General features: G+C 36.9%; 3 protein-coding genes, 1 long non-coding RNA gene and 1 pseudogene across 28 annotated transcripts; 2 read left to right on the top strand and 3 right to left on the bottom strand.

Annotated features, from left to right (window-relative positions):
* The first annotated feature begins 2,735 nt into the window (after positions 1-2,735).
* On the top strand, positions 2,736-39,615 carry ACADL (acyl-CoA dehydrogenase long chain). Of its 3 annotated transcripts, XM_009444193.5 has the most exons (12): positions 2,998-3,262; positions 7,650-7,805; positions 10,354-10,491; positions 11,931-12,095; positions 18,144-18,210; positions 22,613-22,777; positions 23,728-23,829; positions 24,960-25,073; positions 33,066-33,193; positions 35,513-35,599; positions 38,262-38,300; positions 39,372-39,615. In XM_009444193.5, exons 1-11 carry the CDS (start codon positions 3,087-3,089, stop codon positions 38,287-38,289), a joined length of 1,326 nt encoding a protein of 441 aa, XP_009442468.1. In that variant the 5' UTR covers positions 2,998-3,086; the 3' UTR covers positions 38,290-38,300; positions 39,372-39,615. The 3 variants fall into 3 exon arrangements, with proteins under 3 accessions (XP_516063.3, XP_009442468.1, XP_009442470.1); XM_516063.8 differs by lacking the exon at positions 38,262-38,300 and having other exon boundaries at positions 2,736-3,262; XM_009444195.5 differs by lacking the exons at positions 22,613-22,777; positions 38,262-38,300.
* Positions 39,616-57,043: 17,428 nt separating this feature from the next.
* On the top strand, positions 57,044-206,931 carry KANSL1L (KAT8 regulatory NSL complex subunit 1 like). Of its 8 annotated transcripts, none has more exons than XM_009444180.5 (15): positions 57,044-57,152; positions 73,739-74,855; positions 99,162-99,303; positions 124,300-124,497; positions 130,389-130,510; positions 152,777-152,981; positions 184,369-184,534; positions 187,933-188,040; positions 196,856-196,981; positions 198,473-198,588; positions 199,417-199,541; positions 201,030-201,084; positions 203,133-203,245; positions 204,149-204,317; positions 205,175-206,931. In XM_009444180.5, the coding sequence occupies exons 2-15, from the start codon at positions 73,768-73,770 to the stop codon at positions 205,403-205,405; spliced, it is 2,964 nt and encodes a 987-aa protein (XP_009442455.1). In that variant the 5' UTR covers positions 57,044-57,152; positions 73,739-73,767; the 3' UTR covers positions 205,406-206,931. The 8 variants fall into 8 exon arrangements, with proteins under 8 accessions (XP_009442455.1, XP_516062.2, XP_009442453.1 ...); XM_516062.9 differs by having other exon boundaries at positions 57,105-57,188; XM_009444178.5 differs by having other exon boundaries at positions 57,147-57,224.
* LOC104005358 (large ribosomal subunit protein eL6-like) lies at positions 139,471-141,564 on the bottom strand (annotated as a pseudogene).
* On the bottom strand, positions 193,088-198,477 carry LOC134808006 (uncharacterized). The gene is made up of 2 exons (XR_010149867.1): positions 196,895-198,477; positions 193,088-196,233 (listed from the first exon to the last, which is right to left on the bottom strand). It is a non-coding gene; the product is annotated as an uncharacterized LOC134808006 (long non-coding RNA).
* RPE (ribulose-5-phosphate-3-epimerase) lies at positions 206,091-225,777 on the bottom strand. 16 transcript variants are annotated; one of them, XM_063790728.1, is made up of 8 exons: positions 225,541-225,767; positions 224,856-224,886; positions 218,644-218,723; positions 212,228-212,367; positions 212,083-212,136; positions 211,699-211,833; positions 210,782-210,868; positions 206,776-208,679 (listed from the first exon to the last, which is right to left on the bottom strand). In XM_063790728.1, the coding sequence occupies exons 4-8, from the start codon at positions 212,363-212,365 to the stop codon at positions 208,557-208,559; spliced, it is 537 nt and encodes a 178-aa protein (XP_063646798.1). In that variant the 5' UTR covers positions 212,366-212,367; positions 218,644-218,723; positions 224,856-224,886; positions 225,541-225,767; the 3' UTR covers positions 206,776-208,556. The 16 variants fall into 16 exon arrangements, with proteins under 16 accessions (XP_063646799.1, XP_054536125.1, XP_063646800.1 ...); XM_063790729.1 differs by lacking the exon at positions 212,083-212,136 and having other exon boundaries at positions 206,091-208,679; XM_516061.9 differs by lacking the exon at positions 224,856-224,886 and having other exon boundaries at positions 225,541-225,777.
* Between the last annotated feature and the right edge of the window lie 1,784 nt (positions 225,778-227,561).

Genomic DNA, 227,561 nt, shown 5'->3' with positions numbered 1-227,561 from the left:
TTAGCTGGGCGTGGTGGCACATGCCTGTAATCCCAGCTATGCCAGAGGTTGTGGCAGAAGAATCTCTTGAACCCAGGAGGTGGAGGTTGCACAGAGCAGATGCTTCTTTCTCTTGATTGAAAGAAAGGAAGGATGGGCATGTAGATATATTTGAGAGAGGAGATGGGAAGTTGAAGAAGTTTGCAGCAAATTGAGATAAGCACAGGATGGCTAGTTTTGAAAGAAAATAAATAAAGCTCTTGAATTAAAAATGTGATTCATGGCCCACATAGTTTTAGTTCATAAGCTGACACTCAACAATATTAACATTAAATTATAGATTAATTTGACTAAATATTTTCCCTTTGATAAAGACACCTATCACCCAAGGAATGTACTTTACAGAAGTAATAACTTTCAGTTTCATGTGGAGTTTAAGCAAATACTTTCAGGTTTCTATGGAAATAATGTTAAACCTATGTACTCAAATAAAGTTAAAAGTGTTGTGTTTTGGTTTTTTCTGTTTGTTTGTTTCTGAGACAGGGTCCCACTCTGTCACCCAGGCTGGACTGCAATGGCGCAATCTCGGCTCACAGCAGCCTTGACCTCCTGGGCTCAGGTGATCTTTGCACCTCAGCCTCCTGAGTAGCGGGGACTGCAGGCATAGGCCACCAAGCCTGGCTAATTTTTGGTAGATACAGGGTTTTGCCATGTTTCCCAGAGCCTGGCCTAGAACTTCTGTACTCAAGCAATCCACCTGCCTTGGCCTCCCAAAGTATTGGGATTACAGGAGTGAGCCACCGTGTCTGGCCTTAAAAGATTGTTAAATGGAGACCAGGTGGAATTACTATGGCAAAGGGCATGTATTGCCAGCAAAATCTTCCCATGAAGGCTTATCTTACCCTAAATACAAATCAGCTATGAAGAGGAATAATTCTGTATTATGCAAGCAAAATGGTTTAGCAATCATCCTTGTGACATTGTCCAAGATCTATATTACAGAATTACAGATGCTTAGATTTCTTTAGTCTAAGACTGTAATGCACTAAAACTTATGCAACACTTCTATATTTGATTAGATAAGTTTTGCTTTGCACCAGGGGAAATAAATAAATACTTTTTCTAATGAGCTCTGTATACAATGACTATAAAAAAAAACAGGAGAGCCCTAGAAGATAAATTTTATAACTTTTCTTTTACTTTGAGCAGTTTTTCCTTATAAATATGTATGACTAATATTTTGGTCATATTATGTTATAGGTATGGCTCATAGAGAAGCAATTTAGAAGCAGATTAGGGTTTGAAGTTGGAAGCTTAAACAAATCCATTCTTAATCCTGAAAATAAAGTTTACTGTCAAAATTGTTGGTTAGAGATACTTAAATTGCTATTTATTTTTTTAAAGAAAATGTTCCAAAACATAAAACAGTAACTAGTTTTGAGACCATTGTCCTCTATAAGGGAAAAGAAAATATTTCAGACACATTTAACAGATGCCAATTTCAGTTTCTCAATATGTCATCAAGGTATTCTTCAAACCAAATATAAAAATATATATATAATTTCTAATCACTCACTTTTTATACATTTATAAACAGGCAGATACAGATACAGATACAGACACAGGCAGTTATTTGGGTTAAAGAAGCTGGCATTTTCATGGGGTTTAGAAAGGACCGTGTAGTCCATGACATTTACTACCAGGTATCAGAGGAAAAGCATAAGCAGCTCCTTTTCTTGAACATTTGCCTTCTAATTGAATAGGCATTGGAATACACAAAGTAGAGGGTTTTTTTTTTAAAGGATTTGTTCTTTCTTGTATCTACTACAAAATATGAGTATTTCTCAATGATGACAATAATAATTACCATTTATCGAATGTTTATTGTATTCCTGTCTTTGTGCCAACCACCTGACCTCCATTATCTGAAAAATCTTTCCAACAACCCTATGACATAGATATTGTTATTCTTCATTTACAGGTGAGTAAATGGAGGTTTACATTTGTATGGAACATGTTCTGCTACTTGAGATAATGGGAATAGGAGCCTAGGAGGGCTAAAAGCAAGGAGCCAGCAAGTCTAGACACATTCCAGAGGACATTATGTCAGTCATGCAAGCCCTGCCTCAGCTTTCTTCCCAACCCTCAGCCTTTTTTCCCAACAGTATATAAATAATGTGGTGTTCCTTTCAATACAGCTGTCTCTAATGCTAATTTGTTCCATTCTTGGTGAAGTTAATTTGAATCACATTTGGTTAGCATAATGTTTATCAGTTTTTTTCTACTATGTTTCCTTTTGTGAAGTAAGAACAAATATGTTTATGAATGTAGAGTTAGCTGTGCTAAAATTAAATGAAAAGTCAAGCAAACTACCCAGATAGTTTAGGCCAATCACCCAGGATTTCATGAACCCTTTGAGCCATTTATGTTTCCCTTGAGGGATATTTCACATCTTTTACCTGAGAGTTCTACAGGGCATGCTTTTATTAGTTGAAATGTCACTGAGGGCGAGAGTAATTGTTCAACGGATGTACTTGAACTTGGACATTTAAGAATTAACAGAACGGGCTGGGCGCAGTGGCTCACGCCTGTAATCCCAGCACTTTGGGAGGCCTAGGCGGCAGGATCACGAGGTCAGGAGACCGAGACCTTTCTGGCTAACACGGTGAAGTCCTGTCTCTACTAAATCCTGTGTCGGATTAATTCGTTCTACTTGCTATTACCAATAAATAGCATGGGCTCCCAGAGCTATGCCCGGCTAACTCTATCACCTTCAAGGGTTTGCTCAAACTATTCAGCCTACTTTAAGTAAATCAATTTCCAAGGTTACAAAATAAACTTCACGTACATTTTTATGGTTAGGTATTTGCGCGTATTTGGGGGCTCCATAGCTTTCATCCGTTACTCAAAGCGCTTCAGGACCCTAAAAAGGCTCAGAGCTGCTTCGATAAACAAGAAAGAATGCTGCAAGCAAAGGCAGCAGTTTCGCTGTAAAATCCTGTTGCTGACAGCCAAGACGGGCGTATTCCCTCGCGACCAGCCTGTGGCGTGGTTGGGGCTCCGGAAGGGCGCGCGCGAGCGCTTTTTTGGGAGGACACCACAGGTGGATGCCTCAGCTGATCGTCCTCCCTCCCGGGGACCCTGCCCCGAGTCGCCGAGTAGCCGCAGAGTCGCCTCCGTCGCCCCGCCGCCCCTGTGTTTCGGACATGGCCGCGCGCCTTCTCCGAGGGTCCCTACGCGTCCTGGGCGGCCACCGTGCGCCGCGCCAGCTGCCCGCCGCGCGGTGAGTGCCAGCCGGGACTTCCGCGGCTGCAGGCCCGGAGGCTGTGGGGTGGGGCAGCGAGTCACTCCTGTCGCTGGCTTGAAGCGGGGCGGTGCGCGCGCGGCTGGGAGTGCTCCCCAACTCCGGCGCCGGGCTAGAGCTGGCCTCCTTTCCTGGATCCCGCGGACTGGGTGCAACCAGCATCTGGGCGGAGGAAAAAGGGGTGTCAGCCGTGCCGCCCCGAGAACAGACCGCCGAGCCCACGTCGGGGAAAGCCGAAAGATTTCTCCAGAAGTTCATTCCGGAGCCCCAATCCAACCCGTCTAGTTCAGCGGCCTGCAGTGGGACCCGGGAGCCTGCGTTTTGGGAGGAGGTGGTCACCCCCTGGGTCCGGCTGCAGGAGCGCGGGCTGCGATCTATGTCCCAGTTCGAGCTGTGAACCCGGCGTTCCCCACGGCTTAGACTCGCCGCGCGGTAGTGAACTTGGGACCCGGACTCAGTGCCCGGGCTGCGGCGCGGACCAGAATTGTCCAGGACAAGCTGGGCTAGAAATGACCTGGCGAGGGTTCCATCAAACAAGGAAATTAGCTTTAGATATATCAACAAATGTAACTAAATACAGAGGATTAATGAAGACAGAGTCTAAGTAGTTCAGTGACTACTAAGGTGGTGTTTATAATATGATCAAAAGTTTCAGATACTGTCTGATGCATAACATCTATTCACTGGGTAAACACATTGGAAGCATGGAGAATTCATTATTTAATAAGGGTGAAGGAACTGGCAAATTTGCGAATGACAGCATTGGTGTAAGCTACTCTAACTTTATTTGAGAGCTATGAAACAAAATGCCTACTTTTCCTGGGGAGATTTGGGAAGACGTCACTGAGAAGGTGACTTTTCTTTAGGATACATACTTAACTCTTCCTTGGAACATTATAAGACAGTGATCCTCAAACTTTTTTTTTTTTTTTTTTTTTTTTTTGAGACAGAGTCTCACTCTGTCGCCCAGGCTGGAGTGCAGTGGCGCGATCTTGGCTCACTGCTGCAACCTCCGCCTCCCGTGTTCAAGCAATTCTCCTGCCTCAGCTTTCCTGAGTAGCTGGGACTACAGGCACGCGCCACCACACCCGGCTGATCTTTTTAGTAGAGACGGGGGTTTCACCATATTGACCAGGCTGGGCTCAAACTCCTGACCTCGTGATCTGCCCGCCTCGGTCTCCCAAAGTGCTGCCTCAAAACTTTTTGATAACGGGGCTCCCTTATGCTCTTAAACAGGACCTCAAAGGACTTTTGTTTATGTAGGTTATATCTATCCGTCTGTCGTTATCGAAAGGTATCTACATAACTGAGAAACTTTACAAATATTTAGTTTATTTAAAAGTTACAATAAGAAGCTCATTACATGTTAACATAAATAACAGTTTTTATGAAAAATAACTTTTCCTAAACAGAAAAAAAGTGAAAAGAGTGACATTGTTTTACATTTTTACAACTCCCTTAATGTCTGGCATAATAGAAGATAACCAGATAACTATATCTGCTTCTGTATTATCCATTGGCGTAAGTTAGTTTGATTGAAGCATGGCAAGAAAATCTACCCTCAAATAGAGAACACTGGAAAAAGGGAGACCTGAGAGACCCTCTGAATGGGCTGGGGGGCTACAGTTTTGTTGTAACAGCTTTTTGACCTTTAATGTGCAAAGGAATCACCTGGGAATCTTGTTAAAATACAGCTTCTGATTCAGTGGGTCTGGGATGGGGCCTGAGATTGTGTATTTATAACCAGCTTCTAGGTGTGTGGAAGGTGCTGGTGGAGATTGTCTCCCTTTTAAAATGTAGGAGACTTTAAAAAAACAATAATAGCCTAGCCAATAAGATTAGTTGCAGTTTATTGCCTTAGAGAAAAAAATGCCAATTTTTCCATTACAGATTTCTTCATCTTTAGACTGAGAAATACATGTTGCAATAAACTTGCTGCCAAGTGTTTTGATTTTCTTCCCTCTGCATATTCTCTCTTGACCACCTTTGACTGACCTGAAAGTCTTTATTCGTTTGGCATTTCTTTTGCTTTCCTATGTCTTTATGTATTTTACTTAAAAATATTGCAGAGATTTCCTTAACACAGTATAGGCTATTCAATTTTAAGATCCAGTAAGACTCGATTTTAAATTCTGGCTCTATTGTTTACTCATTATGTTGACAAATGATTCGGTGTCTTAAAGCCCCAGTTTCCTAATCTCAGCATATTTTTTTCCTGAGGGAAACTCTCAAGTATGGAAAATCTATATGGACAAATACGTGCTTTATAATTTTATCTCTACTAGCAAGAAAAAGGAGCCGATCATTTCCATTATAGGGATAAAGTAGATGTTAGTTTATTTGATACAACAGGACAATGGTCAAGGTCCCCTGCATGTCCTGGTCCCCTGTTATCTCTTCTTCCTAGAATCTCTGGCCTCATCTACTCTTCTCAGCCTACTCTGGCTACAATTGCCTCCTTGCTCTTTCTAGAACACATCAGACACCATTCAGACATACAGCCTTTGCTCTAGTTGTTCTTTTGTGCTAAAATTCTTTTATTCTAGAGGTATGCCTGGCTAACTCTATCACCTTCAAGGGTTTGCTCAAATCTCACCTTTCTGGTTTAACCTACCCTGACTGCAGCACTTTTTTTCTTTTCTTTTCTTTTCTTTTTTTGTTTGTTTGTTTGTTTGTTTTTAGTGACAAGGCTCACTATGTTGCCCAGACTGGTTTCAAACTCCTCAGCTCAAGCAATCCTCAGGCCTCGGCCTCCCAAAGTGCTGGGATTACAGGTGTGAGCCACCAAGCCCCGCCTACTACATTATTTCATACGGCAACCTCTGTCTCTGCCTCCCCCCAGGCACATACTCCTGATCCCTTCTCTACTTTTCTTTTTCCATAATACTTACCACCTTCTAAGGTATTATATAATTTGCATATTTATAGTTTATTGTTTATTCAGTCTCCCTTTGTTAGAATGTAAGCTTAAAAGCCAAGATCTTTGTCCTCATCTTAGTCCTTTGTTCGTTATTGTATCCCAAGTTACTAGAACAGTGCCTGGCACAGAATTGGCACTCAGTAAATATTTGCTAATTAAATGAATGAATAAGCCACAAAAAAAATGATACTTAGGGAAAACTTAGAAATAGGTTGTAATAGCGACTGGGCACAATAGCTCATGCCTGTAGTCTCAGCCCTTTGGAGGCCGAGATGGGTGTATCACTTGAGGTCAGGAGTTCAAAACCAACCTGGTCAACATGGTGAAACCCCGTCTCTACTAAAAATACAAAACTTAGCTGGGTATGTGTGGCAGGCGCCTGCAATCTCAGCTACTACAGAGGCTGAGGCAGAAGAATGGCTTGAACCGGGAAGGCGAAGGTTGCAGTGAGCCAAGATTGCATCACCGCATTCCAGCCTGGGCGACAGAGCCAGACTCCATCTCAAACAAAAAAAAAAAAAGGAAAGAAACACGTAATAGTAAAAAGTTATTTTTTTAAAAACCCTTTAAGTCTACTTTGATTAATTACATGAAATAGATCTTTTCTGGATAAGGACTAGAAAAGAAAAGGCAGGGTCCAACTAAGGAAGAAATACACTAAATTAGAATTTAATGCAAAATAGAAAAAGCATCCTTTGGCAAGATTTGAATATATGATAAGTTTTTTAGATGTGAACTTGAAAATGTACAAAATGATGCATAGATTTTCAAAATTTCTTTCAGGGGTACTTCAAGGGTAAAAAAGGCTGAAGACCACTGAACTAAAGGAGCTACAAAACTGTCTCATTTGAAGCTTGGTGTGGGAGGGATGGGAGTAGGTCTTAAATAATTCCATTTTACAGAATCTTTATCAGAGATTGATGGGTATTTTTATCTCCACCCAGATTGGCTTTGTAATGTGGCGATTACATCAACATGGTTTGCATCTTATACACCTGCAATTTGAAATTGTGTGATTCTGGTTAAAATACTAATTTTGGAGGCTTTGCATTATTTTAAACATTGTACATGATATGAAAATTTATCAGTATTACTCTACCGTACTATTTGAATTTTACATAATGTAATCCATATATCACCTGACAATACTGCATTTCACCTCAAGTCAGACCTGTGGTGAGTTCTAGGCATCATGTTCTTTAAGGATTTGGAGATGGAGACTGAGTTGAATAATGATAAGGTACTTCTTAATTCCAGCTACATGAGGTAGATCCCATCAAAAGTGGTGGTGCCCAAATTTGAACCCAGCTTTGTCATAATTCAAACTCTTTCTACTTGCCTCTCAAGTTTCTCTGTGAAAGAAATCCATGTTGTTCAGTGGCACTAATTTGGATATGAAGAGTAACAATTCACTTACTTTTCATATTGCATATATATATTTTTAAGATGTTCTCATTCCGGAGGGGAAGAACGTCTAGAAACTCCTTCTGCTAAAAAATTAACAGATATAGGAATTCGAAGAATCTTTTCTCCAGAGCATGACATTTTCCGGAAAAGTGTAAGGAAGTTTTTCCAAGAAGAAGTGATTCCTTATCACTCAGAGTAAGTGGCATATTTTCCTCTAATGTAATGTATACTAGGGGTATTATAGGACCATTTCCTAGAATGCCATATATTGCTATACAGAAAACATAGTATGTTCAGGGCTTTATTAACATTTTTACTGCTCTTCACTGTAGTACTATAAGATCCCAGGATTCTTAGAGCTTTTTTAATGAATTTTAAAATGTACTATACACAAATACGAAAATTTGAAAATTTACAACTTAGTCTAAGAGTAGTGTTTTTGAAAACCATGGGTAAGTGGTAACAAAATACTAGTCAATTTCATAGTCTTTCTTTTTCTGCTTCATGAATTAATTAAACTGTAAAAACCCAAAAAGTCAGCACAATGCAAACCTTGGTAAGCAATTGGTTACCTCTGGATAGTTCTTGATTAACTAATTATTATTATTTTATTGACCAGAAACTTATCTATTTCTATTACAATAAGATTTTGCTTCATTTCCAAAATTCACTCAATGCTAGTACAGATGCTCCTCAATTTAGTATGGGGTTACAAGTTGAAAATATCATAAGTCAAAAATGCATTGTTATTATGTTAACACTGTTACTATGTTATTATAAAAACAAAAAAATTCTCGGCACCGTTATTATGTTAGAAGTAGAAATTAGAAGATTAGTAAAATGAAGAGAGAAATGGTTCAGGAACATCACAGGTTTGTGAGGTTTTACACACCTAGCCTACTAAACACCATAGTTTAGGCCAGCCTACATTAAACATGCTCAAAACAATTACATAAGCCTACAGTTAGGCAAAATCATCTAACACAATGTCTACTTTGTAGTAAAGTATTAAATAACTCATGTAATATATTAAATATATTTAATATATGTTAAAGTGAAAAACAAAATGGTTATATGGATACTTGAAGTAAGCATGTTTTCGACTGAATGTGTATTGCTTTTGCACCATCATAAGTAAAAAAATTGTAAGTTGAACTGTCATAAAGTACAGAGACATCCGTACTTTAAAACATTTAGAATGGTTTTTAAATAGCATTAAAAGTAACTTCCATTAGGTTTTTACTAATACCTTCTTGGTAAGAATGACCAAAATAAGCTAAACTCAGAAGCCAGAAGCCATGACTAGTCTTCAGTGAAAAGCAACTAGCTTCTGTTTTTTGAGGACTGGTTTGTTTGTTTGTGTGTTTGTGTGTTTTTTAAGACATGGTCTCACTCTGTTGCCAAGGCTGGAGTGCAGGGGCATGATCATAGCTCACTGCAGCCTTGAACTTCTGGGCTCAAGCGATCCTCCTGCCTTAGCCTCCCAAAGTGCTGGGATTACAGGTGTGAACCACCACATCTGGCTTCAACTAGCTTCTTAAAGACAAAAGAGACATTGTACACTTTGCTCTGGTAGGATCTCTTGTTTATTTCTTCACTGCTTTTAAATTTTATTCCAGAAAAAATGTTAAGAAGGCTTTGAAATAAAATAATAGGAGCTGACAAATTTTAAGTCAATAATAAAAATATTTCCAAAGCTACTTTAAGCAAGAACTGTATTCAAAACACACATGATAATCCAAGTCTTAAAAATTTTTGTAGTGTCAGTATCTTCAAATACCCCATATCTCACTATAATCCACTTAAAAATACAAAAATTCTCAGATATTTTTTCACTATCTCCAACTAGCCATCTGTTTCCTCATTCTGCCGTTCTCATTTTTAAAGAAGAAAAGCTGAGGTTGCCTACCTTACACAAATATCTAATTTTTTCAGAAGTTAATTTGATATAGAGCCATGGTGTAAGGTGCTTCTGCTCTCCTGTTCTTCCTATTTAAACTGTAATGAGGTTCCCTACTTTGTCAGCTTTTGTATGCTTGTCCCATAAGTTCAGCACTTTAAGGAAATATGCCAAGGAGAATTGCCTTTTACAATACAGGTTAGGCAAATTCCCATGACAACATGCCATAACTAAGCTTGCATGTAAGAGTACCTGCTGAGCAAAACTACATCAATGAATATCAGTGGGTATAATTTTCAAGTCCAATAAATAGTCAAGATGGGGGAAGACAATGGCAAATATAAATAAGAGGAGAGGGCTGGGTGCAGTGGCTCATACCTGTAATCCTAGCGCTTTGGGAGGCTAAGGTTTGAGGACTGCTTGAGGCCAAGAGTTCACGACCAGCATGGGCAACATAATAAGACCCCGTCTCTACAAAAAAAAATTTTTTTTTTAATTAGCCTGGCCTTGTGGCAGGTACCTGAAGTCTTAGCTGCTCAAGAGGCTGAGGTGGGAGGATTGCTTGAACCCAGGATTTTGAGGCTGCAGTGATCCATGATTGTGCCACTGCACACCAGCCTGGGTGACAGCCCTGTCTCAAAAAAAAAAAAAAAAAAAAAAGCAGAAAAAAGGAGGAACAGAAGTGATAAAAGAGTCAGAGGCAAATAGAAGCATATGGCTAATGTAAATAACTACCTTAAATTAAGAATGCATTTCTGCACAAAATCATTCATAAGTTCAAAGTTGTGGCCATTTAAATAATATTTTAAAATTATCTGAATTTAAAATATTTGTTATTTGCAGATGGGAGAAAGCTGGAGAAGTAAGTAGGGAGGTTTGGGAAAAAGCTGGAAAACAAGGACTGCTTGGTGTCAATATTGCAGAGCATCTTGGTGGAATTGGAGGGGATCTGTACTCCGCAGCTATTGTCTGGGAGGAGCAGTAAGTATGGAGACTTTTAAGGTTGAGTCTTGTTTTGTAAACACACCACTCACCTTTCTGAAATGACCAAACAAACAAACATTTTCTAATCTTGGAAGATTGAAAATTCAGTGTAAAATGTAAAAGATTATACCGCTCATGCACTCTTGCACATTTTTTGAATGTGGGATAATAAGAAAATCCTTTTAAGTTGCTGAAATAGGTGCTATTGAAAATTAAAGAGATAGTTTTTTTTCCCGTCAATGCTTATGGTTACTTTTCCCCCTTAGAAAAGATATTTGAAAGAGAACAGCAGAGTAGAAATATACTTCCATCAAATATATTAGAATTTTAATATACAAGAACAAATAAAGATTGCAGTTGAAAAATGGGCAAAGAATTTGAAGCAATAATTCATCAAAAAAGAAATGCAAATAGGTTTTTTTAAATGAGAAAAGTTCATCCTTAGTAACAATCAAATGCAAATTAAACTGATCTGGAAGTATCATTTTGAGTATCTATAAAATTAGTGAAAATGAAAAATCCTAATACCCAGTGCTGACAAGATTGCAGTGAAAGTGACATACACTATTGGTGGCATTATAAATTAGAACAATAAATTTTGGGGGGATTAAAAAGGTGAAAACATATTTTAAAAAATATGTTCCTGCTCTTTGACATAGAATGCCACTTTGGGGAATTTATCCTAAGGAAATAATTTAATAGGAAAAATAGATGCTGTGTTAAGAAATCATTGTCATGTTAGGTCACAGTTCTCCAAATGTTGAAGCAATCTAAATGTCCAGCAGTGGGAGAATGGATAAGTAAATTATGGTACATAAACAACTTGGAATATTTTGCAGCTATTTAAGATTAAAATATATGTAAAAAAATAGGATTTTGTTGTGTCATATAATTTATTTTTAAATTTTAAATTTTTATTTCTGTGTGTGTATGTGTGTCATAATTTTAAAAGAAAATAGCAAAGTACAAAATTCACTCCATGACTCCATGTTTTGTTTTGTTTTGTTTTTTGGTCCTTTTTTTTCTTTTTTTCTATTTTTTGCTTTTTTATTTTTTATTTTTGTTCTTTTGTTTCTTTGTTTTACCAAGACTCCATCTTATTAGAATATATCCTTATGGCAAAGGTAATTAGAGGAATACAGTTATTATTCCACTGTGTTAGAGGAATACAACTGCAGGTGATTCATATTTTAAAATATTTTATCTCTCAATTAAATAAGTGTTCATTGAACTCTGGTAGACCACTGTTATTGTGTTGGAACCAGAAATTTTAAAATTAGTAAAAACAAAAAGAGAAAACACTCAGGAATGTCATAGGTTTGTGATGAGATAGGCCACTACCAAACAATTTGATAGGACCTTAATACATTGTTGTTATAATAGTCGTTTTTTATTGCTATTTTGTGCTCTAATTTTTCTTCTTTTTTCATTCTAAGAGCTTATTCAAATTGTTCAGGCCCAGGTTTTAGTATTCATTCAGGTATTGTCATGTCCTATATTACTAACCATGGCTCAGAAGAACAGATTAAGCACTTTATTCCCCAGATGACTGCAGGCAAATGTATTGGTGCAATAGCAATGACAGAGCCTGGAGCTGGAAGGTAAGTTAATATTTAGTTGGCTTTGGATTCTTGGAAGCAGTGCCTTAACATTTTCTTAGTACTTGGTTAATACATAGACTGAGCTATATGCTAGGAGGAAGGCAAAGATGAACACGGGATAATTCATGACCTCAAATCGGAAAATAACAATAAAGCGGATTATAATGTATGCTATGTTTGAGATATTAACATAGTTTTATGCAAAGAAAATGGTAGTGTGTAAGTTGAATTTTCACCATAATGAATTTTAGGTGTAGGATGAGATTCACATGTAAATGCCAAGCAGTTTGTTACAGAGGTATATTTGGAATTCTGGAGACAAGGATGGAGTAGCAATAGGTTTTAAAAGTCTTTCATTTATAAGAGTTGATACAATAGGAATGAATAAGATCACATATTCAGTTATTTGCTGGTTATTTCATAAGTGTCTTCAGTGTGCCAGGTATACAGTAGTGAACAAAACAGATGTGGCCTCTGTGCTTATTGAGGAGAAGGGCAAGGGCAAGAAATAAGCAAGTATATATATTTGTAATTATAAATTATGATAAGTACTGTGAAGGAAACGAAGTACTGTGAAGGAAACAAAGTAGTGTGCTGTAGACTAATGGTATGTTTGTGTTTGGTGGGATAGGGAAAAACGAATTTAGATGTGAATGCTAACAAAGGCCTATAAAAAGTGGTTGTATTTAAACTGAGATTTGACAAATGAGAAGGAACCAGTTTTATAAGAATGGGAGAAAGAGCTTCCACAGAGTGGGACCTGATCCTCAAGAGGAAAAATGAAACACAAAAAAGGGACCAAGGAGGAAAATCTGGGCATTATATTTCATTTGGAACTGTACAAAAGAAGATGGAGCAAGAGAGACAGAAGGATTGAGAGTTTTAAAGAAATCTAGACATAAGTAGGAAGAGAAGTCAGTTGGAAAGGCTGTAGGAAAGGAGAAAGAAGTTAGTAATGTCAAGGCCACCGTGATGTTGAGAATGGAGAACAGGTTTTGGCAGGCCTGATGATCCTTTGTGATTTCAGTGGGGTGGAGGGGCAGAAGTTACCTTTTATGGGAGTGAAGTGGTTGTTGAGAAAACAGAGGCAGAGAACACAAAGTAATCTTTCTCAGAGCTGAGTGGTAAAAGGAAATGTAGAGAGGGGGCAGTGGTTTGAGGCTAACTGGTAAGGGAAATTATTTATGTTAAAGACAGCAGCAACTTGTGGGTCAACAGAAAGCAAATAGTGCAAAGAAAGAACTTAAAGATGCCAAAGAAGTGTAAGTGAAAATCCAGGAATTGTTTTTGCGGAGGTCAGGCCCTCCTTTTTTATTGTAAGATTTTCTTTTCTGACAGTGTTATTTATTTTTAAATCTCTTAATATTCTATAGCATGACTTGCAATATGTTTACATTGTATTTATCTTTTTAAGATATAAATCCCTAATTATAGGTCAATACTAACAATTTTGTCAAAGATTAAAGGTTTCTGTTCACTTCTGTTGCCTACAAGTGTGATCTAAACAAGTAGAAATTTAACCTTGTTCCTTAAAATTTGCTTTTAATTTCATTCTCTGAGATAACTACCTGACTGACTGCCAATATTCAGATTGAGTTGTATTAGCTCTGTGGTTAGCATGTTCCACTTCCAGCTCATTGCATATTAGCTCTCAAAAAGAGGCTATAGAATAAATGAAATCTTGATTTATCTCTAATTTATACATGCAAACAAAGGTTCATGTGATTTTTGTTTAAAGTCTCTGGCCTTATCTGTGGTTAAGTGTATATAATTAAGAAGGAAACCTGAGAATGAAGATGGAGAAAATAAGTAGATTTCTTTCTTTCTCTCTTTCTTTCTTTTTTGGAAGGTCATTGAAAGTCATGAGAGGATATAGTAAATAAGTCAGGTATTTAGAGAGATGAGCAAAGAGCCCATGTGGGTAACAGAATATAAGAACAGAGAAAAGCCACAGATGAAGAAGAGTAATAGAGTGTTGAGGAATTATGGAATTATGGCATGAAATTGGCATGAAATAGGGAAAAACACGTGGGAAGAAAAGAAGATAGAAGATGGAATATGGTTCATTTTGCCTGCCCTCAGAGATGGATTGAGCACTGTCTGTATTTTTGGTTTGATTTGGCCTCCACAGAAAAAAATGTTACAATTGTTGAAAAACATCCAGAGTTTCACTGGCCCTTTCCCCTTCCATGGAGGAAAGCTTCATTATATATAATTATGTATCTTTGTATGTTGTATTACTTCAGCATTTTATAAATGCTTTCATGTTTATTTTATTTTATTATTTTTTTAAAGAAATAGAGATGGGGTCTCGCTATATTTCCCAGGCTGGTCTGAAACTCATGGACTCAAGCATTCCTCCTGCCTCAGCCTCTCAACATGCTAAGATTATAGGTGTGAGCCACTGCACCTGATCTCATGTTGATTTTATTATATGGCTATTATAATAAGATATATGGAATATAGAGATATGATTTCTGTATAAGAAGGAAACAGAAAATAATAAATGAAGTATTTTGACCAAGTTCATAGAGCAAATTGTTGACATCATTGGAGCCAGAGTGTTCTGACACCAGCTGTGTGATCTTGGGTAAAAATCTCTGAGCTTCAATGTCTCTTATCAATGAAATTGAGAAAATGATAACGAAGAAGATTATTGTGAGGGTCTAACTTGTTGGCTTTACTAAGTAGTATACTTTTTCATTTTTAATATTTCATATATAACATTCAAAAATTTAGGAAAAATTTACAAACTGAGCTATGTCATTACCTTTATTTCCTTTGATATGTCCCTGTATAGAAGAATTTTTTTTTTTTAAACAGTCTTGCTCTTGTCACCCAGGCTGGAGTGCAATGGCGCGATCTTGGCTCACTGCAACCTCCATCTCCTAGGCTCAAGCTATTCTCCTGCCTCAGCCTCCCAAGTAACTGGGATTACAGGCGCCCGCCACCATGCCCAGCTAATTTTTGTATTTGTAGTAGAGACAGGGATTCAGCAGGTTGGCCAGGCTGGTCTTGAACTCCTGACCTCAGGTGATCCGCCTGCCTTGGCCTCCCAAAGTGCTGGGATTACAGGCATGAGCCACCACGCCCAGCTATAGAAGAATTGTTTTAATAAACTATGTACAGACATTAGTTACTGATACTTTATACATACTTATGATGAAAAATATGATGTTAGAATACAATAGCATTCAGGCTGGGCACGGTCTCTTGTTTATAGTGGAGGTCGGTCATATAGGCACCCTCTGCCTGGCATGTACCAAAAGTTCAGATCCCTAAAAGGAAAGCAGGGATTCAGCATAAGCCAAATTGTTTGCGCAAACAGTTCAGACAGTAAGCCACTCTTATGAGTACTGGGAATGGTGGGAACTCTCCTGAAATCCAGATTCTCAGATGCTAGCCACAGACAATGTTGTAACAGGCCTTTCTAAGGATAGCAGTCTCAGGCCTGCTATATTAATTCTTTTCTGTATACTTGGCATTTTAATAATATAATTTAACAAATGTTTATTGAGTGCCCGTTATGTACAAAGCAGCATGCTAGGCACCGAGCATATAAATATGATCTTGATACACCACATGTTCTCAAAAAACTTGAGTCAGATAAGTGTGGTAGGTGGGAAAGATAATTCCTTTTTATTATAATTGAAATTCAAAGTAAATGGCTCTAAGACAGTATATTTGTTGCTTTATGGCGTCTGTGACAAATTAGCAGAGACTTGGTGGCTTGAGACACAGAAATTTATTCTCTTACAGTTCTGAAGGCTAAAAGTCCAGAATCAGTATTGTTGGGCCCAAATCAAGGTATCAGGAGGGCCACACTTTTACAGAGGTTATAGGGGAGGATCCACTCCTTTCCTCTTCTATTTCTTGGTGGCTGTTGGCGTTCCTTGCCTTGTTGCCTCGTCACTGCAGTCTTTGCCTTTGTGGTCACATTGCCTTCTCTTCTGTCTATGAAATCTCTCTTTACCTCTCTTTTATAAGGACATTCATGTTTGCATTTAGGGCTCATCCAGATAATTCATGATAGTCTCTCTATCACAACATCCTTAAATTAATCACATCTGCAAGATTCTTTTTCCATGTAAGGTAGAACAGCCTCTAGGGTATAGGACCTGATATCTTTAGGGTCATTATTCAGCCTAATACAGAGAGTGATTTAAAAAAAAAAAATGCAACCAGGTGCGGTGGCTCACGCCTGTAATCCCAACACTTTCGGAGGCCAAGGTGTGCAGATCACCTGAGGTCAGGAGTTCAAGACCAGCCTGGCCAACATGGTGAAACCATGTCTCTACTAATAATACAAAAAACTTAGCCAGGCATGGTGGCATACGCCTGTAATCCCAGATACTGGGGAGGCTGAGGCAGGAGAATCACTTGAACTGGGGAGGCAGAGGTTGCAATGAACCAAGATTGTGCCATTGCACTCCAGCCTGGGCAACAAGAGCAAAACTCGGTCTCAAAAAAAAAAAAAAAATGCTGAGGGGCATAAAATAGAAACACCACTGTATTTATTACTCAGTTTTTGCATTGCTATAAAAAATACCTGAAACTGGGTAATTTATAAAGAAAAGAGGTTTAAGTGGCTCACAGTTCCACCAGCTGTATAGGAAGCATGGCTGGGGAGGCCTCAGGAAACTTACAGTCATGGCAGAAGGCAGAGGGGAAGCAGTCATGTCCTACATGGCCAGAGAAGGAGGAAGAGAGAGAAGGGAGATGTGCTACATACACACTTTTAAACAACCAAATCTCATGATAAGTAACTCACTGTCACAAGAACAGCAAGGGGAAAGTCCATCCCCATGATCCAATCAGCCCACCAGGCCCCCTCCTCCAACACTGAAGATCATAATTGAACATGAGATTTGGGTAGGGACACAGAGCAAAACCATATCACCCACATAAAGAAGACAAATTGGAAAAATTACACAAGTAATGTGGACTGTTTACACACTCTGCTGTTTATTATAGGATATTAATAAAAATTGGGACCTAAGTGTTTTAACAATATGGGATTATTTTTTTAAATTATGGTAAATCCATGATGATGCTCTATTCAGCTAATAAGAAGTCATTAGATATTGTTAACAGATCAAAATCATATTATATGGTTCCAGTTTTATAAAAATGCATATATATGTATAGTTATGTCCATAGAAAAATATTGGAAAGATATACCTTTAAAATGTTCATTCCAGGAGATAAAATTATTTTTAAAATTATTTTTCTCCTTTGGACTGCTGTGTTCTTAATATTTTATTTACTAATATTTGTTTCTCTTATTTTTAGAAAAATAATCTATTCTACACTTAGAGCAGGTTTGTTAGAAAAAAATGGCATTTGAGACATACTCTTTTTTTTTTAGACAAAATCTCACTGTGTTACCCAGACTAGAGTGCAGTGGCATGATCATGCCTCACTGCAGCTTCAACCTCCCAGGCCCAAGTGATCCTCTCACTTCTGCCTCCCAAGTAGCTGAGACCACAGGCGTGTGCCACCACACCCAAATAATTTTTTAACTTTTTGTAGAGATAGAGTCTAGCTTTGTTGCCCAGGCTGGTCTCAAACTCCCGGGCTCAAGCAGTCCTCCAGCCTCAGTATCCCAAGGTGCTGGGATTATAGGCATGAGCCACCATGCCCTGCCTAATAGCTAAATTTTTGATCAATAGAGACAGGGGAAGGAACCAAGGTGTTTAAAGGCAGCAAAGTACATGGTGACACGTAATCTCAGGGATACAGTGAGGTTTGAAATGTTATGTGAGTCCCATTGGGGTCTCGAATGTTAGTTGGGCTTTGTTATACTACTGTATAAAACCTGGCTAATTTATATAATAAATCTTAATCATATATTTATTTGTATAAGTGCTTTAGAATATAATAGATCAGCACGGTTTTTCAGTGCAATTGTGTGAACATTCTTAATTCTCAGCAATTTTATAATGGTGTAGCCAGTTTGAATAATCTAATTTACATACATACTTATATCATTTGTATAATTTAATTTTTATCATTTGATGAATTTTTTATCTTTTCTTTCAATTACAGTGACTTACAGGGAATAAAAACAAATGCTAAAAAGGATGGAAGTGACTGGATTCTCAATGGAAGCAAGGTGTGTAAAAAGGGACTTCTATAGCCCTTCTTTTCAGAGTCATGCCATGGGTAACAATGTCTCAAAGACAACTCATTAATTCTATTAAATCTAGGGACTCAGGCAGGAATTGAATTTACCTAAGTTGTTTTGGAGACAGTAAATTTACAACATATATTACTTAAGATCTGTGGTAGCTTCTTCTATATTTCATTTTGCATGCCCCCTCACTAATATGGCAAAGGTTGTTTTAGCTTCCAAACAGCCCTTATTAAACCAGAAAAAGACAAGGTGAGGCTCACATTGCCCAAATGTGGGACACATATTAATAATACTTAAACTTTATGTTGATAAAAGATTGGGGAAAAAGCTTTCTCATATAGATCAAGAAGAATTTCAAAAGATTCTAGGAGGAGGCCAGGCACAGTGGCTCACACCTGTAATCGCAGCACTTTGGGAGGCTGAAGCAAGAGATTGCTTGAGCCCAGAAGTTTGAGATCAACCTAGGCAACAAAGTGAGACCCTGTCTCTATAAAAGTAAAAATTAAAAAAATTAGCTGGGCATGGTGGTGTGCCCTTTGGTCCCAGCTACTCACTCAGGAGGCTGAAGAGGGAGAATCACTTGAGCCAAGGAGGTTGAGACAGAGTAAGACCCCCTCTCAAAGAAAAAAAAAAAGATCCTAGGAGAAAAAGATATCAGTGATACAGAGATAGAATTTGAGAGCCATTTGAGAACCATTCAGTTCTACTAAATTAATCAACTCACTGGTAGAATTGGAGAGCGCTTCCAATTAAAGTTACAAATGGGCTCAGGATCTCTGATATCAATGAGGGCAAATGCATTTGATATCACTGAGGGCAAGTGATATTGCCCACCTGAAATGGTATCTGGTATATACTCAGTAAATATTTGTTGTTGACTGAGTGTTACGTGAAGGAAAGATGTTCATTTTATTTACTGTTCTAAAACAATCTTTCTGAAAATATGTGCCAAGGTCTGTTGAAGAATTAGTTTTTGTAAGTTTGTTTGGGCTATTATCTCTGTATTTACAAAATTGAATCACTGGTGTTCTTCAAATATACTTTAATAAATATTTGTTTAAATAATTTCTCCTAAGAATTATAATTAAACGGATGATAGCTCCAACATATAATCAGTTAACTCCTCACATATAGAAGGCTTGTTTTGAAAGGGGAGTGGGATATTTGGTCAGAAGTGAAATGGGAACCACATTCTCTTATGCCTCTAGCTCTCTAAGCAGACCTCGTCTGCTCAGCCATAGGGTTTTGTGGGAACCACACAGGAAAAGTACCACTGACTCTGTTTCAAAAACTCTATTAGAAATAGCAAAAAATTGAAAGCAAGTTAAAGTAAAGGACTGGGTAAGCAAATACAGTGCATCTGAACGAATGTGCAGCCATTAACACTAGCAACACAAAGTTTTTAACAGTACAGGAAATAATTATACATTAAGTGAAAAAACAGGATATAGAATGCAAGTATAGGAACATTTTTACTATATTAAAATTTAAAAATATGAGAAAGGAAATTATCAATGATAGTTGTATTATGTACTTATGGAGAATTATATTTTCCTTTTTCTTTAGAACTTTACATTCTCTATATAATATCTGCAATGATTTTCTGTTATTTTATAAGCATTTAATATCCTCCTACCACCCAAAAATGTTGGCCCTCATTAGGGATAATTTCAGCCCTATTCAAACTTTGGAGTGTCATAATTAGGAAACAAACTGAGAAAGTCCACTTGCAAGGAAAATTCTCATATAACTCTATTAGAAAGGGGGATCCACCATGGTGTTAAAACTCACTTTAGGTCGCACTATTGTAGAAATGGTTCAGATTTTATTAATCCTTTGCTATAATTACTTCCAATAAGAACTTCTGGAGAACTCCACTTGATTTACCAAATTGAGCTCAGCATATTAAAATGAATAGTTTTTGCCCAATGAATTGCTCCTCCCTTCCTTTCCATTCCATTGTTTATTTATTATCTGTAGTTAAAACATGTATGAGACCATTTGAGAGCATACTGTAGATACTAATTCCTGGATGCTGTGTGATGCAAAACAAACAAAAAAGCACTCATAGCATTTCAACTGTGGCAGCTATACAGACATTAGGAACTACACAGAAAGGTAGGAGCTTGGTAGACTTATAAGGTTTTTGAGCAAGGGAGTGGTGTAATGGAGCAATACTGTTGAAAAAATATTTTTGCCAAGTTGTATAGAATTTTTTTTGAGGAACATCTTTTTCAAAATATATTTTTAAAACATCCTTTGGCCTCCTCTGTGCCAAAAAGAATTCTAAGCACTTAAGATAGATATATGAATAGGAAATGGCTATGAGCTCCTAGTAAGGAGGCACGTTGATGATCTTTTATTATTGTGTCACCTATAACCATACTGCCACCACTATATTCATTTGCTGTTGTGTAGACAACACTAACATTATTTGCCCATTTTTCATTATTTGTATGTATCAGTGCTGTGCATTTTAGGTGATGGAAGTAACCAACATCATTTTATACCCCTACTATTTCAAAGAGAGAGAGATAAAAACAGATCATTTTGGTAAATTTGAGGTGTTGTAGGACCGCTTAACCGAGCCTGGAGAATTTGAGACCTTTTGGCCAATCTGATGTCTAAACCATCCAGGATGAGTACAATTCATTGCAGCAGAGTTGGGAAAGGGCCTTTCCCAAGTAGCAGAAACAAGATTTTCAAAGACTCATAGGTCAGGAAGACCTCGCAACGTGATGGACAGCAAGTAGTTTAGTAGAGCTGACTGAAGAAGAGGAAATTGGGGAAAGTGGGACAAGCAATAAGCCAGGTAAGGAGAGGTAAGCTAGTGCCAGTTTGTGATAAGTTTTCAATTTCCTCCTAAAGGTTTTGAATTTATCCTGAAGCCTATTAGGAGCTATTCAAAAATTTTTAAGTGTGAAGGTGATATGATCAGATTGCATTTAGAAAAATCTCTTTGACATCATGATGAATGATACAGCTGTAGAGAGATCAGTTGTAGGAACTTAAGAAATGATGAGGGCTGGAAATAAGGTAATTACAATAGACTTGAAAGGAAGTGAATAAATTCCAAAAGTATTAAGATGGGTTAGAAAAAACTAGATGCTGAATTGAATATGAAGCAGGATGATAATGTAATTTATTGAAGCATTCATTGAGATAGGGAAATAGGTTGATAATCAGGATTGGATAGGAGTAGGGGTGGGAAGGAATATGTCCTGCCCATGAGTCATCAGGTGGAACTATCCAGAAGCAAGTACATATTCAGGTCCACATCCTATCAAGAAATGTGGCTTACCAGGAGTTTGAGGCTGCAATGAGCTATGGTCACACCACTGCACTCCAGCCTGGGTGAGAGAGACCCTGTCTCTAAAAAAAAGAAAAGAAACATGGCTTAGATAAAGATTTGGAGACATCAGCATGTAGAGGGTGACGCAAGCCGTGAAAATGATTGAGATGAACCAGGAAAGATGCAGAATGAGAAGATAATTATTAATATTTGCTCTGAGTATACTTTGTTTTCTGAATCAATATCATCTGATAATCCCTCTCATTTGGCTTGTCATTTTTCCCTCCTTAATCATAGTTTCCTATTTAGACCATTTTAAAGGAAGCAGGATATCAATTACAAAAATCAAAAATAGTCCTTTTCAAAAACTGATAAATCTGAGAATAAATAATATAGTGCCATTTACAGCAGATTTTCTTTCTTTTTATTTTTCTTTTATTTTCTTTTCTTTTTTTCTAGAGACAGGGTCTCACTCTGTCACCCAGGTTGGAGTGCAGTGGTACAATCATAACTCACTGTAACCTCAAACTCCTGGACTCAAGCGATCCTCCTGCCTCAGCTTCCTGAGTAGCTTGGACTATATATAGGTGCACACTACCACGTCAGCTAATTTTTAATTTTTTTGTCTCTACTATTTTGGCAAGGCTGGTCTTGAACTCCTGAGCTCAAATGATCCTCTTGCCTCGGCCTCCCAAAGTGCTGGGGTTACAGGTGTGAGCCACCGGGCCCGGCTAGATTTTCTTTTCTTATCAGTGGCTTCCTTCTAAAATACAATTTATCATAATAGACAATTTGGTTTCATTTTTAAAGAACATAATAATCTCTGTTTGTTATTATTATGTATAATATTAATAGTGAAAAGAAAATCTATAGGTTTCATTCTTTGAAGCATTAAGTAATTTTTCCCCTGATCCTTGATAACATCATGTGTGAATAATCAACTTTGCAGATATTTGGGTAGGGTACAGAGAGAGGTATCAAGCATGTCTTGTCTGTTTTAGTTTTCTGTAATATGCTTTCTCCCAATCATAACTTGCACATAGAATTGAATTATCATGGTGCATTAATAATGTACTTGGGGTTTTGCAGGTGTTCATCAGTAATGGGTCATTAAGTGATGTTGTGATTGTAGTTGCAGTCACAAATCATGAAGCTCCCTCCCCTGCCCACGGTATTAGCCTTTTTCTGGTGGAAAATGGAATGAAAGGATTTATCAAGGGACGAAAGCTACATAAAATGGGATTAAAAGCCCAGGTGAGTGATAATGTAAATCATATTCAGATACTAATTGAGTTTACTGTTAATCAGATAGGAGACTTACATAGAGGATTACATGTGGCACAATTTTATTTCCTATGCTGAATTCCTAAAATATGCTTTTCTGATGTGGTAATGAGATTTATTCTCATTTATACCAATCTATCTTTCTGATGGTCAGCAATAGAAATGAATCAAGGTACTTTGAATATCTGTTTTAGAAATGGCAAAATTAACTGCATGGTAACAAGCCATCTATTTGTAAAATGCATTAAAGAAAAATATGAAATAAAAATAAAGTGTGGCCAGGCACAGTGGCTCACACCTGTAATCCCAGCACTTTGGGAGGCTGAGGCCAGCGGATCACCTGAGGTCAGGAGTTCAAGACCAGCCTGGTCAATATGGTGAAACCCCATCTCTACTACTAATAAAAAATTAGCCGGGTGTGGTGGCAGGCACCTGTAGTCCCAGCTACTCGGGAGGCTGAGGCAGGAGAATCACTTGAACCCAGGAGGCAGAGGTTGCAGTGAGCCAAGATCACGCCACTGCACTCCAGCCTGGGCAACAGAATGAGACTCTGTCTCAAAAAAAATAAAACAAACAAACAAAAAAAAACCCAGAAAATGTTCTTTCTATACATTACCAAAAATGCATGTTTTGCTTAATATGTATTAGAAATCCTTAGTTCCAAGTACCTTGAGAACTGGACAGTATTAGAGCTGCAATGATAGTGTATTGCAGTAGGAAAGCCACAAGGTCTAGAATCAGATGGCTGTGGGTTCAAATCCCTGGTTTACCACTTACTAGTTATGTTCATTAACTACTCCAACTTGGCTTCCAATTTGTGTTTTGTTTTTTTGGAAAAAATAATATTCACTTCAATATTCACTGGGTTATTGGAAGATTTAAATGAGATCATTCTCTACATTTTTTGTATGGTCTCTTAGGATACCGCAGAACTATTCTTTGAAGATATACGGTTGCCAGCTAGTGCCCTACTTGGAGAAGAGAATAAAGGCTTCTATTACATCATGAAAGAGCTTCCACAGGTCAGAAGTGTTTAAAGATTCCATCTTTTGACTGAATAATGAATTGGAATAGAATAATATAGAAACATGTTATTTCTATATTATGCATTCAAATTTATACATGCAAAACTTGTGAAATAGCTAATCATTTGAGTATTAAAGTTGTAATAAAAGTATGAGTTTTATAGGGTAGTTAAGTAAATAACTGAACTCAGTAATATCCAATCAAAGCTTATAAAGTAAGTAGGAAAAACAGATATTTCAGTTCTGTGATTCCTTCTTAGAATGATTTTAGCTTCTTAACTACAATTCAAAAACTTTTAGCTCTTTGTAAGGAAATGTCATGCAAAACATTTGATAGTTTGCCAGTTTTTAAATAATAACTGTGAATCAAAGGGAAAAGTATAAAATTCAGACTGAAAAGTTTTAGCCACATAGGGTCAGTCCCTAAACAGCTATGGTTTTAAAGTATGGTTGACAAGTGATTATTGAGCCTCAGATGCCAGTGTAAGGGGGTACTCCTGCCTAGTGACTGCCATGAAAAACACCAGCATGATGGAATCAAACTGACTAAGGCTACTTTTACATTAATAGGTAGAATTTAACTTATGTGCTTTAAGATGTTTATTTCCAGAGATATATTGAGTCATACAGTGTGCAGAGATTAATAAATTGAAATAAGCAACTAGGGATTGTTTTTAACTCACATGTGAGTAAAGAGAAGAAAAATTAAATTGCATATATATAATGAAGACAGTCATTCATGGGCATGGTGTTATGTGACTGTTGTCCCAGCTACTCGTAAGGCTGAGGTGGGAGGATCACTTGAGCCCTGGAATTCCAGGATGTAATGAACTATGAATGTGCAACTGTACTCCATTTTTGGCAACAGAGTGAGACTTCGTCTCTTAAAAATTTAAAAAGATTATAAAAAAATAAAGGCAGTCATTCATAAAAATAAAGGATTTGCTTTAGAAAGTGATTAGAGATATGTCAAAAGAATCTCATAAATCTGTTTTCTTATAAGGAGTTAAGATATAAATTAATCTTTATGAGTTTATTATAATTTATAGGATTTATCGTAATTGAAATTGTGTGAAAATCACTTGCATAATTAGAGTAATGTTTAAGACCTGATTTTTGTGTTATAGGAAAGGCTGTTAATTGCTGATGTGGCAATTTCAGCTAGTGAATTCATGTTTGAAGAAACCAGGAACTATGTTAAACAAAGAAAAGCTTTTGGCAAAACAGTTGCTCACCTACAGGTAAGCTTGTCACTGTGGTTTAGTATTAGATGGTATCAGTTTACTAATCTGAAATGGCCTGGGGTAAATAGAAGTTTGGAGTTATTTTCATGTAAGGTGATATTAGAAACCATGGAAGTGGATGAGATCACTAAGGAGAGATAGTAGAGAGTAAGACAGGAGTGGTCTTACGACACAGTCCTTGAGGAAGACTACAAGATTTAAAGGTAGAATTCATATTTGGAATTCATATTGTCTGAAAAGGAGGAACCTGTAAGATGACTGAGAATGAATAAACAGAAAGGAGAAAGCAAATCAGGAGAGCTTTGTCACAGAAGCTGGAAGGAAAGAGGGCTTCATGGAGTAGGGAGTGGGATCAATTGCTGCTTAGGGGAAAAATAAGATGAAGGGCAAAGAGTGCTCATTGAATACAATGATATGGAGATTATTTAGTAAGAGCCATTAATGGAGGCGGAGGGTGACACACCCGATGAGTAGATAGAAATGAGGACGTAAAACAATACTGATGGTAGGCAACTCTTTCCTGAGTTTGGCTGTGAATGGTAGTTGAGAGAAAGGGTGGTAAGGGAAGAGGGGAGGGGAAGGAGATTTGAGAGTCAAGGGAGATATTTGGGAGTTATTAATTTTTTGTCGTTATTTTTAGGATGGGAATGTGGGTGCATATTTTAATACCTGTATATAAAGAAAGGATTTAATAAAGAGGGAAAGGTTGTAGATAGGAAGGAAATAATCAACTGTGTAAGGTCTTTGAGAAAGGGTGAGTTTGTGGATGCTGACACATGGAAAGATAGGCCTTCCCATCAACAGGAGAGGGATTCCTTCATTTGCACAGGAAGAAAGGAGCAAAGGACATCTATGAGTTCAGACAGATACATCACTCTGTTGGTAGAAAACTACAAAAGTTCTTTATAGAAGACTTCTATTTCTTTAAATAATGTGGCCAGGCACACTGACTCACGCCTGTAATCTCAGCACTTTGGGAAGTTGAGGCAGGCAGATCACTTGAGGTCAGGAGTTCGAGACTAGCGTGGCCAACATGGTGAAACCCTATCTCTACTAAAAATACAAAAATTAGCCAGGCATGGTGGTGCACACCTCTAATCCCAGCTACTCGGGAGGCTGAGGCAGGAGAATCACTTGAACCCAGGAGGTAGAGGTTGCAGTGAGCCGAGATCGCACCACTGCACTCCATCCAGTCTGGGCTACAGAGCAAGACTCCATCTCAAAAATAAACAAATAAATAAATAAATAACAATAGAGAAAGTCCTTGAAAGACAGGTGAGTGAAGGAGGCATGGAGGTGTTGCAGAAGGGTGAGGGAGGTATGAAATATCTTCTTCAGAATGAGAAACTAAACTACCTTCTGCTTTTTGTGTATCAATCAGCTTTATGATAAGAGTTTAGTTTCCCAGGTACAAACATAGAGAAAAGACAGATGATTGTGTTTACCTAGGATTGAGTTTTCCCAGGAACTTGAGGGTTTTTGCAAAAGAACTCAGTATATAGTGGCCGCAGTCACTAAATATGCTAATTAAATTTTAGACCCTATAGTTTCTTTTTAAATGAAGGAATAGTTTATAATCCCTTCATGTGGTCATCAAATTGGCAAAACATCTCACCAGCAAAAAACCTGGAGTTGGGATTTGACTTAAAAATTTTTAAGTAGAATGACTGGCTGAAAGGCTTTGTGAAGGGAAAGGTAGAAATGAAACAACTTGGTGGCTTTTCAGAACCAGCATTCTAGAAATTATGTTCAAGTGTGGTTTATGTCCTAACACAGCTACTTGAATCTCCGTAGTCTAGGCGTGTTCTCTCTCTCAAAAATAGTTTCCTATTTGTAAATATATAAAATGTATTTGATTTGCAAAATTGTAAAATTTTATGACTATAAAGCTTTAAAATTTATAATGTTTGTAAATATTTATAAAATATTTTCCTACTTGTGAATATCAGAGACTGCCTCATAGCGTTGTTGTGAGGATTATGTTGTAGAAAAAACTGGGTTCTTGTCACAGGACCAGGATAATTTGGGCACGCAGACACATTGTAGATTGAGTAGGGCAGGGTTTATTAAATGAAAAGGAGAAAGGAACTCTCAGCAAAGTGAAAGAAAGTCCTGCTAGCAGTTCTCCTGCCTCACAGATTGAATCCTAGGTCATCACACAGGAACAGGAGAGGCTAGGCTCCTCTCCTCTGCAAACAGTGTGAACTTCCCGAGGCTCCACCCCGTCCTCCCAGTGCACAGGTGGGCATTATTCAGAAAGGATCAGTTGGGAAAGGGCAGGCTTCATCTGGGACCAGCAGTCGGGTTTTTCAGCCTTTAAGCTGTTTAGGCTTGAAGGCAGGGTTTCACCAGAGACCCTCGGCTGTCTCCTGTCTCTATCAATTAGATGGGGTAATATACATAAAGCGCTTGGAATATTGCCTGGCAAAGTAAGCCCACATTAAAATTAGCTGTTATCCTTATTTTATTCCTTACATAATGCCTTGCTCCATTTTGTTTAAATATGGGAGACCTTTTTACCATCTACTTCCTCTTGCTCTTGATCTAGACCCTCTCTTTATCGTTTTGGGAACTGTTTGCTACCTGTATTGTCATCAAATTAACTTTTTCCATCCTGAAAAAAAGTCTTTACATCCTAACTTTTCTTATTGACATAACAAACCTAAAACAGTTGTTCTGAATCTCTAAAAATGAGGTACACTCAATCAAGAAAACATTTAACAAAACAATATGACTTGACTTGATTAAATTCTGATTTCCTTAAGAGCAAGGATGTTATACTTTATATTCCCTTTCATTTATGGATCACTGATTTACACGTATCAGAGGTTCTCAGTGAATGCCCTTTCACTCAGGTGTTTAGAAATGTCAGGAATGAGGTGGAGGTGGGTGTGCACAGTTGACTGGAGGTATAACTTGTATAGTGCCCTGGAGGACAGTGTTGTTAAATGTCCTGTAATTCACATTTGGATTACAACTAATTGTGTCACTCAAAATATCAATAATTTCCCATTGAGAAAAACTGACATATATGATTTTTTCCTTTTTGCTTCACTGAACAAATATATATTGATTGCCTCCTAAGGGTAATGTGTTCAACTGTAATTTGATGGGTGTAACTCTAGAAACACATACTACGCTCCTGGCAATATGAAGGAAGTGTTACCACTTGATATCACTCTGATTTTCTCAACTGTACCCAAAGTGGAATGAGTATCATTTGCTTCTGAAATCCAACCACCACCACTTAAACATCAAAAATGTTTACTAAAACACTTATACCAAGGCCAGGCATAGTGGCTCACACCTGTAATCCCAGCACGTTGGGAGGCCTAGGCAGGCAGATTGCTTGAGCCCAGGACTTTGAGACCAACCTGGACAACGTGGCAAAACCTCATCTCTACAAAAAATACAAAAATTAGCCAGGTGTGGTGGTGTGTGTCTGTAGTCTCAGCTACTCAAGAGGCTAAGGTGGGAGGATCGCTTGAGCCCTGGAGGCAGATGTTGCAGTGAGCTGAGATCTCACTATTGTACTCTAGCCTGAGTGACATAGCAAGACCCTGTTTCCCTGCTCCCCACAAAAATGAATACAAAAACAAAAATATACCTTTAGCCTTATTTTGGCTAAAGGTATAACAGTTGAACCAAAAGACATGTTTCCATTCCTTTGGAAATCTACATTTCCTGTGTTTATGAACTTAATACTAGATTACAACAAGGATGACTATATTGTTACCCAGATTGCCTGAATGGCTCAGAAAGCATGTAATTTGACATTTAACCATGAAGGAAATAGGAAAGTGGTCCATATTGTTTTCTCATAGGGGAAAAATATTCTTTTAAAATATATATTTATTGTATTTTAATAGCAAAAAATAAATAACTTTAATCATTCCTTTTTAAAGAAGTATCATTTTATTGTTGCCTTCTTTCAAAGTTAGTTCCCTAAACTTTCAGTAGGTGGCAGTAGCATTCTACTTCCACAGGTCACATTATTGATAGCTAGTAGTATTGTTTTCCAAGTAAGTGTATATGTTCTGAGATTTCTGAGATATGTCTTCTGATCTTCCTATTTTATCTAAATAAATATATTTGAATAATATTTTCATATTTCAAGCTAGGAGTATATTCAGAGATGATGAATAACCGATACTGTACATACCTATACCTTGTATTCAAGAGCTGGGTACACTATGGTTCTAGTTATTCAATTGAAATAGAAGAGCTTTAAATATTACAATATACTTGGCCACATGTCATTTTATAACTATATAACTATTCAGTTTCCATTCTCTTTGTTATCCTTGAATTTTGAACATTTTGGGGCTTTCTGACCAGTTGAAATGCATGTCACAAAATTTATTTTCTTTTTAGAATATAAACCTACGTATGGATGTAGCAATAATTATTGGGATTTTAAAATCTATGCTCTCCATAGTTTATGTCGATCTTATGGTTTTTTACGGAATAGACAATAAAACAGTAAAATCCAGATGTTAAATAATAATAATGGATATTATTGCTTGACTGCTCCCTATCTGCCAGACACTGCTAAGTGAATGGTCTCATTCTTTTTCTTCACAAATCTATATAAGTATTTTAATTATTTTTATTTTACAGTTAAGGAAATTAAGGTATAGAGAGGTTAAGTAACTTGCCCCAAATTACACATATATTCTAATTCCAGAACCTACACTCTTTACCTATATACTGTTATTACTGCCCAGACGTGCAAAGCAGATGGGCCTTTTTTCTTTTCCTATTTCCTTCACTCAGTGGGCAACGAAGTGAAAATGGAATGTTTTTTCTAATCTAATGAGAGCTCTTGGTTAGTCATTTCCTGTGTGGTATGTGTTCTTAATTCTAAGGGCATAAAGAATTAGGGAAAGGAATAGAGAGGAAAAAAATAATACTTCTTCTTGACATGTGTGTAAAATGGGAATATCCAGTTCTTAAGACCTTGAGCATGGGACTAATTAACTATCAAATAGCAAACCTAGTGTGTTTTATTTTATATTTTAACCATAATATGTGAGAGCAACTGATGCTGTTGTTTAAATGAATACTGGGCTAGATAACCTCTCCAAGGTGTTCTCCATTTCCATAATTCTAAGAATTCTGTCATTCAGAACTCTGAAAGACTCCATCCAGCCCATTTAGTAACTTCAGAATAATTTTTAATGCTAGCTGCAGTATTATTTATTAACAAATATAAATGACTTTAAAATACTGCTATGACCTTGTCGATCATTCACTAAGAGCACTTGGCTAGTAATGTGTGGTCTAATTTTTAGTTGCCTTTGATTAGACGATGATTTCAGAAAGCATAATGCAGTGTCTGCAGTGAAAAGCAAAGACCAAATCTGTTTAGTAACGCTCAACCCAATGGCAAGAATATGTAAATATTTAATCTTTTTATCCTCAGAGAGTAAATTATGTACTCTTGGAGACATTATTCTCTCAGACCTCTGGACTTCACTGAATGCACTGATGCAAGAATTCTAAATCATTCCATTCTGGTTTGAAGTTTTACTTCAGCTTCTAGAAGTTTCCAGCATTTACAAAGGAACGACTCTTGTATGAGAGAATCAGGCTTAGATATCTTTACTCTTTCATATTGTAAAGACAGTGCATAAATTCCCAAATGTGGCATCATGTAGGCAAAAAAATATCTTGAGACTTGTTGGATCCACCCTTATTTTCCAAATAAAGTGTCATACATAGTGTCATTGAACTAAACTAGGAGTAGGCTTAGAAACCATCTTCAGGGATTTTCATGGAATACTCATCTGTTTTCGATATATATATTATTTGCCTATTTTTTTCTTTTTTTTGTTCCATCTTTATATTGTCTAAGAGTAAACTTCAATGTGTGGGTTGGGAGTGGGAAACTTTGTGCTGATTAAAGGGTAGATATTTGACCTAATTAAATATATGATGAATAGAAATGGAGATAGAAAAAATTAAGGGAAACAATAAGCAGGGAAGAAAGTTTTGATGTGACCCAGCATGTTCAGAACTAGAGGCCAGAATACAGAGATGGAAGGAGTGGGGTGCCAACCTTCTCATTGCTTAGTTTTGGAATCATTCGATGCCAGTTACACTCTCTGTTTCTAGAACAGGGTGAAATAAAACCAGGGGAAAGACAGTCAGTTGGAGTTTTCATCAGCACAGTAGTTATGTTGATATACCTGTAAGGAATCTGCCCCTCAGAGCTTTACTCCACCTGATACACCCTGGTCTTGCTTGGTCCTGGGTCTTTTTACACTCCCATTCTACTCTTTTCCAGAAATGGTAAGTATCAAAACTGTCCCAACCAACAATGACAGTGAAAGAATCAGTTTTATAACTTGAGAATTGCTGTAGCCAGCATTAAAAGCAGACCATGTATCTTCTGAGGATGTGTCCCACCACCCTCCTTTGAGAACACAGCTGTGGCTTTGGACTTGGTAGTACCTAGGTGGGATGAGTTTAATTTCTAGTTTGAGTTTCACTGCACCACCTTTGCCTGTAACTTTCCATGTATATGCTTTCTATTAGCCACAGTGAAGTTCTTACTCATTTCACAGCAGAATGATCAGAACTGTTTCTATCTGAATTTTCACAAAGAAGATAGGCCAGCTGACCATATCTGGGCCTTGGACCTAAGAAATCAACTAGAATGGAGTATACTTTTGGAGCTACCCAAAGTGGGAACCTAGTATTTCAAGTTCAAGCCAATTTCCTGAGGGAGGCTCAAGAGTCAGTGCCAAAGAGAACAGATATACACTCCAAGTTGAGTGTGAGAGCCTAGAGTCAGGAATGAAATAAAGCTTGATTGAAGCAAGGACAGTCAGCAACAATTGAGAATGGTCTAAATAGAATGATTTCCAAAAATGCTAATGGGTTGTCCATGGCCAGCAGGAGGTAGGTACATAGCTATATTAACATTGATAATCCCAGACCATTCAGTCCAAGCTAGAGACTGCTAAACAAGCTATTGAGAGGTACGGGAGGTGTATTCATCCATTTTCATACTGCTATGAAGAAATACCTGAGACTGGGTAATTTATTAAAAAAAAAAAGAGGTTTAATGGACTCACAGTTCCACATGGCTGGGGAGGCCTCATAATCATGGCGGAAGGTGAAGGAGGAACAACAGCACATCTTACATGGTAGCAGGCAAAACAGCGTGTGCAGGGGAACCGCTCTTTATAAAACCATCAGATCTCATGAGACTTACTCACTATCACAAGAACATCATGGGACAAACCCACCCCCATGATTCAATTATCTCCCACCACGTCCCTCCCACAACATGTGGGGATTATGGGAGCTACAATTCAAGATAAGATTCGGGTAGGGACAGAGCCAAACCATATCAGAAGGGATAATGTGAAGGGATGAAAGAGGATGAGGGTACTGGATTTTGATCTCTTTAGTACTCTGATTTTATTCTATTGCTTTCTACAGATCTAGATTAAATACTGTGCAATATTAAATAATACCTTATATTTTGATGTTTATGAACATATATAGAAACCACTTGTCCCTCCAGATGTTAGAAGCAGAGTAGCAAAATCTGTATACTTAATTTCATTAATAAAGAAAAAAATCTTCAAGGATTTAATCTCTGGAGGAAAATACAATAGGTGTTTTCAACGGCTGTACCTAAATAACTGTACCACAAGATGGTGCTCACACATTAAAGTCATGCTGTTTTTCAAGAAGTTTGCCTCGTCTAAATTTTACAATCTGAAACAAGACATTGTTTATGTTTTAAACTATTTTTGCATCTTTTAGTACAAATTTCCTTAGCACTGAAATATAGTGAGTTTTAAATTTAAGCTGATTTGGTAACAAATGCCATTTTTATGGAGGAAAAAACCAACAATTCCACTTTTGTTTGCCCTAAAGATCTTTTATTGTATAATTTCTGATATGTTAAGTGGGTTGAAGTTTATATTTCTACCATGCTCACTTTTTTCTTTTATTTCCTTTAAATTCAAGACAGTGCAACATAAATTAGCAGAATTAAAAACACATATATGTGTAACCCGAGCATTTGTGGACAACTGTCTCCAGCTGCATGAAGCGAAACGTTTGGACTCCGCCACTGCTTGCATGGCGAAATATTGGTATGCATGCTACAGTAATTAGAGTGCAGTGTGTGCTCAGACTGATATGGAATTCTGCCAATTTTAAGCTCAGCCTTGAGGGTCTTAAAGGAAGAAATCTGTGAAATGAAAAATAAAAGTGAGACTCCACTTTAAAAAAAAATGCTAAAAAGTTCCATTAAGCATATGTATAATGTGCTAAAAATGTTTCAAGTTGGTATTTAATTTTTTTATCCTAATAGGCAAGCAAAGTTAGTATTTAATTCTTAACTTGCTATTGAAAATAAAATATTAAGAGTGGGAAAATGAAGAGTGATATTGATAGGATGACTGATTCATTCATTCAAGTAATAGTTTAATTTCAAATTATCTGAAGAGTGGCAGTATAGTGAGGCTGAAAGGGAACAGTAAAACTTAGGAGTCTTGAGATAGAGTCCCAATTCTTTTATTAAATAACTATAATTAAACTTAATTCCATCCAGGAAAATGTTTTTGTTATCTGTGAAATGACTAAGTTGGACAGGATTTTTCTATTTAAGGTGCTTTCCAATTTTAAGAAAAAATTCAGGAAGAACTGGCTGTCCAATCAAAGTTTCACAGGCTCTATTAAGTGAAAGGAGAATAAAAATCCTATTAAGTTTAGAAAGACTTCGATTTGAATTAAAGATTATTAGCAATGGTGTTAAAGATGAGTTGAATGAAAAAACATCCCTGTATGTCAGACTTTTGTATATTTTAAGATTTTAGAATATACAGTCTAAATCAGATTCTGGAAGTAGATTTGGTTTCCTCTTTTAAAAACAAACATTCTCCCATATCATTAGCCCAAGAGTAACCTAGAATAAATTCCTGTCATTATTCATTAACTTGTGTTCAGTTCAATCACAGGTAGAACAGGGGAAATATTTTGTGCTTTATGTAATGATCCCATAATAACAAAATTGCCAGGTTGAAAAATAATGTGGAATTACTTTTCAGAAACTTGCACTTTTGAGGAGACTTTTTATATTTACATTTACAAGAAGTTCTTTGACTAGTGGCAAAAAGTGTAAAAAAAATTTACATATTTTTGGAAAAAGGGAAGTTTGGATAGCCATTGACCTTGTTATTTGAAAACCTCAGGTTTATACACATGCTCATATTTCACATTGAAACACAGGAGGCAACTAGTTATAGCCCAGTAAATATTTCACTAAAATACTTGCCAAATATAAAAAATTATCGAATTCCAAATATTATTGTCCCCAAAGTCTTGTCTATTAATAATTATATTGTTAATATATTGCTTAGAAATATCCTCACCTGTCGTACGGTCTGAGTTTTAAATTATTTTAAATAAAAAGAAGTATCTACCCTTATTTTTGCTTTATGCTTCCCACTATTGAAAAATAAGTAGTGGGGTGCTGTAGCTTGCCACTGTAGTAACTCCTACTTGAGAAGCTGAGGTGAGAGGATCCTTTGAGCCCTGGAGTTCAAGACTGTAATGAGCTATGATTGTGCCACTGTATCCCAACCTAGGCCATAGAGTGGGTGAGACTCCATCACTAAAACAAACTCACAAACAAAAAGAAAGAAAGAAAAGAAAAATAAGTAGAAAAGAATTTTGAACTAATGTATTTTTATGTTAAGGTGAATAAAATCTCTATCATGAATTTTAATGATAGAATTGTGATATTATCAGAAAAGAATTTTTCTCAAGCACTGCATGTTTATGTATACAAACATTATATATAATACTAATACACACACTTCAGGAATAATAATCTCTATATAATTTTCTAATGTTTCCTATATGATAGCATATACTTTGTTAGTCTGCCCTCTTAGGTTTTCACTTTTATCTTCAATTTATTTCTGAAAAGTCAGAACCCTAAAAAAGTGCTTTTTTATACTGAAATTCAGAATCGTGATCTTCAAGTAGAAAGTGACATCATTGGAGAAAAAATGCATATTACAAGGGCAAAAAGAACTAGGTGGCTGAGTAATTTAGATCATATAGAGAATCCAAATAAATTAGAACATATTCAAGTCTTTACTGCATGTTTTTCTAGCCTCATATAGCCAAAATCTAATCATCTGAGTTTTCTACCTTTTGTTTCTAGCCTAACAAAAACCTAGCAAGAAATATAATTGATGAAAAAGGTACTCTTATATGAAAATTCTCTTGAAATATATTTCATATGTAATTTTTATCTTCTTTGCTTAGCTAATATGCCGTTCTAATTGCTTAATAAATGTGCACATTTAAACAATTGTAAATAATTAGTTTTCTGGTTTTGAAGCACCTCATGAAAATCCATTTCAAACATTTCTTTTCTGCCTTTTATTTTGGTCATTTAGGGCATCTGAGTTACAAAATAGTGTAGCTTACGACTGTGTACAGCTCCATGGAGGTTGGGGATACATGTGGGAGTACCCAATTGCAAAGTAAGTATAGTTTTCTGATACACTCTTCTTTATGATGTGAAGAAAAAGGAAAATTTCTTTACTTTATACATCAAATGTAGAGGGAAAGGAGGTGTGCAATCTTTTGAATTTTTCAGCTGAATACAGACAAAATGTATTCAAGCAAATGGAAACAGCTTTTTTTTATCAACTCCCTACTAGGATTTTATTTTTCTTAAATAAAGTAAAGAGACCAATAAACAAAAGCTTGATCCTTGGCTTTATTTGAATCCTTATGTAGAAGGACAAATAGTATTTTCAAAAATTTTTTAATTTTTTAATTTTTAATTTTTTAATTTTTAATTTTATTTTATTTTGAGACAGTCTCGCTCTGTCACCCAGGTTGGAGTACAGTGGCATGATCTGGGTTCACTGCAACCTCCACCTTCCAGGTTCAAATAATTCTTGTGCCTCAGTCTCCAGAGTAGCTGGAATTAACAGGTGCGTGCCATGACACCTGGCTAATTTTTTTGTATTTTTAGTAGAGGTGTGGTTTTGCCATGTTGACCAGGCTGGTCTCAAACCCCTGGCCTCAAGTGATCTGCCTGCCTTGGCCTCCCAAAGTGCTGGGATTACAGGCGTGAGCCACTGCGTCCGGCCAAATACTACTTTTTTTTTTAAACCAAAAAAAAAAAAAAGCAATACAGAAAAATTAACTGGCATATGAAAAGGATCTAAGTTGTCACATATCTTAAATATCTGATTATTTGTTTTGTTCTAAAAAAATTAAAAATCTTTATTCTTTCTAAATAGATTTATTTCCTTCAAATTGAAAGAAATCAAATATATCTTTTTATCATATATGAATATTCTTATCAGTTTGAAGCAGTACTAATTTGTAAATAGGCAGTGTCCCCATTCATATTTCTTCCTCAATCTCCAGAATTTCCTTTTCTCCTAACAGTCTTTTGCCTCAGAAGTCTCCCCATAGCTTTTTTTCCTCATCACCCTAGAAAATATATTTTTCTGATTATTTAGCAATGATTTTGGTTTAGAAAATTTTCCCAAGGAAAATTTTTATTTATACAGAAAAGTTCAGTTTGTTCTGAATCTGAGAGTAAGAATGCTATAGGCTTCTAAAAATGTTTTAAGATTATCTTAATATAAAGTATCTAAAGGGAAAAATTATGAAACCTACATTCAAACTGGCAGCCTAATGATTTCAAATTTATCTTTTTGGTAAGTATAATTGGAAACATTTAATATGCTTATAGTCCTTAGAAAAAATATTTTACTAAAAATTACATTAAGAACAGAAGCTATGTAGTGGCTCAATGTTTGTGTGGTTTAGTTCACATTTAAGAAAGGCCTATTAGGTGGGGAGAAAGCAATCATCTAAATGGCTTAAGATTAGAGCGTGGCATAAGCCTTGGTCTCTGTTTTCTCGGAGTCAACTCCTTCAAGTTGGTACCAAGCAAACATTGTAGATTGATGGCTTATTTGAAATCTCTGGTTTCAGTCTGAGAGACTTACATTCTCTTTAAGAAACAATAATCACCTTTCTTGGCCAGTTTGTTAGTTCAAAGATTGTATCAATTTTTAAACTAGACTGCTATTTCTCTTCCCATATATCGCCTAATATCAAAAAAGCCACTGAGGCCAGGTGCGGTGGCTCACTCCTGTAATCCCAGCAGTTTGGGATGCCAAAGCGGGTGGATCACCTGAGGTCAAGAGTTCAAGACCAGCCTGGGCAAAATGGCGAAACACCATTTCTACTAAAAATACAAAAAAATTAGCTAGGCGTGGTTGCAGGTGCCTGTAGTCCCAGCTACTCCAGAGGCACGAGAATCGCTTTAACCCGAGAGGCGGAGGTTGCAGTGAGTCGAGATTGCGCCACTGCACTCCAGCCTGGGCGACAGAGTGAGACTGTCTCAAAAAAACAAACAACAACCAAAAAAAAAAAAAAAAAAAAAAGCTACATAGACACATTGGCAATATGTGGATGTAATGTATAGACTTTGATTTGATAAAAAAAAAATCTTCTAATTGTGTTTCTTATATCCCCCAGACTAAACTACATTAGTTTATATATATGTTGCTGAGGGTTGGTTTCATAGATAAGAGGTGTTTTCTCTGCTTTTTTATATTGTTTTTTTGTTTTTGTCTTCTTTAATAACTGGTCTTCAGCATGTGGGTTTATTTAATAAGTCTTACTCATTAGGCTCGAGCCTGTGAGGAGTGAGATTTAAGCCTTGTCATTTTAAGATTTCTCTGCCATGCTGGGAAGAGCTGCCTTAGATGTAGAACTTCACTGCAGTGTGGTTAAACATTTCTGCTGCTGCCTTTCACTGTTAATTTTAGTTGATGACTAAATTTAATTAGTAACATATAAAAGGTCTACTAATCTCTGCTTTACTCCATTGGAACTTCTTTAATGTAAAAAGAAGCCTAGCCCATTTACAAATATATATATATATCTAAACGCATTGGGACTGCTGAAGTAGGCTTACAGTAGGTAAGTGCTCAAAATGCAGGTGCTAGATTTTGTAGAGAATAGCAAAATCCGTTCAGAAAAAAATGTTTGAAAACATAAATATCTCAAGCTTTTAAGGCTTTCAGCAGAAAGTTCTGAGATTGTAAATTTCCTTTGTAACACAGTAAATCATATCAGTAAATATTTACTGAGTGTCCATTTCTTTGTAAGGAACCCTGATGAATATGGAGAAGAATAAGTCCAAAAATGGTATGTTCCTAGAGAGCTGGCATATTTAATTTGTCTTAAAAATCAAATTTAAACAAAACAAAACACCAAGATTATACTTGAGAAAAAAAAAAGAAAAGCCTTTGAGTGTGTCTACCAGGAAAGTCCAAAGTTCAATAACTAGCTCTAAGTGCTTTGGCCAATGAAAGTGTTGCAATATACAAAAAAGATATTTGAAAAAGAGGCAGAATACCTACATCCTCATTCCAGTCTGCCAATGATGTGTTGTTAGTGACCATTAAATAGCAACCATTAATTAGGAAATATACTAACTTCTCTCTACTTTAGGTCCTTTACCAGGAAAACAGTATTAACATTTATCCCTCCCCAGTCCCAGAGCTGAGAGGATAAAATGAGATGAGAAAAGATAAAAACAACTGTACAGTGGTATGGTTGTTATCATGACTATCAAAAGTGAACTGATGATATTTGGGTTTTTTTTTTCTTTGGTGTGGGTATGGCAATGGACTCAGCCACTTAGTATTTTAACTCCACACATTGCTGAAGTGACTATTAACCATTTCCAAAAAACAAGTTACTTGTTAACTTTCTGGGAAATAATATTTGCTAAAGCATTAGTTTATATTCCTGATAGTGATAGTGGTTGTGGGAATGCTAGAAAATATGTATCTTTTTTCTTTTGTTTTCTATAAAACCAGTGGATTTCAACTTTTTAGGAAACATTAAAGATAAAAAGAAACTAAGACATCCTGTGCATTTCCTAATCTAAAACAGACTTTTTAAGAGTGTTATCATATGTGCTGAATTTTACAAAATTAAATCAGATGAAACATACTCATTATTTTTATTTTGAATTTGTAATCTCTTTAATCAAATTAATACAAAGCTATACAGATTATTAACATCTTAATAGTTTTTTTACTATTATTCCAATTTAGGATGAATGCCATATTGAAAAAATAAGTAATTTATGAAGGACTTTTATTGTTTGTACTTCACTAATTGAATAGTTTATGAGTTACCTGGTAAGACAAAATTTACAGTTTCTAATATATTTTATTTATTCATTCAATCATCTTCTGATTTATCCAGAGCTTATGTGGATGCCAGAGTTCAGCCAATCTATGGTGGTACAAATGAAATAATGAAGGAGCTGATTGCAAGAGAGATTGTCTTTGACAAGTAGACATCTGCCCACATCCTGGAATCCTATTACAGCTAATCTCGTTTTAAATCTGCTCAAGATAAAATGTAACTTGGAAAGCGAGGAAACACTAAACATGTTTTTACCTGCTCTCTCTATAGAGAAGGAAATAAAATATAAATATAAGATTAACACAGTGGAAGGACAAATCTTTGAAGCCAAAATTCTAGTTTTCCAATATAAGGTTTAACTTACAGTTTTTTATGTAGCCAAAGGTAAATGGTTTTCTGAATCTTGCCTAGGTGTTTCATTTATCTCTAAAATTCTAAAAAGCATAAATCATTCAAATCTTCAAACCAAGGCAGAAATAATTTTATGTCGCTATAGTATAAAAACATTAATAAGATAGCACATTGACTTTTAAAGGGAAAAGTAAATATAACTTAGAATGTAAACTCATTTCGGCTACCATTTGCTCCAAATTCCCTAGAACAGTGGTTTTTACCACTGTACTCCAACCCCGTTTTCAAGCAATGGAACTCTTTCTTCAAACAAAAGCTTATGCAGAACATCTCTGTGAAACGCTGCTGAGTGAGAACAGCTTTCATTGAAGCTGGAAGCCATCATACCTTACTGCCTTGAAACCTCTAGGACTCAGCTAAGTATTTGCCTAACCCTGAACCAGGGAATGCCTTGGTTCTGTCAATTGCTGACATCTGAGAACACAGAATAATCCATCATCTTTAATTTCAAGATATTGGTACATTTTATAGGTATCAAAGCAATGGCTTTTCTTTTGCAACAGTTAATGTATTTATTAACTTAATGATTACTTTATGTCTTCTATAAACCAGGCTGTTAATACAATGATGACAAACAAAACTGGCAAGATCACTAAAAAATAAGTGAATAAACAAATAAGTAGTAAAATAAGGTAAGAAGTAAATATGTAAAAGAGATAATTTCAAGCATAAGTGCAATGTAAACAATAAAGTAAGCATTTAAAATTCAAAAGTGAGGAAATGACATTTGATTTAAGACTTAAAAGTAATTACAAAAAATAAACCATTAATTTAAAGTAGCTTTAACATGGAAACAGATGTATTCTTACTCAACTTAGAACACAAACATTTTATTTGGTATTGTTGATATTAAACATTGTTTTTTAATACAGCCATTACAACTGGAGAGAGGAGAGGGAAGAAAAAATATTTTGATACCAGTCTTTTTAAAATTTTTTTTACTGTACTTTATTTTTTAAGATGGAGTCTCGCTCTGTCATCCAAGCTGGAGTGCAATGGCGTGATCTCTGCTCACAGCAACCTCCGCCTCCCAGGTTCAAGCAATTCTCCTGTCTCAGCCTCCTGAGTAGCTGGGATTACAGGCACGCACCACCACACCTGGCTAATTTTTGTATTTTTAGTAGAGATGGGGTTTCGCCATGTTGGTCAGGCTGGTCTCGAACTCTTGGCCTCGTGTTCTGCCCACCTCGGCCTCCCAAAGTGCTGTGATTACAGGCGTGAGCCACTGCACCCAGCCTTTTTATTATACTTTAAGCTCTGGGATATATGTGCAGAACATGCAGGTTTGTTATATAGGTATACACATGCCATGGTGGTTTGCTGCACCCATCAACCCGTCATCTACATTGGGTATTTCTCCTAATGCTATCCCTCCCCTACCCCCCTACCCTCCACAGGCCCTGGTGTGTGATGTTCCCCTCCCCGTATCCATGTGTTCTCATTTTTCAACTCTCACTTATGAATGAGAACATGCAGTGTTTGGTTTTCTGTTCCTGTGTTAGTTTGCTGAGAATGATGGTTTCCAGCTTCATCCATATCCCCACAAAGAACATGAACGCATCCTTTTTATGGCTGCATAGTATTCCATGGTGTATATGTGCCACATTTTCTTTATCCAGTCTATCATTAATGGGCATTTGTGTTGGTTCCAAGTCTTTGCTATTGTGAACAGTGCTGCAATAAACATACATGTGCATGTGTCTTTATAGTAGAGTGATTTATAATCCTTTGGGTATATACCCAGTAATGAGATTGCTGGGTCAAATGGTATTTCTGGTTCTAGATCCTTGAGGAATCGCCACACTGTCTTCCACAATGGTTGAACTAATTTACACCCCCACCAACAGTGTAAAAGCGTTCCTATTTCTCAACATCTTCTCCAGCATCTGTTGTTTTCTGACGTTTTAATGATTGGCATTCTAACTGGCGTGAGATGGTATCTTATTGTGGTTTAGATTTGCATTTCTCTAATGACCAGTGATGATGAGCTTTTTTTCATATGTTTGTTGGCCGCATAAATGTCTTCTTTTGAGAAGTGTCTGTTCATCTCCTTCACCCACTTTTTGTTGGAGTTGTTTTTTATCTTCTAAATTTGTTTAAATTCCTTGTATACTCTGGATATTAGCCCTTCATCAGATGGATAGATTGCAAAAATATTCTCCCATTCTGTTGGTTGCCTGTTCACGCTGATGACAGTTTCTTTTGATGTGCAGAAGCTTTTTAGCTTAATTAGATCCCATTTGTCAATTTTGGCTTTGTTGCAGTTGCTTTTGGTGTTTTAGTCATGAAGTCTTGGCCCATGCCTATGTCCTGAATGGTATTGCCTAGGTTTTCTTCTAGGGTTTTTATATCTTACATTTACATCTTGAATCCATCTTGAGTTAATTTTTGTATAAGTCGTAAGGAAGGGGTGCAGTTTCAAATTTCTGCATATGGCTAGCCAGTTTTCCCAACACTATTAAATAGGGAATCATTTCCCCATTGCTTGTTTTTGTCAGGTTTGTCAAAGATCATATGGTTGTAGATGTGTGGCGTAATTTCCGAGGCCTCTGTTCTGTTCCATTGGTCTATATATCTGTTTTGGTACCAGTACCATGCTGTTTTGGTTACTGTAGCCTTGTAGTATAGTTTGAAGTCAGGTAGCATGATGCCTCTAGCTTTGCTCTTTTAGCTTAAGATTTAATTGGCTATATTGTCTCTTTTGTGGTTCCATATGAAATTTAAAGTAGTTTTTTCTAATTCTGTGAAGAAAGTCAATGGTAGCTTAATGGGGATAGCATTGAATCTATAAATTACTTTGGGCATTATGGCCATTTTCATGATATTGATTCTTCCTATCCATGAGCATGGAATGTTTTTCCATTTGTTTGTGTCCTCTCTGATTTCCTTGAGCAGCGGTTTGTAGTTTTCCTTGAAGAGGTCCTTCACATCCCTTGTGAGTTGGACTCCTAGGTATTTTATTCTCTTTGTAGCAATTGTGAACGGGAGTTTATTCATGATTTGGCTGTTTGTCTATTATTGGTGTATAAGAATGCTTGTAGTTTTTGCACATTGATTTTGTATCCTCAGACTTTGTTGAAGTTACTTATCAGCTTAAGGAGATTTCTTGGCTGAGATGATGGGGTTTTCTAAATATACAACCATGTCATCTGCAGAGAAAATCTGACTTCTTCTCTTCCTATTTGAATACCTTTATTTCTTTCTCTTGCCTGACTGCCCAGGCCAGAACTTCCAATACTATGTGGAATAGGAGTGGTGAAGAGAGGGCATCCTTATCTTGTGCCAGTTTTCAAAGGGAGTGCTTCCAGTTTTTGCCCATTCAGTATGATATTGGCTGTGGGTTTGTCATAAATAGCTCTTATTATTTTGAGATACATTCCATCAATACCTAGTTTATTGAGAGTTTTTACCATGAAGGGGTGCTGATTTTTATCGGAGGCCTTTTCTGCATCTATTGAGATAATCATGTGGTTTTTGTCATTGGTTCTGTTTATGTGATGGATTAAGTGTATTCATTTGTGTATGTTGAACCAGCCTTGCATTCCAGGGATGAAGCCAACTTGATTGTGGTGGATAAGCTTTTCGAGGTGCTGCTGGATATGCTTTGCCAGTATTTTATTGAGGATTTTTGCATCGATTTTCATCAGGGATATTGGCCTGAATGTTTTGTGTGTGTGTGTGTGTGTGTGTGTGTGTGTGTGTGTGTGTGTCTGCCAGGTTTTGGTATCAGGATGATGCTGGCCTCATGAAATGAGTTAGGGAGGATTCCCTCTTTTTTTATTGTTTGGAATAGTTTCAAAAGGAATGGTACCAGCTCCTCTTTGTACCTGCAACAGAAGATGGCTATGAATCTGTGTGGTCCTGGGCTTTTTTTGCTTGGTAGGCTATTAATTCCTGCCTCAATTTCAGAGCCTGTTATTGGTCTGTTCAGGGATTGGACCTCTTCCTTGTTTAGTCTTGGGAGGGTGTATTTGTCCAGGAATTTATCCATTTCTTCTAGATTTTCTAGTTTATTTGCATAGAGGTGTTTATAGTATTCTCTGGTGGTAGTTTGTATTTTTGTGGGATCAGTGGTGATATCCACTTTATCAGTTTTTTATCATGTCTATTTGATTCTTCTCTCATTTCTTCTTTATTAGACTGGCTATCAGTCTATCTATTTTGTTAATCTTTTCAAAAAAACAGCCTCTGGATTCACTGATTTTTTGAAGGCTTTTTCATGTTTCTAACTCCTTCAGTTCTGCTCTGATCTTAGATATTTCTTGTCTTCTGCTAGCTTTCGAATTTGTTTGCTCTTGCCGTTCTAGTTATTTTAATTGTGATGTTAGGGTGCTGATTTTAGATCTTTTCTGCTTTCTCCTGTGGGCATTTAGTGCTATTAATTTCCCTCTAAATACTGCTTTAGCTGAGTCCCAGAGATTCTGGTACATTGTCTCTTTGCTCTCATTCATTTCAAAGAACGTCTTGATTTCTGCCTTAATTTCATTATTTAGCCAGTAGTCATTCAGGAGCAGGTGGTGTTCAGTTTCCATGTAGTTGTGCGGTTTTGAGTGAGTTTCTTAATCCTGAGTTCTAATTTGATTGTACTGTGGTCTGAGAGACTGTTTGTTGTGGTTTCTGTTCTTTTGCATTTGCTGAGGAGTGCTTTACTTCCAATTATGTGGTCAATTTTAGAATAAGTGCAATGTGGTGCTGAGAAGAATGTATATTCTGTTGATTTGGGGTGGAGAGTTCTGTAGATGTCTATTAGGCTCACTTGGTCCAGAGCTGAGTTCAAATCCTGAATATCTTCTTAATTTTCTGTCTCATTGATCTAATATTCACAGTGGGGTGTTAAAGTCTCCCACTATTATTGTGTGGGAGTCTAATTCTCTTTGTAGGCCTCTAAGAACTTTCTTTATGAATCTGGGTGCTCCTGTATTGGGTGCATATATATTTAGGATAGTTAGTGTTTCTTGTTGCATTGATCCCTGTAATGCCCTTCTTTGTCTTTTTTGATCTTTGTTGGTTTAAAGTCTGTTTTAGAGAGACTAGGATTGAAACCCCTGCTTTTTTTTGGCTCTCCATTTGCTTGGTAGATATTCTTCCATCCCTTTATTTTGAGCCTATGTGTGTTTTGCACAAGAGATAGGTCTCCTGAATATAGCACACCAATGGGTCTTGACTCTTTATCCAATTTGCCAGTCTGTGTCTTTTAATTGGGGCATTTAGCCCATTTACATTTAAGGTTAATATTGTTATGTCTGAATTTGATCCTGTCATTATGAGGCTAGCTGGTTATTTTACCCGTTAGTTGATGCATTTTCTTCATAGTATCAATGGTCTTTACAATTTAGTACGTCTTTGCAGTGGCTGGTACTGGTTGTTCCTTTCCATATTTAGTGCTTCCTTCAGGAGCTCTTGTAATGCAGGCCTGGTGATGACAAAATCTCTTAGCATTTGCTTGTCTGTAAAGGATTTTATTTCTCCTTTGCTTATGAAGCTTAGTTTGACTGGATATGAAATTCTGTGTTGAAAATTCTTTTCTTTAAGAATGTTGAATATTGGCCCCCATTCTCTTCTGGCTTGTAGGGTTTCTGCAGGGAGATCTGCTGTTAATCTGATGGGCTTCCCTTTGTGGGTAAACCAACCTTTCTCTCTGGCTGCCCTTAACATTTTTTCCTTCATTTCAACCTTGGTGATTCTGATGATTATGTGTCTTGGGGTTGCTCTTCTTGAGGAGTATCTTTGTGGTGTTCTCTGTATTTTCTGAATTTGAATGTTGACCTATCTTGCTAGGTTGGGGAAGTTCTCCTGGATAATACCCTGAAGAGTATTTTCCAACTTGGTTCCATTCTCCCCATCACTTTCAGGTACACCAATCAAATGTAGATTTGGTCCTTTCACATAGTCCCATATCTCTTGGAGGCTTTATTCATTCCTTCTCATTATTTTTTCTCTAATCTTGTCTTCATGCTTTATTTCATTAAGTTGATCTTTAATCTCTGATATCCTTTCTTCTGCTTGATTGATTTGGCTATTGATACTTGTGTATGCTTCACTAAGTTCTCGTGCTGTATTTTTCAGCTCCATCAGGCTATTTATGTTCTTCTCTAAACTGGTTATTCTAGTTAGCAATGCCTCTAACCTTTTTTTCAAGATTCTTAGCTTCCTTGCATTGGGTTAGAACATGCTCCTTTAGCTTGGAGAAATTTGTTATTACCCACCTTCTGAAGTCTAGTTCTGTCAATTCCTCAAACCCATTCTCTGTCCAGTTTTGTTCCCTTGCTGGCAAGGAGTTGTGATCCTTTGGAGAAGAATTGATGTTCTGGTGTTTGGAATTTTCAGCCTTTTTGTGCTGGTTTTTCCTTATCTTCATGGATTTATCTACCTTTGGTCTTTGATGTTGTTGAACTTTGATTGGGGTTTCTGTGTGGACGTCCTTTTTGTTGATGTTGATGCTATTCCTTTCTGTTTGTTAGTTTTCCTTCTAACAGACCCCTCTGCTGCAGGTCTCCTGGAGTTTGCTGGAGGTCCACTCCAGACCCTGTTTGCCTGGGTATCACCATCGAAGGCTGCAGCATAGCAAAGATTGCTGCCTGTTCCTTCCTGTAGAAGCTTTGTCCCAGAGGGGCACCTGCCAGATGCTAGCCAGAGCTCTCCTGTATGAGGTGTTTGTCGACCCCTGCTGGGGGGTGTCTCCCAGTCAGGAGGCAGCGGGGTCAGGTACCCACTTGAGGAGGCGGTCTGTCCCTTAGCAGAGCTTGAGCACTGTGCTGGGAGATTCACTGCTCTCTTCACAGCCAGCAGGCAGGAATGTTTAAGTCTGTTGAAACTGCGCTCCCAGCCACCCCTTATTCCAGGTGCTCTGTCCCAGCGAGATGGGAGCTTTATCTATAAACACGACTGGGGCTGCTGCCTTTCTTTCAGAGATGGCCTGCCCAGAGAGGAGGAATCTAGAGAGGCAGTCTGGCTACAGCAGCTTTGCAGAGCTGCGGTCGGCTCTGCCTAGTTCAAACTTCCAGGTGGCTTTGTTTACACTGTGAGGGGGAAACCGCCTACTCAAGCCTCAGTAATGGCGAATGCCCCTCCTCTGACCAAGCTCGAGCATCCAGGTTGACTTCAGACTGCTGTGCTGGGAGTGAGAATTTCAAGCCAGTGGATCTTAGCTTGCTGGGCTCTGTGGGGGTGGGATCTGCTGAGCTAGACCACTTGGCTTCCTGGCTTCAGCCTGTTTTCCAGGGGAGTGAACGGTTCTGTCCTGCTGGTGTTTCAGGCACCACTGGGGTGTGAAAAAAAAAAAACTGCAGATAGCTCAGTGTCTGCCCAAATGGCTGCCCAGTTTTGTGCTTGAAACCCAGGGCCCTGGTGGTGTAGGCATCCGAGGGAATCTCCTGGTCTGCAGGTTGCAAAGACCATGGGGAAAATGTAGTATCTGGGCCAGAATGTACAGTTCCTCACAGTACAGTCCCTCCTGGCTTCCCTTGGCTAGGGGAGGGAGTTCCCTGACCCCTTGCACTTCCTGGGTGAGGCAACACCCCACCCTGTTTTGGCTCACCCTCCATGGGCTGCACCCACTGTCTAACGAGTCCCAGTGAGATGAGTTGGGTACCTCAGTTGGAAATGCAGAAATCACCCTATACCTATACCATTCTTTCCTAGAACTATACAGCTTTGATTTGCTCTTAGGCAGAAGTTTGTATAGTTGCCAGCTTAGGATCTTTCTCATATGCAAAGTGGATTAATATAATTTTTTGTTACATTTTACTGTATTTGTGGCTTTCACTTTTCTCCTACTGCCAGAAAGTGACAGAGGACTAGACAGACCCCTTCCACACTGCCCCACTTCACTGCAGCCTCTTTTCCTTCCATTCCCAATCTTGAAGAAAACTAGATTTTAGGAATGAAACATCTGTAGGTTTAAAAAGTAAATTAGCACAGTAGGAAAAGTCTGTTGTGTAGAGATGGACAGAGTAAGGTTTGAATGACTGCCATTTAGGAGCCGCTCAACCTTGGGTATGTTGTTTACCTTCCCAAGATTTTGTCAGGTGCAAATGACAAAAGAAACCCAACTGAAACCACCCTAGGCAAGAACTTAAGTTTAGTTGCTTAAAAGTATTGCAGAGCAGCTCATATAAAGACCTGTAGGAACTGGAGTTTCAAGGGCCTGATTCTGGAGCTTAGAACTGCCAGCATTTATGCTATATCCATTTATTTCTACTTTTCTTTGCAAATTGGCCTAATGAACCCTGTAGAAGACCTTCATTATGAGCCCTGTAAAAATCACCTTGTGCTGCTTCAGGCCTGCATCTGTCATTATAAGGTAGGGAAGAAATGGACTATGATTGACAGTTCCATCAGGAATATGTGGACTGGGAGAAGCAGTCTCTGAAGCAGTGTGGTATTATCAAAAGAAAGGGAACAAAAAAGGCTGCTGGGCAGACCTAAATCTCTCTCCTTCTATTCCGCTTTCTCACACACACACGTGCACACATACATAGTGATTACAGTCCTCTAGAGCTAGGAATAGGTTCTAGTAATTTATGTATAGCAGAAAGTGAAAAGATTTCTAAGGTAGGATGTTTTCTTACAATGATCTCTGGGATATTTTCTATTCTAAGCCAGTGGCTTTATCTTAACAACTACAGTCTTGTTTTACACCCCCAAAAGAAGCATGTTTTGTATCATGGGCTTAAAGCTGAAACAAACAAAAAAAGGGAATTCACAATGTGCTTCTTAATCTTTCATTTGGTTTTCATTTCTTAAACAGCTTATCTTTATGTTTTGCTTGTGTGGCTTTGATTGTTGTCTCCTAGGGAGGGAACTTATCATCTGTATCTCATGCAGTGCTGAGTGCTCAAGAAATGATAAATAATAATAATGCTTAAAAGAACAGGCTGGACCAACACAGCAAGAAAGAAACATTGTGTAAATATAAATGAGAGTTTAAAAGCCTGAGTAATTTTGTTTTTTGGCTAAGAGTTTTAGGATCATGATTGCTTTAAAATTACTCTTGCCCTTTGTTTCTTTGATGGTGTCATTGAAAACTGTTTTGATTTGCTATTTTAAAATCTAACTCTTCAAATTTTTACTAATCTAGTAATTCTAGTAGTTTATTACTCAAAGTATAAGATTTCTAGCAGAATTTTTCTCATGTCAGTATTATTTTTGGCACACACAGCATTTATTTATTTGGAGTCATTGGAAAGATTTGACACAGATTGAAACCAACTGTAGGTCTATGTCTGCTGCTTTACAATAAATGAGGAAAAGAAATTCTACTATAATTTTTAAAATGTCATTTTTAAGAAAAAACTTATGGAAAACTTCAAACTTACTAAAAAATAGAGTACAATATAATGAACCTCCAGCTTCAACATTTGCCAATCTCCTCCACTTTTTCCCTCACATATTATAGGGCAAATCCCAGATTTAATGCTACTTCACAAACACAAATGTATTTCAGAATATGTATCTAACTGGTGAAGATATTTTTACATAGCCACAAGGTTATTATCATACTTTAAAAAACCTAAATTTAATATATAAGTCCAAGTTCACATTACATTTTCCTTGACTGCATCAAAAATGCCTTTTATAGTTAGTTTATTCAAATAAGGATCTGAACAAGGTCCACAAATTGTATTTGGTCTCTCTCTCTCTGTCTCTCTCCTTTTTTAAATAGCAGTCCTCCCTTTTCTCTTTTTCCTTTCTCTTTATAAATTTCATTTTAAAAGTTAACATATAGCATATTTTCCCTTTTTTGGTATTCATACGTAACAGTAAAATTGCCTTTTTTGGTTCTGAGAGTTTTAGCATTTATAGATTGATGTGATCACCACCACAGTTAGGATATACAGAATAGTCTTATCACCCCCAAAAACTCCCTCAACAGTCTTTTCACCTCAAAAAATTCTGCCCTTTATAGTCACACCCTCTCCACACCTATTACTATAGTATGTTATCTTTCGAGAATAATTTCTTTCTCTTAGCAAAATATATTTATGATCCATCCATGTTGCATGAGTCAATAGCTTCTTCCTTTTTTGGTGCTAACTGTAGGCATGTACCACAGTTTATTCATTCACCTGTTTACAGACACGTTGGTTAAGATTAAATCTTAATATCTTGTTAAGGTTAAATATCCTGGAGAGGACTTGCTGTGTCACATGGTAAGTGTGTGTTGAAACTTATAAGAAACTGCCAAACTGTTTTTCCAAAGTGCCTGTACCACTTTGCTGACCAACCAGCAATGTAAGAGTTCCAGTTACTTTGAATCTTCTCCAGCACTTTGTTTTTTTAATTTTTGCCATTCTAATAGGTATGTAGTAGCATGTCACCATGGTTTTAATTTGAATTTCCTTTATGTCTAATCATGCAGAACAATATATCATGTGCTTACTTGCCTTTCACATATTACCTTTCTTTTGCCCATTTTTTAATTGTGTTGTTTGTTTTCTTTATGGTGAGTTTTGAAAATTCTTTATATATTCTGGATACTGTCAAGTACAAGGCAAAGCTAGGCTAACAGATTCAGCTGCAAAAAAACAAGACCTTTTTAGACTCAGTTTATTGCTTACATAGAGAGTAAAAAGAAGAGTAGCTAAAGGATCCAGCTCTTCGTTACCTTTGTATAGGGAGACAGTGAAACAAAAGAAGCCAGATGACCACAACAAGAATGATAGGATTCCCTGTTGCTGAGGAGCCCATTTCCATGATACTGCTAAGCAGTTTTTTTAATAGCTGCATTTGTGCCTTAAGGGTAGCAAGACAGGAAGCCTTGTACCTCATCAGAAACCATGAGATAATGACAAAGGGTCTTTGGCAGCCTCCTTGGTATACAGGGAAGCCAGTAAGCAATGGCATGTAGCACTACCTCACAAGCCCCCATGCTTTCCTGTTCCAGGAGGATCACAAAGCATTCTGCCAAGATTCAGCTGCCATTCAAGCCTTGCTTATGTGGCCTATGCAAGGTTGTCAGCCGCTGCAGAGCTGTTCCGCTATAGATACAAGTCCATTGTTAGATATGTGGTTTGCAAATATTTTCTCACTGTAGCTAGTTCATTCTTTTAACAGTTGATTTCTCAGAACAAAAGTTTTTAATTTTGACGAATTTCAGTTTACCACTTTTTTATTTTGTGGGTCATGCATTTGGTGTCATGTCTAAGAACTCTTTACCCAAACCCAAATCATAAGGTTTTCTATGTTTTCTTCTAAGAAGGTTATATTTTATATTGTTCATTTAGATCTATATTCCCTTTAGTAATTTTTTTATAAAGCATGAAGTTTCATGTTAAGGCTTACTTTTTTTGCATCTAAATATCCAACTGTTCCAACACTACTTATTGAAAAGAGTATCTTTTCAGACTGGATAAAGAAAATGTGGTACATATACACCATGGAATACTATGCAGCCATAAAAAAGATGAGATGTCCATTGCATGTCCATTGGAGGGACATGGATGGAGCTGGAGGCCATTATCCTTAGCAGACTAACTCAGGAACAGAAAACCAAATACCGCATGTTCTCACTTATAAGTGGGAGCTAAATGATGAGAAAACATGAATACATAGAGGGGAACAACACACACTGGGGCCTTTTGGAGGATGGAGGGTGGGAGGAGGGAGAGGATCAGGAAAAACAACTAATGGATACTAGGCTTAATACCTGGCTGATGAAACAATCTGAACACAAACCCCCATGACACAAGTTTACCTATGTAACATACCTGCACTTGTATCCCTGAACTTAAAATGTTTAAAAAGAAGAAGAAATAAAACTTTTTCGGGGCAAATTTGTAAAAATAGCAAAAGAAATAAAGGGCATCCACATTGGAAAGGAAGAAGTCCACCAAAAAAACTATTAAAACTGATAAATTCAGTAAGTTGCAGGATACAAAATCAACATACAAAAATCAACAGCATTTCTATATGCCAACAGCATACAATCCAGAGAAGAAATCAAGAAAGTAAAACCATTTACAATAGCTACAAGTAAAATAAAAGATTAACTTATCCACCTGATGAAGTTGTAGAATTGTTGAGAGGGACTCAGGAAAGTCACCTTAAAGGCTCTGTTTGCTTTCCTGCTCTTCTTTCTTCCTGCTGCCTGGGAAATGGATAGTTATGATTGGGGTTCCACCAGCCATCTGGGACCATGAGATTGCTTTGAAAATGGAAGCCAGGGCTGAGAATGGAGAAGATAAAATAATAGAAAGGAGCCTGGGTCTCTGGTGACTTTGTGGAGCTGTTATAACAGTTCTGGAATAATTAATCTGTAGACTAATTTTACTGCATTTTATTGATTCTTAAGATGCACTATTTATGTATCATTAAAAAAACACTGCCAATCAAACTCATACAATACTTTCTTACTGCATGAACTGTGAAGTTATTCTGATCTCTGAAATGTTAAAGTGTGGAAAAAAGGTGTCTTAGAATCAATAAAATATGTTAAAGGATTAACCCTTCTGTTTTAAAGCTATCATTATTTTGAGTTTTCTCATACATTATACACAACCTATTTTCCTAGTTTTTAATTTTAGACTGAGAACTTCTTGAGGTTTCTTAGTCCACTTTCATTAGGGAGTTCCCATTTTAAGTATATTTTGATGAGTTTCGACAAATGCATGCACCCATTTGACTTCCACCATGGTCAAGATATAGAACTTTTTTGTCACCCTTTAATCCCATCCCAGTCAATTCTCCCCACCCCAACCCTAAGAAACCACTGATCTGTTTTCTGTCATTATTGGTTAGATTTGTCTTTCTCTAGAGCTTTATATAAATGGAATCATCCAATATTTATGATTCTGTGTCTGGCTTCTTTCACTCAGCATACTGTTTGAGACTCATCCTTGTTGTTTTATATATCAGTAGCTTCTTCTTTTTATTTCTGAGTGGTATTCTATTATACCACTATAATAGAATACAAAGAAAAATGTACCATAATTTATCCTTTCATTTTTTTTTTTTTTTTTTGAGATGGAGTTTTGCTCTTGCTGCCCAGGCTGGAGTGCAATGGCATGATCTCCACTCACTGCAACCTCTGCCCCCTGGGTTCAAGTGATTATCGTGCCTCAGCCTCCCAAGTAGCTGGGATTACAGGCATGTGCCATCATGCCCGGGTAATTCTGTATTTTTAGTAGAGATGGGGTTTCACCATGTTGGTCAGGCTGATCTGGAAATCCTGACTTCAGGTGATCTGCCCGCCTCGGCCTCCCAAAGTGTTGGGATTACAGGCGTGAGCCACCATGCCCAGCTCTTTATCCTTTCAAAGGTGATGGATCTTAGGGCTGTTTCCAGTTTGAGGCTGTTGTGAATAAAAGTGCCATGGATACTCATATACACAGGGAATCACTTTGTTCCCCTGTAGTCATGGGCCAGTTCTGTTCTCTGTTATACTTAGCCCTAGTTCGAAGATTCTTATAGGTCTTGCTACCTACCTCTACCTTTTGTCTGCTTGTTTATAGATACTGGTTAGTTAAAGCTAAATCTGTCCTGAGTAGGGATTATCATGTTTAGCCGTTCTGCTTCTATTTCCCTCTCTAAACCTGATCATAAAAGAAGAATTAAATATACTGGAATATAATAGTGGGGGACAGTTTCTCAGGGCATAGAAATGTGGAGAAATAAATAGGACAACCTCGAATAGAGTAGGGTAGGGTAGGGTGGGGTGGGGTGGGGTGGGGTGGCGTGGCGTGGCGTGGCGTGGCGTGGAATGGAATGGAATGGAATGGAATAGAATAGAATAGAATAGAATAGAATAGAATAGAATAGAATAGAATAGGCTTTCTATTCTGTGAGAGGTAGTGAGGAAAGAACTCTGGCTTTGGACCCAGTCAGGTCTGTCTTCGAAATGGGCCATTTATTAGCATAAGAATCTAGGTACATTAATCTCACTGAGCTTCATATTTTTTTCACCTGGAAAATGAATATAACATTCACTTTCTGGGATGTGAAAATTAATTTATCCAGACAATAAATATGCATTGAGAATCCACATGTGTCAGGCCCTGTCCTAGGCTCTAGGGATACAGCAATGAGCGAACCAGCAAAAGTGCCTGACTTCATGGAGCTTATGGTCTAATTTAGGGCGATAGACTACAAAAGTAAAAAAATCAAAATCTATGTTACATTAGATGCTGATAAGTGCTATGGAGAAAAACAAAGTAACGAAGGGGGATAGAAAAGCCCCTTCTTGGCTGTGAGTTGCTTGAAATTAAAGATTGATCTTTCTCCTTTATCTCTAGCATTTATCACAGTGTCAGCTATACTAAGTGTTGCATGAATGTTTCTTGAGTGAAAGGAATGACTGAATAAAAACCAGTGTTGAAGAGAGAAGTTTATCTCATGAAATCATTGTAATACTGCTTACCTGGACATTTTTTAAAGCTTCCAGATAGGTAATTATTATGTCAGCAAGAATGGTGCCCTTTACTTCTCCTTGTTCTTGCTGGATTTTAAAGTGTTCTATTCTTACCACTGTTATATTTTTTCTTGGAAATCAGAATGCTTTTAATGTACCTTCTAAATGATATGTCCTTGATTTTAAAAAAACATTAACTACATGCACTTTTCAGGCTGTTGCTGAGTAATATAGAAAATAATTTGACAAATGATTCAGTATATCAATTTTTGTAATAAGGAGAACTGATATTCTATAGTGTCTGGAAAACTGGCATGTATATGCTACAAATAATAAAATCATGCTTTAGAACAATATTCATTGTCAAGGGATAGTGTGCTTAACATGTAGCTAAATGGGATACAAAACCAGTATGCACAGTGTCATACATATAAAATACAACAGACTTTGCATATGATTGTGGTTTTCTTCTTTGTGCTTTCCTATATATTTTATATCAAACCTGTATTACTTTGTTAATCATCTCCCCACATTCCTATTAAACCGAATATAAAATAGGGAAAATGTACATGTATGATAGCTTGATAGATTGAAATATTTATTTAAGGTCTGTAACATTTAGCAGGCGGCAGGGCTGACTAGAAGATAAAAGAATTAATCTGGAGCGGCCGGGTGTAGTGGCTCACGCCTGTAATCCCAGCATTTTGGGAGGCCGAGGCGGGCAGATCACCAGGTCAGGAGATCTAGACCATCCTGGCTAACATAGTGAAACCCCGTCTCTACTAAAAATACACACACACAAAAAAATTAGCCTGTCTTGGTGGCGGGTGCCTGTAGTCCCAGCTACTCGGGAGGCTGAGGCAGGAGAATGGCATGAACCCGGGAGGCGGAGCTTGCAGTGAGGCGAGATCGCACCACTGCACTCCAGCCTGGGAGACAGTGTGAGACTCCGTCTCAAAAAAAAAAAAAAAAAAAAATTAATCTAGAGTATTGGAAACAGCCTACCTCCCACGGCTATGTGATGAACAAATTACATAATATATGTAGAAATGCTGTATGAATCACTATTTGTGTAGTTACAAAGCTTAATCCCTTTGTCATCCTCTATAAACTCCATGAGGACAGGGAATTTGTTTACTAGTATATCTTCATTAGCCATCACAAAACGTGTTCAATAAACATTTGGCAAATATATAAATATTTTGTTTGGTAGCAAAAAATTATTTCACAGGAGAAAACTACCATTAAATGATATGATGTCTCTACAGTTCCCTCAGGTTAAAATCTGAATTCCTGTCATTCAAGATTTACTCAATCTAGTTGACAATGTACTTTTCTGCCCCCCAAATATTCACACAACATCTCCTCAAACCACCCAAGGACACTATCTCCTGAACTATTGATGCCTTCCTCCTCTCTCTTAAGTCTTTTAAACGTCCAACTCAAATCCAGAATCTTCCTTTGATCTATCTTAACACATGCTTATTAGATGTCTCAAACTGCTAATTAAAAAAACAAAACTTTAAAAAATACTTTATTCATTTTTGCATTTCTGTCCCCAGGGACTAGGACAGTCCTTTGAATATGGTAAATATCCAATAAATACTTACTGATTTAATTATTTTTCACATCATTAGCTTACAATTTTTATTACAATGAAAGTAAATCAATTTCCTAAAATTCTTCCCTTGCCCCATATCGAGGTGCAATTATTCAGTAATTAAAAAATATATCTCCAATAAATGCAGCTGGTCATAAAAATTATTTCAGTAATATCACAATCTACTAGAAGAACCAGGAACAAGTAGCTAATTTTCCAATTCCAGTTATCTACGTTACGGATTACGCTTTGTTATGACTGCAATTCCCTGGATTTCTCCCCTCTTCCGCCCCCGGGATCTTATCCAATTGATAAGGTTAAAATAATGGCTATTATCCTTCTGGCTTCAAAAGCCTAGTGCTCTTCGTTCCTTAAATCATTTCATGTGTAAATTCGGTGCTTAGGAAAGACTGTGATACAACATCTAAGAAGCTACATTTAGAGTTCAGTTTTAAAAAAATCGAGTTCTTGGCTGGGGAAGTGCCCAGGTGCAGGTTTGTTTTGTGGTGAGCGGTTCGCGGGGCCAGGTGCAAGACGCTCAGAAGTGTTTTTGGGTGTCGCTGGCCAACTATCTCCACATAAACTCCGTTTGTTTATTTGACAGCGTTACTGCAGAGGGGAGTTAAGTCCAGCGCCACTCAAACCAGATTTGTAGAGACTTAAAACTGCTTTGTCTGGTTTTTTTTTTTTTTTTTTAATCATAAAACCACCCAGTTGGATCCAAGGCAAATTTGTCACCTACTTCAGGGCCCCTCTGAGGGTCAGAAAGAATTATGAGCGGATTTGAACGCACGGCCCAAATAAAAGCAAACGCACGGAGACTTGCGGACTTGACAATTGTGAGAAATCTCTTAAAACTCGCCTGTGGAGCGGTGGGCGAAAGCCGCGGACGCCAGCAGTAGTCGAGGCCCCGGCGCGGACGGCAGGGAATGAAGTCGCCTGACTTTTCCTCAGGGTTTTGTTTTTCTGTCACGGAGGTACAAAAATAGCAAAGCAGGGGTGGGAAGTCTCCTGGCCGTGTTTTTTTTTTTCCCCCTCGCCACGGATGGCACTGGGAAAGAGAAGGGAGGAAGCGGGAGCTGCACGGAACCCGTCCCGAGGGAGCCGAGATAAACCCTGCACCAGACTTAAGGGCATCGTGCTCCTGCCACTTCCAGAACACTCCGAGCCGCTTCTGCAGGCCCCGCCCCCTGCCGGGGTTTCCCCGCCACCCGCTTCATTTGCATGGCGCTGCCCCTCCCCCGTTGCCATTGGCTAGCGCCGGGCCCCGCCCACTGCTCCCAGACCGCGGCAGGGTTCCGTCCACCCGAGCCGCACGGAGCTGCGGGCAGCGGGCGGACTGTTAAACCGCGGCGGCGGCGGCGGCGGCCGGGGCGGGAGCGGGGCGCGCTCTGGAGACGAGTCAGCGGCGCCCCGGGTGGGGGAGGCGGGCGGGCAGCTAGAGATCACCTCAGCAGCCCCCACCACGGCCGGACCGAAGGTGCGGCGGCGGAGGGGAGCCAGGGCGCCCCAGCAGGCGAGTGGCCGGCGTCTCAGCGGCGGGATGACGGGGGTGGGTCTTCCCTCTTGGGGACGGCGGCAGCGCGGGGAGGGGAGAAGACTGCCGGGTGGACTTGCGGGTCAGGCGACCGACCGGCAGCCCCTTCGCCCCCCGAATCCTCTGGGCTGCTGGACTCTGGTCTCGGCACGGGATCGCGCTCTAGGGCGGGGGTCTGACCGCAGCCAAATTTAAACGGCTAAACCTAACAGCCTTGGCAGCTGGGGAGGGAAGGGGTCTAGGGAGGGGTGGGGGCGGACCTAGACGCCGGTCACGTGGGGGGTGGGGCTTGGCAGACCTCCCTTTTGTTTTGGCTGGCGCGTGCGCAGAAGGCAGAACACGTGGTTTCCTGGACCCGCCTCTTGCCTCATCGGCTGAGCCTCACCCATTGCGGGTGTGGTGACGGCTCTTTTGAGGCGGCTCTGAGGCGGAGCCCACTGGATTTGATGAGACCCCTATTTTATTTATTTCACACTTTCAGGAAAACGTAGATTTGGGCTTTAGAGTTAGATGGGATAGAGCAGAATCTAGGGGATTTTTGAGGGACAGTGCTTCCAAGTTTGTGTCACCGGTGTGCTGAGGAAGGGACCGGTCTTGCTGGAAAAAGTCAGATTGCGTGGTGTTTGGTAGCAAGAAATACCAGGCGGTATCCTGGCCGTTTCAGAAACCACAGGAAAGGAAAGAGGCTGGCTTTGCAGTCGGGAGGGCAGGCACTGGATGGACGTTCTTGTAATGTTTTCTTCTTACTCTGGGAGAGTCCGTTTTTGTTTGTTTTTTTGTTTGAACTGTGGTAAGCACATTCCGTTTTTGATTCCCCAAACTTCAGGACATTCATGTTCTGGCGAGGTTTAGGAGACAAACTTCCTTCGTCTTTAGCCAGTTTGCTTAACTTCATCTGAGTTTGGGTCAGTAATAATTTTAAAAATATTGCTGGATGGGGCAGGTTTGTTAGCCACAAAACCTAAGTGAAGTGAGCACTGCAGACAAAACTGGCAATTTCTGACTAGGAAAAAATGACTCTAAAAATAATTCAGTATTGAGAAAGAGGCTTAACAGTGAGTGGTCTCTGCCTTTCCCGTTCTTAATAACTAGCCATTTCTTTGGGTTAGTCACCTCTCTGATGTCAAACTTGTTTCGTTTTTGTAAAGTTTCATAATATGGTCTCTGTCTTAAGAGATTGTAAGAAAGAAGAAATGCCTTGTATTAGGAAAAGTGATTCCTAATCTCTACCAATTGCCAAGTAGTGTTATTTTTATAACAAAAGTGAATTTTTTAAAAGCCCACATGTTGGGGAAATATAAACAATGAATTAATCATGAAATAGAATATATTTGAGTATCTTTAAAATCTGTTGTAACCATTATCTTTGGTTCTCCCTCAGTTTCCACCTACTTAGATCAGTGTCAGCGTCTGCAACCATTTCCTCATGGTTTTAATCTACATGGATTATTCTCTCCCGCAAACTGTCTGGAGTAATTTTTTATGTGAAACTTCTTAATCCAGGCCAGTTCTCTCACATTGACTTTTAACATTTACATTTTAATTTTGTTTCATGATGCGCCTTTGCAAATAACAATCGATTATTTTGTTAAATCTTATTTATTATAAAGTAATTGGAAAATAGATGAGTGCAAATAAGAAAAATATAAATATTTTGTACTTTAAATATTTCTGTATGCATATATGTGTATTTTTCCTAAAACTGAGATCACATGGTATTTTCATTTAACTCAGACATTCGCATATCATTATTCTTTGACAAATATTTTTAATAGCTGCTTAACATTTCGCCATGTAACTATCATATTTTAAATTTTTTCTGTTGACACGTATGTGGGATGTTTCTGGTTTTGCTAGTGTATATTTCACTACAGACAATATCCTTTTACATAAACCTTTGAAATTTCCCCCCCTTAGATTTGTAGAAGAGGAATTACTGGGCCAAAGAGTCTGTTTTTGTTGTTTGCTTGTGTGTGTGTTTTTTAAGGCTCTTATGTCATCACCAAATTACAGAATGTTGTATTGATTTACAGTGATCTAGTGGTATGTGTGTGCCTCCCATTATGTCTTTGTTTATCACCTAGTATTAGGCTTTAAAACTAAAAACCTTGCTTTAATTTGCATTTTAAATTTTTTCACTCTAATCTGTGATGTATCTGTTTTATTTTTTAACTTATTGTAAAGTGCTTGAGAGAAAGAAATATATTTCATGTTTGACATGCTGCAGATCACTTAGTGGGTGCTCAATAAATACTTGTCAGTGGGTTAATATTTATCTTTTTTATCTATGGAAGATCAGGAAATTGTCTTTTGCTTTTTGTTTTACTCAGTTTACTAGTACATTGTTAGTAATATACTATTATTGTTGGATTCATAACTTTTACTACTTTTTCATTCAGGTGAGGCCTCAGTGATCTGATCACAGTTGTCTACCAGAAGGTCAATTAACTTCTCATAGCCCAACTGCTGCATTATCCAAGAACTTCACCCAATTTTGATGCCATTTATCATGATACCTTAGATTATTTCATTTCCTTTACTCATTCATCTGTCTTCTATGGAATTAACGTAAAGGTTTCACTGATCAATGTAGTTTCACTTGTAGCTTTTACTGTGTTTGACAAAAAATGATGCCTGCTATCTGAAGTTCCTTTATTATTGAGATGGTTCTTGGTAGCTCACTTCTTATTGCCTATAGGATCCTTTATGCCCTTTAATCTACCACATAAATCTTATAAATAATATGTAATCCTTGTTTTCATGATGTTTTTCATGTATTCAGATAATCTCTCCATACCCTTATTTTGTCTATATAGTATTAGATGGTAGTTGAAGGAGGCAGAGAGCTGCTTTCTTCAGGTATAGAATTATGCTTAGGGTTGTTTACTGATTGGGTTCATCAAGATACAAACAGAAAGGAATGGGGCTGCTTGCAGCAGGAGTGACAGTTATTGGACAATTGGCAACTAATTTACTAATTTTAAAGCATATCTCTCATATCGCTATCCTTAAAGCTGATACTGCATTATAGTACTTTAATGGAATAATTTACATCATGATGACCCTGAATCATAAATACAATCTTACATTACTTTTAGTATGTTCCATTTAGAAAGGCAAGGAAGATATATAATTTCCAAGAGATTTCTACCTTTCTTTTTCTTTTAAATGTTGTTTTATGGGGACTTTTCACTGAATTGTACTCCTTATTCCCTAATCATGTGGGATAAACACCCAGCAAATGTTAATAAAAATGGTACTATTAAACTTGCCAGTAGATAGTCTATAATAAAAATCCAAAGACTATTCATAATGGAAATTTTAAATACTTGATGTTATTTTTAGGTTCTTAGAAACATTTCTGTATGGACGTGAAAATTCATTAATAATATTGAGACTTTGTTAATATTCTAAAAATATTTATGAACTTTTTGTTTATTTTATATAATATTGAGGCTTTGTTTCCAGTCCAAGACAATTCTCAAGTGTGTTGTTTTTATTTAAACAAATTTTTATTCGGCAGTAGGTCATTAATCAGTGTTTATTCATGTGAAGTTAAATTGAAGCTAAAGTATATAGACTGAGTAAATGTGATAGTGTACTTCTACATGTAGATTTTTGGATCCAAATCGATATACACAGAAAAAAATGACTATGAGTCATGCACTTACAAGTGAAAATAATTCTGCTTGAAGTATGATCTGTTTGATGTGTTATGTAGCCACCCAAGTGGCTTTATCTTTAATTAAATTCCTTTAGTCTTCAAAGAGAATTCCTTTTTAGGCATAGTTTTCAAAGTGGAAGAAGTTCTTGCTTATAAAACATCATTGAATATAAAGTACTGAGCTGACTGAATCCTAGTTATGCCAGTTACTGCAGTGTTTACTGCAGTAAATTGAGAATTCCTGTAAAGTGGCATGAAGAAATCTTGAAAACAACACTGTATTTTGTATTCCTACTTTCCATTAATTCCTGTATTTTTGAGGAATAAAACTGTACCAGTGTGAGCTCATTCTTTTTTTGTTTGTTTAATTGGACTTTTCCCTGCTACAATTCAGTAACTTTGAATCCTCATATATTTTTTATTTATTTATTTTTAAATTTTTGTAGAGACAGTGTCTCTCTGTCACCCAGGCTGAAATGCAGTGGCACGACTGTACTCCTCTAGTCTCCTTATAGTGTAGAGATAATGTTTAAAAACTTCTCATATTTTGCTAAAAGAATTTGTCTTTTTTCTACTCTTTCTTTCTGTAATTGGCCTAGGTTAGCTATATGAAACATTTAGGTCACAAGTGTGGAAATAATTTATTATTTGACCCTACTTCAGGGTTCTCCCCTCTCTCAAAATACTGTTGGTAGTCTTTTCACTTTATTTAAGCATCAAGTATAAATCTGCTGTCTTTCTGATAATGTTTTCCTAGTTTGTTTCTTTGCTCTGCATTTAAGAGAGCTGGGATTATCCAGATTCCAGTTAAAAGAATAAATTTAATGTTCAGGGGCAGATTTGGATAGGATATTTTCCATGGCATATATGGAATATATATATGCATTCTAGAACATAAATGAGAATCTGGAGCAGTATTTTAGGGGATAGGAATTCAGATTTGGCCTTTAATCTTTAATGCACATTCTCAGGAGGAAGAGTGGTTCTTATATAGATTATCAGTTTCAACTCTGAGCGTTGAGATTAGATTAGCAAATTTTTTATTTTTCTTTAGAAAGTTTGTCAAAAATTTTTTGAAATATGTGACCTATGTATTAATTTGTAAAGGTCTGATTATTAACTGTCTGGACCACCTCAGTAACTATTGACTTGGTAATTATCTCACTGTGTACATGCACCTTTTGAGGTTGATGGCTTTTACTGTATTTCATGATGTCCAAGGGATCAGATTGCATTTAATTAATGCTAAATTCATAAATATGTATGGTTTAGAAATCTTAAAAAATATAGATTAAACTCCTAATGGAAAGTCTGGAGACAACAGGGCAAGACCTTTTATTTGTAGTACAGTAGTCCATCTTTATTTTTGGGGTATATGTTTCAGATCCCCAGTGGTACCTGAAATCGCAGACAGTACTTAACCGTATATATACTTTATTTTTTTCTAACCATACATACATATGATCAAGTTGAATTTACAAATTAGGCATAGTAAAAGATTAGCAACAACAGTAGTAGAACAGTTATAACTATACATAAAAGTTATGTGAATGTGCTCTTCTTGCTCGCTCTCAAAATATCTTACCGTACTGTAGTCACCTGTTTTTGGACTGCAGTTGACCACAGGTTACTCGAACCATGGAAGTGAAACAGCTGATAAGGGGAGACTACTGTTACACAATTTCAGAACAACTAATAGTAACTCATGCTTTCCTTAATTCACAATGTTCTTTGGATTAAATTGTAGACCCAAAATTAGAATTTATGGTATAGATTTAACTTTACAGTCTACCCATTGTTTTTATCAGATTAACTTAATTTTATTTATAATAATTTCAGAGCAACTAATGCCTTAATTCACAGTGATTGTTCTTTGGATTAAATTGTAGTCTAAAAATTAGAATTTATGGTGTAGATTTAACTTTACAACCCCCCCGTGTTTTTATTAGATTAATTTTATTTATAACAAATTTAATATAACCAAAAACAAAAAAATTGATTCTTTCTAGTTTTAAAAAATGTTTATTATTTAAAGACATAAGCTTTGTCTTGTCTTACTGAAATTCTCTCTGGTGTTTTTTAATAAGACTTCTTAAAAAAACCGGAGATACACTGAGTTTGGAATTGCTTACTGGAGGATTATTTACTTGATAGACTATCTCTAACAGTTTTATAACAGACTGGTTTTTGTTTTGTTTTGCCATCCATAACATTTCTGGGCTGCTGATGCGCTAAGGAATTTTTTTTGTTTTTTGTTTTTTGGTTTTTTTTTTAGTAAAATTGGAATGTAAGTTGAAAATTCTGTTGTAAAAACGTAAAAGTATGCCAGTGCTTTGGTGGGCAGATCACGAGGTCAGGAGTTCGAGACCAGCCTGGCCAACATGGTGAAACCCCATCTCTACTAAAGTTAAAAAAATTAGCTGGGCATGGTGGCATGCACCTGTAATCCCAGCTACTTGGGATCCAGCTGGGGCAGGAGAATCGCTTGAACCCAGGAAGCGGAAGTTGCAGTGAGCTGAGATTGTGCCATTGCACTCCAGCCTAGGTGGAGGGGCGAGACTCCATCTCAAAACAAAACAAAACAAAAACAGAAAAAATAAAAGTAAAATTTATACCCAAGAAACATAGTTGGTTTTTGGATTATCTAGAACTGTTACCTATTGACAGAATCAAGATTATGTATCTAGTTGCTTTCTTTGACAGAGGACTGATATATTTTCATAACTTAGTTTTGCTTCTTAAATTCTGTAAGTTTGATATTTTCATTTCTGTGTGTTGTGACAAAAAGTTTAATTCTTTTTTCCAGTTTTCTTCCTTCTAGGTTCTTTGAAGTTCTGCATCATTAGACTAAATTCTTTTAGAAAAGGGACCTCTTGTTCCTAAGTATCTTGGGTGTATATGAAAGAAATAATCATCAAAGATGATGGTGGTGCCTAGAGTAATATAATAAAGTATTTTAATAGTTGTAAAGACATTTCTTAGATTTAGCAAGGATCCAAATACTCCTGCCCAATTATGTGTATAATTGGAAACCTAAATAATTAGAAACTGAGTATTTATAGGAAGATCCAGGTGCTTTTTAGAAAGCTATTTGAAGATTTATTTTCCATAAACTTTCCATAAAGCCTAGAATACTATAGGTGCCTAAAAATATTAAACAATAGATTTGGCCAAAAAATTGGGGGACTGAAATATAGTAGTCGATAGTTGATCCCTGGTTACAAGACTTGGCACACATACAGAGGAATAGAAAATAGCTTATCAAGATGTTTATGTATTGATTACATGTTGATATATGATACTTTATGTATATGATGACATTAAATTTAATTTTTCATGTTTCTTTACTTCTAAAATTATGTCTAGTAGTAGCAAGTTTAAAATTACATATGTAGCCACTTCATATTTCTATTGGACAGTTACATTCTATACTAATGTTTCCTAATTTTTTTGCCTTGAGACTCCTTCACAATAAAATATATCTCATGAACCTTCTTCCTTGAAATTTTAAAATAATTTTACCATTATGGATAGTATTTGTTCAAGAAATATTTATTATGAGCCTGCTATGTGCCATAAAATATTCTAGAATACGATGATGAGTGAACACATAACACCTGCCTTCATGTAGCTTTTGATCTATTTGGGGAAAATATGTGATGAAGTAATTTCTAGTAAAAATTTTTAAATGGATCATTTGTTATAAGTATACTATTGTATATAAAATTTCATGTAATATAATTTTATATAGTGCTTCATTTATTATGTGATAGTTTGGTGTTCTCTGAGCTTCCTGGATATGTGGTTTGGTGTCTGACATTAATTTGGAGAAATTCTTAGTCATTATTGTTTCAATTTTCTTTTCTTGTTCTCTTCTCCTTCTGGTATTCCCATTATGCATATGTTACACCATTTGTAATTGTCCCACAGTTCTTGGTTGGATAGTCTCTTCTTCCTCAAACCCCCTGCCATCTTTGTTCTCTTTCCTTTTTAGTTTTGGAGGTTTCTATTGCTGTATCTTCAAGCTTAGTGCTACTTTCTTCCACCACATCCAGTCTACTACTAAGCCCATCAAAGACATTATTTTTGTTGCAGTGTTTTTGATTTCTAGCATTTCATTTTTATTCTCTTTTTAGAATTTCCATCTCTCTTCTTACATTACCTGTCATTTGTTGCATGTTGTCTGTTTTTTCCATTAGAGGCCTTAGCATATTAATCATAGTTGTTTTAAATTCCTGGTCTAGTAATTCCATCATTCCTGCCATATCTAAATCTGGTTCTGATGCTTGCTGTCTCTTCAAACTATCTTGTTTGCCCTTTAGTGTGCCTTGTCGTTTTCTCTTGAAAGCTGAACATGATGTGCTGAGTAAAAGGAACTCTAGTAAATAGGCTTTTAATAAGATGTAAGGATAGAAAAGATGTTCTATATTCCAATGATAAGGTCTGTCTTTCAATGAGCCTGTGCCCTGGGCTGTGAACTTCACTAGTGCTTCTCAGTTTTTCCCTGCTTAGGTAGGATAGAATGGCTAGAGGCTGCTGGAGTTGGATATTTAGTTAATATGTAACCTTTTAAAAGCAATACATTCCTTAAAAAGTAATATCGGCTTTGCTATCTTCATCTGCTTGACCTGTTTAGCATTTGACAGAACTGACCATGTTATACACTTCTAAACACGTTGGTATCTTGATTTCATACACTTCTGGATTTCCTCCTATCTCACTGATGATCTTTTCAGTTTTCTTTTAGCGTCCTTCCTCTTTTATAGCTCCTCTTCCTTTGCTCAAGTAAATGTGAGTAAACCCCCACGTTTTGTCCTGGGCTCCTTTCTCTTTGCTTATACCCACTCCCTAGGGTAAATACTATTTATATGCCAGTGACTCTGCAAAATAATCTCTCTAATTATGAATTCTTGCTTGAACTCCAGACTTGTTTTTATAGCTGTTTCCACTAGAATGTTTAAAATACACTTAAAAAGTAACATATCCAAAACAGAAATTTTTATTTTTTTCTTCTTCAACTTTCTTCCTCCCCGAGTCTGCTCCCTTAGGTCAGAAAATAGCACCACTGACCACCCAGTTGCTCAAGCTAAAAACCTAGGAGTCATCCTTGATTCCTTCCTTTCCGTTAATTCCTGTTAAGTCTTTGTCAAGCATTGTTGACTCTGTCTTGAAACAAGTTCTTTAATTTTTTAATTTTTATTGATATACATATATATATATATACCTGAACCACTAAATTTGGGGGTAATATATTAGACAGTAATAAATAATGAATACACTTGGATATGAAGACCAATTCTTCATATCAGTTGAATATGTCCAATTAGTCTTGGATAAAAATATATGTGTGTGTGTGTGTGTGTGTGTGTGTGTGTGTATATATATATATTTTTTTTTTTTTTTTTTTTTAAATAGAGACAGGGTCTCACCATATTACGCAGGCTGGTCTCAAACTCCTGGGCTCAAGTGATCCTCCCGCCTTGGCCTCCCAAAATACTAGGATCACAGGCATGAGCCACCATGCATACCCATCATCTACCCCATAAATATATACACCATCTTTGTACCCACAAACTTTAAAATAAAAATTTTAAAAAATTTTTATGCTTTTCAAATCAGTATTCCTCATTACTCATTTTGCCTTGAACAAATTGTTTACTATCTGTATAAATGAAATAATACCTAAAAAAATAAATAAAATTTAAAGCTATGTCATGGTCAAAACCACTATTCAGCATTAATCTGAATGATAAACTCAGTGACTTTCAGTAATATGTACATCTAATTTCTATGAACTCTTGAACGCATTATCTTCTGAATATATATGTCAGAGGTTCCCAACAGTTCTATTTTAAATAATTATTTTAAAAAGTTTATTTAGTATTTAATTTTTAGGAAGTCCAATTTAGCAGCTTTTTGTGAATAATGCTTTTGGTGTCATATCTAAAAAAAGCTTTGCCTAAAGCAGTGTCACAAACATTTTTTCTAATTTTTTTCTAGAAGTTGTATAGTTACAGGTTTTACATTTAGGCTCATGATTCATTCTGATAGGTCTGACCATTTTTATATAAGGTATGAAATATGTATTCAGTTTCATTTTTTTTTCCCTATGGATGTCCAATTAGTTTAGAATGATATGATTTAAGAAACAAGGCTTTCTACATTTAATTGCCTTGCTATCTTTGTCAAAATAATCAGGCCAGGCGCAGTGGCTCACCCCTGTAATCCTAGCACTTTGGGAGGCTGAGGTAGGCAGATCACCTGAGGTCAGGAGTTTAAGACCAGCCTGGCCAACATGGTGAAACCCCATCTCTACAAAAATACAAAAATTAGCCGGGCATGATGGCAGGTACCTGTAATCCCAGCTACTTGGGAGGCTGAGGCGGGAGAATCACTTGAACCTGGGAGGCGGAGGTTGCGGTGAGCCGAGATCACGCCATTGCACTCCAGCCTGGGCGACAGAGTGAAACTCCGTCTCAAAAAAAAAAAAAAAAAAAAAATTGGCCATATGTGCGTGGGTCTGTTCCTGAGCTCTGTTTTTTTCCATATATGTGTTCATCCTTTTGCTAATGCCACACTATCTTGTCTACTAGAAATTGGTAAGTTGTGTGAATCCTTCAACTTTGTTCTTTTCCAAATTGTTTTGGCTATTCTGGTTCCTTTAACTTTCATATAAATCTTTGAATTAGCTTGTAGATATCAGCAAAATGCCCTGCCAAGATTTTGTATCTAAACTTATAAATCAGTTTGAGGAGAATTAGCATCATAACAATATTGAATAGTTTTATCTGTGAACATAGTGTAATGCACTATTTAGGTCTTGATATTTTTATGGGTGTTTTGTATTTTTCAGTATAAAGATCATGTGCATCATCTTTTGTTTAGATTTATACCAAAGCATTTTTGCAGGTGTTGGAATTATTACTGTTTAAAAATTTCTATTTCTAGTTTTTTATTTCTAGCATATAGAAATATAAATGAGTTTTGTAGGTTGACCTTGTGTTTGCTGCCTTATTAAATTCATTAGTCGAGGAGTTCAATCCCTTGGGATTTTCTATGTAGAAAATCACGTCATCTGTGAATAGAGACAGTTTTACTTACTTTCTAATCTGTGCTTTTTATTTCTTTTTTTTTTTTTCTTGCTCTACAGCACTAACTAGGTCCTTCAGTACAACATTGAATATGAGTGGTGAGAAATGTCTACCTTGCCTCATTCCCAGTCTTAGGGCAGAAACATTCAGTCTTTCACCATTAATTATGATGTGAGCTATAGGCATTTGTGTACATGCTTTTTATCAGATTAAAGACATTCCCTCTCCTTCCTAATTTGCTGAGTTTTTCTCATGAATGGATATTGAATTTTGTCAAATATTTTTTCTCTATTTATTGACATCATATGGTTTCTCTTTAGTCTATTGATATGGTGAATTTTAGTTATTGTTTTCTTTTTTTTTGAGACGGAGTCTCGCTCTGTCACCCAGGCTGGAGTGCAGTGGCGTGATCTCGGCTCACTGCAAGCTCCACCTCCCGGGTTCACACCATTCTCCTGCCTCAGCCTCCCGAATAGGTGGGACTACAGGCGCCCACCGCCACACCCAGCTATTTTTTTTGTATTTTTAGTAGAGACGGGGTTTCACCATTTTAGTCAGGTTGGTCTCGATCCGCCCGCCTCGGCCTCCCAAAGTGCTGGGATTATAGGCATGAGCCACCGCGCCCGGCCTGTTGTTTTCTTTAATGTTGAACCAGTCTTGTATTCATGAAATAAGCCATACTTGAACATAGTATCCTTTCTATATATTGTTGTTTTGTACAATTAAAAAATAGTAATTTAAATAGGTGTTGTTACTACTTGTGAGTACCAAAATCCTGAAATGCCTTTAAATATCATGATCAATTAATTTATGAATTTAGTCAACAAATACATGATAATTACTGTGTGCCAGGCATTATTCTAGTGCTGGAGATTAGATCATTGAGTTCTTGCACTTAAACTACATTCTTTCCTAGAATGTAATATAATGTCAGGTAGCAATAGTGCTATGAAGAGCAATAAAGCAGTGTAAGGGAATGGAGAGTCATGAACCAAGAGGCTGAAGCTATTTAAAATATATTGGTCAGGGAAGGACTCTGATGAGGTGACCTTAGAGCAGAAGTAAATGAAGTGAGGGAGCCAGCCATCTTATTTGTAAAAAATTGTTTCAGGCTGAGAGAATAGCAAACAAAGTCACTGTGTCAAGAGACTTGCTTGGTGTGTTTCAAATACAGCATAGAGGCCAGTGTTTCTGGAGTGCAGTAATTCATGGAAAGAGTTGTAGAAGGCAAAGTAGTCAGGAACCTGATAATATCAATTTTGTAGGCTATCGTAAGGACAACTTTGGATTTTAAATATACTGGCAACCACTCATTTTCTCACCAGGTTATTTGTTGCACATCTTCTGTATGTCAAATAGATTTGCATGTTGAGGATACAGTAGTTAACAAAACTGTTCAAAAATCCAAGCCTTTATAGAGCTTAGAAGTGTTAGTGATAAGTGTAGTTGTTTATATAATATGGAGGTCGTCAGAAGTGGTAGTTTAGAATATTCAGTTGGGAAACATTGTTATGTAAAATGATTATATATCTAGATAATTTAAATAATTGGAAGAAATGTACTTATATTTTGTGCTAAAACTATACTGAACATAATTTAATCTTTTTTATTTATAGGAGACATAGCTATTTTCATTAGTTTCTTTTGGTTGCAAAGTAGAGAGACTTATTTAGGCTAGGTTTTTTTTTTTTTATAAGGATACACTTGGGAATAGAATACAGAAGGACTTAATGGAAATCCCTGAATAAGAGCTATGATATGTCCCAGCCTTTCATAGACTAGAGCTTAAAAGTCTTCATATCCAAGTGTATTCATTATTTATTACTGTGTAATATATTACCCCCAAATTTAGTGGCTTAAATTACGTGTTATTTCATAATTGCTGTGGGTCAAGAATATAGGCATGTAAGCTTAGCTGGGTGCCTCTGGCTCAAGGTCTCTCATAAGGCTGTTGTTAATCAAGGTGTTGGCTAGGGCAACAGTCATCTAAAGGCATTACTGGGAAGGATCTGTTTCTCAGATCACTCACATTGGCTGTTAGCAGGCCTCAGATTCTTTGCTATATGTTGGTTGGAGACATCATTTCTATACCATGTGGGTCTTTCTAGCTCATAACATGGCAGCTGGCTTCCCTGAATAAGAGAGGGTGGCCAGATGGAAGCCACAGTCTCTTTGTTACCTAATCTCAGAAGTCATCTTATCACCTCTGCTACATTTTCATTAAAAGTGAGTTACTAAATCCAGTCCCTATTCTAGGAGAGGATTAAACAAGGGCATGAATACGAAGAGGGTGGGGATTATTAAGGTTATTTTGGAAGCTACCTGTCCTACCAGTAAGCCCTAGAGATCTCACCCAGAGATTTTGTATATATGTTTTATTCTAGTTCTCTACCATAAATGGGCTTTAGCCACTTTTAATCTTTGCATTTTTTCCCTTTCTCTTTTTGCTACGAATTGTATTTCTTAAATACTAATCTGCTTTCTTTTTTTTTTGACAGGGTCTTGCTCTGTCACTCAAGCTGGAGTGCAATGGCACTATCATTTTTTTGCAGAGCCTGGATTTCACCATGTTGCCCAGGCTGGTCTGGAAGTCCTGGGCTCAAACGATCCACCTCTTAGGCCTCCCAAAGTGCTGGGATTATAGGCATGAGCCACTGTGCCCAGCCATGTGTATCTTTTTTTTTTTTTTTTTTCTGTGACAGTGTTTTGCTCTGTTGCTCAGGCTGGAGGGCAGTGGTGCAATCACAGCTCACTGCAGCTTCAACGTCCAGGCTCAAGTGATCTTCCTGCCTTAGCCTCTCAAGTAGCTGGGACCACTGGCACATGTCACCACACCTAGGACATTTTTTAGTATTTGTAGAGAAGTCTCCTTATGTTGCCCAGGCTGGTCTCGAACTCCAGGGCTCCAGCAATCCTTCACCTTGACTTCCCAAAGTGCTTGTATTACAGGCATGAGCCACTGCACCCACCTCTTTTCTCTACTTGTTATATTTAGCTTTTCCGTATCTTTATCCAGAGACTAAGATGAATTTTCCTGCCTTGTGATATTTCACCTTCTGTCTCTGCTGCTCGCTAGTTTGGTTATATTCATAGTACGCTGTTCAGATTTTTGAGAGGGACAGGTGTGTGGTGTGGGAGATAAAGTTTAGTATCTTTTGAATAGTGCTGTAACATCAACAAGAAGCGTAATTAAAGCAGTTTCCCTCAGAGAACAATGTAGACACTAAATACTATTGTGGGTGTTTATTGATTAGAAGACATAGGTCTTTGAGTTGGTCAAGTAACAACTTGAATCTTGGAAGAAATTTCCTAATGCTAGCTTGTTTTAGAATTGTTTTTCTATTTCCATAAAAGAGTATAAACTGAAAAAAACCATCTTTTTTTCTTTTTTTTTTTTGCGTTTAGGATAAATGGGAATCTATTTGCTTATTTTTGAGGCATTATATAAAAGTATAAATTTTGAGACATACAGAAACTCATATAGAAATTACATTTTGAGACATTATACAATCAAGTGTATACATAAAAAGGCAAACATCTATAATTTTTTTCACTCAGTATTAACCATTAACATTTATTCATTTTGCATTTAGTCTTTTCCCCTCAAGTAATAAGATTTTGTAGTTAAAATGCAAATCCCCTTAAACTATCACTTTTAGTTCTGTTTCATGGAACTTAACTTGATGCAACTACTGGTACAAGTTTGGTAGGTATTTTTCTGGTTCACTTTTTATTCTTGCAAACAGAAACAAATGTATACGTATATATGGTATGGTTTTGTGTTTGTGTTATATTTATATGGTACTATACTATATATATATTTTACAGTGTTCTTTTTTATTTTTAACTTGATACTGTTTTTAAGGTCTTTCTGTATTGATACTTTAAGTCATTCCTTTTTAATGGCAATATAGTATTCCATCACATTTTATTCTCTGTTTTGTTATTGTTAGACATCTAGATTGTTTTGAAAGGATGTTTTGCCATTATGAACATTACCCTTTGGTAAAAATGTGTTTGACAAACACATTTTCTACATTGTGGTCAAATTACTGAACCAATTTATGATCCCAATAGATATGAGAAGTCTTACATCTCATGATATGTATGTGATGTTTTCAGAAAAAAAAAATTTTTTTTTATCAGTTTGGTGATTGGAAAACTGGGCTCTTGTTTTGTTAATCTATATTCCCCTCATTACTAGTATGATTAAGTCTGTGTTTAATGACCATTTGGATGTCATCATCTGTGAAGTACCTGACTGCTCTATCTTTTGCTCATTTGTAGGAATTCCTCCTATAGTCTAGATAACTAATATTTGTCTGATATGTATGTTGCAAATATTTTCTCCTAGTCTGTCATTTTGCTAGTAACCGTTTTTTTAATTACATAGAAATTGTTGTGCTTTTATTTTCTTCTTGATCATTTTTGTTGGACTTTGTAAAGAATCAGCTTTTGGTTTTGTGTTTTTAAGTAGGAATAAAGGAAGTAGAGTTATAACTAGCACCTGGGGACATACACTATGAGAGCGTGTCCATTTAAATGACTATGAACTATTATGTGTTGAAACAAAAATTTTGGCATATCAGGTTACAAAATACTAGGTATCTTTAAAAGCTTATAATTGTTAATGACATAAAATTATTTTACTAACTATTCAGGCTTCATAATGTTTAAGGGTACTGGGTTGCCTTTTTCTGCGAATCAATATATGGATTTATACTTTTGATAATATGCAATGAAATTTGTTTAATTATGGGATAAATCTTTAGCGGTTATCTGACACTGTCTCCGCTATTTTCTAGGCAGGAGTAAATGCATATTCTGATGCATATTCATTTGTGAAAAGGGTAAAATTGCAGATATGTTTAGAGGAGACATTGCATTAGGCAAGTTTTTACTATCACATATTTTTAACAGCTGTGAAGTTATATGTTTTTAGTTCTGTTCACTTAGGTCATCTTTTTCTTTTTTTTGAGACAGAGTCTCACTCTGTCACGCAGGCTGGAGTGCTTTGGCGTGATCTCTGCTTACTGCAACCTCTGCCTCCTGGGTTGAAGTGATTCTCCTGCCTCAGCCTCCTAAGTAGCTGGGATTACAGTTGCCCACCACCATGCCCGGCTAATTTTTATATTTTTAGTAGAGACAGAGTTTCACCATGTTGGCCATGCTGATCTCGAACTCCTGATCTCAGGTGATCCGCCTACCTCGGCACCCCAAAGTACTGGGATTACAGGTGTGAGCCACCACGTCCGGCCTCACTTAGGTCTTCTTACACATTATTTATTATATTTTAGTTCTTGTTATTAATACCGTTCAGGCTGTGATGATTAATTTCAGGAATAGAAGTTTAGATCAATTTATTGTATTTTATAAAGATAAGCAATTCTTATTTTTGGCTGAAAGTACACAATTGAGTCACATTTTCTATTGTTATTACCAGATTATAGGCTGGATTTTTTTTTTCTTTTGACTGTAATTAAATGTTGTCAAAAAATGGAATTCTGAGATGTAATTACATCCACAAATATTTGTTGAACACCTATTATGTGCTAGCAATGTGTAGCTTTAATTGGGGTTTTAGCTATTAGGCCCCCAGTCAGAGGGAAGAATAGCTTAATCTTTGTTGAAATAATGTTGGGAGTTGGGAGATGAAGGAGGAGTTTTGTTCCTTCATGTTTTAATCAGAAACATTGAACATGTTGCCCTTAGAAAAAAGTATAAGCATAAAATTTTTTCTAGATATTTGACCATTTATTTTTACATTATTGTAGGTTTCCAATACTTATCTACAGGAATCGCCATGACCCCAGCTCTGAGGGAGGCAACAGCAAAGGGTATCAGCTTTTCATCTTTGCCAAGTACCATGGAGTCTGACAAGATGCTCTACATGGAAAGTCCCAGAACTGTAGATGAAAAGCTAAAGGGAGACACCTTTTCTCAGATGCTTGGATTTCCAACTCCTGAACCTACTCTTAATACTAATTTTGTGAATTTAAAACATTTTGGCTCCCCTCAGTCTTCAAAACATTACCAGACTGTTTTTTTAATGAGATCTAATTCTACATTAAATAAACACAATGAGAATTATAAACAAAAGAAATTAGGGGAGCCCAGTTGCAATAAGCTGAAAAACATACTGTATAATGGCAGCAACATTCAGCTCAGTAAAATCTGTCTTTCTCATTCTGAAGAGTTCATCAAAAAGGAACCTCTATCAGATACCACGAGCCAGTGCATGAAAGATGTACAAATTATTTTGGATTCAAATATAACCAAAGACACTAATGTAGATAAAGTACAACTACAAAACTGTAAATGGTATCAAGAGAATGCACTTTTGGATAAAGTTACTGATGCTGAGATTAAAAAGGGTTTATTGCACTGTACTCAAAAGAAAATTGTACCTGGCCACTCAAATGTGCCTGTTAGTTCTTCAGCTGCTGAAAAAGAGGAGGAAGTACATGCTCGTTTACTTCATTGTGTAAGCAAACAGAAAATTTTACTTAGCCAGGCTAGAAGAACTCAGAAACATTTGCAGATGCTCCTGGCAAAGCATGTTGTTAAGCACTATGGTCAGCAGATGAAATTGTCTATGAAACATCAACTCCCCAAAATGAAGACATTTCATGAACCTACCACAATTTTGGGTAACAGTTTACCTAAATGCACTGAAATTAAGCCAGAAGTTAACACATTGACTGCAGAGAATAAATTGTGGGATGATGCAAAAAATGGCTTTGCACGGTGTACAGCTGCGGAAATCCAAAGATTTGCATTTTCTGCTACAGGGCTGTTGTCTCATGTTGAAGAGGGTTTGGATTCCGATGCAACTGATAGCAGCTCTGATGACGATTTGGATGAATATACCCTTAGAAAAAATGTGGCAGTGTAAGTGCAAAATTATTATTAGACTATTTTCTGTTCCATATATAGCAGCAATTATCTTAGTTTCCAGGTATGTTGACAAGAAATAGATTTTCTAAAATCTTAATGCTATAATCTTTTTTTTTTTTTTTAATTTTTATTTTTGAGACAGAGTCTCGCTCTGTCGCCCAGGCTGGAGTGTAGTGGTGCAATCCTGGCTCACTGCAACCTCTGCCTCTCGGGTTCAAACAATTTTCCTGCTTTAGCTTCCTGAGTAGCTGGGATTACAGGTGTGTGCCACCACACCCAGCTAATTTTTGTATTTTTAGTAGAGGCAAGGTTTCACCATGTTGGTCAGGCTGGTCTCGAACTCCTGACCTTGTGATCCACCTGCCTCGGCCTCCCAAAGTGCTGGGATTACAGGCATGAGCCACCACACCCAGCCACCATAATCTTTTATGTTATAAAACTTTTGGTGAATTTTTTATATGTTTTGTTTGTTAAATTATTGTGTGTGAGTATATACATACTATTTAAAAATAAATTTACTCAACTTTTCTATCTAGGAAAAACCCATACAGGAATAATGAAATTATTGAGCTATAAATAAGCATTTTTTCTATTCTTGAATAGGCTGTGGACAAGGCCTAATCTTTGTTTAAGTGATCTAGTTAATATGTGTATCTAACTAAAAAACTTCAGTCTGCACATAGGGAGCCCTCATTGTCTTTGGGAGTGTATCAGTTGAGAGTACATGTAAGTTGACTTACTACTTTTTTTCCTTAACTCTCTACTCGTACTCATAGCTTTCAGAACTGGCCTTTAACAATTCAGTTAGTTTTTGCTAGCTTAGTATAACTAAAACAAAACTATAATGTCAGCTGTAAGATATCTATTGAATGCTTATTATGTGCTAGACACTAAGATTCAGTTGTGAGCAACATATTCACAACCTCTGCCTTTTGGGGCATGTACTTGAGAGAGAGGTATCTCGATATTGAATAATAAAAAGCAGAGAAAAATAGTTTCAGTTATCACACCGTGATAACACTACAGACCAACTCTGTCCAATGGAAACTTCTGAGATGTTGGAAATCTTTTATGTCTATGCTATCCAATAGTCACTAGACTTATGTGGATATTAAACACTTAAGATTTGGCCAGTGATACTAAGGAAATGAGTTTTTAATTTTATTTAATTGACTAAATTTTAGTTGAAATGGTCAGATAAAGCATAATTTTTAATTTAGTTTTCAGGGGATCTATTACTGTCCCCAAATTGATGTGAATTATTGTTTGTATATATAGCATTTTGGGGGAAAGAAGTCTGTCACACATGGATACATACAGGGGCACAACACTCACTGGGGCTTTTTAAAGGGTGCAGGGTGGGAGGAGGGAGAGGATCAGGAAAAATAACTAATGGGCACTAGGCTTAAAACCTGGGTGATGAAATAATCTGTATAACAAACCTGCATGACACAGATTTATCTATGTAACAAACCTGCACTTGTACCCCTGAACTTAAAATAAAAGTTAAAAATAAACTTTTTCAAATTCTCAAAAATAAATGAGAATTACAGAATTAGAAGCCAAACACATTGATATTTACTATGAAATAGAAGATCAGTATATTAGTTTTTATAGTGAGAAATAAAATATAAAGCAAAGTAAGCATTCGGTTCTTCTAGTGTTCTGATATCACTGTAATTGAAATTTGTTTGCATGTGGAATTTATAGTAGTTAATAAGCGCAGATTATTTTTCTGGCTGGCATTGTGCTAGTTATTTAACATATGATATCTCATTTAATTCTTTCAACAACCCTAGCAGGTAGTTGTTATCCTTATTTCACTTAAGAAGAAACAGACTCAGCATGGGTTAAATAATTTACCAATGGTTAAAAAGCCAAGTAAGGGGCAGAAACAGGATTTTGCTCATATATATGACTCTAAACACATACTTATTCTCTTGTAATATGCTGTTTTCTCAACATTGCATCACTGATACTTAGAGCTACAAGAATTATTAGGTACATGTGTTCTGAAAGAAGTCTGAAAATTTACCAATTTTTGTATATACAATGCTTGTGAAGTATTTAAATAAAATGTAGTGGGCACATTCAGTAAATTTTTTGTTGTTGAGAAGAGCTAATGGAAAGATTTGTCTTTTTTAAGCTAGAAACAAGAATAAGAAACTTTTGGGCAGGGCTTGGTGGCTCATGCCTGTAATCCCAGCACTTTTGGAGGCCCAGGTGGCCAGATTGCTTGAACCCAGAAGTTCGAGACCAGCCTGGGCAACATGGCAAAACCTCATCTATACAAAAAATATAATACAAAAATTAGCCCGGCATGGTGGTGTGCACCTGTAGTCCCAGCTACCTGGGAGGCTAAGGCAGGAGAATTGCTTGAACCCAGGAGGTGGAGGTTGCAGTGAGCCCGTATCACCCCCTTGCACTCCAGTCTGTGTGACGGGAGTAAAACTCATATCAAAAAAAGGAAGAAAATTTTGTCTTTTCAGACTGTTTTGAACTATGTTATTTTCATTAGTAGTCTCTTCATTGATTTCCTATAATGCTTAGTCTGCCATACAGTTTGTCATTAAATTGTGTTTTGTCCTATGCAGTTGGCTAATATATCTGTTAGTCTTAACCAACCAACCCCTATTAAGGGTAGATACCACACTTTGCACTTTCTGATAATTTCTTTTTTTCTTTTTTCTTTTTTTTTTTTTTTAAGATGGAGTTTTGCTCTTGTTGCCCAGGCTGGAGTGCAGTGGTGCGATCTCGGCTCACTGCAACCTCCACGTCCTGGGTTCAAGCAATTCTCCTGCTTCAGCCTCCCAAGTAGCTGGGATTACAGGCGTGCACCACCACACCCAGCTAATTTTGTATTTTTAGTAGAGATAGGGTTTCTCCATGTTGGTCAGGCTGGTCTCAAGCTCTTGACCTCAGGTAATCCGCTGACCTTGGCCTCCCAAAGTGCTGGGATTACAGGCATGAGCCACTGCACCCAGCCAACTTTCTGATAATTTCTTCTCAAAGGCATGTAAATTTTGATTTTTCAAAACATTTTAAGATTTACATTTATTTCTTGAATTTAGTGAGGAAACACTAAGTTTAGAAATTTGTGTAAAACATATATAGAAATGGTGAAATTCAAATGATAGAAAAAAATTTTTTTTTTACAAAATAACGTACCTCCTATTTTTCACCAACTCTGCCGGTTTATTGAGGTAAACTGAAGGAAAGTCACCTGGAAAAAATTGGGTTCTGGTTTGAAAAGTTTATTTCTCCTGCTGTCTTTCTTTTTCCCATAATCAGCTAGAGGGGATTCAGAGACTGTAGACATAAATTTTAAGAAAATAATGTATCTAAGAAATTTAATATCAGTTCATTAAGGTAGGCTTCTGGCCTCTTGCATTATTGGCCTCTTAATATTATGATTAATGCCTTGGTTATTAAAGCCCCACCTGAATTTTAGAGGTCACATAAACTTTGTTTTAAGGTTAAACTCATCTGATCTATACAAATCAATAATACTAAATTTATGTAACAGCTCTTTATATTTTTTATTTCACTGAATTATTTGATAATTGTTTTGTTTTTGTTTTTTGGGTTTTCTTTAATACTTGAAATCTATTCAACATTTCTTGATTTCATATATCTTCCAATACATTAAATACAAAATGTTGTTTTGAATATTTTTGCTAACACTAATAGATTTCTTGTGGGAAAGACTGTACTCAACATTATATTAATTTTGAAATTGACTAAATATTGAGAGCAAATGACATAACTTTACTTGTATCTTTTGGTGTGAATATAAAAACAGTTTCTGTTTTTTAAAATTAGAATTAATCAGTTCTATCTTAGGTCATTAAATACATTTTTAAATTTAAAATATCCTTATAAGTTTATTTTAAGTTTATTTTTGTTATTTTCTTCTCTACGTTTGTGAAAAGATTTTTCAAATCTAGATGAGTATTTTTAATGTATAAAGTTCAGAGTGAAACTTTAAACATAAAATACCAAATAAACAGATGCATTTTGTGGTTCTAAATTTTTAATAAGTGCTAACACAAATTTTCATTGTCTTTATTGAATATGTTGATTTCTTACCTTAAATTATAAGTCCAGAGTAGTAAATACTAAAGTTGACTTCAACTTAATTTTAAGCAACATGAGTATTAGTGTACTACTCTTTTATCGTATAGGCTAGTATTGTCTTCTGTTTAATGATTGCTTGGTATTTGTTGAGTGAATGAATGACTATTTCTGTGTTTGTATATGTAGTTGTAAAGACATAAACATTGAGGCTAGCAATCTGAAATTTCTCTCTTCTATATATGGTTTTTAAAAATTTCATTGTGGAGTTGCATTGTGTTTACTTGATGTTTTTTCCATTCCTTCCTTTGTTTCTAATATTAAATGGGCCACAAGATGTATCTTGTACGTCATAGACCCCCTCCCCCCATGAATGTTCAATGACTGAATAAATGAAATATACCAAAATATGGACATTTAAAAGTAATGATTTTATTATAATTTTCAATGTTTGTAATTTTTAAAGTTGATAAGTAAAATGCATTATATTTACCTTAAAATTTTAGATTATATTAATATTATATGCCTTCTATTTTTCTTTGAGTTAGTAGCCCTGATAGGAAAAATTGATCAGGAAGTTAGCTGTGAAGGAATATAGTTGTTTTAGAAAATTGGAAAGTATTCACATTAGTCATTACAATTACCATTCTTGTTTTAAATATATATTTCGCTTGACTTTGTTACTTTTCCTCCAAAAATGTAGTAGGCAATAAATTAGTTCATAATGATATTACTAATTGACTTTAATTCATAATGATATTACTAACGGACTTTAATAATAACTTTTGGTTGAGAGGCTAGTATGCATTTGAAGTAAAAGAAAGTCACTTTTCCTTGGGAAAGCATAATAGGGGGACTTTATGTTTTTTGTAGATTTAAGATATAGTCCTTCCACTGTAAGATGAATGGATTTTTGCCTCCAATGTTCTTTTTATTTGGTGAAGGAGCCCAGTCAGGTCCATGAACACTGAACTGGTTAAATGTGAGGGGATGTGGGTGAGTCGCTGACAAAAGTTGGCTACAGTTACGTTATTTCTCATCTGGTGGTAGAGCCATAGAATTCTAGCATTTCTTTTCTTCTTTTCCTGGGAATGATGATCAGTTACATTTTTCCAGGCTGCATTTTGGGGAAACACAGATTTTGACACAGGCATGTTTTAATTCTCCAAGGGTGGAAAAGGAAGAAATAATGCTGCTTGTCTTATTCCAGGAAACCTACCAATATCTTCCAGATCACACAATTGTTTCAAATGTTGGGGGAAAAAAATCCCACTATTTCCCTAAATTGGTCACCATATATTCAAATTTTCTTTAAGTTTTTACTTAGATATGTAAATAAGCAGACTTGATTAAGGGAATTCTTTTCAACAGATTAAGGCATTCACCAAAGAAAAAAGGGGAATTGTTGATGTTTAGTAAGGGCTGTTGGGTGACTCCAGATTAAAAAATAGAAAATAATTAATTTTTTGCAGACCCATAGAAATGAATACTCATGGTTTTGTGCTTGCTTTCCTGCTTTGCCAATGCAAAGGAAAAGAACTGAAAAGCAAGGTGATCCAGTATTTCCCTTTGAGGAACTGGATAAATAGGAGTAGAAACTCAGTGCCAAGATTCAAAGGGCAAAGAGACTGAAAACATTTCATTATTAATTGCAAACAAGAGTAACTTAATATTTGTATAATGTGGAGTTTGCAGGTTGTTTTTCTATTTGTTATCTTTTTTTATTCCCTGCATGTCTGACATAGATGAGAGAAGTTGAATTTTGTTTTGTTTATAAGGAAAACAAAAAGTTGAGTGAATTCTAGGGAATTTGCAAATTATACTTAAATGAAGAACCTTTTCCTTTCTGTGGGAGAAGTGGAACGGAAGTAAAGGGCAGAAATTCAAAAGTGTAATTGTGAACAGACTAGTAGCTAAAAATGGTAAAGAAATATTTTATTTTTATTTTTAGGGAAAAGGTCTCACTCTGTTGCCCAGGCTGGAGTACAGTGGCATAGTCATAGCTCACTGCAGTCTGAACTCTTCAGCTCAAGGGATCCTTCCTGCCTGAGTAGCTAGGACTACAGATATGTGCCATCATGTTTGGCTAAGTATTAAAATTTTTTTGTAGAGACAAGGTTTAGCTATGTTGCCCAGGATGGTCTTGAATTCCTGGCCTTAAGCTATCTTCCTGCCTTGGCCTCCCAAATTGCTGGTATCACAGCATGAGCGACCGTGCCCAAGCAAGAAATATTGTCTACTGTGGCATGTGGACGTCTTTGAGGGAAGTAGTACTTCAATTAAAATAAGCTCATTTGTTTTTAAAAAGGCTTTTTTTTGAGCAACGTGATGTTTAAAAGACTATGTGTTTACTAGATTTTCTCTCAGTGTTGTTAGTTAATGGCAAAGCTGGGATTTTAGCCCAGATCCTTTAACTCCCATTTAAGCTGTACTTCTGTATCTACAGACTTTAGCTGGCTTAGGCCAAAGTTAAATTGACTGAGTCATTTTCAACGTCCACATAACGAAAAGAAAAAAAAGCTGTTTTGTTTTCAAAGGAAAAATTAAGATATTATAAAGTTGAAGTTTTTAATGAAAAAAGCATCAGATTGCTTGTATATGTATGAATTTCTTTAAATCTTGCTATAAATCAGTGAATCACAATCCTCTCTTCTTCACCCCAACACATCTGAGGATGATCAAGTAAATAACTGTTTTGATTGCCTTGATTCTCACAGAATCAGGTGGAGAAACTCATCCTCTTGGACCATATTGCTTAGAAAAGTCTACAGGTGATCATAACATAATTTTCTTCGAGACTTCTATATAATATATGTCACTTAAAAGTTCTACATACCTTTATTTAAAAATAAACCACCTTCATAGATGAAACAAACTGGCATTTATGTCCTATATGGAGAAACCAGAATAGTAAAGCCCTTTTGCAGAAGTTATGCAAGTGTTAATTGTATTTATCATCGGAAATGATCACCTTTGTTTTCCTAATTTTGACAAGAAAGCACAGCTAAGCTGAGTGATAGAAGCAAGATAGTCGAGTAGGAGATACCAGTCTTCACTCCCGAACAAAAAACAAGAACTAGATATCTTTCCGTGAATGAAAGTAGCCTTGGGAGGGCTCAAATGTTTAAGTACGAATCTGCAGCAACATAGTGGAGTGAACAAACGAAAATCCAGAGGATAACTGCACAGAAAGGATAGCTGGGGAGACTGGCATACCTGAGACATCTGGAGATGGCTAGAAACAAAGAAGGGTGGGGGCTACCGGTATCAGGCAAATGGTGGGTGCTACCATAGTCACCACTGACCACAACATCAGTATCTTTTGCCATTGAGGTGATCAACAGTCATCACCACTGTGGATCCCCAAAGAGGAGGATGTGGTTGCACCCTCTACCTCCACCACCACCACCAAGAAGGAGCTGCCTTTCCAGGACTGGGACCACCACCCTCCCAATCCTGACATGAGCCCCAGACTCCAGAGCTTCCACTGCCCCATACATGTTCACACACCAGGCCTTGGCTCCATGGCCGCATATCCACATTGCAGACTCTGTCCCACTATGCATACTCTCACCTCAAACACAAGAACCATCATGGCTGTGGACTAGCCTCAACCCAAGCCTTGGAGCCCAGGTTGCTTTGCTATGAATATTGGCTGCATTGCCACTCTTTCAACATCTGTGCCTCAGACATCTGACATCTGACATCTTCACAATATACTAGACCACTCCTTGGACCCCAGAACCTTTGTAATTCCCTGTGTGCCCATGCCTCAGAAACAAGAACCACTGCCTTTATGGAATAATCTGTATCCTGCGCCCTGGAGCTGTGGTTTCTCTGTCTATGAAACTACTACTACCACAGTGAGTGAGTCCATGCCTCAGACCCCAGAAACATTGTAGCTGTGTGTGTGCTGCTGCTTTGGATCTCAGCCCCCTGGCTGATCTAAAAGCAGTCACATCTTGCACATTGTTACTAACATGGGAATGGTGGAACCTGCACTCTGAATATGGGTGCCACCTCAGCCCTAGACCCTGGAGCCATGGTTCCTACACATGCGCATGCTCCAGAACCCAAATTGTTGGCTGTTTCATGGATGCCTCATATGAGATACCATTGCTGCCACCACTGCAAATGCACCTGCAAGTCAGACCCAGTGCCAAGAGGGATTCCACTGGCCACAACTTTCCTGGTAGGAGAAAAAGAGATGAGGAGGACCGACCCCACCAGTCTTCATGACTGGAGCACCCAATAACCCTTGCCGCTGCTGTGGACAGTGGCTGCTAAGGATCCTTGTAATCTTTGACAGTGCTAACATCAGTTGATAGAGCTGTACAGAGATTATGCTGCTATGCCCTTACTGGAGTCAGAACTGTCACACTGCACCCAGCTGGTGTCCTCACACCCACCTGAAGGAGAAGTTTTTTTCTCCACTGAAACCAGTATATGAAGTCAGAAGGAGGTGACTGCTTCATCAACTATGCAGACATTAATGCAAAGTAACAAGCAATGTGAAAAGCCAAAGAATCATAAAACCACCAAAGAACATGATAATTTTCCAGGAACTAATCCTAAAGAAATAGAAGATCTATGAATATCTTGGCAGATAATTCAAAATGATTCTTTTAAGATGGCTCAGTAAACTACCAGAGAACACAGAGGGGCAATTCAACAAAATCAGGAAAACAATACACAAATAAAATGAGGAGTTTAACAGAATGATTGAAATTATTTTAAAAAAGGTAACTAGGCAGAAATTCTGGAGCTGAATATAAACTGAACAAAGTGAAAAATGGCAATAGAGAGCATCAGAGCAGAATTGATCAAGCAGAAGAAAGAATCTGTGAACTCAAATACAGGTTATTTGAAAATATCCAGTCAGAGAAGGAAAAATAATGAAAAGGAGTGAAGAAAGCCTGTGTGATTTATGGGATATCCTCAACAGAGCTAATGTTCACATTATAGCAATTAAGGAAGTAGAAGAGAGAAGGGGTGGAAAGTATTTTTAAAGAAATAATGATTGAAAACGTCACAAATCTGGGGAGAGATAGTCACATCGAGGTAAAGGAGAGTCAAAGTTCTCCAGTCATTTTCAAACCAAAGACCACACTACAACATATTATAGTCAAACTGTCAAAAATCACAGAGAGACTATTGAAAACAGCAAGAGAAAATCTTCACATACAAGGGAACCCTCAGGAAGTTATCTGCACATTTCTAAGCAGAAACTTTGTAGGCCAGGAAAGTGTGGGATGATATATTCAAAGTGCTGAAAATAAAAAAGAAACCTGCCAACCAAAAAACCAAACCCAGCAAAACTGTCCTTCAGAAAGAGAGAGAGAAGACTTTTCCAGACATACAAAATCTGAGAAAGTTCATCATCACTAGATCTGCCTTACAAGAAATGGTAAAGGGAATTCTTCAGGCTGAAAAGAAAAAGAATGCTAATTAGGAACATGAAAACATGAAAGTGTAAAACTCACTGGTAATAGTCAATTCAGAATACTCTAATAATGTAATGGTGGTGTATAAATCACTTGTTTTTATTATAATTAAAAGACAAAGCTATTAATAGCTACAATAATTTGTCATAGGATGTACAATATGAAAAGATGTAAATTGTGATATCAAAAGCGTAGAATAGGAGGAATAAAAGTATAGAGAGTTTGTATATGAGATTGAAGTTATTATCAGCTTGAAATAGACTCCTAATAACTATGAATTGTTCTTTCTTAAGCCTAGTGGTAACCACAAAGCAAAAACCTATAGTAGATATACAAAAGATGAAGAGAAAGGAATCCAGGCATATAATTACAGAAAATCACCAAATCACAAAGGAAGACAGCAAGAGAGGAAGAAAGGAACAAAGGATCTGCATTAAAAACAAAACGAAAACAGAAAACAGTGAACACAAAGGCAATAATAAACCTTTACCTATCAACAATTGCCTCGGATATAAATGGATTAAATTATCCAATTTAAAAACATATATAGTCAGTGAATGGATTTTTTTTAAGACCCAGCTAGCTGTATGTGCCCTGTGAGAGACTCACTTCCAGTATAAGGACACACGTAGACTAAAAGTGAAGGAATAAAATATGGTATTCCATGCAAATGGAAACCAAAAGAGAGCAGGGGTAGCTACATGTATGTCAGAAAAAAAAATGCACTTTAGGCCAAAACATGTAAAAAAAGAAAAAGGTAAGTATATAATTGATAAAGAGGCCAGTTTATTAAGAGGATACTACATTATAAACATATGTAACCAATATCAGAGAATCTAAATATATAAAGCAAATATTAATAGATGTGAAGGAAAAAATAGACTGCAATACAATAATAGGGGACTTTAATACCCCACTTTCAATAATGGATAAATCATCCAGACAAAATCAAAAGGAAGCATTGGGCTGGAACTATAGTTTAGGCCAAATGGACCTAACAGAGATATATAGAACATTCCATCCAACATTGTAATACACATTGTTTTCAAGTGTAAAGGAACATTCTTCAGGATTGATCATATGTTAGGCCACATGACAAATCTTAACCAAAATGATTGAAATCATATCAAGTATTTTTTCCAGCCAAAATCATATGAAATTAGAAATCAGTAACAGGAGGAATTTTGGAAAATTCACAAATATGTGGAAATTAAGAAAAGCCAATGGATTAATGACTAAATTTAAAGAGAAATTTAAAAATATCTTGAGAGAAATGAAAATGGGAACACAGTTTACAAAACTACGGGGTGCAGCAAAAGGAGTTCTAATAAGGAAATTTTGTAACAATAAACACCTACATTGAAAAAGTCATCTCAAACAACATTATACTTCAAGGAAGCAGAAAAAGAACAAACTAATCCCAAAATTAGTACAAGAAAGGAAATAATGAAGATCAAAGCAGAAGATATTAGAAAAACAATAGAAAAGATTGATGAAACCAAGAGTTGGTTTTTTGAAAAGATAAGCAGAATTGACAAACCTTAGCTAGATTAAGAAATGAAAAAAGACCCAAATATATAACATCAGAAATGAAAAAGGAGACATTACAGCTGATACCACAGAAATATAATGGATCATAAGAGACTATTATGCAACATCTCTATGCCAACAAATTGGATAACCTATAAATGCATAAATTCCTAGACACATAGAATCTAACATGAATCATGAAGAAATAGAAAATTGGAACTAACCAATAGCAAGTAAAGAGATTAAAACAGTAATAAAGTCCCCCATCAAAGGAAAGCCCAGCACCTGATGACTTCACTGTACTCAAACTCTTAAAAAAAAAATTGAAGAGGAGGAGGGAATACTTTCAAACTCATTTTATGAGACCAGCATTACTCTGATACCAAAGCCAGAAAAGGACACTATAAGAAAAAAAAAAAAAAAAAAGATTATAGGCCAATGTCCTTTGTCACTATCCTTGCCAAAATACTAACAAACTGAATTAACTACACATTAAAAGGATCATTCACCACACTCAAGTGGAATTTATCCCTGGGATGCAAGGATGGTTCCACATATACAAATCAATAAGTAGGATACACCACATTAACAGAATGAAGGACAAAAAACATTCTTAATACATTTGCAGAAGAAGGATTTGACAGAATTCAGACTCTCAACAGATTAGGTATGGAAGGAATGTACCTCTACCAATAAAGGCCATATGTGATAAGCTCACAGTTAACATCCAATTTAGTGGCAAAAACTTGATACCTTTTCCTCTACCATTTCATCTGCTTGGGCTATTGTAAGAAAATACCTTAGACTCAGTAACTTATTAACAACAGAAATTATTTCACAGTCTGGAGGCTGGGAAGTCCAAGGCCAAGTTGTCAGCGGATTCAGTGTTAGGTGAGGGCTTGTTCTTTCCTTCATGTTGGCATCTTCTACCTCTGTTCTCACATGGTAGATAGGGAGAACAAGCTTCCTCAGGCCTCTTTTATAAGAGTATTAATCTCATGATAAAGGTGGAGCCTAATCATCTAATCATCTCCAAAGGCTCACCCTCTTAAGGCCATCACATTGGGAATTAGGTTTTAACATATGAATTTTGAGGACACAGTGTTCAGATGATACCACCTACTCTGACCAATCTATTCAACATATACTGGAATTGCTAGCCAGGTTCATTAGGCATAAAAATAAATAAATAAAAGAGAAAAAGGAAAGAAAAGAGAAAAGAAAAAGAGAAAGGGAGAGAAAGAAAAGAAAGAAAAGAGAGAGAGGAGGGGGGAAGGGAAGGGAGGAAGGAAGGAGGGAGTGAGGGGAAGAGAGAGGAAAGAAAAGAAATTTAAAAAAAAGTATCCAAATCAGGGAAAGAAGTTAAATTTTCTTTGCTGATGACATCTCAGAGATAAGAAAAGTGTAAAGACCCCATCAAAACAATGTTAGAAATAAATTAATTAGCGTTTCAGGATATAAAATCAATCTACAAAGATCTGTATTATTTCTATACACTAATATTAAGCTGTCCAAAAGAAAACCATCCTACTTAAAATGGTAACATACTTAGGAATAAATTTAACCATGGTGGTGAAAGATATGTACACCAACAACTAAACATTAATGAAAAAATGGAAAAAGAAACAAATGGAAAAACATCCTGTGTTCACGGATTGGAAGAGTTGTTAAAATGTCCATACAACCCAAAGCAATCTACAAATTCCATATCATTGTTATCAAAATTCCACTGGCATTTTCCATAGAAATGGGAAAAAAATTCAAAAATTTATGTAAAACCAAGCAAGACCCCATGAGCCAAAGCAATCTTGAGCAAAAAGAACAAAGCTGGAGGCACCACATTACCTGACTTCAAAATACATTAAGAAAACTATAATAGTCAAAACAGCATGCCACTGGAATTAAAAACACACATATGCCTATGAAACAGAATAGAGAGCCTAGAAATAAATCCATGCATTTATGGCCAATTATTCTTTAATAAAGATGCCATGGGCACACAATGAGGAAGGGATAGTCTTTTCAACAGTGTTGGGAAAATTGGTTATCTACATATCAAAGGATGAAATTGGACCCTTATCTTACTCCGTATTCCCACATCAACTTAAGGTGATTAAAGACTTCAACATAAGACCTGAATAAAACAGAAAAAGCTTCTCGCCATTGATGTTGGCAAATATTTTTTGGATATGCACTCCAAAGCACAGGTAACAAAAGCAAAAACAGACAAATGAAATTGCATCAAACTAAAAAGGTTTGACATAGCAAAAGAAACAGCAGAGTGAAGAGACAACCTATGAAATGGGAGAAAATATTTGCAAACTATACGTCTGAAAAGGGAGGATTTCCAAAATACATATGGAAGTTAAATAACTCAATAGTAAGAAAACAAATAACCTGATTAAAAAATGGGCAAAGTGGCCAAGGAGGTGTAGCCCGGTGGATCGCTTCAGCTCAGGAATTTGAGACCAGCTTGGGTAACATGTCAAAACCTTGTCTTTACAAAAAAATACAAAAGTTAGCCAGGCATGGTGGTGTGCACCTGCAGTTCCAGCCACTCAGGAGACTGAGATGGGAAGATCACTTGAGCCCAGGAGGTTGAGGTTGCAGTGAGCCAAGATTGCGCCTCTGCACTCCAGCCTTGGTGACAGAAAGAGACCCTGTCTCAAAAAAAAAAAAAAAAAAAAAAGGAAATGGGCAAAGGACCTGAATAGACAATTTTTTTTTTCCAAAGAAGATATACAAATGGCCAACACATAGATGAGAAAGTGCTCAACATCACTAATCATCAGGGAAATACCAATTAAAACTATAATGAGATACCGTCTCACACCTGTTAAAATGGCTATTACAAGAAAAACAAAGAATAACAAATGTTGGAGAGGATACAGATAAAAGGAAACTCTTGTACACTGTGGGAATGTAAACAAGCACAGATATTACAGAAAATAGTAAGGAGGTTTCTCTGGAAATTTAAAATAGAATTACCATATGACCCAATAATCCTACTTCTGGGTATATATCAAAAGGAAATTAAATCAGTATGTTGAGTTGATACCTGCACTCTCATGTTGATACTCATTTACAGTGGCCAAAGTATGCAATCAAACTGTGACCATTGACAGATGAATGGATAAGGAAAATGTAGTGTGTGTAGGTATGGATGTCAGTTAGGAGGAATAAGTTCTGGAGATGGTCAGCATAGTGACTATAGTTAATAATAACATACCGTATTGAGTCCCTGACTTATGATGGCTCAACTTACAATTTTTCAACTTTAAGGTGAGTTTATTGAGACATAATTGAATGCATTTCTTTTTGTTTTGTTTTGAGATGGAGTCTTGCTTTGTTGCCCAGGCTGGAGTGCAGTGGTGCGATCTTGGCTCCCTGCAACCTCTACCTCCCAGGTTCGAGCAATCCTCCTGCCTCAGCCTCCCCAGTAGCTGGGATTACAGACACCTGCCACCACACCTGGCTAGTTTTTGTATTTTTAGTAGAGGCGGGGTTTCGCCATGTTGTCCAGGCTGGTCTTGAACTCCTGACCTTAGGTGATCCATCTGCCTCAGCCTCCCAAAGTGATGGGAATACAGGTGTGAGCCACTGCACCTGGCCAATTCAATGCATTTCGACTTATGATATTTTCAATGTTGTTACCATAAAAAATGTTAAATGTTCCCACCATAGAAAAAGTATATGAGATGATGGATATGTTAATTAGCATGGTTTAATCTTATACAATGTGTACATATAGGACAGCATTGTGTTAATATATAAATATGTACACCATAAATATGTAATATTTTTGTCATTTGAATCTTAATAAAGCTAAAAAAGATTTTTAAAAAGCGTAAGTCCCAATGTTAAGCTTCCTTAGACAAATCTAAACACTGCAAATATTATTTCTAAAAGTGTTTTTTTATAGAATTGATATCATTAACTTTTTTTAATACTGCCATCTTTTATTTTAGATTTACGGGGTATGTATGCAGGCTTGTTACATGTGTATATTCCATGATACTGAAGTTTGGGGTCTGATTGATCCCATTGTCCAGGTAGTGAGCATAATATACAATAGTTAGCTTTTCAACCCTTACCCACCCCCTTCCTCTCCCTTCCATTAGTCCCCAGTGTCTATCGTTGCCATCTTTATGTCTATGTTTACCCAATATTTAGCCCCCACTTATAAGTGAGAACATGCAGTATTTGGTTTTCTGTTTCTGTGATTAGCACTGTTTTTAAAAATAAAATAAATTTTCATAGTTGTAAAAAAAAAAATCACAGCTCATGAAAATTTGTACTTTCGATGTAACATGCTTCTTGGATTCCAAAATGCACATTTTTATCACATTTTAATGTTTCTAATAGATGTACCTTATATAGATATGTACAATTTTTTTTTTGAGTCGGAGTCTTGCTCTGTTGCCCAGGGTGGAGTGCAGTGGCACAATCATGGCTCATTGCAGCCTCAACCTCCTGGGCTCAAGTGATTTTCTTAACTCAGCCTCCCAAGTATCTGGGACTACAGGTATGCACCACCATGCCTGGCTAATTTTTCTGTTTTTTGTAGAGACAGGTTTTTGCTGTGCTGCTTAGTCTGGTCTCAAACTCCTCAGCTCAAATGATCTGCCTGCCTCGGCCTACCAAAGTGCTGGTATTACAGGCATGAGCCACTGTGCCTGGCCAGATGTATACAATTAATATTATATTATTTTCCCACCCCAGGGAATTATGTTATGAAATTGATTGTATTTAAATTTTATGGCATCTTTAGCACTGAGGAAATGCAATATTTCAAATTTATGCATGTAAGCATCAGGATCATTTAAAATAACATGTTGCATAATATATTTAAGATTGTCAGAAATATTTTTCATTTAATGTCTAGTGATATTTTAAAAATGTATGTAATTCATTCTGTTACAGCATTTTAAAATGTAAATTTGTGACGTATTTGGCATTTAGGGGAAGGATGTCAATATAATGTAGATTTTTACACACTTTGTGTGTGTATCCACAATGTGGGTTGTTTCCAGATTACTTCAAACATGTTAGCGTTTTGAAATGATCAAGGTCAAGCTTTTCTCAACTAAAGAGGAATTCTTAGCAGTAGCTGAAGATCTAAACAAAATGCTAAAAATCCTATAGAAATATCCTCCTGTAGCTCAGTAAGTTGCTGGTTTATTGGCTATACATTTTTCTGTGTTGACTAAGCTTTAAAGATATTTTTCTTGTGTTAAAAAGAAATTGACTAATGAAAAATGCTGTCTTTAGAAGATATTTTTAATTTTTATTAAACTGGTTTCTATTAGAACTAATGTCTTCAAGGATGCACATCAAAAAAAGAAGAGACCCAGGATATGAAGCTTTAAATGTGGACTGCTTTATTTTAGGTACAAATGCCAGTGGAAACTTTCCATTTTTATAATAATCATTATTGTTCTGTTAGGGCTCAGATTTAAAAGTTCCTTAGGTATTGTGTGGTCTGGCACTATCTTCACAATAAGTCTAACTATTTTTATTTTGCAGAACATGAGGTTATACAGAAGTGCATATATTGTGTTAGAGCAGGAATGCCTGTACTTGATTCTGGCTTAGTGGTAGTCATTTTTTTTATTAATAAAGGTAGTTTTAATTTTTATCCTATTTCTTTTCAGGGCCCATTATAGTGTTTCGCAGGCCCATTACTAACTCATTTGTGTGCATTAGGAAAAGATTTTCCTTCCACTGAGCAGATGTAGGTTTGTAATTGCAGGGTTTGGAGTACAGAATTCTTGCTGGATTTTACTTGCATCTTCATCCAGGCCCGTGTACAGTTCAGTTTGAAAACATTACATGGTTGCCTGGCTTCCTGAACAAAAGTGAGACATGCACACACATACACACAGTGCTCATTGAACAGTGAAATTGTTTCTTTAGCAAATAAATGTTTTGATTAGTTTAACATTTATTTACAGTATTTCCGTTTTAAAAATATATCCTTATTTGTCAATGTTTGATGTTACACAAAGATTTTACAAACATATTTAAGACTATTTTACAGGCTATAACTTTGAAAATTTTTTCCATACAAGAGAAGAGGCGTGGTAGCGATAGAATGCATAAATATTTCCCAATCTCTCCTTTTTTTTCTTTTTTTTCTTTGAGGGGTGGGAGGATAGATAATAAGAGAAGAAGACTAAATTTGCCCATCCCATATATGAATTATTTTTAATTAATACTGAAATTTTCAGTTTAGGCAGTTGACACTAGGTTCTGCCAGAGTTCTAGGCAGAATTGCATAAGATCTCAAGATGTGTTTACTCCATTTATTCTTCCTTTTTGGAACCCTTTTTAAGTTCCAACCTCAGATAGTCCTTGGACATCCTAAACTGCACTTTTTAATGTGGTTTATCTTCATGCCAGAATTCCTAGAGGTCAGAACTGTATATTTATTTTTTTGTTTTTGTTTGTTGTTTACTTCATGAATGTGTGCATATATGTGTCTATATTGTGTGTGTACAACTTGATGATAGAGTATGTAAGTTATTAACTTGTATGTCAGTAAGGCTCATCTTAAAGACAATGAACATTTTAAATGAGAACTTGTTAGCCCAAATGATCCTAATAGCATGAAATATTTTCGAGGGAGGAATATGTTATTTAAGGTATATGTTAAGCTTTTATAACAAGGAGAAGTCAACATAAATATATAGAATTTATTTTTCTCTCATTTAACGGTCAAGAATTAGATATGCTTTACAGGGTTTAGCAGAGACCTTTTAGCTTTGCTGTTCCTTAGGATGCTGCCCTTGCCTGCATTGTTGAGAATCACTGGTACTTCATTTCATTTCCATATTCAGTCATTTTTAATGATAAACCCAATCATTTATAATGGCCAGACCTAGAAGTTGTGCACATAATTTTGGCTCACGTTTTATTTTCAAGGACTTTGTTGTATAGTCAGACCTAACTGCAAGTAAGGCTGGGAAATAAGGTCTCTAAGCTGAGCTGCTGAGGGCTCAGCTGAAACCCAAGGAGCTCTATTATCCAAAAAGTATAGGAGGATGGATATTAGGGGAAAACAAGAAGTCTATTCAGTTTGCCTCTTTGGCTACCCAAATGTCCATGTACCTCTTTCTCATTCATAAAACATACCATCTTCTCAAGGATGATAACCCAAAGCCACATTCATTGGGTAAAGTCCTCTATATCGGGTTTGTGTGTGGTTCATCATGATGTGGTGACCAATAAACTAAGAGACAAGTTTCCTAATTTTCTTGACCTCTTGCTTCTTGTATGATGGTATAAAGGACAAGGAAAATTCCCAATGGGAAAAAAAAGAATGGGCCATATATGATAGTTCCTGTTCCTTACAATAATAGACTTCTTGCTCTGGCAGTGGAGTAAGGTCTTGCTAGGACCTTAATTTTGCTTTCTGAGATAAGCTCCCTTGTCATTTGTCCTTCGTAGTCCCTGACCTTGCTCTTTGGGAATTACTCTTTGTCTATGATTCTTTGTGACTGTATCTAACATGGGTGTTAGTGTACTCTTATTGGAGACACCACTGCATTCTCACCCTGCTTTCTATTGGTGCAGATTTGGCTCCCAGGGATAGTCTTTGTTAGGCTTGTGGTAGTATTTCCTAGTCGAGTTCCCTCCGAAATGTAGGTTTCCATTCTCTTTTTCTTCCTGTCAGTTACATGTGAAAATACCACAGCCAAAGATCTCATTTTGTCATAGTTGTTAAGCCTATGCACTTATTAATTTACTAGTTATTTTCCTCAGACTATCCACCTCTCCCTCAATTTGATAACTGCCTTAGTGTAATGGCTACTCTACACATGCTCTAACAAAGCATTAAAGTAAGCTGAAATTTATGAAGTTGAACAGCAAGTAATATAATAACCTGTCAGAACAGAATTCATCACTCTTTAAGGAAGACCACAAAATCCACACATTAACAACATAATATTCATAGTACCCTTAATATATGTATTTATATAAAACCTACTAGACGTGTGTGTATGTATGTGCACATGTGTGTATTCAACTATTAGGCATGCAAAGAAGCGGAGAAAAATTATTAATGGAAACTGATGTGGAAATGATAATGATCATGAAAGTAGTTGGCAAAGAGCTTAAAATATCTATTGTAAATATGCTCAAGGACTTAAAAGGAAAATGTGAACATAATGAAAGAAATTGAACATATAAAGAACCATTGAACGTTCAGAAGCTAAAAATATCTGAAATGTAAACGACTTCAGCTAACAAGGGAATAGACATTCAGAAGAAGTGGTTAATAAATAAAAATCACTGCTAACTTCTCACTAGAAGGTATGTAAGCCAGAAAAATGGAATGATATATTTAAAGTGCTGAAAGGTGGGGAAAAAAAGTCAGTCTAAAATTCTCTGCCCAGTGAAACATTTTAAAAAACAGAGACAAAATGACATTTCCAGATAAGCAAAAATAGAGAGAAGTTGTCAGTATACATGCACTAAAGAAATTTTAAAAGATGATCTTCAGGCTGAAGGAAAATCATACTGGGTAAAAACAGATTTACATAAAGGAAAAAAGAAATGTTAAGAAACGGTAAATATGTGGGTCTGAAATATGTAGAAATTAAATCACACATTTCCAAATAACTCGTGGATGAAGAAGTCACAAGAGAAACTATAAAATGTTTTGAACTGAATAATATTAGAAACATGACATATCAGAATTTGAGGGATGCAGCTACTAAATTACTGAAGCAATGCTGTATGGCTATACATGTTTATATTAGGAAAGGAGAATAGTGTAGTCTGTGGTCTAAGTCTCCTACTTAAAAAGCAATAAAAATAATACTAAATTAAACCCAAAGCAAATAGAAGGAAAAGGTGATGATAAAGAGTGGATATTCACAGAATATAAAACATGAAAACAATGGAGAGAATTATAAACTTCTAGCAAGATTATTTAGAAGAATACTAATAGCAGGAAGAAGGAAAAATATCACTATAGATGTTCCGGCATTGTGGAATAATTGGGGGATACAAACCATTCTCTGTATTCCCAGGTTCTGTATCTGTGTATCAACTAACTATAAATGGAAATAGTCAAGAAAAATATAAAATAATGCAATAATAAAAAATATGAATTAAAAAGTATAACTATTTGTATTATGTATTATAAGCAATATTTACATTGTATTAGATATTATAAGCAATCTAGAAATTAAAGTATACAATGGAGTGTATGTAGCTTATATGCACATGTACATCATTTTATATAAGGGACTTGACCATTTCCGCAGATTTTGGTATCCTCAGGGGGTCCTGGAACCAATCCTTATACTAAGGGATGACTGTATTATGAACAAGTACGTGTCAATAAATTCAACAATTTAAGCTAAATAGGCTAATCGCTTAAAAGACACAAATGACCAAACTGACACAATGAGAAATAGAAAACCTGAAAAACCTTACGTTAAAAAGAAAAATTAATAATTATAAACTTTCCCACGTAGAAAACTTGTGGCTCAGATGGCTTCACTGATTAATTTCATTGAAACTCAAGGAATAAACCATTCCAGTCCTACATAAATTCCTTCAGAAAATCAAGGAGGAGAGAAGACTTCTCGTTTTATGAGGGTAGCATTAGCTTGATTCCAAAACCAAATATGACAAGAGAACAGCAGATCCATATCTTCTTTGACTATAGATGCAAAGAAAAATTCTAAATGAAATAACAAATAGGGTCTAGCAAACAGTAAAAATTCATCATGACCAAATGAGTTCATACCAGGAGGTCAAAACAAAGATGTAAGTTTGTGATGTTGACAATTAGTACCAAGAGAAATTGCATTCAAAACCACTTAAGTTTAAACAGCTTGTACTCATTTCTTTTAGCAAGGTTAAGTGGTGGCTGCAAGCAAGCAAGGATGGGAATTGAAGTCATAATGCTACCTTTCTGGGGAATGAGTGATCTCTGTCACTGTCCAGGTGGTCTCCACTCACCAATGTCTTTGATCTTTACTAGAGATAGGGAGCCCACATTATGGTCAGCATGTGGTGGTCTGTGATCAGTTTTGCACACTCTAGAAAGATTCAGGGAGTCAATGGCAGACCAGGCTTATATGCTAACTGGGGAGTTGGGACACTCTGAGTATGCTGGTGCATTAGTTATATGCTATTTGGTTACACTGTAAGTTATGTAAACCATTAACATTGATTATATAAGTTGTTTACATAAAATGTTTGACTTTGGGGTATAACATGTTGATCTTGTTTGAGCAAGTTAGCCATATATTTATCTGTAACATCTTAATTATTAACAATCTTATTTTTTTTAGAAAAACATGTTTTCTAGGAAGCAAACATTTTTGTTTACCACTTATAAGCATAGCAAACATGTTTTATTCACTCCTGTTAAAATGTAGGATAAGTTACCCTCTACAGAAAATTTATTTCAGGCCGGGCTTTCTGGCTTATGCCTGTAATCCCAGCACTTTGGGAGGCTGAGGCGGGTAGATCACTTGAGGAAAGGAGTTGAAGCCCAGCTTAGCCAACGTAGTGAAACCCCGTGTCTACTAAAAATACGATTAGCTGGGTGTGGTGGTACATGCCTGTAATCCCAGCTACTCAGGAGGCTGAGGGACAAGAATCCGTTGAACCTGGGAGGTGGAGGTTGCAATGAGGAGAGATCGCACCGCTGCACTCCAGCCTGGACGACACAGCAAAACTGAAAAAAAAAAAAAGAAAATTTATTTCATATATCACAAAGTGTCCGATGCGATTTGGCTTACTTAAATTTAATCTGGTATTGCTATTTTTCTATATTAGTATAATTTAGTCTAGTATATGAACATCATAACAATGATTTTTGTAATCCTAACTTGAGTATCAGAATATCTTTACCAGAAGTACAATAATATGAGTTCTATGGCATTTTTTTCTGTTATATTTCATTATTCACTAATCATCAATATTATAGCCAAACCAAATTGCATATTATAGGGGAATTTTCCAACTGGAGCAAAACTTAAAGAATGTTTAAGATCATCTTTGATTGCCCTAAGCTCACTTCTATGCCATACTTCTGCAAGTCCTATCAACTTTAAAATGAACCTTGAATCCATTCTTTTATCTACATATCTTTGTCTCCCCTCTCCTTCCCAGTCAAAGCCATTTTTATATTCAGTGTTTTAGTCAGAATAGGCTATATTTAGAGTTACAAATTAGCATCCTAATCTCAATGGTTTCACACAGCAGAGGTGTACTGCGGCTTACATAAAGTCCAGTGTGATCTGGGCTATTCTCCTCCTTCATCTTGTAGCTATACTCTCTGCACTACTGGTTTTGAAGATCCTCAGGTGAACTGGAAATGACAATGTCACTTTTGCTTACAGCCCATTTGCTCAGAACTAGTCAAATGGCTCCAACATAAATGCATAAGCCTGGGAAGTGTAGGGCAGTACGTGAAATATTTAGAGATCACAATGATCTGTACCACACCCAGATTATTACAGATAACATCTTAGTTGTTTTCCTGACTTTTTTTTCATTTCCTACTGCAGTGCTTTCTCCACCTAGTAGCCAAAGTTCTTGAAAAAAAAAAAAAATTGTTACCACCTTGCCAGTAGTTTCCACTTTGTTTTAAAATCCAAACATTTTATCCTCACCTGTGTAAAATGCTACGTGCTAGCATGCTTGCCTTCTCTGATTTTGTGATTGGCATTTAGTGTTGCTAACTGTTAACTATAAATAGTATATTTTGAATAGGTATTTTATTTTGTCCACAGTTAGGAAAATGTGATTTTTAAGTGTCAAATTTATGAAACCACAGTAATGACTATAAACAATAAATAATAATACCAAGAGAAATCCTAAATCATATGGTGTCTTTAATCACATTGTATGCAGTTAGAATCCTTAAAAACAGTGGCCTTTCAGAAACATTGATATAATGTAAAATCCTGTTATAATGAATAAATTCTATATAGCAAAGCCATAATAATTGTGTTCTGTTTATCTGACAGCAAATGATCTCTTAGAATAAATATTTTCTCTGTTTAAAGATTATTTGAAAGATATTCCATTATGGTCCAGTGCATTTTAAAAAATTAATAAACTATTTTTTAGAGCAGTTTTAGGTTCACAGCAAAACTGAATGGAAAGTACAAAGAGTTCCCACATATCCCCTGTTCCTACATGCTACAAATGCATAACCTTTCCCAGTGTTAATATCCCACAACAGAGTGGTGTATTTGTTACAATTGATGAACCTACATTAACACGTCATTGTCACCCAGAGATCATCATTTACATTAGGGTTCACTCTTGGCGTTCTACAGTCAGCGGGTTTTGACAATAAATGAATTTTTAGATAAGTTTTTTATAAAGTTTACATGTTGTCATTAAGTCATTGTTGTCCTACAGTTATATCTTCAGTTTCTGTCAGTACTTTTTTTTTTGCAATCTGCATCTCCTAATTAAATATCACACACATATACCACCCGTAATCCCCAATAATTTTTCTCTAGCTGTAGTGCTCTTGCCAAATGACAAGAGGTACTAGGAGGAGCTAGGAATCAACCCTTATTTTTAAATATGCATGAAAGAAAGGCTTTATATAAATTCTTTGTGATCTGTAGGTTGTGAATCCTAGGAATCAGGTTTTTAAGGAACTGTTTATCTTAAATATTTTAAGGTCTATATATTTGGTATGCTTATTTGAAATGTAGCAGAGCATTTATATTTTTTATAATTTTTGATAGCTTTTAAAAAATGATTTAAGTAATTAGCTAATAACGATGCCTATTTTAACAAATAAAAATTACTTATAGTAAAATCGAATATGCTACAGTTTATTACATGGATTTAGATTTGGCACCATTCAAATGGATTGTCTGGTACTTGACATCTACTTACGTATAAAAGTTTTATGTAGCAGTTTTTACATGGTGTTTGCATTGTCATTCATGTTTCCTTTTCTTTGCTGGTTTATCTCTGTTTAAGACCTTCTGCACTGATAAAGAATTGAATAGCAGAGGAATTATCCTACTACAGGGTATGTAATATTTAATGAAAACAGGTATTTGTGGGGTGGAAAGGTAGGAAAATTATATCTTTTTCTTTGATAAGAAGTCAATCTGCCATTCTCTCTTCCTGTAATTACATGTTGTAGAAAGGAAATTTGCTTTTATGATGGGAGTTAAGGAAGTTATTAAGCAGTGTTTGTGAAACTTGATTGCCTTTGTGCTTTGAGTAACAGTGTTTGTTTTGTTCACAGTAACTGTAGTACTGAATGGAAGTGGCTTGTAGACAGAGCACGAGTTGGCAGCCGATGGACTTGGCTTCAAGCCCAGATTTCAGACCTAGAATGCAAAATCCAACAACTAACAGACATTCACAGGCAAATTCGTGCCTCCAAGGTATTGTCTGTCTGTGTTCTTCTACTTTTGTTAAAAATTGTTAATGTTTTCATTCCTTCTCATTTGATCACAAAAATAATTGTTACAAGGTTTTATAAAAATGTAGCCAGTTTATGTTAAAATTTTTGATATATTATTATAAATTGAAGCTATTTTTGTAATGCCTTTTTGTATTTTAAGATCATTTTATCATACTTTTTGAGCAATTCAGAACTTCCTTATTGGATTCCAGTTAATATAAGTGATAAACGTGTTTTCAAATTTCTAAATCATAAAATACATAAAAACCTTAACATCTTAACCATTTTTGAGTGTATAGTTGTGTTATTAAATACATTTGTAATGTTGTGCATCTGTCGCTATCCATCTCTATAACTCTTTTTACCTTTTATAACTGAAGCTCTAAACCCATTAAATAATAACTGTCCACTTTCCTCTCTCCTCAACCCCTGGCAACTATGTCTGTCTCTTATGATTTTGACTATTTTAAGTACCTCATATGAGCAGAATCATAAGTTTTTGTCTTTTTGTGGCTAGCTTATTTCACTAGCATAATGTTCTCAAGTTTCATAAATATTGTAGCATATTAGAATTTCTTTCCTTTTTAAGACTAATAATTTATTGTATGTATATACCACATTTTGTTTATTCATTCATCCATTGATGGACACTTGGGTTGCTTCCAGTTTTTAGCTATTGTGAGTATGCTATGAACATGGATATAAAAATATCTCTTTGAGACCCTGTTTTCAATTCTTTGGGGTAAACACCCACAAGTTGAATTGCTGGATCATATGGGAACTTTATTTTTAATTTTTTTGTGGATCTACCATACTGTTTTACACAGTGGCTATACCAGTTAACATTCCCACCAGCAGTACACAAGGTTCAGATTTCTCCAGATTCTCGCTAACATTTATTTTCTGTTTATTTTATAGTAACCTCCCTAATGAGTGTGAGATGGTATCTTATTTTAGTTTTGATTTGCATTTGCCTAATGATTAATGATGTTGAACATCATTTCATGTGCTACTGGCTTGGCTTTTGGGTATCTTCTTTGGAGAAGTACTTATTCAAGTCCTTTGCCCATTTTTGAATTGGGTTGCTTGCTTGTTTTTTTCTTGTTGCGTTTTAATTCAATATATAGTAGATATTAATTTCTTATCAGATATATGATTTATAAATATTTTTTCCTATTCTATGTGTTGCTTTTTTTTTTTTTTTTTTTTTTTTTGAGGCAGAGTCTTGTTCTGTCACCCAGGCTGGAGTGCAGTAGTGTGATCACTGCTCACTGCAGCCTTGACCTCCCGGGCTCAAGCAATCCTTCCACCTCAGACTCCCAAGTAGCTGAGACTAGAGGCTGGTGCCACCATGCCTGGCTAAGTTTTTGATTTTTTGTAGAGATGGGATCTCCTTCTGTTGCCCAGGCTGTTCTTGAACTCCTAGACTTAAAATGATCCCCTGACCTCGGCCTCTCAAAAAGTGCTGGTATGACAAATGTGAGCCCCTGTGCTCAGCCTTGTTCATTGCATTTTTACTCTGTTGATAATATCTTTTCCTGCCCAAATTTTCAAAATTTTCCTGAAGTCCCATTTGTCTACTTTTTCTTTTATTACCTGTGCCTTTGGTGTCGTAGCTAAGAAATCATTGCTAAATCTAATGTCATGAAGCACTTACCCTATATTTCTTCTTAGAGTTTTATAGTTTTAGGTTTTACATTGAGAGCTTTGATCCGTTTTGTGTTAATTTTTGTGTGTGGTGTTAGGTAAGGGTCCAGTTTCATTTGTTTTCATTCAGATATTCAGTTTTACCTGGTTGAAAAGACTGTTTTTCCATTGAATGGCCTTGAAAAGTTTGTCAAAAAACATTTGACCATATATGTTAGGGTTTATTTCTGGGTTCTCTATTCTATCCCATTGGAATATAGGTCTGTCTTTATGCCAGTACCACATTGGGTTTTTTTGTTTTTGTTTTTCAATTTCTTTTCTTCTTTTTTTTTAAAAAGAGACAGAGTTTCACTATATTCAAGACCAGGCTGGTCTTGAACTCCTGGGCTCAAGCCATCCTCTCACCTCAGCCTCCCAAAGTGCTAGGATTATAGGCATGAGCCACTATGCCTGGCCAGTATCACATTGTTTTGATTTCTGTAGTTTTGTAATAATTTTTGAAATCAGGACGGGAGTCTTCCAGATTTGTTATTTATTTATATATATTTTTGAGACAGAGTCTCAGTATGTTGCCAAGGCTGGAGTGCAATGGCACGATATCAGCTCACTGCAACCTCCACCTTCCAGGCTCAAGTGATTCTCATGCCTCAGCCTCCTGAGTTGCTAGGATTATAGGCATGAGCCACTATGCCTGGCCAGTATCACATTATTTTGATTTCTGTAGTTTTGTAATAATTTTTGAAATCAGGACGTGAGTCTTCCAGATTTGTTATTTATTTATATATATTTTTGAGACAGAGTCTCAGTATGTTGCCAAGGCTGGAGTGCAATGGCACGATATCAGCTCGCTGCAACCTCCACCTTCCAGGCTCAAGTGATTCTCATGGCTCAGCCTCCTGAGTAGCTGGGATTACAGGCATGTGCCACCAAGCCCAGCTAATATTTTTGTATTTTTAGTAGAGACGGGATTTCGTCATGTTGGCCAGGTTAGTCTTGAACTCCTGGCCTCAAAGTGATCTGCCTGCCTTGGCTTCCCAAAATGCTGGGATTACAGGTGTGGGCCACCGAGCCCAACTCTAGATTTGTGTTTTTTTTAGAGATTGTGTTGGCTTTGAGGTCTCATGAGATTTTGTATGACCTTTAGGAAAAGTTTTTTTTCTGTCTATAAAAAGAGTTGTGGAGATTTAGATAGGGATGCACTGAAACTCTAGATTTCTTTGAGTAGTTTTGATAGCTTAACAACATTAAGTCTTCCAATCCATGAATATGGGATTTGTTTCCATTTATTTATATCTTCTTTAATTTCTTTCAGCAATGTTTTGTAGTTTATACAAGTCTATCAACTCCTTGGTTATCTATGTATTATATTCTGAAGTGTTTTATTCTTTTTGATGCTGTTGTAAGTGGAATTGTTTTTGTGACTTTCTTTGCAGATTGTTCATTGTTGGTGTATAAAAAACGCACCTGACTTCTGTGTGATCTTGCTACTCTGCTGAATTTATTAATTTGAACATATTTTTGAAGGAATTTTTAGTGTTTTCTACATATAAGATTATATCATCTTAAAACAAATCATTTAACTTCTTTTACAGTTTGGATGCCATTTATTTCTTTTTCTTGCTTAATTGCTTTGTCTAGAACTTCCAATACTGTGTTGAATAGAAGTGGTGAAAGTGAGCATTTTTGCCTTGTTCCTGATCTTAAGAGGAGAAATGGTTCAGTCTTTAACCCTTGAGTGTGATTTTCAGGGGGTTTTCATATGTGGCTTTTATTATGTTTAGGTAGTTTTCTTTGATTCCTACCTTGCTGACTGTTTTTATCATGAAAAGATGTACAATTTTTTCAAATGCCTTTTCTTCAATTAAAATGATGATAGGGTTTTCTTTCTCCTTCATTCTGTTAATGTTGTGTATTACATTAATCGGTTTTAATACTGAACCATCCTTTCATTCTAAGAATAAATCTCACTTGGAATAAATCTCACTCAGTCATGGATTGTAAACCTGTTAATATGGTGATGAATTTGGCTTGCTAATTTTTGGTTGATCACTTCTGTATCAGTATTTACAAGGGATATTGATCTGTAGTTTATTTTCTTATAGTGTCTTTGCCTGGCTTTGGCATCAGGATAATGCTGGCCTCACAGAATGAATTAAGAAGTGTTCCTTCCTCTTTGATTTTTTGGAAAAGTTTGAGAAGGATTGCTATTTGGTCTTCTTTAAAAATTTAGTAGAATTCAGCATTGAAGTCATCAGATTCAGGGCTTTACTTTATCAAGAGATTTTTGATTACTAATTTAATTTCCTTACTAGTTATATAGGCCTATTCAAATTTTCTTTTCTTTTCTTTTCTTTTGAGTTGGAGTTTTGCTCTTGTTGCCCAGACTGGAGTGCCATGGCGCAATCTCGGCTCACTGCAACCTCTGCCTCCTGGGTTCAAGCAATTCTCCTGCCTCAGCCCCCTGAGTAGCTGGGATTACTGGCACCCGCCACCACATCCAGCTAATTTTTGTATTTTTAGTAGAGACGGGATTTCACCATGTTGTCCAGGCTGGTCTCAAACTCCTGACCTCAGGTGTTCCACTTGCCTTGGCCTCCCTAAGTGCTGGGATTACAGATGTGAGCCACCACACCCAGCCCAAATTTTCTATTTCTTTGAGATTTAGTCTTCTTAAGTTGTGTTGTGTTTCTAGGAATTTTTTCATGTAATCTAGGTTATTTAATTTGTTGGTATAGTATTATTAATAATACTCTCTTGTCATCCGTTTTATTTCTTTAGATTCAGCAATAACATCCCCAGCTTTATTTCTGATTTTAGTATTTTGAGTCTTTTTTCTTTGTTTTCTTAGTTCATCTAGCTAAAGGTTTGTCGATTTTGTTGATGCTTTCAAAGAATCCACTTTTAGTTTTGATAATTTTTCTAGTTTTTCTATCCTCATATTCGTTTTAGCTCTACTCTAATCTTTATTATTTCCTTTCTTCTGCTAGCTTTTGGTTTAAATTGTTCTTCTTTTTCTAGTTTCTTAATTTGTAAAATTAGGTTGTTAATTCGAGATCTTTTTTGTTTTTTTTAAATGTCAAGCATTTATAACTATAAATTCCCCCCTTAGCACTGCCTTCACTGCATCTCATAAATTTTGGTATGTTTTGTTTTCATTTTTGTTTATTTCTAACTGTTTTCTAATTTTTCTTGTAATTTCTACTTTGATCTATTAGTTGTTTTAAAATGTGTTAATTTACACAAATTTGTGCATTTTCCAGTTTTCTGTTAATGATTTCTCACTTCATTTCATTGTGGTTGGAAAAGATAATTTTTATATCTTTCTTTTTATATCTGTTGAGATATAATATTTGGCCTAACATATGGTCCATCTGGGAAAATGCTCCATGTACACTTGAGAAAAATTTGTATGTGGTTGTTGTTGGGTAGAGTGTTCTTTAGATATCTGTTAAATCTAGTTGGTTTATTGTGTAGTTTAGTTGTCTGTTTCCTTACTTATCTTCCATCTAGTTGTTGTGTCCCTTAACAAGAGTGAGTTATAGAAGTATCCAACTATTATTTTAGAATTATTGATTTTTCTTTGCAATTCTATCAGATTTTGCTTCATATGTTTTAATTGTCTCTTATTAGATGTGTAAATGTTGCCTGATGCATTAGAAACCAATACTATGACACTGAGTTTTTTGAAAGAAGAAAAGCTTTATATTGCAAGTTGACTGACAAGGAGACTGGAGGGTCAAGCTCTAATACTGTCTCCTTGTGCTTTTTTTTTTTAACTTAAAAAATATTTTTGTGGGTACATAGTGGATGTATATATTTATGGGGTACATGAGATATTTTGACACAGGAATACAATGCATAATAATCAGATCAGGGTAAATGGGATATCCATCACCTCAAACACTTATTCTTTCTTTGTGTTATAAACTGTCCAATTATACTCTTAATTATTTTTAAATGTACAATAAGTTATTGTTGACTGTAGTCACCCTGTTGTGCTATCAAATACTAGATCTTATTTATTCTCTCTAATTATATTTTTGTACCCATTAGCCATCCCCATTCTCCCCCACCCTTCCCAACCTCTAGTAATCATCATTCTACTATCTCCATGAGTTCAATTGTTTTAATTTTTTAAGCTCCTACAAACAAGTGAGAACATGCACAATTTGTCTTTCTGTGCCTGGCTTATTTCACTTAACATAATGACCTTCAGTTCCATCCACGTTGTTGCAAATGACAGGATCTCATTCTTTTTTATCACTGAATAGTACTCCATTGTGTATATGTACAACATTTTCTTTATCCATTTGTCTGTTGATGGACACTTAGGTTTTCAAATCTTGGTTATTGTGAATAGTGCTGCCATAAACATAGGGGTGCAGATACCTGTTCAATATACTGATATCCTTTCTTTGGGTATATGCCTAGGAGTAAGATTGGATCATAGGATAGTTCTAGTTTTAGTTTTTCAAGGAAGCTCCAAGCTTTTCTCTCAAGTGGTTGGGAATATACATTCCCACCACCAGTGTGGTTCCTTTTTCTCTACAACTTTGCCAGCATGTTTTATTCCCTGACCTTTGGATAAAAGCTATTTTAACTGGGGTGAGATGATAGCTCATTGTAGTTTTGATTTGCATTTCTCTGATGATAAACAATGTTGAGCACCTTTTCATATACCTGTTTTCCATTTGTATGTCTTCTTTTGAGAAAGGTCTATTCATATGTTTTCCCTATTTTTCAATCAGATTATTAGATTTTTTTTTTCTATTGAGTTGTTTGAGCTCCTTATGTATTCTGGTTATTAATCCCTTGTCAGACAGATAGTTTGCAAATATTTTTGCCCATTCTGTGGGTTGTGTCTTCACTTTGTTGATTATTTCTTTTGCTATGCAGAGGCTTTTTAACATGATGTGTTAACATGTGTTAATTTGATTTGTCCATTTTTTCTTTGGTTGCCTGTGCTTGTGGGGTATTACTTAAGAAATCTTTGCCCAGTCCAATGTCCTGGAGAGTTTTTCCAATGTTTTCTTTTAGTAGTTTCATAGTTTGAGGTCTTAGATTTAAGTCTTTAATATATTTTGATTTGATTTTTGTATATGGCAAGAAATGGGGGTCTAGTTTTATTCTTCTGCATATGGATAGACAGTCTTTCCAGCACCATTTACTGGAGACTGTTTTTTCCTCAAGTTCTTGGCAACTTTGTTGAAAATGAGTTAACTGTATATGTATGGATTTGTTTCTGGGTTCTCCGTACTGTTTTATTGGTCTGTGTGTCTATTTTTATGCCAGTACTGTGCCGTTTTGATTAATATAGCTCTGTAGTATAATTTGAAGTCAGTTAATGTGATTCTTCCAATTTTGTTCTTTATGCTCAGGACAGCTTTAGCTATTCTGGGTCTTTTGTGGTTCCATATAAATTTTAGGGTTGTTTTTTCTATTTATATGAAGAATGTCAGTGGTACTTTGATAGAGATTGCATTGAATCTGTAGATTTCATTGGGTACTATGGATATTTTAACAATATTAATTCTTCTAATTCATGAAAATGGAATATCTCCTTTTTGTGTGTATCCTCTTCAGTTTCTTTCGTCAATGTTTTATAGGTTTCATAGTTGAGATCTTTCAGTTCTTTGGTTAATTCCTAGGTATTCTGTTTTATTTGTATCTACTGTAAATGAGTTGACTTTCTTGATTTCTTCTCTAGATTGTATGCTGTTGGCATATAGAAATGCTACTGATTTTTGTATGTTGATTTTGTATCCTGTAACTTACTGAATCTATTTATCAGTTTTAATAGTTTTTTAGTGGAGTCTGTAGATTTTTCCAAACAAGATCATCTCACGTGCAAACAAGGATAATTTGACTTCTTCCTTTCTGATGTGGATGCCCTTTATTTCTTTTTCTTTTTTGAAAAATTTGCCCCCCAAAAAGTTTTATTTCTTCTTCTTTTTAAACTTTTATTTTAAGTTCAGGGATACAAGTGTGGGTGTGTTACATGGGTAAACTTGTGTCTTAGGGATTTGTTGTTCAGATTATTTCATCAGCCAGGTATTAAGCCTAGTACCCATTAGTTGTTTTTCCTGATCCTCTCCCTCCTCGCACCCTCCATTCTCCAAAAGGCCCCACTGTGTGTTATTCCCCTCTATGTGTTCATGTTCTCTCATCATTTAGCTCCCACTTATAAGTGAGAACATGCGATATTTGGTTTTCTGTTCCTGAGTTAGTTTGCTAAGGATAATGGCCTCCAGCTTCATTCGTGTCTCTGTAAAGGACATGATCTCATTGTTTTTTATGGCTGCATAGTATTCCATGGTGTATGTGTACCACATTTGCTTTATGCAGTCTACCATTGATGGGCATTCGGGTTGATTCTATGCCTTTGCTATTGTGCATAGTGCTGCAATAAACGTACACATGTGTGTATCTTTATAATAGAATGATATATATTCCTTTGGGTGTATACTCAGTAATGGGATTGCTGGGTCAAATGGTATATCTGTCTTTAGGTCTTTGAGGAATTGCCACACTGTCTTCCACAATGGCTGAACTAATTTCACTCTCACCAGTGGTGTAAAAGCATTCCTTTTTCTCCACAACCTTGCCAACATCTGTTATTTTTTGACTTTTTAATAGTAGCCATCTGACTGGAGTTAGATGGCATCTCATTGTGGTTTTGATTTGCATTTCTCTAATGATCAATGATGTTGAGCTTTTTTTCATATGATTTTTGGCCGCATGTATGTCTTCTGTTGAAAAGTGTCTTTTCATGTCCTTTGCCCACTTTTTTATGGGGTTGTTTATTTCTGGTAAATTTGTTTAAGTTCCTTTTAGATGCTGAATATTAGACCTTTGTCAGATGCATAGTTTGCAAAAATTTTCTCCCATTCTTTAGATTGTCTGTTTACTCTGTTGATAGTTTCTTTCTCTGTGCAGAAACTCTCTAGTTTAGTTAGTTTACATTTGTCAATTTTTGCTTTTGTTGCAGTTGCTTTTGGCATCTTTGTCATGAAATCTTTGCCTGTGCCTATGTCCTGGATGGTATTGCTTAGGTTGTCTTCCAGCATTTTTATAATTTTGGGTTTTACATTTAAGGCTTTAATCCATCTTGAATTAATTTTTGTATGTGGTGTAAGGAGGGGGTCCAGTTTCAATCTTTGCATATGGCTAGCCAGTTATCCCAGCACCACTTTTTTATTTTTATTTTTTTCTTTGGGGACGGAGTCTCACCCTGTCACCCAAGCTGGAGTACAGTGGCGTGATCTCCGCTCACTGCAACCTCCGCCTCCCGGCTTCTAGCAATTCTCCTGCCTCAGCCTCCTGAGTAGCTGGGACTACAGGCACACGCCACCATGCCTGGCTAATTTTTTTTGTATTTTAGTAGAGATGGGGTTTCACTGTGTTGCCCAGGCTGGTCTCGAACTCCTGAGCTGAGGCAGTCCACCTGCCTGAGCCTCCCATGGTGCTAGGATTACAGGTGTGAGCCACCGTGCCTGCCCAGCACCACTTACTGAATAGGGAATTCTTTCCCCATTGCTTATTTCTTTCAGGTTTGTTGAAGATCAGACAGTTGTAGGTGTGTGGTCTCATTTCTGGGTTCTCTTTTCTGTTCTGTTGGTCTATGTGTCTGTTCTTGTTCAAGTACCATGCTGTTTTGGTTACAATAGCCCTGTAGTATAGTTTGAAATTGGGTAGCCTGATGCCTTCTGCTTTGTTCTTTTTGCTTAGGATTGCCTTGGTTATTCAGGGTTGCCTTCTATTTCTTTCTCTTGTCTAATTGCTCTACCTACAACTTTCCAGTATTATATTGAATGACAGTTGTAAAAGTGGGCATCCTTGTTACGTTCTAGATTTCAGTTTTCTCTCCCATTCATTAAGATACTAGCTGTGGGTCTGTCATATATGGCTTTTATTGTGTTGAGGTAAGTTCCTTTATACCCAATTTATTGAAGGTTTTTATCATGAAGGATGTTGAATTTTCTTAAACACTTTTTCAGCATCAATTGAAATGACCATATGGATTTTGTCCTTCTTTCTGTTGATATGATCTATCAGATTGATTAATTTGCGTATGTTGAACCATCTTTGCGCCCCTGGAATGCATCCTACTTGATTATGACAAATGATATTTTTAATATGTTGTTATTTGGTTTGCTAATTTTTTGTTAAGGACTTCTGCATCAATATAATCAGGGATATTTGCCTATAGTTTTCTCTTTTTTAAAAATGTGGTTTTGGCTAGTTTTAATATCACAGTAATACTGTCCTTGTAGAATGACTTTGAAAGTATTTCCTTCCCCTGTATTTTTCAGACTAGTTAGAGTAGGATTGATACTACTTCTTCTTTAAGTGTTTGGTAAAATTCAGCAGTGAAGCCATTGGGTCCTGGGCTTTTCTTTTTTTTTCTTTTTTTTCTTTTTTTTCGAGACGGAGCCTTGCTCTGTCACCAGGCTGGAGTGCAGTGGTGCGATCTAGGCTCACTGCAACCTCCGCCTCCCAGGTTCAAGAGATTCTCCTGCCTCAGCCTCCTGAGTAGCTGCAACTACAGGTGCGCACCACCATGCCCAGCTAATTTTTGTATTTTTAGTAGAGACAGAGTTTCATCGTGTTAGGGTTTCACCATGTTGGCCAGGATAGTCTCAATCTCTTGACCTCGTGATCTGCCTGCCTCGTCCTCCCTAAGTGTTGGGATTACAGGCATGAGCCACCACACCCGGCTCTGGGCTTTTCTTTAATAGAGGACTTTTTTTTTTTTTTCTCTTGAGACAGGGTCTTACTCTGTTGCCCAACCTGGAGTGGAGTGGCACAATTTCGACTCACTGCAGCCTCAACCTCCTGGGCTCAAGCAGTCCTTCCACCTCAGCCTTAGTAACTGGGACCACAGGCACACACCACCACATGTGGCTAAATTTTGTATTTTCTGTAGAGATGGGGGTTTTGCCATGTACCCAAGCTGGACTCAAACTCCTGAGCTCAAGCAGTCTGCCTGCCCTGGCCTTCCAAAGTGCTGGGATTATAGGTATGAGCCACCATGCTTGGTATAATGGAAGACTTATTAGTGATTTAATCTCCTTACTCATTTTTGGTTTGTTAAAATTTTCTATTTTTTCTTCTGGTTTTTTTTTTTTTTTTTTTTTTTTTTTTGAGATGGAGTATGGAGTTTCTTGTTGCCCAGGCTGGAGTGCAATGGTGCGATCTGAGCTCACAGTGCGACCTCCACCTCCCGATTCAAGCAATTATCCTGCCTCAGCCTCCCGAGTAGCTGGGATTACTGGCATGTACCACCATGCCTGGCTAATTTTATATTTTTAGTAGAGACAAGGTTTCTCCATGTTGGTCAGGCTGGTCTTGAACTCCTGACCTCAAGTGATCCACCCGCCTCGGCCTCCCAAAGTGCTGGGATTACAGGCATAAGCCACCGCACCCGCCTCCCTCCTTTTTTTTTTTTGAGATGGAGTTTTGCTTTCGTTGCCCAGGCTGGAGTACAATGGCGTGATCTCACCTCACTGCAACCTCCGCCTCCCGGGTTCAAGTGATTCTCCTGCCTCAGCCTCTTGAGTAGCTGGGATTACAGGCATGCGCCATCACACCCGGCTAATTTTTTTGTATTTTTAGTAGAGACGGGGTTTCTCCATGTTGGTCGGGCTAGTGTCAAACTCCCAACCTCAGGTGATCCACCTGTCTCGGCCTCCCAAAGTGCTGAGATTACAGGCATGAGCCATCGTGCCTGGCCAAAATTTTCTATTTTTTTATAATACAGTCTTGCTAGGCTGTATGAATCAAGAGATTTGTTTATTGATTTTAGATTGTTCAACTTGTTGGTTTATACTTTTTCATAATAGTCTCTTATAATCCTTTGTATTTCTGTTGTATCCATTGTAATGTCTCCTTTTTTATTTGCAATTTTATTTGAATCTTCCCTGTTTTTTTTCTTAGTCTAGTGAAAAGTTCATCTTGAAGGATATATTTGCTGGATATACTATTCTAGGATAAAAGTTTTTTTCTTTCAGCACTTTAAATATGTCATGCCACTCACTCCTCACCTGTAAGGTTTCCCTTGAGAAGTCTGCTACCAGACATATCGGAGCTCCTTTGTATGTTGTTTCTTTTCTCTTGCTGCTTTTTGAATCCTTTCTTTATTCCCTCCCTTTGGGTGTTTGATTATTAAATGTCTTGAGGTAGTTTTCTTTGGATTAAATTTTCTTGGTGCCCTATAACCTTCTTGTACTTGAATATTGGCATCTTACTCTAGATTTGGGAAGTTCTCTGTTATTATCCATTTGAATATACTTTCTACGCTGATCTCTTTCTCTTCCTCCCCTTAAAGGCCAGTATCTTAGGTTTGCCCTTTTGAGGCTATTTTTTTGATCTGGTAGGTGTGCTTTATTACTTTTTATTCTTTTTTCTTTTGTCTCTTCTGAGGTATATTTTCACATAGCCTGTCTTCAAGCTCAGTAATTTTCTTCTTTTTGATTAATCCTGCTGTTAAGAGACTCTATCTAGTGCATTCTTCATAATGTCAGTTGCATTTTTCAGCTCCAGAATTTCTGCTTGTTTCTTTTTAACTATTTCAATTTCTTTGTTAAATTTATCTGATAGGATTCTGAATTCCTTCTTGTGTTACCTTAGATTTCATTGAGCTTTCTCAAAACAGCTATTTTCAGTTCTGCGACTGAAAGGTCACATCCCTGTCTCTCTGGCATTGGTCTTTGGTGCCCTATTTAGTCCATTTGGTGAGGCCATGTGTTCCTGGGTGTTCTTTATACTCATAGATGTTCGTCTGTGTCTGGACATTGAAAAGTTAGTTATTTATTAGTCTTTGCATCTGCACTAATTTGTACCAGTCCTTCTTGAGAATGCTTTCTAGATATTGAAACACCCTTGGGTGTTGTGATCTAAGTCATTGGTCACTGCAGTCATATCCCCAACTTTAGTAACACTGCATCTTTTGTGGACTCATAGAGGTATGACCTCAGTAGTCTCGGGTAAGATCCAAAAGCATTCTCTGGATTACCAGTCAGAGACTCCTGTTCTCTTCCCTTACTTTCCCCCAGGGAAACATAGTCTCACCCTCTGTACTGAGCTGCTTGGAGCTAGGAGAGGTGTGACACAAGGACCACTGGGACTGCACAGGGTCAGATCCGAAGACAGCACAGCACTGGTCTCACCTAAGGCCAGCAGTGACCACTAACTGGCTATCGTCTGTGTCTCCTCAAGGCCCAAAAGTTCTATCATCAGCAGGTGGCAAATCCACCCAGGCTTGTGTCCTTCCCTTAAGGGTGGCAAGTTTTCTCCCCAGCCCCGGGTAGGTCTAGAGATGCCATCTTGGGACTCCACCTGGTGCTGTGTTCTACTGCAGCTGACCAAGTCACAAGACAAAGTCCTCCCTACCCTTCCTTCCTCTTTCCTCAAGGAGAGCAGTCCCTTCCCGTGGCCACCACTGCCCCAGGGCCACAGCAAGTACTGCCTGTCTATGGCCAATGTTTACTAAAGGCCCAAGGCTTCTTCAGTCAGCTTTTGGTGAATGCTGCCCGTCCTGAGTCTCTCCCTTCAGGACAGTGGGCTCCCCTCTGGACCAGGGTAGGTCCAGAAATGCTTGGTGCTTTACCCCACTGTGGCCAAGCTGGTAACCAACCTGACTTTTAGCTCTTATAAAGATGCTGTTTTATGTGGATAGTGTTCAATCTGGTGTTCCTATGTTGGGAGGTAGTGGGGGTACAATTGCTGGAGGCTTCTATTCAGCCGTCTTGTTCTGCCTCCCCTCTCTCATGCTATTTTTATGGTAACATTTTTATTAGAATAGATTTGGGGGTAGATATTGGGATTAACAGGTGATTGGTAGAAGGAAAGGAAAGTTTTGGAAAGTTCTTGGGCATGTGCAGTTATTGCTTCATGCTAACTCATGGATTGCATGTGCAAATTCAGGGGGAGTTAATATGAAACATGCAGTGTAAATTTAGGCTGTGATGTCAGTAAGGTCATCTGTGCAAACTTCTGTCAGCCATTTTGGTTTTAACTGATTTTTGCCAGTTTACTCTTGTTCTCACAAGGTTAGAGAGTTTTGGCATCTCAGTGGGTTATGTCTTTAATTATCTGCTATCCTACAAACTCAAGAATTTTTGCTAGTTACTGACTTCTTACTCCTTGGGTTATAGTTTGAGTTTCAGTATCTCAACAAGTTGTTTATTTTCTTATCTGTTATCCTATAAACATAGGAATTTAGACTGGTTTTCTTAACTCTTTGTGGCATGGTTTCATAAATGTTTATAATTGTTATATCTTGTTATAGAGTCTTATTAATATATAATGTCCTTATCTCTCGTAACCTTTTTTAATTTAAAATCTGTTTTGTCTGATATTGTATATAATTTTTAAAAATCCTTCCACTTTCAACTTATTTGTGTCATTGGACTTAAGTTGAATCTCTTGTAGACAGTATAGAGTTGGATTCTGTGTTTTTATCCATTCTAATTTCTGTGTTTTGGGGAGTTTAATCCATTTACACTTAACGTAATTACTAAGAAGGATAGACTTACTTCTGTCATTTTGCTATTTTCTATATATCTTATACCTTTTTTGTTTTTCATTTCCTGCACTACTGTCTTCTGTTACGTTTAGTTGATTATTTTTTGACACTGAAATGTTTAAATTTCTTTCTCATTTCCTTTTATATATATTCTGTAGATATTTTCTTTGTGGTTGCCCATGGGGATTACATTTAACCTCATAAAGTTATTACATTATAATTTGAATTTATTCCAGTTTAACTTTAGTAACATATAAAAACTCATTTCCTTTACAGCTTTGTTCCCACCCCTTTTGGTTGTTGATGTCACAAAATTATATCCTTATACTAATGTGTCCCAAAGCATACATTAATAATTATTTTAAATATATTAGTTTCTTAAATTATGTAGAAAACAAAATGTGGAGCTACAAACCAAAGTTACCACAAGTCTAGCTTTGGATCTATTATATTTTTTTAATGTACTAGTTATTTAAATCATGTAGAAAGCAAGGAGTTACAAACTAGTGTTACAATAATACTAGCTGTTATAATTATGCATGTATTTAACTTCATTGAGATTTTTCTTTCATCATACAGCTTTAAGTTACTATCTAGGTCTTTCATTTCACCTTGCATGACTTCTTTAAGTATTTTCTGCAGCGTAGGTCTAGTGGTAAATGACTCTCTCAGCTTTTGTTTACTTGAGAGTGTCTTAATTTTTTTTCTCTTTGAAGGACAATTTTCCCGAATAGAATAGGATTTTGGGTTGGCCAGGGTTTGTTGTTGTTGTTGTTGTTGTTATTTTGTCTTGTTTTGTTTTGTTTGTTTTTTGCTTTGAATATATTGACCTAACTGCCTTTGGACCTCCAAAGTTTATCATAAGAGGCTACTGATAGTATTACGGAGGATCCCTTGCATGTGCTTCTCTCTTGCCGCTTTCAAGATTCTTTCTTTTTGTCATTCAGTAGTTTGATTATAATATGTTTCTTTGTAGTACTCTTTGGATTCATCTTATTTGGAGCTCATTCAGCTTTTGATATTTGTAATCATGTCTTTCATCATATTTGGGAAGTTTTTAGCCATTATTTCTTCAAATATTCTCTCTGCCTGTCTTTCTCTTCTTTTTCTGGAACTCCCACATTTATATGTTGGGCCACTTAATAGTGTTCCACGTGTCCCTTAGACTTTGTTCACTTTTCTTTAATCTGTTTTCTTTTTATGCTTTGCACTTGATTATTTTTACTGTCCTGGCTTCAAGTTCATTGATGTTTTTCCTGCCTGTTCACATTTGCCTTTGAATACCTCTAGTGAATTTTTCATTTCAGTTATTATACTTTTCAGCTCTAGAATTTCTGTTTGGTTTCTTTTCAGGTTTTCTATCTCCATATTGATGTTTGCATTTTGTTCATAACATCTTTTTCTTGACTTTTTCACATCATTTTTTTAGCCTTTTGTGCATCTTTAAGACAGTTGTTTTAAAGTCTTTGTCTAATAGATCTTCCATCCTGTTTTCAGGGACAGTTTCTGCTTATTCTTTTTTTTCCTTTGAATGCTCCATTTTTCCTGTTTCATTGTATGCTTTTTGTTTTTTTTGTTGTTTTTGGAAACTGGACATTTGACTCTAATAATGGAAATCAGATTCTTTCCCTTTCTGCAGGACTTTTAAAATCATTTTTGTTTATTATTTTGTTTTTCTCTATTGTTGTAGGTTGTCGGTGTGGCAAGAATAAGCCTGAAGTGTATAGTTAAAATCTTATTTTTTCTGAGCCTGCACGTTTTCTTGGAAATGCCCAGTTGCTTTCTAATTTTCCCCATTGATGCAGTTGTTTTAAAATGTCCTGCTTTTAATGTCTGGCTCCCAAAAGGGGAAAAGAGAAAAATGAAGAGAGGATTTTTTTTTAAAGGGTGCTGGCCCTTTAAATCCCCAGGAAGGCCTTCTGCCAGAGGAGGAGGGAATTGCAATAAAAGGAGGGAGGTACTACAAGAATGGTTGCCTCTTTGTCTGTACCTCTGTGATCAAAGGTTACAATCAGTGATCAGAACACAGATCCCTAATATTTGCAGAACAGGGTCCTTTTCCCCTACCCTGACTTATGCAGGCTGTATATAGATTGCTTCAGAAATGTATGAATGGCTGCCTGCCATGGGACTAGGTGTGGGGATGGGTAGCTGCTATTGTGCTAAGAGCTAAAATTGATGAAAATTAACTGCACATTTACTGTCCAAGCCTGCCCTTTGAACTTGCAAGTCTTCAGTAAACTCCAGATTTTTGAAGTAATGACATTAGACAGATTCTGCCAATGCAGGTGGTGTCTAGGTGGGGTGACAGATTCCTGGTGGTTCCTGTTCCAACACATAGAAACGATAAATATTTGTGGTGATGGATATGCTAATTACCCTGATCTGATCACTATACATCATACGTATTGAAATATCATTATATATACCATAAATATATACAATTATTGTTTGTCAATTAAAAAATAAAGTAGAAAGAAATAAGAGACATGCACTGAAAGGAGTTTTTGACATTTGGGTCTCTGGACACTTAAACTTTGTGTCTTTGTACATCTCAGAATATCTTCATTTTACCCTCACTCTTAAATGGTATTTTACTTTGGTGTTAAATTCTAGTTTGACAGTTATTTTTCTTTAGCACTTTAAAGATGTGTTTTATTGTTTTGTTTGATACTGAGGAGAAGTCTACTGTCAATGTGATTATTTTTCTTTTCTGGGTACTGTCTTTTCTATCTGGTACCTTTAAGATGTTCTTGTTGTATAAGGTGTAAGGAAGGGATCCAGTTTCAGTTTTCTACATATGGCTAGCCAGTTTTCCCAGCACCATTTATTAAAGAGGGAATCCTTTCCCCATTGCTGTTTTTGTTAGGTTGCTGCTATGAAGACACATGTACATGTCTGTTTATAGCGGCACTATTCACAATAGCAAAGGCTTGGAACCAACCTAAATGTCCAACAACGATAGTCTGGATTAAGAAAATGTGGCACATATACACCATGGAATACTATGCAGCCATAAAAAATGATGAGTTCATGTCCTTTGTAGGGACATGGATGAAGCTGGAAACCATCATTCTCAGCAAACTATCACAAGGACAAAAAACCAAACACCGCATGTTCTCACTCATAGGTGGGAATTGAACAATGAGAACACATGAACACAGGAAGGGGAACATCACACACCAGGGACTGTTGTGGGGTGGGGGGAAGGGGGGAGCGAGAGCTTTAGGAGGTATACATAATGCTAAATGATGAGTTAATGGGTGCAGCACACCAACATGGCACATGTATACATATGTAACAAACCTGCACGTTGTGCACATGTACCCTAAAACTTAAAGTATAATAATAATAAAATTTTTTTAAAAAAGTTAAAAAAAAGAAGAAAAAAGATGTTCTTGTTTATTTGATGTTCTGCATTCTTACAGGTATCAAAGGATCTTTATGTTGCTTGGTACTCAGAGTACACATTTTTAACTGTACAGTTCACTGAATTTTGACAAATATCTACTCTTGTAACCATCACCATGATCATAATGTAGGACATTTCTATAACCTTCAAAAATTTCATTCCTTCCTCTTTGCAGTCAATCTCTTTCCTTCAGGCTCTTTTCTCTGGCAACCACTAATCTGTTTTCTATTGCTATAGTTTTGCCTTTTCTAGAATTTCATATAAGTCAAATAATAAAACATTAATCTCTATTTTGCTCTTTCACTTAGCATAATGCTTTCGAGGTTCATCTGTGTTGCTGTATATATAAGTAATTTTTTCTTTTTTATTGTTGAGCAGTATTCCACTGTAGGATTGTACTATAATTTGTTTATCTGTTTCCTAGGTCATGGAAATTTAGGTTGTTCTAGTTTTTGGCTATTATGAATAATGCTGCTATATATATTCATCTGTAAGTTTTAGTGTAGACATGTTTTTTTTTTCAGAGTCCACATTCATTTGTTTTAATTTCTTTTATATTTTTGAGACAGGGCCTTGCTCTGTTGGCCAGGCTGGAGTGCAGTGGCATGATTACGGCTCACTGCAGCCTTGACCTCCCAGGCTCAAGCGATCCTCCCGCCTCAGCTTCCTGGGTAGATGGGACTACAAGAATGCACCAGCGCACCTGGCTAATTTTTGTATTTTTGGTGGGTATGGGGTTTCGCCATGTTGCCCAGGCTGGTCTCAAGCTCCTGGGCTCAAGCTATCCACCTGCCTCAGCCTCTTAGCCTCAGCCTCTTAAAGTGCTGAGATTACAGGTATAAGCCACTGCACCCAGCCCAGAGTCCATGTTTAGTCCAAGGTGTTACATCTTTCTTCAATTCTAGCATATTCTCTGCTACTATCATCCAAATATTGTATGTTTGTCAATTTTTTTCTCTTCCATTTTTGTGAAATTCTCATAGATTGAGAGGTTCAAACAAATTTTTCATGTCTCTTAACCACTCTTTAATTTTTTAATCTCATTTGTCTCTCTGTACCACAAGGAATTCTTTACTGTCTTTTAATTTGCTAATTCTGTCTTTGACCATATTCTGCTTAGACTTTGTCCTGTATATTGGCTTTTACATTGGCTTTTACTTTGTGATAATGCTTTTTATTGATAATTTCTAATTAGGTCATTTTCAAACCTGCTTAAAAACATAAATGAAAAGGAATAGGTTTCTAGAAATTCAAGGCCTTACGAAGTTAGCAAAACTGCCTCTCTCTACACTTTATATGATAAGAGATAGGATTGAGAAAACCTTTGAATAATAAAGGACCAAAGTGATTTGGAGCTAAATATCAGACTAAGGATACCATCCTCTGCAAAACCTTTGAGCTGGATAAAATTACACTTAGTGCAGTGGAGGAAGATTAAGAATGTGGATTTTCCATCAGAACTTAATAGCTTATGAGAATCCCCACAAGGAAGCAGAGAAAGAGGAACAGGAGAAAGGAGTATGTAGGTAGGTATAGGGGTTAGAGGGTGAAAGAAATATCCTTTGAGAATGCATCAGAGAACTGTGGGTGTGATTGTCAGTACATGGAACTGCCTGAAAACAGAGAGATGGGAAGCCTTCTGAGTTTCTGAGTGAGTTCTACCAAAGAAATTACAAGCTTGGCCTATAAAAAGCCTTTTACTGGCCAAGACTTAAACCAGTCCTTAGGACGCCAACCTTCTATGAACAAGAAGCAGGTTAAGAGCTTTGCAGTTCCTAAAGAAGTCAAAAACATTTACTGATATTGCCAAGGAAGGTAATATAAAAGAAAGAAGCTTTATATTTATATTTATATTACCAATATACATTTTAAATTTATATTACCAAGGAAGGTAATATAAAAGAAAGAAGCAGGCTGATTCAGGAGCCATAGAGAACAGTGAATAGAAAGAACCCTTTAATAGGAAGCACAAATTAGGGCCTAATTAAGCCATACACCTAGGGTAAGAAGCTCTCACAATATTGGTCCAGCAGAATGTTAGCATTAATATAGACCAATAGCTGACATATATTCTTTATTCTTTACATTTCCAAGTGGGAATGTTCATTGTGATCTGTTTTCCCAAAGAATCAGCGATACAAATGAGTTCTTATGCAATCTAAATATTGCTAAATATTTATTTGTAACCTTGTTTTTGTGGGAAACAGTATTCTATATGGTCATACTATAGACATCCTGGAGATAATCTAATATTGAAGGTTGATAGGGATAGGTCTGAAAAGGAAAAAGCTGAGAAGGGAAGGGATCAGAGTCCTTGAACCATGTAGTTTGCCTAGCCTCTCCTAGGGGTCTGCACATCCACAAAGATTAATAAATTTTAGGCTCTATCTATCATGAGTTTATATTCTGGTAAGGGAGATAAAACCTATAATCGTTTCAATATATGTAATATATTCGGTAATACCTGTTTTTTTAAAAAATTATACTTTAAGTAGAATACCTGTTTTTCTAAGATATTTGAAGGGCCATAGAGAGAATACTTATGGGTAAGAGGGTCAGAGAAAACATTAAAAGAAGAAAGTGACATCTCAGTATGACTTTGGGGGATGAACAGTAATTTTTTGATGAACCAATGGAACTAGAAAAAGGCGTTTTTTACAGGTTTGAAGGTGTGAAACAACATGATCATTTTCAGGAATCACAAAGTAGTATGGTATTTAAAGGAGCAGAAAGTATGTGTTATACAAGAAAAGGAACAAAAGCTAGGAAGTGATGAAGTATGTTTAATACTTGGTAGCAATTAGTGGTGGTGTCTATAGGAAGGCAGGAAGAAGGATAGACATAAAACCTTAGGCTTACTAGTTCTGTGAGATTTGAGGGAACCACATTCACTAAGTGTTTCCCGATGAAAGTTTATTAGTTACTTTTTCTCATTGTTCACTGTTATCTTTACAAGAGCCTTCAGTTTACAATTTCCCAGTCGTTTCAAGATCACCGCATAATCTCTCCTCTTTGATCATTTTCCATAAAGGATATAATTTCACACGTTTTTTATAGCAAATAGAGTTCTAAGAATGAGTCAAGTATAAAACAATTTAGATATTTCAAAGAAAGTGGGTTTGCAGTTAAATTGATGAATAAGATTTATATTTCAATCTAGATGGTCTGATTCATAATCCTTTAACTTAAGAAAGGATATTTTAATATTCAATATTTTCTAAGCAGTACTGTATACTTCTTGTTTAAACTCTTTTAAAAGCTTGATTGCATGTTTATATAACATCTACTGGAATAAATTGTTTTAAGGAAAGACATCTAAACTTCCCTGTAATAACTTATATGACCTTACCTTTTTCTTAATTCAGGATAAATGTGTATCTGGCCCTTTGTTCCTTTAAGAATATCATTATGTTTATTTTATGGAACATGCCACAAAATTAGGTCATTAGAATACAATGTTTTTGTTATTTTAGTAGTTTCTCATTACATTTATTAGGAATTAATCAAAGTGTTTAGTTGTTTATATGCAACTTAGTTGAAATGTTATTATATAAGAAAAACATCACTTTCCTTGCTCTTACAGCTTCTTGAATTATTGTAAGAAAAAAATTGAGAAGGATGGCCAGTACTGTCTTGAAATAGAACTTTCTGTTTAATGTATTTTAAATGTAAAAAAAATTGTTCTCAGTTAAGTTAGAGATAAAGGGAAAGGAAAGAGATTGAGAGATGCTGTTTTGTAAATATCCTGTTTCAATAAGTGCTAGTTTGTGCCTTAAGTCAGAAAACACATCATTTGCCCCTTTACCATTCTTCTTATGGTCTAAACTTTGCTCAAATTTTCAGAGGAGAAGGCCAGGCATGGTGGCTCAAGCCTGTAATCCCAGCACTTTGGGAGGCCGAGGCAGGCGGATTACAAGGTCAGGAGATTGAGACCATCCTGGCTAACACAGTGAAACCCCATCTCTACTAAAAATATTTTTTAAAAAATTAGCTGGGCATGGTGGCGGGCACCTGTAGTCCCAGCTACTCGGAAGGCTGAGGCAGGAGAATGGCGTGAACCCGGGAGGCAGAGCTTGCAGTGAGTCAAGATTGCGCCACTGCACTCCAGCCTGGGCAATAGAACAAGACTCTGTCTCAAAAAAAAAATATATATATATATATATATATATATATATTTTTTTTTTTTTTTTAGGAGAAGAAAGCAGTTATTAGCAACATCCTTTGGTGGTTCTTGCGACAGCTTTGTCAACATATTACAGATTCCTATATTTCCTCTTCTCCCTGCTTCAAACTTTCTAATAAGACAACAGATTCTTCTCACCCTCAGAAAAAAATTGAAATATTTTTCTTGGGAGAACACTGGCTATATCAAATGGTTTCTCTCTTAGATTTCTTTTGTTATCCTGCAGTAGGGGCTTCCACATTTTAAATTGTACCTTTTGTGTGTTTTAAATTTTTTATTTAAAGTTTTACTTAAAATTAACTTTGGTGAATTTATGTGAATAATAGAGATGTTGCTGAGGCAGTTCTTTTTTCACACAATGTTTTCTCTGTGAAGACCCTGCATTGTCAGGATTTCTCTTCTCAGAAACAGTTGATTTGCTTTCATCTTATGCTAGAGTTTTGACTTGTTTCAGTTGTTGTAACTCGTTTTTCTAAAAATATTTTTTGTCTTTCTTATCTGTGTTGTTTTACATATCAGAATATCCTTTTACTAATTTTTTTAAGAACAGAAACTCTCTGCTGTGTCCCCAGAGGATTAAATATAAATATTCAACCCTTTCCTCTCCATTCTTGGCAGTGGTGGATCAGAATGGGCCACTCTCCTCACACTCCAACAGTTTTGTCCAGGGTAGTAGTTTATGGAGGAAAAAACAGATTATGAAGTTGACTATGACAGTCTCCCTGGTTGAATTTTAATTTTTTTTTTTTTTTTTTTTTGACAGAGTCTCTGTCACCCAGGCTGGAGTGCAGTGGTGCGATCTCGGCTCACTGCAACCTCCTCCTCCTGGGTTCAAGCAATTCTTTTGCCTCAGCCTCCCAAGTATCTGGGACCAAAGGCTTGTGCCATGATGCCCAGCCAATTTTTGTACTGTTAGTAGAGACAGGGTTTTGCTATGTTGGCCAGGCTGGTGTTGAACTCCTGGCCTCAAGTGATCCACCTGCCTCACCCTCCCAAAGTGCTAGGATTACAGGCGTAAACCACCATGCCCTGCCTCCCTGGTTGAATTTTAAAAATATAATTCTTTATTAAACTAACTATAGCAGGCTTTGTACTTATAGAAAGGTAGTATTCTAAAGGTTTGGAAATAGAACTTTGAAATTCAGAGTAGAGTTTTCCCATAGATGCAGATTTATAAATATGGATTCTGAAATCAGACTAATCTATACAGACTGATATCAGACTAATCTATACAGACTGGCCCATACTATAAACTGGAATCAAACCAAAGACAATTGCAGTTAAATTGATAAGGTGGAACTTGTGTTTCTTTGACATGCAGGTACTTGTGGAGAAACCTAGTGAGAGTAGGTTTGAAATTTCCTCTTCTCCCTGCTTCAAACTTTCTAATAAGACAACAGATTCTTCTCACCTTCAGAAAAAAATTGAAATATTTTTCTTGGGAGAACACTGGCTATATCAAATGGTTTCTCTCTTAGATTTCTTTTGTTATCCTGCAGTAGGGGCTTCCACATTTTAAATTGTACCTTTTGTGTGTAGACTTGTAGAAATTTTGAATGGATACTCTCAAGAGCTTTTCAGACTAATGATACCATATCTATTATATCTAATTTAATTTTTTAAATACCAAATGAAATAAGAACTTTTGAGCATGTTTCTTCAGATTTCTTGACGGCTATATTTGTTCATTCTAAGAAAACAGTAATTGGGATCAAGTGGCTCCCCTTCTCCTTGGAAAAGTCAGCATGTTAGCACTATTCAAAATATAGATTTTTTTAAAAAGCGCATTTACTACTTTTACCAAAAATTTTACTACAAAATAATAAAATATACATTTAATACCATAACTGAATATGTGCATTCTAAAGTTATATATTCTCTAAATTACATAGTGTAAACTAAAACTCATATATAACACATTATTATCTATAGGCAATTTCCGTCTTATAAATAAGACTTATGCATGATGTAGGTGGCCCACAGCAATCATTTAATTCATTCCATTTTTGAAATAATGCACACTAATATTAATGTTAGTTTATTTTTTATTACAAGAATATAGTATTTTAGCCACATTAGGAGTGTAATAATTTTCCAACTAGCCTATAGGAATTTATTAGCATTTTTCAAATATATATATATATTTTTTCAAATATATATTATATATTTATATATGTAAAACCTGTGTGTGTATATAATATATATGTAATATCAGTATATATATAACATATCTGTGTATGTGTAATATATATATGGTATATATTACTGTATTATTTTCAGGAGGAAGGGTGGCAGAATAGATAGGAAGGAAAGAAATTTTACAGTGGGAACTGATTATGAAACCATTAAGATCATGCCTTTGCACTCCTTTTTTCTCTTTCTCTGTTGTCTCCATTGCCTCTGAGGAACCTAAAGTTGAGAACAGTTGGAGTGAGGAAGCTGGGGAATGGAGGAGAAAGCCGAGCAAACCAGTTGAGGAATAAGTATGTTTGTGAGTAGGAGGCAGAGAATACAGAGACAACTTGATCCCTATTCATTCCCCCAGTTCCTTACATTTCAGAATATACCCCATCAAAGTTGAAAGCTTGTGTCTTTATTATTAACACAGCTACCCTGAAAGCAGTGGGAACTTTGATTGGCCTAGAGAGTACTTTTTCTCAGTGGTGCAGTCCTATCCCTGGTTGCTGGCTGACAGCAACAGGGGCAGGGCTCCTTAGGGTGCTCTGAAAGGAGTTAGGATAGAGTTAGATTGTTGTTTGGATGTTTGTAAATTTGGTGTTTTAATTTATAAAATTGGGAGTGCTCAAATGTAAAGCACAAATAGCAATGCTAGTGATGAAAATATCAGGAGATTCTATCAGGAAATATTCTGGATTTCAATCTGAAATGTCCATGTTCTGTGTATAATATGCCTTTTTTAATTTTAATATGTCATGCTTTTAATGCCAATAATTAAAACCAATTAGAAAAAAACTGCATGTATTTAAGTTAAGAAAATATTTTACAAGTCCAACCTATCAACCATACATGTTATTTTAGCTACATGTGTTTTAAACCAGCCAGTTCTTTACAGAGTTAAACTATCAAGTTTATATTTTCTGAATTCCAAGAGATAAGTGGAAGCATAGATTCAAGTGCATTGTAGCATTAAAGGTGGCTTAATAATCAGTTTGTTTTCATTTCAACTTTCTCATTGTTTTTTGTCTAGGGGATAGTGGTCCTAGAAGAATGTCAGCTTCCAAAAGATATTTTGAAAAAACAAATGCAATTTGCAGACCAAGCAGCTTCACTAAACATTCTAGGGAATCCTCAGGTTCCCCAAGAGTGTCAAGATCCTGTACCGGAACAAGATTTTGAAATGTCACCAAGCAGCCCTACTTTACTTCTTCGAAACATCGAAAAACAGGTAAAGTCAAAGTAAGGATATCAGTGGTATGAAATGACTTTTCATTGATTTTGTAAACTATTCAAATAAACATCATTATATGTGTATCTTCCTGGCATATGGGTTATTAAACTAGGCCATCTGGCATTAAATACAATTAAAATATTTGACATATGACCAGTCTCCATTATAATACCAATATAATTTAAATTATTTAAATATAATATGTAAAGTAATGGAATTGGTATGGCTATAGGATGATAATTTATTTTTACAGGGATTAGAAAATCCTTTTTCTAACAAAATTGTTTATCATTGGATTTTTTTCAAGGAGAGAGAACAATTGTACCAGTTAATATGTCTGAATGGTTGTTTGACTAATTTATTGAACAAGATTTTTAGTGAAAGATAATATTGGAATATGGATTTGTTCATAAAAAATGATTATGTAAATGGAAAGTCAAGGAAGCTCCTAACAATTACTTTGATTCCAAAGCCTTCCTTGGTATCTAAATTCTATTGTGGATAACTCCACAAGCTTAATTATTCTGGCCAGTCTATCCTGTATCTGTCCTTGGAAATCCAACAATTTATTTTGATTTAGACTTTAGTGGCTCTTAAACAAACTCAGTTTCTAGGACTTTTTTTTATTATTATTATACTTTAAGTTCTAGGGTACATGTGCACAACGTGCAGGTTTGTTACATATGTATACATGTGCCATGTTGGTGTGCTGCACCCATTAACTCGTCATTTACATTAGGTCTATCTCCTAATGCTATCCCTCCCCCCTTCCCCCACCCCATGACAGGCCCCGGTGTGTGATGTCCCCCTTCCTGTGTCCAAGTGTTCTCATTGTTCATTTCCCACCTATGAGTGAGAATATGCGGTGTTTGGTTTTTCGTCCTTGTGATAGTTTGCTCAGAATGATGGTTACCAGCTTCATCCATGTCCCTACAAAGGACATGAACTCATCCTTTTTTATGGCTACATAGTATTCCATGGTGTATATATGCCACATTTTCTTAATCCAGTCTATCATTGATGGACATTTGGGTTGGTTCCAAGTCTTTGCTATTGTGAATAGTGCCTCAATAAGCATACGTGTACATGTGTCTTTATAGCAGCATGATGTATAATCCTTGGGGTATATACCCAGTAATGGGATGGCTGGGTCAAATGGTATTTCTAGTTCTAGATCCCTGAGGAATCACCACACTGTCTTCCACAATGGTTGAACTAGTTTATAGTCCCACCAACAGTGTCAAAGTGTTCCTATTTCTCCACATCCTCTCTAGCACCTGTTGTTTCCTGACTTGTTAATGATCACCATTCTAAATAGTGTGAGATGGTATCTCATTGTGGTTTTGATTTGCATTTCTCTGATGGCCAGTGATGATGAGCATTTTTTCATGTGTCTGTTGGCTGCATAAATGTCTTCTCTTGAGAAGTGTCTATTCATATCCTTCGCCCACTTGTTGATGGGGTTGTTTGTTTTTTTCTTGTAAATTTGTTTGAGTTCTTTGTAGATTTTGGATATTAGCCCTTTGTCAGATAGGTAGATTGCAAAAATTTTCTCCCATTCTGTAGGTTGCCTGTTCACTCTGATGGTAGTTTCTTTTGCTGTGCAGAAGCTCTTTAGTTTAATTAGTTCCCATTTGTCAATTTTGTCTTTTGTTGCCATTGCTTGTGGTGTTTTAGACATGAAGTCCTTGCCCATGCCTATGTCCTGAATGGTATTGCCTAGGTTTTCTTCTAGGGTCTTTATGGTTTTAGGTCTGATATTTAAGTCTTTAATCCATCTTGAATTAATTTTTGTATAAGGTGTAAGGAAGGGATCCAGTTGCCACAAAAGAGCCCGCATTGCCAAGACAGTCCTAAGCCAAAAGAACAAAGCTGGAGGCAGTACACTACCTGACTTTAAACTATACTACAAGGCTAAACAGCATGGTACTGGTATCAAAACAGAGATATAGCCCAATGGAACAGAACAGAGCTCTCAGAAATAATACCACACATCTACAACCATCTGATCTTTGCCAAAGCTGACAAAAACAAGAAATGGGGAAAAGATCCCCTATTTAATAAATGGTGCTGGGAAAACTGGCTAGCCATATGTAGAAAGCTGAATCTAGGACTTTTTTACTTTAAAGCTGAGCCATTCTTCACCATAGTTGCATCATTACATTGTTCCTCTGGGAAATTATACAGATTCATGCCTGCTTGCATCTAATTTTCCTGAGTTTTTCTGACATACAAGGAAATAACTAAATACAGGTTACTGTCTTATTCCTGATAAACCAAAATATGGTATAATTTCTTCCACCCTGTATTTGTTAAATTTATAATTGCCCAGAGTTTTTCTTAATTGGAATGCATAATCAAAGCACTTATGAATATTTTGCAATTTAGAAAGCTGTTTGGTAATTATCTGATGTCAAATTATAATGCAGTTGACCATATAAGCATTTATTTAAATTAGTTTTTGTTATATTTCTATATTCCCACTTTCCTCTTTCTTTTCCCTCCCCTCATCCAATAGGATCAACCCTTGTTCGGTTTCATCCTAGTTGTTTCACATTCTAGAGTAATTCGTTTGCTTACACAGTCAAATCTACTTTTACCATCTTTAGGTCACTACTTATTCATTGGAAATTGTAATCTGATTAAATTAATTCTAAGATATTTTCGTTTCTAAAAGAGATTTCTTGTACTTTTTCCTTTCTCCTTGATATCCCCAGTTTTTTTAGGTTGGACCTGAGATGACATCAGAACTGCCTAATTTGCAGATCCTAGTGTAAAATGAAGTTGTGGAGCCCTTTGTTAAAAACAGTTATGAATTTAAAGACAGTGACAGCAGAGCACTAAGCAAGCATAGCCTCCATCTGCGCTCAGCCTGGTGCACAGGTTGCATGCCCATGAAGCTGGTCCTGGGTATCATTTTAGGTCTCATTGCTGATGAAACTGTCAGGGCCTTTGATAGTATAGGGAACCAAGAGTTGTGAGAGCAGTAATGGCTCTATGTAAAGAGAGCAGAAGTAAAAGATGCAGAAAGGGCAGCAGCAATTACTTGTAGAGGTTGTTAATAAATTGCCTATGAACAAGTCATTTGTTCTTGAAATGTGGTAATAATGCTTTTTATAGGCCAAGTTTTAAAAGCTTAAGTTGTTTTTAAATACTTGTTGGCCAGGCATGGTAGCTCATGCCTGTAATCCCAGCACTTTGGGAGACCAAGGTGGGCAGATTGCTTGAGCCCAGGAGTTTGAGACCAGCCTGGGCAACACAGGGAGACCCTGTCTCTACAAAAAATACAAAAAGTAGCTGGCCTTGGTGGCAAACACCTGTAGTCCTAGCTACTCAGGAGGCTGAGGTGGAAGGATCACTTGAGCCCAGGTGGCAGAGATTGCAGTGAGCCAGATGGCACCACTGCACTCTAGCCTGGATGACAGAACGAGACACTGTCTGAAACAAACAAAAAAACTTGTTGAGGAAGATAGTCTAGGAGTGAGTTAAGTGGTAGGTATGGCAAGCCCATTATTATGCATGGTTTTCTTAGGGTAATCTACTGATATGTAACTGTTCACTCATAATCTTTTGGCTTGACTAAAGTAGTTTTGTTAGAGTTGGAAGTTAAAATATAAAGGCACTATTGAGTTGTAGACTATCATTTAAAAAAATAACATTGATTCATAGTATTAATAAATGCTTGCATTGTTAGATAATATATAGTTCATAAATTGAAAAGTATTAATACCTTGTTTTTAGTACTTTAGGTCAGCTGTTCCCAACGTGTTTGGCATGAGGGACTGGTTTTGTAGAAGACAATTTTTCCGCAGGGTGGGGATGGGGGGATGGTTTTGAGATGAAACTGTTCCACCTCAGATCATCAGGCATTAGAGTCTTATAAGGAGCAGCAACCTAGATCCCTTGCAGGTGCACTTCACAGTATGGTTCGCGCTGCTATGAGAATCTAATGCTGTGGGTGGTCTGACAGGAGGCGGAGCTCAGGTGGTAATTCTTGCTGGCCCTCTGCCCACCTCCTGCTGTGCAGCCTGTTTTCTAACAGGCCATGGACAGGTACCCATCAGCAGCCCGGGGGTTGGGGACTTCTACTTTAGGTGATTTAAAATGAATTTGCTACTGGTGTATTTACATTATAAATCTTGTTATGAATAGCTAGTGTTTTAACTTACAGTTGATTAGTTTTTGTTTTCAGAGTTCAAATTATGCTTCTCTTAATTTTACTTTTCTTATTCACATTTTCTCTGTGACTTTTCTATTCCCCATATGACTCGGGTATGCGAGATTTTATGGGGCCAGAATAGGCTGATTCTTAGGGTAAAGATAGGGATTGTAATTTCCCCCTTCCTGGCCCATTATTCACATATATCCAATTAGCAACGTCCAGTGGCTTAAAAGATTTTAGATGATGTTTTTTGGAGGTGGAACAATGACAGGAATGTTTTAGTGTTTCCAACTGGAAGATATGAGATACTTCAGAATTTATTTGCATGACTAATGATTACTTGCTAAATGGATAAAGAATCCATTTCTATTGGTGATTTTAAAAATGAGCTTTAATCTAAAAACTGAGTAATAATTTTTAAAATGACATCATTAGGTGCATACTATCTTCAAAATAAATGGTGAAAACATTTCAAGGTCTTTCTCATGAAAGACTTTTTGAAGGGATAAAATATTAGGCTTAATTTTATTATATTATTTAGTCTCACTTCTAATAGCATGTTATTAGTTTCATACAAATGAAGCATTCTAAAATAATTATTTCATATACCCCTTTATTTCACAATAGAGTATCTTGCAGTAATGAAAATGTTGAACTACGTCTGTATTTTTTAAAAAGTTAGTCACACTATATTAAGTGGGAAAACCAGGTTTTAGAAAATTGATGTAGCATAATTTAATTAAAAGTATATGTGTGCATGTTGAATGTACACTCATGCTTACATATACTCAGAAAACTCAGTGTGGAAGGAGAAATATATACCTAAATGTTAGCTCTGGTTTTCTCTTTGAAGTATGATTACAGATGACTCTCTTTTCATTTTTAAAATGTCTCTATATTTTCCAGTTCTTCTATGATGAACGTGGATTACAGGTGTAATGAAAATAGTTGTCATTCTTTTGTAGAAATGTACTATTCCTTTTTATGTGGCCTTTGCTTATTATAATTGTGATTGTTTTGAGAATAATATTTATACATATTATATAATTTAATATTTATTACATATATTTAAGTCTGGGACAAATGTCAGTGAAATCTTAGGTGCTAAAAAAAAACTCTGATATTTGTGAATTAGGAAAAATATTGAGAAACAGTGTGTTGTTAGATTTAGGCCTGAATTTGAATTCTAGTTCTATTTCATACCAGCTTTATAGCCCTTGATCAAGCTACTTAATCTTTTTTTCTTTGCTAGAATTTACTCATCTGTTCTGTTATTAATAATAGTGATGTCAGTACCTCTAATATTATCTTCTTTGCTGGTTAGTTGTAAAGATTGAAATATTCTACGTGTGGTGCCTAATATAATGCCTGGCACATAGTAGGCACTTAATAAATTGTATCTGTGATTTTTAATTATTAATTTTCCTGCCTCAAGGGTAATATTATATAAAGGCTGTTAGCTGGGTTCAAATGTGTTAGATGATGGGATGGGTAGATGAAGGAACAATAATAAAAAAAGGATATGGAAAAGAATGGGTACTTAAAGTATAGATTTATTTGTAATAAATGGAAAAATCAGTTGTATAAATTGTCTTTGTCAAATAAAATATTTACTAAAATAAAAACGTGTGTCATGAGAAGTTAAGGATTAATTGGCACTATGCATCTGAGCTTTAACTCACATTTCTTGCTTAGCAGTAGTAAAAGGTTGACTGTTTCCTTGCAGAGTGCACAGTTGACTGAGATCATCAACAGTTTGATTGCCCCTCTCAACTTGTCCCCAACTTCATCACCCCTCTCTTCCAAATCCTGTAGCCATAAATGTCTGGCTAATGGCATTTACAGGAGGTAGGTATCAATGGAATAGCTTAGCTTTTAAATTCAACTTTGCCTATTTTATCTTATTTTGATTTTGTTTTGATATTTTAAGTATTATAGCTACTTTTTTTGTACCTTAGGGGCTACTAGAGTACAATCAATATACCATGGATGCATTTTTTGATAATATTAAATTTACACAATTAAGGTAATGATAAATCTAGGAATGAGGGAGAGAGATTTCTGGGAAGTTTCATAATGTTTCTTAAAAAAAGAATAGTGGTGATAACATTTGCTGTAGAAGTACTGCCTTATTTAATATACCTTCCACTTTGTACCTTTTGTATTCTTGAGCTCCATGCTGTCATTGCAGTGCATTTTGAGGAAAAAAGACCCTAGATATAGTTTAGGCACAGAACATTGTTAGCTATCACCCATTAGATTCAGCTTAAGTTTTAATCATTTTGTATTTTAGCTTTATATAAGGTAATTTTTTTTTACTATAATTAATAACTCCTATAATCATTAATAATTTATCTATATTAGCAAAAATATATACACTATGAATCCTAATCCTTTTTTGGGAACAGCATTTGTTGTGCTTTGTTTCCTTTTCCCTTAGAACTTTTCCTTTTGAAGATAAAATTAGAAGACATACCAATAGAATATCATTTTATGTGTGCATTGTCTAATTTTTTTCAGATAAAATTGGAATGTTGGCTTCTTTGCTTTAATTGCCATAGAGAACTAAGTGTAATTTTGGGAAATATTTGTGTTAAAAATTATATAATTTATTATTTTAATAACTTTCTAATATAGCATAAAATGAAAATTTATAGCATGGTGAAAATTATGCTAAGTAGCCATCAAATTCTTTGTGAAATTAGTGGATGTAAACAAAGTCTTAAAATAAAAAGCTGAGGTGGGCAGATTTCATGAGCTCAGGAGTTCGAGATCAGCCTGGCCAACATGGAGAAACCCCGTCTCTACTAAAAATACAAAAAATTAGCCGGGCGTGGTGGTGTGCTCCTGTAGTACCAGCTACTCAAGAGCCTGAGGCACAAGAATCACTTGAACCTGGGAGATGGAGGTTGCAGTGAGCCAAGATCACACCACTGCACTCCAGCCTGGGCAACAGAGCAAGACTCTGTCTCCAAAAAAATAAATAAATAAATAATAAAAAATAAAAAGCTGACATTTGATTTTTATTTCTAATTGGTTATTTTGAACATCTAATCTTTAATACTTTTACTGTTTTATTTATGTTGAGTTATGTATCCATTGTTCTATTGTGGGAACAGTTCTATTGGTTTTGCTTTATTTTTTCTCGACTTTATATTCATTCCTCATATCAGTGATAAAACATGTTGAGCGTAAAGATTCTTACATATTGTATAGGATAACTATGATATTTTCATTTATGAGAACGTATCCTAATTAGGAAAGTCATAATGTAGGTGAATGTATTTTAAGCTGCCCCATAAAACACATCAAATTGGTGTATAAGCATTGTGATTTGGGGCTAATCCCATTTTAGATAATACTTTGTTTACCTAATCAAGTACTACACAGTTACACACATAGTTACATGTGTGTGTTCATGTGTTTGTGAATTTTCATTTTAATATACTTGCCTGTATTTCTGGTCATTCATTTGCAAAGCATTGATTGCATAATTATTTATTGTATGCCACATAGTCAAGTCCTAGGGACACAAATATGAAGACAGAAGTCTTCACTTGTGAATAACTCACAGTCTGGTTGGTGAAACATGTAACTACTTAATAAAATATTATGTAATAAAAGTGGAATTGTGTGTAGTTGTTTGAATACTGGCTTTTAATAACTGTTACACTTGAAAAAGATACCTCATAAAGATATGTAGATCCAAATGAAAGAAATGGAAAATTGGCCATGCTTACTAAATTACATTTTTAAATTCTGTCTACTAGTAGTTCAAAGGTTTTTGTTGGAATCAGCTACTGAATACTGTCTTTCCTCATGTCAATTAGTTGTTGCTACAACCTAATTGAAAAGGTTTGCTTTTGAAAGTTTTTAACAAGTTCAAAACCTATGAAAATGTTTTGATAGATTTAAAAGCAGACAAAAATTTTGTTCTTCACGTTTTTTGAAGTGTGCTGATACGTGTTTTAATTAGTTACATTTTTGGCAACAATGAACTCTTTTTAAAATAGTTGGTACATAATGTGTGTTTCAAAAAGCATTTATTTTTCCATTTGTTGTCAAAATATCATATTTTCCTTGAAGGAAAGGTATTTATTTTCTAACATTTGCTAGATAATGTAATACTTTCTCTACTTTTTATCAAAGAGAAAGTGATCAAATTTAGAACAGTTGATAGTTATCTAAAATGCATAATTTATCTTTAAGTTTAATAGCTCTTTATAAGTGCTTTGTTACCAGATAACCAGCAAACTACCATGTAAAACAAAAGATTTTGGGGGATACTCCTGACTCCTGATTTCATTAAAATGTTTTGTAAAGATTCCACAATTTGTGATAATATGTATTTAAAAATCTATAAATCTATTTAACCAGAAACATAGAAACCAGACTATATTGCAGATAAGAATAATAATAACACTGAAGGAAAAGTAGCAAATTTTGAGGAAACGTGGTCTATTGTTTCGTATGCCAAAGAGAGTACTGAAAATATCTGTTGGTTTTGTCAGTAATGTGTTGAGACTTTGGCAAGAGAGACTTTGACAAGAGCATGATGGAGAAAGAGGTAAGAGTGAATTAATAAGAGAATTGGAGAAGAAGTAGAGAGAGGGAGTCAAGATTACTCTTCAAGGCCACTGATTTTAAAGGCTATAATAAAAGGGACATACAAAGTCACAGAAAATATTTTGTTTTTAAGATGGAGGAAATTTAAGCATCTTTATTAAAATAAAGGGAAAGGAAGGAGCTACAGGTGAGAAATGTAGAAACACCTTATCACAAAGTTATGGAGGGATCTTATTACAGGAAAAAATATGCCTGTTCCTTAAGAGTAGCATGAAATAGATTAAGATATGTGTGGATGCACTTGTTTCTGAGGTGATTATAGACTGGTTAAGATTATAGACTAGTTAATCTGAGGTGATTATAGACTAGTTAAGACTAGTTAAAGGAGCCTGAGGAGCTTTGACAAGTAAAACATTTTTCCTTTTCCCTTATTCCTTCTCATTTTCCCTCCCCTCCTCTCCTCTCCCCTTTGTTTTTGGAGCCTGAGTAATCTACCCCTAGGAAAGGGTGTTAGTGGTTTCTAAGAAGTTTTTTTTTTTAATCCCTTAACTATAAATATGTTTATAATGAAAAGTACTTAATTAATGCTTATAAAACTAGTTAAGAATTGAACTTTTTAAATATTCTCTAATTGAACTTTCTATAAAATAAGTACATAGTAGTGAAATTCTACAAATTTTAGTTTTTTAATGTTACTCATGTTTGAGAATATTACTACAGATTTTTAAAATTAATCGGAGATACAATTTTATATTATAGCATTATATGAAATAGCTTTGATTCAAAGATATCTGGATTGAAGTAATGTGAAATGGATCTCTATGAGCCTTTTGACACTGGGAGTAGAATATCAAATGAGGCCTAATTTTATTTCTTATATCTTGCTATTTTCCAATACCTTTGTTATTTTTCCTTCACGTAGTTGTATATGAAGAAAACATCTTTCAGATTCAAAGGTTTTTAGGAGTAAGGGCTTAGTCTATTTAATGGTATTTCAGACTTGACACTTAAACCACAAAGCACTTTCTGAAGATTCCTTGTTAAGCATGTAAATACTTCTCAGAAGCATATAAATACTATTAATGTATTTATGTATTTATAATAAATGGGCAGGTAAGAAAACTCATAAGTATTTTTCAAAATTATAAAACATACATAACAAAAATTTACCATTTTTACTATTTTTAAATGTAAGTTTAATGGCATTAAATATAATCAAAATGTTGTGTAATCATCATCACCATCCATCTTCAGAATTTTTTTTATTTTCTCAAACTGAAACTCTATATCCACTAAACAATACTTCCCATTCTTCCTTGGTTTCAGCTCCTGGCCACTACCACTTTACCTTCTATATGAATTTGACTACTCTAGGTACCGTATAAGTGGGATCACATAGTGTTTGTCCTTTTGTGACAAACTTATTGTACTTAGCATAATATCAAAATTTATCTACATTATAGCCTGTGTGTTAAAATTCCCTTTTTAAGGCTGAATAATATTCTGTTTTTATATAGACAACATTTGATCTGTGGATAGTTATTTGATTGCTTCTGTCCCTTGGCTATTGTGAATAAGGCTGCTATTAACATGGATGAACAAATATCTGTTTGAGTCCCTGCTTTTAATTGTTTTGGGTATTCTAGAAGTGAAACTGCTGGATTATGTGATAATTCTATTTTTAAATTTTGTTTATTTCAAAAATTAGAAATTAGCAAATATTAATTGCCAAGCCAAAAGCTGAGAGAAAGCCAGAGCTCAAAAAGTAAGCAAAGCACAGCAGTCTGCTTTTTTTGAAGCTAAATTTAGACAAAATTAAATTGAAGTTTTGATATCTTTTGGGGGAAGGGAGGAGAGAAACTAAAACCAAATCCAGCAAAATCAAGCTGAAGATTTAATAGATTGTGGAATGATAAGAAGATAAATCAGGCCAGTTGAGATTCCTCATGCCTGTAATCCCAGCACTTTGGGAGGCCGAGATGGGCAAATGGCTTGAGGCCACGAGTTCAAGACCAGCCTGGCCAACGTGGCAAAACCCCGCCTCTACTAAAAATACAAAAATTAACTGGGTGTGATGGTGCATGCCTGTAGTCCCAGCTACTTGGGAGGCTGAGGCACGAGAATCTCCTGAATCCAGGAGGCTGAGGTTGCAGTGAGCCAAGATTGTGCCACTGCCCTTCAGCCTGGGTGACAGAGTGAGACTCTGTCTCAAAAACAACAACAACAACAACAACAAAAATGAACATAGGTCAAAGCCCTTGGCTCTGCCCATGGCAGGAAGATGAAATGAAATCTTTGTATTTAGTAGAGACCATTCTCTTTCAGGGCCTATGCCATTACAGTAAAGGTACATTAGAAGTAAAACTGTTTCCCTTTCCCCACCACTAGGGACCACAGGGAGATTTGCCTTGGGGCTAAGCAGAGCAGAAGATTTAAAAAAAAAAAAAAAAAAAAAAAACCTATCTTTGAGATGTTCTGATCATGGTGGAGACTTTTTACATGGATTTTCAGTCCAAGTTTGCATCAATGAGTGATCCAAGAGATCCCTAGTTTTAAGTGGTTCTGGAATGGCAGAGGCAAATGCAGATTTCCTCTGGAGGAAGGCACCTTTTTTAGCCTAGGGAAATCCTCATGAATAATTTGCCAAGGGCAGGGATTAACAAACAGGCAAATATAATCAAACATATAAGGAGACAGAGCAAGAAGAGTAAGAATAAGGAGTGCACAACAGACAGCAAAAAAAGATCATAAAGTTTTCAGATATTAGAATTACCAAACACTGATCACTTTAAAATGGTAGCCTGATTATAGAAATAAAAGGTAGGCTTAAAATGCCAGCAGGGAACAAACTATATCAAGTTACATAAGCACATTTGGAAAAAGGCTAAATAAGACTTCTGAAAAATACTGAATATAATAACTAAGTAAGTGGTTTCTGCAGCAAACTGGACACAGTTGAAGAGAGAATGTGTGACACAGAAGAAGTATTAGAAGAAAAGTTCCAAAATGTAGCAAAAGATACGAAACAATGGAAAATACAGAAGAGTCATTTTAAAATGTAGAGAATATAGTGTGAAGGTCTAATATGACACTTAGTTGGAGATGTGGAAGAAGCACTATAGAAAGAAATAGAAGCAATATTTGAAGAGAGAGTGACTGAAAAATTACTTGAACTGTTGAAAGACACCACATTCAGGAAGCCAAACACAGATTTTGGATCAGGACAACTAAAAAGAAATCTACCTCTGGACATATAGGAAATGTGAAAAAACAAAGATAAATGGAATGTCCAAAAGCAACCAGAAGTGGGAGAAAGACATAATCTTAATTGAAACATAGTTAGACTGATAGCTGACTTCTCAATAGTAATAACAGGAGCCAGAGTACAGTGGAATGGTACCATTAGTATGTTGAAAGGAAATAACTGTTTACCTAGAAACTCTATACAGAGAAATCATCTTTCAAGTCTGAGTGTGAAGGACAAACATTTTGAGACAAACCAAGGCTGGGAGAGTAGACTAGTAGACTCTAAACATAAAGGATATACTTTGGGCAGTAGTATATTATCTGGATGGAAAATTGGGATGAAGAAGGGTTCAAGAACAAATAAAATGGTAAGTAACCATATGGGCATGTGTAAGTGAACAGTAGTAAAATATGTTTTGTGGGGCTAAAAAAAGTCTATAACAGCAATAACATAGAGGTCAGAAGGAGGAAATCGATTCAGATTGCACTGAGGTGCTTGAATTATTCAGGATCTCAGTAAAAAAGTACTGATTTAGCTTTCATTATTCCTAAATTAAGTATAATAGAAGAGCTTCACATAAGAGGGGGCATTTCCTGAGTGCTAATGCTCTCTCTGTTTCTTGACCTGTGAGTGGTGGTTATGAGAAAGTGGAAGAGTAAGGGGACTTATTGTTTCATATTTACAAGCTAAATAATGAGATAAATGCTTTAAGTACTTATGCATATGTATCTTATATTTCATTTTTTTAAAAGGTTAAGAAAATAGGATATAAACTATATACTTCAAAAAGGATAAATAGAAAATAGTCACATAGGAGGTCACATTTGCCTTCATAGTTCTGAAAAAATACTTAAATGACATTATTCATCCTAAACCTATGAACAAAATTTGACTAGTCCCACAGGAATGTGATATTTAGTTTGTTGGTATGGAAACAAAAGAATTAAATCTTATTTCATGTTATCTTAAAATTTGGTGATGGGTACTGATCTAGTTGTTGAGTTTATAATCCTTACCCTTTATCTGTCAAATCTATCTTAATCTCAGATGTCTGTTCTGTCTTTCCTGATAAAAGTCATCTTACATACTTTTAGAAGGCAGTGAAAAATGTCTAAAGGAAAGGACCAATAGCTACAGTTAATTGTCCTCTGTGACCTGAAAATTAGTTGTGAATTTTGAGGTACACACTGAGCTGAAACTTGTAAATTAATACAAACATTAGATATTATAGTAGCAATATAATAATAGGAAGTTGCAGAATGTTTATAGATATAGGTAAAAAGATATATTTAAAAATAACACGGCTGGGCATGGTGGCTCATGCCTGTAATCCCAAGACTTTGGGAGGCTAAGGCAGGAGAATGACTTGAGCCTGGGAGTTTGAGACCAGCCTGGACAATATAGTGAGACCCCATCTCTTCAAAATTTTTTTAAAATTAGCTGGGCATGGTGGTACACACCTGTAGTCCCAGCTATTCAGGAAGCTGAGGTGGGAGGATCTCTTGAGCCAGGACAGTTGAGGCTGCAGTGAGCCATGATCATGCCACTTGCCCTCCAGCCTTGGTGACAGAGTGAGACCCTGTCTCAAAAACCCCCCAAAAACAACAAAGCAGGACATTTGGTAATTTACTGTGATAATATATACTTTGTTTTACATGATTTTAAAAATTATTGTGGTGCCTAAATATTTATATTCTCTGTTCCAAAAAATCTATAGTCTTAACCCACATTTGACAATCACTCAGTGTCCCCTCTAATCCAAGTTCTACAATAATATTACCTTAAAGGGTAAATGTTGGGCCTGTTAAAATGTAGTATGCTACTCAACAGATCACTGACCAAGAGTTCAAATGTATGTCTTACAGTAAGCATACCAGATATTGGGAGACAGTATATGGTTGTGTGAGAAGTAAATGAAACTCAGAACTTTTATAAAACATTTATAAAAACTCAGAACAAAACCTGGCACATAAGAAACAGCCTAATAATGTTAGCCATTGATATTGTAATGTGAGGACATAAAGTATATTAAACTTTTAGATATAGTCTTATTTATTTCTTATCTTAGATAGTATACTAGTCGTTGATTCAGCTATTCTTACTCTTTAAAAAAAGTGCTTCAGTGTGGCCTGAATTAGGATAAGGATTTGAGGGCATTTGTAGGTATCCCTTTGCACACAACTGTGTAGATGGCACAGTAGGCCAGCTGTTACTAAAGACATTCATTATACAGTTACTAGAAGTCAATGAGGCACTATTTTTCCGTCATCTCTTGGGAAGTTGTTTTCTTTCTTGCCTTTGGTCTACTTGCCTTTGGGACTCCGTAACTAAATCAAGCACTCTAAAAATTAGCATAAACACACCTTTGGGTTTTATTCTCATACAAAAATCTATCTCCTCAAAAGACCATCTTGGGACATTTAATCTCCCCCACGCCCCTCCCCCCAAAAAGATTTTAACTTTTTATTTTTAATCAATTGTAGTGTTTTTATAATTTAGTGGCTTGAGGGCAAAGTAGTTATGAGAATACACAACTTTTATATATTTTGTTTACTTAGACATTTTGTGACTTGGGCAGGCGTGTTAATCTCTTTACACCTCACTTCTTTATTTTAAATTTAATGGAACATATTTTCTAAAGTAGTTACTAGTGTTAATATTCTTCCATTTTAAATATTTATTTTAAGGAATTCTATTTTTTCAAACAAATACACAGTAAAAACATAAGGGTTCCAATCCAACCTAATATGTATATCTTTATAACATCACTGTTTTGCTCTTTTGGATGTAATAATTTTGTTAGCCTAAATCAAGAGAATTGGTAAATAGAGAGAAATTACTGTACTCAATGTGTCTTAGTGACTTCAAACCCTACCCTAGAAACTATATGGAAAGAGGTATCCGTGACAGTAAGAGGATTGTGGGTTCCACTTAAGTTCCAAAAACTTTTTCAATTAAACTGTTTGGGAAGAATTGTTTAAATAAAATGTATTACACATTGCCTTTTTTGGGTGGTATTGAACTTAATTTTCTCCCCAAAATGTATCAGTCATTTAATGAGATTCTGCTTAAGAAATTTAGGACACCCATTTGTGAGGGTAAATTCCATTCATCAGGGCAAACACAGATTGCAGGTAGCCCTGGAACTGAGGAATAGCTTTGATTGTTGGTAACATTTGCAGGTCCACAGCTTCCTGATCAATCTTACACTACTCTGTAATTTCATATGTCTCTTTTTTGGTGTTGAAAACCCCACCTTCCTGATGTCTGGGCTTCCACAGCTGCTGCTTCTTAAAGTAAGCATCAGTATGTTTGAGGATTTCATATTGCTGAGAGCAATTTTTGTGGAGGTGGCGATGGCAAATTTCTGGTGTGTTCCTCGTAGAGGAACTCGACTGAGGACCAGAGATCCAGTTACAGGTAACAAGCCAATGCCCACCTGCTTCAGGAAAATCACCTTCTTGCCTCTGTGGCGGCCAGTGAGGATGATCAGAATGCTCCTGGGAGCTGGCTTGCAGTTTTCTCACATGCTAACTGGCTTGCAGTTATTTGCTGTGGCTCAACAGCTTTCAAGGCACGTCTTCCCTAAGATAATATCAAGGCAATTTGTGAAGTTTAACCACCTGGGTACCACTGTTCTTGTCACCGCCAACTGATTTTCTAATGGCTGCAAGAACCTCTTTCTGTTTTCAATCTTGGATTCATTGGGTGAGTATTTCCTTTTATGCATGTCTTTCCTAGAATACATAGCAGATCGGGCATATCTGCCAATTCTTCTGACAATTGACAGGATTTCGGCCTTTGGATTTTTAGCCTTGCAGTTACCCCTTTTCACCTTGCCACTAGTGTCAGCCTTCTTGCCTTCAGGCTTCTTCTCCTTAGTATCCGGCTTCTCAACTTTTTCACCTGCCATCTTGTAAGATGGGAAAGAGCTGAACTTAATTTTTTTGATAACTCAGGTTCACCACCATGATAACATTCTCAGGGGTTACTGAGATAAATACCTGTATATCTATAAAACAATTCACTGAATAATTAACTAGTACCTACTGAGTGACTTCTGTGTGCCAGGCATTTGGATTGGATACCAGGTATATGATAATGAACAAAACCAGATGGAATTTCTATCTTTGTGATATAAAGTCTAGTTGTGAAAAAAAAAATGACACCACCTAAATGATCACACAAATGTATAATTTTAAACCTTGATCAAGTGCTATGAAGAAAATTTTTATTGTTAAGAATATTACTTTGGAATTAGATCACGGTTCAGTCCCAAATTGACCAATTGGTAGTATTGTGATCCTGCACAGCAATCTGAATTAGATAGAATGAGAACAGCCTGTTTTCTGGGTTGTGTTGTGAAGATCAAATGAGGTAACAAATGTGATGTTATTTTGTTAATTTTTTACGTGCTTATTATCTGTCTTCCTGGACTTGAACATAAGCTTCAGGAGAGTAAGAATTTTTTGGTCTATCTTACTGAACTGTTGTTTTCCTTAGTACTTGGATCAGAGAGTCACATCATGGGCATGAATTAATATTTGTTGAATGAATGAAATGTTGTTCATGATTTCTTGCCCATACTCAGCATTCATAAGGAATATTTTGTACTTAACATATTTTTTCTTCCCTATAGTCAGATTGATATTCTATTTGTTACTTTCGTGGCTGTCTCCTGCAGTTCTGCTTCTCTTCCTAATTTGACTCTGGACTAGAAAATCAGATAACCAATGTGATAGATGACATAGATGTCTCTGTAATAAGAGATATTTAAAAAAATCTGTAAGAGAGAAGGCCTCTCTTAAAAGCAACAAGAGGATGGCCAGGCATGGTGGCTCATGCCTGTTAATTCCAATAATTTGAGAGGCTGATGCAGGAGGATCACCAGCAGTTCAAATCCAGCTTGGGCAACATAGGAAGACTCCATGTCTACAAAAATAAAAAAAGTGAGCCAGATGTGTTGATGCATGTGGTCTCAGCTGCTTGGGACGCTGAGGTGGGAGGATTGCTTGGTCCCAGGAGGTCAGGGCTGCAGTGAGCCATGACCATGCCACCGCACTCCAGCCTAGGTGACAGAGCAAGATCCTGTCTCAAAAAAAAAAAAAAAAAAAAGGAACAGGAGTGAAATTTCATGCATAAACTTACTGAGATCTCTTTTTGTTATTTAAAGGCCTTTTAAACATTTCAGCTACATTCTATATATATAGTTGATGTTGCCAGATAAGGAAACTCATAAATGAAATGTTACAGTTCTTCTAATAAAGCATGCTTATTATAGCTTTATATCACATTATATCATAATTTTTGTATATAATTAGGTTAGAAGAAATTTAAATTTTTAATTTTTAAAGGTTAGCCTCATTCTGTTTGTATACTAATTTTTGTGGATCATATAGAACTTTTGTTTGATATAATTCTCTTAAGTATTTAAGTATTAACTCATACTTAAATATGAATTCTTCATAATTTTAAGTATTAATGGTAATGATCTGTCCTCACAGTGCATTTAAAGTAAACTTACCTGGTTAATTATTTCCCAGGGCATGTTTGCACACTTGCTATTTATTGATTACTAACTCCTATCTTTTATTTAATAACAATATCTCCTAGAAAAGTGTCAAGAGTTTTTTTTTTTTTTAGCTTTATTAATCTTGGCAGTATGGTCTCAGATGACTCACCAGGAACTGTGCAACTAAGAAGATTGAGTCTTCAAACAAATGAAGCATTACATTTTATTATCATAGGGATAGTTTTTGGTTTTCAGATCTCATACTCTAAAATGAAGATAAAATGTTATAAATTAATCCTTGTTTATCCCATGGGGTATTATCTTTGAGAAAGTGAATTCCTACTTGAAATAGTGTCTAGATTTTTGTCATTGTTTGTTTTGTTTTTGCTTTAATGAGTCCCAGAATATGACATGAAATTAAATTCCGATGAATTATTGCCATGCTATTTATTTCTACTAATGATAATTATCTCATGTGACATGCAACTATCCTTTCTTAATTGGATATCATAATTGAAAAACTGCAGTCAGGCTGGCAAACTAATCACATAAAAAGTAAATTTTTTACCCTCAATATTTTCAATAGTCACTTCTCAATTATGAGAAAACATTGTTTGTTAGAAGCATATTCTAAGTTGATGTTTTCAGTATAATTTTGGATTCCTGTGAATGACAATATTATATATAATAATTATTAATATTTAATTACAATAAATATATACATAGTTTACTTTTTCCTTTGTAACTCTAATATAAGCCTAAAAGCTAATATTACATAAGTGAATATATTAATAAATTGTGGTACAACCACTAGATCTAATATCATGTAACTATACAAAATTATGTATGTAGAAAATATATAATCATATGGAAACATGCTTATATTGAAATATTAAGTGGAAAAATGAGGACACTAAAATTATAGTACAGTATGATTTTATAGAAAAAAGATGTGACGGGTATAAATGAAAACTATATTTCTGTTGAGAAGATGGGATTTTGAAAAATATTTCAGCTTTTATTCAAGTTTTTTTGTATTTTTGTTTTCCTTAAAATATAAAATAGAAATTATCTGTAAGTGTCTCAGATCAGACAAATATTTGACAAACTTTATGTCTCAATTATCAGGTAGAAAAGTATGGCTATCATATTGGTTTCCTCGTCTCTTTGCCTTTATGTGTTAAAAAGTCCCACTTTAAGTTAAGAGCCAGAGATAAGAATGGCAGATAGTTCTGTAATAATTGGTCTTTTCCCCCATCTACTTTTATTGTGGAAAACTTCAGACATATAGAAAGCATAGTAAAGTGAACCCACATATTCTCAGCTTTAACAGTTTTCAAAATTTTGCTAATTCTTTTGTTATTCCTTTTCCTGACACACTTTCTTTTTCTAGGCATTTGTAAAGCAGTTTCTAGTGATTGTTATTTTAACTATAAATAGTTCTTTATATTTCATTGATAAGCCTTTTAACATACCTACCACTTTATTATCACATTTAATACTGTTAACCATAATTTGTTAGTCTTGAAATTCTCTATCCATATTCAAATTTCTGCTTGTCTCAAAATTATCTTTTTATGATTAATCTGTTAAAACCTGTATCCGAAGTCCATAAATTACATTTGGTTATTATGTCTCCTAAGTCTCTTTTATTTTCAATAGCCATTTCAAAATGTATTAGACATCCTAATAAAAGAGAAAAAAAAAGGCCGGGCATGGTGGCTTACGCCTGTAATCCCAGCACTTTGGGAGGCCGAGGCGGGTGGATCATGAGGTCAAGAGATCGAGACCATCCTGGCCAACATGGTGAAACCCCATCTCTACTAAAAAATACAAAAATTACCTCGGCGTGTGGCACGTACCTGTAGTCCCAGCTACTTGGGAGGCTGAGGCAGGAGAATTGCTTGATCCTGGGAGCCGGAGGTTGCAGTGAGCCGAGATCGTGCCAATGCACTCCAGCCTGGTGACAAAGTGAGACTGTGTCTCAAAAAAGAGAAAAAAAAAAAAAAAAAAAGAAATCACTATATTGCTCAGAGTATATTTTCTTGCCATCTTTTTAATATAGTCTTTTCATAGTTTAGATCTATTAGAAGTAATTTTATATCTTTTTCAGTTAATATTATATCTGAAGCTTTTTATACTTAAAATAGTTATTTCCCACTTCAGTACCTACAGTAAGATGGATCTTAATTTTTCTTTCTAAGACGGAGTCTCGCTCTTGTTGCCCAGACTGGAGTGCAGTGGTGCGATCTCGGCTCACTGCAACCTCCATTTCCTGGGTTCAAGCGATTTTCCTGCTTCAGCCTCCTGAACAGCTAGGATTACGGGTGCCCGCCATCACACCTGGCAAATTTTTGTATTTTTAGTAGAGACGGGGTTTCACCATGCTGGCCAGGCTGGTCTCGAACTCCTGACCTCAGGCAATCTGCTTGTGTCGGCCTCCCAAAGTGCTGGGATTACAGGCATGAGCCACTGCGCCCAGCCTTAATTTTTTTAGATACTACATCTTATTTTTAAAGAATGTCATTTTACAGTGTACTACAACACATTTTCTTATTGTTAGAGTTGAAGAGACTTCCATTTTTGAGTAAGAGGTGTAGTTTCTCTACTTATTACCCAGAGTAAGGGAAATGGTCTAGGAACTGTTTTCTCTATACCAGGCAATGCCAGATCTTGATCTATTTGATCATTTGAGAGAGGTATTTACTTTTGCCAATTGGAGGATAAATAATCCTCCTATTAAGTTTAAGTCTTATTTTTTATTAGTTTCTTACTTTTTTTTTTTTTTTTTTTTTTGAGATGGAGTCTCGCTCTGTCGCCCAGGGCTGGAGTGCAGTGGCATGATCTCGGCTCACTGCAAGCTCTGCCTCCCGGGTTCATGCCATTCTCCTGCCTCAGCCTCCCAATTAGCTGGGACTACAGATGCCCACCACCTCGCCCGGCTAATTTTTTTGTATGTTTAGTAGAGACGGGGTTTCACCATGTTAGCCAGGATGGTCTCGATCTCCTAACCTCGTGATCCACCCAAATTTGATTACTGCCATCCTAAATGCCATTGGGTTATCTGAATATGTGATGCATTCGTATCTCCCAGTACTATCAAGGATAAAGGAGGTAATAAATTCAGATATTGGCAGGACTTTGTGTAGCAGGGAAAGTATGGAAAAGGTTGCTGCCTACCTTAGTTACAATAGGTTGAATTCATCAAAGGACTTCCAACTGGAAAAGGAGAAACTTGAAATAGAGATTAGAAGTCATGCAATAACTATGATTCTTAGGTGCATATATTTATGGATATATTAGTTTCCTAGGGCCGCTGTATTTTAAGCCACTAATTGTGTGGCTTAAAATAACAGGTGTTTCTTATTACACAGTTCTGGAGGCTAGAAGTTCAAAATTAAGGTGTCAAGATCATACTTCCTGTGAAGGTTCTAGGGAATCCTTCTTTGCCTCTTCCTAGCTTCTGGTGGTTGCCTGCAGTTCCTTGACTTTCCTTGTAAGACATACACACATCACTCCAAACTCTGCCTCTATCTTTACATGGCATTCTTTCTTTGTGTGTCTCTTCTTGTAAGGAAATCACTGATTTGATTTAGGGCTCATCCTCATCCAGTGTGTCCTCATCTTAACTAATCACATTTGCCAAGTATTTCCAAATAATGTTACATTCTGAGGTTCTGGGTAGACATGAGCTTTGAGGAGACACTATTCAACCCAGTTTAGTGGGTGTGGGCATTTGTGTATAGTTTTATGGGTGGAGGGGGACACCTAGGAAACTACCATAATCTCTGTGAGAATGCACATTCTAATTTTCTTCAGAGTTTATTTCTACTTTTACTTAAGTAGTTTAATTTGAGAATGGTGTGAATGTGGGGGAAATGTTAGAAACCACTGACTTAAAACAATAGTTTTAAATTGTATGTTGAATAAGTCCCTATTTGCTGCTATTCCTTGAACTTAGTTTCCTTGGCTCCATAGTGTATTTTGAAGCAAAGGGCAGGACATATGCACCATGAAGTGGTAATATGAAAAGATGGAGGCCATTAGTTTAGCATGTGCTGGTATTGGTCTATTTTTCCATAAAGTATAGCTCTTCAGTTAATCATTGTCCTGGTATACAAGGGAATTTTTTATTTATGACCTTCTTACTATGAGTAATTCCTGGCTTTTGAGGATATCTTAAGGATATGGATCTTTCACACTCCTATGCTGAAGATCTTTGAATTTTCTTTTCCTGTGCTTGACATCGAGTGCTGAATGTAGTTTAGTACATGTCTTAGATTCCAAATGTCTAAAAGCATTTTTTATCACATATCATTAAGTAGCAGCATTTTCCAAAGCAGTCATCTATCATGTTGTAATCTTTCTGATTGGATGGTAAATGCATCCTTACAAATTATCAGCATTACAGTATTTCATCAAAATGGAATATGCACTTTGGGAGGCCGAGACGGAAGGATCGCTTGAGCCCAGGAGTTCCAAACCATCCAAGAAATTTGACGAGACTCTGTCTGTATGGAACATAAAAAATTAGCCAGGCATGGTGGCATGCACCTGTAGTCCCAGCTACTCAGAGGCCTGAGGCAGGAGCATCACTTGAGCCAAGAAGGTTGACACTGCAGTGAGCTGTGTTCATACCAGATGCACTCCAGCCTGGGAGACAGAATGAGATTCTGTCTGAAAAACAAAAAACCCTAACTTTGTAAACCAAAGAGTCAGATTTAGAAGGAAACTTCAAGGCAGTGAAAATATATATCTTTTTTTAAAGTTGTCTTGTAGCCTTCTATTTAATAGAGCTTCTTTGGCTCTTAGACTAAAATGTTTAACATTTACTTATTCACCAAACTAATTATTTAGGTGTAGTGTGTGTGATGCATATGCTGTACTAAACCCAGGGCTGGAATGATAAACCTGACAACATATGTGTATGTACAGTATTTCTCCATTCCCTCAACAAATAATCATTGTGTATCTGCTATATGTAAGGCATAATATCAGGAATTTCTGATGCAAGGATAAACAAAATAGACACAGTCCCTGCACTACTGACAGTCTAGAAAGGAAGACAGATTAATCAGATAATCATGCAAATAAATATAAAATTATCACTATGAAAATGCTAGGAAGGAGAGGTGAATAGTGAGTGCTCACGTTTCAGAGCTCAGGGAATTTGACCTAGTCTTTGGAGGGAGATCATGCAGGAGCTAGAAAACTTCCCCAAGGAACTGACTTTGGATCTGAGAGTTAGATGATTATTGGAAATTATGTAGTGAAGAGGATGTGTGAAGATTCTAGGAAGCAAAAATAACATGTAGATCTTATACAGTATGAAGTGTGAATTATTTATAAAGAAAGGAAGCAGTATGGTTGGAAATGTCAACCTAAGGAAAGAAAATGAGGCAGAATTAATATAGAGACTTTATTTGGGTCAAGGTTGAGGACTGCAGCCTGGGAAACATTGGGAAGTGCTCCATTTGGCCTTTGTTACAAGCAGGTGTTTTTTTGTTTGTTTGTTTTGTTTTTCTGAGACACAGTCTTACTCTGTTGCCCAGGCTGGAGTGCAGTGGCACAGTCTTGGCTCACTGCAACCTTCACCTCCCTGGTTCACGCGATTCTCATGCCTCAGGTTCCCAAGTAGCTGGGACTACAGGCATGCACCACCACGCCTGGCTGATTTTTGTATTTTTGGTACAGACAGGGTTTCACCATGTTGGCCAGGCAGGTCTCAAACTCCTGGCCCCAAGTGATCCACCTGCTTCAGCCTCCCAAAGTGCTGGGATTACAGGCATGAGCCACCATGCCCAGCCACAAGCAGATTTTTAAAGGCAAAAAGGGACAAGGGACTTTGTCTAAGCCCACAAAAGGGGCTGATACAAATTTATGTTTGACATGAATTCTTACTGGTTTACAAAAGTAACATTGATTACTAATTGGCTATATGTTGTTGAACTATAGTTTGTTAAGGTGTCTAGTGTATGGTATGTTTTGGCTACTTGGTGTCAGTTAGTCTACAGCCCACATAGCAAGTGGCTTCAAGAGTTAGGTATTTAGCTCAAGCGGGGAGCAAGACATGACTGCTGTCACATTTTTGTTTGTTTATTTTTTATTTTTGTAGAAAAGGTCTCGCTTTGTTGCCCAGGCTGGATTCAGACTCCTAGGCTCAAGAGATCCTCCTGCCTCAGCCTGCTGAGTAGCCAGAACTATAGGCATGCCATGTCACATTTTAATGCTTCTCTGGGCCTGGTAATTTAAAGGGACTTGAATTTCTCAGATTAAAAATTTGTTTTCTTTCTCAGAACACAGAGAACAAGGGAAAGCATCATGCAAGATGAGACAAGGGAAAGCATCATGCAAGATGAGGCAAGAGAACTATGGCAGAGGCCAGACCTATCAGGGCCTTTTAAAAGATTAAGGATTTAAGTCTTTCAAGAGCAATGGGAGGATGTTGGAAGATTTTAAGCAGTGTGTGTGTGTGCGTGCGTGCGTGCACGCGTGTGAGTGTGTGTGTTGTAGGGTGGCAGGGCAGGTATGACAGGATCAGATTGTTCTTTCCAAATAATTGGTATAGAAGGGACTAGAGGGGAAAATGTGGATGAGGGAGACCAGTTTCAAGGCTATTGAGTAACCCTGGTACAAGATAGCTTGGATTACGGAGGAGGCCAGGGAAATATAGAAAGGTATAAGCCTGAAACCCACTCTCACTACTTCCCCATCCTCAATTATTTAATTCCTTTTCAGAACAAGTTATGTTATATGCCTGCAACCCAAAGGATCTAAACTACATCATTTGGAAGATTTTTATTATTCTCCAGCTTCCAGTTAGAAATCTAAAAAAAAAAAAAAAGGAATGTATTGCTTCAGCTGGTTCTCTCCCACTTGTAAGCTTGCTTTTTTAGAAGTACAATGATAACCATATATATATATATATACACATACATATTTTTTTTTTTTTGAGACAGAGTCTCACTCTGTTGCCCAGGCTACAGGGGCTCAATCTCAGCTCACTGCAACCTCTGCCTCCCAGGTTCAAGCGATTCTCCTGCCTCAGCCTCCAGAGTAGCTAGGATTATAGGTATGGGCCACCAGGGCCAGCTAATTTTTGTATTTTTAGTAGAGACGGGGTTTAATTATGTTGGCCAGTCTGGTCTCGAACTCCTGACCTCAAGTGATCCGCCCGCCTTGGCCTCCCAAAGTGCTGGAATTACAGGTGTGAGCCACTGCTCCCAGCCGATAATTATATTTTGATAATTATTCTACAACAATATTTGATGGTGGCCTGTTGCATCCTCAGTTTCTAGGGTTTCATAGATACACTTTAATCTCAGTGGGAACACTAAGCTTTATCATTTATTGAAATATTCTTTTTCTTCTGGACCTTCTCCTCTTCTTATTATGACTTAAAAAAATTTTTTTAAGGACTGTCATTTAGGCAGGAGTTGTGGTGCACACCTGTAGTCCTAGCTACTCAGAAAGCTGAGGCAGGAGGATCCCTTGAGCCCAGGAGTTTGAGGCTGCAGTGAGCTACAATTGTACTACTGCCTTCCAGCCTGGACAACAGAAGGAAACCCTGTCTGTAAAAAAGAAAGAAAGAAAGAAAGATTTTTAAAAAGAGATAAACCTTATTTTTTTAAAAGAATGTCGTGTGATGATGGTTTCTTATATTGATTTATTAATGATATCCTTGTCTTACAGATATCATTAGGTTCCTATTTTAGTCAATACTTAATTACCTGAATCATCATCTCCTGGGGAAAAAGCATTAGATTACAGAGGCACAGGATCAGGCTTGTGTTGTCTTCCTCAAAATTTTCTCAGGATTTTCCTCATGTTTTGCTTTCAATGAGGTTAATTGATTGGGCCGTCTCATTATTGTTAATGTGTGAAATAAGTGAATTTATCAGTGGTTTACAATAACCATTTACAATAACCTTCATCCATTATTTATGGAAATGATTTTGTACTACATTAGCTTTGATGAGAATATGCAGTTTGCACATTGATTAGTAGTGAAATAAACATATTTCACATCTTTAAATTTCCATGTATTCATTTATTTGAGGATAGATGTTGATGATACTTTGCAAGAATTCTTATTAATTAGAAAGTGTTAGAATCTAAGGATAATTTGCCTGCAGATGGGAACATAAGAAAAGAAATAAAACTGAACTTTTTTTCCTCTGGTAATATGTTAGCCCCCTTAGAAATTTAAAAATTGTATACTGTAATGCACCACATAATGATGTTTCTAGTCAACGAAGGACCACATATACAACAGTGGTCCCATAAGATTATAATGAAGCTGAAAAATTTCTATTATCTAGTGACATTGTAACTATGATAATGTTGTAGAGCAATGCATTACTTTTTCTATGTTTAGATAAACTAATACTTACCATGTCTATCATGTTACAGTTGCCTACAGCATTCAGTATGGTAACATGTTTTACAGGTTTGTAGCCTAGGAGCAAGAGGCTATACCATATAGCCTAGGTGTGTAATAGGCTTTACCATCTAGGTTTGTGTAAGTACACTCAATGGTGTTCACACAAATAAAAAATCACCTAACGATGCATTTCTCAGAAGGTATCCCCATTGTTAAGTGACACATGACTGTATAACATTTAGTGACACAAAGATAAGCTTTCCAATTATCTTTAAGCCAGCCTATGAGCCTCTAGCCAGTTCAGAAGTTGTGTCCTTTCATTTCATAAGATGAGGGCTCATCTTCTTTGGGCGAAGCCTTCCATGGGGAGGGGAAAGCTAACATCTCATTAACAACTGGAGTTGTAAATAGTGGTAAAAGTTAGTTAAGTAGGTCTCAGGCTCTGGAATAAGCTTTTAATTTTCCCTAGACACGTCCTTGAGCAATGTCTTTTAAGAGCCAGTGTAAGTTCTGCCTAAATGTGCTTCTGACTTGCTGGACAAAGAACCTCTTTTGGTGCTGGATCTACTCCTAACTTCCTGGATCCTACATCTCCTGACTTAACTGCCTCTAATGCCAGCTACCTACTGAAACCTGTCTTCTTCTTGACCTCGACTCACTTCTATGCTAGCCACTTAGCCTGTTCAGTGCCTAACTTCATATTGGCTCTCCTGTATGCCTTCTACTTCCCCTTGATATGACAGAAAATAAAATCTAGCTGTGAGATTGGACCTGTTAATTTGAGAGAAGCATTATACCCTAAATCTTTCCTAGCCATCAACATGATGAAAGATTTTTAGAACCTTTTATTTACCGAGACTTAAAGCATTCTTGCTAGAGCTCTCTGGAGACTTAATATTTTAAAAGTGAGGTAGTTGTCATCAACTCCTTTTTTCTATATTGGTCTGGCCAGTAGTGCATAATCAATTATGTATTTGTTGAATGTATGATAGTCACCAAATGCCATATTTAATTATTCTATTTAGTTTTACCAACACAAGCCATTCAGACACCTTTATTTCTGGTTTCTTATTACTATGTAAAGCATTCTTGAATTATTTACTTTATCCACAAGCTAATATAATATTTTATAGTAGCCATAAATATGATTCAAAAACAATACTGCTATAGAAAAACCATATTTTATATTTACTGGTAAACACCAATTCTACTTGAACCAAATAGCATATTTAGAACTTATATATTGAACAGCAGTATCACATAATAGCAGATTCATTTGTTAATATTAGAATACTAAATTGACTAGCTTTTGTCTACATAACTAAGGTTAAAATTGGTACCTTGTAGGGCCTGAAAAGCTTAATTATTGTATATATAATATGATAGTATAAATGAAGTTAAATTTATGTGGCAACGAGGGTTATCATCCTCCTGATGTTCTGATATTGTAAAATATTTGAAATATTTAAATATAATTTTTAAAAAATAATATAAAGAATAAATATAAAATTATGCTCTTTTCATGTGTAGCTTAGGTGATCTATTTCATTTATTTTATAGTTGTTGTTTCTGCAACATTGGAAATTTTTTAAAAATCCTAAAATGTAGTAGGGTTACAGCTCTGTTTCAAAATTCACTGAAATGTTATTAATATGTAGTGCTTATATAAGAGCAACTAATAGCCAGGTGCAGTGGCTCATGCCTGTAATCCCAGCACTTTGGGAGGCCAAGATGGGCAGATCACCTGAGGTCAGGAGTTCAAGACCAGCCTGGCCAACATGGTGAAACCCCATCTCTACTAAAATATGAAAACTAGCAGGTAGCAGGCATGATGGCAGGTGCCTATAATCTTAGATACTTGGGAAGCTGAGACAGGAGAATCACTTGAAACCAGGAGACGATGGTTGCAGTGAACCGAGATCGCACCACTGCACTCCAGCCTGGGCAGCTGAGTGAGACTCCATCTCAAAAAAAAAAAACAAAAACAAAAACCCAAAAAAAACAGAAACTAATAATGGAGTGATGACTTTAGTTCTTTTAAAAACCTGTAATCTATGTATTTTCATCATACACAAAAAGAATTTTGTGTAAATAGTTAAAATACTGTAATTGACATGAATTATTGTTTTACAATGAGCAATTACATTACACTAGTAAACTCATGAGCATTTTCTAACTTATGGTATATTTGTTTTGCAGGAGAAAATAGATGTAAAGATGGTTTTCACAACTTGAATATGTAATTTCCCGTTAATACAAAATATTTTACCAATTGTTACCACAAAATTGGTTAAAATTAATACTTTTCTGTCATAATAGATCAAGGCAATTTACATTTAGTTTTCTTTGTCTTTTTTGTTTGTTTTGTTTCCCTTCCCACCCCCTAATTATTTCATGGCATTTCAGTGCATCAGAGAATTTAGATGAGCTGTCTTCCTCCAGTAGCTGGTTACTTAACCAGAAGCACAGTAAGAAAAAGAGAAAAGACAGGACAAGATTGAAATCTTCATCCTTGACTTTCATGAGTACATCAGCCCGAACAAGGCCACTTCAGAGTTTCCACAAACGAAAACTGTACAGATTGAGCCCTACTTTTTATTGGACTCCACAGGTAAGGCTGCCTTTGGGAAGAAAACATGATCAAAGATTCACCATCAGCATATTTCATGCATGAGAAGATGTAGATTGTTATTTAGAATAACACTTATTTTGAATAATTACATGTAGAAAACTTACAAATATAGTTTAAAAATGATATAGTAGATATTAATAATACTAAAGTGGGCTTTAGTAATTTTTTAAACATTGCAAGCAGTGTACTCTGAAACTTCTCACATCCCCAGTTTTTTTAAAGATCTATTATGCCTAAACTAATTTGAGAGAAAATGAAATTTCAAGATGATTTTTAAAATGTACTGTCAAAGATAAGAGGGTAAACACAAATGTACTACATATTTGTCTCATAAATATTTGCTCAGAAGAAGAAAATCTGCACAGCTGTCAGTTATTTTGGAAGAAGTAACGTTGCTTTCCTTTTTAGGTTTGATATTTATTAATCTTGTTGAGTGCTCCTTTTCCTTCTTCTAGAACATAAGCAATACAGTTTTAGATGCTCATGCTTACAATTTTTACAAATTAAGTATACTTCATTAGAAACATTCATTTTGTAAAACATATTTTTCATGTGTGAACAAAATAATGGGTATACTTCCTTTAGTGTACTTCTAAACCAGCTGTGATGAAAAGCAAAATAAGTTATCTCTAGTTCTTGCTGGATATGCTTCCCCCTGACAATTAACGTTAGATTTCTTAATATATCAAAGGAAAGAAATTATTGATACTACTATTTAATATTGTTTCTGATTATCATTACGTTATCTATTTAAATATGTTTATTAAAATAAAGATGCTTTGTTTTATTAGGAAACAATTTTAAGCTCTTTTATCAGGGTCCAGTTATAAATAGGAATGTGGATTCTGACAAATTAGCTTTCATTGAAAGACTTTTCCTGCCCGGCGCGGTGGCTTATGCCTGTAATCCCAGTATTTTGGGAGGCCAAGGCAGAGGGATCACTTGAGGTCAAGAGTTCGAGACTGGCCTGGCCAACATGGCGAAACCCCATCTCTACTAAAAATACAAAAATTAGCCCAGCATGAAAAATACAAAAATTTGCCCAGCGTGGTGGCGGTGCCTGTAATCCCATCCACTAGGGAGGCTGAGGCAGTAAATCTGATTCCAAAGCCCATGTTCTTTTTATAAACATTTATAGCAACAAAAATAAACCAAACCTTTTGTGAGCCGGAAGTCAGTAAAGACAGTATATTTCAGGGTTTGTAAGGTTAGAGGTATTAGGAAATATATAGAAAAGATGGGTTTTGAAAGACAAGCAGAGTTTTGAAGGTTATGGTGAAGAGAAGGAAAGGATTTTAAGTGAATAATTGGAACAAAGATGAAAAAAGTGATGGAGAATAGCAAATTCTGTTACCCTCAGCTTATCTCCCATATTGTCAGCCCAATAATTATTTACCTTTCTAAACTTAATTTAAATGTCATTTCTCTCAGGAAGCCTTCCTTGACATGCCCAGAATGGCATATATATTGTTATAGCACCCTGTTTTAACCTTGCTGAGCTGGAATTTATTATACTATTTTATAATCATTTCTTTTCCGACTTTTCAGAAAAAAGTATGTTATGTTTTCAGAGAATAGGGGCTGTATCTTTTTATTTCCAGATCTGCAGGGCCTTGAAGACCTGTCTGATAGAATGTGCTCAATAAATAATTGTTTAATGTGTTAAAGAATTAACCAAGTGGAACATAGGAAAATATTTAAAAGGCAATAGAGAATTGGAACTCTGTGTGTGTGTGTGTGTGTGTGTGTGTGTGTGTGTGTGTGTGTGTTTCCTAGATTTGCCTACTGCAGTGGTCTAGAATAGTGATATTCCATATCCCATAGAACTTTCTTTTTTTTCTTTATGGAAAGTCTTGAGAACCATAGAACTTTCTGTAATGATTCAAATGCTCTATAAATCTATACTGTCCAATATGGTAGCTCCTAGACACATGTAGCTATTGAGCACATGAAACATGGCTTATGTAATTGAGGAACTGAGTTTTTTTTTTCTTTTCCATTTTTTTTTTTAGACATCTCGCTATGTTGCCCAAGCTGGTCTTGAACTCCTGGGCTCAAGTGATCCTCCTGCCTTAGCCTTCCAAAGTGCTGGGATTACAGGTGTGAGCTACTGTGCCCATCCTGAATATTTAATTTATTTTGTTTTTATTTTAATTTAAGTAGCCACACATGGGTAATTGCTACCAAATTGGACAGCACAGATGTAGACTCAGACTTATCCTGATAAGTAATCAGTATGTCTGGAACTCATATTTTGTTTTCTAATACCATTTCCTACTAAAAGGAATCGGGGATTTCTGGAGAAATGGCTGGTCTCCAGGGCTGGGGAAGAAAAGGTATGATTATCCTGGAACATCGTAATGTTAACAGAAAGCAAGGAAGTGTTTAAAAAAATGATAAAGACATGTTGAAAGAACACAGAAGCTAGCTTGAAGACGCCCCTACTGGCCAAATCTAGGACTATTTGGCATCAAAATAAATAAGGACAATATTGAACCGTTGAAAAAATAGGAACTCATGAGTCCATACTGATGATAGATAAATTGGTGAGAAGGAAAACTTTTCCATATGCTAGGATGCTGATTAAGAAATGTGGAATAAACAGTCAAATTAGAGAATCATTTTGCAATCATCATAGTAAAGATTGATTGGACAAGAATCATTAATGGGTATAACTCTGGGGTCAGGATTGAGGAGAGGTTTGATGAGGAACAAGATTTGCATGATCTTAAAGCAGGGGTCCCCAGTCCCCTGGTCACAGACCAGTACTGGTCCGTGGCATGTTAGAAATAGGTCACACAGCAGGAGGTGAGCAGCAGCTGAGCGAGCATTACCGCCTGAGCTCTGCCTCCTGTCAGATCAGTGGCGGGAACTCACGGGAACTCAAACCCTATTGTGAACTGTGCATCTGAGGTATGTAGGTTGTGTGCTCCTTATGAGAATCTAAAGCCTGATGATTTGAAGTGGAACAGTTTCATCCTGAAACCATCTCCCCATCTCCTACACCCCCAATCTCCTGTCTGTGGAAAAATTGCTTTACATGAAACTGGTCCCTGTTGCCAAAAAAGTTGGGGACTGCTGTCTTAAAGTGCCTCCTGCCAGTTGCCAGGGGGCATATAGTAACTATATATACAGAAACAAACAATACTTTGCCTGAGTGATCAAAACTACTGTCACCTGTGAGGGAGGATAACACTGTGTAGTATTCTGACTAGAAATGTATAACCTGAATTTAATCATGAGTAAATATCAGACAAAGCCAAAATCAGACATACAGTATTAAAAAACAACTGGCCAGGATTCTTTTAAAAATGTCAATGTCTTGAAAGCCAAGAAAGGCTAAGGACTTGTTTTAGATTGAAAGAGACACTAAAAAGATACATGACAACTAAATGAATATATGATCTAGAGCAGAATTCTTTTCAAGGGAAAAAAAATTATTGGGACAATTGAGGAAACTAGACTATTGATGGTAGATTAGACAAAATATTTTATTAATGTTGAATTCCCTGAATATTATTGTTTTTGCAGTTATGTAAGAAAATATCCTTATTCTATGAAATACACATTGAAATATTAAGGGTAAAATGGCTAAGGCATCCATTGTATATAATAAATAAACTTCCCTTCTGGAATGGTACCAGCCATGTGCAACCAAAAAGAGAGGGGAGTGAAATATTTAAAATATTGAAAAGCAAAAACAAACGCTGTAGTGGGCAGAATTGTGTCTCCCCCCCACCACCCTGAAAGATATGTCTATGTCCTAACTCCTGGTTCCTAGGAATGTAACTGTTATGGGTTGAACTGTGTCCCTAAGAACTCTTATATTGAAGTTCTAACAGCTAGCACCTTAGAATATGACCTAATTTGGAAATTGGGTCATTAAAGATGCAATTAGTTAAGATGAAGTAATCAGGGTGGGCCCTAATCCAATATGACTGATGTCCTTATAAAAAGGGGTAACTTTGGTCGGGCATGGCAGCTCATGCCTGTAATCCCAACACTTTGGGAGGCCGAGGGGGGTGGATCACCTGAGGTCAGGAGTTTGAGACCAGCCTGGCCAACATGGCAAAATCCCGTCTCTACTAAAAAATACAAAAATTAGCCAGGCATCATGGTTTGTGCCTGTAGTCCCAGCTACTTAGGAGGCTGAAGCATGAGAATCGCTTGAACCTGAGACGCGGAGGTTGCAGCGAGCTGAGATCATGCCACTGCACTCCAGCCTGGGTGACAGAGTGAGACTCTGTCTCTAAATAAATAATTAAAAAAATAAAAATGAAAAGGGGGAATTTAGACACAGATGCATGCATACAGGATGAATGCCACATAAACATGAAAGTTGAGGTCAGAATGACACTTCTACAAGCCAAGGAACACCAAAGATTGGTGTTACTCTGTTGCCCAGGCTGGAGTGCACTGGCACAATCTCAGCTCACTGCAACCTCCGCCTCCCAGGTTCAAGCAATTTTCCTGCCTCAGCCTCCCAAGTAGCTGGGATTACAGGTGCCCGCCACCACCCCCGGCTAATTTTTGTATTTTTAGTAGAGATGAGGTTTCACCATGTTGGCCAGGCTGGTCTCAAAACTTCTGACCTCGTGATCCACCCGCCTCAGCCTCCCAAAGTGCTGGGATTACAGGCGTGAGCCACTGCACCCGGCTACATATGTTTTATTTTAAAAATTTTTTATTGTGGTAAAATACATATTACATATACATATAACAGAGCAAACACCAGAAGATAGAGGATAGGCCTAGCAGAGTCTTCCTCTTAGTCCTTAAAAGAAACCAATCCTGCTGACATCTTGATTTGACTTCCAGCCTCCAGAACTGTTATTTCAGCCACTGAGTTGTGGCATTTTGTTATGACACACCTAGCAAACTAATACAGTGGACATTTTTGTTAGTAAGGTCTTTGTAGTTGCAATTAAGGATCTTGAAATGAGATCATTTTGAATTTAGAATGGGTCCTAAATCCAGTGATTGGCGTCCTTATAAGAGAAAGGAGAGGGCTGGGCGCAGTGGCTCACCCCTGTAATCCCAGCACTTTGGGAGGCCGAGGCGGGCGGATCACGAGGTCAGGAGATCTAGACCATCCTGGCTAACACGGTGAAACCCCATCTCTACTAAAAAATACAAAAAATTAGCTGGGCGTTGTGGCGGGCGCCTGTAGTCCCAGCTACAGGCTGAGGCAGGAGAATGGCATGAACCCGGGAGGCGGAGCTTGCAGTGAGCGGAGATCGCGCCACTGCACTCCAGCCTGGGTGACAGATTGAGACTCCATCTCAAAAAAAAAAAAAGAACGGAGAAAGAGATTTGAGACACAGAGAAGGCTATATGAAGATGAAGGCAGAGATTTGAGTTATGCTTCCACAAGTTAAAGAATGTCAGGGGCCAAGCAGGCACAGTGGCTCACGCCTGTAATCTCAGCACTTTGGGAGGCTGAGGAAGGCGGATCATTTGAGGTCAGGAGTTCCAAACCAGCCTGACCAACATGGTGAAACCCTGTCTCTACTAAAAATACAAAAGTTAGCCGGATGTGGTGGCAGGTGCCTGTAATCCCAGCTACTCGGGAGGCTGAGACAGGAGAATTGCTTGAACCCGGAAAGCAGAGGTTACCGTGAGCAGAGATCCTACCACTGCACTCCAGCCTGGGTGACAGAGTGAGACTCTGTCTCAAAAAAAAAAAAAAAAAAACAATGTCAGGGGCAATAAATAAATAAGTTAAAATCAAGGTGTTGGCAGAAAAAGTAAAATTTAAATTTAATTTAATTTAAAAAAAAGAATGCCAGGAGCCACAGAAACTGAATGAGTCAAGGAAGGATTCTCCCCTAGAGCCATCAGAGGGAGTGTAGCCCTGCCAAGACATCAATTTCAGACTTGTCCTTCACAACTATGAGAGAATTAATTTCTGTTGCTTTAAATCACTCACCTTATGGTAATTTATTATGGCAGTCCTAGGAAACTTATACAGAGTTTGGTGCCAGGAAGTAAGGTGCTGATGTAACAAATACTTAATGGTGGAAGTGGCTTTGGAACTGGGTAATGAGCAAAGGCTGGAAGAATTTTAAGGTCCATGATAGGGAAAAGCCTAGGTTTTGTGAGAGCTCAGAAGGAAATGAGGAAAATGAAAGACAAAGCTGCTGTTATCTTAGAGAATATATATATCATCATGAACAGAATTTGCTAGAAACATGAATGTTAAAGGTGCCTTCGGTGAAGTTTCAGAAGGAAATGGGGGACACGTTATTAGAAACTGGAGGGAAGGCTATCCTTGTTATAAAGTGGCAGAAAACTTGGCTGAATTATATTCTACTGTGAGGTGGAAAATAGAACTTTTAAGCAATGAACTTGGATATTTAGCTGAGGAAATTTCCAAGTAAAGTGTAGGATTTGTTATCTGGTTTCTCCTTGCTTCTTAGAGTAGAATATGAGAGGAAAGAGATAAAGTGAGTAAGGAGCTGTTAGGTTAAAAGCAACCAGAGCTTTGATGATTTGGAAAATTCTCAGGCTATTACAAAAAGTGATATAGCTTGCTCTGGGGATTACCCAGAGCAGAGACAAACTTTTGCTGGGAAGGTTAGGTATGTAACTCATGGATCCAATCAATCATCTAAGCAGAAGCCAGGAACAGAGATAAGGTTATCCAGAAAGAATTTTGAGAGAACACTCCTGTCTTAATGACATGGATTCCCTTGACATATGTGAGAATCCCACAAAGATTTTGAGAATTTTATACCTGAAGCAACACTACCAGCTTAAACCAAAAGGGGCAAAGACGAGACAAAATGAAAAAGGTTGTCAGACCCCCAAAATTTTACAGGCAGGAAATGCACTGATAGAACAACTCAGTTGCAAACACTTATTACCCGCCAATAAAAAGGAAGGTAAATCAGACCTAAATGTGACAGGAAAACAATAAACTTCTAGAAGAAAACACAGGAGAATGTCTTCATGTCCTCGGGGTGGCTGACTTCTTAAACAGGATACAAATATCACTAATCAGAAAATATTGCTAATTTGGGCTTTGTTAATTATGAACTAATTTTCATCAAAGACAGCATTAAGACAATAGAGTACACACTGACTGAAGAGATTTGCATTCTCTTTGTGTGTGGGTGTGTATATATTCAACAAAGATTTTATATCCTGAATATATGTATATATTTTTAAATGGCTAAAAAAACAAGAAAAAAGAGATAACCTAATTAAAAATAGGCATAAATACAGTTACATACTTTAAAATAGTAAAGTGGTAACTTTTGTTATATATATTTTACCACAATAAAAAATTTTTTAAATAAAAAATATGCAGCCGGGTGCGGTGGCTCACGCCTGTAATCCCAGCACTTTGGGAGTCTGAGGCGGATGGATCACGAGGTCAGGAGTTTGAGACCAGCCTGGCCAACATGGTGAAACCTCATCTCTACTAAACCTCATCTCTACTAAAAATACAAAATTAGCCGGGTGTGGTGGCAGGCGCCTGTAATCCCAGCTACTTGGGAGGCTGAGGCAGGAAAATTGCTTGAACCCGGGAGGCGGAGGTTGCAGTGAGCTGAGATTGTGCCAGTGCACTCCAGCCTGGGCAACAGAGCAAGACTCCATCTCTAAATAAATAAATAAAAATAAAATAAAATAAAAATATGCATAAGACTTGAACAGATCTTTTGTAAAAGAGGATATCCAAATGGCCAATAAACATATGAAAATGTGTTTAAAATCATTGCTTATCAAGGAAATGCAATTAATACTACATCAATTTTTTTTTTTTTTTTTTTTTTTTTTTTTTTTTTTTTGGAGACAGGGTCTCACTCTGTCACTCAGGCTTGAGTGCAGTGCAGTGAAGTGATCTCAGCTCACTGCAGCCTCAACCTCCAGGGCTCAAGCTCTCAAACAATACCCCCACCTCAGCCTCCGGAGTAGCTGAGATGACTGGCACATGTCCCCATGCCTGGCCAATTTTTCCTTTATATTTTTTGCAGAGATGGGGTTTCGTCATATTGCCCAGGCTGGTCTCAAACTTCTGAGCTCAAGTATCTGCCCACCTTGGCCTCTCAAAGTGCTGGGATTACAGGCGTGTACCACTGCACCCAGACTAACATACATCTATTCTTATAATCCAGCAATTCCACTCTTAGGAACTCATCCAGGAATAATGAATACATACACACACAAAGGCTCTCCGGAGAAAGAGAGCAATAGAATATATATAGATATATAAGAGAAGATTTATTATGGGAATTGGCTCACATGATTGATTATGGAGACCAAGAAGTTTCATAATATGCTGTCTGCCAGCTGGAGAACTAGGAAATCCAGTGGTGTAATTCAGTCCAAGGCTGGAGCCCTAGAACCAGGGGGAGGAGGATGCCTGGTATTAAGTCCTGGAGTCTAAAGGCCAGAGATCCAGGAGCACTGATGTCTCACTGAAGGCCAGAGAAGATGAATGTCCCAGCTTAAGAAGAAAGGGAATTTGCCCTTCCTCTGCCTTTTTGTTTTATTCGTGCTATCATCAGATTAGGTGAGGGTGATCTTCTCTACTCAGTCAACTGATTCAAATGTTAATCTGTTTTGAAAACACCCTCACAGACACACCTAGAAATAATGTTTTACCAGCTTTCTGGGCATCCATTCACCTAGTCAACCTGACACATAAAATTAACCATCACAGGGCTCATAACAGCTTTACTCATTAAAGCCCCAAATACAAAGTAATCTAAATGCCACCAGCAATAAAAAGGATGGACTACTGATGAAACAACAAAGATGTATCTCCCAGACAATATGTTGAGTGAAAGAAGTGAGAACAGGCCTGGTGTGGTGGCCGATGCCTATAATCCCAACACTTTGGGAAGGCTGATGGGGGAGGATCACTTGAGCCCAGGAGTTCAAGACCACCCTAGGCAACAAAGTGACACCCTGTAGGTTTTTGAGTTGGAGATGTGTCATACCCTTGGTGGTGGTTACCAGGGCATATACCTATGTAAAAATTCATTATGCTGTATATCTTTGCCATAGAAGTGGGCATGTGCCCCATGCTGCACATTCAGAGTAGCCTATCCCCGTTGTTTTGGCCATCTATTGTTGCATGACAGACTATCCCCAAACATAGTGATTTAAAACCATTTTCTATTATCTTTCATGATTCTGTGGATTACCTAAGTAGTTATTCTTCAGCCTTGCCTAAGGTCTCTCCTACAGTTGTAGTAAGATTGTGACTGGGGTTAGCCATCTGGATGCTTGGATGGGCTGGAATAGCTGGGCTTCCTTCACTCTCTGTGCCTCCCAAAATGCAAATATAGAAGCTAGTAGTTCTTCTTAAGACTTAATCCTAGAACTAGCACAGTGTTTTTCTGTTTAATTTATTAAAGTGATACAGTGTAGGATTTAATTTAGGAGGGACTATACAAGGGCAAGAATACTGGGAGTCATGGTTCATTGGGGCTGTAATTGAAAACTACTACAGTCCATCCTCTGGTTCCCTCTTTCATATGTAAAAACCATTTAACACCTTCCTTCCAAGACCCCTGATGTCTCAACCCATTATGGCATTAGGCTCAGGCTTGAAGTCTTGGAACTCATCATCAAGAATCATGTCCATGGCTGGGTGCAGTGGCTCAAATGCCTGTTATCCCAGCACTTTGGGAGACTGAGGCAGGTGGATCACCTCAGGTCAGGAGTTCAAGACCAGCCTGGCCAACATGGTGAAACCCCTACTCTTCTAAAAATACAAATATTAGCCGGGCGTGGTGGTGCGCGTCTGTAATCCCAGCTACTTGGGAGGCTGAGGCAGGAGAATCCCTTGAACCTGGGAGGCGGAGGTTGCAGTGAGCCGAGATCGTGCCACTGCACTCTAGCCTGGATGGCAGAGCAAAACTCTGTATCAAAAAAAAAAAAAAAAAAAAAAAGAATCATGTCCAGGCACCTCAATTGAGAGGTAGACAAACCTTTCCGAGGTGTTAATAAAGGGTCTTACAGTCTCATCCTTAGATCTTGACACTGAGGCCACAGTTTTACTGGCAGTTCCCTGGATTTGATCTTTTACTGATACCATGTCTAACTGTGAGAACCTTTTGGTGTGTGGAGTAGCTGGAAATGAGAAACAGTCTTATTTTTGAACGGGGAAGTACTGGCTCTGTTTTCTCTAACTTCTGCTTGAAAATGTAACAGATTCTTTTTTTTTTTTTTTTTTTTTGAGACAGAGTCGTGCTCTGTCATCCAGGCTGGAGTACAGTGGTGCGATCTCGGCTCACTGCAACCTCCGCCTCCGAGGTCAAGTGATTTTCCTGCCTCAGCCTCCCCAATAGCTAGGATTACAGGCACCACCACCACACAGGGCTATTTTTGTATTTTTAGTAGAGATGGGGTTTCACCACGTTGGCCATGCTGGTCTCAAACTCCTAACCTCAGGTGATCCACCTACCCAAAGTGCTGAGATTACAGACGTAAGCCATCATGCTTGGCCTAACAGCTTCTTTTTAAGATCATCCTACACCATCCATACTTTATCATAGGCAATTAAATGAAACCATTTGGCCCTTTGCACATTCTGCCTAGAAACCTTAGCTAGCTCTATGAGTTTGTAATGTACTCCTTCTATACTCCACTTTTTTGTAAGGAAGTGTTACACTAATTTTTTTTCCTGTGTTTTTTGTTTTTTTTTTTTTTTTTTTGGTGGGGGAGGGATGAGGTCACACTGTGTCACCCAGTCTGGAGTGTGGTGGTACGATCATAGCTCACTGCAGCCTTGACCTCCCAGGCTCAAGCAGTCCTCCCACCTCAGCCTCCCAAGTAGCTGGTTCAAGCATGTACTGCCACACCCAGGTAATTTTTAATTTTTTGTAGAGACAGGGTCTTTCTATGTTGCCTAGGCTTGTCTTGAACTCCTGGGCTCAAAAAATGATCCTCCTGCATTAGCCTTCCAAAGTGTTAGGATTACAGGTATGAGCCACTGCCCTGGCCTAATTTTTCTACTAGAGCAGTAAGATGGAAGAGGTAGAGGTAAACTGATAGGAATAATTATTTAGAATAATTATTTGCAGAGGTTATGATTCCTTTGCTAGACAGGATTAATAAAAAGCATAGATTGTTATGCATTTTTACTTGACTTTGCTCATTTTACAACACTAATGATAATGTCAAATAATAATAGCTAATATTTATTAAGCAATTATGTGTCAGGCATCATTTTAATTTCTGTATTAGTCCATATTCATGCTGCTGATAAAGACATACCTGCAACTGGGTAATTTATACAGGAAAAAGGATTGAATGGACTTACAGTTCTACCTGGCTGGGGATACCTTGCAATCATGGTGGAAGGCAAGGAGGAGCAAGTCATGTCTTAACGTAGACGGCAGTAGGCAAAGAGAGAGAACTTGTGCAGGGGAACTCCTCTTTTTAAAACCATCAGATCTTGTGAGACTTATTCACTATCACAAGAACAGCAAGACTTGGCCCCGTGATTCAATTACCTCCCACCGATCCCTCCCACAACATGTGGGAATTCAAGATGAGATTTGAGTGAGGACACAGCCAAACCATATCATTCCACCCCAACCCCTCCCAAATCTCATGTCCTCACATTTCAAAACCAATCATGCCTTCCCAGCAGTCCCCCAAAGTCTTAACTCATTTCAGCATCAACTCAGAAGTCCACAGTCCAAAGTCTCATTCGAAATAAGGCAATTCCCTTTCGCCTATGAGCCTGTAAAATCAAAAGCAGCTTGGTTACTTCATAGATAAAATGAGGGTACAGTCATTGGGTAAATATGGCCATTCCAAATGGGAAAAATTGGCCCAAAAAAAGGGGGCTACAGGCCCCATACAAATCCAAAATCCAGCAGGGCAGTCAAATATTAAAGCTCCAGAATGATCTCTTTGACTCTATGTCTCACACCCAGGTCACACTGATGCAAGAGGTGGGCTCCCATGGCCTTGGGCTCCTGTGGCTTTGCAGAGTATAGCCCCCTTCCTGGCTGCTTTCACAGTCTGGCGTCTAGTGTCTGCAGCTTTTCCAGGCACACAGTGCAAGCTATCTGCAGATCTACCATTCTGGAGTCTGAAGGACAATGGCCCTCTTCTCACAGCTCCACTAGGTGGTGCCCCAGTAGGGGCTGTTTGTGGGGGCTCTGACCCCACATTTCCCTTCTGCACTTCCCTAGCAGAGGTTCTCCATGAGCACTCTACCCCTGCAGCAAATTTCTGCCTGGACATCCAGGCGTTTCCATACATCTTCTGAAATCTAGACAGAGGTCCCAAACCTCTTGACTTCTATGCACTTGCAGGCTCAACACCACGTGGAAACTGCCAAGGTTTGGGGCTTGCACCCTCTGAAGCCACAGCCTGAGCTCTACATTGACCCTTTTCAGCCATGACTGGAGCAGCTGGGACACAGGGCACCAAGTTCCTAGGCTGCACACAGCACAGCGACCCTGGGCCCAGCCCACAAAATCACTTTTTCTTCCTAGGCCTCTGGGCCTGTGATGGGAGGGGCTGCTATGAAGACCTCTGACATGCAGTGGAGACATTTTCTCCATTGTCTTGGGGATTAACATTTGGCCTCTCATTACTTATGCAACTTTCTGCAGCCAGCTTGAATTTCTCCTCAGAAAATAGGATTTTTCTATTGTATTGTCAGGCTGCAACGTTTCCAAATTTTATGCTGTTTCCCTTTTAAAACTGAACACCTTTAACAGCACCCAAGTCACCTCTTGAATACTTTGCTGCTTAGAAATGTCTTCCACCAGATACCCTAAATCATCTCTCTCAAGTTCAAAGTTCTACAGATCTCTAGGGCAGGGACAAAATGCCACCAGTCTCTTTGCTAAAACATAATGAGTCACCTTTGCTCCAGTTCCCAACAAGTTCCTTATCTCCATCTGAGACTACCTCAGCCTGGATTTCATTGTCCATATCATGATCAGTATTTTGGTCAAAGCCATCCAACAAATCTCTGGGGAGTTCCAAACTTTCCCACACTTTTCTGTTTTCTGAACCTTCCAAGCTGTTCCAACCTCCCAGTTCCAAAGTCGCTTCCACATTTTTGGGTATCTTCTAAGCAGCGCTCTACTCTATTGATACCAATTTACTGTATTAATCCGTTTTCACACTGCTGATAAAGACATACCCGAGACTGGGAGGAAAAAAGAGATTTAATAGACTACAGTTCCACGTGGCTGGTGATGCCTCACAATCACCGCACAAGGTGAAAGGTGCATCTCACATGGCAGCAGACAAGAGAAGACAGCTTGTACAGGGTATCTTCTCTTTTTAAAACCATCAGATCTCATGAGACTTATTCACTATCACAAGAACAGCACAGGAAAGACCCACCCCCATGATTTGATTACATCTCCCGGTCCCTCCCACAACACATGGGAATTCAAGATGAGATTTGGGTGGGGACACAACTAAACCATATCAACTTCTAAATGCTTTAAATATATTTTTAATTTGATATTCATACCCCATTTTACTTAGAGAAACTGAAGTACAAAGTGGAATGAGAAGATACACATATTTAGCACTATTTAAATGAATATAAATACAAATTTGGTAGTTTTCTCTTAAATGTTAATGCCGAATCTTAACACTACATCTTTCATAAGCTTGATTTCTACATCTGATTTGAATCTTTTATGAGTTTTTCAGACTGTTTCTTTCTATGACTAGCCCATATAAACAATTGTTAAAACTTCACGTAGTTTCTAAGGCTGTTTAAGAATGTTTGGCTTTCTTATTCTAAGAGAATCACCTTATTCATTACTGGTACACTTTAGTTTATGCTTGGAGGATCTATGCTTCTTTGTGCTTGATAATGTTGCTTTATCTACCTAGAATATAGATGTATCTTTAGATCCAGAAAATACACTGGTAGGCATAGCTAGATGTGAAAATGTTTTTCAGAATAATACTCTAGTATAATTCTTAAAATACAAATGTAGCTAATAGCATTCTTTAAAATTTCACTTGCAATTAATAATTTAAAAATGTTTATCTGATCATAATATGCTTCTTCAGCTCCTTCTTGATAGTCTTTATACCCAGTTGCTGTGCAACGTTAGGCCCTATACTATTGATGTCTCAGCCTTAGACAACAGAAGCCACCCTGATTAACTCCTGGCAAAGGAAGTTCTCTTTCCCACTGGGAAAGGTGAACAGAGGCCTCTGGCATCCAAGATTAGAATTCCTAATACACTTTCTATAGAAGCAGGTTGTAGGTAATTGGATATACAAATTGTTTATATAGGAAGCTAATAGTTACAATAATTATATTTTGAGTTAGGGCAGTCTACTTATTGTATTATAAGATTTTAGTTAATAAACCTAATTGTTTGAGTAAGAATAAGTCAAGAAGTGTATTCAATCACTTAGATCAGAGGTTATTTTATATGAAATTAATAAAAGTAGAGATGGTTGGTTGAAGGTAGGGAAAAGCCCAGAGTTTTATTTGGTCATGCTCCCAATCACCCTCCTCCATATTGGGGGTGGGGAGTAGCAGTGGTGATTACTTCTTCTCTATTAATAGTTGCAGCCCTTGAGCAATAATAAATAAATCGATGTGATATAAATATCAGAAACATGAACTGGGCAGAAGTTTTAAATGAATGAAACTTTATTTGCAGGACACTCACTTATCTTGTATTATCCCCATCATGGTGGTTCCCACCCCTCTGGTATCTAGTGATGTTATGTATGCTTCCTGTTTTCTCATGGTATTCTTCAAATTACCCAGCTCTTTTCTTTTCCTCTTATTTCCATACAAATATAACTGGCCTGTTTTGTCACTAGTTGACCTGCTAATCTCTGGTAAGCTGTTTACCAATGATACTGTTACTCTGAAGAACGCTATTTGCATATCAAGACGCTGGTCTTGCAGAAGTAGTAAATTAAATTCAAAATGGTCACATTATTAAGATTATGGAATGTTGGGTGGGAAACTATTTTGAGCAGGATAATTTTTTCATTTTTTATGAATTTTAGCATGTAATCCACAAGCCATTTCATATTTATGAAAACAGCTGTAGTGACCTAACATGTATAAATTGAAGTAACATTAATAATGAATATTATAACCTTTATGAAATAAGGCAGAACTATTCCTATTTTAATTTGTTCATGTGTGATCTTTTATCTGTCTCCTATGGCAGATTTGCAAAAGTAGTGTTTGTAGTCTGTATCATCATTGTTATTTCATAGATTCTCAAATCATAATGCTGAGTGGTTTAATAAAATAATCCAGTGGTACGAATTAAGGTACATATAATAATTTCATTTGAAAGTTTTCATTTCCTTTTTAAAATGTGAATGATTAGGTATGTAAACTTTATGTGAATGCAGGCCACTTTTTTGAACAAATAATAGAAGATTTTAAAGAAAAATAAAGATATCATCTCATAGAAATTTAAATTCTTACTGGAAGCTGGGCATGGTAGCTCACGCCTGTAATCCTAGCACTTTGGGAGGCCGAGGTGGGTGGATCACCTGAGGTCAGGAATTCGAGACCAACCTGGCTAACTTGGTGAAACCCCATTTCTACTAAAAATACAAAAAATTAGCCAGGCGTGGTGACACGTGCCTGTAATCCCAGCTATTCGGGAGGCTGAGGCAGGAGAATCGCTTGAACCCGGGAGGTGGAGGTTGCAGTCAGCTGAGATCATGCCATTGCACTATCTCAAAAAAAAAAAAAAGTTACTTAAGTAGTATTTTTATGCTGCTGGGAAGCCAACTTTTTCTTCCATGCCACACCTACTGGAGCATCTGCTTTAGACAATGGGAATTATCTTAGTTGAGGATTTTCTTACCTTGCTGTAACAATTCTGTACTCCAGGGACTTCTATAGGTTGACTGGAGAGATAAATTTATAGCATGTATAACATATTCCTGTGAGAAAATATGCTTTATATAATTGCAGATAAATTTGGAAGCTACCAAATTAAAGAGTCTAAAAGTTATTTTTTGTAGGGAAGCAGCACATTTCAGTGGTTTCATACTGGATTGTAATCCTTGTTCTACTTAATAGTGTGCAGTACTGTGCAAATTACTCACTACTTTGTTTTCCTCATCCATAAAAATAGGACTACCATCATATGGCTACATTCAGCTGGAGGGCCAGCTGTCCTGGCGGAAGTGGGACTCACTTGCTCTTCTGGCAGGTGGTGCTGGCTGTTGGTTGGGGCAACTCAGTTCTCATTGTGGCCTCTCATGCTGCATTAGCTAGAATGGCTTCCTTCCATGGCACCTCAGGACAGTGCTCCAATATGACAAGGAGGAAGTTACATGCCTCTTGAAGCCTAGGCTCCAGATCTTTTTTTTTTTTTTTTTTTTTTGAGACGGAGTCTCGCTCTGTCACCCAGGCTGGAGTGCAGTGATGTGGTCTCGGGTCACTGCAAGCTCCACCTCCTGGGTATGGGGGAAATTCAGCCAGATATTGGGCAAAATTCACCCCCGATATTTCATGTAGGTTCTTTTCTGTTTTCCCTAAGTGTCAGCCGGTGTGAGAAATAAAGGGAAAGAGTACAAAAGAGAGAAATTTTAAAGCTGGGTGTCTGGGGGAGATACCACATGTTGGCAGGTTCCGTGATATCCCCTGAGCCGTAAAACCAGCAAGGTTTTTTTTTTTTTTTTTGAGACGGAGTCTCGCTCTGTCTCCCAGGCTGGAGTGCAGTGGCACAATCTCAGCTCACTGCAAATTGCACCTCCCGGGTTCACACCATTCTCCTGCCTCAACCTCCCTAGTAGCTGGGACTACAGGTGCCCACCACCACGCCCGGCTAATTTTTTAAAAATATTTTTAGTAGAGACGGGGTTTCACCATGTTAGCCAGGATGGTCTCGATCTCCTGACCTCGTAATCCACCTGCCTCAGCCTCCCAAAGTGCTGGGATTACAGGCATGAGCCACTGCGCCTGGCCAAAAGCAGCAAGTTTTTATTAGTGATTTTCAAAAGGAGAGGGGAGTGTACGAATAGGGTGTGGGTCACAGAGATCACATGCTTCACAAGCTAATAAGATATCACAAGGCAAATGGAGGCAGGGCGAGATCACAGGACCACAGGACGGGGTGAAATTAAAATTGCTAATGAAGTTTCGGGCACGCATTGTCATTGATAACATCTTATCAGGAGACAGGGTTTGAGAGCAGACAACCAGTCGGACCAAAATTTATTAGGCGGGAATTTCCTCATCCTAATAAGCCTGGGAGTGCTACGGGAGACTGGGGCTTATTTCATCCCCACAGCTTCGACCATAAAAGTCAGCCGCCCCCTGAAGCGGCCATTTCAGAGGCCTACCCTCAGGGACGCATTCTCTTTCTCAGGGATGTTCCTTGCTGAGAAAAAGAATTCAGCGATATTTCTCCCATTTGCTTTTGAAAGAAGAGAAATATGGCTCTGTTCCGCCTTGGCTCACTGGCAGTCAGAGTTTAAGGTTATCTCTCTTGTTCCCTGAACATTGCTGTCATCCTATTCTTTTTTCAAGGTACCCAGATTTCATATTGTTCAAACACACATGCTCTACAAACAATTTGTGCAGTTAATGCAATCATCACAGGGTCCTGAGGCGATGTACATCCTCCTCAGCTTACGAAGATGACGGGATTAAGAGATTAAAGTAAAGACAAGCATAGGAAATCACAAGGGTATTGATTGGGGAAGTGATAAGTGTCCATGAAATCTTCACAATTTATGTTCGGAGATTGTGGTAAAGACAGGCGTAAGAAATTATAAAAGTATTAATTTGGGGAACTAATAAATGTCCATGAAATCTTCACAATCCACGTTCTTCTGCCATGGCTTCAGCCGGTCCCTCCATTCAGGGTTCCTGGCTTCCCGCAACACCCAGGTTCATGCCATTTTCCTGCCTCAGCCTCCCGAGTAGCTGGGACTACATGTGCCTGCCACCACGCCCGGCTAATTTTTTGTATTTTTAGTAGAGACGGGGTTTCACCGTGTTACCCAGGACGGTCTCAATCTCCTGACCTCATGATCTGCCTGTCTCAGCCTCCCAAAGTACTGGGATTACAGGCGTGAGCCACAGCACCCGGCCCTATTGTTTGTTTTTTTGAGAAAAACTCTCACTTTCTCTCCCAGGCTGGAGTGCAGTGTCAACGATCTTGGCTCACTGCAACCTCTGCCTCCAGGGTTCAAGTGATTCTCATGCTTCAGCCTCTTGAGTAGCTGGGATCGCAGGCAGGTGCCACCATGCCCACCTAATTTTTGTATTTTTAGTAGAGATGGGATTTCACCATGTTGGCCAGGCTGGTCTCGAATTCCTGGCCTCAAGGGATCTGCCCACCTTGGCCTCACAAAGTGCTGGGATTACAGGTGTGAAATACCACACCCAGCCCACCAGATCTTAAACAACATAATTTCCACTGCATTCTATAGGACAAAGCAAGTGACTTGGTCAGCCCAAATTCAAAGGGATGGAGAAATAGGGGCATACACACAGGGATGGAATTTACAGCAAAGGGGAAATTTCAGCAAAGGGGCATACACACAGGGATTGAAGAAATTTGTGACCATTGATATTAAACAATCTTTGCCTTGGCGTCTGCTTTGGGACACAGGGACAGCTCTAAATTAAGACATTAGCTGAATCAGCAATGAAGAAAAGAAGAAAAAGGCTACCTTCTAGAGGTGTGTTGATATTAAATAAGAAAATACATTTGAAAGATACTTAACTGAGGCCTGGCATGATGGCTCATGCCTGTAATCCAATCTTTGGGAGGCTAAAGCAGGCAGATCACTTGAGGTCAGGAGTTCAAGAGCAGCCTGGCCAACATGGTGAAACTCTATCTCTACTAAAAACATAAAAATTAGCTGGACATGGTGGTGCATGCCTGTAACCCCAGCTACTTGGGAGGCTGAGGCACAAGAATTGCTTGAACCAGGGAGGCAGAGGCTGCAGTGAACCGAGATCATACCACTGCACTCCAGCCTGGGTGACAGAGCGAGACTCTGTCTCAAAAAAACAAAAGATATTTAGCTCAGTGCCTGGCATATAAATCCTCATCAAATGTGAATGACGTTGATGATGACAATGATTCGGTGATTAGCACAACATCAGGGAATCAGTGATGGTTTTGGTGTGGAGGAGTGAAATGATAAAAGTATTACTTTTGAAGGATTAATTTGGTTCCTTTTACAGTGCAATTTGCAGTGGGAAGAGAATGGAGGAACAGAAATTAGCTAAGAGAGGCTGTGCACGATGGCTAGGCGAAGGTTCCCAAACCTCAGTTCTTGACTTCTACACAGGCTCAACACCACATGCTGAACACCACACGTAAGCTGCCAAGGCTTAGGGCTTGCACCCTCTGAAGTAATGGCCTGAGCTGTACCTTGGCCCCTTTTAGCCATGGCTGGAACTGTAGCAGCTGGGATGCAGGCACCACACCCCAAGGCTGCACAGAGCAGGGGGGCCCTGGGCGCAGCCCACGAATCCATTTTTCCTCCTAAGTCTCCAGGCCTGTGATGGGAGGGGCTGCCATGAATGTTGCTGACATGAGGTGGAAACATTTTCGCCATTGTCTTGGTGATTAACATTCTGCTCCTTGTTACTTATGCAGATTTCTGCAGCAGGCTTGAATTTCTCTCTGGTAAATGGGTTTTTCTTTTCTACTGCATTGTCAGGCTGCAAATTTTCCAAACTTTTATGCTCTGCTTCCTCTTGAATGCTTTGCCACTTAGAAATTTCTTCCACCAGACACTCTAGATCATCTTTCTCAAGTTCAAAGTTCCACAGATCTCTTGGCCAGGGGTAAAATGTTGCCAGTCTCTTTTCTAACACAGGGCAAGAATCACCTTTATTCCAATTGTCAACAAGTTCCTCATCTCCATCTGAGATCACCTCAGCCTGGACTTCATTGTCCATATCTCTATCAGCATTTTCATGAAAGCCATTCAGCAATTCTCTGGGAAGTTCCAAACTTTCCCACATCTACCTGTCTGGTGAGCCTCCAAGCCTCTAGGAAGTTCCAAACTTACCCATATTTTTCTGTTCTCTTCTGGGCCCTCTGAACTGTTTCAGTCTCTTCCTGTTACCCAGTTCCAAAGTCACTTCCACATTTTCCGGTATCCTGATAGCAGCACCTCACTCTTTGCAGTACCAATTTACTGTGTTAGTCCGTTCTCACACTGCTGTAAGGACATATCCAAGACTGGGTCTTTTATAAAGAAAAGAGGTTTGACTCACAGTTCAGCATGGCTGGGGAGGCTTCAGGAAACTTACAATCATGGAAGAAGGGGAAGCAAACATGTACTTCTTCACGTGGCGGCAAGAAGAAATACCAAGCAAAGGGGAAAAAGCCCCTTATAAAACCATCTCGTGAGAATTCACAAGAACAACAGCATGGGGGTAACTACCCCTATGATTCAATTACCTCCCACTGGGTCCCTCCCATGACATGTGGGGATTATGGGAACTACAATTCAAGATGAGATTTGGGTGGGGACACAGCCAAACCATATCACTGATACATAGAAACACAACTGATTTTTATATACTACTGATTTTGTACTCTGCAATTTTTCTGAATTCATTTAATAGCTGTAGTAACTTTGTTTGTTCTTTGGGGTTTTCTATATCTAGGAACATGTTGTCTACAAATAGTATTTTCTTTCTTCTTCTTCTTTCTCCTTTTTGTCTTTCCTTTTCCCATTTCCCTTCCTTTCCCCCTTCCCTTCCTTTCCCCTCCTTTTTCCCTTTCCTACCCTTCCTTCTTCCCTTTTTATTTCTTTTTCTTGCCTAATTGCTGTGGCTAGAACTTCTAGTGCAATGTTGAATATCAGTACCAGATCTTGGAGAGCTTTTAGTCTTCATCACTGAGTATGATATAAACTGTGAGTTTTTCATGCCCTTTGTCATGTTGAGGAAGTTCAGTCCACATGTTTGTGAGTATATCTCTTAGAATCCCAGAAGTTGAATTGCTGGGACAAAGAGTTTGTACATTTATAAATTTTAATTTTTTTTGCCAAATTGCCCTCAATAGAATTGAACCAAATTACATTCCCACCAGCAATGCATGAGGCTGCCTGTTTGCCAACATCTTTATAACACAGTAAATTATTAAAATTTTGGGCTTTTTTGCCAATACAATAGGTAAAAAATGGTGTTATAGTCTAGTTACCATTTTTTTTTTTTTTTTTTTTTTTTTTGAGATGGAGTCTCGCTCTGTCGCCCAGGCTGGAGTACAGTGGTGTGATCTTGGCTCACTGGAAGCTCCGCCTCCTGAGTTCACGCCATTCTCTTGCCTCAGCCTCCCAAGTAGCTGGGACTACAGGCGCCCGCCACCACGCCCAGCTAATTTTTTGTATTTTTTTTTTTAATTAGAGATGGGGTTTCACCGTGTTAGCCAGGATGGTCTCAATCTCCTGACCTTGTGATCCACTGGCCTCGGCCTCCCAAAGTGCTGGGATTACAGGTGTGAGCCACCATGCCCGGCCGTCTAGTTTCAATTTACATTTATTTTAATATGAGTTAGATCTGGACCATCTTTGCATATGTTTAAGAGCCATTATATTTTCTTTCTGTAAACTGACTGATTATATCCTTTGCCCATTTTTCTGTTGAGGATTTGTTGCCTTTTTCATATTGATTTGTAGGAGCTCTTTATCTATATTAGGAAAATTATATTTTATTACATTTTTTCTGATATATACATATATATTAAGGAAATTTGCCCTTTGTTTTTTATGACTTTTTTTCACAGTTTGTCTTTTCTCTTTAATTAATGTTTTCTTTCTATGCAGAAGTTATTTGTTTTTTAATGTGATTGAATTTATCAACCTTTTCATTATACTTTTTGGGTTTTGAGTCAGAATTTAAAATTTTTCTTGAGTTACAAAATAATTATCTTGTATTTTTTTTCTGTTTGTTTGTGTTGACATGAATCTCGGTTTGTTACCCACGCTAGAGTGCAGTGTTGTGATCTCGGCTCACTGTAGCCTTCGCCTCCCAGGTTCAAGCAATTCTCCTGCCTCAGCCCCTCAAGTAGCTGAGATTACAGGTGCCTGCCACAATGTCTAGCTTATTTTTGTATTTTTAGTAGAGACAAGGTCTCACCATGTTGGCCAGGCTGGTCTCGAACTCCTGATCTCAAATGATCTGGCCACCTCGGCCTCCCAAAGTGTTGTAATTACAGGCATGAGCCACCACATCTGGCCTGTTTGTTTTCACTAGAGATTATTTTATTGCCCAATATTACTTGTTCAGGAGAAGTTTGAAAGGACAAAACAGTCCATTGTAATCCAAATGATACTTCACCTATGACCAAAAAAATGGACCATTATCTTCCCTTCAGGCCTTTAAATAAACTTGAAGTTACCTGATAAAAGCATTATACACATTGCATTTAAATGGCTATAGTTCTTAGTATGCTATCATTCATGCTTCCCTTTCATATTGATGAGCATAAGGTTAGTTAGCATCTGCTTAACATGAATGAGACTTGAGAGATGCAGAATTCCACCAGGTTAAGCCTGCCAAGTTGACAAGTCCAGTTCATATGTGCAAAGCCAATGTATGCAAAATTTATTGTCTTTCCATTTAGGAAGGACTCCTATTGAGGAAATAGAGCCTCATGTACAATAGCAGAGGCATATACAACTATTTAGAATAACCTACTTATTATGTCTTTCCTTCTTTCTTTTCTTCCTTCCCTCCTCCTATCTTCTAGTAAAGAAATATTAAGTACCTACCGTGTGCCACACAGTGCCTAGGCATTGGAGATACTGTGGTGAACATGACAGAAAGGGTTCCTACCTTCATAGAGCTTACATTTAATTGAGAGAAAAAGTGTAAATGTTAACTAATGCTGTGCTTTGGGGGAAAAAATAGAACTAAAATAAGGAGATAGAAAATTCTAGGAAAAAGGAGTTTATTTTAGATAGGAGAGTCAGAAGTCCTTTCTGGAATAACTGACGTTTGATTAGAGACTTGATTGAAGTGAGGAGGGAACAAACCACACAGAGATTTAGAGTTAAAGCATTTCCAGTATTTCTGAGTCATTAAACATATTAAGGAAAAGCCATCAGCAAGAAGGAGAATATAGCTGACCTTGGTAGAAATTAATAATTCAAAGAACAGACAATAACTTCCAGGGCAGCCTGTTGTACTAAAGAAACAATCATGAAACAAACAAACAAACAAAAAGTGCCTTTAGAAATTTAAAATAAGGCCTAGTGTGGTGGCTCAGGCCTGTAACCCCAGCACTTTGGGAGGCTGAAGTAGGAGGATCTCTTAAGCCCAGGAGTTAAAACCAGCCTAGGCAACATAGTGAGATACTGTCTCTACAGAAAATTTAAAAATGATCCAGGTATGGTGGTATCCACCTCTAGTCCCAGCTACTCTAGAGGATAAGGTGGGAGGATTGCTTGAGCCAGGCTGTAGAGGCTGCAGTGAGTCTTGATAGATCGTGCCACCACTCTCCACCGTGGGTGACAGAGCAATACCTTGTCTCAAAAAAAAAAAAAAAAAAAAAAAAAGGAAAGAAGAAAGAAAGAAATTTAAAATAAAATAGCTAGAATTAAAATTTTTTAGTATAAGAACTAGAAAATAGAGTCAAATAAATCTCCCAGAACACAAAGAGAAATTATACATGACTATTTCCACAGCCAAAAAGAAGACATGATGTCTTCAGTTTGATAAGGCCCACAAACTTTTGAGCATTGTGAATTAAATAAACAGCCCACTCCTAAACAGATTCTCATGAAATTTCTGAATATCTAGAAGATAAGATGTTAAAGCTTCGAAGGGAAAACCGCTAACAAAAGCAAACTATGACCTATAATGGGTAAGAATGAAATTGCCATTGAAATTCTCATTAATGACTCCAGATGAAAATAGAATAATGTCTCCAAAGTTCTGAAGGAAAATTTTTTTGATTGTAAGGGTGAAATAAAACTGTCATTATTTTCACATGAAGTAATTTCATAGAAAATCCAACAGAATCAATAAATTATTAGAACTAATACTATTTTTCCACATTATTAATAACCAATTAAAAATATATTAAAAACAAGGTACATTCCCAAAAGCATACTGTCAATTTTCTGAGAATTGACTATATATATGACTACTATGGAAACAAATTTATAACTTTTATATAGGATATAAAGACTTAAAAGTGGGAGACATTCAGTTTCCTGAATTTAAGGTAATCTTAGTCAAAATACCAGCTGTCTATTTTGGAAACTTAACATTCAAAAGTGAATATGGACAAATAAAGGTCCATGAAGAGAAGGGGAGGAGGGTAGACAGGACTACCAGATACTGACTTAACAGTTATAAAGTATGTGGGAACTAGCTCAAGTATAAACAAATGGGCCCAGAATTAGTTCTCCATAGCAATAGTATTTATGTAGATTTAAATATTAAGATATGTTAAAGGCTCAAGTGATCCTCCTGCCATGGAATGTTCATCATGTACATTCCATGCACACTTGAAAAGAGTGTATGGGCTGGATATGGTGGCTCATTCTTGTAATCCCAGCACTTTGGGCTGGTCGCAGGAGTTTGACACCAGCCTGGGAAACATGGGGAAACCCTGTCTCTACAAAAAAATACAAAAATTAGCTGGGTGTGGTGGTGTGCACCTATAGTCCCAGCTACTCGGGAGGCTGAGGTGGGAGGATCACTTGAGCCCTGGAGTGGAGTGTGGTACAATCACAGTTCTCTGCAGCCTCAACCTCCTGGGCTCAAGTGATCCTGCACCTCTGCCTCCCAAGTACCTGGGAATATAGGTGTGTGCCACTGTGCCCAGCTAATTTTTTTTTTTTTTTTTTTTTTTTTTCTGTAGAGATGGTCTCACTATGTTGCCCCAGGCTGGTCTTGAACTCCTTGGGCTCAAGCTATCCTCCTGCCATGGTCTCTCAAAATGCTGGGATTATAGGTGTGAACCACGCACCTGCCACTCTTCAAAGTTTTAGGCATCCACTGTATCCCCTGCAGATAAGGGAGACTACTATATTTATATAGCTGCTTCAGCAATCTAACGGCTAGCGCTTGAGTGGTATGTCTGCTCTATACTTTTGCTTTTACCTATTACTTTATATTTAAAGTGGTTTTCTTGTGGATGTTATATATTTGGGTGTGGCTTTTTTATCCAGTCTGAAGTTTCTGCCTTTTAATTAGAAGTGCTTAGACCATTTATACTTGATGTAATTTTGATAGGGTTAGGTTTAAATTGACCATCTTGCCATTTGTTTTTTATTTCTCCCATGTTTTTTGTTCTTTTCTTATGCCTTTTTTCTGCCCCCTGGAATTAATTGTTCTTAAATTTGCCTGGTGTTGTTTCACTGTATGCATACATAGATTATTATTTAGCAAAAGATTGAAAGACACCCTGTGAGGATTTCTGGAGCCTTTCTAGGCTTAACTTCTTTTCTGGCATTCTGTTCTGCAAATGACAGCTGCCTCGTCCTTCCCCAACTCAAACATCTGTCTCTGCCAGTCAGCTAGACTGCTACTCCCTACTTGAGCCACCTTCTTTGTGCCAAAGTCTGGGTATATACCACCATGCAACAAACTGGTAGATTTAGAGGATCACCTCATTTGTTGTTCATTTCCCAGAGATAACACTCATGTGCTGCCTATTGTCCAAGTTCTGAAAACAGTTGTTTGACATCAGTCCTATAGCTGTTCTCCTTCATGGGCAGAAATGAAAATGCCTTTTCTACTATCAAAACTGATTTTTTAATAGCAACTCCAATTGTAGCTATTACTTAATATCTTTTCTCACAACAAGTTTGAAAGTGTCTGTGATCATCTGTCACACATTGCATTCCTTGAGAAACACTATAATGTCTAGTTTCTTATTTTAGCTTCTAATTTCCTACTACAGTACGGCAGCCAACAAAATCATTTTATTGAAAGAAAATTTTTCTTTTAAAAATAGGGTCTCACTATGTTGCCCACTTTGGACTCAAACTCCTGGGCTCTAGTGATCCTCCCACCTCAGCCTCCCTGAAACAATTTTTTAAAGGTCAGAGTGACCTTTCAGTTGCTAGGTCCAATTCTGCACTTCTGACTCCAGTGGTATGGTAGGAACATTACCATAGAAAAACCTCCAGGTACCACAAAATAGAATGTAAAATATAAAGAATATTTTGTATAATACATAAATCATCTGGTTAAAAAAAAAATCCTCAGAATAAGAGAAAGGGAGAGGAAAGAGAAGTGTGGTGGATGGAGGGGTGGGGGGGTGGAAGAGAAACATACTAAGAATCCAGAGAAAGAAGTGACCCATTGAATTCTGAAGCTTTCTTATGAATATTTTCCAATTAAACTCCATAGAAGTTTTTATTTTATATTCTGGAGAGTGACTGGAGGCAAAAACCTGAAAGATGTGAGGAGTCATTTTAGAAATCCTTCATAAAGCCAAGAGTCTCCAATGGCCGGCTATAGACTTTGTGAATGGGTGAACTAGAACTCAGATCTACTGTACAGAGATGCAGAGAACTTGCCTTTCTTAGCCTTGGGCTGTGGTTGGAAAGGGAAAATAGAGTGCCTGCATAGAATTTATAATAAGTCAGGCCTCTTTTATTTTTGAAGTTTGAAATCATGCTACTCAAGTGTTTTTGTTTTTGTTTTGAAGATAAGAATTGGGTTTTAAAATAGGTTAGAACAGTAGTTCTAGATGGCTGGCTCAGACAAATAGACATCCTTTCTAGGGGAATAAACTCTCAACAGAAGCTTCCAAATGTCCCATGAACAAAGTTTCAACAAAAATGAATTCCCAATAAGAAAAAAAATCACAGAACACACAACACTAAGGCCACATGATGAGAGTCAGCAGAAATGAACAAACAAAAACAAAACCATACACGTATGTATTAATATATGCATGCATATGAATATACAAAATAAATCTCTCTAAAATGTGTATATGTATGTGTGTGTGTATATATATACACACACATATATACACACACATATTCCTACAAAATAACTTCAAATATTAGAATTATCCATACAAAATGTAAAAATAAGTTTAATTTTTTTTAAGGAAAATACATCAGAAAATTGCTAATATGATTAAAAAGGGTATAGACAGAGCTAAAGACAGAATTGCATTGAAAGATCAAGCTTAATAAAATTACACAAAAGACAGCACAGAGAGAAATAATAAATGGAAAATATGAAAAAAGAATTAATAAAAATAAAGGTTAGAGGAGAAAGTCTAACTTAGGTCTCCAGAAGCTGGCTTCTGCAACCACTATTACCCTGAAGCTCTGGCAGGAATTTTTAAATTTGATGCAAATGCCAGTAATGATAGTTATGGGGATGCTTTTGGTGATGTTTTAGGAGGCATGAAGCACATGGCCAGTTTTCACTTCAGAGCATTTTTGACCAATGTTTTCCTCAGAACATTTGATGAATACGGAGGCTGCACAGAGCAGGATGCTTAACACATAAATGGCAAAAGTCCCTTATAAGCAGGGTGGCATTGTTCAGTATACTCTTAAGATTAGAGGTCTGGATGACTGGGGATAATTCTATCAAATAAATCAAATATTTGGTTGAAAACCTTGAGGGGCAAATCATATGTATGAATCATACTAGGGCTGCAACCCAGATTTAACTGCTCATACTCTCAGATTAAGGAGAGAAGTCTCTATTTTATCTAGCTAGTAGTGGGGATAGAGAACTCCCACTAGAGAAAGATCACATCCTTTGGAACCTATGTGGTTTTTAAAACATACCATCTGTCATTGAATCAAAGATTAGTAAGCATGGTGAAAAGGACTACATGACCAAAATTCAAGAGGAAAAACAGACAATAGAGACAGATACTCAAGTGATTCTGATACTGGATTTAGATGGGAAAAACTATTAAATGATTATTTAAAAGGAATGCCTTTAAATGCATTTTATTTAGAGAATGCCTAAATAATCCTGAACAGAGTGTTAGTAGAAATACAGACATTAAAGCCATTCTGATAAAACCTCAGATGGAAATGAGGAACATGTTATTGGAAACTAGAGGAAAAGTGATCCTTGTTATAAAGTGACAAAGAGCTTGGTGAAATTGTATTCATGTTCTAGTGTCTTGTGGAAGGTAGAAATTGCAAGCAATGAAATTGGTTATTTGGCTGAAAAAATCTCTTAGAAAATTGCTGAAGGACCAACCTGGTTCCTCCTTCTGACTGCATATGATAGAATGCCAGAAGAAATGACTACAAGAGGAACTGTTAATCAAAAAGAAAGCAGAACTTAAAAGATTTAGAAAAGTCTTAGCCTATTCATATTGTAAAGAAAGAGAAAGCCTGCTTTGGAGAAAACACTGAGGGTATGGCCAAGGAGCCTTTTGATAAAGACATTAGTATCAATCAGCCCTCTCTACAGAAGCCAGGAGATATTCTCCAAGACAATAGAAGACAATAGAAGAATGGCCCTGAAGGCAATTTAGAGATAATGGAGGCTGCCCCTCCCAGCATAGGCCCAGAGTGCAAAGTCCCTTCGGGCAAAGAAGTTTCAAATATGGAGCCACCTGAGCCTGTGAGACCTCTCAGCATGCACTGCCCAATAGAACCTTACATTATGGGTTCTGCTCCCCACCACTGGCTTCTCTAAAGTGTGGCTCTGGTGGGCCTGATATAGTTTAGGCTGTGATGGCCAACCCTGTAGGCAGCACAGGTGGTAGATTTTGGTGGTGTCTACACAGTCTCTGCCAACACTTAGGGAGCCATGGCTTAGGCTATGTGTGGCAAAGCCACTCATGCATGATTCTAGCCTAGGAGAGCCACAGGCCCTTGACCCCAAGTCACCTTGAATGGCAGAGGCAGAATAACCACCTGGAAGAGCCACAAGCTTGGGACTGCAGCCAATAGCTGTGGAGATGGGACCATAGCCTACTGGGTCTGGAAGGCAAAGCATCAAGCAGAAGGTTATTCTGGAGCCTTCAGGTTTAATGGAATTTGCCGTGTTGGGTTGGTTTGCTCAAAACCTGTCATTTCTTTCTTCTTTCCTATTCCTTTATTTTGGAATAGGAATATCTATCCTATGCCTCTCCCACCATAGTATTTTGGAAGCACGTAATATGTTGGTTTTAGAGGTTCACAGCCTCAGGATGAATTGTACACCTTGAGTCTCACCCATATCTGATTTAGATGATATTTAGATGAGATTTTGGACTTTGGAATTTTTTAGTTGATGCTGGAATTAGTTAAGATTTTTGGGCTGCTGGGATGGAATGAAATATTTTGCATGTGAGAAGGACATGTATTTTGGGGGGCTTGGATGCAATGCTATAGACTGAATGAGTCTCCCCCAAAACTCATATGTAGAAACCTAATTCCCAATGTGATGTTATTTGGATAGGGCCTTTGGGAAGTTATTAGGTCATGAGGTCATTAATGGAATTAGTGCCCTTATAAAAGGAACCCCAGAAAGCTCTTCCTTCCATCATTTGAGGTTATAGCCATCTTATCAGTGAGAAAGTAGACCTTTGTCAGACACTAAATCTGCCAGCACTTTGATCTAGTACTTTTTAGTCCCCAGAACTGTGAGAAGTAAATTTCTATTATTTACCTAGTCTATGGTATTTTGTTATAGCAGTCTGAATGGACCAAGACAGAATCTTATGGTAAGCCTGCTAAAAAAGTAAAGACATAGAGAAAATATTAAAAGCAGCCAGAGCAAAAAAGGCACATTGCTTTCAAGTGGGGGCAGTAATAAAACCTAGAGCTAACTAATCACCAGAAATAATGAGAACCAGAAGAATGAAAGTATCCTTAAAGTACTGAAAAAAAAAAGCCAACCCAGAATTCTGTATTCATAAAAATATCTTTAAAAGTGGTAAGATGCAAATGTTTCAGACAAGTAAAAACTGAGAGAATTCGGAGAAAGCAAACCTACACTATGATAGTAGCAAAGGGAGAAGTAATATCATCCCACATGGAAGTAGGGAACTGTAGGAAAGAGCTATGAGCAATGAGATGAGATAAATATATGGGTGGTATTCATGAATGTTGATGATACAAACAATAACACCAATATATTGTGAGGTCATAAATATATATAGAATTAAAATGCCTAACAATGGTAATGCAAAAACAGGAGAGTAAATGGAGTTCTAATGTCCTAGTATTTCCAGGGAAATGGTAAAAGGAATAATTTGTATTATACTGTAAAAGCCAGCTGGCTAAGGATGCACATTGTAATCTCTATGGAAACAAGTAAAAGAATGAATAAATTAAAATTAAGAGATGGGAAAAATTTAAGAAAATATTTGATTAATCTTAAAGCAAAGTAGGAATCAATGAAATATAAAACATGCACACAATATAGAAAGTGAACAAGTCCAGTTACTGGCTCCTTGAAGAGGTTAATAAACTTGATAAACTCCTAGCAGGATTCTTCAAGAATAACCTTAGCTTGGTTTGACATGTTAAAAATCGGTTAATGCGGCCGGGCGCAGTGACTCACGCCTGTAATCCCAGCACTTTGGGAGATGGAGGCAGGCTGAATCACTTGAGGTCAGGAGTTCGAGACCAGCCTGGCCAACTGGTGAAGCCCTGTCTCCACTAAAAATACAAAAAGTAGCTGGGCGCAGTGGCACGTGCCTGTAATCCCAGTTACTCAGGAGGCTGAGGCAGGAGAATCGCTTGAACCCGGGAGGCAGAAGTTGCAGTGAGCCGAGATCCTGCCACTGCACTCTAGTCTGAGCAACAGAGCGAGACTGTCTCAAAAAAATAAAATAAAAAATAAAATCTGTTAATGCAATTTGTCACTTTATAATAGAGTACAGAAGAAAAGTCATGTAATCATTTTATTAGGTTCAAAAAAAGCATATGATTAAATTCAACATTAATATATTTTTTTCAAGTTCTTTTGGCAAGCTAGGAATATATTCTGATAAAGAACCATACCCCCCTCCAAAAAACAAACCCTGCAATCCATATCATTCTTATTCTGATAAATTAAAAGCATTCCCATTACAATCAGGAACAAAACACATATGTCTCCTTTGATCATTTTTATTCATTATTGAATTGGTGAACCCATCCAGCATGGTTGGAACTCCCTAAAAAAAAACTAGTAGGATTGAAAGAAAAAAATTACAGTTATCATTCCCAGCTAGTATGTTTAGATAATCAAAGACTAGAAGAAGCTATATATTATTAGAAAAAGAAAGTTTATAGCAAAGTTGTAGAATACATTCAATATATAAAAGTTAATTATATTTTTACATCCCTTTTATGATTGAATTAATAAATATTAAAGTTAATTGGGAAAACATCTAGCAAAATATTTGTAAAACTTTTGTAGAACTGGAAAATTTTATTTAAAGATAACCTAAATAAATGTAGAGATATGCCATTTATGGATGCTTTGGCTGTGATATTCTAATACGGTTTTTCCTTGCAGACTTTGCCTTCAAAAGAAACAACATTTTTAAACACTACACAAATGCCTTGCCTGCAATCAGCTTCAACTTGGAGTAGCTATGAACACAATTCGGAGTCTTACCTATTAAGACAACATGTATCAGAGTTAGATTCCTCTTTCCATTCTGTTCTATCATTGCCATCAGGTAAGCCTCCTTGTAACAATTTCTAAGTAACGATATTTTCTGTACTGAAATCTAATCCTCTAAATACAGAGAATCTAATAAATCTTATTTTATCAATTTTTTTCAGTAGATATTAGAACTAAGCAATGCCTTGACAATTAAATTTGTTGTAGAGGAATTAATCTAGTCACATGCACGGTTAATGTTCTATCTGTGTAAGTTGATTCTTTAATTCCTTCTAAACCAACTTGATTTACTTTGGGAAATTACTAGGTTTTTATCTTGTTAAATTTTGAGCATTTTATTGGTAACATGGCTGTGCTGTTGAAATGTTTCTGAGTAATGGTAATTCGTGTTCTTTTTCTAATGTGCTGTTATACATGGAGGTTTCCCTGTCATAAAATATTTCTCCATTTATAATTTGCATTGAATTTCTCAATGCAGAGGGAAGAAAACTGCGTACCTATAAGTATAGTCAACCTCAAGAGTATCTGTACTTTATAACTGAGTAAATGAGGCTTATACATCCTTACATCTCTAAAGTGTTTTGTTTTGTTTTGTTTTGAGACAGGGTCTTGCACTGTTGCACAGGCTGGAGTATAGTGGCGTGAACATAGCTCACTGCAGCCTTGACCTCCTGGGCTCAAGTAATCCTCCCACCTCAGCCTCCCAAGTAGCTGGAACTACTTGGGTGCATGACACCACACCCAGCTAATTTTTAAATTTTTTTGTAGAGATGGGGTCTCACTATATTGCCCAGGCTGGTCTTGAACTTCTAGCCTCAAGTGATCCTCCCACCTCAACCTCCCAAAAATGCTAGGATTACTCTAGGTGGTTTTAAATTTTCGGTTCTTGATTTTTGTGGAACCTTTACACTCTTGTCTGTATTGGAACTAAAGTAAATATTTAGGGGAGAAAGAAAACATCCCTTGCATTGGTTATCTCCGGTTCTTCTTTACTGGGGGATATCTCAACTTAGCTTTTGTTCCATTTTCCGCTTATGGTTCTGATGGTCTTTTAAATTCTCAAAATCAAGGGACTGATTTATTTGTAAAGCACTATGTTTTGAACCTGTCTCCCTGCCCTGAATCTCAATTTAGTTTTTATCAGTAGTAGAGTGGTTTCTTAGCTACCCCATTACCTTGATTTAAGTTTTTAACAAGAACTATTTTATTCTATATTTGAGGAAACCTTAATAATATGACAAAATAATAATCCATATAACAATAATAATGTAGCTAACATTTAGTCTTAGCATATACTGAGCCTTGTATATATTAAGCACATTACATTTTCTTGTTTAATTCCCACAACTCCATGAGAATAGATATCTTTGTTCTGTTCATCTTACATATGAGAAAACTAAGCTTCGTGATACTACTCATCCAAGATTACTCGGCTAATAAATGATGAGCCAGAATTTGAGGTAGTCATTCTCCAGAACCAAACTACTCACCATTACTTTACTGCCTGTTTTCTTATTAGCAAATATATTTCTCTGATGACATAACCCTGAGAGCTGGTATAAATACTCTTTATCCTAAGACTCTTATGCCCCCTCTAATAAATGAGATTAGATTGTTTATCTACTATTTCATGATATCCATTCCTTCTTACATTCAATAAAAATCTCAATACCTACTATATGTAAGTACTAAATAAATGCTAGGAGTATAAATACAAATAAATCCCTCAAGGTACTCGCATTCTAGTTTAAAACAACTGAAAGGTAATGTTTCAAAGCAATGAAATATTTTTACAAAAGCTGACAGGTCACGTGCGGGTATTAAGAAAGGCACATAGACCGAACAAGGACCTTTTCTTGTTAGATCATGTTTTCCCACAAATCGCAAAGAACAGTGGTAGAATTGGTGATACTCTCCTCATAAGTATAATATTGCTTTGGAGAAACAAATGCAACAAATTTATGTTCAGGTAATTGGAAAATATCAGAATCCTGAAATGTTTAAGGAGCATTTTAAAGGAGAATATTTAATTTCTAATCCCATTTTGTCACCTAATTTTCATATGATCATAATATCAAGATTCAAACTCATCTTACCTCTGTCCCTTGGTACAAACTCCATGATGATACTCATGAACTAATTTTTGTTTTGCATATTTTTCCACACCTGAGTATGGATCTGCCACTAAGATACATTATTTGAAGAAGAGATCATTTTTTTCTGTTTAAAATCCAGACCCAGCCAGGTGGGCACAGTGGCTCATGCCTGTAATCCCAACACTTTGGGAGGCTGAGGTGGGAGGACTGCTTGAGCTCAAGAGTTCAAGACCAGTCTGGGAACATAATAAGACTTTGTCTCTAAAGAAAAGAATTTTCTAATTAGCCAGGCATGGAGTTGTGCACCCGTAGTCTCAGCTACTTGAGAGGCTGAGGTGGGAGGATTGCTTGCGCCCAGGAGATTGAGAATGTAGTGGGCCAGAATCATGCTACTGCACTCCAGCCTGGGCAACAGAGCCAGTCCCTGTCTCAAGAATAAAAACAAATAAAAAATGAAATCTAGGCCCTTTCTGGGTCTATCCTCATTTATGTATTCAAATGAGTTTCCTTAAAGTACCTTCTTTCAATAGCCAAATTTTCATTATTATCAACTGCTTTATAAAATATGTTCTCAAGGAAAAGTTAGGTGTCTCTTAATAAATGCTTTTTAAGATGATTTTGTTTTTTCATTCTTGGCTGAAAGAAAAAACCTTTAGTAAATGTGAAGCATAACTACTTCATTGCTTAACTCCTCTTTGGTTGTGAGAGTACAGAATATAAACATAGTGAATTGAAAGTCTCCAAGCCTCTATTTAAAAACAAAACTAGCTTGTCAATAGGTTTTAATCTTTATAAAAGTATATTCATTGTGATATATAATATGGTAAATTAAGGGAATGTGAACTTTGATGTTTTCATAAAAGGTTGCATCTGACTTATAGTGGTTTTCTCCCAAGACGTTAAAAGCGTGTAATTTTTTGGAAACTTCATTATTTCAAATGCAAAGTTTGTAGGGATGGGATGGAATGGATTTAGAGTCAGCCAGATTTGGGTGTAGGTTTTCTTAAAGACTTCTTGGGTATATTTGTTTCCATTCATCTGTGAATAGTATTTATTAATACTTAAAATTACTGTTCATCTTATGTACTATTTTAGGAAGTTCATGAAGTTGTTTCTCTGTTAGCTTTTTAATTTGTTGATTAAGTGCACCTAACCAGTAATTTCTAAAATACTGCTACCAACATGCTTGGAAAGAGTATTTTGTCACTTCCGATAGTTGTTACATCTCAAACTTTTGCTTATTTTCTTAAGCTTATGTGCTATTTATAGAAAGAAAGCAATTTTAATGTTACAATCTGTAATCCTAGTATTACAAAGAGTGGTATTTGAAAATACCTTTTTTATTTTATTTTTCCAGATGTGCCTCTTCATTTTCACTTTGAAACACTGTTAAAAAAGACTGAAATAAAAGGCAATCTTGCTGAAAATAAATTTGTAGATGAATATATCATATCTCCATCACCTGGTATGTCACATTTACAGTTCTTGTACTCTATATGCCTTTTTATGTCTTTATACTTACTATTTTTGCATTCTAAGAAAAATAAAATCTAAGAAAAGAATAAATGAAAATCCTTAATTTTTAATACTCACTTTTTACAACTCATGTACACATAAAATACAAGAACAATCTTAACATGAAATGTGCGATACCTATTGAATTGTAATTATGAACTATTACTGATAAATATAATAAAAATTTAAATAAATGTGGAGAAACAGCATTTCTGTATGGTAAGATCAATAAATATATAAATTCTTCCTAATAGTTCATATGATTAATGTAATGTAACTCTAAGTTCTCATAGAATTTGTTTAACTTATAATAATTCTAAAGCACAATGGGAAGACTAAACAGGGGAAAATATAAAAGGAATTATTATAAAAAGTTTAGAGAAAATCTAGCCCAAGCACATATGGAAACATGACAAAAATCTATAATAATGTAGAATCTATTTTGTTTATATTTAAGAAAATAGATCAATGAAGTAAACTCTTTAGTTGATTATATATCAGGGAAGAATTGTATGTTAGTGGGAAAGTGGAGAACCATTGGTTCTCATGGAGAGAGTCTTTCCCAGTAAAATTCTTTTACATACTCATTTAATGCTATGAATCAGAATAAGTTCTAGTTAATTCCAAGAATTGTACATAAAACATTAAAACTACAAAATAAAACTTGAGGAAATTATAATGAAATGTTTATGAGTTCTGTAAATGTGGGTGAGTTCTATGCTTGGAAGCAATTAGAAGAAGAAAGAAAACAACATATTTTGATTATCTACAAAGTTAAAATCTAAACATCAGAAAAGTCATATAAATTTAAGATAAATTATTTCTACATGAAATAATCTACCTCAAAAACTCGAGTCAAATGAATACCTGTTAGAACTGGGGTCTTATTATAAAATAAATTTATAAAAATCAGCAGCTTTTATAAGTACCAATAGTAACTAGATAGCCTATGTAAAGGAATAAATTCTGTTAGACATATTGACAATGAAAATATAAAGTATTTTTAATCAAACTTAACAAGTACCTACATGAGGACTACTTCAAAAGTTCAGTGAGAAACATGAGGACATTCCTATATGGAGAGAAATATCCTGTTCCTGTCAGAAGACAGTATCATAACTAAAGTTGTCAATTTTCCCCAAATTAATTTACAAGTAGAATATAATCCTAATCAGAATCAGAGGTATTATTGGAACGAAGTTATTCTGGAAGTTTATCTCAGACAGAAAATGCTGAATAGCCAATTACATTTTTAGAAGATTAATAGCAGGACTATGAAGTTATAATCACTAAAACATGGTGATTATAACTTGATCTGCCTTGATCTGATAGAAGGCAGATCAAGGGAGCTTTAAAAAAGCCTAGAGACAGAAGGTGGTATTTCCTACCATGTTGAAAAAATGGCTTAGTCAATAAATAATAATGACAACAACAACAAATTCTTATGAAGCATCATTTATATGTCAGCACTGGTTGAAGGGCTTTATATTACTTAATTATTTAAGTCTGTATAATTCTATAAGGTAGGTATTACTATTCTCCTTGACTAATCTTCCCCAAATTACAGTTGAGTAATAGAGCCAGAATTCAAACCCAAGCAGTCTGGCTTGGAGCCATGCTCTATATAACTAAGTTTCCTTTGTAATCAAAGGCATTAAATAACGACTCTTTGGAAGAATTAAAAACTGATATCACTAACTCATAAAGCACTTTAAAACAAATTTAAGGTGGATGAACATTAAAATACATTTCAGTTGGATTAAAAAGTTAAATGTTAAAAATGAATGTCTTAAAAGAATAACAAGAAAAAGTAAGTGTACTTGATGATAATAATGAAAATAATATTAACTGAGCTTATAGTCAGACACTATGCAAATATTTACTACTTTTGCCTGCAACATTAATGATTTTAAACATTATAATCATCAATTTTGGCACAACGATAGTAAAAATAGCACCCTCAAATATCGTGGATATTAAGAATTGATACAAGCCTTTTGGGGAGCTCTGCAAAATGCATTACAAGGCGTTTAAACTATGTATTTTTTTATAAGTTCAGTGTGGCTTAAAAACTCCCTTGTTTACTTTTGTACCTATTCCCAATAAATGTTTACTGGACTGTTAACCCTGCATTCTGACCCAACTATTCCATTTCCAAGAATCTAGTCTAATCCTAAATATGAAACCTTTTTTCACAACTGTATTCATCTTAACATGTTTTTGTGATAATGAAAAATTAGCAACAACTTGAAAAGCATAATAGAGATATGGTTAAATACATTACAGTGGAATATACAGCCTTAAAAAATATCTTAAAAGTTCATATAAGGATGGAAACCTACTTATCAAAGAATGTTGTGATATAAAAGGATAAAAATATTTTACTTCTATGTCTGGTACAATTATAGTCATGTAGAAATATTTATTGTTATATCAATCAAATGCAATGTATGGACCTTGTTGAGATTGATTTGAATAAGCCTGCTGTTTATACACACACATATAATTTTTGAAACAGAGAAATTTGAACATGGACTAGCTGTTAGATATTAATGAATTATTGTTAATTTTGCTACTTGTAATAATGCATTGTGGTTACATAAACCCAGACGTACTTTTTCAGTTTGTTAGAGATTCACACTAACATATATGTAGATGAAAAGATATGTCTGGGATTTGCTTTTAAATACTCTAGCAAAAATGTTGGTGGGAGAGATGAAACAAGATTGGTTATAAGTTGTTCACTGCTGAGACGGAAGGATAGGTATACGGGAGTTCATTATTCTAGTCTCCTTTGTGTTTATTTGAAAATTTTCCACAGTAAAAATTAAAGAGAAAAAAAATGAAGGCACCAAGGATGAAGAACAGTTATCTATGCTTAGGGGGAAAAGCCTAAAGAAATACAGAAAAATATAAGTATTATGTGCAGTTACCTTTTAATGATGCGATTTCACTTGTTGGAATTTGTCCCGAGACTAGATTGTTTTCAAAAGGGAAAAAAATGCATCCATGAAGATGATTATTTTAAGAATGTCTCTAATAGCATTATCATTATGATGATAAGTATCATGGCCAACAGCTAGGAAATAGCTAAAGAACATTGTTTCTAATCACGGAATGTTATATAACCATCTGAAAAAGTAATAGAGTTATGTGATAAAAATATAAGTATGCATTTAATTAAAATTATGATTTCATACTTGAAATACATATATTTCTTTTAATGTTGTTCTACTATTTGATTTAAAAAAAATAAGGCAGGTCAGGTGCGGTGGCCCACACCTGTAATCCCAGCACTTAGGGAGGCTGAGGCAGGAGGATCGCTTGAGCCCAGAGTTCAAGACCAGCCTGGGAAATATAGTGAAACCCCGTCTCTACAAAAAATACAAAAATTAGCTGGGCATGGTGGCGTGCACCTGTTGTCCTAGCTACTTGGGAGGCTGAGGCAGGAGGATCATTCGAGCCTGGGAGGTTGAGGCTGCAGTGAGCCATAGTTACACCACTGCACCTCAGGGTGGGTGACAAAGTGAGACCCTGTTTGTAAAAAAATAAAATAAGGCAGTTAAACGTGTTAGGCACACAATTAAGGGGAATGCATAAATAATGTAATGAGAAATTTCATCCTATGTATCTGTCTTAAATAGCTGGTCATTAATTTTTCTTTTGCTGTTAGTGATTTGAGTTCAGAATTTATTGAGCACTTAGTGCCAGGCAGACTATTAAGTGCTGAAGAATCAAAGATGAATTACAGGAAGTCAAAATTATAATGTAATGGAGGAAGACACAAATAACTATTATATAGTATAATGGACATAGATGATAAATACATTTGAAGGCTGAGTGTGGTGGCTCATGCTTGTAATCCCAGCACTTTGGGAGGCTGAGGTAGGGGGATCGCTTGAGCCCAGGAGTTCAAGACCAGCCTGGGCAACATGGTAAAACCCTGTCTCTACAAAAAATATAAAAATTAGGCAGGCATGGTGGTGCATGCCTGTAGTCCCAGGGACTTAGGAGGCTGAAGCAGGAGGATTGCTTGAGCCCAGGAGCTTGAGGCTGCAATGAGCAATGATCGCATCACTGCACTCCAGCTTGGGTGACAGAGTGAGACTCTATCTTAAAAAGAAATTATATAAAGAAGATATAAATAAGGAGTATGTAACTACTTAGAAGGCAGAAAAAGAGAGGTTAAGGGAGATGAGAAATGGGCAAGGAGAGGAACTCCAGAAAGTTGGTGATGCCAAGTGCAGCTTTGACTACTTAATTGGAATTTACAGAGAAAGAAGGGTGAAGCGTTCCAGATTAGTGCTTCTCAAACTTTAAAATGTAAGCAAGTTACTTCGGGGATATTGTTAGAATGCAGAGTCTGATTTAGTAAGTCTGGAATGGGACCTGAAATTCTGCATTTCTAACAAGGTCCCAGGTGATTCAGATGCTGTTGGCCCATACTGAGTAACAAGTCTTTAAATAACAAAAACAAACATATGTCTTGTCATGGAGACATGATACAGTATGATATATTCAAATATCTATAAATAAGGCCAGGCACAGTGGCTCACGCCTGTAATCCTACCACTTTGGGAGGCTGAGGCAGGTGGATCGCCTGAGGTCAGGAGTTTAAGACCAGCCTTGGCAACATGGTGAAACCCCGTCTGTACTAAAAATACAAAGGCTAGCTGAGGGTGGTGGTGCACACCTGTGGTCCCAGCTACTCGGGAGGCTGAGGCACAAGAATCACTTGAACCCAGGAGGCAGACGTGTAGTGAGCCGAAATGGTGCCACTGCACTCCAGCCTGGGTAACAGAGTGAGACTTCATCTCAAAACAAACAAACAACAACAAATATCTACAAATAACTTGGCATTCCTGTAGGGTAAGTTGTGTGAAGGCAGTAGACAGATCTTTGCTTGGATTTATCCTGTATGGTCCATTAGATTTGGCAGTTTACAATGGCATTGCTGATTTCAGGCAACAAGCAGAGAAAAGCCAAACTGTAGTGGGTTGAAAAGTGAATGGATGACTAGTTTAATCATGAGGAATACCAGACAAAACCAATTTAAGGGTTTATACTTACCAAAATATTCAAAGTTATGAAAGTTATGGAAGACAGTGGAACTGTTTCAGATATAAGACCTTAATGAGATCTGACAACTGCAATGCTATCTGCAATGAATAGTTGAAATTATCTGTAAATAACATAGAGATATTAGTGAAATCTGAATAAGGTCTATAGATTAGCTAATGGTACTGAACTGCATGGCTACATAAGAGAATGTCCTTTGTTTTGAGAAATACACATTGATGTATTTAGGGCTAAAGGGGCATCATGTCAGCAACTAAATTTGTGGTCTGAAAGAAGGAGGTAAAGCAAATGTGATACGATGTTAACATTTGGGGGATTTCAGAAAAGGGTATACAGAAATTTTTTGTTCTATTTCAAGTTTTCTGTAATTCTGAAATTAGGTCTCAGATAGATGGAAGAGGAGGAACAATAGCACCATAACCCACACGAGCAAGCCAGAAACATAGAGCTCAGTCTTTGTCACCCACACTTCCTCCAACTTGGTCTAAACCAATTGCCAAGTTGTCAATATGATCTTATGTGTTTGAGTTCCTTTTGTGCCTTCGACTGCTCTCACAGTCCAACATGATCTCTTATCTATACTGCTGAAATAGACTTTTAATCCATTTTTCCCTTTAATCACTGTAGGCAGTGACCTCCTCAAAATGCAAATCTAATGTCACACCTGCTCCCCACCCCATCCCTTTAAATCATTCGAGAAGGAATATTCTTAACACCTTAAAGCCCTATCTACATAGGCTGGCTTCTCCCTCATGATTCTTTCTCACCATGCTTCCTTACTCTACACTACATAGCTGTTCAGTTCCCAAATTTGTCCTGTTCCCTTGGGCCATTGTACATGCTATTCTCCTCCTTCCCCTAGCTATCAGCTATTTCTGTTCATATTTGGAGTCTGTCACTTCATCTGGGGAAGCCTTTCCTAGAGCTCTTACTAGCACTCTTATACATTCTCAGCAACATCATGTAGTTTCACAACTGAAATGAATATTTTCCTATCACATTACAATTGCATTCCTTAACACCTGTAAACGACAAGGGCTGCTACAAATCCTAGTTTTGCTTACCTAGGGTTTAGAATAATGCTTGCCATGTAATTGGTTCCCTGTAAAGTTGTTGGATGAATAAAAGGGAAGGAAGTAAAGACAGGATATATGAGAAATGCTATGAAAGTGTGATCTTAGGATGAACTCTAGGAGAGGATTGGGAGAGCAAGAACTGAAAGGCTGGGAGGTTTATCAATAGAACAGGTGAAGAGGATGTGTAGAATTGTCATACATTTCCTACTGTTTCAAGGGTCCATGAAAACCTTACAAGACAGTAACGAATTAGAAGGAAAATAAATGTGAAGAAAACATTTGAATAAAATTTAATTTAAAAATCAACTTTTGGCCGGGCGCGGTGGCTCACGCCTGTAATCCCAGCACTTTGGGAGGCCGAGGCGGGCGGATCACGAGGTGAGGAGATCGAGACCATCCTGGATAACACGGTGAAACCCCGTCTCTACTAAAAATACAAAAAAAAAAAAATAGCCGGGCGTGGTGGCAGCCACCTGTAGTCCCAGCTACTCGGGAGGCTGAGGCAGGAGAATGGCGTGAACCCGGGAGGCGGAGTTTGCAGTGAGCCGAGATCGCGCCACTGCACTCCAGCCTGGGAGACAGAGCGAGACTCCGTCTCAAAAAAAAAAAATCAACTTTTGTGAAAGTTAAGATTCCTTCACAAAATTTGATGTTTTCAGAAGAGTGGGGAATTGCTTGTAGAAAATAAGAGAAACGTTAATTGTCTACGATTTGCTTAAATGCTACAGCAAAATGTTATTAAAAGAATGGACACTTTTAACACCTACACACGTTTTCACACACACATACATTTTAAAATCCACCTCTCACAATTCTAGTTACCATTTTAGTACGTTTAGATTACTCCTGCCATGCTGTTTTCTTGTATTAATAACTTTCAGGGTATCATCATCTGTGATGCATTTATGATTTTTTCATTTGCTGTTTGACATGCAAGTGCATCGTTGAAATCTTAGGGTTTAATATTGATTCTGGAAAACACTTCAGCTATCACTTCTTCAACTATTCCCTCCTTTTCATTCTTTCTAGTCTCATCTTGTTACCCCACTGCGGTCTTTTTCCCTCCATATTTTCTATCACTCTGTTCCATCAAGTTATGGAATTCCTCTTCCAGACCCTGATTTTGATTTTCAGCTGTGTCCATTCTGTTTCTTAGCCTAGTGATGATTTTAACATTTGAAAATTTACATTTTCTATTTCTGACATTTCTCCAGAGGGCCTCTTACCTGTTTCTCTTGGCAATACTGTTTTAAAGAGTTGCTAATCTGTATTCCATGAATGCTTCATTATTTCTTGAGATGGTTCTTCCACTTGTGGTTTGTACCTCTTTTTTGATTGTGTTGGTATTCAGATTTTTGGAGTTTTCTATACTCATCATTGAAGCTGTGATACTCAGTTAAAACTCTTCTACCACTGCTGTTTATGGGACACTTTTGATGGGAAGGGAATTTATACTACATTTGAAATTTTCAGACTAATTTGGGGATGGGCGGGACATTTCAAAGCAGGGCACCTGGGCATTGCCTTCTCTCTCCAACCATTCATTTCTCTGCCTAAAGCTCTGATTCTGTTAGTCTGACTGAGATATTGGCATGTGCAGTCAATATCCAGATAGTTGTCCTGCTCCCAGTTTTCCTTTCTTGTGGGTCTACAGCACCTTTAGTGGCGTCACACATCTTTGTGGCAGTACTTCACTATGTGCTTCTGCTCTGGGTTTCCTCTTCAAATTCCATACAGTATTAGTCTTTTAGAGATTCCTCAGAAATTCTGCTTTACAGGTTCCACTTTTTGCTTGCAAATGTGGATTTATATGTGCCTATCTGTGCATGTACCTATGTAAAACATATTTGTCTATCATGTTTAGGGTCATTTGCCATCTTGAAACCAGACACTCCTTGTCAGCTGGTGGGCCATGCCCTTTATTTCAGTGTGAGTTTGGCACTTCAGCTTACATATTTCTTTTTCCACTCCTTTCCACATCTCCAAACCTTTCAAAAAAAGAAGCCAATTTGGTTGTTAGACCAAGGCTGGAAATAAGGGGGTTCAGATATACAATCATGATAACGCTAACATTTACTGCACACTTATCACATCAGACACTTTTACTTACTACTACAGGAATAAACTCATGTAATCATTATCCAAGGTCGCTGCTATTATCCCTATTTTACAGATGATGCAACTAAGGCATCAGAGATATTAAATGATTCTGGTTCTTGCTCGCACAGTCTAGTCTGACCATGTTGAATCTTACTTGGTCCCAACTTATTTCCAGATTTAAAAGTAAGCAAGAACTTAAAGATTCTGATCGCCAAGATTTATATATCTGAGCCAATCCTCACTCTATCAAGTTTCTGTAATTTGGAAGACTTTGAGAACAGATCATCTTCCCTTTTCATCCCCCTCAAAAAAATGGAGAAAATATAAGAAACCGGAAATTCCTGGGGATGTTTTTAGTTGGAGTTGTGTGTCTTGGTATTTAAGGTTATGTTTATCTGTAATTTTGAACTGGTATCTTAAAATTCTGCAGTTACAAATAAAAACAGATTGACATGTTCACTGTCTGTTTTAAGGAACTAAAACTTAATATTTCCTTTTCATTTGTTTTAGTACATAGTACTCTGAATCAATGGAGAAATGGATATTCACCTATATGTAAGCCTCAAATAAGGTCAGAATCTTCTGCACAACTGTTACAGGGAAGAAAGAAAAGACATTTGAGTGAAACAGCATTAGGTAGGTTAAAGTGAGGATATAAGCAGTAGTGATAAATATTAAAAATGAAAAATTCTGATTTTAAAATAACCTCTCATGGGAGTTTATAATCCAGAACAGCCACTAATAACACAAAACATCTATGAGTCTACAAACATGAAACAGCATATTCGTAGTTAATTCAGAATTATTTGTGGACTGGTATCTACCCACTTTATGGCAATTAAGTATTTCCCTCCTATGTTCCCTGACTAGTTGTCTTCTACCAATCAGTCCCTGGATGGGATTTAATCTTCAAAGTTGTGTTCTATGCTCAAAATAGGCTAGTGCAAAGTTGCCTTACAGAAACTGTTAACCATTTATGGTACCTACTGTGGAGATGTTGATGCACTGCAGATTCCTCAGGATTTTGAGAAAGTCAACAAGATTCAACTTATATATATATAAAGCTTTAAAAACATCTAATAAGATGCAACATGAAGTATACATTACCTAAGATATAAAATGTTTCACTTAAATTGACTGACACTTTAGATCTAACTTCAAGTTTGATGTACATACAGGAATAAAGAAATGTCATACTACAAATAAATAACTAGACAATTCCAAAAGGGTAGGACATCTGGTCCAGCCTGTCAAAAGTCAATGTAATGAAAAATGATTTATTCTAGACTATAAGAAACCTAGGAGACAATGGCCAATTTTTATATATAGATCCTTATCTGAAGAAACTAGCTATAAAGGACTTTTTTTTAACAAATGGAGAAATTTAAATATGGACTGGGTATTAGATTTTATATTATGCAGGAAATATTCTCATTTTAAAACACTTGTACTAAAATAAGGGCAGTAAGTAAACGCATACATATATATATTTACTACACACACACACACTAACTGGGAACCAAAACAGGAAAAAAAAAAAAAGAACTTGGAAGATATACAGAAAATACTAACAGAAGTAAACTTCTAATCAATATCCTGAGAGATATGAGAAATTTCATCTATGAAACAAGAACAGGATGCTGTTTTAAAAAAAGAGTACCAGAGAACAAGTACTTTTGGAAACATGTACTTATAATAGCAGAATTTTTTCAAAAAATTAAGAGTGTTCAGAAGACCAAGGACAGACACCTCACATAAATTAGGATAAAAAGTCAGATATGAAAAATGAGATTAGATAAGAAAATTAAGATAGTTCTGGTGGTTCAACTATGGATAGGAGTCACAGGAAACAAGAATAAAGGGATGAGATGAGGGATTACTCAGGGAACAATAAGAAATATATTCGATAAAAACTGCCAAAGCCCCAGAAAATGGAAATAACTTGTGGCATGACTGCAAGTAAGGCTCCTCTTTTTTCATTTCCTTTTTTGTTTTCTAATACACGAATTTAAACACACACACACACACAAAACAAGGAATCAATCACCTGTCATCTAATTAGGAAAGTAATTCTAATGATATTAGACTTGTTTAATGTGTAACATTCAATGGTTCTTTCCATGGCAGGAGAAAGAACTAAACTTGAAGAATCTGATTTTCAACACACAGAATCAGGATCCCATAGCAATTTTACTGCTGTTTCCAATGTCAACGTTTTATCAAGAATCCAGAATTCATCACGAGTAGGTTTTTCCGTATGTTGAACTCTAAAATAGCTTTAAAAATAAAAACACCTGATTTTGAAAATAATTTATATTTTGCTAATCTATAACAGCCTTACTAGCACATATTAACAGACATTTATAACTATCTTGTTAGAAAACAATATATTTGATTCATACAACTTATTTTTAACTATGAAGCTAAAAGTTCATTAATATTTGGTTATAGCTTCTTTTTATGTGTTAAAAATTTAAACATTATCATGATCATCTCTATTCCTTAACATATTAAGCTAAATAAAGTCTTACTAATGAGAATTCAGGACTTGTCTTGTTCTTATCCTGTTTTTTTTGTTTGTTTGTTTGTTATCTGGCCAGGGAATAGAGAGGTCAAAAGGTGGGAGGGTTTAGAAATGAATTCCGAAACTCAGGAACCAGGAATGCATAAATGAAGAGTATACTGAAGGGCTGACCAAAAATGTTTCACTGCCTTTCCTAATAAAAAGTGGTTACTGATCATTTTCATTGACATTTAGGGTGATGTATGTTAGTCTTTTCTGATAAAGAGTTTTGCATTTAAGACCTATTTTTTGTGGTCTTAAAAATAAGCTTGTATGCTTGCACACACAAATACACATTACACATCTACCAAGAGGTTGTTCTGATTTACAAAAGATAGAAAAATGTTTTATTTTTTGGTTTTCTTAACATTTTTTAGTCAGACTTTATAACAATGTATTTACAAAAATTATGTAACGTGTACTGCCATATTTACATAACTGATGAAAGGAGGGTATCATTACAAGTAACTAGACAGTACTGTAAATCTACTGTAATCCTGTTTTGCAGAATACTGCACGACGGAGATTGAGAAGTGAGAGCTCTTATGACATAGATAACATTGTGATTCCCATGTCATTAGTAGCCCCAGCTAAATTAGAGAAACTCCAATATAAGGAAATACTTACTCCAAGGTATGTATACTTACATCTTCATATTTTTCTTCCTTCCTTCCCTAATAAACTTAAATTTTCAAAGTGAAGAATTTTAATTAATGAAAGGAGCATCCTTCTCCCAGTTCCTTCATAGCCATGGAGGGGAAACGGTGAAAAAAAAATTACTCGTGCCTTAAGTATTATATAGTATCACAACTTTATTTCTCAGTTTTTATTAAGATTTAGGAATTCCTAGACTACTTTAGCATTCTTAGTCTTTTTTATTATTATTATCCAGTGTTATCTACTATGTATATGACACTAAAAGGTACTTTAGTGACATAAAAACTATAGCAACGAATAATCCTTGCCCTTGAAGATACAGGTGTGACATAAGTTGCAAAGAGTTCTACGTTTTCATGGGGTATTCACACTGTAAGACAGTAATACCTGTGACCAAAAAAAAAAAAAAAAGATTTTGATGTAATTCCAAATCGGCAATAAACACATTCAAAAGATGAGCGGGAAGGTCTGGGAAGTCATCCATGAAGGAATGGGAAGGTGGAGAAGGTATTTACATAGGGATACCACAATAAAGGCACAGGACAAGTGTGTAAGGCTTAGCCAGATACTGTTTTGTGCAGGTTGATAATGGAAGGCTAAAAACAAAGTTAGGTCCAGATTGATAATGGAAGGCTAGAAACAAAGTTAGGTCCAGATTTGTGGAGGTCCCTGAATGCCATACACAGATCTGCTCCCTACTGGCAGTAACGTTAGCCAAACTTTTTAGAAATCATGAATGCAGCTTCTTAAGAATATAAATGACACCAGGAAGTAGAGACAGAAAAGGCTGCAAACAGAGACAGGTGGGTGACAATTTCAGTCAATTGCTATACATCTCTATTCTAATTTCATTTCTTTTACTACTTCATAATTACTTTGAGGTATTAAGAGAATAATATTCTAGAAGAGTTATATGAGAACTCAATCTGTGGATACTTGTTGCATAAGTAATAACATTTGTGGCTATGATGTTCTATAGCAAAAATATATTTCAACTTGCAATGGTAGGCTGGAGCTAGCTGGCTGAGCAGATAGTTAAATATAGAAGACTTCTGTGAGCCAGTTATTAAACTACTGATGGCTCAAAAGGGGCTATGGTAGGTATTTTCACACCAAAGAAATTGGCAAACATACAAACCAGGGTTTTTTTCCTTCTCTGTTACTTTTTGGCCAGGCCAGTTTATCAGCATACCACTGACTTCAGTCAGTACATAATTATTATGTATAAAATGCAGCTATACAGAACAGACTATTCACCATAAGGCCAAAAATAAAGTCTCATTTTCTCTTTTGTCCTTTTCTCATAATACAAATGTTTTTCTTTTAAAAAATTAAGTATTAAAATACAACAATTTGAACCATGGAAGTGCCAAGGAAACACTAATACATTTAGCTGTGCTGAGTATAAAATTGCCACATTTAAATAAATAAAAGCTGTTTAAAATTGGTTTTTATCTTCAACAGCTGGAGGATGGTTGTTCTTCAGCCTTTGGATGAATATAATTTAGGCAAAGAAGAGGTAAGCTGCCTTTCATTTAATGGGATAATTGCACATTATGTATTATGAAACCTGCTTACTTTGACATTCAGGGAACTAAAGGAATATATAAACCCTTTAACTTACACTGATTTTTTTCTTTTCACTTATGAAAAGGAAGTTCTTTTAAAAGAATATTCGAAAAATGTTTTGTGCAAATTTGACTACCAGCATAATATAGAAATACACAATAATTTAAAAAGCCAAGGCCGGGCGCGATGGCTAATGCCTGTAATCCCAGCACTTTGGGAGGCCAAGACGGGCGGATCATGAGGTCAGGAAATCGAGACCATCCTAGCTAACACGGTGAAACCCCGTCTCTACTAAAAATACAAAAAAATTAGTCGGGTGTGGTGGTGGGCACCTGTAGTCCCAGCTACTTGGGAGGCTGAGGCAGGAGAATAGCGTGAACCCGGGAGGCGGAGCTTGCAATGAGCCGAGATCGCACCACTGCACTCCAGCCTGGGCAACAGAGCAAGACTCCGTTTCAAAAAAAAAAAAGCCAAAAGAAAATATAGCATTTGTTTATGAGTTTTTGAGATACTGAATTTACGTGAATATTCACATTGTCAGTATTAATTATATTTTTCTGCATGAGATTAGTCTCACTCATTATTTAAGTTTAAATGCCATTTTCAGAATCTTAGGACCAATTTGCTCTTCAGTTTAGAAAATTTTGGACTTTAAAAAAGTAATGTGGTAAACATATCACGTAATACCTGTAGAGTCTCGGGCGTAAAAGTAATCAGACATTAATGTTTCTGTAGTGAAATATTCATAGTTGAGTTGGATAAACACTAAAAATAGCCTCACATCATTTCAGATCAGGCTATGTCACCAAATGAATTATGAAAAATTTGTTTTTGCAGATTTTTGGATTTTGGAATTGCAGGTAAGGGGTTGTGAATAGGTATGGATAAAATTATATCAAGATAAGATTATAGGGAAAAATACTGTATAACCAAACTAATTCCAAGGTGATGGTCTCTAGAAGATGACACTGTTGAAGACACTTGGTTTCTGTCAAGTAACAATCTTTCTATGTCCAGTGGTCATGTTTTTCAACTACTAAAATTTACCTTTTAATGCCCTTTCCTCTTCTAATGTATTCTTCCTTACTTCTGAATGATCCTAGCCAAGAAACCCAAATTCTTAAACACCCTAACTAAGGTAGTATTCCAGGTTCAAAACCTAGATAAGTCATTCATTAAATTAATGCTGACTTGTCTAAGATTATTAGTTTTACTTTTATCTGATATTAACATCTTCTTAGAATAGTATGTACTCCACAATGGACAATCCATAAAAACTCCTGAATGAATAAAACATTAAGACTACTGGTACTAAGCTATGACAAATGGAAAGTATTACGAACTCATCTGTAGCCTACCGAAGTCTTCAAATATGAACCAATAGGAAACAAGTATTTTTAAATTTTTTGAGGTGGGAGGATTGCTTGAGCCCAGAAGTTCAAGGCTGCAGTGAGCTATGACTGCACCACTGCACTCACTACAGCCTGGGCAACAGAGACCCGTGTCTAAAAATAACAATAATGAAATAATTTTTAAAAAATTTTGACTCCCCTTTTACAGGAATTTGGAGTTCATCTCATAACATTTGTTCTCTCAACTTACACAGATAGCATTTATTTTAGTTTGCTTCCTACTGTTTTCTACATGAGAAACTCTTTGAAACCTGATCTTATATTTCTTTTTTTGAGATAGAGTCTCGCCCTGTCACCCAGGCTGGACTGCAGTGGCACGATCTTGGCTCACTGCAACCTCCGCCTCCCGCGTTCAAACAATTCTCTGCCTCAGCCTCCTGCCACCATGCCCAGCTAATTTTCGTATTTTTAGTAGAGACGGGATTTCACCATCTTGGCCAGGCTGGTCTTGAACTCCTGACCTCGTGATCCACCCACCTCGGCCTTCCAAAGTGTTGGGATTACAGGCGTGAGCCACCGTGCCCAGCCTGATCTTATATTTCAAAATGTTTCTGATTAAAGCAAAAATCTTTATTTCTAATTCCAGATAGAAGATCTTTCCGATGAAGTCTTCTCCCTAAGGCACAAAAAATATGAAGAGAGAGAGCAAGCCAGGTGGTCACTATGGGAGCAAAGCAAGTGGCACAGAAGAAACAGCAGGCAGGTTACAAATTTAAAACCCCAAACCATAGAATCCATGTGAAATGAACAAAACCTCTGCATGAATTTTGGGTGAGACCACTAAAAAGGAAAACATGCTGTTGTAACATCAGCTATTTGTGCACCAGAAGTAAAATACTACATAGAATGAGCTTGTATTCAAAATATATTTGAGCTAATTATATAATGATGAAATTAGTTTCTGTATTTTCCTCTCTTACGTTGTCAGCCTCAGGAATAGATTTAACTAACAAATAATGTGAAAATTCTCTGTATATATAAAGTAGGTCATTTCAATCTACTTTAATAATGGACTTCACACTGGGGACTGGAGTTTAGGTAATCCATTTTAACATCACTACTTCCAAAATATGTTTTTCTTTAAAAAAATAAAAAATTTCTCAAGAAACCTGTTTAATCTAAAATGCAAAAAGTCTAAAATACTTTTAGAAACACAAATGAGCTTTGAGGGAAGGGGAAATAAATCAGACATAATTATTATATATATGAGAAAATTCCTATTTTATATTTATTATACATTTGATCATTTTTAAAATAGCCAAAACTCAAAAAGGCAAGATTGTGTGAAGTCTGGTAGTCACTTTAGTTAAGGAGCATCTTTCATTTAATTAGTCAGACAAAAGACAAAAGCAAACCAAAATAAAAAACAAGAATAACCCTCCCCCCACAACTGTTATAATTTGGTAAAATATTTCATAAAGTACTATTTCATCCTCTGAGTATGAAAATAATAAATAGCACCAGGGGAATTTTTAAAAATCTTTGGGCAAAACTGTTTAAAGTTACCAAGTTAACTTGACTCAGTGATACCTTGGGTTGTTCATAAATTTTCAAGACCTCAAAAAATAAAAAATAATTGTGTTTTCCTGATTTTCTTGCTAGAGCTTACAGTAAAAATGTTGAAGGACAGGACTTGCTTTTGAAAGAATACCCTAATAACTTCAGTAGCAGTCAGCAATGTGCTGCTGCAAGTCCTCCTGGGCTTCCTTCAGAGAACCAGGATCTGTGTGCATATGGCTTACCTTCTTTAAATCAAAGTCAAGAAACCAAGGTAAGTGTAATATGTATGATTAAACTTCCCATTCCTTGACTTTAACTACTTGTTTGTAGAAACTACTTGAAAAAAATTAAGTTTCTTTATTACATCATTACATAACAAATTCAATAAGTTAGGTATAGAAGATCTGTATTCCAGCATTTTGTGTCCACTACTAACTATAATCACCTTGTGTAACAAGTCAATACGAACTTCCAAGTACTTATTTATCTATTAAGAGAGTGGAAGTACTATCAAAGTTTCATTACAAAACAAACCTGATTAATGAAGAATAGCACCTGCTACATGGCCAAAGTTAGCTGCTATTTCTTTCTCCTCATATCTTAAGATTTTTACGTGCCTCACCACAGACCCAGTTCCTACTTTAAAGGGACTGCTTTCTAACACTGCATCCATAAAGTTCTTACACCTTTCTTCCTAAATAGATACTGAAAAAGAACTAGATCTAGAATGGAATGGAGATTATAGAATTAATAGGCAAGTTGCAGAAAGCTCAGGAAAGAAAAAGTTAATAGGTACCTTTAATAATGAAAATGAAGATACTGTAGAAGTATATCAAACCTAAGAACACTTTCCCAAAGTACTCTTAGGTCGGAAATGAAGACCACTGCCTATGGCAGCATTTCCTCTTCTTGGCAGAGGCAAAGTAAAGAAATAAATCCCAAAAGTCACTCAACAATTCTCAATATACTCCATTTTGAGTTGCTATTTAAGTTGAAATGAAAAATTGTACATTTATGTGCTAAAGAACAGAACAATTATTACAATATAGACATGTACAGATTACTTGTTAGATGAATTTAAACAAAACAAGTTAGTTGAAACTTAACTGAAAATTTTTCCCCTTTCAGTCTTTGTGGTGGGAACGACGGGCTTTTCCACTGAAGGGTGAAGACATGGCAGCCTTATTATGTCAAGATGAAAAAAAGGATCAGGTTGAAAGGTCAAGCACAGCTTTCCATGGTGAAATCTTCGGTACCAGTGTACCAGAGAATGGCCACCATCCAAAAAAGCAGTCAGATGGAATGGAAGAATACAAAACCTTTGGTCTAGGACTTACTAATGTTAAAAAAAATAGGTGACAGGGAACAGGTTAAGAAAACTATGTAAATGTAGGAAAGATGGGAGGAAATAAAGCCCTGTTCTGGATCCCCCATCCCCTCCAGAATAAGAGCATGTTCTGCATGTATTAATCTTTTATGCTGTTTAAGAAACAGGCAAGATAAGTCTGTTTTTCCTTCTGGAACCACAAGGGTAACCAGATTTTCATCTACAGACAAGTGGTAGTCATTTGTGTTTATCATGCAACTTACTTACAAACACCAAGATATTAATTGCTGCAACTTGATGTCAAATCACATTACTGGGTAATTTTTAAGACTATGTACCCACACCATACATACATACATATATATACACATACATACAAACCTGTGTGCCAAGTGACAGCTATTTTTTTATATACATGGTAATTCATTAAAATTGCCTTAGTAATATATTAGAATATACAAATATGTGTGTATAAAATAAACATACACACACACACACACCCCTATGTAGTTTTTAAAACACTGGCAATGACCCACTCCCCTTGGAAATGCATGTATGAACTACCCTATGAAATGTAAGCTGCAGAATAGATAAAACACAGGTTTCCACTAATAAAAGACATCTGAACGTCCTGAATATAGAGACAGAAGTTTTTTGTTGTTGTTGTTGTTGTTTAACATGTTTAACCAACAGAAGTTATTTACAGAAATGCATATATCAGGCAACACAAAACTCCTTTATTCAAAATCACTGCTATCTTTGGGACTAAACACAGGCTACTTTCTGTTTACTCCTAACAAAATAAAGCAAGCAAATTTGAGTTAAATATTGGTGCACTTTAATACTATCACATCTTTGAAAACTCAATTTGAGTTTTACCAATTAATGTGTCTCATGAAGAGAAGACACCAGTTTAAAATGAGCCACAAACAGTAAAGTCCTATCAGTATAAAATTTGAAAAAAAAAAAAAAAAAGATGATTGTATTTCTAGATTAGCAAGAAATTAGTTAATTCTGGCTGATTTCTATTTCTAGCTAATTTGGTCATTCTTTGCCATAGCTTACTCTATTCAAATAAACATATATTCTTGCTTGCATCCTAGATTGGAAATTAAAATTTTTCAAAGAACAAAGCTTCAATATTGGATACTGAAGAGTATACATGAAAGAAAATTCCTTTTGAAGCTATTAAACCATTTTTTTTCTATGTGAAAGTTGAGGACAATTTATATAACTCACTTTTTGTCATGTAAGAAAGGTTACTCCAGTTGTACTACCCACATAACTGAAAATATTGGCCATTTGGCCTTATCTGTGAGATTTGACACTAAGTTTTTGTTAGAGATTGGAAATTATACTAGTCCTTTTAAGGGGTAAAAAATTCAATTCAATACTGACAAACTTTTGCTTGTAGTTTTACTGTACATTTATTTTTAAAGAAAAAGAAAACAAAAGCCAGACAAACCCAAGTTGTCCAGGCAAATAAACTCAAATCTTTGTCACGTCTGATATTATAATCCTCTATGTAAGTTTTTTAATTAAAGTTATTTCTATATGCCTTGTGTTGCTTGTTATTAAATGCGACGTATTCATGGCACAAAGCTTTCCCAAGCTGAATAAAAACAAACATTAACAAATTTTTACCTTGTAATGCAGGAAGAAACCCAAGCAAGCTCTAGTCTGTGCTTAAGTGTTAGCATTCTTATTTTTTGAACCTTATTTCTCAAAACTTATAGTAGCCTCAAGAAGTCTATTGATATTGGTCATGATTATTTCTTGCCATATTTATAACACAGCAAGAGTATTTACAGGAATGAAGTAGCTGACACATATTTTTAGACTCTGTGTAATTCAGAACAGTTATAAATATTTAGTTTATGGATTGACTCTGCATCCTGTCATCTTTTTGCCTACCTGATCTTTCTTGGAATAAAATAATATATCCTTGGGGTCAAGATCCATAGTTCCAGAATTTTCTCAGCCATCTGGTTCTGCTACAGCGTAAAATTAGACTGGAAATAAGACAACGTTAAGTAAAAAGCTTCTTTTACCTAACCCACCTCCCAAGGGCTCCATTTGTAAAAGTACAGACCAGAAATTCTACCACTTCCCAGATCCTTTCCAGGGTACCACCCTATTAAGCATTAATTTCTTCATTTTTTAAATGGGGACAAAAATATCTGCTTTATTATTACCACTTACTTATAGAGGTGATTTACAGATTTAATGAGAATATATCAAAGTACTTTATAACTCACAAAAATATAAACTTATATAATGCTGTTTACTTTGTGTTGAGCATATTCTAAATTCTGGGACTAGTACTGGAAACTTTACATATATAGTGTTACCTCTTAATTCTCAACAGAACCCCACAGTTGCTATAATTACATTTAATGTATAAATGACTTTAGAGAAACACAAAAAGGATTGGGTGATTTGTTAAAGGTCCAGCTAGAAAGGGGCAGTCAGAATTCAACCCAATATTACCTCCAAACAGAGGTTTTACTTTTTCCTTTCTACTCAGAGCTAACACAACAGCATTATTTAACGTTCTTAAGAATGGTGGGGAGGAATCACTTAATAACCTGCTTTGACAAAACACCCTGATAAAATCTATGCTTGTATTTTAGAACCCCTGGGTTTCACACATTGTTTTTATAGTTTTCACACATCAAGTGTAAGGTGAAAAGTGATAGATTTTAAGAACCAAGAATATGGTATGCTCCCCACCCAAACTTATAAACAAATCACAATAACATGAAATAGAAAAAAACCATAGAGACTTCCTTTGCTTTTGGAAAACAGCTGAGAAACAACAAAATTCTTTTCAGAAGTACAGACAAAATTTGTTTTTGTAGTGTAGCTAATATGCCCTCCTTAGACATTAAGACACTTTTCTGTTTGTAACCTTAATGCAGCCGTATTTTTACTTTATAAAAATCAAATCTCTCAATCAAAACAGTATCTTACTCACTAATCAATTGCATCACTAAAAATGTAGTTATACACACCAATTTCTGACCTCTTAGAATATTCTGCACAATCAGTTTTAATCACTGGAATGAATAACTGCTCAAAAAAGCAGTACAGCTTCAATTGCATTATGATTTGGTAGTCAATATTCCTGTTTTCCAGTAAAAGGGAGATTTCATGAACACGAACACTGGGCTCCTTATGGTTTCATCGATCAAGAGAACGTTTCTGAGCAGCTTCTGAGCAAACATTTCTTAATAGGTTGATCACAGATCTGGGGTCTTCACTCCTCATAATAGCACTGCCAGACACAATCATGTTAGCTCCTGCCTGGAAGAAGTAAACAGTTAGGTTATGCCTCAAAGGAAAATGTAGAAAAACCTAAAACAGGATTCCTGGACTAGAGTGTCTACCCTTGCATCTGTCAACATTTCAATCATATGAGAGCCACTTTGAGATTAAGCAGACTTAAGCAATCTAGTTCAATAAGAAAAATTTAAAATGTTCACAGATGAGGATGTCAGACTATTTTTAAATGTGTCTAAGAAATCATTGACCTTTCTGGTAAACCAACTCTTAATAATCTACATGGTATCTTTGCGACCTTTAGATAAGGTTTAAAAGCCTTTACTCCTCAAGTCCACTAAGGTTTTTCCCAATATGCACCAATGCCTCTATAGTTACTAAAAAAACACTTTTATTCTTTGAATTATATTTATATGAATTTGTGAGTGTGAAAGGACAATTATTGCTAAAAATGTAAAATTATCCATAAACTACGGCAAAATTGAGTTCTCATTTTTGTGTCAAAAAATAGAATGTCTCTTTATACTTCATTGCATTTCAGAATGGTTTTGAAGTGGCTTTAAAAAAGTTTTTAAGATACATTTAAATATGGAAGCAAAGAAATTGAAAAAGAAAAGCTAAAAAATTGGGTCCAAATTTAACTCTGATCTTCCTAGGATCTGATTCAAGGATGGAAACCCAACCTGTTTTGTGATTCATTGCTAGAACAAAGAGGGAGAAGTGGGAGAACCACAGGCTGAGGAAAATTTTTCCAGACAGTGTCACTTCATGTATGACAACATTTCTAACAATATTCCTCACAGAAATTATAAAGGTGAGTTTTATAGGGTTAACACTGCAAATATTCTCTTCAGTTAACCCATTTATGCCTAGTGTTCCATTATTGGAACGCTAAGCTTGTGGGAGTTCTTCATATCCTGCTGTTTAAGGTCATCGCCAAGGTCTGATTTTTCACACAAAAAATTTGCTACCTCTGGCATAAAAGCAGGAATAGTATACTGGCAAAGCACAGTTTAGTACAAAGCAATTCCACAAGCGGTCAAAAGGATATGAGCTCACTCATCATCTGGCCAGCCCCTCCTGCATAAGTATTTACTACTGTCAAGCTTTTGATAGGTATATATCAAGCAGAAAAGTGTGGCAGTTATACAAGAACCTGGAAGTAGATACATCACACTGTGGAAGAAAAGCAGTCATGTAAGCTTTAATCACTTGCAGTGCTACCAGAAGGGCTGGCATCCTCAGGAGCCTGACTATGCTAGACTAGCTATCTGAAAAAAAAAAAAAAAAAAAAAGTAAAAAAAAGTTTTTACTTCTATACAGATAGCCAAAGAGGTATCAGGCCTAGATTTTCATCAAAAATGGTTCTAGCAAGTTCTTACAAGGAACAACTAAATAATATGTAGGTTCTAAAGAATAATGTAATAATTAGGTCAATTAGATTTATCTATTTTCCCCCCTTGGTAGTATCTTTTAATTCCGTATTTTGGAAAAATTTCTCACTTCCAAGGCCGTGAAACTTAATGATCTTCCAAAGGGCTGAAATTCAACATATTCTTTTATAAAAAAGAACTTTCTTCAGCCTTCCTGAGAAAACCAGGATTTACAATTTTAACAATTTATGTGATTTTAGAATATCCACTTATGGGCCAGACGCCATGGCTCACATCTGTAATCCCAACACTTTGGGAGGCCGAGGCAGGCAGATCACTTGAGGTCAGGAGTTTGAGACCAGCCTAGCCAACATAGTGAAACCCTGTCTCTACTAAAAATAAAAAAATTAGCCAGGCATGGTGGCAGGTACCTGTAATCCCAGCTACTCAGGAGGCTGAGGCAGGAGAATCGCTTGAACCTGGGAGGCAGAGATTGCAGTGAGCAGAGATCACGCCACTGCACCCCAATCTGGGCCACAAAGAGAGACTGTCTCAGAAAAAGAAAAAAAAAAAAAAAAAGAATATCCACTTATGGCTGTTTATTTTCCTGGTTGTACATGTGAACAAAAAATACTTTTCCAAGAAAGAAAGTCAACTTAGGAACCACAGAGGGAATCGCTGGCCCATGAGACAATGTCCTGGAGACATATTTGATGGGAAATTGGTCTAGTCATAGTTGAAGAACAATCTCACCTCTGCACATTTATGGACAGTGTCAGGACCTACTCCACCATCGACCTCTATATCCAAAGATGGGAACTGGGTCCTCAACCAGTGAACCTAGATATATACATGAGGAAATAAGTAACTCCTAAAGTGGATATGTTGGTGGGGGTGGGGGTGGGGGCAATCAAACAAAAAAATCCAACAGCAAATATTAGCAATTAAAACTCCAATTGTCTCACACAATAACTATACCAATACAACATATTACTGGGGAACACTTGGTTTTTAATAGCAAGCTTTGTTCTATTTGGCAAACAGCAATCTGTATTGTCTTTGCAGAGACTGTCATGTAAACAAGACAGACAAATCCTCAATAGTCAATGACAACTTCCAAGAGATCTAAAAGTTAGAGATAATAGTTTCAAAAGGAAATTTCAAGACTGCCAGGCGTGGTTGGCTGACACCTGTAATCCCAACACTTTGGCAGACCAAGGTGGGAGGACAGCTTAAGCCCAGGAGTTCAAGACCAGCCTGGGTACGTAGTGAGACCTCCTCTCTATTAAAATGTGTAAGAATTAGCCGGGCATGGTGGTGTGCACCTGTAGTCCTAGCTACTCAGGGGGCCGAGGCAGGAGGATCTCTTGAGTCCAGGAGGTCGAGGCTGCAATGAACCCTAATTGCATTACTGCATTCCAGCCCAGGTGACAGAGCAAGACTTTGTCTCAAAGAAAGAGAAAATTTCAAGATAAAGATGTAATACTTCTCTGATTTCCAAATCAGAAATCTATTACAGCATTTATTATACTGTATTAGAATGATCTGTAAGCATCCCCATCTCCTCACCTTCAGAACAGGTTATGCCTAAATATACAAGCCTTTCAATAAATGCTTACTGAATGAACACACTGTAAAAGCCTCACCCCAAAATCAAATACTTCTTTTACCTTTGGCATCATATCTTCCATGAATTTCTGCCCTCCAAACCCCGGTTCCACTGTCATAACCAAGGCCATATCTATCTGATTAGCCCATGGTGCCAAATACTCAACTGAGGTTCCTGGTTTGATGGCAAGGCCAACCTGTAACAGACACAAATATGCTATATCACATTTACAATTACTTCTGTATTATATTATTGTGGCATAGCAGGCCCAGTAAAAATATCTGTTCTTATTTTTTAAAAGTTAACAAGACTATTAAATGTAAGTATTTTCAACAAGCAGTAGCTTTCAGAAAACTTTAGTGGAATACATAAATGCTATCTGACAAAGAAGTTAAATCCTGGCATCATAGCTGAAGAACAGCTGCTTAAGTAAGGTATTCTTTACCTGCAATGGGCCCTGACTGTGCCACTGCACTTCAGCCTGGGTGACAGAGCAAGACTGTATCAAAAAAAGAGAAAATTTCCTGTTTCCCGCAAATCTTCCCAACTGAGAGTGAATGTTACAAAACACTCTCATCACGATTTCTTACCTTCATCCCATTCTCCCGAATGTCTTTAATCAAAGCCCCTGGGTTCTCAGTAGCCTCGAGATGAAAGGTGTACTGATTGGCTCCTGCTACAGCCATTGGCTTTACCCACTGTTCTGGCTTGGACACCATCATGTGCATGTCTAGAAAGAAAAGACACTTCAAAATATTACTGAAAAATACCTGGCTCATGTTATTGGAAGCCAACCTGTATGTAGTTTTTGCCACTTCTGATAAGAACTCTTTGGCCATCACACAAATCATTATTTAAACAGTTCTAATTCAGTATAGGTAGTTTCCTCTTATTTTGAAGACAAGGATTTATTTAAATTCATTTACAAAAAACACTATTTTCCCACAAAAAGCATACAGTGCTGTATATAAAAAGTTAACATCTAAAAATCAGGAAATCTAGGTCCAGGTCCAGGAAATGCCACTCTAAAAAACTTAAAGAATAAGTCATACTATCCATGCAAACTAGTTTCCTCTAGGAAAAATTAAGTGATCCTTTTCAGTTATTCTTTCAATTTATTGAGCTATTGCTGCATCATTAATTATTCTAGGTCCTAGGGTTAGAGCAAAAACATGAAACTCTCCTGTCATAGGGATTACATTCTTAATGGGAGAGTCAAACAATAAACAAAATAAGTAAGTAAAATGCACACTAGGTTGGCAGTTAATATGGCTGGTGTGTCTGGGGAAGGAGATACACCAGTCAGAGGTCAGGGAAGCATGTGGTGAGGAGAAACCCTTCAGCATTCTGCAGGCCACTGGGAAAAACCACCACAGTGAAGTGACAAGATACTATCGACTGAGGAAGATACGATAGCAATAACCCAGGTGAAAAATGATGGCAGCAATTCGGGATGGATATGTTCTTAAATAAGAGCAAAGAGAGCTGAGGATAGATGAGATGTGGAGGATAAGAGGATCCTCCATGGATAGATAGATGAGAGGAAAATAAAGATGGCATCAAGGATTTTGACCTTATCAACTAGAAGAACGGAACTGCCATTAATTGAGAGGCAAAAGACTGCAAGAACAAATTTAGGGGGAAGGACATGTTGACTGCAAGAAACCTGATATTCATCCTAATTCTAAAGCTTGATTCATATAAACACATAAGGTGAAAATGGGCATGGCCTTCTTAAAGATCTTGATTTAAAACATAATAGCATTTCATAAGAAGGAGAGGGCAGCTTAAAACAAGCTAAACCAAGAAATAACACTGTGAAGAATCCTGTGTTTGATAGATGGTAGTGAGGAGAGGTTTTGAGTTTTTAATTTTGCTAGAGGAAGCACATTTCTGAAACAGCCAAGCTATATTTAAGAAAAAAATTCTAACATTTCAGAACAATTATGAAATACAATAAAGCCTTGAAAAAAAAAGTCAGAAAAAGAAAGTATAAAGCTTGACTAATAAAGTCAAGATTAACGTTTGTATTTCTAATCCAGCAAAAGTAATTGTATGAGAACTTTTTTTTTTTTTTTTTTTAAATAGAGATGAGGTCTCACTGTTTCCCAGGCTGGTCTCGAACTTCTGGCCACAAGTGATCCTCTCACGTTGGCTTCCCGAAGTGCAGGGATTATAGGCATGGGCCACCACACCCGGCCTAAATTAGAACATATTTTAATAGGTAAAACTTTATTCTTAAAAAAATGTATTAAATCTGGTGTTTCTTATTCTTTGCATCATAAACAAGGAAAATTCAAGCCGGTTTAAAATACCTACTCCAGGCTGGGCGTGGTGGCTCACGCCTGTAACCCCAGCACTTTGGGAGGCCAAGGCGGGTGGATCACGAGGTCAGGAGATCAAGACCATCCTGGCTAACACAGTGAAACCCCATCTCTACTAAAAATACAAAAAAATTAGCTGGGCGTGGTGGCGGGCGCCTGTAATCCCAGCTACTCGAGAGGCTGAGGCAGAATAGCGTGAATCCAGGAGGCGGAGCTTGCAGTCAGCCGAGATCGCTCCACTGCACTCCAGCCTGGGCGACAGAGCGAGACTCCATCTCAAAAAAAAAAACAAAAAACAAAAAACAAAAAAAACCTACTCTATTCATTCCTTAAGTTACCAGACTGCTAGCTATGTCATCCTTACTCAACCTCTAGCATCCAGTAACCACTAGCAACCCTCAATGGAGAAGTTCTATGGTGTTCAGGGAGTCAATGGTTCAGCAAATCTGTGCATAGTTAACATTAGATCAGCAATTCCCAATCATTCTATTATCATCTATTATAATCATAATCTATTATTCATAAACTTGGTCAACAATATGCTGATTAAAAAGAAGCTAAGGTCTATTAAATTCTAAGTTACATTTAAAAAACACTATATATGGCTAGGTGCGGTGGCTCAAGCCTGTAATCCTGGCACTTTGGGAGGCCAAGGCAAGTGGATTGCTTGAGCCCAGGAGTTCACACTCTTAAAAATTATTAAAGACCCCAAGAAACTTCTGTTGATATGGATTATATTTATAGATATTTAATGTATGAGAAATTCAAAATAAGACATTTTAAAGCATGTAATTTTTGGCGGGTTTGGTGGCTCACACCTATAATCTTAGGAGGCTGAGGAGGGAGGATGGCTTGAGCCCAGTTTGAGACCATCCTGGGCAACATAGTAAGACTCCTTCTCAACAACAACAGAATAATTAGCTAGGCATGGTAGTGTGCCCCTGCAGTCCCAGCTACTGGAGGGGAGAGGTGAGGTGGGAGGACTGCTGGAGCCCATCAAGACTGAGGCTTCAGTGAGGTATGAAGGCCACCACTGCACTCTAGCCTGGGTGACAGAGCAAGACTGTCTCAAAAAAAAAAAAAAAAAAAAAAAGGATAACTCTATTACCTATTAATTAAGAGTGGTATTATTTGTTTTACATTTTTGCAAGTTTTCAGTGTCTGGCTTAACAGAAGACACCTATATTCTCACATCTGTTCTGTATCTAATCTGTTGTAATACAGATGTTCTGTAACTTACAATGAGGTTACATCCCAATTAACTCAACCTAAATTGAAAATACTGTTATCTCTAACTGCATTTAATATACCTAACACACCAAACATCATAGCTTAGCCTAGCCTATCTTAAATGTGCTGGGTGGTAATTTTATAAAGGTTAGCTGCAGTGTGCACTCTGTAAACCCTATCAATGAGCTTTTCATTCTTTGTTACATTAAAACCCATTGTTTGTCTTGTATTTTGAATGGGTCTTTTAAGTACTGATTTACTGAGTTACACACATCTTACAAATAGTGACAGATTTCATTCCATAGAACCCCAAAATCACATTTGGTAAAATAACTACAGATCTCATCAGAAAAGCTTGTTAACTGTTGGGACGCTATCAAACCCAGAGTGCTAAGATACACAAGTTTTTCAAAATTCTAATTTTGGGAACAAAAACTGACAAGGTATCTTTCCTTGAAGAGACAGCCTCATTTAGTTAATATTTTTTAAATGTCATTAAAATAGCCAGGTCTGAAAAACCATAGTTGATCTGTCAGTTGTTCTTTCAAACAAACACAGTGTTCCGGAGGAAAGCAGCTAGTTCAGATCATACCTCTATGGTGCAAGTGGTTTTCCTTGAGAAAACCATTATGTTCCAGTATGCAGCAATGCAGCACAAGCACTTTATATGCACTTCCTACTTTGCCACGCAAAATATTAAAAAGGCATGTATTCAGGGACCAAGATTTATTAATTTGTACTGCTTCATCAAGGATATTTATTGCAAATGCATGATGATGAAGAATATAATAACTCCTGATACAGTCCCTGCCTTGAGTTGGTTAAGGCACCAGCAAACTAACTCATCAATGTTTTTGTACCATCAGTAGAAATAATGGCAAATAATTTCTTAGGATTATGAAAATAGTTTTGATATACTCTCATGGATGACCCAAAGGGTCTTAAGGATTTGTGTGGGTCCTTATACAACATACTTGAGGATCACTGATTTAGACAATAACAGGAACAGACTTTTCCCATCACTGTATTTCTTAGACATTTATTTCTACTCAATATGAAAACTGAACAGTTAAGAATGTTAGCATTACATATACAACACAACATGTAATCTAGGTCCTAGAATACATTCATGTATCAATTATCCAACAACCAAAATCCAAGAATTAAACAAACGTTTCTCAATATAAAAAACAAAGGTAGTCGGGCTCAGTGACTTACACCTACAATCACAACACTTTGGGAAGCCAAGGCAGGAGGATGGCTTGAGCCCAAGCGTTCAAGATTAGCCTGGGCAATACAGGGAGATCCCATCTCTACAAAAAGTAAAAAAAAAAAAAAAAAAAAAAAAAAAAAAAAATAGCCGGTTGTGGTGGCACACACCTGTAGTCTTAGCTATAGCTGTGGCAGGAGGATTGCTTGAGCCCAGGAGTTCAAGGATGCAGTGAGCTATGATTGTACCACTGTACTCTTGCCTGGGTAATAGACGGAGTCTGTCTCTTAAAGCAACAACAACAACAACAACAAAAAGCGAAAAACCAAAAAACAAGGGTCACAAAACCCAAACATTAAAGTGAATGGAGTTCATTTATCTTTTAGACCAAATTCTAGAAAGATTAATTAGCAAGTTTATCAACAAATTAAAAACAAGAAGAAAAAGCAGATTGTGTGTGGTGGCAGCAACACAGGATTGCTAAAAGGAAAGGCACTGACAGGAAGGGATATAGACAATAGTATGGTGTGACAATGGGAGCCCAAATAAAAGGGAGCGAAAAGGGGAAAAAAAGCAAGCATTAAAAAAATTCACACAAGCAAGCCAGAAGCGAGGATTCTGGCTATTGGTTGTACAGTGGGAGAAAACAATGCTATTTATTTCATCCACCTCTCGTGGTCACAAGAACAACCGTAATTCATAGGAAAAGTCACGGTATCTGCTATATAAGCTAATCATGGCTTAAAAAAAAGTTTAGATAATCAGAGGACTATATCCCATTATATGGAAATTTCAAAATGGTGAATATATTGGTGGAACATTGTTTCCTCATGCCACATAAATGAGGTAATAATGTACATTTTCTTTGGTGAACTCAAAGTAGATAGATCCTACACAGAGGCTGGAGACTATATCCAACAGAATTTTCTGTGATATTGGAAATGTCCCATAGCTGCACTGTACAATATGTGACTACTGAAGACTTGCAATGTGATTAACGTGAATAAGAAACCGAATTTTTAAGTTTATGTTATTTAATTTAAAAAAAAAGTTTTTTTTTTTTGACATGGAGTGTCACACTGTCACTCAGGCTGGAGTGCAGTGGAATGACCTCAGCTCACTACAATCTCCACCTCCCAGGTTCAAGTGATTCTCATGCCTCAGCCTCCTGAGTAGCTGGGATTATAGGCGTTTGCCACCATGCCTGATTAATTTTTGAATTTTTAGTAGAGACAGGGTTTCACCATGTTGGCCATTCTGGTCATGAACTTAAGTTTATTTAATTTTAATAGCTACATGTGGCTTATGACTACCATAGTGAACAGCACAGAGTCCTTCATAAAACTGGTCAGCAATATGCTGATTAAAAAGAATCTAAGTTCTACTAAATTGTAAGCTACGTTAAAAAAACTATTTATGGCTAGGCTGGTGGCTCAAGCCTGTAATCCTAGCACTTTGGGAGGCCAAGGCAGGTGGATTGCTTGAGCCCAGGAGTTTGAGACTAGCCTGGGCAACATGGCAAAACTCAGTCTCTATTTTAAAAAAAAGAAAAAAATAAATAACACTATTTATAAAAATGTGTAAAATTTCTCATGTTTAAGAGATCTGGCAGGTGAGACATTGCTAACAATATAAATCACTTGTAGGCCACTAAGTAATCTTAAAAATCTTAATTTACATTGTACTAGGACATTGGAGTGAATATTTAGGCACCACTTGTAGAAAGCTCCAATTTGCACAAAATAAATGGCTTCTGGACCATAAATCAACTGATTCATAAATTCACTTAACAATTACACTGAGCCCTGATCATGTCTATGCTTAGCTTTAGGAAAACCACAGTAAACAAACTGGATTCAATCCCCGCCCTCAGAGAGTTTATAGTCTAATAAAAGTAATCGCAGATCAAAGGAAGTTCTCAGAGGAAAATCAACAGGTGATAAGATAATTGGATAAAGGTTAATTTGGGAGAGGACGCTCAAAAAGGCCTCTCTGAGGAAATGACAAATGACTTGAGGCCCAAAGATGAGGCAGCCAGCCAAGCTACTACCTTTCCATGCAGATTAGCCAAGGCCCAGAGGCAGGAAGAAGTTTGGCTTGTTACTGGAGTCAGGCCAATGAAGACCCAGGATAGGGAAGTTGGGGAAAGGGTGCCAGATGAACTTGGAAGTTAAAATCAACCATCCAGTTTTCCTTTACTTGAGCAACACATCCAGCTTCAGATGGCGTAACACCCACTTACCAAAGAAAGGGTCCTGGCCTAGCTGCTTTCGAAGGCTTTCTACCACAGGGTGACCAAAGGTGATGTTGGGAACAAAATGCCTACAAGACAAACAAAATCTACTCTGAAAATGTTTTCAATTCAGTTTCTGTATCTCTCTCAATATGAATTCTGACACAGGTTGAGGGGATTGTCTGCAATGTTTTTCAATTTAATACTTAATCATCAGTATTAAATAATACTAAAAATAATGGGTCATTTTGGTTTTACTAGGCAATGTCTCCTTGACATTTGAACAAATCATGTCACATATATTTTCATAATGATTTGACTCCGTAATTCACGACCCATGACAAGTAGAAATGGAGAGATGATAAAATCAGAAACCCTCAGGCTTTATGACTTGCCCAAGTCACACACTAGTTAGTAAGTTCTGGACTCTAATATTGATCTCCTGAATCCTAGTCTATCTCAGGAGGCCTGTGGCTACTTCTAATCACTTCTATCACAAGGCACTAAATGACAGTTTCTTTAAACTTTCTTAAAGATGACTAATAAAGAAACATGATGTGTTTATTAGTAACGACCACCTTTCACTGAGGGTTTACTACATGCCAAGCATCGTAATTTACTTCATTTCATCTTCACGACAGCCTTACAAAGTAGATGCTATTATTATCCCCTTTGAAGAGCACAAGATAAATAAAATCCTTAAGTAACTCAGTTAATAATTTGTGGAAGTGGATTCAAATTAAGTCTACCAGCCAGGCACAGTGGCTCATGCCTGTAACCCCAATACTTTGGGAGGCTGAGGCGGGCAGATCACTTGAGGTCAGGAGTTCAAGACCAGCCTGGCCAACATAGTGAAACCCTGTCTCTACTAAAAATACAAAAATTAGCTGGGAGTGGTGGCATGCACCTGTAATCCCAGCTTCTAGGCAGGCTGAGGCAGGAGAATCGTTTGAATCTGGGAGGTGGAGGGTGCAGTGAGCCAAGATTGTGCCACTGTATTCCAGCCTGGGCGACAAAGCGAGACTTATCTCAAAAACGAAAACAAAAACAAAAACAAATCAAGTCTACTAGACGCACGGTACTTATCCTTTACCCTACTCCAGTTAATCTTTTTGTTCTATCACTAGTTCACTTAAATCTTTAACAAAACCGGGGCCGGGCATGGTGGCTCACACCTGTAATCCCAGCACTTTGGGAGAACGAGGTGGCGGATCACAAGGGCAGGTGTTCAAGACCAGCCTGGCCAACATGGTGAAACTCCGTCTCTACTAAAAATATAAAAATTAGCTGGGTGTGGTGGCGTGCGTCTGTAATCCCAGATACTCAGGAGGCTGAGGCAGGAAGATCGCTTGTATCCAGGAGGTGGAGACTGCAGTGAGCTGAGATCACGCCACTGCACTCCAGCCTGGGCAACAGAGCAAGACTCCATCTCAAAAAAAAACAAACAAACAAACAAAAAAAAAAAATCCCCTATATGCAAGTACCATACTAGGTGCTTCAGAATACTGTTTTGTAAAGGAAATACGCTACAGTTCCTATGACAGAGATTGACAGCTAATGAATGACTCACCAGAATTCACAACCCTACTGCTATCGTATAGTTGTCAGTGGGATGTCAACTCAGTCAAACCTTTTCATTCCCAGTTCCCTTTACATCCAAGTGGCTCATGTGACTAACTCTCACCACCAGACTGTGAGTGCAAGTAAAGTGTGTCACTGCAGAGTTCAGAAGGTTAAGGAGAATTCCTTTCCTATTGCCACTTTACCCTTCTGCCAACAAAGCCCTTACAGAATGGAAGAGCCACAGAATGGAAGAACACTCACACTGAACTCTTTTATGAATGAGAAACTAGAATGCTAAGCTACTGAAATCTGGGCTTTGTTAAAGCAGCAGGTATTATCCTATATGAGGATTACAAGAAAAGCTATACAATAACAGGCAGGTAACGTGATTATAGATAAAACATACATAAAATAAGAGCAAGTATTAGAGAACGTTAAGAAAGAAGTTCATGAGATTTACAAAATAGGATTTATAAAGATGGGAAAAGAAACAAAGGCTGAAAATGAAGCAAAAGCAGAAATAAGCAAGTTACAGTCAAAGACGTGGAGAGTGGTATTGACCAACTTTGGCTAGTGTAAAAAAAAGATGGGAGGTTGGTAGTATCACATTAAAGGTGTCAAATGCCAAGCTCAGTGTCTGGACTTTTGTCCTGCTGTAAATATGAAGTAAGATCTTAAAGTGAGAAATATTAATAAATAAGATAGGATGGGAAATAAATTACAAGAGGGTAGGTGACTGCAATTGCCACTTGGTAAGTGGCAAGGAACACTAAGAATGACAAGACAGGCAAAACTGATCGGATCTGTTAAATGATTAGGTGTGTGGGAGGGGAGTTAAAATACAAACTATGTTTAAGGTCTCACAGTTAGATGACAGGTAGAATGAGTGCTAATAAAAACCAAACTTATATGTGGGCCACACACAGTTCTAAAGACTTTCTGTATATTAAATCATTAAAACCTCACAACAACCCTATGAGGTAGGTACTTTTATTAACTGTATTTTACAGATGAGGAACAGAGGCCCAAGGTCACACAACCAGTAAGTGCTGGAGGCAGGAATTAAACACAGGCACTATGGCTACAAAGTCCAGACTCTTAACTACTATGCTCATCTGTCCCTATAATGACAACAAACGAAACAAACAAGGGGAAAAAGTCTAGTGGAGAAGAGATTCAAGAGAGAGAGGTAAGGATTCAGGACACATCTGAGAGGGACACAAAAGGTGGATAGGAACAGACACTTTCACTCAGTAACACCTTGGTCTTTGGAGGTTTAATTTCTATCATTAAAAAAGTGATTCTAACATTTGCCTGAGCAATGATTGTCAGGGCTGTGGATAAGATGCATGTGCTTACTTAAAACTTGAAATAAGGGTCACAGAAGCAGGCAGTAAGGCCTATTGAATGTTTTACAATTCTGGAATTAAAGATCTGAATTTCACATACTGTTCTTTTAATTTGCTGTGTAGTCTGGGAAATAGTTTCGTTGTCTTAACAGGTTTCATTTATTATGAAAATAAAAGTATAATAACCACCTCCCGAGTAAATACAAGAACCAAAAAAAATATACTTTTACTTTTTTGGGAAAACCTAAACAAAACGTATAAAAATACTAACCCCAAAGTTACGTGACTTAATTTGTGCTTTTGAAAATCAATTCAATGCACTAGGTTCACGAAGTATATTGGAAGAACAAGAATGCATCAGTAGTCTCAAAAAAAAAAACCCAAAGGCTACGCTAAGCCATAACAAAAAAGGGCTACAATCCTAAGCACGAAGTCAGGGTGTCCCAAATTTGCCAAACAGTAACCATGAGAGCAGTTCTAATGTATTTACAGTCTCTACCTCAGCCTACTGACTCCAAAGAGGACCGGGAATCTGAATTTTGAACAAATGCCAGAGGGAGTTAACAGACCAGCTTGGAAAACACTTAATTATTTCACTTAACAGAGAGAAACTTCACTAAAAAGTCTGCTTCATCATTATCTTATTCTGCCTCTTTTTCCTTTAAGTTATTTTCTGGAGTTAGTTAAGTGTGAAAGAAATAAAATACAATAAAAAGGTAACCCTTTCTCCCAGGGACTTACTGGAATTACACTGTAATTTTTTGTAATACAAGGATACAATTTTCTCTCTCATGTTCCATCATCACTCCTAAGCTTTACTTACGTAATTCTAACACAATCTACTGCAGACAGATCAAGCCATTTACCCTATCTCCCAACAAGGCAAAGATGGTAAGAGGAGGATTAGAGTTGCTATAAAAGGTACAGGACTGTAACTAGAACACAATCTTCCTGTGAATCAGGAATCACAAACTCAATGCTGCTGAGAGTTAGATAACATCAAAGAGCAAAACAGAGCAGATAGGGAAAGGGGCCAAATGAAGTACACCCCGCATGACTAAAGGTGAGGCTGCCCCTGTCAGCTCCAGCGCATGTCACCTGGTAAGACTGAGGGCCCAGTGCTAGCAAGTCTTTGAACTGTTTTTTTTTCCCCCAAAAGTCAGAAATGCAGTATTAATGTGAAATCGTCCGTTTTAAATCCTGGTAGCGAATTTAGAAATTAATTCTTTGCTCTGTTCCCATGGTTAGGATGAACACATTCTAGTCACTGTCCTGTCATGATGCATTTATGTGTTTTCTAGGGTTTTTTTCCCCCAGAGAATCCACTTGTCCTTTGTTTCACATATCCAATCATGCTAGTGCTCCACCTTCCACAGTATTCCCCAAACTGGTTTCTGACTTTCTAAATGAAGAAATTCCGTTGTAATCAGGGGAGAAATTGGAGGTCTTAGTGGGGAGGAGACTAGAAAACAACAAGCACATCCAAAGTGTAATGTTGGATGAGATTTTTAAAAGGGGCCAGGAAAAAAAAAACACGAAGGCAGTTCTGGGAGGGAAGGGACATTGTGGCTGGCCACATTTCAAAAAGGAGTCCACAGCCCACTTTCATAGCCCTAGCCTAGTAGACACCACAGCACATCACGTAGGGGCACTGGCACCATCTCTGCCAGGCTCTGCTGAATCTGGTGAGACATCAGGGAAGAAGCTGAATCTCCCTACACTGGTTTCCTCCTTTGCAAAAGGGGAATAGAAACAGCTCTTAACTCAGAAAGTAGAGAAGATTAAAAGGGAAATAATTTTAAAATTGTGTATGCAGAATTCAGTTTTTCCAAACCAAAGTATCTCCTGGCAAAGGGGAAGAGGAATCAATAAAAAACAAATACTTCATTTTTTATTTTTTTGTTCCCAAAACTCTGATCCATGGTAAATACTTTGCCTTACTGAGCTCAGTCTGCCATAGAGCTGCAAGGGGACAAAAGTGACTTCTGAGAGACTTCTCCTATTATGATTAAGCTATTCATTCATTCGGCCAACAATAACTAAGCACCTTATGGTGCTTTTCCAGCAAAGAATATATAGGTGAGCAAAAAGAAGATAAACTTGGCTTTCAGGAAGCTTATAGGGTAGCAGGAGAGACATGAAATAAGTTAACAAAAATAAGTATACAGTTAACAGAAATAAATATACAAATTATTAGTTGCTTTTTTGAGGCCAAACAATGTCTTAGTCATTCCCTGTAAGCCTAGGAACCACAGAAAGCATTTCATTTGAGACAACACAAGCTGTTGCATTGCTTCCAACCCTGGCTCCACCATTTCCTAGTTATGAGACCACTGGCAGATGACTTAACCTCTCTGTGCCCAATTCCTCGCTGTCAAATGCTGGTGGTAATAACACCACCAATTTCAAACGGTTGTTTGAGTTAATTCACAAAAAAAACTCCAGAACAGAAACAGTAAAGTGCTCATAAACGTTGCTACTATGGTTATCATTAATAATCCTGACTGGTGAACCGAAACCATTACTTTCCCCAACCATTGACTTACTCAAACATAGTCTAATTAAAACCAAATTGCTCAAACAGACTCACAAATATACATATAGCTGTTCCATCCTGTGACCCTCTAGGTATTTTCTCAGGCACAAAAATGTAGCTACTTACCTTTGAGGTAGACACTCAGGGTATTATTACCTGTGACAGTTTAGGGCTTTCAAGCAAAGATGTCAAAAATAAAGTATATAAGTATAATTACATATAATGGCCAATTAAAAGCCAACCTTTGTGAGAGGTAATATTTACAAAACTTTTTACACATTTGGCCTATTATTTTTAGTACTCTATGGTCAAAGTTTTGTCATTATCAGTTGGGTGGACTCCTAAGGTAACTGGGTAAAATGCAAAAGAAACAATACATTTAACCACATAGAGCAATGGAAGATAAAACTCTTCAAAGTCAGATTAACATTAAAAAGAAAAGGAAATCATCATCTTTAGAAAATAACACCAATTTGCAACTGAATGAGGGAACACAGGGTTTTTACCTATTTAAAATAAATTTATTTTTCCATCCCCACTCAAGATAATGGTATTTATGATTTTTATAGTCAGTTAACAGTGGGGCTCAGAGAACTACTTGGCAAACCTAGGAAGAACCAAGTTGCAAGTCTGTCACAATCTTCTGTAATCTTGAGGGAGTCTTACTACTTTCTCTGGGGTTGTTTCCTCATTCTATAACCAACTTCAGAAACTAATATCCTGATTCCAAACAATATTATGTGCTGTAACTACGGTGCTTAAAAATTACTTACAAAAAACTGACCTCCCTGAAGAGCAGGGTGCCTGAAGAGAAAATAGACAGGAAAATCAGAATTGTAATAATGATGTAATTAACAATTATAGAGAACTTAATATACGCCAGGCACTGTAAACTTCTCATGTACTCGCTCATTTCATCTTCCAAGATGCCTAAGCGGTAGGTCCTGTTAGTAGTTCCATTTTTCAAATTATGAAACTGAAGCTCAATGAGGTTAGTGGCTTGTCCAAGGTAACCCAGCAAGTGGCAGAACTCGGGAACCTCACCGCAGGTGCCAACTTAAATCGTTAGAGAAGTCTGTCTCCCCAGCTTTGCCACTAACTAGCTATATGAGCTTGGGCAAGTCATGCTTCTCCCCTTGGGCCTCAGTTTCTCTAGCTGAAAGTGAAGAAATGTCCTACAGATTTAGGTCGCTTCCGGGTCCTAAGTGATGGAAGACCACACGTTACGTGGGGGGAGGGGAGGAACTGAGGTTTGGGACCCGGCCGCAACCCAGGATGCCGCGTCGGTTCTGCTCCTGCTAGAGCCTCCAGGGCTCCTACCCCACACCCCTTCTAGCATCGCGTTCAGAGTGAGGCGCTCGGTGGTACAGGGACGCGGTACATCCAACAAGCACTCAATAAAGATGCACTGATCCGCCCCGCCGCGCGGCAAGCCCGACCGGAGCCCGGAGGAGTTACCCGTCCATTACGTCCAGGTGCAGATAATCGGCCCCAGAGTCTAGCATCCGGAGGCACTCGGCCCCTAAATTGGCCAGGTCGCTGTTGAGGATGGACGGGCCAATCTTGCAGCCCGACGCCATACCGCTGGCTCCCAAGAGCAAGTTACCCCACGAGTCCCCGGCAATGCTAGAGCGTCACCCCGATTGGGCGCGCAGTTTTGGCCCCGCCCCTTCTCCGTACAGGCTTCCGGATTCTACCGGAAGCAGCGACTCTGCGGTGAGGAAGTCCCGCCTCCTCCTGGGGTGGGGCGCTGTCAGCCGTCCGCCTGGGGCGGGGCGGGGCACACGGGCCTCGTACAGCTCATTTTGACCTTCCTTCTTGTGCTGTTTGGATCTTAACGTCCTCGCAGTACTCAAGGCGTTTCTTAACCTTTTTTCACTTTGCTTCTCCTGCAGTTCCCTCTCCTCGGCTCTTGACTTAACATCACTTTTTGTTTCTCCACCCTTTGCATATGCGTTTCTTTCCTCTCCAGCGCCTATGCTGGCCCTTTAAAACAACAATTAAAAACCTTTCTTCCTCGTATTTCTCCTAGAGCTCTTCTTTTGAGCTGGAGGAACCCTGGCTCTGCCAGATACTAGCTGGGTGACCTGGCAAATCACTTCTTAACTTCGGTTTTCTCATCTGTAAAGACAGTGCCCAGCTTTAGGGTTGTATTAAATGAGTGAAGCCAGGTAATGCGCCCAGCAGGATGCCTGGTGCTCAGTACAAAATGGTAGTTATTATTATATTACCCTCTTTTTCTGCCTTTGCAGTTCCTCCTTACCTTTTTTGTTTTTCCCTCTGTTGAGGCTCAGAAAATGATAGCCCAAAGTGAAGGCCTCAGACGCAACAGTGTTTCTCTGACTTCCTGCCCTGCTCTCTTCTCAGTCTCATTCTAGGAGGCAGGTCATAGAAACTAGAGCCCATCCTCCCTAAGAAGAGTCATTGAAACCGGAACCCCCTTTCCCTGAAGCCAGACACAAAACCCAAAAGCATTACTCTAACTTTCCTCCACCTTTCTGTGTAAAAACTGGCCATAAATTATTTGACCCATCTCAACTGTAGGTTATAAAACTCCTCTTCTAGAGAAGGTTCTATCCCATATCCAGGAGGAGGGAATGCTGCACAGAGAGGCCAGGAATCTAAACTAGACTGGCCAAGGCCAGGTCAGTCTATTAGCATTAGATCACCTATTTTGTCCAATCATATTTCTACATGGCTGTCTATACTTTGTTGAACCTAAGTATAAAAATGAGTAATCACCCCTGTACCTTTGGGTCTTCATTCTGAAGGCTCCTGTGTCAGGTAAAACTATAATCAAATAAGTTTTTATGCCTTTTCTCCTGTTAATCTTCTTTCTGTCAGTGATTTTCAGCAAACCTTTGGAGGGTGAAGGGAAAGTTTTCCCTTGGCCCCTACACCTCTCCAATGCTCATTCACAAATTGTGATAGGTTTGTGTGCTGTTCACACACAGTTCAGAAATGGATAAGAGTATCCTGATGCTAAATGTGCCTAGGGTCAGGAAAAGAGACAGAAGTAAAACCACTTGGCGGGGATAAATGGACTTAGCAAGAGCAATCCTTAAGGGGTCAGAATAGAGCATTTGTACTCTGCATAACAGACGGAAGTGGTAACTTGGACTGAGAGGTGACAGCGTGCTGGCAGCCCTCGCTCACTCTCGGTGCCTTCTTGGCCTTGGCACCCACTCTGGCCGCGCTTGAGGAGCCTTTCAGCCCACCGCTGCACTGTGGGAGTCCGTCTGGGCTGGCCAAGGCTGGAGCTGGCTCCCTCAGCTTGTGGGGAGGTATGCAGGGAGAGGCGCAGGCGGGAACCGGGACTGCAAGGCGCTTGTGGGCCAGCGTGAGTTCGAGGTGGGCGTGGGCTCTGCGGCCCCGCACTTGGGTGGGCCGGCTGGCCTGCTGGCCCCGGGCAGTGAGGGGCTTAGCACCTGGGCCAGCAGCTGCTGTGCTGGATTTCTTGCCAGGCCTTAGCTGCCTCC

Source organism: Pan troglodytes, chromosome 13 (assembly GCF_028858775.2).
Source record: "Pan troglodytes isolate AG18354 chromosome 13, NHGRI_mPanTro3-v2.0_pri, whole genome shotgun sequence".
NCBI lineage: Eukaryota > Metazoa > Chordata > Mammalia > Primates > Hominidae > Pan > Pan troglodytes.
This window is presented reverse-complemented; position numbering and strand designations above follow the sequence as displayed.

Bases quoted from the DNA above. Each gene is read 5' to 3' on its own strand.
- KANSL1L (XM_009444180.5), top strand. From the start codon at position 73,768: ATGACCCCAGCTCTGAGGGAGGCAACAGCAAAGGGTATCAGCTTTTCA. The intron at 184,535-187,932 runs GTAAGCCTCCTT...TTATTTTTCCAG, and splicing joins TGTTCTATCATTGCCATCAG to ATGTGCCTCTTCATTTTCAC. The intron at 188,041-196,855 runs GTATGTCACATT...CATTTGTTTTAG, and splicing joins TATCATATCTCCATCACCTG to TACATAGTACTCTGAATCAA.
- RPE (XM_054680152.2), bottom strand. From the start codon at position 225,662: ATGGCGTCGGGCTGCAAGATTGGCCCGTCCATCCTCAACAGCGACCTG. The intron at 218,724-225,540 runs GTAACTCCTCCG...TTTGTCTTGTAG, and splicing joins CACCTGGACGTAATGGACGG to GCATTTTGTTCCCAACATCA. The intron at 212,368-218,643 runs GTAAGTGGGTGT...TTTTCTTTCTAG, and splicing joins AGGCCAGGACCCTTTCTTTG to ACATGCACATGATGGTGTCC.
- ACADL (XM_516063.8), top strand. From the start codon at position 3,087: ATGCCTCAGCTGATCGTCCTCCCTCCCGGGGACCCTGCCCCGAGTCGC. The intron at 10,492-11,930 runs GTAAGTATGGAG...TTTCATTCTAAG, and splicing joins GCTATTGTCTGGGAGGAGCA to AGCTTATTCAAATTGTTCAG. The intron at 35,600-39,371 runs GTAAGTATAGTT...TGATTTATCCAG, and splicing joins TGGGAGTACCCAATTGCAAA to AGCTTATGTGGATGCCAGAG.